Genomic DNA, 288,358 nt, shown 5'->3' with positions numbered 1-288,358 from the left:
TCCATTATCCAAAGTTGTCTGCCCACACCATTCATAAATGGGAAGGAGACTCAAAATGAAGTCTGGCTTAGTATTAACATATGTTATTCAGCTACTGCAGGTAGTCATAAACTATGGTCCTTACAAGTGCTATACACAAGCAAATAATTTAACTGTCACATTAAAACCAGTCAAGAACACATTTCAAACTCTGAGAATTCCTCTGTGTGACTAGTAGAGAGCTATGCAAGAGTTCAGGCAAAAACCCCCAGTGAATTTTTATTGAGTTATACAGATTTATATATTTTTTAAAAGGTTCTAAATAAGAAATTATCTATACATTTACTTGCAAACATCAGCATCTCTATAAGATCAGGACTGTAACAGACAGAAATAAATCCCTAGACCAATTTGGAATTCTCTTCTCCTAGATTAAGCAAAAAACCTTCATTGCTGACCTGAAAGAGGAAGACTTTGTTATTCCCTCCACATTCAGCTCTTGCTTGCCTGAGGGCTGTCTGCTGCTTCTCTGCTGAAGGAAGAAGCAGTGACAGCCAAATTCAGAGCACGTGTTTGCCAGGTGACAGAGCTGACTCAGCCTACCTTGCCTGCAGGCAACCCCAACGGCTGGTCTGGAGAGGGGCAGAGGGGTTTGGGATTATGGGGAGGAACAAATGAAGACAAGCAAGTCCTTCTCCCTTCAATAAGCAGAGAACTGTTAATTCAGTGTACCTCCACCTTTGAATTATAGCCCTCCTCCTGGAATTTGGATCCTATTACATATAATTTATACTATGTGTATGTATCGACTAGAAGTCTTATCTCCTCTCAGTTTTTGAAAGGTTAACCACACTTCATTTTTTTGTCATCTTGGACATATTGTACTGCTGAAGTTGTTAATATGGACTTTCAATACAAACTGTAATTTGGCAATGGTGAATTGTACTGCAGCTTTTATATTAAACTTTAGAAATGGTATTGACACAAAACCATCATTCTTCATTTATCAGATGTTCCTGTGGTTTCACTTATTTCAAGTTGTGATTTCATGCTTTTTTTCAAGTAAGAGCCCTTCCAAGCTCTTTAGCTTCACCAGGTTGATTTTCCATTGGTGTTTTTCTACGCTGATGCACATGAGAAAAAACTGAGATTTTCCTTGTGTGTTTTGTTGTGGGAGGCTGGCAGACACACAGCATTGTTCACCACAACAGCCGACTACTCACAAGCATTTGCAGTCTGTCTTTCAACAAGGACTTGTTTCTTCTCTCATCTAAGAAAGTATGAGTGTAAGAAGAAAAAGTGACCACTTTACTGTTCCTTTGGAATTCAATGCTCAGTCTCCAACAAATAAATGAAAAGGATAAGTCTGACTTATCAAGAAAAAGAAAGACAACCAACAGAACAACCAATCATTTTCTAATTCCCTACAAAACAGCTCTTGCCAACTCCTCACTGTTTAAATACATGGTTCATGCTGTAACATCCCTGAGTCAGGCACTCTGCCTCTGTCATAACCTCAGCTGCTTGGCAAACTCAGCAGTCAGGTCAAACAAGTATTGAAATTCCAGATACTTTTGCCAAGAAACAAGGAAGGGCACCTTAATAAAGGGCATTCTAATGCCTAACAGGAGCTAAGTGCTCTTATTGTTATATGTGGGCTGCCTCAGAACCCATACTTCTTGGTTTTAACTTCTGAATTTTTATAAGCCTTAAATATAATCTATACGCTATGGCAGCTCTTCCAGACTCTATGTGTTGCTATAGGAACAGATTATTTCACTTACACTGCTTTTCTAAATGGTCAGATTGGGTAAATGCAGAAATCAACAACTGCAGAACTGATTACTCTTTTCAAGTTGATTCTTGAAAAGAGCACACCAGATTTTAACAGAAATTAATCAGCAAGACATTTGGCAACTGAAAGCAGTCACATCTGAAAAGAACTTTAATGCATATCTTAAATAATATCTTTAAATAAACTACATAGCAGAGTTGCTGCTCAGTATATCATAATTTCTAGAGCGATTGCTCACAAGAATATAATCTTACAGGGAAAGGTTGTGTTTTGCACTTATTGAAGAAAAATTCCCAGTATTTCTGTAACAATATACAACACAGTAGCATGAGAACAATCTATTTTCATGTCAATCAGGACAGACAAAGTGAGGTGAAGGGCAGTCCTGTGCTGGTGTCTGGCCAGGCAGGCACAGCAGCACAGCTCCCGTTTCGTGGCTCAGCCGCAGCTCAGGCCATGCAGCCCCACGGGCTACACACGGCAGAGAAAAGCAGAGTCTTAGTGAGAAAAAATAATACCTGATTGGGAATTTGAACCATTTGGGATTTTTGTTGTTTGTTTGTTTTATTTATCAAAAAAAGAGCATAGGACTGTTTGTATAAATCTAGACTGAGAGAATAGTGCTCAATATATTTGATCATCACCAATTTCCTGTTAAAATTCCGTGATGAAAGGAAACTTTAGGAGAAGGACCATTTTAATTACTAAAGCATGTACTATGATAAGGGTTACATGCACTGACCACAAGGAAAAAGGCCCAAATGATATTTCCGTTGTAGTTAACAATAAAACTTCAGCTAGTCATCATATGTGATACTGTCCAAATATTGTAAATACAGCATTGACACTTAAACTGAGGAAGAGGGGAAAGAGAATTGATGTCATTATTTCGTGTCCAGAAGGTTACAACAATCTGGAATTCCACAGAAAACTTCACAATCTGCAAGCAAATCAACTTTCAGTTTTATGTGATGCTAAAGGTTATAGACATTGTTTCATGGATAAGACCCATAAGTTCAGGATTAAAACCTGGAACAAAAGAAAAAAAAACACATCAAAAAAAGGGTATGTTTCAATAACACACAGACATTAACCACCTCAGCTGTCCTAATATATTTGAATTATTATATGTTATTGATGTTATCCTGGGGCATATTTTTGCTTAAAGAACTTTGGATCTCTGTGTAAGATAGTGCAAGAGTTATTCATATATTTAGGTCACTAGGAATATTTGTAAAATTACTTCCTACTGTCATTTCCAAGCCTGATTCCTGACAACCATCCTGAACAAAGGCATGAGAAACCTCAGAAATATCCCCCCTGGACTTCATATCTCACCTCTCTGGAAATGACAACTGCTGCTAGAAAGGAGTGTCATAATTCCTTCAGACAAACGAGAAGGTGGAGAAGAGCCAAGAGCTGCTGTCATGCTCAGAACAGCAGCTGACCATTTCCTTCGCCTAACCCTCTGTATCTGCAAACTGAGCAGAGGGGATGGGGTCGAGATGGAGTGGTGATGCTTCATCCCAGGGAATGCCAGACTCACCACTCTGAATGGAGTCTCATGGCTTGCATAGTGAGGGAGGCCCTCAAGGCAACTGGAGCAGCTCGAGGTGAACGTTGCCAAAATGTCCAATGGGAGATGTGAGAGTGGGAGTTCAGGCTGGATTTCTCAGAGCTTGGAGAAAATGCTAGGGACAAATATTGAGTGTTATACTCTGAAGGGGAAACTGAAGTTTGCAAAAAACTGGAGATGATGGGTGGGTGATGGTACATCAAAGGAAGAGGATGAGGAAAAGAGGGAAAAAATTAAAGGAAGGTGCTGAAATAAAACACTGGGAACCTGACGTAATGAGAAGTGCTCCAAGAAAAATAGGCACATGACTAGTCTTGGATGCTTGATTGAAATAAAGATGGGCCTTCTTCTGTGAATACATTTGAGAGATAGTGTTTATGACAGTGTTTATGTCTGTCTGAATCCAAAATCAGTTTTTGCTACCTGCAGAATACATAAGACTTGAATTTTTGATGCTTGAATAAAAAGTAAATCTGTGACTGCATTCTAAATTCTAGTTATGCTGCAGATATTCACATTCTTCTGCAGTACTTTGCCTAATTCACTTTCACTTCAGAATAACACAAGTATTCTTTCTTATACATTGCTTTGTTATTCTTCATGTTAGAGCTGTATTAAGGACAGAACTCAATAATGAGTGGTTTCTCACATATTAGTGATTTTCTAGCAGGTTAGACTTTTACTAGACTTTTACAGGGCAGAAGAAATTTGCTTTGCACACCCAGAGGCAGTGTAAACACTTGAATTCTCACACTCTGCAGCTATTATTGCAGGCTCCATGGAACATGCATCTGCCCAGATCAGATCTCAAGAAAAGCCAGCCTGCATGCCAGCAGAAATGTCCACAATCCATTAAGAGTCTTCTGCTGAACAAGATCCTAATATACTTCCTTCTACTTGTCCTGTGGGAAACATCTTTTGGTATTTTGCAGCTCTGATTTTCCCCAGTGCTCTCTGTAAAAGAAAAAAATCATTTGCTCATGAATCATTTTTGTCTGAGAAGATCTGCCAAAGTCACCATGTAGAAGAAAGCACTCAGTGCCAAGTTGTGAAGTATCCTGCATTGCCAGTATGCTTTAGTTATTTGGTTACTTGAGCTACATAGTATGCTTTAAAACTCAAAACTGCATTTAAATTGTTTCAAAATCCAACCCTAAGATCATAATAAGTGTCAGTCTATTGTTATTAGTGAAGGGAACAGGAAACTTTTTTACAGTGCTCAGAAAGTCAAGAGAAACATTTGACATTGATTCTGGCTCTGGAATGGAGGAGTCTTAAAGGAGTGAGATCTGAGCCAGCCTAATTGGCTTGGTTTCTTTACAAATCTGGCTTAAAGTGGGTGAACTACTTAGTCAATACAGTATTTTGGGAGGCTGTGTATTTTATTCTGAAAATATGAGTTTTAAGCTGTGACATTTCAATTCTCCTGGAAGACAGTAGAAAAATAGATCTAAGAATTAAGCCTCCTACATGGCCAGGGACCAGCATCAGAATGCACCAAGTAGGTGCACAACTTTTGTGCTTCTGCCAAGGAACTGCAGCCTGCACCTTGAGAAATGCCTCCCATGACAGCTTATTATCAGATGATTTTAATTATTTGGAATTATAGTAATAGTAAAAAGTTACACATTTAATAGGAATATTGTTTCTTTGGATATATACAAACATCAGGAACTAGTTCTGAACTGGACAGATTCCACACGAAATGTGTTCCAACCCGTGGACAAACGGCAGTGGAGTCAGTCCCCCTTAATGATCCAGTTTATGGATACACATATGCACAGGATTCTCCTTTTCTATTTCCTAAATTCAGGGTACCTGTAAAGGTGAAAGATGTCTTTTACTTAATTAACACAAAAATCTTTTTCTCCTCAGTAATATGAAATTAAGTGTGCCAAAAATAGCTAGGCTATAAAATTGTTAGCAGCATATTGAAATAAAAACCTTAAACAAAGCACTTACCCCTAAGCAGGCTAAAGGAAGTTTAGAGGAATGTAGTCCTGACCAAATCTTTAAAAACTGCTGTCCAAAATTCGAGAAGAATATCAGAATATAACAATAATTTGGGCACATGTTGACTATACAATCACCTACACTGAAAAAGAGTTACCAGTAACATCCCCCAGGTTGGGCTCAAAAGAAAGTACCCAAGGTCTACAGCACGGAATAATTAGGTCACACAGTATTAGTGAAGGCAGATACACTTGAATTCAGTGGGGACAGGCCAGCAGAACTGCACAGCCTTTCCCAAAGGCTACAGGAGCAGCCTCAGCTTCCTCCCAGACCAATACACACCTAAATCCTGGCCTCGTCTGGGCACAGAGCGACCCTTTCAAGAACTGCTGTCACAAATCTGTTCAGCTCTCCAGAATCTGACCTGCATCATTAGGAGCACAGACTGTGCCTAACAGGGAAGTCAAATACGGCATTTTTCTACTAAGAAACATTGGTTATTCTCATTTACTACAGAGATAAACAACTGGTCTAGGAATCATCTGAATTTTCACTGTGTTTTAAGACATCACTAATTAGAACCTAAGGAAAGCACTAAAAATACCCCGACATGCAGCTGACATCTCCCTGATTCAACGTGAGAACCTTCTGTGCTGACTGGGAGCAGTGACTAACACAAATGCCTTCAGTGTGTGCTCTTCCATGAACACTGGCAAGTACAAGAACTACTTTTTCCCAAATAAGATGGATAACTAAGGTAAGAAGATTTTCTTTCCCCTCCTGAAGACAAGTAATTAGTAAGTTATCCAGGCATTCAGTGAACAGAGCAAACATGCAAAATTTTATATATCCAGAAAGCAGTAGTTGCTGGGAAAAAACAACTGATTTGCATTCTAGGTCCATCAACTGTAAGTGGTTTTTTAAGAAAAAGCTTTTTAGTGTTTCCAGGCTTCTGGTAGAAGTCTGTGGTTTTGCTCTGACAAAACAGCAATGAAAGAAATAAACCCCAGAAAATTTCATGAACATTACCAGCTCAGAAACCACAGAACATTTTGCTCTGTGCATCATACAACACTTCAATACTGTTGTTACTTCAGATTAACCTGAAATATTATCCCAAGACTTCAGAGGGTTTACTGGACACAGGATTCATATGCCTGTATCATGTGATTATTCTTTAGTTTTCTCTAATTCTACGGCCACCTACACTCACAGACAGTAACTAAAAATCTCCATCAAGAGAAAATTCTGGAGGAATCAAATATGAGTAAAGTATCCCTTTTCATTTCTGACAAAGTGAGATTTGTTAGAATGGTATGATGCTATTTTCCCAGTTTTGACTAACACATCAAAGAAGGGAATCCAGAACATTCCAACTTACTGAACAATTTTTGGACATTCAAATATGCAGTTAGAATAAAGAGATGCATTAGAAAAAGAATTAATGACAAGTTACTGGACAAAACTATTTAAAAGTACCACTCTAGAAGGAAAAAGTGCATTATAATCTTGTGGAAAATTTGCTTCTAAATCTGTTATTTGTTTAGCTAACAAAAGTGGTCCTAAAAATGACCCACAGAAAACAGATAATGCAAACCATATCTAGGACCAAAAAAAAGGTCTAAGTAATACAGTATATATTCATTATAAATTGTAACTTTAATAAGCTTGTACTTAAGTACCTATGAATTATGTTACAGAAAATGTCAGGAAAAGCATTTTATGTGCATTCGAATAGACCAAGTTAATGGGTATTGTGATCCTTCCTAGTTTTCAAAATTCCTGATTTTCTAATGTCAAGCAGAAGTATAGTTTCCTAGTAAGCCTAATAAAGCATCATGCAAGTGGTACTCAAACTCAAGTTATCCAGTTCAAAAACTGTGGCTTTAGAGCTGAGAAAAAAAAATTAAAACCATTTAATAATCTCTTGTTTTGAAACTAATTGCTTATCTACATTTTTCTTCTTTTTACTGGATTTCATTATGTAGTTCTCAGCCTTGGAACACTGAATTTTTGCAAAATAAACAAGAGTTTAAGAACTAAAAGTAAGTGAACCTTTGCTGATAACAGACTGTTCACCTTTATGTGCCTCCATCTGTACAGTAGCTCGGTGGAGTTTGCACATTGACCATGGTCACGTCACAGTGGGGAAAGAATAACACCAGTCCTTCAGTTCAGAGAAACTCTGACAATCAGGACTTACTTTCCTCAGATTTCATTCTTAAAAAGAATATATTTCCTATTGCTTTCTCCACAGCTGCAGAACCTGTTGGCATTCAAACAGGTTAACCTTAAGAAAACTGGACTGTGATTTATTTGCAAGGCCTATGCTACCAGGCCAAATTTCAGATCTTCTTGTAGAAGGTGCATTTCTCTCCCAAGGATTCTTTGCCCCCTCCTGCTCATCTAATGCCTTGTCTAAGGTAATTCCAAATGTGCAAAGTAATACTCCTTTTACTGTTTCTTTGATTATGCCCATAATAAATAATTTATCTTGAAATGCATTCATGTCTCTTTTCCTAATTTCAATTCACCATTGCTAAATCCCCCAATCCACCTACTTGAACTAAAATTCTATCTGTCCATACCATTCATAAAATGCTAATGAGGTTTTGTGAAACATTCTGATTTTAAAACATTGTGCCAGCTAATTTAACACTCCCATCTAGAGCATCTCAAAGACACAGGATGAATTCTTAAAATTAAGGTTCCTACGGAATTATCATTTTTACTGTAATAAAAAGGCTTCTCCAGATTTAACTATCTCTTATTACTATTATTTTGGACATGACACTAACATTTAGAATGTATTTTACAAATGTATACTATTAATTTCTTGCTGAAGTATTTCACCTATGTGCAAGACTGGTTTCATCAGCTTAACACAAATTCTTCAGAGAAATTCAACAGTAATATCCTATTTTATTTTGGAATCTAAAATAGACTTGAAATCCAAAGAGCATTTTCCACAAAACATATGCATAAACAGAGACATACAGCAAAGTGGTTATTGAGGATCTCAAAGTACTAACAAGGCCAAGAACTCATCCTCTGGCATCAACAAATCTTACCCATCTGTAAAACCAAAACTGTTTTATCAGCCACACTGAGGCATTCCCTGGTCCATATCCAGAAGCTACTGTTGTTACAGCACCAAAATATTTAAAAGGTAAATAAATTCCAGTAAGTAATAGAAACTTAATACTCTAAGAAAAACAGCAATAGTCTGATTCAACTTTGTTACACTGATATGGGTGATTGTTTCAGCACTGAAATATCCCCTAATTGCAGATGATTAACCTGGACTGATTGAATGAGCAAACCCAGACACAGGTACTACACCTGGATAGAAGGGACTGTGCATTTCTCAAGGGCCAAGGAGAGAAGGGTTCACACAGCAGTCAGAGTCTGGATTGTTTATGAAACTACTGAGTGAGGCTGGTCTTGGTTTGTCCCCTGAAGAACAGTACTTGTGACCAGCTGCCAGTTTAGCTTAGGCACAGAAACTGCTGCCCTTAGAGCCTGGCAGTTCAGTGTCCCAGCTCTGATTCACTCTGGCCCTCATCAGTTTGTTTATAAAGATGTTGTGGCAGCTCAAGGTAATTTAACTATTTTCAACATACACGAAAAATGCAAAACATTTGTGAATGGCTAATTAAGTTCATTCTATATCATGCTTTCTATACATCAAATTAATTAGGAGATTAATGCAATTTGTAACAATCACAATCCACGAGGTTCACCATACCAGGCAAAATTTAAACTATTTTCTTGCATAGCTGTATTAACTACGTATCATACAAAATATCATAGAAGATACACAAACATGGTAGCAAACCATCAAGGCAGCTTGTAATGCTGTGGCAAAATATGTTCATCATCGGGATTTTTGCAATAGTTTTGAACCTCTGAGTGAAAGGAAAGATAAACATCATTTCAACAGAAGCTAAAATTCAACTGGTTATCTTTTGTATTTATCCAATTATGAGTGCACTGAAGTTTCAAGAAGTTTGCTGAACAAAGTATCTTAACTATTTTGTAGCTGCAAGAGAGACCAAAAAAAAAGATCTAGGTTAGAACTGCTGCTCTGCAATGTAGTTACCATCATCCAAGATTCTTCTAAATAAGGAAAACAAAGTCTTATGGAATTAAAGGCAGAATAGGAATTAAAGGTAGAATAGGAAAGTAAATATAAACACAACTCAGGTGAACTGCAAATATGAACTGCAGAAATTTCAGATGGAACTACTTAGGCACTTCAAGGAGCAGCATCTGTGATGAAAGAAACGAAACACCAAATCCTGTAAGACTGACTAGCTGCATGGAAATGCCCTTTTGAATATTTTTCCTTTCCACTACAGATATCAAAGTTCACATGGAATGCACGATAATTTCTAAATTATTATACAAAACATCAAAAAATACACATTCTCTGTTTTCATTAAGATGATGCAGTATTGCCATGACATTATAAACTATATTCAATATTAAAAGCTCCAATTTTCACAGAATATTAATTTCATTGATTATATCTCCCACTGTAACAGTTTCAAATAAATCAGCTTAAGTAATGGAAGGGCAGCCAGGATTCCACTGACAACAATATACTACAAATGAATATTTTCATAAATGAGGAACTAGAATGACAATTTGTCCTTTCATCTATGGAATGGGGCTGTTTATATGGACACGGAGCCTTCAGTTGGAGTAGAACCTAGAAAGGATAAAGTATACAAATTAAGACTTTTTGAAGGACAAAAAATTCTTCCTGATTAAGATCAACCCCTTTATGAAAATGTGAGAAGTTATCTTATAATGGCATTCTGAAGAAATGGTCATTAATTGTGTGTCAGTCATTTTCTAGGTCAACACCTTCACTCATCTTTATTCCGTTTTGCAGTCCTCTCACCTTGCTCTCCTCCCTCTCTTGCTTCAGAACATAAAGGGCCTTACACAGCCTGGCCAGGTAAATGAAAGCAGCAGTACAAACTACTGGTTTAGTATCAGAACTGCAAAAAGGATTATAGGAGACAAGCTCTTTGTGCTTTCACACAGCCCACACAAGTATTAGCTTAAAATATCAGTGTAACGTATTTTTCAGTGTCACTGTTTATTCCACTTAATGATCCTTTTCATTTTCTCTTGTGTGTGCACAGACTCACAATGCTGCTTTAGTAACTGATGATGATGAGAATGAGTAGTCTGGTGGCTACAATTATTAGGCTAATAAATAAAGTCCTGTATCGAAGATGTAACTGCCTTCCTTATGAATAGATTTAAAGATATTAGTATATTAGTAATGATAGAGGCAGTTAAATACACCGAAATTCAAACTGTTGTTCAAGAAATTCATCCAACACACAAATCATACAAACTACAAGATCATGTTCACAAACTACTATGTAATCAAATGTGTTTAAGCTATAGCTTAAACCAAAATACATGAAAATAGGAAAGAACCACTGCAGAGCACGTGCTGAGCATTCAGCAGCTCAAATCATCACACTATTAGCCTAACACATTTGACATGACTTATTACCATCTACACATATTATAAACAAACATTATAGTTAATAATCCAATTACAGTAAGAAATACTCACAAAATGGAAATAAAAATAAGGGTGATAAGAAAATACCCTATCACAGTCACTGCCCCTGAAAGCATTACCATTACTGGAATTACTTGTTTCTGAAATCACCTTCAGGTAGTGTTTCATCACTTGCCTAAAAGAGCCATTGGCAAGCCACCATCTGGTGTGGCTCTGGGTTAATGTTGCTGGGAATAGAACTGGCATTCTGTTTCCATTCCAGAGCCAGGGCTGTTAATAATTCAGGAGAACACAGCTGAAATAGAAAGTATTGAACTGGGGATAACCTAGAGATTCTATTTGTTCCATCTAACAATGGCACAAGGGAACACCTCAATTTGTTGCCATTTGATGTCTCCACAGAGGGGAAAAAGAAACATAAAATGTGGCTTTGTCTTATCTCCTATAAAGAGACATACATTTTTGTACATAAAATAATGGGCAACTTCCCTAAAAGCTTTCAGGTGGGATATGAGTTTAAAGCATGCAGAATGGCAGTGCTGTTGATCACTTCTCCAAAGCAGGGGCTCCCAGCTCCCATGGCATTTCAGCTGGCAGGACGGGATCCTTGCTCTAACAGAGCTCAGTTCTGCTCAGCTCAGGAGGTGCTGGGGACAAATTAATTCCCTGGCCCCAGCTGGAGCAGCCTGCAGTGCACCACCTGCAAGGGCACAGCATGATTTCCATCTCACAGTGTTTCACTGCTTCCCACAGAGTGAGCTGTTGCTTTGTAAAAATATGTTCTCTCACACGTTGCCAGTCTGTCACAGAAGTCCCTTCCTGACTAGAAAAAGCAAGCAGACAGAACCAAGACAAGAAGAAAACCCACAAATTTTGGTACTTAACCAACTTTTATGCTCATTTTTATTTAAATTATCTTGACTATTATTGTTGCCTAGTAAAAATCCATTTGTTGATGGATTGTAACTGCTGCCTGCTAATAATCTCCCAGCAAGAGAAGGGTAAGCCTTTGTGTGGTGATGGCTGAACTGGTTTCAGCAACAAGTCTGGAAGAGACAACTAGAAATATCCATCTGCTTCATTGGAAAATAATCCCTTGGATATTGGTGAGTCACAGGGGCACAAGATAAGCTTGGGGGAGTGAGGGGAAAGCTATACTAACAAAGTGCAACAAACAGGGCACATCCACTCACACTATCAAGTGACTTCACACCTCAGCCTCTTCAAAGCTAAGCAAAAATGTTTGTGACTTAACCCCCACTCCTGCTTTTTGTTTAAAATCAATATTTTCGAATCCAGGGAGGATCTCCAGGAAATAATTCAGATCTGACAGAGAAACAGAGGACGTCCAACAGTGTTTAGTTGTTAATATATACAAGCAGCAAGCTAATTCAGATGTGTGTGCAGCTGCACCAGCAACAATTAACAAGTCCATGCTTTAAATAAATAAAATATAAAGTGATGGAGAATTTAAAATAGTCTAATCATGGAAACACACAGAAATTTAAAACAAGCAATATGACCTTCTGATTCCAGATGCTGCCACTTTTTTATGAAAATTACTCTTTATAAAGGTTACAGGCAAGAAGTAGTAACTCCATGTTCATAGGAGGCTGCCATGTCCAACAGGCACATGCTATGGAAAAGCAGGACAGATTCCCCACTACTGAGAAACTAAAGGACAAAGTTGTCGGTTTTGTTGGGGAAAGACCCACAGAGGCAAACGCAGAGAAGAAGGGAATGAGCCAATCCTTGGGCAGCTGTAGCACCCCAGTGAGGTACTGCCCCCTTCCTGAGCCATGGCATTGCTGGCCCATGGAGAACCACTGATCCATAGAGCTGAGCCCAGGTCCAGACTGCTAGATCAGCTCAGGGACTGACAGACCGTAGGTATTCAGATTTCCATATTAACTTAGTAAAAATGGTTATTTTTTTATTGAAGATGCTGTGATTAAGATAACTCTGTCAAGATCCAATGCTGGAAGATATGATATATTTCTTGGAATTCAGGCACTGAACAGAGTCAGGCTCTGTGAGCCTCTTTCACTCTAAGGAGCAAGGCAACACAGAGGCAAGGTAGAAACAAAAACCACACTTGCAGATAAGCTTTCTAGTTATGTGGGGGCTATTCACAGTACATATTTTATTGCCAAAAAATGATGCTCTCTCATGAGAAACATATTGCAATAAGTATTAGAATTTACCTGGTTGAAAAAGAATGAATAAAAGTAAAAGATGACTGTGCAACATACAGAATATTGTACCCTTCCTAACACAATTTTAATGCATGGACTCCATCTCAGCCAAGATTCTAAGTAAGTGTGAAAATTTTGTTAAAAAAAAAAACAAAACAAGTATACTTGTATCTTTTGAACCAGCACTATCTTATCATCAAGAAATCTTATCTTCTCCCCTGCTTGTACCAGCACAAACATGTGGTAAAGAACACTGGTGACCTGCTTAAAACTCGACTGGTTTAAAAATCTCAACAACCCCAAACAGTTAGTTTTAACCCACATCAATTCCCCAATCTGTTCTGATATGCAGCCACACAAACACCTACACTGATACAAGCAGATAGAAGAAAACTGCTCCCCTCAACAGCAGTGCTGGCTAAAACTGTAAATCCAACTGAAGACCTTCTGGTGTTTGCAGACTTTCTTACCAAAGTCAGCAAAGCAAAAGTTCCACTGAAAACCAGATTAGAGGCCAAGTCCAAAATCAGTACAACACATAAGATAACTCCACATAAACTTTCAGATCAGCTCTGAATTTTGTCTCAGATCACAAGCTATTAGTCTCAAAAACTAACTGCGCTACTGGAAACAAAACCAATTAAATGTTAGTAGTAGATACAAGAAACAAACTTTAGTCTAAAATATGTAAAAGACAGTCAAGGAAGAACAGCAAAAAACAGAGTTGTAGGAAAGTTGGAAAATAAGGGTTTTAAGTTATATGAACAAAATCCACCCTGGAAGCCCCAAAGAGAGGATTTGAGCTGGCAAGGTCAAGGTTGAAATGGACAATTGCGCAATATTCAAACAACCTTTTCCCCAGATTTTTTCTAATACACAAATATTCAAGCAAAAATGTTCCAGGTATCATACCCTCTCAAGAATTTGCTTTGTTACCTTAATTTTTAATATTAGTCAACAGTATAACTTCACTGAAAGGTTTGCAGTCTGTTAATTTTCAAACAAGCTTCCCCTTTTTTACTTACTCATTAGAACAAGTGCATTCTAGGGCAATACCATCCATAACAATATCTATAAAGACCTCTAGCTTCCATTTTGATTTAATGAAATTAGACTTCTTTATAGTAGCAAAGAAGGTATTTTGAAAGCCATAAACCATAGGAAGATAAAACATGATTTTTGGGAACTAGATTCAGGGAAGTATAAAATCATGAGGAAATAAGACACGCTTCAGTTTCCTGAGCCACTTCTATGCATTTAGCACTCTCATCGAGTTCAGACAGGTTTATTATGCCGGACTTGAACATTCAAACTAAGCCAGGCTCAGCACAAGGAGAGCGTGAGACAACCCTGAGCACAACGAGGATGATTAAATGCTGTGGGCTCTGTGTTTGTGTTCCACGGGGGATGTGTGAAGAACTGACTTGCTGGAGATAATTTCTAAGGAGAGACTTGGAACGGTATAAAGTACGAATAAAAAAGATTAATAATAATAAAAAAGGAAAGAGGAGGAAGAATAATCAGAGAATATGCACAAAATTGCCACTAGCTAAAAAAATGAAACTGAAAAAAGGGTGGTGGAAGACTAAATGTGAAACGCACATCATCTCGCTGTGCCAGGCCGCTCGGTTCGCCGGGACAGCAAAGCCCCGGGGAGACCCAGAGGGAGAAATGAGGGAGAAATGAGAACAGCGCCGAGGGGACCCTGAGGGGACCCTGAGGGGATCCCTGAGGAGACCCTGGTGGACGCCCTGCCCGTGTCCCTGTCCCGATCCCTGCCCGTGTCCCTGTCACCTGCCCCGCCCGTGTCCCTGTCCCGATCCCTGCCCGCGTCCCTGTCCCGATCCCTGCCCGTGTCCCTGTCCCGATCCCTGCCCGCGTCCCTGTCCCGATCCCTGCCCGTGTCCCTGTCCCGATCCCTGCCTGTGTCCCTGTCGCTTGCCCCGCCCGTGCCCCCTCAGCGCAGGCCGGTACTCTCTCTCTCGGCGGGGCCGGGCCCGCGCTGCCCCCGCCGGGCTGCAGAGGGCGCTGCGCGGCGCAGCCCCCGCCCTCTCCACCGCCCCGGCGGGCCCGTCCCGGCCATGGCGCTGCCGGTGCTGTCGAGCTCGGCCGTGAAGTTCCGGCGGGTCCTGGCGCACTTCCCGCAGGAGCTCAGCCTGGCCTTCGCCTACGGCTCGGGGGTGTTCCGGCAGGCGGGGGCCGCGACCGAGCACGGCGAGGTGAGCGCTCGGGCCCCGCGGGCCTGTGCTGGGCGTCCCGGGCACCGCAATGCCTGGAGCCGCCTCGGCTGCTGTGCGGGAAGGGGCGAGGAGCCCCGGCCCTTATGGAATATTGTCCGGGCCGCGCCCCGGGCTGCCCGGGAGGGCCCGCGGTGGTCCCGGCAGTGGGTTTGTCATTGTGAGGGGCTTGGCATCCCCTTCAGTCCTGTGTGTGCACACTGCGTGTCAGGTTATTTACTGCTGTTTTTAAAGAGAATTACAGCTTGTGCAACCTGCTGTGCACCGTATGAGGGGAATTGAAAATATATCGCTACACTGAAGTGGCAGTCTCGGGGCTTCCTCATCGCTTGGGGGTCAACTGCTTGGAAATAACGTTTCTTTTTATTTATTGTTTGTGTTCAAGCTTTTAAAAATTGTTAATCTTCACTATTGGTCGTTATTGGCTTGACCTACTATGCACTCTCCATAGATGTGACTTTAAATGTGCCTCGTTTTCTTTAAACGGAGATATAAGAATTTCAGAGCTCTCACAGCATCTCGTCGTCACACAAAAGAATAGGAAAAAAGGTAGCTAACAGATTATCTTTTTAGTAGTATTAATGGGTTAGCTGAGATGCTGCTCACAATTAATAAGCCACAGAGAGGCTATCCTAGTGAATTTGAAGCAACATCACTGCAGAGAGTGGTGTTGCAGGTGTGAGTTCTGAGCCTTGGTGCTGTCTGTGCAGGCAGTGCGTGCTCTGGGTGCTCCACAATACATACACCGCACACTGGAAGTCTTGGGAGTTTGGGTTGTTTTGTTGTCGAAACACAACCTTTATCTGCCCACATCCCCCAGTTCACGGCCTTGCAAATTGCCAGAAGTCTTGTTCGTTAGCAGTGTCAGCTGTTCCACTGAGCTGTGAATTAAGGTGGTGGAGATCTTACACTTGCTCTTCTGTTTTAGAGGGTTGAAGTTTGGTCACGGACAGGACAGGAAAATTTTGAGTAGTCTCTGCTAAATGAACAAGAAAACACAACTTTATCTGAATCTTTAAGCTATATCTGACATTAATACTTGTGTTTTAGGCTTTATTATTATATTTTTCTTGTGAAAAATTATTGGCTGGAAGTTTGATACTATGTACATCTTAGATTATTATGATTATGTATATCTTTGGTTATTATGATAAACATTGGCTGCTTCTTGGCATATAAACCCCAATGCTCTTCTCCTCATCCACAGAACAATATGCTGGATTTCGTATTTGCTGTTGATGATTCTGTGACCTGGCATATGATGAACTTGTTAAAGAACAGGAGTCATTATTCCTTCCTAAAATTTTTTGGGCCAAACCAGATAACTAATATACAGAGCTACGGAGCAGGAATTTACTACAACACTTTAGTGCCATGTAATGGTAGGGTAAGTACAAGTAGTCTTTGTGCAAGTACAAATCAAGTAAAATATTTGTCTGTGGTGAAGTATTGAAATGATTAGCTTAAAGCAAATTTCAGGAAGCCAGTCTTGTAGATTGTAGCTGTAGATTATCTTCAATATTTTTGTCTCAAAACTGCTTCCCAAACAGCATTTTAATTAAAAAGCAAACAGACCAGCTGCTCTTGCACCTTAAAAAGTGTGATCAATGTTTGGAACTTAGAGCTAAAGCACTTCAGAAAGTGGATTTATATTCCTTACTACCCGCTGTCTGCCAGCTTTGGTGGTGTATTCTGGGGAAACGCCCTGAACTTCAGCAGTGGACCACGTAGTAATAGCAGAGTGGATTCTAATTGTTTGTTTGGCATAAAATGCAAATTGCAACGTAGCAAGTTGGAATTGACACCTGTGTTCTTTAGTGCTGGCAATCCTGACCTGTGAGGCTTGGGTGTAGTTGATAATTCTAGATAAGTGGTCCAGCAAGATCTCTGACAAACTATTTCTTGAGTATTTTCAATATCAGAAAGGATACTGTGGATTAATCAAAATATTGTAACATTTGGCTGGAGACTTTATTGCAGCTTTGATTATAAAAAAGATCTTAGAGTTCCAGGCATTCCATTTTTCCCCAGAATTTTGCATATAAGTAAGAAATTTTTTTTTTAACTCCTGTGTTAATTAAAACATGAAAATGTTTTACTGGTATGCATCCAATTTTTTATTGGATGTGTGTGTTCTTTAGAATGAATGACAGTTATGTCAGGAAATAGTTTCATGGAGTGAAAAAGGTATAGGTACATTTTTTCAAAACCCTTTATTTTGCTTTTTTCCCAGATGATAAAATACGGTGTAATTAGCACTGATACCCTGATTGATGATTTATTTCACTGGAAAACCCTCTATGTCGCTGGGCGCCTACAAAAGCCGGTAACTGTTCACCTGTTCAGTTTTCTGTCTTGAAATGCAGGAAATTACAGGGCTGGAAAATTATCAGTTGTAGTTTTAACTTTATCTGTTAAGGATATATCAGTACTGAACAAATAATATGCCCTGATTCAGAGGTGTAGCCCTGGAGGGGTAATCTTTCAGAAAGGAAGTGAAATGTAATAATGACATTCTGTGTGATGTGGAAAACCCACAAAGGTAAGTGTATTAATAGAAGTTTTCTGCCTGTAGTAAATCTTGGGTAACTGGACTATTTGAATGCAAAGTCCCTTTAATGTTGAATGTATTCTATGCCTTTCATAAGAGACTGTAGGGGTCACCAAAATTTAATGCAGTAAAATAATGGAAATCTTTAAAGATGAAAGCTGCTTTGCTGTGCAGTTACCGTCTAGTGCATTGTATTGTGAAAGTATTTATAACTGAATGAACTATGCGTTAAACACGTGTGTTTTTCTTCTCCATGTTTGTGTCATAAAAAATAGGAGGTGTTTGCTTTCCCTGAGTGCTCTACTCGGTGTGGTTTCAGCAGATGGCAGCAGTGCTGAGGAAAAATTTGTTAAGACAGGAGGGTAAGAAGGAGAGGAGAACTCTTCAGGTCTTAGAAGTTAATTATGCTTTTAACTAAAAATTTTGAGTGAAAGTTTGAATAAATTGTCTCAGCACTCTTGGCTTTTCTCTGTTTCCAGAAACATATTGTAATATGATACAAGTCAGAGCAGCTTTTATCTCTGTAAAGAGTGAAACTTAATACATTGAGAAAAATAACTGAAGGAAGAATCCTGAATGTCACATTAACAATGAATAGTGAATAGCTATTTTCAGTGCATTTGCTACTACTTTGATTTGTGATATGGTACAAAGAATAGTTCCAATTATAAATTCTCTGTACTGTGAAAAAGCCTTCCTTAACTTTGGTGCTCTTTCAGATTTACTCCAAAAATCAACATCCATCCTTTTTGTACCAGGGTGATAACTATTGCACTCTGACTTCCTGGGAAGTTTAAAATTTGTTCATAAATTAGTTTTATCACCACTGCAGTGTTTCCAGGCATGCAGATTTTGAAGCCTAGCACATTGTTTTCCTTGGAAGAAATTCCTGTGGTCCTCCATAAGGAGGAATAAGATCTCTTTGGAGTTTCACATTTTAAAAGGCTGTAACTGTGGTGTTCTTAAAGCAGGTCCATTACATGGTGCTATTTCCAGAGCTATCCTGAAATATAAGCACCTATAGGAGTGCTTGCAGTGCCACAGACTTCTTTCCTCTGTCTGTCCTTAGAGATTACCTGTAGCAGCAAGTTATGAACATACATTTATTAGTTCATCCCCATGACCAGCATTAGATATTGAAACTACTTAAGCAAGTCTGTTTTGTGTTCAGTAAACTTCTCCTGTGGCTTTCAAGGAAATAAATAAATAGTGCAGAGTGATTGAAACAAGTAACCTCTGTACTGATGCATTCATCATATCAAAATCAGATATTATTCCAGTTTTATGCCTCTTAAAGATTTTGCTATAACTAAAAAGTATATTCTGAATATCAGCAGTGTCAGCCATGACTTTGCTTTGGCTGTGTCCTTTCTATAATAAGAATTGTGTGTAGCAGTCTGATTGCCATACTTTCTTTATCGACTCTCAGTTTGGTTTGGGGTTTTTTCCCCCCTGATTAACAGGTATTTACATTCCTGAAGAAAAATAGTTACTTGAAAGGGTCCCTTAGCTGTTTCAGGTTATATGTGGGGGCAGAATTTCAGGTAATACTGCAACTCATTTGTGTGTGAATGGGCTTTTGGGAAGAAAGAACAAGAGGGATACCTTTGTTTGTAACTGCCGGTGCGTTTGCATTTTAAGGTATTGTAGGGTAAACAAATATTAAAAAAAGCTGCCTTTTATAAGTAAGACACTTGAAAAAGACAGAAACTGGCAACAGGCAGGTATTCCTGGGAGAGCTGTTTCTGGAAGAGCATAGTTATACAGCCGTCTTGTAAACCAGGGTGACTTCATCTGTCTGATGTTCTGTAATGGTGTGTTTCTATATTCTGTTCTTATCAAAGATCTGCTTTTTATTCCAGTATATTTCCATATCCTGGGTGACTGGTTTCTCTAGTTTGTCTTGAACAGTTTAAATGTTTCGTAAAATCAGAAATACTTCTTGTGGCACATAGAAGCATTGAAGTGATCTGTTCTTCATGTATATGTGAAGATTCCATTGAGTTCACATTCTTCTCATACAAAGTGCAAAAATAAAACCTCCCTACTTCTCTTTCAGTGGTCTTTTTTCTTATTGCATAATCATGTATGAAGAATTTCTGTTGATGCATTCATATTTATTGTTTTGTTCAGTCTTAAATTTATGAATATGAAAAGGTGAATAGCTCTTCAGAGATTAGCTAATGGCTGTAGCATATGGCAGTTCCAAATCTGTTTGTAAAAACAGCCTTTTCTAGCAGACTGTTAAATCTTAAAAAGATATTCCTCTTTTTCACACGGTTATTATACCATATATATTATATATATGGTATAATTATTATTATATATATTATTATAATTATATATATTATATTATATATAATTATATATTATATTATATATATTATATATTATATTATATATTATATTATATATATTATTATATATATTATTATACCATACTAATAAGATCTAATCTTAAATAAATTTCTTATTTATTTTTCATGCTGGATTGAGTAACATTTCTAGTTCCATTTTCAGTAGCACTTTCCTGAAGTCTTGCTTCCAATGGCTCTGCTTTTTCAGGTGAAAATACTGACACAGAATGAGAATAGCAAGCTGCAAGCTGCTCTTGTGAGCAACTTGAAGAGTGCAGTCACAGCAGCCTTTCTCATGTTACCAGAAAGCTTCTCTGAAGAAGACCTCTATATGCAGATTGCAGGACTCTCCTACTCTGGTTAGTACATGGTGTCTGAAGTCACTGAGGAGAAAAGCTGTAGCTGGAGCTGTTGTACCACATTTGGAAGTCTCATGTGTAATAAATCACTGGTCGTCTTGCTTTGGGCCCACACCGCTGCATGCTCCAAAAATTCTATCTGAATGCTGTGTTCCGTAGCAGCTCCAAAAGAATAATTGGGCTTATTCTTAGGAAATAGGTGTAGGTACCTAAACAAAGCTTCTTTTACCTGCTTGAACAGCTAACTATGAGTGACTGAATATGATGAAATAATGTGGGTTTTTTTTCTGTTTGTATGGATTGTATTCTGGTTTAGTGTTTCAAAACCTTGGAAAAAAATTTCTTTCCGCTCTCAGTGTAACATTGAGTCATCTGATAGTCTGACTCATACCTTGTCATCTCTTACTTTTGGAGTGTGATGTGTTTAAGGTTCTTATTTAGTTAACTTAAGGATCCAGATTATGATTCTTCAATGTATATTTAACATTCACCTCCTGGTTAGTATTTGTTGACCTTTTTTAATTTGCTAAGAGAATTTCCTCCTTTCTTTAGTTAGGAAGTGGGTATGGAAAACAATTGAGGAAACTACTGCAAATGGCTCTTCAGTGTAAGATTTAGTTGTTACAATTGAATTCAGCATTGCTTTTCTAAATGTTGATATCCTTATTGAAATCACTGTGAACAAGTTTGATTCCTTTATGCAGCACTTCCTTTGCTTGTGTAGAAATGCAAGTTTGGCTTTAAAAAATCACAGGTGGGCAGGTGGGGGTTACAAGCTGCAACTTGGCTGTACTGAGGAGTGTTACTGTTCTTTAAGTAATACTTCCCTGGGCAGTTTAGGTTGCAGCTTTTTCAACCTTTCCGTAGTAGTTTTTTTCTGAATTGTTGGCTGTTTTAAAGTGACAGTAAGAGGGTGCTGACAGTGGGATTGCCAGTCAAGGCTGTTTGCTGCAGGGCTGCAGACCTGTCCTGCCCAGCTGAAACCTGCCCAGCGATGACATTGCATTCTTGGTGGGCACCAGTGACCAAGATACTTTTTTATATAGTTTTTGAAACAGTGCAATTAAACGGAAACATGGGAGATCAGTTACTATGCTGCAAGATGTTGAAATGGGCTCTGCTGTGTGAACTAAGCTAAAGCAGTAAGATTCCCAGTTGGGAATGTTCAAGGAAAAGGCTGTTGATTATATGTTTGTGGATATTTTATTTTGCTGCCATTTTGTTAAGTCTTTCAGAGGGTATACTAGTAGACAAAACTGATTTTATGTGTTACTCTAATTAGTCTCCTTGGAGACTGCTGAAAAGGGTTGTTCATGCTTGAATTTAGAAAATGGGCATCCTTTATTTTTTTTATGCATTTTTTGAGAGCAGTGAGTCAGTACCATTTATGTGCAAAGTGTTTGTTTTGTGGCTTGGCATAAATTGAAATAAACTAAGTAAGGCTAGCGAGTTGCCATCTTTCAATAAAATGTATCTCCTGAATATGGGAAGTGGGAAAATAAATTGATTCAGGATTTTGTTTGTTGATACACGCTGCACTGAGCCTATATCTCCTGGTTAGAAACCCAAGAAGTTACCAGGCTGGTACCTGAGGTAGAGGAATGCTTTATTACATACTACCTGTCGTTTCACTTAATCTCTCTGAAACTTTTCAGTCATGTATCAGAAGAGGAAGTGTAAAGATCAGTGATGTGACAGTGGTGTTAAAAGCAGTTGCTTTTTGAGAGTAATAGCAAAACACATGGCTAAGAGGAAAAGATAATACAGTGATTTTACCATGGCTGCCATTAGGTGAACTTCAGGTACTGCCCTTGAAGTGCAGAGACAATGCAAATTATTTTCTCTCAATATTGAAAAATTAAGCTTATTTGTTTGTAGATAGAAAGTATTAGAGATGGTCAGTTTGTTCAGTAATCTGTTAAAATGGATGCATAATTGCAAAGAGTGTAACTGCTACTGCCACTTGACAGCCAGACTTACTTTGTTGTCCAAGTGAAGATGTGGACATATGGGCTGATGATATTACAGCATATCAGAGGCCACATGACAATATTTGACTCCAAGCACATATTTTCTGTGCTTAAAGATACTTTAATAGCTTTTTGACTACTAAAAGTGAACCTTATTGTCAATTGTATAGGCATTGGTAGAATTGAAGAATGAAGTTTTAGATGACAGGGAGTTATCTAGAGCTTTTTACTGTATTGATTTCTGTTATATTCTCCTTCTATGAGTCTTTGGGTTTTTCCTAATGAATTAACTGTTTCTCTTTTCTTGACTAGGTGATTTCAGAATGATAATAGGAGAAGACAGATCGAAAGTGCAGAACATAGTGAAACCCAACATTCCCCATTTTCAGAAGCTGTACAGTAACATATTACAGGACTGCCCTCAAGTGGTATATAAGCACCATCTGGGAAGGCTAGAGGCAAGTGTTCTTCAAAACATTTTTAAAACAAGCAGGTGGAAGTGCTTTATCACATTGACAGAAAGCAGGAATTAGGCCATGCACTAAGTAGGGCAGTTGTAGTCACTGTATTTGCTATTTGTTATGTTTCTGTTGTTAATTCTGCAACCAGAAGATTTGCCTTTAATACCAGTCTCTGCATATGTAGTAGCCACTGCTCATTTTCTTTGAATATGGGCACAGAACTAGAGCCCTAGCAAGGGAACAAGAGAAGATCATTGTAAAATGTGTGTTCTAATGACTACCACATGGAAACAACAGTCTAGGAAGTGATGAATGAACATATGGTTTGTGTTAAAAAGATTAGGCTGTAACTCAGAGGTGCAACGTTCCACAATCAAAAATTGCATCTCACAAAAAACCTCATAAAGTGCTAGTTGTGAAGATCAGCTGACTAAACCCAGGTGAAACTCTGGCATTAGCTTTGAATACCTATCCTAAACCATTTTTATCTTCAGTATTTGGGAAATCCAAAATGACCAGTATCTTGAATTCCATCTTTCTGGTATAACAATGGAATTAGGGGAGAGATGCCGCAGTCAGGGGTTTTGTAACAATTTCTCCTCTTGTAGTTTGCCATGTCCATGGGTGAACATTCAAGTGTGATATAAACTTCAACATGAAGTTACAAATAGCACAGGTTGTCTCATGGCTTCTTTATCCTCAAGTCACCTTGGTAATTATCTCCCAAACGCCTCCTTTTAGGATGTGTCTTTGTTAGAAATTGATATAAGTACAGTTTTAAGCAGACTTGAGTACAGTTAAAAATTGTACTGCAGTGCTTTGGAGTACAGCATAGGCAGATCTGTCTTACACTGCAGCTGCCTCCATGTTTTCTGATCAGTGTGCTCTTCAACAGTTTAGTGGAAGAAATATTTATATTAATTCTGAAAAGGATCCGTAATGCTTTTTTCAAAAAAAAGGTTAGTTACAGTAATACTTGCTGTTGTTTACCTTTAAACAAATTTGATAGCATACTGCAAATATGCTGTTGGATAATAAATCTGTCCATAATTCCACAGTTGTCATCAAGGCTGTTGATTAAATGACATTATTTCACTGTTGATTTAAAGCAAGGTGCTTTAATACTCTATTGCTCACACCTTGGTGTGATTATTGGCAGTTATTCCCCAGACTGAGGTGGATGTCTGCTCTCAGGAGTGCAGTTCAATACAGAATAGAACCCCCTTCTCCAAGTATATGTCTTCAGAGCTACAGAGAAAATTATTTCTTAAAAGATTCCTCAAGACCAATTGAAGACAGACACTGGTTCTCACAGTTTTGGTTCAGGCGTGGATTCCTCCCACATAATGTTCAGAGCCTGCTCATCGTCGGCTGCCTCTGTAGTGATTCATCTGGAGATCATTTTCTCCACACTGACAAAAGGGAGTGTATAGGGGAACTAGACTCCTGTCTGATGTCTCCATGAAGTGTCTGAAATGTTGTGTGGGAGGAATTGAGCTCTTCATATTTTCCTCCAGTTTTGGAGAAATCTGCTCCATCATGCATTTTTCAGTGTTTGTGCTTACACTGTGTATAAATATGTACAAGCTTGTATGTTGGTATTGTTGTGTTCAAAAAAGGGTCCTTGAATTTCTGATTCAGATTGGAAAATGTGGAATGAATGTTTTCTTCAAATTATGCAAACCACATGTGGTTTGAGTTTAAAGCAGAGAAAATGGTTTTCAAACTAAACTTGAAATGTGTGTGTCTACAGTTTGATTATATTCAGGCAGAAGAAACTGAGCTAAATGGTCTTTTGGGAACTTTTTTTAAATTGTAGTGTACTTATGTTTCCAAAGGAAATTGGATATAACAGAAATGATACAGTTTCAATGAAAAGGCACTTACAGAGACAGGAAGATCATGTGTGTCTTTAATAAAGATTAACATCTTCACGTTGAGTTATTCTTCAGGTTCTGAACTGCATTTCCCTATGCTTGGAAAGTTTTCATAAGCAATGTCCATTACTTATACTAGTGAAATAGGTTGGGTTCTGAGAGACATTTATCAGAGGTCAAAGGTAACCAGAAGAATTTTCAGACTCCTTTAAGAAAGAGAACTGAATGTTTTTTTCTATCTTATTTTTTATAACATTCAGATTGATAAAAGTCCAGAAGGTCAATTTACACAACTAATGGCTTTGCCAAAGACTCTGCAACAAAAGATAACTTCTCTGGTAAACCCTCCTGGAAAAAACAGAGATGTGGAAGAAATTTTACTGCAAGTTGCCCATGACCCTGACTGTGGATTTGTGGTGCATCAAGGTAGGCCTAACCAATGTCTGTAACCTTTTTTGAAGACACAGTAAGATACGAATCTGTTGTATATGTTTTCCTATTTCAGAAGGATGGTTTAAAGAGAAGGGTGAAAAAAACCAGGAGATTAATCATGAAATACCTTCTTAAAAACATGGGTTTGGATTTCTTTGATTGCAAACAAGTTAACTGAAAAACTAGCAAATAGCATTCCTACTGATATAGGTAGATATGTTTTGGTTTGGGTCCTGAAAGAGACAGTCTTTAGGGATTAGTGTGGCCTGCTTAGACCATCTAACTCTGGGGTGCTTACACCTTTAGACATAACTTCATCAAAATACTGAGCTATGTATCGTACCAGTCACACATTGCAAGGATGAGCTAATTTTCTGTCTTGCTGACATTACCCTTCCCAGTCAGGTTGGTTAGTCCAGACATGTGAGCTCTGGCAGAGAACTCCAGCTTTAAGGTAAAAGATTGAGGTGTGTCTCATCACCACAGCTGCTCTGAGGCAGGATCATGTCATAGGAGCAAGTTAAAGCTAATGCTGCAGACATCAATGTTTTTATTATGCTGCAGAAAAAGGAAAATGTTTAGTTCTTGAAGTCTTCTACATAGTTAAGAACTTGACATGTTTTTTAGTTCCAGGTAGCAAATTTTGCAAGCTCTTTGAGCACAGCAAAAGTTCCCTATACTGGGAGCCACCAGACACTATCCAACTGCTGCAGGAGCTTTTAGACTGTTTTCTGTTTGGGGAAATGAAGCTCCTGAGAGTTGCAGTTCTCCATTGGCAGGGGAGGATGAGTGGCATCTGGACATGGAGCACCTTCTGTGCTGGGCTGCAACAGTAACAGGACAAAAGCTGAAGCCGGGAGAAGTGTTGTGAGTTGCACATGATTTTAGAGCTCCAAGGTATCCACCCTGAGCTCATTGTCCTTGTGGCTGTGTTTGTGTAGGGTCTTGCAGGCGTGGCTGGGACTGTGCACAGTGGTGCAGCACTTCAGTATCAAAACACTGAATAGATCTGGTCTTGTCAGGCCAAGCAGTTTAAACTCTTAGGAGAACAAAACCCCCCTTTTACTTTCGTGGCCAAAAGATTTTCCTAATTCATCACTCTGGGTGAAGGCCAGGACAAGCCATTTGGGAATCCTGGAAGGCAAAGCTGATAACTCAGTTGGAATTGCATTATCCCTAGCTATTTTGCTAGATCAATGTGATTTCTTCCTTTCCCCTCCCTACCCCTCAAATTATTTTCAGTGGAACATTGTATCCCTCTTACTTATTAATGGATTACACTAAAGTTTGTTCTGTATTATGGAAGTAGCTTTGAAAGAAGAGTTTAAATGTATTTGAAATTAGATTCTAGGTTGTTAACACAGAATAATATCTTTTAGTTTGGAAGCCTAACTCAGAGACTACTGCATTTCTACATTTTTTAAAGTATTTAGTAACGTGCAGTACTTTTTTACATATCAGTGTGCTATTATGTGTTAGAACAAATATAACAATACTTCTGAAAAAAAAAGTTCTCAAGTTTTATATACTATTCCATTAATACCTAAGAACCACAGACAGTGAGAACTGAATGTGGCACAGTGCAAAGTGGCAAATGAGCCTTATCTTTAAAAGCTGATAATTTAGAAAAGCCAGACAAGCACTGCACAATAGTGACATCACTACTTGATCAGAGAAGTGCAAAATCCCAATTTCATTTTAAAGTTATCATGAAGTGTAATTTGTTCTGCTCTAGAATGTTGATATACCAGCACTTAGATGAAACAACCCTGAATCCTTTATGACTAATCATCTTAGTAGAGATGTAATGGGACCCTAAATACATTTATTTGATCAATTCCTACTGGTTGTTGTCTGTTTTAATATTGATTTGGGTTTTTTTCCCCATATGTTATATATAAAATAAATTAAAATAGCTTAGGGAATATTCTGAATTAATATGACAAAGCAGAGCAGAAAAAACATTCTCAGCATAAGTGTTTGTTTTACTTTCAGGCTGGCTTGATTGTATAAATGGAATAATATTTGACTTGTGTATGTTGGAGGGTAAAAAAAAATCCCTGCAAAACTGCTAAGATGGGTAACATCTGTGTGCTTTTCTCTCTGCAGGCATTTCAGGAATTGTGAGATCCTCCAGTATAGTGCAGAGTGTTAAAACCATACTGACAGCTGGTAAGAATGTGTGTGATTTCCATCAACACAGGTCTTCTAATTTCACAAAGGAAAAATTACAGGGCCCCAAGACTATCTTGTTACAGGAGTTTATTCTTTAACTTTTTGTGCATTTAATTGAAAGCCCCTGGAAGATAAAAGTAATATTTAAAGCAGAAGATTTATTGTAACTATTGCAAAATTGTAAAATGCTAAAGGGAACTGGAGTCTGTGCAACTTGTAAAAAAATAAACAAACAAACCCCCAAACAACCCAAAAGAAAAAAAAAACAGCTTCTGAGTTCAGTTTAACTTTCTGTGCAGGCCAGATCTGGCTGATGTGTACTAGTTCTGCACTTTTTGTATTAAAAAGGCTTCATGCTTTCTTGAAGTTGCTTAAATAATTTTCTGAACTCATTCATACCTGTTCCTAGTTCTTCCATAAAAGCAATTATATAGAAATGATGCCAGTACTGGTTTTAAAAGCAACTACAGCAGTTCCTGCTGAGCAATCCTTATCCAGACTTCTACAGCAGCTGTTCCCCTCCATTGGTGTTGGTGACTCCATGTTATACCTCCTACCCCTTGTAAAGAAACACAGGTTTCAGTGTTCAGGACCATTACAGGTCTGCTGAGTAAAATAAGCAGGAACAGTTTTACTTTTTATATGCATCTGTTATTAGTTTAGTTCTATTAACTGGAAGAAGTCTGACAAAACTATTGCCTAACTTTTAGTAGCTGGAGGAGACATAACTCCATCTAAGTAAAGCAATTTTGTTATTTATCAATTAAGCACATGGCAGATGTTAGTTTCTAATGTAAGGTTTCCAACCAAAAAAAGGTACATTTTTCTTCTAGGGTTTGTTGTCAAAATTACCTGCTAGTGGTCAAGAATTCTGGTATTATAACGTGCCTTTTTAAAGATGTCAGCTTGCATCCTATCTGTTTCTAAATCCATGGACCGTAGTGTTTTTAGTGAAATAATTGTAGGGAAGGGGTCAAAGACACTGTTATCCTGTTGAATCCAGTGCTTGGGAAAGTTATCCTGACTGCCCAGTAGGGCAAAGCTGTTTGTGTATAACTTCAAGAGCAGGGATAGAGGTAATTGATCTTTCTAGATTATTTATGCTCTCCTTCTGTCTGTTCTGATGGACAGAAAATCACCTTTGGGAGTTGTTAGCTTCTTTTGAGTGTCATGCAGTCAATCACTTACAGCCTGTGTTGGTACTGGGACTGTTGTGGGGTCCTAATGCATCTTCTGGTAGGACTTGTGATTCTTACCATGTTTTCTGCTTCTGCATGTGAAACTAGTTATTTGGGAAGTGCCTTTACTTTCCTTTGTCTTAACTGCTTTTTGCTTTATATATAGTGGCTTTTTTTCCCCTTTAAAACAAACTCTAGTTGTCTCCTAACCAGCCAGTTAGAGTAACACTCATATTTAAAACCATGTATTTTCTACTGGTGGTTTTAGTGTTGAAAACATATTTCTGTGGTTTGATTCAGGTAAAGCAAAGCAATTTTGATCCTTTGCCTGAAGTACAAGCCAAATTTGAGCAAGGAGGCCCTGGGGGAGTTGATTTTTCTTATTTCTAGTATAATTTAGTTCCTTTTTTTAAAACATATTTACACTCTTCTGCCAGAACCTGGCTGAAACCATTTGCAACAGAATTCAGCATTGATGGATTTTTCAGATGTGAGGTTTGTATGATCTTAAGTGATTTTCCCTGGAATTGAGGATTGAGGAGGAATGGGTGTCCATGGGTTTAGGAGTTAGTTAGTAAAACCTTTTTGATTGTAGGGGTTTTTTTTGTTTTGGTTTGGTTTTTTTTGTTGCATTTTTTTTTAATATTCCTCCCCAAACAGTTATGATTATGTTAAATCTTGCTGTATCTTCCAATGAAGATTTTCTCTCAAGTACAGTTTCTTCATTTCAAAATGCATTCCCAGGGCAGCATTAGTGTTGCTGCCGTGGCTGTGCCAGTCCTTGGGGCTCTCCATGTTCCTGAAGATGCAGAATGTCCACAACACAGTGTGTCTCCTACCTTGGAGGAGTTTGCGTGACTCATGCAAGGAATGTGTGTTACAGGAAAGTGTGGAGCTTTAAATTCAATCCCTAAGGATGCCATATTTCTTTCTTCATTCTTTGTCCAAATCTTGTCTCATATTCTGTTCCCCTAAGACCTATTTTCACACTTTCTAGTAGAGACTTTAGGAAAAGTATATGGGTCTTGTTATAAGTTAGTATAAGAATTTAGACAACTCAATTCCAATTAAACATTGATAAATTTATTAAGCAAGTGATAATAAAGCAAAACAGCGCTGGGTGGCCTGGAGGGCAAGTGCCCTGCCAAGGCACACACAAAATGTAGTAAATGTTCCTTTTTATGCATTTCCAAGTCCCGAGTTTTGAATGCGGCTGCGTTGAGGCTTGAGTTTGTAGCTCATTTTTAAGTGGTCATCTGGCATTTGTCAGAGATGAAAGGTGCAGTTTCTTATCAGTTGTAAATTTTACTGATACTGATACTTGTTTGTTTAGCAAGATGTCTGCAATTATTTTTACTGACACTTGCTTGATTAGCAGTATGTCCATGAAACTTATCTTGTTGAATTATAACAAAAATTCCTTATTCCTTCATACACATAAGATTTTATGAACAAAGTTAACCCTTCTATTACAGGTCTGACCTTCTGCAATGCTTATATCAAGAACAGTAGCTTAAAATAAGAGAATTATTAAAGAGATTAATGAAATCTGTGGCTTCATTTTATAAGCTCTGACTTTTTTTTTGCTGTTTCTAGTAACTGTACAAATAGTTTGAGCAAGAATTAGATTTTACTACCTGGCCATCGTTCTTTTTGGAATGTAAGGGAGGACACGATATCTCTTTTCCTTAGCTGATTGTTTTACCTTAACATTAAAAGAAGTGAAATGCCTTCTCTGGTCCATAGCATGGCTGTCCAGTGTACAGCATATTATTTAATTGAATGTTAAAAGTTAAATCAGCAATAGCTGTGCTGAGATGGCATGCTGGGTATTAACAGTATTGACAAGGAGCATAAGCAAAATAAAGAATTTCAACCCATTTAAGAGAACTTTTTACATCTTTCTCTGCCAATGTGGTTTTGGAGCTGAGCTCCAGCTCTGTGTTTTTGTTTGTTGTTAAATGCCCTATTTAGTTTTTGAAAATCCGCCTGTGGATTTCTTTGAGTCTGTGGTGAGGTTGCCTCTCTGTTTCTCATTAGAGATGGCACCATGGTTTGATTTGTTTTCCCACATAGCCAGAGTTTGCATGGTCTTTGGGAACTAACTCTGCAGCTCTCATATTTAGCTCTTCTGAAGGAGATGTTGGTACTTACTTAGCTTGGATTTCTTCTTTATATTTCACTCGAGGAATGCTGCAAGCCTTGAGAATCTTCCTGTAAATACAATACTGTGAATTAAATCATCAGTTGAAGCGTTTGTTCAAGATACTTTTAAGTTAACACAAATGCTCTGAATAACATTTGTTTTCTTAGAATTGAGATATTAGTATATTAATCCTTGTGTGTTCAAGGGTTCTTTTAAACTTAAAGGATCATGTAAAATACTCTGTAGAGTTCGGATAACTGATATCTTCATCAGCTGCCTGAGCATTGCCACCAACTTCACTGTAAATACGTGTAAATTTGCATGTGTCTGTGCATGTCACACTATTGATATGTAACTCTTTGCCTCCACACTGCAGCTCTTCAGCAGTACATACATCAGCCTTTCTTTTTAAAAGTAAGTAAAGAATACTACAGCCAGGCATATCTACCAGGAAACTTTGGGGGACTTACAGCCAAATTGCTGTCTTACAACACTAACACTTCCAAAAAACTCGATGTGGATTGCTAAGTAAAACCAGATACAACTTGTGTTTACACTGAGATGCTGTGGTCTTGGTCCCATGTGCATTAGGCCTTTGTTCTGTATCCTATAGTGGAAAAATTTGAAGGGGAGGTGGAACCACCAAGTCATAGATTCATAGCTGAAGTAGAAAGACATTTTTATGTGGGTTGACTGCTTCAGATTCTGAGACTGAGCCATAATTACAACCATTAACTTTTACTACAGATGTGACTCATCACCCTGAGGGCTGCTTTAAGAAACCAGCTGTAGGTATAAATGTGCATTTTCCTTTGCAGGCTGATGTGCTGGGGCAGAAATGTAAGCATCTCAATAAGCCTTTGGTGGGTGGAGTTCAGTGGAGTGTTCCCTGCAGGGGGAAAATAGGAAAGAGAAAAATCTCTTTGTGTTGAGCAGCTTCAGGAGGAGGGTAAGTTGGCAGGCTGGTAGAACAGGCTGACTTGCAGGCTGCAGTGCCAGCACAGTTAATTCCAGTCCTGCAGGGCTGAATCAGCTGTGCTGCTGCTGGTCTGCCACATGTTATACTGCGCTTCCACAAGTACTCCAACTTCACTGGAATGACACAACAGCATCAATCCTGTCGGGGCAGTTCCCATATTGGAGGGGCTGGATCCTGCATGGACAGTACCTGGGAGACTGGACAGTCACTTTCAGAGCCATACACACAGTTTTAACTTGGGAGATTGGAATCACTTCTTTCATTTATGTGCTATGCCCGAGCTCAGCCTGGCCTTGTTCTGCAAGTGGAATTCTTACTCTGTGTGCAATTCCAGTGTGGATGTGTGAGTCGCCTCAGAATTTACACCATTATTCACTTGTTATTTGAGGTGCTGCAAAAAAAAGCCTGTCATGACTACAGTAGTGTGCTCGCTTTTGCAAAAACTATTACTTGTAGAAAAGTTTGAGCATACATATGGGATACAGTGGGTTTGTAAGTTCAAAATACAGGTATGGGTTATTTCTTAAAAAAGGTAAAGCTGACCTTATTTAAATTGCAGTTAGAGGCATGAGAAGTGCAAAACTGATTCTATACAATGGATTTGCTATCACAAGATTTTTACCCTGTTACATTCCTCCAGAAACAGAGCATGCACCTTCCCTTATTACTGCATACTCGTTTGACTTCTTGCTACTCTAGACTGTCAATATTGAATGTATCTTTTCACTTGAAATATTTTATCTTCATTTGATTGCTTTCTAAGGTCTTTTTCAAATTAAAAATTATCATATCCTCCTCTCCTCCCTCTCCCCCCAAAAAGACCAGTGCAGTAGATGGCTAAACCTGGGGTGCTTGTTCCAGAATACCTTTCCCTGTGCTCTGGTCTGTCACACTGTGTGCCTTCTGGCTAAATTGCTTCTGTGTATTTTTGCTCAGTCTTGTCAGGTGTTCAATTAGATAAACATAAGAAAGATTTCAGTAAGTATAATGTACCATACTTTTGACCTCTGCATTTAAGTGTCAAAGCTTTTTGTGCAGCATTACAACCTTGCCTTTTCAGTTTTGAATTTGTAAGGGTGTGATTGAACTGTGTTGTAAGCTGAAAAGTCACTGTGTCTTATGTTGTTTTTTTGTTTATTTGTTTTGGGGAGTTTTTTAAACAAAAAAAGATGGAATATGAAAAAATAAGTAGCTCTACTTGCTAGGATCTCAGAACCCCACTGAAATGCCAAAAGTAACAGTATTTTGGTTTTAAGTGTACAAATACTAGATGACTAAACTCAGCAAAAGGCTGTGTCTTTTGTTTATTCTAGGTCTGTAATAGACTGCTCATCTCTGGTAGAACTTAAGTGTTTAAGGGTGGACTTCACAAATTTTCTGGGAGTCATCCTCAGTCCCTTCATGTCTAAAACTCATAAATGCTTGGAGGCAACAACTGCTGCTGTATCTTCATGAAAACTGAGACAGGCCTGCCTTCACTGTGGGCTCAGTGTGATGGTGTGGTATTTACCAGAGTTCACTGCTTGTGTGAGTGCTAGAGTATGGCAGCTGTTCTGGCTTCATATGAGGTTTGTTATAAACAAATGACAGCAGGTTATTCTGAAGGAAAATTGGTCCAGACAACATCCCTGTGACACTTTTCAGACTGAGGTCCATGGTACACCTCTGATATTGGCAGTGTCTCCAAGGTACAGCTGCTTGTCATCTTCTCGTTGTTTTGGCTGCTTTCAGTTCAGCTGGCCACGTGCCTTACCTGCTGTTCCAGGCCCATCTTTTCAGTATCATCTCCTAAGCAGATGGATTGAGCAGTTTCATTCTCTTGCAGGTGTGCCATTCTCTGAGTTAGGAAATGGTTCCTGCCCTTAGTTGGCATGAGGCAATAACAAAATATTCAAGGAAGTTACAGTGTACTTAACAGCTTGTTGAAACCAGAACAGATTTGCACCTTAACAGTCAGCAACACAGTTCCTATGAAGAACCCAGATGTCTGTTTTCACTTTTAATTCACAAGCCTTTGTATAGCAGTGCCTGGGCTGCTAATGGTCTGCAGGGTTTGATTAAACATGTAGTTGAGGTAGGCATCAGCATGGTGCTTCTCAATTCTAGCTGTACAGTTTGTCTCCAACAAGGCAGGCAGGTGCCCAGTGTATGGCACTAAGCACAGCTGTCTAAAATCTGCTTGGCACCAGGAATTGGCCCAGGAGAGGGTGGAAGTGCAGAGCTTATTGTCTACCAGTCATGTGGACTGTGCGTGTCATGCTTGAGTGGGATGTTCTTTTGTCCTGATTCAGCCCTCTCACTCCTTCCCCTTTATCCCTTCAGTAAAAGTTTGCCTGCATAGCTTTGGGCATAGCTTGAGGTTCTTCATCTAATCTCCAGAATCTGGCGGTTGGGCTCCTGTCTCAGGAGCCAAACTGCTTTGACAATTGGATTCTCCTCACAGACGTGGCCAGCTAAATAACCTGCCTGGCTAATGAACAGCTGGCATTCTCCAGCCAGTCCTGCTTCGATGTCCTGCTGCAGAGTGGAAGCTGGCAGGTTGCTGGTGTCCGTTACCAGGACAGAGTGGAATCCTACTCAGCTGGACATACCTTGCAGTAGATGAGAAAGGGCTTGAAAAAGCACAGTGTATTAGTTTGGTGAGGATCTGCAGTACACACAGGTGGGTTAAAAGCCTTCCTGTATGCAGGAAGCATTTAGAAACAGTGATGTGAATGAGAAGTTTCCTTCTGTGCCAGTTAATTGTTTTAGCAGGAATCTCTATGTTTGATATCCCTTGGTTATTGTCTGTACAATTTGCTTGTATACAACATTTGTCAGGCCTTCAGAATGAACCTGTTTATTGTACATGCTTTGATACTATTAAAAGGGTTTCTTTGTGTCATTATCTACTGTGTTATGAAGGTTATTTGCATATCTGCCTGGTGGATTAGGTTGTCTTTCCTCCATAGAAATACCTCACTTGCTGTAGTAAAAACCTATTATCTGAGTCAGCCTTCCTAAATGTTTATATTTTTCATATTGTCTTTTTTTTTTCCCCTCCTTTTGTTTTTAGGGGCAAAGAAATCTGTAACTTACAGTATGAAGAAATTATATAAAATGACAAAGGGATGGATAAGGAAGACATCTTGAGTCTTGACATAGTATGTATGGGTAAATAAATGGTACTTTTTCTCTAAATATTTTGCAGATGGCACTTTGAATACTCGAGGAGATTGCAATGCATTTAAGAAGTCTGTTCTAATGATTTACATGCCCAATTTTATGAATAAAATAGGAACTTTTTAATGGGAGAAGGTTTGCTGATAATAGGGCAAAGGAATTCTACTCTGCAAATACTGAAATGTATTTTCCTGTATACTAGAGCTTGGATTTTCAGAAACCCCTTAGTAAAAAGAATTGATTGTACATGAGTTAAAACCCAAAGCCACTCATTTTGTATGTATTGCTAGCTTTATTTTCCAAAGTACCCTCAGGCTCTTTCAAAATAATCAAGTTCTTTCAGGGACTTATGGAACTGGAGAGCCCACTGAGTTGTATGTAGATATGAAACTGTCCTTTCACATTTCTGCACTGACAAGTTCATCCTTAGAATTCTTCTGAGGGTCCTCACTGGATGCTTCTGCAGGGCAGACCTCCTGGAAAGTACATTTTTTTTCATGTGTGACCTTCCAGAAAGTTCCACAGTGACTTTCAGTGTGGGAAAAAGAAATGAGCAGCTTGTCAGGTGTCAGGTTCCAATCCTGTCATGAAAATCCTTTTATGAGCCCGAGATGAAAACTGCTTAACTCATGGCTCAGCCTTGTCAGAAGAGCCAGAGTTGGAGGGAAAATCATCATTCCATGGACCTACTTGTGCGGACTTATGAAATATGTGTTGTTTGGCAAAAGATTCTATCACAGCACTTTGAAGTTGGGAATATTATGAACAAAAGCACATATTGTGTGATTCTTTGATTCCTGCCCCCCCCCAATACCGTCCACAAAGGTGAAACTTGTTTTCCCTTTAAATTAGCTAAACTAAAGAAAATTGGAGTTTCACATAACATGTCAGTCATGCCATTAAAAGTGGACATTTCTAGCAGTTTTCATGTGAGACGCAGTAAATTTGGAGGATCTTTTGTAAATAGAATATTTTTCACACTCAGGTGGGTTTCGTACTTTGGGAAGTTTATCTTATTAGAAATAAATTGAGACAAGATTTAATTTTGTTTGTGAAAATGTCAATGATAAAAATAATTTAATGGTAAAAAATGTAAATAAAATGTATCTTTCCTGATTAGCATGTATTTTTTTTCTTGTGTATTGCCTGATCAGTAGGGTTATCTCAAGCTACATTTAATTTAGTGATTTCACTTAAATTATTGGAATGAAGTTGTCTGCTAAGTGTTTTCAGGGAGCAGTTCAAAGCATGAATTTAAGAAATACAACAGAAGTAATACGACTCATGCAGGCTTACTTTAATCATAGGAAAACTTTAAAATATTGATTATTTTTAAATATTTGAGTTTGAAATTTTAACCCAGAGTTAGGAAATAAATGTGCCCCCTTTTTAAAATTATTATCTTGAAAAATATTATTACTGTGAAATAATTAAGAAATTACTGTGAAAATTTCCAAGGCCATAGGTCGATCCCTAACACTTTGCATTATCCATTGGTGGTAGATCTAGAATGTGTGAGCCAAATCCCCTCAAATGGCCCTTTCTGATATTAGAAGGCTCACGAGCCTTTTTATGGTGATGAAGAATGTTTGTATGTGTGATTTTAGCATTCTCTGTCCCTCCTTACTCATGGAAGAGGCCAAATTCCCCAATTTGAAAAGTTTACCATATAAGAAATGTAACCAGGGGGTTTAGGCTTTAAACCACTGCTTAAATAAACTTAGTTTGGGTTTTGGCTGGATTTTGTTGTTTGCATGAAGAGAGAGCCTTTGTAGATAATCTAGAAGTCTTTTATACATAATACACGCTATCCACCTTAAAATGAACCTCACATGTAGTGAGGACTTAGAGCAGCCATACCACTTTTAACGTTTCAGCATAAGCTCTGGTAAAAGAAATCTGAAATCAGATGTTGACTTGCTTAGGTGTGCTCGGTGGGAAGCTCTTAAGAACAGAGAACACTGATCCCAGTGCTAGAAACAGACCCCGACAGATACAAAGCTTTTGGACAAATGAACAGCCTGAGAAAAGATTCAGGATGGAGCCATGACCTTCTGAATGAAATAGTTACCAGGTAAGAAGTGAGAACTGCCTGGTTTAGTCATGTAACAAGGTGGCAGCTTTAATTAGTTGGTCCCAAATGAAATACTGTGTAGGGAACACATGGGCACATGTGCAGCACCATAGACACAACACTGATTTTTACACCAGTGATCTGGTGTTAGAAAATTTTTAGTAGGGTCCAGGGTAGTATCTGGGGAGCAGAGGAGGGAGGGAAGTCCTCATCTGTGAAAGTCTTTGGATACAAAAAAATCGGGAAACTGGAATTGAGCACAGTTCTCCTTGTAGGAAATGGGACAATTTCAAACATATCCCTCAGCATAAGTAGTTAGCAAAAGCATTTATTGTATTTATCCTTTGTAGTTTTGTTCATTTTCTTTTAAGGTTGTGTGGGAAGGGGTCTAAGAGAGCCTTCACTCTTCCAAAGAAGACGATGCTGACCACTGGTGAGGATTTGTCCTCGACAAATTCAGAGAGATCATTCCTTGTGAACCTGTATTTTTCTGTGTGAATTCTGTTCCTCTAGTCAACTTTTGGAAAATGAATACTGTAAGCAGAAAAGCAGAGTTGTTTTTGTGTTTTTAAGAAGTGCCAGTTGCTGCACACTGGACTGTTAGAAATCTATTCCATGTACTGAATACATTACCAGATAATTAAGGCTAACAACTAAAATGTTATTCCAGATTTTGCCTCATTTATTTCCCATTAGTGTCTGTAAATGAAAATGTAACTATTGCATTTCTGATTGCTGTAATTCCCTCAAGCATGCAGGCTTTACTAGGCATTGCACAGAAATCTACGGGCTGACAGAAAACAAAAGGACATTCGTGGTGCACAGATGGAGCTAAAAGTTTTCCATAGAATAAGCAATATGACCAAATTAAAAATAAAAAGAGGCAGTGGCAAAACTAGACACATTTTAAAAAGCTCATTCCTCCCTCCTGTAATAGTGGAATGTAGTGAAGTTTTACATCATGAGCCATTCTGGGGAATAATATTGAACAAAACCATCCTGACGAACCTGGGCACTTTTTTCTTTTGTTTCCTTAACACAAAAAGGTGAGATTGGGGCTTTTAAACCTGGTTAAATAACAGCACCACAGGATAGGAAACCACTGGATCATAAATTGTAACTGCTTCAAGCACTGGCTGAGAGGGGTCACGTGTCATAGGATTGGTCAACATCTGGTTGAGAATTCCTCGTAGCAGAGCATTTAATCACATGCTTGACTTAAAATGCATAGGTTAGCACTGTTGTTGAATAGGGGTGTCATTCCTTTTTGAGATAATGGCAACATATAGCTTGGCCTTGAATCTACAGGAGTAAAAAAAATTGTACAAATCTGTGATGTAGAGAGTTGTACAGTACAGTTGGACATGGCTGACCCCCTCCTGGGATACAGCTGCCACATAAGTAAAGGCTGGATTCTAACAGCTCATTCACTCTGGTGATTTTTATTTGTTACCTTAAAGTTGTGGCTGTTTTCCCTTCTGTTGAGAGAGGATGCCTTGAAGATATGTGTGCACCAGAACTTTAAATAGAATATCTTGTGGGCGTATCTTGTATCCTGAGAGGCTCAGTGTTTCTCTTTCTCTGTCACTATTGGTAAGTTTGGGGATGAGCAGCAGTTAAATCTGGAATTTTTTAATGATGAAAAGCAGTTGTAACTCCAGGGAAGCATTTGAAAGAGCAGCTTTCTTTAAAAACCCTTAGTAATACAGTCAAAGATAATGTCCTGAATATTAAAGTAAGACACATTTAAGGGTGGTTTTGGTGTTTCAGAAGCTGCTTGCTCCTGAAATGGTGGTTCAAAACGTTAGAAGGCACAGACAAGTCTATGATGTGAGAATCAGTTGGCCTCATTCCTGCAGTGAAACAGCAGTCTTCATCCTGCAACCTTGCTAGCTGAGCAAGGGCATTTATTCAAGAAATAAGGTTCTCCTAGAAAAAAAAAAAAGTAACATACTGCTTGCTGTCTGGCAGCTAATTAACCATTTTTATGTGCAGCAGATGCTTTGTGGCATCAGGCCCTCCCAACCCTTACACTGTTTGTCCTGCCATGGATTGCTCTGCCCCTCTACAGGTGTTACTTTACTGCAGTTTGCCTGTAACCTGAGCTGGCCATGTTTGTCTTACATTGCTGGATACCCACTGCATATCTTGATTTGGCTTTGTGAACTTCCTTTGTGTACAGCACTATAACGGGGCGCTTCTTGCTCTTTGCAGGGAGTTATTCAAATCCCAGTTTAATAGTTCCTGGTTCACTCCATCTGTTGATACATTGCCAGTATCTGAGTCTGTGCACTAAGTCTTTGTGAGACTGAAGTCCTTCCTTGTAGTCCGTATAAGCTGAAATCTTCAACTGTATTCTGTTCTGTAAATCATTTATCTCTGTGCCTTTTAAGAAGTGGCCTACCTTTCCCCTTGGGGCCACTGGTCTTGAACGTATTTATTTTTTTGGCAGAGCGCCATGAATGAATCATAGCCCTGAGCAGCTCAGTCTGGGCTCCTCTCGATTGTTAGTAGAGAATACTTGGGGCAGTTGTTACAGTGCCTTGCTATGTGAGACTTTAAGAGAAGAGAGATTGATTTCAGACTTGTTAGTTGCTTTTGAAGTTCCTCAACAGTATGTGGAAATGATTTCTTATGGTTGTACAGCTGTAATCCACTAAAATAACTCGTGGTTGTTGAATGGGAAGTTGGTACATGGGAATATGTTACTAACTCTTTGTTCTAATGAGGTGTGTTTACTCTTTCACAAAAAATAGCCGCTTTAGCTTTTATTCCATTTGTACCTTTCCTTTTTATACCTTCCTGCTCCATTTCCATACTTCTTTATTGTTTCTCTTCTTGACTTAATTCTTGAGTCTTTCCTTTTGTTCTTTGGACATCCCTCTTTTCTGGTTTGGCTGCCCCACCATGGATATTGTTTCATACTCCCTCCCTCTTCTATTTTTTTTGTAACAGTGCTTTCATGAAAGGCAACCAGGCAGATGATTTCTTTCTGATGTCTTAAAAGGCTTCTTTGTAATGAAGAGCCTGGAGCCAATCAGACTACTGAGGATTTCCGTAGGTGAGTCAGCAGTATGGGCCTGGCTGGCTCTGAGTCCCACAGTGCCAGTGAAGTATGGAACTATCTTATGCTTCAGAGGGAATGAAGTAGATGACAATGGGAAATCAAAATTCGACTGGATACATCACCATAGATTCTGGTTTCCACTTCTTTGTTAACTTGCCCACTGCTGTGAGCAGGCCATTTGGTTAGCAGTGGGATGTTTGGCTGCTCCTAAACTTCGGATTTGGGCAGCGCCCAAAGCTGTAGGACACAGTATGCTGACCTCCTCCATCAGCACTTGTGGGATGTGTTCTTTATCACCTGCACATTTCCCGTTTTCCGAGTGTTTGAGCAGTGAGTTTGTCCAGCTGGTTGGCTGTGGGACCCCTCAAATAGCACGTGTATTGAGTGCACCTGCCTGTTTTAACTGCAGAGCCTGTACTTCTCACCTGTGCTTCAGGGAGGCTTCTCTTTAGATTTGGTTGACCTTCAGTGTGAGGGAATTGGACCAACAGACGGGGAGTAACAGCTGCAACCTGACCATAAACAAGGTGCCTGTAAGTTAGCCCACAGCTAAGATGTTTGCAACAAAAATCTTTGCCAAATTGGGAAGATAAAGATGAATACAGAGGCCAGTATTCCTGGGTGGCTTAGGGAACTGAACTGTGAGGTCCTTGTTCTCCAAAAGGTGGTAAGGCTGTTCTGACTTGGGAAACTTCAGAGTAAACAGAGCCCTTGGTGAGTGTCCAGTGGAGGGGGATCCAAGCAGGGTTGTGACTCATGCCTTTTCCCAGCAATTAATTTAAAAATAGAATTGACATTGAAATATGCTTTGAAGGTCAGAATGTCAGGTCAGTGTGTGTCTGATAGTTTTTTATGGGTGAGGTGTTGACAGAGGACAAAGTATTCATTTTCAAATTCAGTACTGCTGGCAGTATATTCTATGTAGAAAACGAATTTTCTTTGTATTAGTTACTGCAGGAAGAAGAGACATTACCTCTACATAGGTATTTTCAGGTATATTTTTTGTTGAAGTGAACAGCTGCTGTCACTTTTGATACTGTGGTTTCATAAAATTTTGCAGTGACCTTATTTACCTGCTTTTCTACATAAAAATCTACATCACAGTTGCTGATTGATCCTGAACTTAATAACTGCCTTAGGGAGAGGCAGTAATCACTTTACTCTTGCATGTTTTAACCTCTAACTCAGACTGGTTAAATCAGAGATGTTAAGAAATGGGTTAAATTTTAGTACATGAACAGGAAGCTTCAGACTATACATTCTGAAATTATTCATGAAAGCTGCAAATATTTTAGTTACATCTTTAGTAGAACCTTCATGTCATTTTTGCCTTCACAATTCAGCGTTCTGCCAAAACCTTCTCATTAGTGGTGGGTGGCTATTTTGACGATTATGCACAATTTTTTTCTGAGAAATTGAAGGTATTGCAGCTGCAAAGACAATATTCTGAACTGACTGAAACTTCCTGCAAGTGCCATGGCTATAGAGGATTGCTTCTGCTTTTGAATTTGAATAGAATTTGATTCTTGGGAGTTTGCAACCACAAAGGACTGTCTTAAGAACAAAACAAACCAAACACTGGTCATAACACTATGGTTCCTTCACTTGCCTTTGTTGTACTGTGAGACCTTCTTTGAAAGATTTGAGCCTGATGTTTAAGATACCTCCTGTACTAATTAAACAGGCCAAGTAAATGGTAAAATATCTCATTTATTTTATTAATTTGTATTATTTCTCTACGTGGAATCTATCAGCTCTCTGAAATACTTGTTAAAATTGAAAGGTTCTACTCCCACACAGAGGATTATTTTTTTAATCTGCCTCCTGCCAAAGCTTCTCCAAACCTTAGTAGGGAAGCAGGAAGGGGGGGAGGGAGCATTCAGTGGGTTTTTTGGGGTTTTGTTTGTGATTTTGGTTTGTTCTTTTAATGTTGCTATCCTCAAGTTGTCTTGCTCTTAGCAGTGGAGAAATGTCTGGCTCACTCCTTGTACGAGACAATAGTGAAAAGCCAAGAAAGTTTGGCTCCTTAGAATGTTTCAAAAATTGGTGCAGGACAGGGGGCAGAGCTGACATAAAGCAGCCTACCAATGTCTGTCTCATGATATTGTCACAGTGCTTTGGCATTACAGCCTGGGGCAAGGCTTTTTAAAACCAAGTTATTTTCACAATAAATTCTAGACTATCTCTTTTTTCTTTTTTTTTTTTTCCCCTCTGTTTTTTTTCCCCTCATTGTCTCCCAAGTCTGGTGTTGGGGAATAAATCCTAGATGGGGAGATTGAACACATTCTGCACGCTCCTGGTTAACTTTGAGCCTGCATCCTTGGAGTAGACTTGCCAAGCAGAAGACTGAGTCAGTAGCAATTTCATAGTTTGAAGGTGAGTTTGTACAGACAACAGTAGATGATCACTGTGCTTTAAAGTCTTACATTTAAAGTGTATTATATTTAAGGGTTGTACTTGCACAGATGCTTTTAAAGTAAAGTTCTGGTTTTTTTCTGCTTTGCTTTTTGTTCTTTAAAGAATGTCTCCTCTGTTCCTTGTCTATAGTTTACTTGTGACTAATTTTCAGTTTAAAATTGAAAATGTGTTACTTGTATTATAGAATCATAGAATCATTTAGGTTGGAAAAGACCTCCAGGATCCTCGAGTGCAACCTTTGACCAATATGGTGTGATTCCATGACACATCCTTGAGCTGACAGATGGATATTCCTAAGGGCCTACACAATGTCCTGGTGCCCAGTTCCTTTAGGCAGGCATGTTACTCTTATCCAGTCACTGCTGGCTCAGAAGAAATTCTGGTGACTTTGCTTATAGCCTGGAAATGTATGGAGATGATGTAGCTTACAATAAGTTAGTGTGGAAACTCAGAAAATAGGGTTGTATCTTATCAGGAACTGCAACCTGTCCATGATTTTAATGATCCCAGTGGCACTGAAGTTCCTCTTGACCTATGTGAAAGGATACAAATCTAATAGGGAGTTAAATCTATTATATGTATGTGGGAGCCCCTGGTGGTCTAGTGGTTAAGGGCGCGGTGCTGTCTCCGCCGAGGTCCGGATTCGATTCCTGGTCAGGGACACTCCCCGGGCAGATGGAGCTCGTTAGCCCTTAAAGGCAACCCACCTACGTCCTGAGGACCTCGCTGCCACCGTCCAAGCTCGCTTGGCCCTGGCAGATGAACCTTAGGATTAAAGGGTGGGCTCAGTTCCGCGCACACTGTGTCTCACCTAAAAAATCCAATGCGCAGGCTGGAAGGTGGAAAGACCTTCCCCGGATCTTCGCTCGCGAAGACTGGCCATTATTATTGTTATTATATGTATGTGTTTGTTGCACAAGAAAAAAGTGTACAATAAAGAGGTTGCTTTGAATATTTATCTACATATGTTTATCATTGTTATACTGACCTTTCTTTTACGCTGAATTGGTCATTTAGTCTTTCTGTGAACCATTTGTGGTTTTTTTATCAGTGTTTAACAAAACTTGGATAAATTAAAACCAGTGGGTGTGACCAAAGGTTGCTTTTAATATGTTAATCTGACACTCCTTTATTTTTAATTTTTTTTCCTCAGCTGTCTGGATTGTCTTCATTTTATGGGAACCTCCATAGGGTGGAATCTTTTCTAGAACAAAGCAAGCAAAAAGTACCTGTGGTTAAATGTTCTGAAAGAACAGAGTTGGTGGTGTTCATATTTCTGTTTGAGTCTGAAACTATCTCATTGTTTGCTTGAAGATTATGCTGCTGTTATGACCCTGCTCCAACTGAAATTATACTGTCTCTTTTAATCTGCCTTTGGATGATGAGGCAGACAATTACAAAGAAGACAAGCTTTGTCTTGAAGCAGGTAATAAATAATCATCTCCATCAACTTACAGTTTGGATCAACTTGTCTGTCTGGAATTACTGCAGTTTAACACATTATGGTCTAATGAAATAATAAACTATCTTCAAAAAAATTTAAAGTGTATTTTTAAATCTTACATTCTACAGTGTTTTGGATTTTGGATGTGCTTTTATATAAGGTAGCTTTGAGATGCAGTGCAAATTAATCCAGATTTTTGCAGGGAAGAGTTTTAGATTCAGAGCTTAGGAGTGTTAACATGGAAGCTGTCATTTGGTGTAAAATCAACCTGTTTTATTAAAAGAATGTGTGGATAGATGGAAGTATGCATTGTAGTTGTACTGACAGGGATTGTGAAGCAATGACATGCCTTATTAAGCTGACAAGTAATGGTGTTTTGTGATAGCTTTGGGAAAAGTGTTTGCTTTTGGCATCAACCTAATCATCTTTGTGCAAAGCTTAGTATGTCTTGGGCTTCTCTTCAGATTCAAGGTAACTTCATGCATTCCTCTCTGTTGTAACAGAAATAACTGTATTGTTGCAGTTTGGAAAACTAAATGAGATTGCAGTAAGAAACTGGAAGAACTTCCATAAATTCCTCTCTTACATGCAGTGATACCAGCTGGCAAATTACTTCCTTAGATGGGCACATAAAGAAAAAGAAACCATCTCTTTGTAGCTCTACACTTGTATTGTTGATTGAAGCAACACACAACATGTGCCTCCTGCTGCTCCAATTAGAAGCTGAAATCACTCAAAGATAGTCTACCCAAGCAGGCTGGAGTCCCTTTGCACGTGGAGCACCCATGGCTGGTGAACACTGCAGACTTTCACAATAGTGAGGCTATTACTGCTGGGACCCACATGGAGGGAGATACTTGCCCAAGGCATTTTTAACCAACTCTTAGTATGGTGAAAATGTTTTATTTTTTTGGTTGGTCATGGAACAGATGTCAGGCCTAATTTCAATAGTAATTATAAGATTAATGTTTGAGTAGGGTCTGTAGAACTGGGCCATCACATCTCCCTGCAGATTGCAACTGCACTTGCTAGTATACAGTTTTCCCCCTCTGGTTTCAGGTCCTATCCTTCTTTCATACTAAAAAGAAGAAAAAAGTATTAAAACAATTTGTGAAACAGTGGTAACTCTCAAAACATACTTAGAAATGACTTGGTGGCTTTTGGTGCTTGTGAAATAGCAGTGTCTTTCTGTGACCCTGTGCTAACACATTGTTTGAGGAGCTCAGAGGGCCTGGGGTGTGTGGCAGATCTCTGTGACTGCCACATCCACAGCAGGAAGGGTCAGGAGACACTGATCCTGCGGCACCTGAGACCACCAGCAGTAACAATCCTGGTCCCTCATGCAGGGCTTAAATCTTCTGTTGCAGTGGCCATACTGTATGGAGAATGTGACTAATTTTTGGTGATTAATACACATTTGGAACAGGAGTAGCAACTGGAGTCTGTCCCAGGATTTGCATCATACCTTAGGTGCCTTACCTAAGGCTGAAGCACTACTTTTGTTTTAGTTCAGCTAGGACCCCTTAACTGTCTCAATCACTTTTTGGGTTTCAGCAAAGTATATTTTTGCTGGTATCCGAGTCAGCAAAGAGCCTTTGATGTAATTCAGTTAGAAAGTGCATGCAAAATGGAAAACATATTTTAACAGGCGAGCAAAACAAAATCCTGTTTGCCCCCCAAGACTGGTTTTGCTTTACTAGTTTGTTGATTTGCCTTTTGAGCAGCTTTGCTGAGCGTTAAGCTGTGTTGAACTCAGCAGCTTCAGCAAGGTTTTCTTCTGGTGTTTTCAAAGATTTCCAGCGTTTGGCAATTTGCACTTCATTGGTTTGGTTTTAACAAATGTTTACACCTCACTGCAGTGGGGAAGTCTGTCTGTCTGCACCAGCAGTGTCTGTTGGGAATGCTCAGGGTCACTGTTCCCAGCAAGCTGATGTTCCTCAGGTTCTTTAGATGTTTAATAAATATCCTGTTGTAAAACTTTTTCTGGGAGCTGTAATAGCACATCCAAAGGATGAAAAGCTGTTTTTGACCTCTCCTTTTTCAAGCTCTTCTCATCCCAGGAGCTCTGTGTTATTAAACAAACCGTTCCTACCTATTCCCTCTGGCAGTTATAAACAGGAGTGGCAGACTTTTTTCTTAAAGATGCATATTAAAAAGTAATTACTCTGCAGGAATTAATTCTTGTGATGTGTACCAATTTCTAGTTCAGATCTTTTCCAGTGCCTGTGGTTTTGTTTTCTGTATTTCATTTTTTTTTCTGATGTCTTTTTTTTTTCTCAGATAAGTTTTAGACTGTTATGACTAGTATTTTTCCAAATATTAGATCATCAAACTTCTGTTCTTGTTAGCTGGTAATGAAAATATTCTTCAGTAGTCTACTAATACAATACCAATCAAAAAAAATTATAAATATTACCATATATTGGTATAAATATAATAGATAAAGGTTTAAAAATATGTATAAAATTATGATTATTATGAGACTATGCCTTTCAGTTTTTTAGCAACTGAAATGTTTCTGTTCGATATCCTGAGTGTGTGGAGTCTAAATCTGGATTTCATTTAATGTCTGGAATGCATTTTTGGCTAGCTTTTGGTGGCCTGGAGATCTCATGACCTGTCCTTGCAAGGGTATGAAAATACTTCAGTGTCAGTTATTCTTGCACGATTCTGATAGACTTTTAAATGGAACTGGACAGCACAGACCCTTCATGGGATCTGAATCTTTCCAGGAATCCAAGTGCAGGGTGTGTGGGTTCATCCCCGGCCGTTCCCTTCCGTGCAGCCTCCCACACCTCTTGGCTGGGCTGCTGCTTTGGCTGCACCTCTGGCTACGTGTGGGACTGTGCTCCCTCCACCATTTCATGCATCAATCCTAGTTTCAGGATCTAAAATAAACCTTGCTGTGCCTTGGTGCTTTTTTTTTCCTTGGGAAAACACAGACAGTTGTGCTGCTATTTATATACTTATGCATTTATTATAATAGTGTGTCTGTCACACTGAGGGGAGGAGGAGCTGGATAGGAGAAATACCATGAGCAGAATTCCTCTGAGACACCGCATTTCTGTTGCCTTGTGCTCTTTTTGGGTTTCCCCACAAATCTGCAGCCCTAAGGCTCTTTGTGGGGTTCAGGTTGATTTAAAGTTGTGTCAGGGCAGGCTCAGGTTGGATCTCAGGGAAAGGTTCTTCCCCCAGAGGGTGGTTGGCACTGAACAGGCTCCCCAGGGCAGTGAGCACAGCCCCAAGGCTGCCAGAGCTGCAGGAGGGTTTGGATGATCCTCTGGGGCACAGGGGGTGACTCTGGGGATGGGCCTGTGCAGGACTAAGGGTTGGACTTGATGATCTTTGTGGGTCCCTTCCAGCTCAGCATATTCTGGGATTCTTTCCCTTTGCAGTGCACTTCAAGAGCTGCCCAAAGCACCCTCAGATCCTTGTGAAGGTAAAATGCAGCATTATTGGATCTGTTTCTCTACATGACAGCTGATGTTCCATGTGGACACCAGAAGATCAGTACAGCACTTTTCCATTACTGTTCTGTAATTAATTTCTGCAAGCTAAATGCCTGTTGCACAAACAGCATTCCCAGGTTCTTCAGAGTGCATTGGAAAAGTCTTATTTTGGCTTCTGAGTGGCTCTTTCAAAAACAGAAGCTGTTCCAAACCAGTTTGATAACATTACTCAAAACAGGCAAGATGTTCTCCTAAATTGCTTTAGTCTTGGAAATGGCAAACTTGGAATGAGTGCTGCTGCAAGGCAGTGGCAATGACTGAGGATGTGCTGGTGTTGGGGGAATGCTGGGATGATGAGAACAGGTGTGTTCCTTGCTTTTCCCACTGGTCCAGTGCTGAGGGACTAAAATCGTTCTGGCTCCGGGCAGACGTTCAGACTTTTTGCAGTTGCATGTGAAACCTCCTGCTCTGGAGATGGAAGAGCATGAGAACGATTTGTTGACCATGGCGACAGCTCAGCTGTCTGACTGTTGGCAGTTCCTCCGGTGGCTGAATGAGTCATACCAAGTGCAAGAAGGGATTCTGTAAAAATCTCCTGCGGTGCAAGCTGTAAACAGGAAACAAAGTGACGGATCTGTTCAGACCATTATCGTCAAACAGTGGAATGTGTGGACATTAGCCCCCCATCCTTCAGCCCGGCTGTAGTGCGTTACCTCAGGCTCTGAACCGCTTGTTCCTCGTCATTTGTGCGTGCTGCTCAGCCTGTTTGTGAGATGCCGAGTGACGGTGCGTTCCGATTTGAAACGCAAGTGGCGCACTTCTGCCTTTAAAAAGTGCTTTGTGAAGAACAACTTCTTGTTGTTTTCCTGTAGTTTCAGAACAGCTTTCTAAAGCAGGAGTCAGGCAGTCAGACTGGAAGCGGTGTTCCCCTCGCTGTTCTCTCGTTCCTGGCTCTCCCGGGGCTCGAACCGGTGTCGCTTCGACCCCGGACCCGCGCGCCCCTCCCCGGGGCGGGGCATGGCGCGCGCGCGCTCCCTACCTGCGAGGATGTGACGTCACGCCTCATTACCGTAATAGCGCTGACGTCATGGTGGGTTCGGCCAATGGGGCAGCCCCGCGCTCCCCACCTGCTCGGCGCAGAATTCCCTCATTCCTGGGATTCCTGCCCGGGCCGCGCGCGGGGCCAGCGGGGCCGGGCTCGCCGCGCCTGCTCCGCTGCGCTGCGCTCCGCCAGTGCCGCCCCTTCCCGCCGCTCCGCTCCGCTCCGGCCCGGCCCGGCCCGGCCCGGCCCGTGGGCGCCGCGGCCGCGCTGCCGCCTGTGCTGCCGCCCCCGGAGCGCCGGTGAGTGAGGGGGCAGCGCGGGCGGGGCGGGCGCAGGTTCAGGTGCTGCCCCGGCGCGCTCTCCGCGCTGCGGGACCTTCCAGGGGGCGGGCGGAGCGGAGCTGCCCGGGGGGCCGCGGGGGCTCCGAGCGCTCCGGCGGGGCCGGGCCCGCCCGGGCAGCAGGGCTGTCCCGGCAGGGACCGGCTCGGCCGGCTGAAGGTGCCCGAGGTGCCTCAGGTCCCAGCGAGCGGGAACGGGGACGAAATCCACCCCAGGAGCCCCTACCCGGGGTGTCCCGGGCAGCGGGACCGAGCGGGCACTGCAGCTCACACCTGGGCTCCCGCTCGGGTGCGTGTCCTGCAGGGAAAATCTCTGGGGTGACACCAGCAGCAGAGGTGAAACCTTCTAGAATGAGTCTTAAGGGCGCTGGGAAGGTTTTTGCCTCTGTACCTTGTACGTTCCATTTGTAGAGTGGGTGTTTTTATTCAGTCTGTAGCAGTGCAGTGTCAGGCTGTCTTATGTGTTCCCCAGATGCAATCAGCAGTAATCAAGTCTCAGGATTTGCATTTTTTAAGTAAATAACTGGGCTAGAACAGTTGTTGCTGGATCTCTAGCACCCCCAGCATACTGTGGGGAACAAGAATGGGTTGTTTTGGTGCGGGATGCTAAAACGGGGTAGAAAATCATTGTGCAGACCCTTGGGCGCATATTAATTAAGAGCATTCACACAATAAAGTGTCAGGATCTTATTTACATATATGTAGCTCTGATAACCTTCTCAGCATCTCCATATTGCATTAGCTAATTTGTTTGTTCTCAGAAACATTTGAAAGCTTTTTATTATAAAAGGGAGCTTCAGTTCTATCAGCTGTAGTTAAATGTTTCATAATATGTTTGCAGCAGAGTGTGTAACATATAGGGTGGACTGAGTGGTCTTGTAGATAGATACAAGGCATGGTCAGGTTGGGCTTTTCTACCTTTAATTTCTTAGGTTTGTTAGCTTTTAATTCAAACACCATTGCTAATAGATTTCTTTGTAAAATGTTTCTTTGTTAAGGAGTTTTTATGCAATAAGACAACAAAAGGCACAAGGTAAAATGCCAAAGCTCTGCTTTAAGCTTATAATTTTCTGTGTGATGAGTTAAATTGTTGTTTCTGCTTGAAGGTTTGCCTGTTCAAACACTTTTTCCACATGCAAAACAATCATGGTTAAAACCCCCAAAGTAGCGAATAATTTTTTTTTTCTTTTAAAGTCGTATTTTGAAGATTCCTAGGCCAGGTAGCCTGAACTCACTCAGAGGACCATGGGTTGTAAATGTAGGGGATGATCAATACTCATGGTAATCATGACCTAAACTGAGTGCTTGCAGTTAAGATTTGACATGGGTATCTCAACAGAGAATTTATGTAGTAACAAGTAGAAGCTTTGGTCTAAGTGCAGTTGAAGGAATTTATTGTGTCTATTTGGGGCACGTACTGTGCTTATCATTATTCTCACTCGTTGCAAATCTGATTTACTCTCTCCTGTAATAAAAAGTAAAAGGTATTTACCTATTTTGCATCAAAGTGCTGCTTTATCTTCCTTTCCTCTGTGGACTTTCTGGTTGTGCTGATAAACTGTGCCTGGATTTCCTCTTCAGTTTTGTTTCTCCCATGGAAATCAGCTGAGTCTCTCTATAGGTACTTCTGGTTATGAATTTGGACAGACTGTGCCTGTATTTCCCCAGGTAGGAGCTGCTTTTGACTTGTTTGACCATACTTTTCAATTAATCTAATTTTCCCTGTACTTGTGTTTATCTACACTTGGTTCACTTTAGTCTTGATTGTCTCTCGAGTGTCTTGTTATTCTTGAAGCACTTTTTCATTGTAACAATGGGCTTTGTTTATTAACACTCCTTTTCTCCCTCAAATTTATCTCTCTAATTTCACCAGATGGCAATTCAAGTACCAGACTTTTCTCTCAATCCTGGGAAGGTTCAGCCTTTCTCTTCTTGTCTATCTCTAGTTTGAGAGAACTAGTTTGAGGTGTTTGCAGTGGCTCTGCTGTTCTGTCAGTTAGACCTGTAATCCAGGTATTGATTGTCATGGCTGTGATTTCACTTTGGCTTTTCATATCCAAACGATGTCAAAATTCTTCTGTTTTTTTTTCCTTACCTGCCCAGCATGCCTGTCCTCATCACTCTTTGTCCTTGTTTCTATCATCTAACTTGTTACTTCAGCTCCAAGTTAAAGTCCATCCTAGACAAAAGCCATCATGTCTTGTTAATGAGAGTGCTGCCCAAACATCATCTTGCATGTTTCTCTTTTCTTTCTGTCCCTTTACTATTCCCCCTTTTAAAAAATCAAATATAAAGTTCTTAGCTTTGTTTCAAATCTTTCCTGATATACCTTGAATGTTAACTTAGGTGGGATTAAATAATCGTCTCTCTGTTGAGGCTGATTGAGTGGTGCTGTTTACTGAACTTCAAACAAGCAACTTTGGAATTTTTCCATGAATGCTTTTCCTGATGCTTGGAAGGTGCTGGATAAATCCATGAAATCACTTAAATCTTCATTTTTGAAAGCTTTAATTTCTCCATAGTCTTAAAAAAAAAAAAAATTAGCAGACATTTGCTGAGAGCAATCCATGTGTGCCTAGAATTTCCAAAAATGTGAAAAGGAGAGGGAAAAAAATGTGCTGTTTTGTTGCATTAATGGATGTTGTGTGTATTTCAAGTGTTGCATAAAAAAATTACAGATGGACCAGTGTTTAGTAACTTATTTGTCTTTCAGACACTGAATCTCTGAGTTCACATTCTGTTTCTTTCCAGAATGTTTCTGTACTGCAGTGCAGGTGAGAGGACAGACTAGGGGAATGTTGAATGGGAGCAGTAGCTGATAAATAAAGGACTGAGTAAGATATTCAGTAATATACTGAAATTACAGTAGATAAAACTATCTTGAATGTTTGTAAAAGTGCTTTTGGCTTATGTCTCTTTAACAGTTAAGGGGTTGCAACAAATAAGATATTTGGGAAACTGTTTCCATAGTGTTTAATCAGATTTAACCAGAGGAAGTTCAATTGTGTTCTTGTATTTCACCAGTCACTTGCTTTCCCTTACCAGATCTGGGTGCAGAGCAGTACTTACACATAAGATAGAGTTGGTTTTTGGTGGGGATACTCATAAAAATCCAACATTGATGCAGGCTGGTTTCTGCATATGCAGGTTTCTGTGTCAAACAGAGAATTAGCTGGATTTTGTCAGGAGTCTACTTTTAAACTCATTTTTTCTTTTTTTTAATTTTTTTTGGAACCCTGGAAAGTGTCCTGGTCTGTATTTCTGAACCGTGCCTCCTCCTGAGGATGGCTGGGCAGTTCTCTGAAGGCAGCCTTGACAAAGCTGTATCAGTTGCTGACCTTGCCCAGATCAAATTAGGTTTTTAAGCTTTGAGCTGTTGAAGAGAAGATCCTTCCTCTCTCTTTCTCATAGGCAAGTTTTATTACTTTCTAAGCTGTTATCACTGACTTGTTAGTCTGATTTAGAGATAGAGGGGTATTTAATATTGTTTGAAAAATAATCTGGACATTTATATTTCCTTGAAGGTAATTTTTTAAACTGTAAACATGTTCAGTGTGTTTAAAAAATCTCAGAATACGTGGTATTGCACTGTGGATTTGCAGCTCTCCCTTCAAAGCAGCTCTTGGATGAACTCAGCATTCTGTACAAGGCCTTAACTGTAGAGGAACAGCTCAGCAGCTCTCTCATGATATAGACTTAATAATATACAAAGCTGCAAAACTATATGGAGTCCACTTTTAGTGAAGTTGTTTTTGAAGTGTCTAATTTCCTGAATAGAATCAAGACTTGGTTCCTGTTTCCTTCTCTCAATGTGGATTTCTGTCACCAGCTAATTCTTTTACTAGGAACATGTTCCGGAAAGGGTTTGGGCATCTGCTACTCCCATTACTTGAAATTTACTGAAAAACTTAAGGAAAAAAGGCAATTTGTTTTCAATAAAAGACATTTTACTATCCTTTGCATTGTTTTTTATCAAGAGGTGCTTGTTCTTTTTGTTTTTCTCTTCCTAAAGAGTTGACTTAAAAGGTTTGTATTGCTGTCTTTGAAATTTCAGACAAAGTTAGCACTAAACCACAAGTTAACCTTCAGTTTGGTGTAGCTGCATCACCTGATCAGACATATTTTAGTAATTTTTCCAACTGAATTTTCACTCTGTTAGAGGAATTTGTGTAAGAGGGTCAGTAATCAACAGTCTGGGGAGAAATAAAGTGTTATTTTGAGGTCCAAGAAAACAAAAAACAGAAAAGAAACTAAGCATCAAGGTCGAAGGCATTGAAGTGGAATGATGCTTGAAGGCTTCTCCAGCAAACACACTCTGCCAAATATTTGCTTTGGTTTGGAGGAGAATGTGGCCAGGCAAGATATGAAGAAATATTAAAGAGTAAAATAAGAAGCTCAGATCTTGTTTTCTAAAACCTCTTGCCCACAGGTACTGTCTTTACATGAAAGAGTTAATTGACTTAAAACTTAGTTAAAATACTGTTCTTGAGCGAAAGTGATGATGAGAGGGAGGGAAAGGGCACGTTTTAATCCCCAAGTGCTCTGCTTTGTTATTTCAAATTTTTCTCTTGTATAGTTCCATGGAAATATTACTGGATTTAATTATTTAAACTTAAAAATATATTTTTTAAAGTTACAAATACTTCAAAATCCTTTCTCTTATGCTTTAAAACCTTTGATTAAAGTCTTTGATGTTATTTAGGAAGAGAGGGAGGACAGTGAAGTTTATTGTTTTAGTGCAGTCAAGGAAATTGTTTCCTAAACATATGCTTGCTGTTAAGTCTGTGTACATGTTATACGTGTGTTTGAGATTTCTGTAGTTGCCACTACCTTCTTTTTTTTTAGGATTATACTGTAAAGTAAGTTACAGTAAGTGAACAGTTTTTATGAGAGAAGATCATGCTAGGTTTTTGGTGGAAAAAATCCAACCAAAATGTTATGAGTTTTTCTCTAATGTTTTCTTCACAGTTCTGCCTATGCTGTTGCCTTCTTATTTAAAAACACATAAAAGTTACTGGCCTTTTAATAAAAACAACTTGACAGCATGTTATTCTCGTCCTTAATTTCCCTTTCATATTTTTGGAATTTCATATTGGAACTTCTTTTTTAGTCTTGAAGCCATCTGTGTGAGACTTTGAGAAGCTTATGTAAGCTGCAATACAGTCATTAGTTTTGTGGGAGAGTCTATTGCTTGATATAGTACTGAAATGCACATTTTTAGTGTGTTAGGATTAATTTTTTGTGTATGGGAATTATGTGTTGCAAGGGGCTAAAGCCAGGGTAAAGCAGCTCCTGAGGTGTGTAATGACACAGGTTGCAGGTGTCTACCTGTGCTGTTGCATATTCACATACCCAGAGTTCAGCTGTATGTTCATTAGTAAATGGCTTATAAACTTTGGATGATTCTGCTGTGGCAATGGAGAATATGGAGCTCAAGGGTACTGAATCCTGTGGCTCTGAAGCAGTCTCATGCTCAGATGGTCAGACCAGCTGCCACCTTCCCTGCAGAGGAGCTGTACCTTTGGATATTGTCTCAAGTAGCTCTTTCTTGGGATGGAAGGCCAAAGAACCACAACATGTAGTAGATAACCCTGTTGCAACATTTGTGAGCAGCAGTCATCAGCTTCAGTACTGGAGAATTTGGTCTTCTGGTTTGTTTGGGTGAGTAGTTGGTGGGAAAGCTAATTCCAGTGTTTTCTTTTTTTCAGAACTAAGCAATGACTTAGTTTTAGCAAGTCCTGTGTTGGTATAACATGAAAAGAGTAGCAGAAACTTAGATTTTTGATTCTTTTGCTGCCATGCTCTTTTTCATTCCTTCTGTAAAACCTGAGGTGTGTATGATCTGAACAGGTGATGCAGCACTTGGTGTGTTAAGGATTCTGAGTTTACTCTCTGTAACTTTGGCTCTGAATTTTCCAGGATCCAGGGAGGAATGGAGACTCCACTGGATGTGTTGTCGAGAGCAGCATCTCTAGTACATGCTGATGATGAGAAACGTAAGTCTGAAATTCAGTTCTCTGCTTTGCTGGATCCAGATAATTATGTCTGCACTGTGTATCAGCCTAGATGTTGGTTCTATCAACCTTGGCGTTTTACTGAATCAAAGTTGTGTAGGAAAATGTCAGGAGCCCTTCAGAGGTTGTCTCCCTCATTTGCAAAACCAGTATGTTGCATTTCAATTGGTTCGTGTGCAAGACAGAATCGTTCCCTTTATTTTAAGTTACTTAACAATTCATATGAATGTGCCCCTCTTTTTCCAATTGCATTAGTCAAAAAGTTGTAATGGAACTATGTCAAACTAAGGCCAATTTGAGAAGTTGTACTCCCTGATAGTATTGGTTAGACCTGTTCTCATTTAAGAACACATAACTGTGTGGGCATGAGTGGGTTGCAAAGATTTCAGTTCATAAAAACTACCAGGTAGACTGTTACCATCTGTAATGAGCACTTCATTTTCCTTTCGCTGCCAGTAAAAGGTGATTACAGGATTTTAACAGTGATGTCAGTGGCAGCCCATCATTTGGGTAGTATTTTTGCTTTTAATATTCATGGTAAGAGTTTCAGGTGGGTTAACTAATGTTAGAATAATGTTTTCAGTTCTGTCAAACTGCAGTGCTACTTTGTAGATCAAATTGTTATCTGCATGCTGACTGCTAAATGCCTTTGCCAGGTTTTTCTGAGCAGTGTAAGCACTCAGGGAGTGTGTGCACCTTGGCTATCAGCCTCAAGAGGTGCCGACTAGGAAAAGTGGTATTTTGGATTTCAAACTGCTTTTGTGTGTAGCTTCTGTGCCTAAAATCACCTTTCGAGATGAATTCAGCTTTTCTTCTTTTGGTCTTTGTTCCTTTATTCTGTATATATTTTTGAAAAGCAATTGTATTGAATGTTAAATAAAATAATTGATGCACTGTTGTTAATCAACTCACTCAAGTAATTACAAAGTAAAAAAATACAGCATATTTGGACAACAAGTCCCAGGGTTTTTTTGTGTATTCAAACAGTCAAGAAAGCAGTAGCTCACCATTTCAGAAGTCCATAAAATGAAGGTTCTAAACCCTGATGAGCTCTTCTGTGTTACTGGCTTTTAGCCTTATAATGAATGTTGGTTTTGCTGTTCTTTCATGTTCACTTTGCTACTGGATAACTACCAAGGTTTTGTTGGTCTCACTGTAGACGGATGACTTGGTTGATTGCCACAGTTATTGACTATTGCTGGTAAAATGAGCAGTGATGGAACTCCTTGAGGAAATAGTTTCAACTGTGATTTTGGCCTGGGGGATTTCTCTTGCAAACTAACATATATTTGTAGAAAAGTCAAAAGGTTTACCTATTTTGCTTTGCCTACATTTTAAAATATATTATGAATATGTATTCTCAATGTTCTTAAGCTTAAATGCATTCTTTTCAGTTTACTATTCCCTGAGACTCTAGTTTGAATTTGAGTGCCACGGGTAGGAATGTTGGGCTGGATTTAGAGAATCCAGAGGAAGTCTGATTCAGTGCAACTTGCATGTGAGGAAGCTGATGTGTATCTGGTTCTAATTTACATTCCTTTAGTCTTACCACTTAGACTTAATTAGATTTATGCCACTCTGCAGCTTCTAACTTGTGCTATCTCTGAGCTTGTCCTGTTGTGTGAATCACACACCAAAAAACTGTAGCAAGTGCTGTTGAGAGGAAGAAAAGAGCAGTCCCTGAAGTTGCACTTTTTTGTGTCAGCTTTAGTGGAAACAGCATCAGCCAGACTTCACCCTTTGTTAAAGTGGATGCTAACAACTTGAAGTTAGTCCTAGCCTTGAATTTAGCAATTACCCTTGAGCTTTCCAGTGAAGTGCCTGGCGTGCTGCTCCTGGAGTTCTAGCAGTGGTCCTGTCTGTATTTCTGTATCCCCATTCACTTTGTCTAACACACAGAGTTCTACAGAGAGTTTCCAATATATATTGAAATGTCTTTGTCTTATATGTTGTATGAACACATATATCTTTGTTTATAGACAAATCACATACTGTTTAAAACAAATGCTTTTAAACTTCCCAACGCGTAAAGAAATGAAGGAGATATAAGTTATTGTGGTTTAACCTCAGCCAACACCCAAGTACTACCCAGCTGCTCACTTAATGTCCCCTGCCCAGCTGGGATCGGGAAAAGAATCAGAATAAAAGGTCAAACCTGTGTGCTAAGAACAGTTTAATGATTGAAATAAAATATTATAATTACAGTAATGAAAAGGGAGAAAACAAAAAGAGAGAGAGAAATAAAACCCGGGAAGGACAAGTGATGCACAATACAGTTGCTCACCACCTGCTGACCAGTGCAGAGCCTGTCCCCAGGCAGTGATCAGTGGCCAGTTCCCCCAGTTTCTACACTGGGCACAGCATTCTATGCTGTGCAATATCACTTTGTTCAGTTCAGGTCAGCTGTCCTGGCCATGCCCTCTCCTGGGTTCTTGTGCACCTCCTCCCTGCAGAGCTCGGGCCACTGCGACGTCCTTGCTTCGGGTAAGCCCTGCTCAGCAACAACCAAACCAGGAGTGTGCTGTCAACACTGGATTTGTCCCTTCAGTACCTGAGGGGAGCCCACAGCAAGGGAAGGATGGAGAGAGACTATTTACAAGAGCCTGGAGTGACAGGACTAAAGGGAATGGCTTCACACTGACAGTGAGTGGGTTTAGATGGGGTATTAGGAAGAAAGGGTGAGGGTGGGCAGGCCCTGGCACAGGTTGCCCAGAGAAGCTGTAGCTGCCCCATTCCTGGAAATGTGGAAGGCCAGGTTGGATGGGCCTTGGAGCAACTTGGGATAGTGAAAGAGGGTGGAACTGGATGAGCTTTAAGTCCCTTCCAAGCCAAACAATTCTGGGATTCTACGATTCTGTAACATTATTTCCATACTAAATCCAAACCACAGCACTATGCCAGCTACTAGGAAGGCAATTAACTCTATCCCAGCTGCAGCCAGGACATGCCAGTGCAGATTTCCCAGAATGGTCATTGGTTTCTTAAGCAAATATGACCTTGATGTTTTTTGGTTTGTTTTTTTCACAGCTGCACCTGCGTCAGTGAGGGTGACCCTCAGTGATACATTAGTACTTGGTGTTGCTTTCAGTCTCAATCTCTGGTTTAGTTCATGAACTATATTGTAGTCTCTATATATATAGACTGTATTTCAACAGCTCCCAGTTTAAATCATTCTGCACTTGTTAGCAACAAAAATTTATGAACCACATTTGGTTAACTACTGTGTCATGAAAAAGACAAATTAGGGAGAAGAAACGACTACTGCAGTTTTGTATTTGTGACTCTTACCCCTGTGATGGAGACAGTTATTTAAGGTTATGGTACAGTGGATCTGTACTTAAAAAAAAAAAGGCTGACCAAAAGAAGGTAGACGATGGCATTATAAGACAGACATCTTAAAGGCTTGTCTCTAATTTCTGACTTGTGAATAGTGGATGAAAGGCCACAGGAAGCCTGTGCTGTTTATGAGCAAATCTTCAGTGCTGGAGTAGGTAATGTGCAACTATTTTATCTGTAAGTGGCACCTGTAAGGTTTTTCTGGGTTCTTCTCAGGACTTCAGGAGTGGGATTTAGATGAAATAACCATCTGTATGATGTGCATGTTTGCTGGTTTTTGGATGTTATCATAAATCTTACTGAATGTGGGCTATTGTAAACTGCAAAAATGATTACAATGACTGAGATGCTTGATACTCATTACTCTTATTCCTCTTCTTTCCCTATATTCTTCTTACTGGGGTTATACTGATTTGTCATGTGTTCAGGGTCCAAGTTGGCTGATTTTAGAAGACCACAGTGAAAGCTGGTAAGATTTAAGCAAGTGTTCAAACAGTAAGGACGATTATCATTTTGTATTTATCTCATGTAAAAATGAGAGGTTTGGGAACTGGTCTTTCAGTTATAAACAGTGTTTTAAAAGCATAATCTTGTTATTGAGAAAACAGTGAAGGAAAACACTAAGAAGGAGTTGTGCTTGCATAATGTGTTGTAAGCACCGAGTGCTCAACCTGTACGGATTTTATAGTAACACTTACACTTTCCTCCAGCATTTAAGTCCAGTTTAAGAATATGGGAAAGAACGAGAAAAAATATGGTTTTTCTCACTCTCTCAGAGTAATATAGTGAAAAACCTGTTGTTGGCAAACAGGAGAAAATATATGTCCATAAGGAAATGAAAGGTTTGGGAACAGCTGATTAATGGCACATTGAAGTCCTGGCTAAGAACTTTGCAACCTCATGCCTTGTACCAAATCCATACCTGTTCAGTCTTGATTTATGTTTGGAAAAGCTGATAGATAACTACACGAATAAAAAAAAGTTATCTTTGATCAAGCTATGCTTCTTGCAAACGTGGCATGAGGCACATGTGTCATCCCTGGGTGCATGGAAGTCTGGAATTGCTATTCCACACTTCTTGCCTGTGAACACTGTTATTGTTTGGCAACAGTTTCTCTTATGTGGTTTTGTTTAACGTACTTCAAATAATTAGACCATACAGTTGATATTTCTAGCACAGAAGAAATACTGTGCTTTAAAATCCCTGCCCTAATCTGCTTTGTCATAAAATTCTTGTGTAGACAAGACCTGCAGATCAGTTTTTACTGTTCTTCATTGATATCAATAATTAGAAGCGGATTGACTGCCACCTCATCATTAATAAATATGCACTGATTAATTGTTTGGGATAACTGATCCTAAAAAACGTATCACTTCAAGGCAGAGGTGAAAACAATGTATTATTTTTTAGCACTCTTGAAGAGGACACTAACTCTGTAACCTTATTGTCTTCAAATACAAAACAAGGCACATTTGTAGTAGAATTAGACTTGAATGTTATGTGTGTTAGAGATATTGATGATGAAATATTTCCAGCATCGCCAGGACTTTCTACCTACACTACTACTGCTTGTTGTATAAATTTATAGCAAATTATGGGCAGTAAGCCTGAGGCAGGTTTTAATATCAATGTGTACAGAAGTTTTAAAATCCTACTGTGGGAACACTCACATCAGCACTGAGAATACTTCAGGTCCTGAGGGGGGTTTTCACTGACTGAAAGTGAGGAATGGGATGGAACTTGCTGTATGATGCAGTTAGTACAAAGTCTCAAGGATCTGTTTCATTTGAGATTTGATTTTTGTGAGGGGGGTTGAGCTTTTCCTGGCATTGATTTGGTTGTGTGTGGGGTTGGTTTTTGTTTGTTTGTTTGTTTTTGTTTGGTTTTGGTTTTTGTTGTTTGCTTGTTTTTTTCCTGAGAGATTCATCTACTTCAGAAAAATGGGGAACAGTGTGCGTTTTGGCACAGAAATGAAGAATCAGTATCATGTTACAGTCCTTAAGTATTTTCTATTCACCGGTTCACACCATTCCAAGTAAAAGTGGGAGGAATTGTAGTGCTTGTGGCAAGAATGATAAATATTATATAGCAAATATTATTTGGAACATGATGAAGAATTTCCAGAAGAACATAATCTTGTCATGTGACTTGCCCTTTGTGTTTTTATTTGCACACATACATCCAAAACAGCAGACTCTGTTCCAAAGAAATAAGTGGAGAAGGTCTTAGCAGCATGGGGTGTTAAAGAGATATTTCAGGATTGCTTCTCATTTATGGAATATTTGCTTTAGGGGTGGAAAGGAATCAAATTGGTTTAATAAGGGCATCCTGGAGCACGTTTAAGAGTTCTTTTGACATCTAAACTGTGTTTATGTACTGAACCGTAATTCTCATATAGACTGTTCAGGTGGTAAACTCTTTTTTGTTCATGCTCGTATTCCTTGTTTGGCATCCCCTGTCATATGTGTAATACATGGAATAGTTTAGTACACCCCTGTCAATCTGCTTTGTGTTCATTGTTTTGCCATTATTTCTGTAGTTTGTGATTATTTTTTCACTGCCACAGTTAAGAATGTGAGTGTTTTCTGTAGTTCTTGGTGCTGTACAAATCCATGGGAAGAGGTTCTGGGCAGGCAAGGGCAGGAAGCAGAACTCTGCTGTCGGGATACGGGGCTGCTTCCCATTACCAGTGAGTCGGGAGCAGGGATGGGAGCTCCAGACTCCCATTCCCGATCCTCTCTGGAGCACTGTCACACTGATGCCACGGCTTCTTCTGAGCCCTTGGACTCTGCTGGGGTGCAAAGAATGTGGCCAGGAGTGCTGGCAGAGTCTGAGGTTTGAACACTGTTGCTACCTTGGAAGTGTCACTTTTGGAACGTTCAGGAAATGAATTGGTGATTGTCTTTTACAGAAGCTCACAGCTGCACCATGAAATTGCTCACAGGGAAAGTATCCTTAAGGAATTCCTTGCTTTGAAGAGTGTCATGCTGGATTATGATCCTTTACCAGGGCAAGCTGGGAGTCTTTATGGATAACCCTAAGATACCATTGCCAGCAGGGCTGACTAAATTTTGTTTTTTCCGCAGTTTAGACTAGATGCTTCTACTAAAAATATTCCTTCCTATGACTTTGAGGACTCCCCCAGTGAAACACTTTTTGGTTTGTTGGACAATACTTGCTGCAATCCTGCTTGGCTATGTTGAGGGAAACACAACCATGTTAACCCAGATTTTTCTTTTGCATTCTCTAAATAAATTTACAGTATTTTATTTGCACGTTGTTTTTCAGTGCTTTTGAAGTTTGGGGACTTTTAATCAGGGTTTGGCGACTCTTGGATGCAAGAGTTTGCACCAGTCCAGTGCAAACTTTCATGCAGAACTTGACTTCTTCTGAAGGACTCTTCCCTTATTGGGTTCAGAGGAGGGTAAGAAGTACTTTGTGATAATTTCTCATGTGACTGTAGGTGGACTCTCCACATGGATGTTTGTTTCTTCTTTTATGGCAAAATACTGATTTGTTTGTCTCTCTGCGAGGTTGGTGATTGAATGAATATGTCTGTCGGTTCAGAGAAGAGGTAGATATTTGATAGACACAAAGAGTTGGTCTTAAAAATCAGAGGTAGGGTTAGACTTTGGTGTTCTGCACCTCTGTTTAATACACTGAATTCTTTAGTTGCAAAAATTAATGTATAATTAAGTAACTGAATATCTTGTGTGATTTAGCAACTGTGCTTGTGATCAGAGCTTGTCTGTTAAGGTTTCTGAAGGAAAAGCACTAATTTCTAAGAAGCAGCATCAGCAAAAATCTACATTTGTAATCCCTTAACAGCTATGAGAGGTGTTAAAAGTGTCCTTTTTGTGATGTTTGATCAATGGTAGCGGAAGAGGGGAGTCCTGTTAGTTTTGGAGCAGAATCTGTGATATAAATAATCTCTTTTTTTACTGGACAGGAGAAAAGTATGGAATTGTGATGTTTCAGCTTAGTAATATTGTGATGGAAAAATGTAAGTGGTTCAATCCTTGAGATGCGGCCTCAGTCATCTGATGTTGCTGTCTGAATACCAAAAGCTTGAAATAATAAAACTCTTGAGTAATAACATGCAGAGTGCTCTGCTTTTAAATTCATGAACCATACAGAAAATACTAATATTGTCTGTTTTAAATATCAGTTAATCTATTTTTTTGTAAAACTATCAGAATGGGTGAATTCCTGACCTTCTGCTTTTTGTTTTTCCAAAACCTTTCACTCTTTGTATTACTTGGTATTTCACAGGATAACTTCCTGTAGATGGTGTTAAGGCCATTTCATTATTTTTAGGATTTTCCTGAAAGTAGGAGTGTTAAATAGGATAACTACTTGTTTGGGTTGTTTTATTTTGTTCTAAAAAAAAAATTATTCTTACTCCCAGAAAGTTTCACCCTCTTTTCCTCCAAGTTTATTGTAGCAAGGAAATAAAGAAGGAGTAGAGTTATGTTTTCAACTTGTTAAATAGGCTGGAAAATGGGGCAATTGTCTGCCTGGCGCCTGGATGTATTTTAATAGCAGGGGAATGCCATTAGCATAGGCAGTGGAGTGATGGTAATGCCTGCAGGAACAAAAGAGTCTACATGTTTCTTTCAAATTAATTTTAAGAAACATTTGCAAGAGGTTCAGCTGCCTACAGTCTATAAACCTGTTGTAGCATCCTTCAGCATACCAGATATTTCTGCCCAGGCTGCTCAGAGCTCCTGAGCAGTGGCAACCTCAATGTGGCTTTTCTTCCTGAATCCTTTTCAGCTAATTGGTGGTAAAATATTTGCAGTGGCCGCTGGCATTGCCTCCAAGTAAATGGTGTTTACAGGAACACTATCTCTTTAAATGTTGTTTGGCAAATGGAGGGGAAGGAATCTTTTAACCAGGATGGAATTTGTCATCAGATACCAACCATGGCTCTGAAAATCACAGCTGGCTGAATACCACGCTGTTGAGTGTGCGAGCACATCCAGACGTATGCGGGTCTTGTTGATGCATGTGCTTCTCAATGATCGGCATTTCTGAAATGCTGTGCTTGGAACTGGGTGCTCAGCTTGTCTGTTTTACCATAACATGTATTTATTATATACTGAATTTTCAAACAATGCAGGGAAATTACTCCCTCGTTAGGTTTTGTCCATTGAGTTTTCTGGTGGGGGGTGGAATCACAGAAATGGACTGGGGTTTCCAATTGGCAGAATATTCTGGCATGTGAAAATCTGGCCATTCTTCATGTGATACATATTATTTGCTTGATTTAATTTTAATTTTTTTTTCAAGTTCTTTGTTAATTGGAAGTACTGCAGGCTGATTTGGGAAATGCAGAGTGCTTTCCCAGGATGTCCTTTCCGTGTCTTGAAGAGTACTGAGAGTTGGGACAGTCTTGGAAATGACAGTGCCACACACGAAAAGCTGGCAAGGCAGAATTGGTGAGAGGAAAAGAGTTAAAATATTTCTGAAAAACTTTGGATTTTGAATATTTACTATTGTTTACTGCTTTTTGCATACTTGATTTTTAGATACTTATTTCAGCACTTTATCTGTGTCTTAAAGGGTTAGAATTGAGCACTTGCAGCTTCCTTGTTGCCTCTGTAACACCATGTCTTAAACCAGGCTTAATGTTATAAAACCAGTTAGAATTTTGTTAAAATTGAGGTGGTCCTATACAATCTTTACTACTTGTTCAGTCATAATCTTTTGTTAAGTGAGCATAAAATATTTACAGTTCCGTTGTAAAAAGCAATATGCAAGTTCTTAGTTAACAAGCAACTGGTATTTTCTTTTCCCTTATTGAGATCCCAGACTTAATTTATGGTATGCCATTCAAATTCTGACCTGAAGGAGGAGGGATCTGAACATGGGTTTCCCAATCCAAGATGAGTGTCCTAATTATATGGCTTTTGAAATACAAAGGGGATACTGTCAATTAACACACTGTCTTACTAACTCTTGCCTTTTGTTTTGTTGTTTAAGAAAAAAAAAATTAAAAAAAAGCAGCAATACTTTGCTTCAGACTGAAGAGCACATATTTCTGCCCCAAGAAGCAAACACCAAAATTACTTGCTTTCAATTTGCCCCCTCTTTTGCTGCTGAACAAAAAATCAATTAGTTGTGTAAGTAGAATTTTGGCTACAAATCTGCATCACAGCTATCAACAATGTCACTACAGAAATTTCAGTCATCCATAAGCTTAAAAGGAGAAATGCTTCTTATTTAGAGAATTGAAGAGTGAAGAATGATTTATTACTCTCCTCTGAAATTTTTTCCCCTTCTGTTCTGACTTTAAGCCTAATGACACTCATTGAAAGGTGTAATACACTGTATTACAAGAGTATTTTTGTGCATCCACTACAACAGTACTGTACTAGGTGATAATGACTTCATAACACTGGAATAAATTTACTTTACATACACATTTATTGCTTTGTAAGGCAGAGAAATTTTAAACAGTAGTTGGACAGAAATAGCCTTTTGTGCGTTCTTATTTTAAATGGAACAGTTTTAGTACATGCACTAGGCTGAATTTTCCTGAAACTGTGGCAGTAACTGCTTGTATTTTCTGGGTCATGCCCATGTTTGTTTGGTTTGTGTGAAAATATCAGGGTATTACAGCTGTAACTTCATTACTGTGAATCTCCAGCCCTTACCTGCCCTCTCAAGAGCTGATGTGTCTGGCTCATACAGCAGTGCTAGTTCATCCATGGCTCCATCTGTCTCTTTTTGTGTCTTAATGCACTTCTTGCTTAGCCTGACTTGGAAAACATTTGATTATATAAACAGGCAAAAATGTTACTTTCCCCTCTGAACTCACCTCCAAATTATGAGGACCTCTTCCAATTGCTTTTATCCTGAGTTATCTCATCACTAGGTAATATAGTGTTTTCCAATAGTGGTCTAGATTTCCAGTATGTTCAAGTTGAACAGTGTTGGCCTCTGGTAGAAATCTGTGATCTCACTGTGCAGCTATCTCAGAATGCATTGTCATTCATTCATTCATTATTTATTTATTTATTTATTTATTTATTTCAGAATGCTGGCACTTACCCTAATTACATCATTTTACGTTACATTCACCTACCCAAACTATTCTTTTATTTCAAAAAAGATGAGTTCCGTTTTTAGAAGTAGAGTTGAATAGCTAATTATCTTTAAATATGTTAAACCTTATGCATTTAAATACATTTAAAAATTATAGTAATCCCTAAAAAAATTGTTATAGATCAGTAATTTATTGATCTCTTTAATAAAACACATGAATAACATAGGCTTAAGAATGTCATTTGACAGTGTTTGAATGTGAAGGAAAGTAATGGGCTTCTTCCGTGGAGAGGAATAGGAACTTGGGAAATTTCAGTCTTTTTGCAGAAATCTAGGTAGATGTTTGTTGCTTTTTTATTTTTTTAGTGCAATAATAATTAACTAATCTCAGTGGAAACCTCTGAGCTGTCTGACTCCTCTTGTCTACAGTACTTGAGAGACTTTCTCTGAGTTACAGCAGGAGTTGTTACATGACTACCCTGTGGTTCCATGGGGCCAGGCCTCAGCTGCCTTAATTCTTTACACTGAACTTCTCATGACTCCCAACAGATGTTTTGCCTTTAAAGGTCACTTTAACTTTCTGACCAGGCTGGTTCTGTGCTTCCCAGAGCGTGCCAGCATAGTTCACAACTAGAATGTACTTTGACATCAGGAATGAAATTTCATTAATTTCTTTTTCACTGCCTTAGTTATTCGACCAAATCTCACAATACCCACTTTCATAACAACTGGCAGAGCATATTTTAAAAGTTCAAGACAGTGCCAAAATAAAAAGACTATATGCATAATTAGAATGAGTTGGTTTTGTGAATGGTTTAAGGCACAATCATTGGAGTTCTAAGTATTGTATTTTTGTAAGGCTTCAAGACTCACTATCTCCATGTCTGTAGGTAGAGCAGAGGCAAACTGGTACACCCACATAACTTGAGTGTTATTGTCTGCCTGTATTGTCAGTGCTTCCAGTATAGATCCCCCAGCTAGACTCTTTCTTTTTTTGGTCATCTGTTCATGTTTGCATGCATATGCCTGTCTGATCTTCTGATAATCTGGGAGGCCTGTTCTAAAAGCTGTGTTCTTTTTACTTTTCAGAAATAGGGCAGAGTGGTATTATGAGCTGTTCCACTGACCTTAATACCATCACACTAAATGCTACTGTCTTTCTACTTTCAGTCATACCCAAATATCAGTAATGAGAGGAAGACTGACAATAGAAAAATGTAGGTCTTTACTACTGCTTCTGGCTATTAACTCCTAACCACCAGTAATCTGTTCAAACATGTGTCCTTCTGCTCTCCTTATCTATTTCAGTTATTAGTAACAGCAGTTTGTGCTTTCTGGTAGCTCTCAAGTAATTTCAAGTCACTTGTAAAACAGGATGGCTGTACACTTGCTGCCTTGCAGTGCTGTACTAGTTGTAAAATTATGAGCATATGGGTCCAGCATGGGATAAATGTGATAAACCTGGAGAATTTTGGATGGAATGGCACAGAATTCCTGGAAGAAGGGAGCAGTGGTCACTCAGGTGACCTCAGGCTGGTGTAGGTAGGACCTGCCCAGGGAAGTTTGTGTGTGCTACTCACAGTAGAGGTTCAGGACAGGTGTCCTGGCTGGAATGTGGGAAGAGATGACCTGCAGAATCATGGAATCATAGAATATCCTGAGTGGGAAGGACCCACAAGAACCATCAAGTCCAACCCCTGGCCCTGTGTCACCCCAGCAATGCCCCCCTGTCCCTCAGAGTGTTGTCCAAACCCTCCTGGAGTTCTGGCAGCCTTGGGGCTGTGCCCACTGCCCTGGGGAGCCTGTTCAGTGCCAACCACCCTCTGGGGGAAGAACCTTTCCCTGAGATCCATCCTGAGCCTGCCCTGACACAGCTCCAGCTGTTCCCTCAGATCCTGTAACTGGTCACAGAGAGCAGAGATGGGAGCTGCCCCTCCAGAGAGACTTCATGTGGTTACAAAGAGCTGACAGGTGATGTGCCAGCAAGGTAGGAAACAGTGGGCAGTGGCTGCAGGTAAAGGTCTACTCACCTCATCCCTTTAGCAAATTTGTGTGTAGGATGGAATTCCATGCACAATTTATGAATATAATGAACATGTGTCAAGTACAAAAGAAGGAGTTTTGTGGAAGACCTTTTATGTGTTTCTCAATTTGGATTCTGTCCTGGTTTCATCTGGGACAGAATTTTTCCATCTGACACAACTGATTTCAGATATATTTTTAGTTACTATAGTCTTGTTTCCTTTTCCTCTTTGGATTCCTGTTCTCCATTAAATTGGAAAGAGGTTATCATTTTCATTTTATGGCTGAAATTGCATGATCACTGAAGTAAGTGGAAAATACTTATGCAAATGATGCTACTTTGTGACTTCTTTTCTTTTGACAGTTATCACACAAAAACAGATAAATCATTTCTCCAGTAACTATAGGATAACTAATGTTTCCTGTGAGGAATAGAAGCTATGGTGTAAATGAGGATTTTTTTTTTTTTTAAAGCATCACTTCAGTTAGCCCTCTGCATTCTCTGAGGTCTTGTTTTTTATTTTCTTTCTACCTTCCATTATGGAGGTAGTGGTGTGTGGTTATTCTTTTGTTCTTTGCATGTGGGAGTAACAGATAGGAGGCTGAAAATGAGTGTATAACTTATTGTTGGAATTACATGCTATGTTCAACATGAATTGGTGTCCTTCCTTTTCTATGGCTGCAAGGAAATCCATACGGTGCCATTTGTGAAGTAACTGAGATTTATGTCTAGAAATGGCACTGAAATTGATTTTATTAATGTCATGACACATTTAAAATATTTAATGCTTTTAACCAATATTTTTTTTTAATGTGAGCTTCTTTTGCGTTTTGCTGAAATAGGAAGAAATAATTGGAAGGTACTTTTGTTTTAGTTGAGAAGGCATTCCTGGAACAGCGGAACAGATGTTTGTGTCATCAGCTTTAACTGAAATGTACCTCTCTACAATTTGATAGTTGCTGTTATAAAGGTATATTGCTGACAGTGAGTGAAAGGTGAGATGAGAAATGGTGAAAATGGGGCTGAAGAAATGACAAGTCTGTCCTGTGTTAGTACATTCTTAGCATGTTTAGCACAATGTCTTTACCATGGTGTGAATTGTTAGTTTAGCCTAGCGTTTATAAGTACTTAGATTTATAAATATGTTATAAGGCATTATATTCTGGTCATTCTGAAGTAAATGTACAAGAAGAAAGTTGGAAAAGCATGGGGAATTCTGTATGGAGTTACAGTAGAGATTGGGGGGGGATGGAGAGAAAGGAATTGATGACTTAAGAGAACCTTCAAGAGCTGCAACGTTATATTCTAGCGTCTGCTACAGTAATATTTTAGCTGATAATGTTTTTTTCAGACTGTAGGGTTGGGTTTTTGTCACTATACTGCGAAGCAGGCATTGAGTTTATGATTTAAGTCAATGACAGCAGGCTGTACTAGTGCAGTGTTAGACAAATATGAGGGTTAAAATTAACACAGTGCAACATGGTCACTGTTCAGTTCCTTCTGAGTTTGAGATATGGACTGTGATGCCTTTGCTTTATAGATCACAGAACCATAGAATTAACTGGGTTGGAAGAGACCTCTGAGATCATCAAGTCCAACTCTTGATCCAACCCCACTGTGATCAAGGCACTCAGTGCAGCCTCACCCTAAAAACCTCCAGGGATGGTGAATCCACCACCTCTCTGGGCAGGCCATTCCAATGCCTGATCACTCCCTCTGGAAAGAATTTCTCTCTAATATCCAACCTAAACCTCACCTGGCAGAGCTTAAGCCCTTGCCCTCTTGTCCTAGATGGCCAAGTTCCAGCCAGCTTTCACCCCAGAGCTCACTAAATTTAAGAATTGTCACTGTTTCTTGAACACTTTATGCTTTGTATGAAGTGCACAAGTAACTGGAATGCCCAGCTTCATTCCCAGCTCCAGTTTACCATCCTGCAGGAAAACTTTCGGTGAGGTGCGACCATACTTTGAACAGGAATTGTCTGGGTGGCCACAGGTTTTAGGTTAAACTTCAAAGGAGTGCTGGTCACTCATGGAGGATGGATCAGTGTGTTTGTTCCTTGGCAGAGGGTTCAGTGAAATCAGTGGATGGGCTGTGCCTCCCTGTGCTCCCCGTTGTCTGTGGGCACAGGATCCGATTCCATCCCCAGGGATCCCTTGGGCACAAAGAGTCAGAGATACTCCCCTCCGAAAATTGGGGCCAAGTCAGCACTTCTGCTGAGGATGTTACTTGTCTCTGATTCCTTTTCTTGCCTGCTGAGGAAAGTGGGACTCTCCACAACTGCAAAAGAACCATACTTTTTTTATTTAAACAGATACATCCCCTCCCAGTTTGTTCTCAGTTTTAGGCCATGTACAGATGTTTTATCAATTTTACTTGGAAACCAATACACAAAACCAGCTTTGTGGAATTAATGTAGACCCTTATGACACAGTAGTGTCAGTTTAGTGAGTTTACTCATAAGATTAACATTAACATACAACCATTTTAATTGATTCAAGCCTTCATAGGGTTTACTGCAGTTGCAGACCAAGATCAAGAGCAAACTTTGTAATTGGAATATTAGAGGAGTAGATGTGTGTGAAGACAAGAACTTGATGTTTCTATTAGATTTTCTCTGTGCTTATTGCATTTGAGAGGCCTCACTGTCATCTGCTGACATCCTGCACTTGGACCTGTTTGTCTACAGTCACTGTTGTGCTGATTTTAGGGTAAACAATATTGCACAGTTTCTGGCACGGACATCCAAAGAGGCAGAATTTATTTTGAATGTTTGTTATGCAACACAGTTAACTGAGTTGTATCACTTTTTTTATAGTAATTTTTTTCCTCAAAACTTTGCAAGCTGTTGGATGTATGATAACCTCTGACAGTGCTCAGATAGCATTCCTGATACTGAATTCCAAGCCAACTGCTGTGCAGACTGGTGTGGCTAATTGGTTTCTTTGGGATTGTCTTTACTGCACAGATATTCCTGACAGAAACTCAATGTTCAAGGAAGCCAAGGAAACCTAAATCAAGTAGGATTTAGCCTGAGTTGGTTGGCCTGTCTGGGAGTACAGAATAAAGCCTAAATTAGCCCAACAGAAACGGTGTTGCCCAAATATCATTCTGTAATGTGGTGGCTGTCTGTTGTGTTTGTCTGACTGGAGAGAAGCTTCAGTTTACCAATGCTTTGAAAACTGTGAGTGTTGAGTATTTGTTCAGTATGTGGAAAATCTGAGGAGAAAGTGGTGTATAAAAATGAATCTACCATGAATCTATCAGAAAATAAGAATGATTTGAGAATAGTGACCACAGTGGTAGCAGAGTCACTACCAGTTTGTGAAGATTATGCTGAACTTTGAAAATTCATGTTCCACACGTACACATTTGTGTTCAGAGAAAAATGGCAGCAATGTTGAGAAGGTGTATAGCTCACCAGAGAGGGATTTTCTTGGTGGTATAAAATTGAATTAAAAAAAAAAATCAGGCAGCAGTTTTGACAGGGATGCTGTGTTAGTCAGTTGTTATACACTGGCAGTTCAGTTGATCTGCTATTTTATATTATTAGTGACATTAATTTACGTTTACTGTATCTGCTGCAGCCTGACAAAATATAAAGCACTTCCTGGCTTTGGAGTTGGGAGAATTATTCATTTAGGAAAATTGACTGGCATGGCTTCAGCACACTGTTTATGTCCTTTTGGTGGCCCTGTGAATGTACTGTTCCCTATGGAAGTGATGTGTACACAGAGAGAGCTATGCTGCTGTGGATATGTGATATAACTGATAGTGTGTTTCCCTTTGGAGCTGAATCCTGTTGCTGATGCATCTGTAAAGGTGAACTTTGATCTTGGCATCATCTGCACTGCAGATTTTTTCTTGTCTTGCCAATGCTTATTCCCATGAACAGTAATTAATTCTAATTATTGTGATGTTTGTGGATGTGGAGTCCTCATTTTGACTAGCTTTCTTATTTTTGGTCTTGGTGTATCTTATACACAAAGAAACCATGAAATGACACTTTTCTGAGACCAAAGTCAGGCTGTAGTTTTTTTTAGTTGAAGTTAACAAGCAGATTGCGCTTAGCGAGATGTGCAGAGGTTCACAAGAATCCAAGAATGTCAGAAGATACGCAGTTCAACCAGCTTCCCAAGGCCTGTTGATGCAATGCTGGGCTTGCAAATCGGAATGTACAGACAGGAATTAGCTGCCTCACTCACTTTAAGAATCTGATTGACTTTGCAGAGGGTAAATGCTGCTTCACATATGTGTGAGTTCAAATCTTTCTCGTAGTCCCTGGAAGAATCTGAGTTTATATCTCCCCTCAACAAAACTGGAGTATTTTGCAGAATGAGCACAGCACAGAGCAAGGAAAAGGAGGTAAATACAAGTGCAGCACCAGGATTCTTTTAATAAAAGTTCTCTGCTGGCTGGTGACTTTTTAAATACACTCTCAGTAAATTAACAGGTCAGACAGGTTCTGCTTGAAAAGAATATACAGGCCAAGAGTTCTTTTATTTGTAATTATGAGAGTGGATGAAAGCAAGGTGTGGCCTTTGGCCCGGGAGGAGAGTCAGGATCTGACTGGCTTCTGTGCCTTCGGGTGAATCTCCTCTTCCTGCCTGCGTTTCTCCAGCTGCGGCGGAGGTGTGATCCTTGCCTCAGGAGCAAGGCGAATATATTCCCGTTTGCAAGGTTCCTTGCAGGTAGAAATTCTATGCACACAGTATTTCTAATATGTTGTCTGTATTACATGTTAGAAAACTAACCTGTTTAAAAATAAAATACCGGTCACGTGGCTTCAGTTTAGGCACACGTTCCTTCTCTTTGTGGAAAATAACTGGAAAATATGTAATTCCTTCAATTTTGTTATAGATGTACAAGGATCTGACTTCAGAGAAAGCTTAAGATGGTGAATTTTTCCCGAAATAGAAGATGTCTACATGACTGAGTGCATTTGGTGAATGAGACACCTAAGAAGAAAATGTATTCTGACAATCTTTATCCATCCACACCTTTTAAAAGTTGTTGTGTTCTGCCAAACCCAAACATTTTAGCACTTCACAATTGGCCTTCAGAAATGTTCAGTTAAAAAGTTTTAACTACTTTCTAGTTTTGAGCTCATGGACTCACTTTGATGCCTGATTTACATGACTCTTTTTTTTTTTTGTATCCGTTAGAATTAAAAGGTGAAAAAAAAATTAAAATGTGTGCAATGTCTTCAGATGCCCATGAGAGAAATGAGGCTTTAAGAAAAACATCAGTATTGCAAAACCTCGTAATAACATGTACTTGCAACATAAAGAACATGGGGAAAAAAAGGGCAAGGTCACTGCTAGATACTATTTTTTTAAGAGGAGAATCTCCTTATTTCACTTTACACGGTTTGTTGTAATACTCAAAATATGAAAGTAAACACTGTTCTGGGCCACTCAGGATTCAGTTCTGTCAGCACTGCACGTCTCTGCTGTAGCTGATTTTTCCTTAAGACACGCGTGTGAAGTACTTGGAAGTGATCATCTGCAGTGCCGTGGGTGTGAGTGGTTGGGTACCGAGGTGATTTGCATCCCGAGTGAGGCAGGTGTGGACAGGAGGGTGATGCCCTGCGGAGGGCAGGGCTGGGCGCTGCTCCAGCCGTGCAGGCTCACCCTGCCCTGCGGCTCCAGGGAACAGCTCCTGTCGGCTCCCTTGGCACAGCCAGGGCTCAGGGAGGTGAGTGGGAGCTGGAGCAGGGGCTGGTTCCACAGGGACACTTTGGGCTCTGTGTGGAGATCCCTCCTTAGGCTGGTTTTTTCTTTTAGATGCAGCTTTGCCACTGGGACGTTTGAACCACTCCCCAGATGGTGGCAAAGGTGGGGCTCAGAGAAATAAAAACTGTGAAATGGGCAATGCCTACTGATTACTTACTGGCTCCACTTGTTTAATTGGGAATTCGTCACTGTACTTTGTAGGCTACAAATATGTGCAAAGACACTACAGGGGTTTTTAACGTGGTATGACAAATACATTCTGATTTATGGGAGATGTGGTGAATTGTGTCACTCATCCTCTTCCACTTCAGCCCCTGGCATTGATTTTAGTGGCAATATTGCTGTCTTTGATATAGGTTCTTAACATTGTTTTGTGGAGGATTTGATTTATGCATCTGTAGATAAAAAATAAGAATAATTTGAATTTGTCTTGATGGAAAATTAGAAAATAAGAATAATTTGAAGAGGTTTTACATTTCTTCTCAATACACTTTTGACAATAGTACTTAGTGTATTTTAAAATACTTATAAGAACACAGAAGGATTTAGTAGAGTTTCTACTTGAATAAAGTATGTGATAAAATTAAGCATTTCCAATTAAGAAAAAAAGGAAACAGGGTCATCAGTTCTCCTCAAGATGTATACTGCTAGGATTTTATGTATTTGTTTATGTTTAGTTATGCCAATAGCATGCACGTGGGAATGTATTTCACATTAGTTTTGTTTTAATAAACTGAGGCAATGATGGTATTGAGAAAAATGAACCTGGTTTTAGAAGTCATTGTAGATACACACATGTATATACAGAACCTGTAACTTCACTCAGAGTGAGTTACCTATTTCCAAAAATAAGATAGGGAACAATGCAGAAAATAGTAGGGAAAATCCTAGGAATTATTTTCTCCATATTTATAAAAGCCTCACATGAATGTTGGCAGTCTGTTTTGGAGGAGGCATTTGAAGTCTGACCTTTGTGTACTGCCCCTGTAAAAATCAGTTTAATTTAAGGAGAAGCTCAGAGGTGTTGGTGCCCATATTTTGGATGTTCCTGTGGATCCTGGGTCTGGCACAAGGAGCTGCTGGGCTCGGGTGTCTCCAGCACTGAACTCCTCAGTGTGAGATCAGGCAGGGAGAGGGGAGAGCAGAGCAAAGCTGTGTGAATGTGGGCAGTGCTTTGGGAGGCAGCAGTGGATGTTGGCAGAAGAATACAGGAGCTGGGACTGGTTAGGCAAGAGTTTGGAACAAGTAGGTACTAGTCATGAATCACTGAAAAGGAACATGGGAGTCTGGGGCTCGGGTGATAAGGCAACCTAGGAAGGAGGGGAATGGGATAGGAGGAAAACAGGATGGGCAGGAGGGGCTGGGAAACTTTTTGCCTGCTTGGTGGATATGAGGAGTTCAGCCTCACTCTTAACTTCTGTGGGTACTGGTTTTGTGGAACAGGGCTGGAGGGCAGTTCTGTTCTTTGCAACTTGCCCTCTTAAGGAAAGCCTATCTGTTGAAATTCTGTGTGGAAGTTTTGAAATTTTGAAGATGGAGATTAAATTCAGCTTCTTTGTTAAAAATGGAGGGTATAGAGCACTCTTGACCATAAGGTATTTTTCACTCAAGGCCATAGTCTCACTTGCTGAGAGGGGACAGTGAAAGCACTATTTGATATTTGGGTGTTCTTTTCTGCATTGCTTAGTGTGGAACCTAAACGTTGTTTTCTGCCCACTGTCCAAACAAAGCCCAACAGTCAGGATTGTTCAAGTCCTTGTAGGTTTTTATATGGCTGTCACTGTGCTGCCACAAAGCTTCACAAACCTTTACTTAATCTTCACAACACCTTTTTGATATGATTCAACTTAATCATAATTCAGGACCAGAGCCAGTAAATCTTTTTTTCCACAAAATATGGTGAGGTCCTGTGGGAACAGAGCCTGTGAGATAATCAAGTGTGATCATCCAGTGGCAAAGCAGGGTTACCCCAAAAAATCCCTTTCCTGGTATTTTTTAACTTGTCACTATTTGATTTTTACCGTCACTATGATATCCCTTAAACCTATGACATGTCTTATGAAACACATCCTAGAAATAGTAGGATGTCTCCAGCTCAGGAATGTTGTTGTTGTATTGTTTTTTGTTTTGTAACCTTTTTGGTGCTACTCTTAAAACAAAATCACAGCTAAAAATGCTGACAAAACCAGACTTCACCTGGGGGGTGTGTATGCGCATTTTGGTGCCATGTAGCTCGTGGAGCAGTTAGTCAGGGCAGCTCACACACCTTGGAGTCAGTCTTGCTTCCAGACCAATTACCAAGACTGACATAAACTCAGTTATGCTCAATATTAAGGTCGTAAACTGGGAGCCTTTGATTTTGAGGATACAATATCATACTTTCATGCATGGTTTAAATGCTTGTTGGTGCACGTTGTGTCTATGTGCCTCTTCATTTATCATTGTCTCAACAAATCAGCAGTTCAGGCCAGCGATGTGACTCCTTATTTAATTGTCCTGGCCCAGCCCAAGCAATTGTTTTCATATGACAGTTCAGTTTCTCTAACTTCGGGAAACAACAAGCCCGGAACTTTTGGCGACAATATGACCTCATGGAATTAGCTCAGCTCACTTCCTACAACTGATTTATTTTTTTTTTTCCCTTGCTTAGGAGCTGGGATCTGTCTATAGAGGAATTTTATCTACAGGGAGTCTTTATCAGAAGGAGCTGCTGGGACCATTTCCTCTTTAGCCACCAGTCCTGTTACAAAATAATGCCTTTTTTATCCTCTCCTCTTGAAAGAAGAGTGTGTGAACTCCAGTATACCCAGGATGACTTGTCACAGGTGGAAAGCAGCAATGTTTGAAGCTGATGGTTGATTTTTGGAACAGGAAGAGCTTGACTACTTTTGTGAGGTGTTCCCTTATGGGGGTGTTATTTCTCTGTTTCTGAGACCTGTGAATTTGTGCTTATGGACAGTGAGGGCATCCTCTGCAGTAGGCAGTGGAATTAGTACAATTTTTAACATTCCACGTGTGTGTTATGTAACGTGCACACGTGTGTGTGTGTGTGTGTAAGTCCTGGACACCTACAACATATTCTTTCTCGTAATGTTGCTTTAAACAATGCAACAGCAACACTTCATGGTTCTTTTTTCTTCTTTTCTTCTATTTGAACCAGAGGACATCCATCAGCATCATGAACAAAGGTGCTGTTCTCTAACTGGCTGGCTTTTTATGAGCACTACAGTTTAGGATAAGTGAGAGTGTGTTTAGGGTTTCTTAATGTGATAAAAACCAACTTATTGCGGTAAAATATCTTAAAAATATTAGAGAACGAGAGCTTCAGTTGGAAACGAATTGTCTTAGAACTTCAGGGAAATTTCATTCTAAGTTAATGAAGTAGATTGCAAGTTATAAAATTGGGTTCTGTAATAGGTTAAGGTTAATCTTATTAATATTTTCATCTCAACATTTAGGATAAGTAATTGCTTTAACATTTAGAAGCCAAATTAAATTTGTTTCGTAAGAAAAGTTGTGATTGATTTTACTGCATGGGATAGCATTGGGATTATCTCATTTATAGGGCTGTTACCTGGGTTACTGTAATATTTAGTCTGTGTGCAGGCAGGGTCAACTCCACAGATATGTCAACATGGAAGCTCAGTTAGGCCCTGTGTGTGTATATATTTGTCTTTATATATATATATATATATATCTCATGTCTCACCAAGTGAGCTGTAAGTGGAAATGTTTTCAAAGACTTTAGTAATCTTAGAGCTCTTTGCTTTATTTCTAAACCCTGTAATTAGTGGGTTCTGGAAACTGGATTTGCTTCTTCCCAGAGCTGAGGGATATGCACAGTAATTTTGAAATCTAACCTCTAAACATGAGCTGGCTCCTAACTTTTGTAAGTTAAAAGTATTTGAGATGCCTCAGCATGAAGCTGTTTTAGAATTGGCTTTTTTCTTTAATACTCTCTTAGTTTTTCATCTTCTCATTTCTCATATTGGAAGAACATGAAGTGTTTCCTTTGCCCTGTTAGCACAGGAGCAGGGCATGGCAAAGTTAGCACTTCACTGTTTGCATCTCGAGGCTCTGATGGTGTTTGAGACTCTTTGTAGATCAAGTTTTAATATGTTTGTGATTATCGTCAACCCTTCAAAAATTTATATTAGCAGGCAAATAACAAGAAATATTATCAAGTTTTTAATTAACACATAACAATTTTTCAGCCTAGATAAACTACACTTATCTGTTATGTATTCTAGCTGCATTATTGAAGTGTTGTCAGCCCAACCTAAGAGAATAAAAAGATAAAAACACCAGCAAATTGTGAATTGCAAGGTACCATTGAGAAATGAAAAAAAATCTTGGTAAACCTAATCTCAAGCCCGCTGCTCAGTTTGAGCATGCAGTCAGAGAATGAGGTCAGGATAAATCAGGTGCTGCTGAGTTTTCTCATTTGTGTTCCACGTGCATTTGGAAGTGATCTTCTGGTTCCTTCCCTCCGCTGCCCCACAGCCTTTGGCAGGTGTGAAATAGTTCTTCAGTTCAGAAGGAACAGTAGATCCTGGCTTTCCAAGCCCCTGCTCACCATCAATTAAAAGCTTTTAAAAGCACTTTAAGCTTGGAAGCAACCAGGAGTTACAGCTTTTGTGCCACAGCCAGAGAACATAAGGTGATGGAAGGACACGGCTCTAGTCCTGGGTCAGTGTGATCCCACTGATGGGAGTGAAGTGGCTGCTTCCAGTTGCCAGCTGTGTCTTTTTAGAAACACCAAGTACCTGCTGAAGCAGCAGCTCTGCTAGAAGCCTCACACAGGACCTTTGTGCCCATTTTATATATTCACCCATGGAGCTGGATGTCGCTATTGCCAAAAAACCCCACCAAACCCTAGTGGGAGCTCGGGGAAGACTTGCCCGTGTCCTGCCTTGGGCCCTGGATCTTCTGTCCCCTCACCTGTCCTCAATTCCCATGTGAAACAGGCTATGGGATGAGAGCAGGTGTGTTTACTTTGGGGTAGGAGACAAAGTGCTTTCTGAGGATGATGGGGGGGGGGCCAGGAACTGAAAGATAGAGGGAGAGGGTTCTTGCTGATGAGGGCAGGATTTCATTAACCAAAAGGCTTTGTGAGTTGCTAAGTGCCTCAGAGTTTTTTGATCTGATATGAAATGGCTGGTTCTAAATCTTTAAGTATTTACAAGTAAGTGATCTGAATTTTTTATTTACATTCACAGTGATATGTGTTTAAAATCTGTGTCTTCAAAAAACTAATACAGAATGAGATCTGCAGTACAGCAAGATATTTTTTAAAAAATAATAATAATAAAAAAATCCAGCTGCCAGTCCAGCCATTCCCATCCATTCCCGGGCCCTAGAAGAGCTTGCAACTCCCGATGTTCTTGGGCATCACTATATTTTTGGTTTCTCTGGCATTTTATTCAGTGGGAAATGGAGCCAGGGTGCCTACTGGCTTGGTCCTGCTGGGAATAGAGTGATTCCTAACATTAAGTTACCCAGAAGTTTGTGAGTCCATACACACTCATAAACAGAATTCCTTATTAGATAATACTGTGTTTGGGTTTTTTAAGCAACATTGAGTAAGTTAGGGTATGACAATGGTGAAAGAATGTACAAATTATTTTGTTACAACTTAATATTGGGCATAAGTCTACTATTTCAGTCTTGAGAAGCTCCACTGATAATAGCAAAAATGTCTTTTGTGTTCTCTAATGTCTGGCATGTTTTTGAAACCTTCAGCTACTGAAGGATGGGTAAAACAAGAAGTCAAGCACTAACTTTATTCAGAGATGGTCTAACTGGTGGGGCTTTTTTCTTTATTTTTTTTTTAAGGCTGTGAAAGGAAGCAGGTAGTTTATGATTAAAATCTATTTGCAATGTACCTTTTATGACTTAAAAAAAAAAAAGGAAGAGTCCACGTCTGAAAGAATGTGTGTTTTGATACCTTCTGTTCACTGGTGCAGTTGACAGTACTTAACACTTCATGAGAAGTATATAATAAAGTTGGTATGTTTTGTGGTATCTGACTCACTGAGCAGAGCTGAGTTGTGTTTTGCTCTCTGTGGCTGTCAGAGGCACAGGTGTGAGATAGCTGCTCACAAGGAACTTGCTGCTTGCAAGGAACTTTAAATGTCATTTTTCTTGTAATGCTTCTCTGAACTTCTTGTGTGTTCGATCCATTTTAAATGTATTTCCTCATCAAATCTGAATGTATTTCAAAGCAAACAACCCAGCTTGCTCCAAAGAGAATTTTTGTTTTTCCCTGTGAAATGTGTTCTGAAATATAAGAATGGAGGTGTGAAGCACAGCAGTTTTGCAGTGGAGTGCATGGAAGAAGAAAAGCAGCCTTTTTTCTTCAGGCACATCGCCACCTAGCAGCTGGCAACTCAAAATTGCTCGTTTCTTAGTTAAAGAAAAAGGGTAAAACCTGGTTTTAAGTGCTTTTGCTTTATTTCTCCACTACCTCCTTGGTGCATATTGAGGTATCAGTAGATGCAGTGTCCTGACCTCGGGAGCTGCAGCAGATAATTGTCCATTCAAAAATGGAATTATACTGAGCAGAACTGCATGGTCACACAGACACACCAGAAAGTGTCTCACCTCTATAAAAGCTATTTTTTTCTCTCAGTTGCAAAATTGGTCACTATATAAATAGCTGCTCTTTACTCATAATCAAGGCTGACATTTCAGTTGTCTCTTTTTGTGGTGTTGATTCTTGTTCAGCGATGCCCATTTTCCTTCTGAAAGATGTTGTGTGGTGTGGAGTGGAGGCCAAGCTGATAAAACTGCACCAAAGCCATTTTCTCAGGCTCTTCAGCACTACTACCTGAGGTAGCAGCAGGTGTGAGAATAAAGAGGCAGGAGATGGCAGGGAAGGGCAGTGGTTGATTGGCTGAGGGCAGCGAGGAAAAGGCAGACAGCAGAGCTCCGTGGTAGCTTTCTTGAAAGCATTTGTTCTAAAGCAGCTCAGTGTATGTTTAAGTGCTGTCAAAACGATATAAACTCTGACTGTCAAATGTGATATTATAGACTTGATATATGAAGGGATTTTTCCCTACAAAAATTCAAGTAAAGAATGTATACAACTGTGCCTCATTGCACTCTACAGCTTCTTCAGGAGGGGAAGAGGAAGGGCAGGCACTGATCTTTTCTCTGTGTGGAACCAAGGGAATGGCTTGAAGTTGTGTCAGGGGAGGTTTAGGCTGGATATTTGGAAAAGGTTCTTCCCCCAGAGGGTGGCTGGCGCTGAACAGGCTCCCCAGGGCAGTGGGCACAGCCCCAAGGCTGCCAGAGCTCCAGGAGAGATCCTCTGAGGCACAGGGGGTGACCCTTGGGGATGGGCCTTTGCAGAGCTGAGGGTTGGACTCGATGATCCTTGGGGGTCCCTTCCAGCTCAGCATATTCTGTGGCTCTGTAATTCTTATATGAAGTCCTATTATTGCTCAGGTAAGCCAGGCCTGTGTGTTTCTATCATGGAGAAGATTTATCAGCATTAGGAACCCGTGACTCAATAACACTCGTGACATGCACTGTAACTCTTTGGAAAGATAAGTTTCTCAAGCTCTTTTTAAATCTGAAATATGCTTTGTGATTCTCCTCAGCTGCTGGTACATCCACACCAGTGCTTTTGCTGGGACAGATGTTTCTTTCAGAGTGAACCTCCTGATTGCCCTTCTTTGATCTGCAGCACAGAGGGGTCTTGGCCATGGACTAGATGCTTTTCAGATGAAAAGAAGTTGAGAGAAATGCAGTGAGGGTGCCCCTGATGTGTTCCAGCTGCTGAGGGACATTAGTCTGTCTGAATAAAAGCCAGGTCAGGGAAAACACGTGGAGCAGAGAAGGTTGAGTCACGGCTCCAGGTGCTTCACACCACTGTATGGTCTGAGAGAGATTTTGGTATTTTCTTATTTGAGAACTGTAGAAGGGCGCAGAAATCTTTCAAACTCTACCCTAATGCACAGACTAATGCAGGTGTCTGCCCAGGGAGGGGACTTGGAACTAGATGATCTCTAAGGTCCTTTCCAACCCAAACCAATCTATGACTAACTGGCAGAAGGCACTTTTAGTCACTTGGGTTTGACAATGATGATTTTTCTACTCATTAGAACCATCTTTTTTTTTTCTTCCGTATTTTGCTGTCCTTGCTTCAGTAAGCTTCTGTGATAGGACATTCTTGTGTGAAGACTGAGCTTGCTTTCCTGTGTTAAAGTGAACCAGAAGATCATTATTTATCTGCTATGTGGGATAATTAGAATCAACTCCCATGTGAAGTCGCCAGTGATTCCAAGCCCCGTGGATTTCCCAGTACCTCTAGGGGATGCTGTTGTGTAAAAGTTGTATTGTTTTAACATTTGATCTATAGATCTGAGTATTTATCTACCTGACAGGAGGAAAAAATGTGCAATTCTGTAGGAAGTCCTCCAGTTAACATGAAGCAGAGATGCTACAGCTTGTAACTGTGTTTGCAACTATCAATATGCAGAAGAACAGAAGGAACTAAGGAAGGTCCTGGGGGATGTTAATAGCTTGTTTTTCAGTGTAGGTTCCATCCAACCTGCTGATGCCTTGATCACTGATTTCAGTTCAGTAGAAGGTCTCTCAGACGGGTGAAATGTTTGAACAATCAGCACTGTTTTAGAGCAATCTGGATCAAGAATTTGTTGACAGGAACCAAGTACTTTATAGTGACCTTGTCAGTATTTAAAGTTAATGTCTGCTGGACTTGAATTTGTTGAGCTGATAAGTTTCTTTCAAAGAAAGGGTTCCATGGAATGGACTTTGGATTTAAAATGTAATATAAGAGATACATTTACATTGATAATTCTTCCCCCCAGCCCTCCCTTTATTTCACGAGGCATTACCTTATTTTCATCATAGATATTTTAATTTAGAAGTTCATAAAGCTCCCAGTGTTTGGTATCAGTTTATTATTATGTATTGTGAAGCGTCTGAGTTGTTCATTACACAACATTTGACAATCAGAGTGCACTGTGCTGCTGAAAGCCTTTTTACATCACAGTGATCATTACTACCTAAAAACCTGTACACCAGTGACAACTGGTCTCAAAAAGAAGAATTAACTTATTTATTGGTGTCTGGACAGCACTACTGAGTATTCATTGGTTTGTGAACAACACCCAACCATGCTTTTCCAAACACCTTGAAGAAATATATATCCTTGAATATAGAGGAGAATTTGTATTGGCCTTGGAACTGTTATGCCCATGTGTAGCCAACACAGTGTGCACACCCTCTCTTGTAGGCCAGTGCTCTAAAGGAGTGTAGGGAAACAGTGTTTTCTTTTCTTCTTCATCACCTGCACCTCCCAGAAAGATTTAAGCATTTTAAATTGGAAAAATTAATTACTTATCTTTTCTTATCCTTCCCAGGTATCCAATAAAAGTGTAGCATTAATTTAAGTTCAGGGATGCTCTCTATGTTAAAAACTGTTATAAACAAATAAAAATATTGTCCCCAAAATATTTTGTCTATTTATGTAAGAAACTTGTATTTTGTGGTGAAGAAATGTGCCTCTCTTTTGTTAATGTTGTAGTGAGGACTTTTATTGCAGTTTGTATCTTAAAGGGCTAAGATCACTTGGTGCTTTTATTAGGTGGCTGGTTTAATTCGATGCAATGGTGTGGAATATCTTTGAGTATGCACAATATGGTTTGTTATGCAAAACTTCCAGGCCCCTATTTAAAAATCATCTTTCTAGAAAATACTATGCACTACTTTGGTCTGTGTGGTTGCAACGTTTGCAGTAACAGCTCCTGTGAGGTGAAAAAACAACTGCAACCTTTTTATTAGGTACCATCCAAGAAAAGTGCTGTTGCCTCAGCATTAATTACCCATAAGTGTTTACACCATGTTAAAGTAGTGCAGATAAATAACATTTCCAATCAGAAAGCTGCCCTTGTTGTACATAAATAATAACTGAAGGGCTTTTTTACCCTCCACTCCCCAGCCATTCGGGGGCTCTGTTTCTTGCTGTGTTGAATTCAGCGCTGTTAGTGGCCTTCCTTCAGCTGAAGCACCTAGGTAGGTAACACACAGGACTGTTCTGTGTACTTTAAAAGTGAGGAGAAACCTTATTTAGGTTCTAGGCAGTCTTCCTTAGAAGATTCAGTAAATACCAGTAGTAAATTTAACTAAACTAGCTGCCTTCTTTACTGAAATACCCAGGGTATTCAAGCAGTGATTTTCAAAGTGCCATCACAAAATGAGACTCCTTGAGTTGCCTCTGTCATGTCATAGCTTCCCCTTCTCTAACAGAGGGAAGTTCTCAGGGTGGAAATGAAAATGTTTACTGGTTCTCACTGTCTACTCTTGTGTGTACCATGAAGATTCTCCATCCCAGAGAGGCAGGGGTGAGCCTCCAAGCCTAGGAGGGCAGAGGGAAGATTAGGACTCCATTAGCTTTTTTTGTTTGTCTTCGATCAAATTTCCCCAGTGTTTGTCTTTTTCTATCAGCCCAGACTTTAGGTGCTGATGGGCTGCAGGAAATGCAGACTGATGCCTATAGGGATAGCACACACCCATACAGATGTTCTGCCCTCTCAGGATGAGTCACACACATCTGGATAAGCAGCCAGAGCCTTTATGATCAAGGTTGAGAGTGCAGAAGGAGAGACCACATCCTGAGATGAGAGGGCTGCAGCACCAATCTCCATAATTTCTGTCATCTAACTGGAGCTTTGGCAGCTGTTAAAGATCCAGAGCCCAGAATGTTTAACTGCTAATAGCCCTTAAAAATCCAGTGTGGCTGTGCCCTGACAGAATCACACCAATGTGTGCAGTGCCTGTTTATATGCATAGACAGAAACCTTTTAAAATGATACATATATATAAACCATGTACATGGGAAAATGGCCACTGTACCTCATGCCTTTAATTTTAATTCCTGTGATTCCACTTATTCTGTTCTGTGATTATAGAGCTGCTGTTCTGCCCTGTTACTGTAAGGCACCAGCATTTTGTACTGTAAGGCATATGTGAGCACACTCATATGCAAGGCCATGCTAGGGAATGAAATGGGCACTGAAGAATTAGTTTAAAATAGAAGGATCAGCATCTGACCAAAACGTTGCTGTGTGCTGGTGTTCTCTCCGGTTACTGCAAAGCATCATCATTTTTGTCATCTAACTGGAGCTTTGGCAGCTGTTAAAGATCCAGAGCCCAGAATGTTTAACTGCTAATAGCCCTTAAAAAATCCAGTGTGGCTGTGCCCTGACAGAATCACACCAATGTGTGCAGTGCCTGTTTATATGCATAGACAGAAACCTTTTAAAACTATATATGTAAACTATATACAAGGGGAAATGGCCACCATACCACGCGCCTTTGTCTTTCTCATTCCTATGATTCCATTTATCATTCCTGCGATAGGATTCTGTGATTCCAGGGCCGATGTTCTGCCCTGTTGCTGTAGAACCACATTACTTTTCACCCTAAGGCACTGGGATGTGTGAGGCCGTGCTAGGGAATCAAACGGGAACCGAAGAGTCTCGGTTAGTTTTAAACAGAAGGATCAGCCTCCGCCCCCAAAGTTGCCGAGTGCTGGGCTCTGCCCGTGCCCGCAGGAGGCCCCTCAGCTCCGCGGCTGCGGCTTCCTCTCCTCCCCGCCGCCTCCTCCTCCTCCCGGGCCGTGTTTCCTGTGAGCGCGGCTCTGACGCGGCCCCGGGTCGGCCCTCCCCCCTCCTCCAGCCCCCCCAGCTCCGGCACTCGGCGCTTTTTGGGCTGATCTGGTGCACAAAGCATCCCCGACATCCCAGCGGCCGCGCGTGCGCGGGAGGCGGGCCGGGAGCGGGGCCGGGATCGGGATCGGGATCGCGCTCGGGACCGGAGCGGGGCCCCGGCGGGCAGTGCCGGGCACTGCCGCTGTCAGCGCCGGCGCTTGCAGCGGGTTCCCCCCCACCGGGAACTGCCCCTCCCTTCTCTTCCCTACCACCTTTTCCCGACGAGTTTGCTTTGCTTTTCCACTTTTTTTTTTTTTTTTAAAAAAAAAAAAAAAGAACTTGAAAAAAGCCTCGGGAAGCCCCCGCACAGCTCCCGTCCCCGCAGCGCGTTACCCCTCGGCGGGCTGGCAGAGGAGCGTGTGCGGTGGAACCCACGGTCCCCGTCCCGACCCGCTCCAAGCTGGGCCTCGCCTGCTGGAGTTTGGGAGCCGGGAGCGCCTCGGCACCGTCTGCCCGGCCGCCTCCCCCTCCCTGAGCTCGGGCCAGAGCGAGCGAGCCGGTCCTCTCCACCAGCTCGATAAATGCTGTTTATGAGGATGGACCTGTTGAACTACCAGTACTTGGACAAGATGAACAACAATATCGGCATCCTGTGCTACGAAGGTAATGGTGCCTTTCCACGGGAGGGTAATGGATCCCTTCCACGGGAAGGCAGTGCTTCCCTTCCACGGGGGGGAGGAATGGATCCCTTCACCGAACGCTGTTTGCTGTTTGTCAGCGGGAGTGTTCCCTCCGGAGATCGGCGCCGGCGGTGTGGGACATCCCGCGGGCTGTTGTCGGAGCTTTGAGGGCAGGAATTTCTTTCTGTTTTTTTTTTTTTTTTTTTTTTTTTCCTATTCTTTTTTACGAGGCGAGTTTTCAGCAGCAACTTTACTTTTTCCTACAGGCAGCATTGCTCAGCCTGAAGGCCCACGGTGCGGGTGGGGGATTGTCCATCGCTCCCGGAGCTGTGGGAGAAGCGGTGCGAGGGCGGGCGGGTTCCCGCGTGGGTTCCTCGGCGTTGCCCGGCACGGCTCGGTGGCCAGGCAGGCCCCGCCGTGTCCCCCTCGGGGCCGTGTCCATTGTTCGGCCGCTCCGTCCCCTCCTCTCCTCCCTCAGCACCGCCCCGCGCTCCGGCCCCTCCGGGAATTACACAACGCGGGCTGAGCTCCTGGAAGCCGGCGCTGAGTTTCCCTGGTGTCGCCTCCATCCAGGCTAGGCTGGCGCTTGCTCTGCACACTGTCAGCATTCAGAGCTCTGTTGGGAAGGCGCCTGAGGTAACAGGGCAAAATCAGTTTCTTAATCTCGTGGAGTTTTTCTCTACGTGCGTCTCGAAGAAGTGGTTATGGCTTGGCTTTGCCTGGAAAGAAAGGCACCACAGAGCTAATTCAGCTTGGCAGTAGAACTGTTTTTGCTGTAGCCACACACAAGCACTGCAGGTTTTTTTTTTTTTTCTTTCTGATTCAGCAGGAACATTTTCCATGTTCGTTTGGAAGATAACCTTGCTGTAGTTGTCAGGAAAGAAACAATATAGAGTATACATAGGCCCAGGAGATATCTGTTCATACTCTTCAGAAAAAGGCCAGTCTAGAACACAGGGAGCTGAATCTCACTTTGGAAAATAGTCTTTTCTGTCACTGAACCAGCATGGCCACATTTCTTCCCTTCAGGAAGTGGAGTGGCTCCCTGTTGAACTGTTAATATCTTTGGTTTTTTTTATTTTGGTGTCTTTCTTATTTTTCTTTCCTGCGTGAATATGTGTATATTCTTTTGAATAAAGCTCTTGTACAGAAGGTTGAACTGAAAAATATAGAGCTGGGATTCAATGGAGTTGAATTTCCAACCTCTTTCTTATCCTTTCTTTATTAGCACAAGAAAACTAGTTTTAAAGAAAATAAATAAAGAAAAACAACTTGCAGGAAAACTAACTTTTTCACTGTTCTTTACAGTAACCAGTATTTTCTTTGGAAACAATAAGTTCTGATGAAGACTGTAGAATTGTATGCAAAACTTTATTTATGTATGTAGTTTCTGAATATTTTGTTGACTAAGTTTGTTGACCTGTAGTTTTGGCTCATTAGTTCGATTCAATTATAATTATACCTAGTATTTATGGAAGATTCTTTCCAACTCCTTTTTTTCCCCACCCTTTTTTCCAGTAATTGTTATTTAACCATATCTTAGCTTTAATAGTTCAAAAGCAAAAGAACAGCTTAAGAAATACACTCTATTGGACCAGTTTTTGTTTAGTTTAAACATCTGTTGCTTTTTTCCTTATTCTTGAAGTTAACATTTTTAACACTAAAATAAACACACAGAAAATGAAGAAAAGAAAAGCAAAACTTCAGTGGTGTTTATAGTCAAGTGTTTATATCCCAATGGTTTAAACAGTATAAATACTGGCAACATGTGCACTGAACTCAAAGGGTGTTTTAGAGATGCCTTCAGATCTTCCAGGCCTCTGTCAGACTATTTCTTTCTTAAGTGAGTCGTGTCAGCAGTGACGGATCTTGTCTTTTCAAAGATGCTGCTGCAGTAGTAACTATATTGACAACAAAGTGTCCTTTCAAACTCAATGAATTAGCATTTACTGAATGTCACACTTGAACTACTTATAAATAGGTGCCTTCCTGAAAAGTACTTTTGAAGTAGGATAAGATACAAATACATTGTATGATGGGAAAATAGGTTTGGAATTTCAGAGGAAAGAATGAGGGGCCTGTATGCCGCAGGAAAGAAGTGAGATGGGTTCCTTATTCCTTTAGAGTCTCTCTTGAAACAGTTGTTTTTGCTTATTGGTGAAATGTGTCAGTATCATTTTATGAGGTTTACTAGTGATTTTAATCTTTCATCTGACACAAGCCACTGCAACTATGTGCCATTGATTTGTAGCTGCACCTTGTGGGTAAGAGATGTATTGGAACATCAGAAACAGGAAGAGGTCCTCCATCATGTGCATTTGGTGGCCCTTTAGTCTGACATGGAATAAAAGTATAATTTGCAGCCCAAGATGAGTCCTACTTTTTCTTGCCCAGCAAGAGTCACAGATAGCAAGCAATTTGTTATCTGTAAGCTGCAGGCTTAATGCCAATACTGAGGTAGTCTTCCTTGGCTGGTAGGTACAAGAACCTCCCAAGAACCTCTGGGAGATTGCTGAGTTGTGCCATTCATGATCACACTCCAGCAAGTAGAGAAACATTGTCCAAGTGCTGTTTAGTTCATAAAACAAATTCTGATTTTGGCTGGTCTGGGGGAAGAACATACATGATGTTAACATAGATGAGATCTGCTTTGTGGACAGAAAAGTGTCCTTTTGCTGAGACTGGGGGAGAAACGGGAGATCAGAAGTTCTCCTGTTAACATTTAAGAGGTAACGGTGCATTTCGGATTTACCTGATGGCTTTGTGGATGAAACCTGAAATGAAGTTAAGTTGACTGTTTTTTCAAACATGCTTTTTTCCCCTTTCTTTTTTTTTTTTTTTATTACTGTAAGGTTGCTATAACACTGGCACAGGTTGCCCGGTGAGGTTGTGGAGTTTTCATCTTTGGAGATACTCAAAACCTACCTGGACATGGCCCTGAGCATCCTGTCCTGATTTGAGCAGGAGGTTTGGACTAGGTGATCTCTAGAGGTGACTTTCTAGCTTCAACACTTGGAAAGTTCCGTACACTGACGTAATTAAAGCAGCCACAGCCAGGAAAAGTATTATTACCCGAGATAAGGTGAGAAGGGGGTCCATAGTTTTGAACCACAGAGTAAAGCCATTTCCTTTCCTCAAGATTGTTTTACACTTATAATTTGTACCCTTTTGAGTGTTTCCTTAATCTTATTACTAGCTTTGAGCACCTTGTGATGCCCCGTGATAATCTTGACTCTGATTAGTGCTTTTGGAGGAAAATCTGAATTTTAACAACATGGTGGGGTTTTTTAATAAATTGCACAGAAAAGAACATTTGAGTTTTGTTTCCCTTTGTTTTGATTTTAAATCAATCAAATAAGAATGTGCAGTCTTCACCAGTGAGAAAAGGACAGTTATATTAGCAACGATCAACCATTTCAAGCAATTTTTTGAAATATATTTGGTACAATAGGAATGAATAGAAGAAATAATTAGAGAATTGTTGACTCGGTATCTGGATGCTGATTTTTAGCATTAATACATCTGATAGTCTCCTACTGAACATTTGCTGCCAGTTATCAACAATGGCCAGTTTAATGACTAGTGCTTTCAAGTCATTGTTTTCTTCCTAAGGAGCTCAGAGACATCAGAAAACTCTTGGGAGGCTGCTGTCCTCACTGAGGTGCAAAGGCCAGGGAGCAGAACCATTCTGTACCAGGCTGGCATTCCCAGTGCTCTGGATCAAATGACAGGCACTTGATCCGGGCATGTATTCAGAGGTAGAACATCTGCATCTTGTTTTGCAATGGAAACTCACTTAAAGTCAGCTTAATATTCTTTCTCAGAGAGCCTTGTGTTTGAGGTAATGGAGTGCTCAGAGTTAAAGAAAACAAATCTCAGGTGATCCTGCTCTTTGACTCTGTCCAGTGAGTTTTGGCTCCTTGTTTCCAATAGAATATGTATGAGGAGTGCAGTCTCCAAGCAGATTTGTTTCATTCTGTTGTTTATCCGAGGGAGTGTACAGATGGTTGTGTGTTGGAAGGCAGATTTCTGTGTTCCTCTCTCTCCCAATTTCAAATGCTTTGGGTTATTAGTGCATTCTCAGGGCTGGAAATGCTGTGCTGGGAAAGGTATAAAGAAATGCAATAAGATGCTAAGAAATCCCCCAGGCGTGTTACGAGACTTGGAGCACTTGAAATAGTTGTACAGAGTTTTCTGGACAATCCAGAAGACTAGATATTTTTTTTTAATGAAGAAAATTGGATCCAGATTTTTGGAAAAACACCCCTTTCTGGTTTCAGGACAGCTTACATTAGTTAGTGGCATATTACATAATTTTTTCACTGCCTTCCTGTAACAATGAAGCGTTACTTGGCCACAGCACTGAGCTTGCATAGCTGGGTGTCTTCTCAGGGCACTGCAAGGCATTCTGAATATGTGTCTGTCTTCCCCAGAAAGTCAGTTCAGGTGTTTCGGTATCAGATGAGGAGTCCCACATGCGTTCTGCAAACTTCATTTGCTTTTTAATGAAATGTCATGTGTTTTCTTAAGTTCTAAAGAATAGTTTCTATCAACTGTTTTTGCTGAGCTTGCATTTTTCTCTGGATTTCTAACATCAGTTTCTTGTATTGTTTGATTTAGTTTCTAAATATATAAAATGACTTAAGCACTGTTCTTCTGTTAAGAATGGGATAAAAATCTCCTTCATGGTGAATTAGGTGTTCTTATTTGTAATGCAGTGTAAAATTTCCATTCAAAGCCATGTAAATTAAGATGCACCTACAGAATGTTCCCCATTTATAGAACATTCTGTGGGTTTTGCCTTTTCGATGTCTTTTATCTTCAGGAAAAAACAAAGAGCCCAAACTTCACAGTTGGGCTTTTCTTACTCATTTCCTCCTGCATGAAGTTGGGAATATCCTCTTCCGTACTGACATCAACATTCAGTTTATTTTCCTCATTCATCAAAGGCAGGATAGATTTAGGTCATACTCAGGCTTTTTTGTTTGTTTGTTGTTTGTTTGGTTTGGTTTTTGTTGTTTGGGGTTGTTTTTGTTTGTGTTTTTGTGTGTGGGGTTTTTTTATTATTATTTTTTTTTTATTTTCTTTTCCCCTGGAGTTCTGTTGTTCTCCTCACCCTGGATGCTACTTCAGCGTTTGTACTGAGAATTCAAACAAGGAACTTAAAAACCTAAGTATAATAGAGTGTTATCCCACAACTTTCAATAGATAAAATAGGCAACTCATTTTTTTCTGAGATAAAAGGTAGTGAGGTTTGTAGCAGTAAGTTGAATTCTGTGTTAGCGAGCACTTTGCTTAAGGGCTGCAACTTTTTACTCACAAGTCAAATTTGTCACAGTGCCAGGTCTCTTTGGATATAAATCCAGGGATTTTAGGAGACATTGAAAAAGCTTAAATTGCTCCAGAGTTTGAACAATGCACTGTATTGTATGGAGAACTGTTAGAGAAAAAATAAACCTTGAACAACAGTCTTCACTGTGTGGCATCTAAAACTATGAATGGAAAAGTTCATCCATATGTATCGGGTTTGCCTTTTTTTAATTTCTGCTTTGCATGAAAATAGCTGTCTATTAATTTCTTCTGGAAGATTAATACAGATGGCCCTTTATATTTGATTTTGGCTGAATAGGCTACAGAGTTTGAACATGCTGCATGCAGACAGTGTGCCAAGCAATTTAGCAAAGTTGTTTACGCTAACAGTAATCTAGCAGGACAGAGCCTATAATTTCTCCCTGATAATAGTATAAGGTAGGGGTGAACACAAGTTTCTGGAGAAGTGTTTACAAAAATGGTATTACAGTTTCTCAGCATTAAAGAATCAGAAGTGATTTTGGTTTTAATTTCTTCTTTAAAGCCAGCCAGTTTTCCCTTCCTGGTGCAGTCTGTATCATCTCCCTGGAAATCACTTCCCAAACGAGCCTGGAGCAGTGGCGGGACACACAGAGGCATTGTTCCCTTCCCTCCCCTCTGGGGGACAGCCCTACCTCTGGGGGACAACTGACCGGGATACAACACTCTGCTGTCTGGGATTGCAGGAACATGCACACTGCCATGCTGGGCTCCCTTTGCATTTCCTGGGGGCAGATTTTCCTCAGCTCTTCTGAAGAGAGAGAGAGGACATTCTCATGCCTGTCTCTGCAAGTGGACTTAATGGTGTGTGGAGCTTGGTGAGCACTGGTGTGTATCCTGGGAGCCTTGATGGGATGGAGAGATGGATCGTACAGTGCATTGAACAGGCAGTTGAGCTCTTAATTACGGTTATCTCTGTCCACTTGTAAACCTCATGTTACAGATGGATGGAGTTGGGAGAGTCTTAATATCAGTCTGCCGCTGATTGTAGGGTCAGGCAAGCTTGAAGCACTTTAGATCAGAGAATCACAGAATATCCTCAGTTGGAATGGACCCATCAGGATCATCTAGTCCAACCCCTGGCCCTGCACCAGGACACCCCAACAATCCCCCGTGTGCCCGAGAGTGTTGCCCAAACTCTCCCTGAGCTCTGTCAGCCTGAGTTCTGTGCCCACTGCCCCACTGATATCCAGTCTAAACCTCTCCTGACACTACTTCAGGCCATTCCCTTAGAAAAGGCCTTTCCTTGTTAGGAAAGATCTCTGTACAGCTTCTTCTTGTGTAACCTTGGGGAAGTTGAGGTAATGGTGTTCCTGGGACCACCGTGGCATCAGTTCTAGCCAAAGAAAGAAGTCACCTAGAAACCTCAGCGAGATGATGGGTCTTCATCAAAGATCTTTAGAGATCTAGTTTTAGTAGGAATGTCAGTCCTGAAAATCTCAGGGTGGTGGGGACAAAAGTGTGAAATGGATGTTAGAATGTTTCCTTTACTTAAGTTTCACAGCACTGTTTGGTATCAGATTTTTTATTTTTAAAACAAGAGTTTAGAATGTTTCCTTGCCTATATGTCATGGCATTGTTTGGCATCAGAATTTTTTTAAGTATCTTTCCTTTTTTTCTTTGCATTTAAACTTTGTTACTGCTAGTGTTAAAAACAAGAACTTGTTAAACATAGTAGCACTTGACACTTGGTGCCTCATTTTGTCTTTGGAGGAAAAGCTCATGCACAGTGTGGTGTACTTGGATGGAGGTAGGTAATATTTTGGATAAAGTGGAATGTTAGAACCTTTGTGGCACACGGGGAGGAAGAAAAGGGTGTCCTTTGGCAGGTAGGTGCCAGCTTATTTCCTTCTTTTCATAATACACATTGTTACAAGAGTATCTGATTATTTAAAGATATGTAGGTTTTCACTCCTCAGCAGTTTGGAGTGTTCCCTGTCAGCTGTGAGAATCAGGCATTGTAGTGTATAATTTTCTTCCTATTCTTCCAAATGTCACTAGCAGGTTCCAAGAAATATGTTTGCTCTCCCAGGAAAAGTTTGGACCCAGTTGTGTTTAAAAAACAGTAGTTTTTCCTGGAAACCCATATGACAGGGCAGGCATGGAAACCACTCAGCATTGCATTTCCCTTGTTTGTGAGACTGAATATTTATTCCTCAGCATACAGAAATAGGGGGTTTTTGCCTTTAAATGTGATTTGTAGGTAGATGTGAGAGAGATTTAGTACATAAGCCCACCATTTTTTTGCCCAGGATAGGAATGGCACTGTTGTATGGGAATATGATCCGATATTGGAACATTTATTATGTTTTGTTTGAACTAAAAATCCCAGAACAGCAGATTGGCAATAGTTGCCATTTAACAAGTGGCCAGCCCAGCCATCTTTTGCATAAGAAGAGTGAAAACCAAAGCTGCTAAATGGATCTTTTGAAATAGCCGTTGTCTTTTGGGAATAAGTGAGTATTTACTTGTTTTACTAATGCCATCAACGCACTGTGGTTGCACTTCAGAGTTGGTATTGGGATTTTCAATTTTGTTATTTAATTGCTAATGTTTAGTAGGTCTTACTTCTGAAAGTAAATTTAGGTATTTGTGCAGTTAGCAGGTTTGGACACTTTCAAAGCAGACCCTTTCAGGAAATGATGGTCTCTGGGCTCCAGATTACTGAATTGAGGTTGTTTTCTTTGTGATGTTTTGCTAATTGTAATTGAATGGTCCTATGAAGAAAAATAAGGTTGTCCAGGCAAAGGGAAACTAATTCTGTGAATCTAAATTATCTAGGAAGATCAGTAAATGCTACTCAAGAGCTGGCCAAGTAAAATAGGACTATTTAGTTGTTCTGTTTATATTCTTTGGGAAGTAATATCTTCTAAAGTAGGATCTCTACAAAAAGTACTCTTAGCATATAGAAAAAGAAGTTGACATAACTATGGCACCTCCTTTAAGGTGGTTTTATACAGAACACACTAAATGAAGATGAGGTGAGGGAAATGTTGTATGATTCACATAGGACAAGTTTGAACTCAGACAGTTTCTCAGATTTAGTATAAATATTTATGGCATTGAAGGGGATTTTTTTGTTAATATACTACCTTGTACTCTGGCTCTTTCAGATGTCCTCCTCAGACATCTGGTGTGCATTGCTGCTTGTTTAACCCCCACCCTTCAGTTTTCATGCTGTGGCATCTCGGAGAGCAATCGCAGTCACTCTGTGGTTGGCATAAATTAAATCTCCTTGAGCCAGCTGGGAGAATGCTGACGTGCACACTTTTCCTGCTGAACACTCGAAAAACAGGGGCTGCAGTTAAAGAGGGGAACACTTTGCTCTTGTCTTGCTGTAGGCATCACACTGAGCTATTTACCAGAGGTGTCAAAAATAGGAATTCCAGCATTAGCAAGGATGTTTACAGAGTCTGGGCTGGTTTCTGTATCTTAGAAAATGCTTCTCTCATTGATGTTACATAGTCAGTGTATTTACCTCAGCTCATCAGCCAAAAAAAAAAAAAAACCCCAAAACCAACAACTTAAAAAGTTATCTTCCTTTAAAAATTATTATAAGACCAGCTATCTAAGACTGTAACTGCTTTGAGGTACGTTATGTTTACCTTAACAACTAATCTGTGGATGTTCTGACTTTTTCTTTGTAGTACAGTAAATTGAACACTACCCTATTTGTTTTCAAGTGTTTCTCAGTGGGTCCATTTAGAAACAAGTGCGATAAAAAACATTTTAATATATGTATATATTTTTAATCCTCTCTGCAGAGTCCTGGTTCTCACAGAAGCATAGTTAATTCAACTTTTAGATTCCCCCATGAAATAAAGAGTGAACTTACTTACAGAGAGGAAAAAAGAGCTGTAATTGGTTGACTTCACATAAGTCAAGGATAAAGCTGACCACAACATTCCAAGTGCCTCAGTTGTAATATCTTGCCATGGCTGATAAACCTTACTGCGGCCTACCAGTAAACAAAAAGTGCTTTTGCCTGTTTGAGATGTGCAGATAAAAATAGTCATTAATCAGCTAAGCAGATAAAAACTCTGAAACTTGGACTGATATCATATGGACTAGATCCTTGCTTTGTGTTCAGCCATCATGGAGGGAAAGCAAGAGCTTTTGGAATGAAATATTGTGATTGTGGTTCATCTGTAGTGGACCCCATTTAAACTGAGGTAATGGAATTTGTTTCAGTGAAAGTAGTTAAATGTTTTTAGCTGATAGAAGGAATGAACCCTTACAGACAATAGTGGGATTTTATATTGGAAAGAATTTTAAGTTCTCCTGTCTGAGCCACAGGACCTTCACAGGTCTCTTCTTTTAGACTAGTTCTGTTGAGTTGTATAAAAGGAATGTGCCCACGGAAGCAGGCAGGTAATTTCATATTCTCTTCAGAAGATGAATTGGGATAAGAAACTCCAATGCAGTAGCAGTCCAACTGTGATCCTGCAATGCATGGATCAGCAACAGGCAAGCTGAGAGCCTATTTATGACCTGAAGCAGTGCTTCCAAACTTTTTAATTACTGCAGTTCTCACTACCCCCAAAATTGCCATTTGGTTCCATTAAAAAGTTCACAGTGGTATTTAATAAGGTGCCTGCTTAATTATGGAGTGGAACACCTGTAATGTGTGATAGGAGGTAGAGATCTACAGAAGTGCTTAGGATGTATGTCATTCAAGTGAGATGGGGAAGGATTTAAGAGATAGTTAACTGAGCAGTGATATCATAGTAATGCAGTGAGAGGTTTGATTTCTGGATGTGAGTGGTGGATCACAAACACAAAACTGATGTGTTTTGTTACCTTCATTTTTTCTGCACTTCCCTGTCCATCTTCTGTTTTGTCAGGAATGAGTTGCTTTCGCAACTTTAAAACAAAAAGACTAGGAGCCTGGAGTTAAGTTAAAAGGGAGATTCAGCTAAGGACTAGTAGATGTAGGGGGAAGAAGACAAAGCCCTGATTAAAGGTCTTTGAGAAGCAGAGTGTGACTTTAGTACTGTTCACACCTTCCAGTCCCATGACTCTCAAGACACCTTCAAAAATATGAATTTCTGCTCGTACCTTGTTTTTCCAAGAGTTCTGGAAAACCTGTCCTCAGTGCCCAGAAAACTCTGAGAAAGGCTGGTCAGGCAGTATATAATTTCTTGGTAGCAAACACAATCCCTCCCTCTATCTTCCTTGCCTTCACTTCCCCTTGGAGAGAACATTGATTTTAAGTGACCCTGCAACATGGCCCCATAAACCAGCATCCTTCCTGTGGAGTAAACAGCCCAGCTCTGAGTTAGACAGTGCTCCCATCCATGCCCTGGCACCATGGGACTGGCTGCCTTTTATTCCTCTGACAACCACCAGCAATGGCAGCCCCTGCACAGCTGCACTGACCCTGGAGTGGGTGGGAGTGTTAATTCAGACCCACGACCTTCAGTCATAGAATCATAGAATAGATTGGGTTGGAAAAGACCTCCAAGATCATCAAGTCCAACCCCTGATCCAACTCTAATTACTATATCATGGCACTAAGGACCATGTCCGATCTCTTTTTAAAAACCTCCAGGGATGGTGAATCCACCACCTCTCTGGGCAGGCCATTCCAATGCCTGATCACCCTCTCTGTAAAGAATTTCTTCCTGGCATCTAACCTAAACTTCCCCTGGCAGAGCTTGAGCCCATGTCCCCTTGTCCTGTTGTTGGTTGCCTGGGAGAAGAGACCAACCCCCACCTGGCTATAACCTCCCTTCAGGTAGTTGAAGAGAGTGATGAGGTCACCTCTAAGCCTTCTCTTCTCTAGACTAAACAACCCCAGCTCCCTCAGCCTCTCCTCATAGGACTTGTGCTCCAGTCCCTTCACCAGCCTGGTTGCTCTTCTCTGGACCCACTCCAGTACCTCAATATCCTTCCTATCCTCTGGGGAGGAATTAATAATATTGTCTGGTACTAGGTTTTTCACAACTTGAATCCTGTAGTGGATCAACGGTTTTGAAGCTTTTGTGCTCTGTGATTACCTAAAATTTTTCTGTAGATCTCGTCATAGCCATTTTTTCCCCCAAAAAAATTACTCATTGTAGTTGCATGTCATGAACCCAAGATTAAGAACTGCTATGTCAGAGGCACAGAATCAGTTTTATCTTTCTCCTTATTGATGCCTGTTCGTTTGTTTTGGAAGACAATCCTGTTAGGATCAGTGGTAATATTTTACAGTTTTTATGTATGTTTCTTTATACCAACACCCTGCAGAAATTAATATGAAATCCTTTCCTCTGAATCTCACAAGCTGCACTGTTCTCTGGGCTCTTCCAGAAGATGAAGCCTTCGCAAGTTCTTGGTTATTAAAATGCTACATGTGAGCAGTGTCTGAGGGAGACTGTTACGTCTCAGAATAACGCAGAGCCCGTGGCTTGAAGGCTCTGTGTCACCCACCCTTGCTCGCGATGAGTTGACATCGTGCTCTTCTCCTGGCTGAGGCAGTGGCTGAGTTGTATCAGGCTGCTGCCATCAGCTGCAGATCAACCCTGCACATGAGGAACTGGCAAGCTGACACATCCTCATTTTCCATGGAAAGAGCACAGTCAAAAGATGATGGTTTTCATCTGAATGGCTCCTGTGGTTTGCTGCTGGACTCAGAGTGCCTGACTGCCCTGCACAGTTGTCACTGCTCCCTTGCTTTCCCTCTGTAGAAGGGATTTTGGAGGCCACTTTGAAGTACAAAGGGATTTTGTTCTCTACAATGGATTTTTTGTGGGAGATGGGTTGGAATTGTTCTGATGCTCTGTGGATTAAAGTCTTCAATATTGTGTCCAGCGTGGTTGAGGGAGCTCTGTGTCCTTCACACGAGTCCTTCTCACACGGGCTGCCATCAGGTAACAAAACCAAAATGGAAATTGGAAGTCTCTCCTGTGCTTATTAGGCCAAATGTCATTTGCTCATTTCAGCTCAGCTTAGGGAGAGAATTTGGTCACTTGTTTGCTGTTCATGGGGATTGCCTTGAGGAACTGGGCACAAAGGTTTGCAGGACTAGCACAGCACAGTCCTCTGAACGCTGGCCTGACTTCATTCCCAGTCCATTCTCGAAAGGAGCCACCCACCTGGCGTATCTTTTAATAACACTTTGAATACATTTGCTTTTGTGTTTGTATTTTAAAGCATTTCTATACTCTCTTGAGGGCATTTTACCTTCCAGGTAGGGAATTTGAGGGAAAATAATGCGGGAATAGAAGAAACTGCTTGAAAGTGCAGTATCAGATTTCACAGTTCTTTTAGAAAGCTCATTTTCTTGATGGTCTGAATTTTTCCACGTGTGGCAAAGGAGTATAATGTGAGAAAAGGTGTTCAGAGCATGTTTATAGTAAACTACAATAAAAGCTTGTAGTATTTCTAAAAATAAAAATAGTTGAAATTAGTGGAATTTTTTTTTTACCTTTGCGTAGCACCTTTTTCTTTAAGTTCTTATGAAAGAAACAGTTCACAGTTTATTGGATTTAATTTTAATATGACCCTATTGCAAGTGAGCATCTCAGAATTAATATTTTAAGCATGGCTACTGTAGAACATACTGACTGTCCTCATATCTGCGAGGAGCATGATTACCCAGTGCAGTAAAGTTTAATTTCTGTTACAGGATCATATCCATGAAATGTCAGCTATTGGAGCAGAAGGGGGTGTTTCAGACCTGAGTATCCATGTTGCTGCCCACTGGCAGGAGGAATTATTCAAATTCGAGCTTTCATAAATTGATTTTCCTATTTGTCTCTGCCATTTCATGAAAATACAGTTGTAAGGTATCATTTAATACATTGAAATACTGCTCAAGCCCCCAGTCCAATTTCTTCTGTTGTGACCTTTCTGTGATTTTGATTTGCTTTTGAAATAGATGGCAGGTCTTGTAGCTTTGATTGTTTCAGCTGAAAGACAGGCTGGTCCTTGATCAGTTTAGCTTTGCCATTTTTATATAACACAGTAAAAGTCAGTGAGCAGCGCGACAAAAGAAAGAACACCTAGAGCTGGAAAGCAACGTCTTCAACTTGTTGCTGTGTGGGGGAATGGCGTATAATTGTTCTGCAAATTAATTAACAGAAGCTGCGTTCTGATGATGTGGTTATTATTTAAACTTTGCATGGTGATAGTTTTCGCTACGTGTTCTGGAATTATTTTCTCTGTTATGATTGCTGTAACCCTCACCATGGTGTTTGCTTTCTCATCTGTGTGTGTCCCATAGTCATTCCAGCCAGCTTACAAGGTGGAAATGTGGTGTCTCATCTTTCTTCATGGGACCACACAGTGTAGAATCTTCAAAGATTTCAGTGCACTGAGGACAAAACATTGCCCAGCACTGACCAAACAGCAATGACTGAGTTTCAGTACCACTGTACAGAGTGTGGCATAGGGGTGCACCAGGACTGCTCAACAATGCAGTGTGTTTTGCCAGGGAATTGAAAGGCTCATGTGTCTTTTGCTGCCCAGTAAATCCTAATGTCTAGTAAGCAAACAGAAGAATGTGAAATGTTCTGTTTTCTGCAGAAAATGTAAATTATACTTCTCCCTTTGCTTTCCTTTCTCTTTTCTCCTCTCCTGTGTTTGGGATGCCCAAACTGCTGCCTCCTGCACTTGGCCCCACTCAGTAGGTGGGCTTAGCACAGAGCTTGGTTCTTCTCTATGAGCCTCTGAAATGCACTGGGCAAACATAAAATTATAACTGTGTTGATTTTTAGTCCCTCTTACCTGACTCTAAATGGTTGATACTGGCATTTCCTGGGAGAGCTGGCAGAAAGGTTCAAAGGAGTGCTCCCGGGGAGCAACCCTGCTTCTTGAGCAAACACCCATGCCCTGCCTTGAACACAGAGGAATCCTTTTTTTGACCTTGTAGGCAACTCCGATGCTTTTTATCTGGAGATGAGTGCAGTTTAGCATCGGCATTGAGTAACTTTGAATCTTGTCCACCAGATAATTGGAATCTGATTTTAGCCATAGTTTACATGAGTACAGATACTCTAAGCAGAAGAAAGGAACATTTTTTCAGAGTTTTTTAGGAGTTACCTAAATGGGACATTATCTTAAAGGGAGATCTGCAAATTTATGAAGTAATCTCATGCTTTGCAGTTAGACCCAAGCCTGAGTTCATTGTTGGGTTGGAACTGAACACAGCCCCACATTCACAACTGTTGAGGTGTGAAAAATTGGAGTTTGACAGAGGAAATAATAAGGAGCTCTGCCAGACCAAAGCATTGAAATTTATTCCATCCTGCTTTCTTTGTGGCAACTCTGCTACCCTTCTTTTTGTGCCATCCATTTCTTACCAAGGAGACTCCCTCAGTTGGTACCTGGTTGACAGAGCAGAGAGAATATTTCAGTCATTCAGTGATCAGCAGGGACTTTTTATGTGCCTTATATGTTTGTGAAGGAGTCTGTAGAACTACTGAGCAGTTATCTGTACAAGTGAGTTAATGCAAGAGTGTGCAATGCTGTTTTGTGCAGCTGTGCTTGTACAGTGTGGTCAGACAGAATATAAGATGAGGCAGTACCTTTGAAGGAGCAAATACCATTATACTTAGCTTTGAGGAGGCACATTTACTGTTTTGTGTCTTTTGAAGTGTAGTGTTTGGTGTATAATCCAGCATTGTCAAGACCTGTAAAGTGGAAAACTGCTTTAACCTGTGCTACTCATCTCTGAATACCAATGTGTATTTTGGAAAGGATCCTCAAGTGAGCTTGTCTGCAGACTGCACATCTATGCACGGTACCTGATTTGTGTCTCCTTTGTGCAGGGTTTTGAAGGAAGCAGAGGGAAAGTGAGTGGAGGTGATTTCGCGCAGAGGTCACTATTTTATGTTTCTGCTTGCAGTGTCAGGAGTAACGTGTCCCTCACTGGCAGGCACGGCCAGATGGAGGAGCCAGGACAGAATAGTCGATTTAATCACTATATTTTGGCTTTAGCCATGGGTTTTCTGGCATACAGGTCTCTGCACAGTGGTAACCAGAGCTTGGTTCCAGGAGTAAGTGCTTTTCATATGTTTTAAGAGGAGAGCAAACTTTTGCCAATTTTTCTGTATGTGTATGTGACTTTCTGGTCTCCTTAATTAGCCTTTTTGTTATAATACCAGAAAGTCTGTAAAATATGTGTCAGATTAGGGAATCAGTAAGTTGGCTGCTGAAAAAATCTATTAATTATAATAAAAATATTTCCAAGATCTGATTTCATAGCAGCATTTTTTGCCATTCTGTTGCCACTAATACTTAATTTTTTGTTTTGTAGTTTGCTGTTTTATTATGCTCTCCCAATAGGCCTGTTTAATATATTCTAAACGAAATACAACTACCGTGACTCTGTTTATAGTGTTTGACAGACTGCTTCCCAGAATTAAGTCTTATTTAATATATTTTGAAGAAGCAACCCAACAATAAAGTAATGGTAAAAAATTATAATTCCACATAAGGGATTTTGTTTGTTTGTCTGAGTGGGGGTTATACAGATTTTCAGAAATTATATAAATACTATAATTTGTGGCTGCTTCTTAGGGTATCTCTTATGGTGACCAAAGATTTCTTACTGAGGAGTCCGAATGGATTAATTCATTGTCTTTGCTCAAGCAAGTGAAGCAAATCTGCCTTAAATTACACATTTTTAAGGTTGTCTGTTTCACACAGATCTAATTTCTGGGGAATTTCCCAATTTCAGGGATATCAGTTTTCTTGCTGTACAGTATGCTATGAAGTAACACCCAGATTTTGGGTGTGCAGCTGCTAAAATCTGCACATTGATTCTCTGGTGCTGTATTGCAGTTCTTCTGTTTTGATAACTTGTTTTGTTGACTTGTTGAATTGAGCAATTTGTGGTGACTTCCCTACTTGGTATTTGATATCTCAAATCATGTGATTTTTTGCTTTGTACATGAATTGGAATTTTTATGCCATGTATCCCAATTTATGTTGGCATAGACTGACTTCTGTGTTTTAGGTAGTGGAAAAAAGCATACAATGTTTTATAAATTAATTCCAATCTATTTGTGATCTAATCTCCTCATGATTGTTAGAATACAGGAATAGAAAATAGTATAAGTTTCATTTTGTATTATCCTTTTCCCACATAGATTGCTTTTGTGATTATCTTGGCTTTTCAGCAGAAGTGCTTCATATGTCACAAAACTAAATTTTGGTCTTGAATCAGTAGAGAAAACTGCCCTTGAAGATCTCCATGTACTATTCATTCCTGGGAATATGGCCCTAGGAACATGAGGCAACTCCTTCCACTACTGAGAGTTTGTCTGCAGGTATTGGAAAAGGTAATTAAAAGTGTAATGCCCATTTAGTAAAGTCTGTTAAATGCTCTTGCCCACGATTTGATTAATTGATGGAGTGGCCTGAGGTCATGGTAATTCAACCCAAGACCTTCAAGGTAAGGACCCTGGTGACAAACACCACAACTGAGGAATTCATTATTTTTTTCCAAAGTTAATGAAGTTGTTGGGAATTTACTCTCGTGAACAAATCCATTTATCGGACACAGAACAGAAAAGTAAAATGGGCAAGGGCAGTGCTGGAATTTTCTTTCAAGGAGTTTTATTTCAATCTGTCTTAAGGTCTGTATCATGTCAGTCTTCAGCTGGAAAGATGAAGTCTTTCATTTCTGGGTGGTAATTAATGCTTAGACCTTATGCATTAATAGTGGCCAGAAGGAGAGAGGAAATGGGGAGGGGGTAGGATATGGTCGTGCTGTCTCCTTGCAGCCCATGCAGAGCTGCTGGGTCAGAGGAAGGAAGCTGCCAAAATAGTGTCTGGTTTTTTTTCCAGTCTTTGGTAACTCCTGGAGTTCTCAGACACATTTAAGACTTCTCTGGTGTCTTGCTATCAAGTCCACACTTGTAAAAACATGACTTTTACTGTCGTGATGTTTGTGTTGTGTGGACATTCAGGTGGGGATGCAGATACTGCTGACTGAGCTGCAAAGAGAAAGGCAAATAGAGCTGGAGATCCACTGTTTACAGAGAGCTGTCCTGGTGGTGTGTAGGGCTGAAAAGAGCCACGCTAGTTTAACAAACATTTAGTTTGTATGTATGGAGCCCCTGGTGGTCTAGTGGTAAAGGCGCTGCGCTATCACCGCGGAGACCCGGGTTCGATTCCCGGTCAGGGCCACTCCCGGGCAGGTGGAGCTCGTTAGCCCTTAAAGGCAACCCACCTACGTCCTAAGGACCTCGCTGCCACCGTCCAAGCTCGCTTGGCCCCGGCAGATGAACCTTAGGATTAAAGGGTGGGCTCAGTTCCACGCACACTGTGTCTCACCTAAAAAATCCAATGCGCAGGCTGGAAGGTGTAAAGACCTTCCCCACATCTTCGCTCGCGAAGACTGGCCATTATTATTATATATTATAGTTTGCATGTGTTAATTGGAACCACTTTCAGTTTAGGCTAGTAAGTGGTTAAAATAAAGAACATTCTTGCTGACCGCATGGACTTGAGTCAACTGAGAGCGCTGCTGCTCTATAGGCAGACACTACGTCACGGTGTTATCTTTGTTTAGCTTGTCTGTGCTTTTTATCATGTTGCCCAACAGTTTTAATAAAAAAAGAGGGGGCAGGGGGAAGGGACTAGTATGAATAGTTGTAAGTAGAACTATCTGAAAGCAGCAGATCTGGAGTGCCTTACACCAGCTGCTGACTGAGACAAAGAGGAGCATTATGAGAGGCACAATAAATGTGTTTGCTATCTCTGCTCTCAGTTGCAGGGCATACACAAGCCATCACAGTAATGAATTTTGAAGACTGGAGTTTGGACTTGGGGAATTTTATAAAACACAGTTGTTCTATGAGTGTTGTCTTGCCAGCTGCGTGATGCTAGTCTGGTTTCCATGGAGTGTGGTCAGCTGGGGGAGACAAATTTAGTCCCTAAAACAGCATTTGGGGCAGTAGTCTCCTTTGTGGTTTCTCCCTCTCTGTTTTAAATTCAAGTTTGGTAAGGAGGAAGGTAAAGAAGTCATCTTAAATTAAAAGCAGTTTTAGCCCTAATCAAATATACAGGCCTCATGAGAAGTCATGGTGCTGTACAAATTCAGTGTATGAATAAGCAGTTTATCCCTATAAACAATGCAAAGAGATTTTTCCTCTTGATCTTGCCCTGCTATCTGGACCCATCTTTGGCATTGTTCTGCTTGCCTGGTGTTGGCAGGATGGGCTGTACAAGGTGCTGAGCACTGGCCACTTGGGCACCCTGTCACTGCTACCGGTCTGTCCTGTACGAGACACACTGCTCCAACCTGCTCATTGCTCCCACGTGTTCAAGGGCTTGTTAATTTGATTCATTTTGAACAAATGGTCCTGTGGTGCTGGTCAGATTCTGGTATGTTTAACTGAAGGCCTTAGTGTTCCCTGCAAATGCCTTACCAAAGGAAATGCATTACCAAATTTGAAAGGCTTTTTTAAATAGAATCTGTTCCTTTCTTTGTTAAGTTTCTTTGAAATGGATTTTCTTCTAGCATACTATAGCTTTTTTACCAGATTTTGTACTCAATCTGGATGCTAATATATAAATGCTGTTCTTACCATTCATATAAGAAAGGGAAATTTTTATTTTTTTATTTTAAGAAAAAAATCTCATTGCGGTAATTTAATATCAAGCTCCTACCTGTTGTTTGGAGAAAAATGGAAAGTTTCTAGTTTACTCAATTGAACAACAGCTAGAGATTTTTTGGTTTTTGTAAACACCCAAGTTAGCTTTCCATGGATATTTAAATTACAGGTGTTCCTGTCAGGAGTTGCTCAGAAGTCAGTAGGAGTTAGGTGCCTACATGGGTTTGTAATTGCTGTAGTGGAATTTTATATTGGAGTCCTCAGAAGTGATCAGAGATATTGCAGGGAGAAAAGGGATTGCAAGTGAGTGGGAGGACAGTATCACTGTTTCACTTTAGGTGATGAAAGCTTTATCTTTTGACATTGGTATTAACTTAATTTTTTTCAAAGACAAAAATGAGGGAGATTCCTCACAGAGAGGAGCTGGTATGATGTGGTTTACTTTTAAAGTTTAGGATATGTAGGTGGAGGTTTCTGCTGGCAAAATATGAAGGCTGAATTAAAAATGCAGAAGTTTACGGGTCTGAAGACTATGAGAGGTCTGTGTGATAAAGGCTCCTCTCGTGACACTGGAGCAGTTGTGGGGGCTTCTCAATTAACACTTTGGTTCTTTGGAACAGGAGAGGTCTGGATGTCTGTCCTAGAGCATTTGCAGCAGGACACAGTTTTTGCTATTTAGAGCTGAGATGGAAAGTTCCTATTTAGATTTGGTGCCAGAGTCTTTAATAGAAATCGTGGCTTGTGGTGTATTATAGGTCAGCATGTATTTGCTAGTTTATATTATGCTGACTAAACTGGCAGAATGCTTATTTTTACTGGTAAACATTCAGGAGGTTTTCTCCTCACTCCTTTTTCCAACAAAATGGTATTTGTCATGTGTGGAATTAGGGCGGCATTTTATAAATCATCTGCCTCAGCAATGATGTGAAAATGTGTGGTGGTATACAAAGATTTCCATTGTCAGGTACCTCAGCACTGTGGATGGAGTTAACTCGATCCTAATTTTAGATCTGGAAATTATGGCTGTGTAGAAAACAAAATGCTTCTGGCAGTGTAGGGAAAAATACAAATTTTAAACTCTAGCAAAGGTGGCTATTTCAGAGATACTACCAGAACAGGTAACTCTGGTTAATTTAACTCTTCTACAGGCCCCTGATGAAGCCCCAAAAGCATTTTTTAAACATCTTTAAATCCCTATGAGGTCTAAATATGGCCTGTGGCTGTTAGAATGGGAGTTCCAGTAAAGTGTGTAAGTGCTGGTGAAGTGCAACACTGTGCTTCAGGTGATACAAGTAGTGAGACATTTAATTGAAATTGGAAAAGTGCTATGGTCACGCTTTATACCTGTTTAGCAACGATATGTCCATGTGTTTATGCAAAGGCAACTCTATCATTGCTGAAATTATTTATACACAGCTCCTGTGTGCTGTGAGTGGCATTTTCTGGTGTTAAATTACATAAAAATTTGTAACCTACTCGAGAACCTACCCCAGTCTGCCCGGATGGAAATTAGCATGATCCAATTGAAATTCTGTGATTCCTGTGCTGAAGAATTGTGCTCTTTGTTCACAGCTCCAAAAACACAGTTTTAAAGTACTCAAAACTTGAAATAGCAAGTTCCAATTTTTTTCCTTAATTTTTCCCTTGCATAGTTATATACCAGACAAGCTTGTTTTGGACGGCTTTTTGTAAAGGGAATCATCTGAGAATTTGAACGTTTATTCACTTTTACATCTTGGATATTTGGCATAAATGTGAACTGTAGCCCTGGAATTTATAAGAAAAGGAACAAAGCTTATTTCACTGTGAGTAGTCATGGTTTGCAGAGTGAGGTAATCAAAGCTCAGTGTTGGAATTGCAGCCTGTGAAAAGGAATGTTTCTGAGTAAAAAAAGCTGTTGCAAAGATGAGTTAGCTCAGCCTTTCAGATCATCTGGGGTGAGCTGCCCACTCTCTTATGCTGCCTTTTCTCAACTTTTTGTCCCAGCATAAAGCACTGGAGTGTGGTTTATGGTGCCTTGTTATGGTACAACCATGTTAAAACGTGGCTGTACAGTTCGGGAAATTTTGAAAATTTTGAAATTTTGGGGGAAATTTTTCTGCAAACATGTTTTCAGAGCATGTTATTTCACCTGTCTTTTCCCTGCTGTGTTCACTCTCCGTTGTGTTCTCCCGTAGGTGAGGCAGCACTGAGAGGTGAGCCCCGAATGCAGCCCCTTCCCGTGTCCCCAGCGCTTACCAACCACCGGACGGGCCCTCCTCCCATCAGCCCCAACAAGAGGAAGCTCAGCATAGACCAGGGGGACGAGGAGCTAGACTGTGAAAACGACCACGTCTCTAAAATGAGTCGGATGTTCAATCCACATCTGTAAGTGCCTTGCTATTTAAGGTTATCCTCTGCATTTCTCTGTGTGCTCAAATCGTGCCCTGGCTAAAAACTTTGCCCTTGATTTTTCTTTTGTTCCAACTTGTATGAAAGATCTACTTAAAATCTGCTGTGATTAGATGGGGTTTCTCGTTTTCTTTTGTTTTCGTACAGCATGAAGTAACAGGAATTAGCTCAGCTATTTATAGTAAAACATACGTATTCACGTTGCAATTTCTAAAGTATTGTTCAGTTGTTCTTTGTAATCTGCCCCTTTCACTTCCCCTGATTCTGGGCACTCAGTACGGATGGGGGTGGGGAGGCAGGAGGAGGAGAAACAGAAATGCTTTGCATTTTTTTGAGGCCAGGAACTTGTGAGCCAGCTGCTCCCTGGTCTGCCTTGACAACTGGGCAAGCTGCAGTTGTTGCTAAACATTACTGAGGGATTGCCCAGCGCTCTGACAGTCAGATGTGGAATGTGTCAGACAGGTAAGGTGTTGGTGAGTGAGGTGCAATGTGTTGGGCAATCAGCAAATGCCATTCTTGCTGTATTCTCATTCCTGGGAATGCAAGCATTGTTGGCACAAAGTTCAGACTTAGAGAATTCCTTTCATTCTTGACTGGAGGAAGCCATGGAGCAGTTCAGCAGCACAGGGCAGCCCATGCCTGGCCCTGCTGCCTCAGCTCCTGCAGCCCCAGCATTCCGTGCATTCCACGCTACCCTGCACTCTGGTGTGGAGATGTGGACAGAGGTATTTACCCTCAAATAAATCACCACAGTGTTAGTCAGAGGCTGGACCTGTAGTCTGCACTCCTGGAATTTGTTACAAATCGGGAATCCAGCACTGAAGTAATGCAAAACAATAAAAACTCACAAGCTAAAAGAGACTTCACAACAGACCTCCTTCTTTCGCCTAAAAATTTAACTCTTTGTAACCTTTCTTTGGAGCTGAGAGTGCTGGTACTGGAAAGAACTATGTGCTATGTTTTGTGGCGCCCATGCATTACACAACCAAAGAGATTTATGGCATTTTTTAAACATTATGCAACTTTATGGGGAAAAGTGTGATTTCTATTTTTTAAAAAAAACCTCGTTTTCTAGTGATGAACGAAAACACAGCTGGCACATATGCACATTATAACACTTTATATAGTGGAGACCATAAAAATAATGAAGTCTAAACCAGCAGACTCTTGTGCAATCAAGGTTCAAAACTAAAAGATACAGCCAGTTATTTTAATGATCCCTTAGATATACATTAAAACTATCCAATAGTTTCCAGTATGGTGTATTTTTATGATTCTACTCAATGGATTCTTTCTGTGATTTTGTACATGAAACATGCATCTTCTTATAATAAAAAGCACTGATTTTCTGTCCAGAGTTGATGTGATTTAATATGTTTCAATTAAACCATCTGCTGCAGATGAATTATAACCTAAAAGAGGATCCATGAGGCCATCTTTTTTTCTACTTTGTTTTGTAAGTTTGATCTGACCATAGGAAAATATACTTTCAATGGAATATTACAAAAACTGGAACTTCTATGATGCATCTGAAATAGCTGAATGTCTATGTGTTTCAGATATATCAGGAAAGTTCACAAACATTCTTTAAATTTTACTCCCATTTCCCTGCCACCACAGTCAGTGAAGGGTTTTTTTTCATGTTTTCCCTCTTTTTTGGATTATGATGTTCTGATTTAAGAAATGAAATGGATTACTCAAACTCTGTGGAACTGTCCTAAAAATTTTGCTTTGGAGATGGGAAGTGTGTTGTTGAAGCTTGAGTTTTTCACAATAAGGAAAGACAGTAGGTCTGGGGAAATAGATATTTTACAGAACACATTAATGGCAGTGTGTGACTTGGAGGTTCTAGAAAGTATAAGTTGGACTGCATTTAATTTAGAAAACCAGATCTGTAAGGCGTGGAGTGGGGAGACTAGATGGCTCAATGTCTTTGCTGATAGCAAAGTCTGAGTCTCCTTTTCAGGACCAAGTCCTCTGAAAGCATAGGATGAAAGAGTTGGTGATACAAAATCTGGGCACAGGGGCCATGATCAATATTAGGCCTACAGAGTGCACATCTCTGCACAAATCCGGGCTTCTCTAGCTGAATGCCTCCAGTGATTCCCAGTGTCCAGATGGGCAGACCATTTTCGATTGGAAGTCAATGCTTAGAAAGACAGAAGTCTTTATAACCTCCAGCAGCTTTTGGTCAGGCATTTGGATCTTTGTGATGGTGCTGGTAGAACTGGGAAGCAGCTGTGCATTCATCCTCTTAACACCAGCATCTTGTGGTTGGAAATGTAATTAAATGGGACAAGAATTGTGTCGTTCATTATAAATGGTAGAACCTTTCAATAGCAATTTGGTCTTAACTCTTAGGTAGCAGCACCCCACTGTGCTTCAGTGGGAATGAATCCAGTTAAAGGCTTTGAATATTTTATTAGAAATCCAGTTACGCCAGCCTTTTGCTTGGAAACAGAGGGCTTTGAGATATTCCCTGCTCAGGTGTAACTCCCTGAACGATCATCTGTGAATGCTTTTACTTTTATTGTGGAAAAACACAACTATTGGAGTACAGTGTCCAGAGCAGAGTGAATCAAATGCCCTGGCAAAGCTTCTGGGGTTCTGAAATATGTAACGGAATTTCTGTGCAAAGAAAATTTATCAAAAATTGTTTTCAAAGGAGATAATTCTCAGCTTTAAGATACTAAAATATATTTGAGACCTTGTGGATTATTTTAAAAAAATCAGTACGTGGTGCTGCCTCCCTTACTTATCCATATTATAAAGCTTTTATATTTTTGTGATGATAGAGGTTGTGTGCTCCCAGAAGCTCCTCACTGGGGAGGATGAGTATTTGCACCCCTAATTAATGACAGGTAATATGAAATTCCTTTGTTTGCATTTCACACTTTCTGATGTGTCCCTCAGGTATTTTACTTGAAACGCATTCACTAAAGTTTAATCTTGCTGAAGTAAAAAGCGCTTTTTGCACCACACTTCATTTTCTGGTGCTGTGTGAAGTAGAAGTGCACTTGTTTTGAGCCTCAGGTTGAAACACGCCTTTGTTTTCACGTGAATTCACTAAAATCACTCTGATTTACAGGAGAGTAATTAGGAACTGGGATTATGTGAGCATTACATGTGTGTGTTGGGCAGGGGTCCGGTTGTTCCGCCCCAGGGGTGCGCCTGGGGAAGCCTGGGGAGGTGAGCGCTGCCCGGGCACGGCCGAGCCTGGCCCAGGGTTCCCCCTCTCCCTCCTCTCGGGTTCTCTCCCTCCTTCCCTCCCGCTCTCTCCCGGGTTCTCTCCCTCCCTCCCGCTCTCTCCCGGGTTCTCTCCCTCCCTCCCGCTCTCTCCCGGGTTCCTGCATCCCCGGGAATACAAAGAGCGCCTTGTCCAAGCCGGGCACACACAGCCCTGCCCGCGGGATGCGCCTCCGCCCTCAGAGTCCCCAGCCCCCCATCCATCAGCCGGAGGTGCCTGGGCCCAAGAGTTTTAAAGAGAAATAACCATTTGAGTTCCTATTGTGACCACTGGTTTAGTTTGCTCGTGGAGTACACCAGGCTGGAAGCTGGGGTTCGGAATGAGAAGGCTTGTGAACAGAGTATTTCTGCTTGTTAGGATTCCCATTTGGTTTGTTGGCATTAGGGTTGCAATGAAAATCAATTTCTATACAAAAATCACCTTGTGGCAAAACGTTTGCAGCTGTTAAGCTGATGTCTGAGGAATAATCATCTCTTGGTTTGTGTGATATATCATTCGGCTTTTTCTTGGAATAAAGAAAGGTCTGCACATGAATAAGGTACTTTAATGTATCATGCAAAATGATGTGCAGTTTCATACATAAATCATCCAGACCCAGACTCTTGTGTTTCAGATTCTGGTTTGTCTGTCCCCCCCATAAGACTCCTGAAGTGTGGAAGCTGCCCTACACCACAAGTTTTTACCATGAACATCAGTGGCATTTGCTCACTTTAATGACACTGTGATAGAAATCACCAAGGCAACCTTTAAAAAAATCTGTCCTAAAAATGACCTATATTCAAAGACCACAAAATAATTCAGGTTAGAACAGGTCATTTCATCCAGCCTCGTCCTCAGAGCAGCGTCAGCTGCATCTTCTTCAAGCTTGCAGTAGCTCAAAACCAGAAAAGTTAAGATCTGAAGTACTCAATAAAACAAGGCTGTCTTCATTAGAGGAGGACTCCGTTACCTTCTTCCTTACCATTCCCTGAGCCTGGTTGAGAACCCAGAGTGGAAATGTTCTGCAGAAAACCAGGTCCTCGTTGTGGAGGAGGCTCCAGCTCCAGCAGGGCTTGAAAAGATGCAGAATTGGCTTGCGGAGGTAGTGTGGGAGTTGTCAGAGAAGTTCTTTCCTACCAACTACTCCTTTTTGGGTTCCAAACTTCATGTGGTATTAAGAAATATGTTTACACTATCACTTTATTGTGACAAATTAGAATTGGATAAAAACCCTGACACAGAATTCTGAACACTCATTTGCTGAGTGAAGCATCTTCACTCAGTCCTCTGGGCACAAATATGCTCCTGGAGTATTTAAGGTTCACCTGGGGCTCTCAAAGCAGTCCCATTGAAGCTGAACTCCGTATTGCCAGTGGGACTGATACAGTGTGACTCTTGTTGATTAACTGTTCAAAGAATCATAAGGCAGGTTTCAAACTGCTCTTCCTAATTATTTTTTCTTTGCTTGAATGATGGACCGAATCAATCAGATGTATTTTCTTATTTACTTATGGAAATTGCACAATACACAAAATTACTGTTCAGTTGTTTTCAAGAAATATATGTTTAATTGAACCTTCAGAGATGGACTTGAAAAAACCACCATACTTCAGTAAATATTAACACTGAATTTTACAGTTCTTAGCCAAGGGGGAATTTCAGAAAGCACTCCACTCCCTTTCAGTTCAAGCACGTGTGAAAGGTTTGTTATGAACAGTTCCAGGGCTAAAAGCAATCTGATTGATAGCTTATCAGTCCTTTGCAAAAAGACCTATCTGTCAAAGTTTGGGTATATGTTGAAGTACTTGAAAAATCAAGTAATGTTAGCTCAGGTGTCTCCTCCACTTGCAAACAGAAGGGGTTTGTTAGCCAGCTCCAGATTTCTGCTTGATATCATGTTTCCCACTTTCACTTTACATCTCATGTGAAGGAGCATAATCCTTCCAACAGTGTAGCAAGGCTCCAAGATGCCTTGTGAGGGGAAAAGCTGTGTCAGTGTTGCACAGGGGGTCCAAGCACCCATACGGAGGTTTGAACACCCACTTAGGGAAGGTGCCTGGGGGCCTGTGCACACAGGGATGGAACATGAATCACCTAGTTGGAAGGGACCTATAAGGATCGTTGAGTCCAACTATTAAGTGAATGGGGAATCCCTTGAACCCTGGTATTGGATTTCTACCCCAGGGTGAAAGTAAAATTTTACATTGTGTGAATTTTCATATATTGTCATGGGTTGAAATTCGGCACCAATCTAAAAGCCTGATATCTAAGCAAGAGGCAAGAAAAGGACCAGTAACCTTTGCAAATGTATTCTAAATGTATATCCTAACCCCATGGAAACAAAGGTTTAATCTCACTTCTTTCTATTTAACCATTTTCCCAGATGTTTCCTGCAGTTTGACAGATGTGCTTTTTACTAGAAAGTTGCGCTCTTGAGAATTAGAATGTTATGGACACAGTTGCTATAGACAATGACTCTGTGAGGGTAAGATTTGGAATAAAACCTTACATGAATTTCTAGTTGAATCAGTAGTTTTGTTCCGCGGGCTGGCAGTGCCGGTGCTGGAGGGCCACAGGCACAGCCCCGCGCGTTTAACTCCTGCAGCCGCGTCCGGGTCTGGCTGAACCAACAGCTGTGATTCCCAAACATGATCTGGGAGAGGGAGCTGATGGATCTCCCTCCCGGGGGACTCTTACGGTGACGGGATGAGCAGGCTGGGGGTCAAGTCTTGCGCCGGGGGCGATGCCCAGGGTCAGGGGTACCCTGCCCTACACTGGGGCCAGGGCTGGTCTGCCTTTAAGGTTTATCTGGGAAGAAAGAGAGGACCGCCGTTGCAGTCTGGAGAGTTTGACCTCAGTGACGGGACCACTTCTCTCAGAGGGGAGGGAATGCTGCTGGGATCCTCGTGCTGCGCTGCTGAACGGATGGATCCTGTGTGGATGGATCCGGTGTAGATGGGTCTCGTGTGGATGGGCACCTGTTTGAATGGACCCTGGTGTGAATGGGTCCCGTGTGAGTGGATACTGTGAGGATGGACACTTACGTGGATGGATCCCATGTGGATGGGTCCTGCTGTGGATAAATCCAATGGTGGGTGGACACCTGTGTGGGTGTACACTCATGTGGATGGATCCAGTGTGGGTGGGTCCCTGTGTGGATGCATCCCATGTCTGTACCACTCAGCTCATGTTGAGCTGCCTCTGCATTTCTTACCTAACTGCACTGGTGCTGTACACAAACTGCAGCTCCTCATTCCCAGTGTAAATGTTCCCGAAGCACAGCAGGATGTGCCCATAACAGCAGCTGCTGTACCTGTGGGACCATGTGTGCAGGAGATGGGATATGCCTGGTTTACTGACCAGAGCACTGGATACCAGGTGTGGAAGGAGAGGGGTGGGTTTGGCAAGCCATGGGAACAGCCTTCAGAGCATGTGGGGGGAGCTTGGCATGCTGCAGTTACTGCTGCATGTTGTGTTCAGTGTGGCACAATGTGCTGTGCTCTGTAAGGAACAGTCACACAGTGCAGTCACATCGAGGTCAGTTCTGATGTTCCTGTCACAGTCCTGCTTTTACAGTCCTTGTCTGTCCAAGTAATTTGTACCATATGTATGTGAGCCATGTGGGCATGACCGACATCACTGACATTGTGCTGCCTGAATGATGCTTCATGAATCTTCTTAGTCACATTTTTAATCAGTAACTTTCATTATTCATAAACCAATACTTAAAAAGGGGGGAGAGGGGAGGAAAATGAGTAAAATCCCCAAACATTTTTGCTTGTGGTTTGCTTTTCTAACTAAAGTCTCCTTTAAATCAGAAGCTGCAGTGAGAGGATACTGTTGATTGCAGAGTGCGATGGGTAACTGGGGCGCCTGAGCTGCAGAAGTGCCCTCTAACCATCCAATGCTGCTGGGGTCGCTTTGGTTATCAGCTTTTCAAAGGAATTGTTTTACTATATTGGTAAGAATAGTTGTGCAATTTACAATGAAGCTGTTACTGTATTATAGTGCTTCTAGAGGTTTTGGTAATTCAGACGTTATTAGCAATTAATGGCCAGTCTTCGCGAGCGAAGATCCGGGGAAGGTCTTTCCACCTTCCAGCCTGCGCATTGGATTTTTTAGGTGAGACACAGTGTGCGTGGAACTGAGCCCACCCTTTAATCCTAAGGTTCATCTGCCGGGGCCAAGCGAGCTTGGACGGTGGCAGCGAGGTCCTCAGGACGTAGGTGGGTTGCCTTTAAGGGCTAACGAGCCCCACCTGCCCGGGAGTGGCCCTGACCGGGAATCGAACCCGGGTCTCCGCGGTGATAGCGCCGCGCCTTTACCACTAGACCACCAGGGGCTCTATTAGCAATTACAGTTTCAATAAACTTCTAATGAAATGTTTATTCCTTTTATAAAACAGCCTGTGATAAAAATCTAATTTCTTAAAACCAGTTATTTATACACTATTCTCAGTCTAAAGGCTTGAAGAGCCTGGAGGTTCTTTGAGAGTTACTGAAATTTCTGTATGAAAGTGAATTATTGTACTTTCTCTGCTTTTCCTGCTGCACATCAGCTAATGTTACAGTGTGTATCTGATGGATAGAGACCACAATTCATAAGCTTTAAGGATCCAGGCCCTTTTCCCTCTTTCTCATAATACCCACTGAAGCTGGAAATTAGGCACAGTTAATTCCAGCACCGTGACCTTATTTTCAGAGATTGGGTTGTGTTGTTAAAGCTCTTAATAAATAAACCTGCGATTCTCATGTTGTTGGTATCTTGTACTTCCCACATCATCTCTTTGAAAAAATTTTTTTATATGCTCCTCTACTGTAAGATTTTCACTTGATGCATTTTTTTATATGATGGAACTAAGTAAAATCCCATAAACTGGTGAGAATTAAGGATTTACAGATTGACTTAAGCTGGTGCCCACTTTTACAAAAACAGTTCCATGACAGCCATTGAGTGATGAACAAAAATATTTTTTCCAAATAAAAAAAATTAGAAAATATTGTGAGGAACAGCCCAGTACATCCTCTAAGAAAGTGTAACTGCCGTTTTTTATTTCCTCTGACGGTCCTGCACAGCATCACCACTGAGTTTTCCCAAAACCTGTAGAACAGACTGATGCACCCTGGCAATATTGAGCTGATCTTGCTGCACTGGGACATGACCCACTGCTGTATTTTCTGTTGCAGCCTTTCTCTGACATTGGCCTGTGGTGTTCTCTGTGTGATCGTAAAGAGTTTTTAAGGTATTTTCCAGTGATTCGGTATAAAAGATTTGTTGCATGTGCCAAGTTGAACTTCAAAAGGATGTTAATATGGCTGAATTATAAAAGCTGCACGTGACCCAGTTCATGAATTGGTAGAATACAGGAGCAAATGTCTGCCAGAGGTGTTTGGGTGGGCAGTACAGTGGGTACAAATGAATCCCTTTACAGCTGCCTCTGAATTTTTCCAGTAACTCCTCTGACCTTCGAGTTGTTTGCATGGAAGCCTCTTTGCTCTTTCCCTATGCTGCCAGATTTTCCTTCCTGCTTGTTAGAAACTTTAGGGAAAGTTTGGAGTGTCTCTTTAACCTCATCTTTTTATTATTTGCTTTTCTGGAAGTTCTCCTCTCCAAGCATTCAAAGTGCCTTATGGACTTGAAACAATTCAGATTTCTGCACAGACACTTTTAGTTTCCCTTCCAGCAGTGACTTGCCTTTCTAGGTCCTGTTCTGCTTATCCCACTATCTGCATTAGCCTGCCTTGCTCTCCAGAAGTGAGCATTGACAGACTCCCTCTGCATCACCAGCTTTGTTTGACCGTCTCAGAATAAGGTTATTGTGCCTCCAAGTACCCAGCTACTATGGTGACTTCTCTAGAGTTTACTTTTGAGATGGAAATGAAATCTTAGTTGTGGGTCCTGACTGGCAGCTGTAGGATTGAGTTTCTGGCATGCTTTGATATGTCTGAGTTTTGCACTTTTACTGAAACTACCTTCCAAAAAAGCGCTCTCTGAACTGCAGTAGCAGCATCTCATAAAGACAGACCACATCCTCTGCAGTGCCTTTCTCAGCTTCCCAAATGTTCAGTTCTTCTGTCTTTTGTTCTTCACAGTTGGCAGAAATAGTTCTTCCGTTATGCATTTTTCTAACGTGTTGTGCAGGATTTTCCAAAGGCAGCTGAAGCTACTCGTTGTTCTTTCAAGAGGGAGTTCTGGAGGGGGCTGAATCAGATAAATCTCAAAGGTTAGTTACTTGTCCTGTCTCCTTCCCAAGAACTATGCTGTTCTAGGCAGAGCTGGGAGAGGGAAGCCTTGCAGGGTAGAGGACCAGAAAGTTTCTCCTCTTTGACTGAGGGATGAATACTTTTTGTCCTCAATACTTGAAAATAAGTCAGAGCTGATGGCAGCTGTACTCAGCTGTTGGTTCCCACCTCGAAGGAGTTAAACAAAACTTTGAAGATGTGAAATGGGATTATGTTTATACTCCAGAAATCACTGTGCATTTTAGGAAATTTTTTAAGCTTACTGCAGTAACCAGTTATACCCGGACACTTGTTACTGTGGTAATACTGAAATGATGGAACTTTCTGTTGTTCTCGTCTGCTTTTTGAACAGTTAATGATTGTTAAAATTTATTTAATTTTCCTAACAGGCTAATTCATATTTACAACTGCCTCAACAGAATTAATGACATCGCTTACCGTTTCAGAATTTTTCTGGATATTTACCATGTGTTAAAATTTTGTTGTTTGCATCTCAGGTATGGTTTAATTTCTTCAAAAAATTATGAACTTTAGAATCAGGTGTACCAAGAGAAATGAGAACCTAAATGTAGTAGGAGTTGGAGTAGGCTTGGAGTTGAGCAAACAGGCAGTACCAGTGCAGAGCAGAGAGATTAGTGGGAAATTTTTTTCCCCTTTTTTTGGAAAGTTGAATTACAGGTAACCTGCAGCCTGTACCTATTGCAGTGAGGTAACTTTGTCAGTGTTTCTGCATTGTATGTGTACACGTGTTCCAGCAGTGATGTAACTTTTAATTTCATGAAAAGTTTTACTTGTGAATGGAATTAGTGATTATTTTTATGAAGAAACCAGTGCTACCTTTTAAAACAATTCTATGAGTGTTGGAGCAAAGATGACCAAATATTAGAGAAAAAATTCCTGTGAGAAAATAAGTAGGATCTGAGGTTGTGCTAATTGATTTTACTGTACATTTGATTCAGATTTCAGTTTTGTGGGTTTGTCTTTGGCCTGAGTTCTTACATCATGTAGTTCTCTTGCATTCTTTCATACTTCTGAGTATTAAGCCTTCAGGAAGAGAAGCTCATCTGTATCTGAAAATTTATGCTTGGTGCAGGCAATAATGGGACACTCCTTATGCATTTCACAGCTTATTATTGATTACTGTGAAATCTGTCCTCCTTGTTGAGTCCGCTTGTAAGTGACAATCTTGTCAGAGATTTTATCTCTGAAAATCCTGTTTTGATGAGAATAAATATAGAAAGTCTGGCTTGTGTTTGTTTATATGTAAGATTATCCTATTTGTTATTTTCAGTGGTTTACACTTCTCATTTCAAAGGTCTTTCCATTAGCTGTAGCACTAAGCTGAAAAAAAATATCATTAATTGAAACTTTTTAAGGAAAGGAACTGCAGAATTCCAACTAAAGAGGAGTGGGGAGAGCAGGGAAAATTGATGTGGTTGGTGCATGTGTGATTTGGACTCTGAGAGAACTTGTATAAATATGATGTTTAATTTTTCAGACTGGGGCTGGTGCGCAAGTTAAAAATTCGAAAGAACAAAAGCTCTTTTCTGGGAGGAGTTAAGTTTAATTATTGGTGGCTGGAGAAGTTTGAGGCAGTGCTTGAAATCCTGGGTGGCTCTTAGGAGTGGTTTGTAGCCTGAGGCAGAAAGTGAAGGCTCAGCCGCCTCTTTCTGTCCTTTGTAAACCACACTGGGATGGGCAAAGGAGCGGAGGATGGGCCAGGCCAGGCCAGACCTCAGTGACACGCAGAGCCCTCTGGAGCCAGCTGGCCCCAGCAGGACTGAGCAGGAGACGGGGATGTTCCAGGGCTGCTTCCAGAAAGGCCTTCCTGGGAGAGCAGTTGCCAGCTTGACCTGAGTGTTGGTACAGAAAGATGAGCTTTAGTTTGGCCAGATTTCCTGCAGGGATGAAGTTATTGTACAAATAATGTTAAAATATCAGCCGTGGCAAAAAAGGGAGGACATTCATTAACTTTCTTGGGAAAGCCTATCGTGTGTCCAGGTTCTGTGGCAGGAGTGATTCCTGCAAAAACAATGATCTCTGCAAGTTGCCTCTTTGAAGGCTTTTTGGAATGGAGTACTGGGCCATGAAAGGGAAAGGCTACTTGAAGGAACTGCAAAGCATCAAGTTAATAAAATTGAATGGGAAATTCTATATTCATATATTTAGATGACAGTATTTCAGAGGAGATGTGATTTGAAGAGGGTATTGGGCTGTTCGGAGTATTTTTTCGTGTTACAAATACTACAGATAATTGTCTGACAGAGCAAAGTGATATTACTGTCAGGTTTTATTTGGGTTGTTGGGTGTTTTTTTTTTAATGAATTCAGCTTGCTTAAAAAAATCTGAGTAAAGAACACTCAGCATTTTTCTCTATGCTTATGCATCATTGTATTTTGAAATACCATCTTAAATTCTAGTTTTTCCACCTCACAGTAACACAGGTAATGTAGATAAAAGTAGATACTTTTGCAGGAAATTATCCCCCTCACTTGGAGCAGATATTCAGTATCAGTGGGTTATAAATCCTTAAGGAGTCTTTAACAAAAGCAGCTGTCCTCTTTGAGACTTCAGAGTTTGTGAATAAAGACACTAAAAGGTGTTAGAAAACAAATATTATAAAGATGCTAAAATATTTAAATCATATTTGACTTGTTACACAGATGGAAGTTTGCTCTTAAGCATTGTGTTTGTGTAAAGAAAACATTTAGCATAGTTGTTCTTTGTGCAAGTGAAACCCACTCCTCTGTACAACCATTTCAAGTCAGAGCTCCAGTTCTGCCAAAGAGAGTGTGATTTCTTCTCTTGGAGGTACAGTAATGCTTTTGGCAACTGTTCCTTAAGGATCTGCAGGCTGGAAGTGAGTGCAAGCAAAACTGTCCCCTTCACTGGGCCTCTTTTTTCCCTTTTCCTTAAGCAGCTGGCAGAGTTCTCTTGTTCCTGTAGGAGAGAGTGAATTACCAGCACTCTGTGCCAGCGACAGAACGGCTAAAGGTTCTGCAGCAAAAAAATGCAAACAATGCATTTTAGTACCTTTGAGCTGGTTCTGAGGAGGGCTGGAGCGTTACTTTCAGTTAGAAATTTCTTTAGAAGCAGACTGCAGCAGAATTCCAATCAGGATGTGTGTGGTTTTGGTATGACATCCACCCGAGCACATGATGCTTGGTAAGTGCTGGAGTCTGGGTTATGATTCATTGGGAAGCAACATGGAAAACAATTGTCTGTTTTTCAAGTGTTGGAGAAATTAATTTTAGGTTGGAATTGTGTGTAATTTTGCTAAAATAAACCTGCAAGTAGCTGGAATTACCTGTGTTAGCAGGGAGGAAGGGTGGTGGGTATGACTGGTATTTTTTAAGCCAGTGGAGTTGCACTGGCATCTGCCCCACTGCACATGGAGTCCAGGGTTGCATATGCTGGTTTTTAAGACAAAGTGGAGTCTGGGGATGGCGAAGCTGTTTAGACAGCTGGATTTATCTGTAGTTTATATTTTTAAGTTCTTTTTCAAACTTGGTCAGAAATCCTTCTTTATAATTTTCTGCCCGTATGTTTGACCTAAGAGATGCATCTTTCCTTGTTCAGTGCATGTGGAATGTTTAAGCTGATGGACTTCAGTGAAATGTAATTATCTTCACACACATACGGTTTTGATGCCCCCTCAGATAAAGTCTAATAGCAAAACAAGAATGACTTCTCTCAATAATAATAATTAATAATTTTAAAATTGTAGCAAATATTCCATTTCTAATAGAAAATTATTTCTAAAGTGTCATTTTAAATTAAAATTACTTAATAATGGGAAATTGATGAATACCCTATAAATAATTGTAAGTACAATTGTCTTACAAGTGGAGTCAGCTATCTGTAGGATTTGCTGCTTATATTTAAATAGGAGGGACTAATAAGTGCTGATGTATTTTCACGAGGGCAGAGCTCGTTACTGTCCTACAGGGTGCTGTAACATTTCCATCTGGGCTCAGAAAAAGTAATATCTGATGTGGAAGTAGAAGCTTCAGGTATTTTTCATTTTTTTTGCAAAGACTATATAGTTGAAGGTAGATGAATTGAGGAGAGGATCTTTGAGGAGGGGATTATAAAACAGTTCCCTGGCCAGAAGAGGATTTGTTCTAATTTAGGAAGAGGGCATTATTTGCCTACAGAAAGGGCTGGGGTGTGGCCTGCTGAGATTGCTGAGATAACTCAATAATTTTAGGTGTCTTGAGGGAAAGTCTGCCTGCTGTACTTGTTCCTGGCATCAGGCTGATCCCACTGCCCAGTTTCTTGGTCCCTTCCAAAAACCTTAGCAGGAAAGTGTTGTTGGGTTTTTTTGTGTTTTGGTTTCTGTTAGGGTTGTGTTTTTTGTTTGATTTTTTGTTTGTTTGGTTTTTTGGGGGCAACAAAACTATCAGTTCACCCATATTTAGGGCTGTGACTTTTAGTTTAAAGTGAGGATACGTGAAATAGGTGCTGTTGTGTAAAATGGAAAATTTATTTTGTTTGGGAATTTCAGTAAGTTAGTTCATCAGTGGTCACTTGACAGCCCCATCCCCCCGTAAATGCAGCACTAAGTTGTTAAAAAGCGACTTATAAGACAAAACCCCCAAACAACTGGTGTAGCTGCATTTTTTGCCTAATTTTACAAGTATTTTTGGTGGAGGAAACTAAATTTTTCCCTTGAAAATCAACTTGTGCTTATTAAAACAGAAAAATTCTGAACAGAGATTATTCTTTTCTTTGAGGGAGTGAAAAGCAGGAATGTGCTGGAGCTGTAGGTGGTTTTGCAGCCTCCAAATGGCCATTTAAATTGTAGTAGACTAGATAATATTTTGTTGAAAACTAAGAATTTGGCTTGCAGCCACCAAAGATTCTGCATTGCAGCACGAAGAACAAGCCATCCCTGCACAGCCTTCATTTAAACAGTGATTTTTGCCATGGCTTTTCGTGTTGCTGCTTCCCAGGTTATCTCATGGCTGTTGTGCTATTTCTGAAGTTCCCCATTTGCTTCCTTGGGGTGGGGCAGGAGGGTTTGGTTGTGTCCAAGAGCTGTTTCCGTACTGTAATTCAAGAGGAGGCTACTGTATGTTAAATATAGAGTGTCCTGCCATTAACTCACACTTGCTCAGAGCGCTGCAAGCCCAAACTTTCCTGCTGAGCGCTGCTCTTGCAGAGCAGTGGAACTGAAACAGACCCAAAGCTGGGAGAGCCATTCCTGGGGGATTTGAGCTGCTTTATGCTGTCCAAACCCAGCCTGCAGAGATGTCTGGGAAACACACGATGTTCAGGGGTCATCCTGAGCACCAGCTGTGAGACCTTCAAGGCTGTATTTTATGGTGGAATCTGCTGACCTGCAACTGCTCATTTGTAATTAGTTGAAAGAGACAGGCAGTAGATGGGGGGGCAGAGCAGGGGATCCTAAGGGTTACAGATTGTATTGTTATGCTGTTGGCTGTTCCCTCCTAAGCATGCCACCGGAATCTGCTTGTGGGCTGTGTCTGGAGGTTCTCAAGTCACTGGTTACCTGACATCATATTAACCCTGTCTTTACCACCATAAATGAAATTTGATTCAGACAGCAATAGCAGATTTCTGTACAACCACATGACTCTTGAGCAAGCTGAACTGTAGCCCTGAAGAATTGTGAGGAGTTTCTCAACACAGCAGAGATCTGGATCCTCATCTCCAGAAAGATGATCACTTTTCTAGCTCTTACCTGAGAGAGGCCACAAAGATATGGGAACAGGTTTTATTTGAATTAAGTATACCATTGGGAAAAAAAGGTTGTTGAACAGAGATGACCTTGGGAGTGGCACGGAGATGATGAGCAGGGAGCAATGCCTTTGTCTCTCTCCTTATACAAGAATCTGGGCAAGAGCAGACTAAGCCAGATTTTAGGATAAAAAGAAACAAAAAGAGCCTGTGAAGAAAAGGTACTAGCAAAGTATGTAGTTTAGACTGCGGAATCCATGGCCGCAGGATGCTGGTGAAGCTAAAAGATTTAGGACTGGCCAGGATCCAGGACAGAATCACCTCGGGACATCCCCACACCCTGTTTGGGTGTTTTAGGGGTTCCTTATTTCCCTCGACTGGCAGGGCTTTTTTCCCCTCAGCCTTCCTTTTGGAGACACTTTCTCAGATACTGAAGCAGGCATTAGCTTTTTGAACTTGTAACTTACTTCAGTATTGAATTGATTCCTTTTCTGTCTCTGCCTAATATTCATCAGCATTTTTACAGGTTGCTCCTGCATATTAATTTGCTGTAATATGCTTTAAAAAATGGGGGGAAAACAACTTTGGATTTTACCCACTTATACACAGGACACATAGGACACTTCATTAGTTCTTCAAGAATCTTCTGAAGACAGGTTTTATTTGCCACAAAGCCAGCTTTCTCTTCTGGGGGTTTCCTATGGGAAGGGCTGATGGAGTTTGCAGTTTGACCCTCAGTCACCAGTCCCTTCAAGTGTGTGACCTCTTGCAACACTGGTACTCTCCAGACTGCCAGTGATACCCACACTTCCTTGGGTGATGAGCGAAGTACCTTTCCTTTGAGTCACTGGTTTGCCTTTAATGACAATTATATTGCTGTATGGAAACTAAAGGCTCTCCTCTGTAGATACAAACCCAGCTTTATTTCCATTGCAATGAATGATAGGCAGTTGTAATTAAATGATTCTGAGATAAGTGCAGTGTAGTTTGCTTTTCCTTCATTTTCTGCTCTGAAGATTTTGCTTGCTGCCTTGACTGACTGCATTTTTGCTGATATCAACCATGTGTTTTCAGTAAAATAAACTTTCCTTGGGCTTCAGCAGTGCTTAAAGAATATTGCAGTGTTAGGAGAGGGAGTGGGATTAAGAGTATGGCAAATGAGGAGGTGTCTGATCTTAAAAAAGTTGTTACTTTAACTCAGCGCATCTAAATGAGTATCTGAAGAAATTCTACCCTGAATCAAAATGCTGGCTACCAGAGCTTGCAGATGTGGATGATTGGCTTCTCCTTGCAGGGAGGAGGCTGGATAGACCCAGGGGTACCTCGCTGAGGGATTGATTCTGTACCTCCTGCAGCCCAAGCAAAGTGCATTTCCTGGTGTTTCTTACAGGAATTTAATGCTGCCTATCTCAGAACAGCTTGGAACAACAAGGCCTTTTTTCTTTCCTGCCTTAGAAACAAGGCTTCCAATGGGGATTTCCGGAAGGAGCACCGGGAGAGGAGTCGCAGCCCCATTGAGAGGGCAGCTGCCCCGACAATGAGCCTTCATGCCAATCACATGTACGCCTCAATCCCAAGCTTGAGCATGGATCAACCTCTAGCACTGACCAAAACCAGCATGGATGCAACCAGGACAGTGGGCATCACACCAACACTGACTTCTGTGGAACGGCAGCAGGTATGGGCTGGCAGGAGCTGTGTGGGGTGGAGTGCTGGCTGTGGACACAGCGAGGACTCCCAGGTGTAAGCAGAACATTTTGTGAATTACAATAGGTAGGAGATACTATTCCTCAGGCAAAATATTTTTTAAAAACACACAATGAATGTCACAGGTCATCATGTTTAATGTGAATATATCACTGATGCTAAATGTATCTGTCACAGATTTCTTGGACTTTCTGCTTTCCCTGATGCATATGTTTTAATTGGGAATGCAAAGTGTGAGGTTCAGTGAAGCCCCAGTTAACTGCTAGGCAATGACTGATGCAATTTCCAGGTAGAGGGTATCATCTGTGCCCCTCTTGGTGATCCATGTGTGCTTCCCTCCTCTCTGTCCCGGGTCTCTCCCACCAGGACTAATGAAAAATGGGTGCAGGACAAAAAGGGCTTAAGGGAAAATTTTGCACTGAATGTTCCAGGTGAAAGAAGCTGGAATGATCTTAGTTGTTTTAGCCAGCCAAAAGCTGCATTGTTCAGAGCAATGTTGTGTCACTAAGCCATAATGACTTTTCCTAAAGCCAAGTAATTATTTTTAATTATTTTATACTTTATTTCCATATGCTGGAGTGGTTGTTGGAGGGGTTTTTTTGTTGGCTGGTTGTTTTTTGACTTTCTTGCACGTTGCACTTGTTTTGCTTCAGAAGTGCTGACTGTGAGCCTGTGCAAGTTCCATAGGAACAGTTAAGTGTCAGACTTGCTTAAATCCCTCTTACAAGTGGAGAGACAAAGCAAGAGAATTGAGTTGTGATGAGCTGCAGCACTGAGAAATGAAACTGGCTCATGTACCCAAATCCATCCTTCCTTCCTTCCCCCTACAGTGATGCCCTGCAGAGGGGGAACACTTGGAGTAGATGGTGTTTCACATGCTTTTCACTGGAGCCATCAACTTCCCATCCACTGCAGATTTTTATGCGGGTTGGCTGTGTACACAAGTCCCTTACATTTTGCTATGCCAAACCCCCTGACTTTGCACTGCTGCTCTCTCACACCCCTTGGCAGTAGCTTGCAGAGCTGTTGTTCAGTGCTCTTGGTTATCAGTGATGACAGAGGAGGAAGGGACAGGCTCCAGTGACAACACTGGTGCCCTTTGACAGCATTACTGCTGTGTCCCTGCTCAGCAGCTGTACCACTGACACTCTGTCTGACTTGGGCTGATTCCTGCTGCCCAGTACTGCATTCCTCCCTCCTGTTACCTTTTATGGTTTGAATTAGATTACAGTAGTTTTTCTTGGGAAAATAGGATGTTGAGGTAAGACCTTGCTAAGATCACAGAATACAAATCATATAAAATAAAAGTCTATTGATAAAAAATAAAAGTCTAGTGATAAAGAAACCTTAGGTTGATGATTCATTGTTTGGTTTTGTGCCTTTTTTTTTTAACCTTAACATGTTGAATGGGACTTCATCTTATCTGTTTCTAATAAACAGGTGGGGAAAAATTTCCTTCTTATTTTCAGCAGGACAGGGTTATTCAGTATTCTGTTGTACTCATTGCTACTAAGTTCTCTATGTATTTTCAGTATTTTCATACAAGTGTCTGTATCCTGCTGTGTGCTCTGTACACACACACACAGTCATAGCAGGGGACTCTGTAAGATGCCTTATCCTTCATCTTGGATCCTTCATGGTGTTGGCACATGAATTCCTGAGACATTATTACCTGTCTCTCTCTACTTCCCACCTCTTGCATGTCCAAAATACTCTTTTGAAAATATTAGCATACATACCCTTCTCAAAAAACACTTTGAAGAGTGTTAGTCTTGGTCATCTTGGTCCCTATAGAAAATAAATTCTTCCGCATGTGAAATGCTTACAAAAAAATCAAATACTTCCTTTTTTTCCTTTATTTACTTTTTTTTACTTTGTTGTCAGTGCAGTGAGATGTAGCTAGCTTGTTGTGTAAAATTCCTGTTGTGTCCTGCCAGATGGTGTTAAACCTCCCTGAAAAGCTCAGCTCTTTTACTTTACAGGTCTTGCTCTTTACTGGTAAGAGCAAGACTTTACTGGTCTTTCTCTTACTCTACCTAAAGTACCACCAAACAAGGAAAACTCCCTCCTTCCCCACTGCCCTTGTATGGGGGTAATGCAGTGATTTTTGTGGGTTTGCTTCACAGATTTGTAAAATGGACAAGACGTTAAATTACATCAGTTCTATTAATTTTTTTAAAAACTTAACAATTAACTTGCATTGAGTGTAATGGACTCTTTGTATCAGAAAATATACCAAAGATGCAAAACGAATCTATTCCAATACCTGTGTTCTTTCCCTTCAGCCACCTTTCTTTTCCCAAGGCCTTGTGTCAATGTAACATTTACATAGTAAACAACTATAAAAAGAGTATTTTATGTTTACACTTTGTACGAAGTATAGATGGCAGAGCTATGATAATGTAATATAGATTTGGGGGAATTTGCGTGTGTTAAGAATGAAAAAAGATGATGTTTATTAAGTAGTGCTGGAAAGCAGATTAATTACAACTGGAAAGTACTTGTGGTCAAGACTGGCTCAGGAGCTCTTCATATTACATATTTTGTGAGCTTACTGCATTGTGTCTGCAATATGGAATACAGAATTAGAGCTAGGAAAACTCAACTTCTGAATGAAAAATGGTAACACCAAGATGACAAATACCTCTAAAATCTGCAAAGCCCTTCTGAGTCCTGGAATAATACAGATGTGTGGCCATAGGTTGAAACAAACATTTGGTGTGTTGACATTTAGTGCTGCATATGGAATGTCTGTGAGGTTGCAACAGTCACTGTAAAATCATTTTAAACCTTGTAATGATTTGCTTTCACACTGCCCTTTTTCTGTGTGGCTGTTCAGCACTTAAATTCCAAAATTCTACCATTATGGAAATAAAGTGTGGATTTTTTTTTTTTTAAAGCCGAATATTTGGGGGTTTAATGTGCTTTGTTGAATTGGATAGTTCGTGGGTTTAGTTGGTGCTACTGTGGCTGGGGCTGATTGCTGGAGTGAGTGACAGCTTTCCTCCCTATTCCCCCCAGAACCGTCCCTCTGTCATCACCTGTGCTTCTGCCAACAACCGAAACTGCAACCTCTCCCACTGCCCCATCGCCCACAGCGGCTGCGGGTCCGGGCCTGCCTACAGGAGACCCTCCAGCAGTAAGTGACATCTCCAAACTCCCCACAGCCTCACCAGAATTCCAGGAGAACAGAATGGTCTCACCAACCTTAGCTGTGCAGGCACTGATGTATTAACAGCAATAAAAAGAGGTGAAACAGTGGACACCTCTTTGTATCCCTGCATTGCTCCCCGGACATGCACTTTCTATCCATCAATCCTGTGCCACTGAAGAAAGTGCCAGTTCAAAGTAAGGGGGGAGAGAGGTGCTCTTTCTTCTTGTTTTGAAAAGCTGCTTTAAAAAAACCAAACACCCCACACAGACAAATAAGTCATTATGTTTATTTTAGTCCATCTGACAAACAGCAGCCAGGGCCAGCAGATCCAACTATGGAACCATATTTTAGGAGCTGTAGTTTCCCCAGTCTTTCAATAGCCAGTAAACTCTTACTATTCAGCTGCAGTTGCAAAAATCTTTCCTGCAGCTACAAATACCCTTCCAAAGCCCATTTCCTCCACCCAGCTCTGCATGGATAACACAAAAACCTTTGGAGGGCAGTTGCTACAGCAACCCAAGCAGGAAGTTTTAACTTTCTGCCTTCTCTGCAGTTAGTACTTCTCATGAAATCTGTTCAGGCGATACTTGCTGGGAAACCTGGGGCTATTTCTGTTCACTCTCTCCCACTGCAGAGTGGGAAAGTCCAGGAGAAGCACAGTCCTTTCATTTCAAGTCCTTTACCTGCTGAGGCAGAGCTTTAACACACAGCATTCCTGAAAGATCATGTCAGTGGGGCTTTGTCAACCAGAACGTGTCCAGGGAACAATTACCAGTGTGATGTAGACAGGAACCTGGAAGTCCGTAGTGGGGCATTAGTATTATTAGTAGCAGTATTTTTTTGATTTTGTAAAGCTCAGTGTATTGTTGATAACTAGATTTAGAAGCTGAAGTGTAAACTAGAATTAGAGGCTGAAGGAGACCGTTAGACTTTTGACCAAATCAGTCAATAGGGACCTCGGCTGTTACGAGTTTTCGCAGAAACTGGTGTTCCTGGTCTCAGGAGAGCTGCAGGGGACCCCAGCTGCACTTACATGGGCTTGGGAAGAAGGGTAAATATTTCCAGAAAAGATTTGTCTCCTGTCAGGTGAAGAGGTTTATGCATGACACTCACATTTATTTTGGGATCAATCAAGCCCTGCTGCAGCACAGATGCCAGTGCCATGTATCCTGACAGTTCCAAGTGCTTTCTGAAAGATAGTTCTCATTTAGACACACAGATACTGTTTCTAAAATGTAAAACTACAGCTCTCTCATCTTTAGTCTGAGGAATTTCTGTACAAAACCTGTCTTTTCAGGTTCTTTGTTCCTTTTTTAGTAGTATTACATCAGTTTAATGCACCCAGTGCAAAGATAATGATTTAATTTAGTTTCCTGACTGCTCTGAGCACAAGTGTATGAAGTAAGATGAAACCCTGAGGTCAGCTCTTGGCATGTAATTTAGAATGAGGGCTCCTCACACCTGACTGGGACCTGATTTTAAAGAACCATTTACATCTTCAGTTCTGTTTAAGCCTAAATATAAGTTCTGTGTTATTGTTTGGGGAGAGGGTTTCCATAGAATTGGGGCTGTAACTATTAGTAGGCTGAGGGAGAATGTAATTATATATAAAATGCTCACCTGTTGCAGGTCACAGAAATGCAATAATACTTAACTCCATTTTTACTTTTTTTCATTTTCATTTTTTCTTCCCCACCCAATTCAGTAACAGTCCTCTAATGGTGTAAGGAAGCTTGGCTTTGTGCTGAGACAGGGGCTTTTCATAAGGGCTTGTAGTGACAGGACAAGTGGCCTTAAGTTAAAGGAGGGTAGATTTAGATTGGGTATTGGAAAGAAATTCTTCCCTGTGAGGGTGGGGAGACCCTGGCACAGGTTGCCCTTAGAGGCTGTGGCTGCCCCATCCCTGGAAGTGTCCAAGGCCAGGTTGGACGGGGCTTGGAGCAACCTGGGCTGGTGGAAGGTGTCCCTGCCCGTGGCAGGGGGTGGAATGGGATTGTCTTGAAGGTCTCTTCCTACCCAAACCATTCTGTGTTTTGTGACAGAAAAACAGGAGAAAATGTGGGTTGTGGATCCAGCCCTCGGTCCAGGGTTCTAACACGTCCTGTGCCTCCTTTCCCCACAGCCACCACTGCCTGTGACCCAGTGGTGGAGGAGCACTTCCGCAGGAGCCTCGGCAAGAACTACAAGGAGCCTGAGCCAGTGGCCAACTCGGTGTCCATCACGGGCTCGGTGGACGACCACTTTGCCAAGGCGCTGGGGGACACGTGGCTGCAGATCAAGGCTGCCAAGGACGGCGTCTCCAGCAGCCCCGAGTCGGCGTCGCGGCGGGGCCAGTCTTCCCCTTCCTCCCACATGGTCAATCACAATCACTCACCCTCCGTGGTCTCCTGAGGAGAGGACCCTTCCCTTTGTCAGTTTGCATGGTTTGACTGAGCTTTGAACAGTGCTTAGATAGTGTTGGGGGAGGAGAGGTTAGTTTTCAACATTTGTTTTTGTGTACTCACTTTTTTTTTGTGAAAGGGTGCCCTTAAAGATGATAGCAGGAACTATTTCATAAAGATTCATATGATGTAGCATCCTTTTTTCCTGCCTCAATTACCAAAGAAACCTCTGATGCAAATCTGCTGCCCCTTAAGAAAATAATGCACGCTAATCCACAAAAGCCATTACACTTAGTTGGTTGACCCAAGTCCTTTTTGCTTTTCTTAGCTTCTTGAGACTAGAATTTGTCTGGTTTGCTTACTTTGCTTTTTTTTTTTTTTTTTTTTCCCTCGGTGAAGTAATTTTGTATGTATATACTTGAAAAGAACTGTTATGTATGATTTGCACTATTGGAGGAGGACTGAAGTTGCACAGCAACTTTCTGGAAGAGGCTAATGTTTTGTGGGCAAACTGCTGAAGAAAGGGTTTAAGGATGACATTTCTATCAGTTTGATTTTTCTTAAAGCAAAACAGCTTTGGAAGGGGAAGTCTCATACAGGTTATAGGTCTTTCTCTCTTTAGATTTCAGGTGCTTAGTGCTTGCAACTGGACTGCATAATTTACAGAACACGGGCATTTTTTCCTAAACACTGCAGTTTGTTAGACTAGAGCTGAGGTTGGAGGGTTCCATAGTGCTTAACGATGCATGTTTTATGAAAAATAGCTGGTATCTATTAATGTATAGACAGTAAGAATCATAATACTTATTAGCTTTTCTTCAGAATTAGTTTATTTTTGTCAGTAACAATCCTAAATATACTTACTGCTGGTACAGTTGTACTCTATGGTATTTGTATTTGATATTCACTTTAGTAGCAGCCAGCGTCGAGGGCAGCTTCAGGACAGGCCTCGTGCCAGCCCTGGAGCTGGTGGCTGCTGGCACAGCATGCTGAGCTCTGCGCAGGTCCAGCAACCCTTCCTGCCTGCAGCTCTGCTGCTTCACAGGGATTTGCTTCCTAAACCCCAGTCTGTGTAATCTACCCTTAACTAGCTGCAGGAACTGCTACTGTTACGGATCTTGGCTGGACAACAGATTGTTACAGTTTGTGACATACGATCTTTCTTTCTGTCTTTTTTTTTTTTTTTCCTTTTTCTTAAGCCTATTCCTAAACCAATGCCAAGTTGCAGCAAACATTCCTCCAGTAGAGACTTTATACAGGTGTTACTGCATTTATTATCATTTGCTATATTAATAGCTACTAACTAGAAATTAGGCATGAAACCACAGCTGTGCTAGTGCTAAGAGCTTCTGTTTTTCTTGTTAAGTGTAACTACTCTCCCCCGTACATTCCATCTTCCCAATACAGTTGCAACTAGGGCTTTTTTTTTTATACTGGGTTACCTGAAACGATTGGTTCAGTGTAGAAAGTGAGAACTAGTTGGAAGATGAACTACACGTGATGTATTATGGACTGTGTTACAGTATTGGGTCCACTGTGGCTTTTATTTTATGCCTCTTTTTTTTTTTTTTTAAAGTTAAGCTATTTAATTCGGAAAGGGTGCAGGGTAGAAAGAGATCAGGAGATTGTCTTGTACTCTTGGTGAGAAGGTGGCTGCTCAGTTTTCTTTAAAAAAAATAGAAAAATAAAAAAAAAACAAACCCAACACCTAAGCCCCCAGTTTTACACATTTCACTACCATCTTACTGGGTAGTCAACGCTTCCTTGCTTTGGCATTCAGTACCCTACTCTCTGTAGGAAGATTGTTAAAAGAACACTTTTTTATATAGGTAACTTTAAGACCATCGTTACGCTGTGCGTAAAGAATGTACAGAGAAATTTGTAGGTATTTTTTGAGGAACAATTAATTTGTTAATGATATGTAGCTATTTAATTTTTCCCTTTCCTTTATTGTAATCATTCATTTATTTTTTTTTTTTGGTTGGAGAAAAAAGTTGATCTTTTTTTTTGTTGTAGATTTGTCTGTAATACAGTAAAAGTGCAGGAACACAGTTATTCTATGAGGACACTGCATTAGCATTAATAGCCACTCATTTGTTATTGCTAGAGGCTACTGAGCAGTATAACAGTCAATACTAATACTGTAGATGGACTCTGTGGAAAATGTGACTCCTATATTTCTTTGTAAACACAAGTAAGATAATGTTTTTAAAGCTAATATTTTCAATAATAGCTGTTTTACAAGGTTACATTTACTTATCTGAGATAGGTAAATGGATTTGAGGGCAATAAGGATTTAATGTGCTATGTCCAGTAAAACATACCTTATTGGACACAACAATGTCATGAAAGCCAAAGGGTTGGGGGGAGGTGGAAGGACACTAAACTGAACTCACCATCATGAGACGTGGTGAAGTTTCTTCACAGAGCCAGGTTATCTACAGTTCAGTTTAAACGATTCTGTTTTTGTAAATCTGTAATATACCATTCTTTTGTGGCCTTGTTTCACCTGGAAAAAAAAAAAAAGGTTTGGCAGGCCATCTTTTTTTTTTGTACTTAAAAGTAGCCTTAAAGAACAATAAAGTGCTCTTAAATCACAGGTGTGTTCCTGTGCCTCTGTATTGCCTGGGAAGAGAGGACATTGGTGTCTGTGCCTCTGGAGCTGGAAGCAGAAACAAACCTCTGGTCATGTCCTGGTCTCCTTCCAGTGAACCCCCCTTGTTTAGGACTGTGACTCCCCCAAAGAAGCTGCCACAGCCTCACCTGAGCTTGGCGGGGAGGGGTCCCTATGAGAGAGACTTTGTCAAGAAAAAAATCTTTTCAGCAACAAAAAGAATCTGTTGCTGCCCCAGCGGCTGTGCTGGGCCTAGAGAAGCTCACCAGCAGCTGCTCCTGAACAGGGACTGGGTTTGAAAACACCAGCTGGTTCTGCATTTCTGCCCCATTCATTAAAAGACTAATGTCTCAATTTTCTTCCATTTCATTTGTCCCTCAACTTCTTCAAGTGTTACCTAGAGAACAGGGAGAAGACAACTGCATTTTAAATGTCAGCATCCACCATCTTGTGTTGCAGGAAAGGCGCATTCCAATGGCAGATCATTCGTGCATCAACTGAAGGTGGTTAATCCTTAAAAACAAGTGTTCTAATTACCTGAGTTTGAGAAAGCTCGGTGAGCCAGGCAAGAGGCTGCAGAGGGCTTTTCAATACTGAATGCATGAGAGGGGCTTCCAAAATTAAAAAGGGACCCCCTAAGACACAAAGTTCTGTTTGAGCAGTGGGGACTAAAAGGTTTGGAAACACAGCAGGCCTGGCATGGCTGTCCAGTGGCTGGGCTTGGGATGGGGGAGATTCCGTGAGACCACTTCCAGAACGATTTGTTTAACACATCTGAAACACATCCCTCTTGTGGAAAGAGGCCTAAATCCATGTTGTGAGGGTGTGTGGGAGGGAGGCCAAGGACAACACGCCCCACAAGCCTCACAGTCTGCTTTCTAAGGGAAGCTGGTTTCCTTTCAGGAAAAAGTCATCCCTGCACCAAAGTTTTGGGGGGCCCATGAGACAAGCCAAGCAGCATCACTATTTTTCAGGTCAGTAACTTACAATGTGTTCCATTTTCTACATGGTAAAAGGAAGAAAACAGTAATTTTTTTTCTACCACATGATATTTCTAATTACTAAGCAGGAATTCTGCACAGGAGGGTGGCACAATGGCCAGGACAAACTAGGCCATACACACACAACCAGACCATATACACATATTAAGTCTCACAGTATTTGTAATGGCTCTTTTACAGAAGCTAAATGAGAGGCAACTTCCAGCTGTGCCTTTACAATCTCACCCCTACACATACACATATTTTTGCTAATTTAATTTTAGCCATAATGACCTGACCACAAATGCCCTCAAGACTGAGTTGGGATTTTTGTGCAGTGAGTGCCCTCTCTATGCATTTCAAGATGGACTGGTTGTGAAAATTACCTTTGCATACAAATGTATCCAGAGGTTAGAGATAGCCAGTGCTGGTACAACAGAACATAATCACGTGTATACCATACATGATAAGTGAGTGACCACTGACCTATCCAAGGACTGGGCTTGCCCAGCAGGGACCTTACACAATGTTTATGTCCTTCAAAACTAAAACCACACAGAGCAGCAAAGGGAGTTTATAGATGGTACCATGGTCAGAGCTGCTTCCGCTGGGGGTCTGCGCTGGATGAGGGCACTCCAGAGTCAGATGGCTGCAGAGTTCAGCAGGGAATTGCTGCAGCTGCTCCTAAATCAGCTGCACTTATCCCAGGATAACCAGCCGTCAGATTTCACACGGGCACATGCACAGAACTCGCAGCTGTAACCAGCTCACCATCATGCACTGGGGCTGTAACTGCACCAGGGAGAAGCTGCTTCCCAAATCACAGCTGAACTGTCACTGCATGGGGGAACACTCCCAGGGGTGAGGGACTGCTGGGGGTGGGAGCAGCTGTTCCAGTGAGGCCAAATCAGCCTTTGTGCTCTGGCAGGATGGGGAGCACTCATTGCTCAGGCTGCTCTAACTCCTGACGTGTGGAAGACACGATCCATGGAGCTGTGAATGAAGACTTCTCCAGTATCACACACTGTGCCAGCGGGTCAAGTTGTTTAATGTGGTACCCTGGCAAAACACATCCCAAGTATTTTCAATGTTATTTGAGCAAGAGCTGCACTCACCAGAACTGGCTCACTTAGGCTTGGCTGAGGGGAACATTCACACTATCTTTAGATCCTTCTTGAGGAACAGCGAAATAGGAAACCACTTTGCATCTTCCTGATGTACTCCCTGTCTCATCTGGTGTGGGTACAGACCCAAGTACATACACACCATGGCTCCAGCTCTCTTCCCTTAGCAGAGAGTTTTTTCACAGCTGGATTATGTGGTGTGTTGAAACACATTTTATCCCTGAAGGACTCATGATAGAAACTATACTAATTTAATAATTTCTAACCTCTCCTTCCATGGGAACATTCTAACAGCTTTCTCGAGTGCATTTCTTGGGTATAAGGCAGCTGAGAGACAATTTTTGTTAAGCTGCAGTTACAGACAGCCCCACAGCAGCTGCCTTGTTCTTCAGACAAAGCTCTCCTGTGTTCCCTTATCTGTCCCACACATAAGACAACAGCACTAGGTGTCTCCAGAGGTGGATGAGAGGTGGAAAGCTCCTCAGGAGCTTCCACACCAGTAAACAGGCTGAGGAGAGACAGCTCTCACTAGACCAGCACTGAGGCACTGAGGAGGGGAACCACCTGCTCCACTGAGACCAGCAGAAAGTCTCCATACAGGGTTTACATTTAACATGGACAGCACCCAGCTCAAAGAGAAATGAGAGCTCTCCAGGTACACCCCTCTGAAACATACCCACCCTGCAGAGACAGTGGGACCAGGGCCAAACACACCAAAAAACAGACTGTGCCCAGCACAGGCTCCTCCTGCGTTGCTTCTTCCTCTGGTGCTCAGGGTGGATGGTGTCCTGCTGAAGGGCCTCCATCTCCATCCCACATCCACCAGTAAGAAAATCTCACATTCTCCTTTGTGACACAATCAGGAGCCCAGTTCATCAGACAACAATGCACAGACTGGGGGTTTCCAGCTGCTAACTCTGTATCACTTCAGTATTGTACCCAGTGACATTCCTGCCTGCTGAGAATGGCTGGCAGAAGATTAGTCTTACATAGATATTCACTGGTATGCATTTATATTGTAACAGAGCTGCAAAGAACAGAATTTCTTTTTCCATAGGCTAATTTTACTTAGTGACAAAGCAGTTACTGACTTCCAGCAAGAGCTACTTCAGTCACATGAGACTCTTTTATTGCTTGTAGCCCTGCCAGTTTCACTGCTCACTGTTGCACTGTTCAGTCTAATTTTACATTTTATTTTGCTAAGCAACAGCTTTCTTAAATGCCAAGGAGAACATCTGTCTTCTCTCCATCACAAAGAGACACAAAGGCATCTGTCAACACAAAGCTGTGTCAGCCAAATGCCTGCCATGTTTAATATTCAGAAAGCTGCTTATCTTAAAACTGTTTACTCCATTTGGAGAAATACCCTGCACCCAGAAATCCTTCTGAGAGTGTGTGCTATCATGGGGAATCAAGGTTACTTTTTTTAATCCAGGGAAACATAAAGCTCCAATCTCCTGCTTCCTGAAGTAGTAAAATAATGTTTTTTTTTTTTTTTGCTTTCAAATTATTCAACTAGTTTAAAAAAATGTCTCAGCCTAAACCCAAACCTTTTCACTGGCACACTGTAGGATTCTTTTTCCCTTTTTCCCTTTTTTTTTTTGGAGGGGGAGATGAAAATAATGGAGAGAAGTAACAATATGGGCTAAGAACTGGCTTCAGAATGATCAACCACATAAATATAAAATGTACTTCAACTTTTAAAGATGTTGCCTAAATTGTACTATTTCAAAGCTTTGTTTTGCACCCCTCCTCTCTCAGTTCATGCCTTGCTAATTCAGCCTCCATCTTTCCTGGTCTGTCCAGTGTAATGAGAGAGCTCAAATGCGGAGCTTTCAGGTGGAGAAATGAAGAAAAACCCAGCAAAGCCACCACCCACAGAGCATGGTGGGATTCCAGGGCTCTTGGTTGAAAGATTTTTAACAGATTTCCTCACCAAGGAAAAAAAAAAAAACCACCAAAAAAAGAGCTTTTGTTGCTGCCAGGCTTACAAACATAGCCTGTAATATGGGACAGGCTCTGACCTTTCAGGATGATGCAAAATCAGCAGCAGTAAATCAAATGGTGACTTTGCTGACATGTCTGTAGCTTTTAGTGATTAATCCAACATTTAAACAATTTCTAGTTGGAAATACAGGAAAGGGGAATGTGGGATTCTCCTCCTCTACCCTGGTACAGATGAACTCTGGATGCAGTTATGGTTCTACCAATTTTCACAGGAAATGTGAAAAATGCTTGGGCAAGGGCAGACAATAAAGTCAGTAAAGATCCACCCGTAATAGATCATTAAAAAATGAAAGCTAATGAAGGCAAGAAGAAATATTCTCTTATTTATATGAAAAGTTTGTTCCTTTTAACAGTTGCCCCAAGACAGATCCCATCTTCTCTCCATTCTGTCCTTCTGTGAACACTCCCCAAGCAAGTTGGATGCATTTTCCCCTAAGAGAAAAGTCAGTGTTAGCAGCAAAGCTAAGTTAGCTTACACATCACTCCTCTCTCTGAGGCTCCTGCAGGACCCTTCCCTTTCTGCCATGGTACAACCAGTCCAGCTCTCAGGCTCCCACACATCCCTCCTGCCTGTGCAAAGTTGCAGTAACTGGGCAGAAAGTACCTAAAACTCATCACTTGCCAGGAACTAGAAAAGTAACATCTGCCCAAGGCTCCACAATCTGCAACTGAACACAGAGTTCTTTGAACTGGCTTTTCTAAATTAGAAAATAAGCTCTTCCCTTGAGCTATTGATGGCACAGAAATATATATTCAAGGTGCTTATTTCCATAGCTCAACAGAAAGAAAACTGAGGGTATCCAACCTCATGAGTGCCCAGATTGTCCCATGTGATGCTGGGGACAGAGGCAAGGAAGTGTCACAGTTGCCAGGATGGGATCCTGCTGCTGGAACATCAACAGCATCTGGACTCTGGCACTTCTTTACGCTACTCCCCAGACATTCAAAAATTGGTTTTCTGCCTTTCCATAAAGGAACAGATACAGACAAAAATCTCAACTGCTCTGTGGTTGGTTGCCCTGAACAGACACCCAGGCACAACAACATTAGAGTGCTGGAGAGTTTTCTCTGCCATCAGTTATTTTGACTTCTATGAACAATTGTAAGGTGGTAACACTGATATCTCACCACAACCGTGTTACGCATTCACAGAAAATATTTCACTTTTATTTTTCAGAAGCAAAATTAAAATCAAGTTATTATAAACAATGACATTTGGAATTAATTCTGTCCTTGAGCCACTTAGCTTCACGTTTTCATGTCTTTTTTATACAGCCACAAAACAGATGTGTTCATTTTTAAACTAAAGAAAAAAGAAAACAGATTCTTGGGAGCTGATGGAACGTAAAACAACAAAACCCCAGTGCTGGGAGACCAGCAACATTTTGAGAGTTGTGAAATCTGCCCAACTAGGCAGACTGATGAAAAGCAAAGATTCTTTCCTCAGGAAACCTCCACTGCTTAACTCTGCAACCATGATGTGGGAATTAGCTACACTATAACCTCAAAGCAAAACACTGCTTGAACTTCACACAGTATGGTGTTTAGGGAGCAAACGGATTGTTCATTGAGGTACAAGATCACATCATGAAGCTTCCATATATATTTATTTATTTTGCTTGTGGGTGAGAAGTCTTCTTAAGCAAGTCTATTGGTCTAATTGCTCTGTAGGTACAAACTCAGAATAACATTCTTCTCCTTCCTGAGAGCACTAGAGAAGTTGTGTGACAAAAGAGAAGTAGTACTTAATTTCTGTGAAATCTGGCTGGGTAACCTACATTGCCCGTGATCCTTTGAAACCTCACAGCTACAGCAACCCACAGTACTGTGGAAGGCCCACAATAGAATAAATTGGTGGTAAGCCCAGGAGAACTCCCCATAGATAGACAGGCCCTGGCCAGAGAAAAGGATGTGCCAAGATCTGTCAGCAACCAAGGAGCAGAACTGAAGCTCTTAGGAGGAATGTCAGCTACTCCAGACCAATGTCAGCTACTCCAGACCAATGACAACACCTCTGATGGGAGAGCTCCCAAACTGAGGCAGCCTTGGCTCATTGTTCCTAAAGCCTTGCACAAGAAGCCAGTCTCTGTACAGTGTCTTTTCTGGCTCTCATCCAGGTTCCTCTTCTTCTGCCCTTTTGTATCTCCCATCTAGAACTGGAACAAAAGGAAATAAAAACATTAGTATGGTAGGACAAAAATTTGCTGGAACTTCATTACAGCAAGGATTTGGGGCAATGGGAGGGGATTTCAAAGGATTTCAGTTCATTTTGTTCTTTTCTCATAATGGAAGTTTTGGACTTTTTTTAGTGAAAAGTTTAACTGGAGAAAACAGCCAATGACAACACTGTGAAAGGTTTATAAAACACAAAGATGTCACTAACACCACAAATTACAGGTCATGGCAACTTACACTTTGTACTTAATTCATGAACACTTCTCTCAAGTTCATTCAGGAAATGAACAAAGAAGAGTTTTTTTCTCCTCTGGAGTACATTTATCATATATGGTCAGAACTAATCAAGAAATGTTTGTTAAATAAGAAAATTTCAAAAACCCAAGTCCAATTCTTACTTGCTTCTTAATTCTATTGCACTGAAGTCAATGCACACCTTCCTTTTGTAAATGGATCCAAACCTCTAGTTTCTGGGGACAGAAACTTTAAATGTCAGTTCAGGCCTGGGAAAACACAGCCAGTGTTATTTGCAACCACTCTCAGACTGGGTTGTTGAGCTCTATTACTCCACTTCCAACTGTGCTAACCCAAGCTGACTGTGGATCTCAATCCCTCTGGGAGTAGCATGCACCTACTGTGAGACAAAGTCAAGCCTCTGACAGGGAGATTGGTAAGAAACATCACAAGCCTCATAAAAAAGTGGTGGTTTTTTTGCTTTGTTTTGTTTTAGTTTTTGTTTATTTGCTTGTTTTTCCCCACAAGAATAGCAAAGTTCTTTGGTGGTTCCTCTCTATTTTAGCTGATTTATTACACAAGTCCCAGGGCCCATTGCTGGTGAGCACTTTGTCCAGTACATCCTGACAAGGAAGTGCAAAACTGAAACAGTAAGCAGGTTAAAATTTAAGAACAGATTTATTTAATCCTCTTTTACACACATAAGTTTTAGAAATACATGCTTAATGTAAGATTGTCTTTACATTCCCAAACACATTCCTTTTAGAATTCTGAAACCCAGTTTAAGACACCATCAACGTCTGGCTCTGAGCATCCAAATTTGGGCATCCAAAAATTGATGCAAATGAATTTCACTAACCTGAACAACTTATCCAAACTTGATTAAAATGCATTAATAGACAATGTCAGAAGTGAGACAGAGCTTTATCACCTCTAGCACCTGTACTATTCTCTTGCCCATGGAGATTGGTCTTGCTGCACCAGGCCCTTTACTCAGCAAGAGTCTCTACTGAGCTGACTCAAACTGGGATTTTCTTTGGCCTCACTGGAGGTCTGGGGTACAGTCCCTGTGTTCTGCCTCGATCCATTTCCCATGGATATGACTATTACCCAAACCGTGAAAGCTTCAACAGTAGCAATAACACTTTGGCTTAGAAAATTTCTGAAGCCACAACCACCTACAACTACATCAACAAAATAAATTAAACCCAGGATTTTGGTCAAATTCTGAATCATGTTCTGCTGCACATCCCTGTGGCATCTGTATCAGCCCCTCCTGACACACAAGTGACATTTGAGTTACGCTCTTTTCCAGTATCTCAGATCAACAGCTACGTCGTTGTTCTCTGTTCCCAGATGACCTTTAAGCATTGGATATCTTGAAGTTATCTATCTGAATCTCTTAATGACATTTCCAAATACTACCAACAGGAAACTGAATTAAGTAATTTTTGGAAATGAACCCAGCCCCAGGGCAATGCTGGACACACACCAGATGACTTGCTCTCTTCCTCCCTTGAAAATCAGTGGTTAAAAGAAGTCTGTCTTAAGTTTGTAGTATTTGACTGCTAAACTCGACTGAGTTCCTGTTCAACACAACAGAGTTAGCAAGTAATTGAGTGCCCCAGTCCAAGATTTTGGGGAGCACTAGTCATGTGAGGGTACCAGGGGGTTGGAGAGTGTGATCAGGCATCAGCTGCTCCACCATGGCTGATGGGGCAGGAGCATTACAGCTCCCTCATCCTAATACTGCCCCAAGGAAAAACACAAATAGTGTTCAACTGCATGCAAGAGGCATGAAATAGCAAATGTTCTAATTAGGGGAAAGCCATCTTCATGTTTGTGTGACCAAATAATTGCAATGTTATCACTCCCAGCTTAGTGCCCATAACGATAAACCACCAGTGCTCCAACAGCCACCGGGTCAAACTTGAGTGAGAGTTTTTCATTAAAAGCATGCACAAAGTAATTTCGAAAATGAAAGACCCAGAGGAAACTCAACAGCAACTCCAGGAAGGTAGGATAAAAAAAAAAATAGAAAGAAAGAAAATAAATTATCAGAAAGAAAGTAGAAAGAGAAACAGAACTTTCTTTTAGGATTTTGGTTTAATGTGTCATCTGAAAAATAACTTTAATTACATGGCTCTCAACAGTGCCAAATTTTGACATGGACTGACATCATTAGAAGAAAGACCATTACTGATGGTAGCCACTTATCCCACCTCCCTGATACATGGATGTTCTCTGAGTTTTCCTTTAAGTACAACTACAACAGCACTGCCTGCTCAGTGAGAACCCACACGATCCAAGCACAACCAAAGGCCACACCTAAAGCCTCTGCTGCACAGATGTCTATGGAGTTCCAAAATGCTACTATTTTAAACAAAGGGACAGGGATCCTTTTCACATGACAATAACCAATAAACCAACACTTTTATAGCATGAATACATGACCTAGACAGACATCCAACTCGCCACATTCTTCTGATGACCAGAATTCCTGACATTATTTCTCTCAGCAGTTCCCCAACCAGGTCCCGCCTTGCAATGACGTCGCTGGGGCTCATGGCCAAGGAAACACAACTGCAGGAGCTGCTGTCGCCCCTGCCTTCCTGCTGCCACCCCGACTCCTGCCGGCAGCAGGGACACTCCCCCCAGAACCAACACTCACTCCAGCTCCTCCTGGTCCAGCCTTGTACTTACACAGCACTGCCACTGGAAAGAAAACCCTGAAATCTACCCTGAATCTGCTGTGGGGCAGATACACACTTACTGAGAGCCATTAAACACTCTGTAGTGTGAAAACACATCTTTTGTTTCATTGCTTCCAAAAAAATAATGGAAAAGTATGGTCAGACTCCCCTTGTCTCTACCCCTCCCTAAACCAGGAGTGAATTAAGACTGTTTATAACAACAGAACCTCTATGAAGGCCTAATTACAATTATTTCATTCATAAATAACTGGTATATGAATGCAGATCTCCCATTTTAAGTAGGCTTCAATACTGGCAATTTCCATGATTCTAAAACACTTGAAGTATGGTTCCTGGGAATGGCAAGGCTGCCTTAAGTAATTAAAACCCCTCATCTCTCCCCCCTCACAAAACAACCCTCAAAGCAAAGCTGCAAGTACCAAAAGCAAAGCCAACAGCCCTATTTAGGAAACTGGCAATTCAACAGGAGCTGCCGGTGATGTCATGTCATTTAGAGGTCGCCTGAGTCACAGGTTCCTGAGGAAGTGGCAACACCTACAGAATTACTGTATAAAAGTCAGATTTGGAAGCATGAAATGAAAATAAAGACACTTACAGACAAAGCAAAAACCTCAAGTAAAATGCTTCCTACGCTAGAGGTTTCCTTGCCTCTAATTTAAGAGAAATCTGTCACTAGAAATTCATTTGGGTGTTCACTGACAGCCCTCCCTTAGCAGTGAGGACATCAGCACTGGGGGTGGGGGGAAGATACTCACAGGGACAGAAAAAAGCAGAGGGGAAGGACACCAAAAACTGTCAAAAACCAGAGTCCAAATGCACTCAGAGCAGCAGATGTGGAAGCTCTGCAGCTCTTGCTGTCCTCCCCAGCCTATTGACACGATGAGGAAACAATTCCAGCAGCATTTTTCCATGCAGCTTTAGTCCATACTCATTTGATTTAGAAAGCAAAACCATTCCAGCAACAAGGTGCCGGCTTGCATTTCACATGTCCCAGATCCTGCAGCACTGCCTTGCCAGGATGCATCCATTGTAGCTTCTTGAGAGATGAACATCATTAGAAGATCTTTAAGACCATTAGACCAAAGGAGAAATTAGGGAAAAAACTACTGACCTTCTCTGTGAGAAGGAAACCAGAATAATGTCTCTCCTCTCTTATTTCCATAGTGCATAACATTAGTAATTAATATTAGTGGTGAATTTCATTAACAAATCAAACAATGAATCATTCTGTGGAGATCTAGCAAAAATCAAATGTCCCAGTGCCAAAAAGAAAACTGCAGTTACACACAAGCCTGGATTTTTGGATGCTCAAGGGCAGCTGAAGCAGCAAGTCACAGCCAAGGAATGTAAGAACAGAGAGTAACTGGATGGGAGAGAAGTTACAGGACTGATTTTTAAAAAATCATACTTTTCATTTGCAGCAGTACAGTGCTGTGCATATGCTTATGTCCTTCCCTGTTAGCTTACTAAGATATATTGTTGAGAAGTAATTTAAAAGTTTTATCATTTTAAATGAAATGAAGGTGTGCATGTGACCTTCAACTCCAGAGACAGAGCTCATTGTACTTTATATCAATGTCCTGTATAAACATCCACTGAAAGAACATGAGGAAGCAAGCATTTAGACTGCTACAGAAGATGGAAGGAGAGTTGTGTCCTCTGTGCCAGTCAGGAAACATAATATGTTTGTTTTTAGAACTCCTGATTGCCCCTTTTAGCCCTAAGCCCAAGGAAGTGACTGCAAGAAGCTTCAATGGCAAGAGAGCACTGGCCTCATTGAACAGAAAGAACCTCTGCTACTTCATTTGCAAAGTTCTGACAATAACTGGTGGGTTTTGAAACTCTTTTCAGAGCATGTCCTAAATAATCCCACTGAATTTGAAAAAATGCTGTGGTTAAGTCACAACAGGCAGATATTATTATGGAGGGCTGCAATCAGAACTCAAACTTATACAGGGTTGGAGTAGCCATCTGCATACTTATCCTGGGGTGAGATCATTGGCACTGGGGAATTAGGTGAAAAAATTACTGCCTTAAGACATGGAATACCTTAAGGTACTTCTCATCATTGCTACTGGAGCGTACTGCTATTAATTCTTCGGGGAGGAGCTTCAGTTCTCCTTCCCTGGGCCAACTTCCTTGACCAGGTTAAAAATCTTCAAGTGACTCACGCCAGAGACTTCACTGCAACCTGGACAAAATTGCTGGGTGGTGGAAGAATGTGGATTTCTGAACGTCAGCTACTGTACTGAGGAGAAATGAGCACAAGCCACAGCCCACTTGGATTATCGTGACATGACTTGAATACTGCAAAAATGAGGTTGGAGCAACAGTTTGACCCAGGATAATTGAGAATAAAACTCATAGATATTCTTTGCCAAGCACTGTCAGTAGTAGGGGACAAAACCGTATCAAAAAAAGTGAAATGAGGGAAAAAACCCAGTGTCAACAAACTGTTACAGTTTTGAATTCCAAACCTGTCAAATACTGCACAGATAAAGATGTGAACTTTTCAGGAATCATTACACTGGAAAGTTGAAGTGGCAATACAGAGGGCAAGTCTAGATTATTTTCAAACCTAAAGCATTACGTGTGTGATGCCACAGTATTTTTACACACTGTTAAGGTCTGGTAAAGGTCCAGGCAGCTGCAAGGGAAGGAGAGCTGGAACTGAAATGGGACAGGTAGGCAGTTTTTTCATAGGTTAGGAATTCACACACTGCCAGACTGGGACAGTCCAAAGTCTCTGTAGTGCAGTATTTCTGTCTTTTAAAATAGTTAATCCAGGTGCTCTAGAGAGAAAAGGTGCACAACACCCTCTTGAGGGAAAGTTTCATTCTTACGAAACTTAGAATATGCACAAGCACATCATCTGCATTGAAAATTAAATTAAAAAAAAAAAAAAAAGGAATTAATGAAGCCATGTCAAAAGATTCAGAAGAAAAATAGTAACAGGCTCGAGATATCTTCCGGACTGTTTCTTAGGAATTCAGCTGAAGTTTACCATGTTGCATAAGGAACTATATAAAGTAACCTCATGGATTCTGCCACACCTCTCCGGCACTCTGTAAGAAACAGGCAGAGTTGTTCTTGATCACCATTAGAAAAGTTGGTATCAGTAGCTCAGTGACCTCACACATTACTGGCCTTAATGAGAATTCTGCATGGCAAAGTCACATCTCAGAATTCCACTCATTTCATGATGTGGCTTGAAAAAGTGGAATAAAACTCCACAGGGAGTCGGGAACTGGGTGAACTCTTCATGGCCCAACATGGTCCCGGAGCAGCACAATGACAAAGTATGAGCAGTGGGCTTGGCAGTGCTGGGGCAACACTTGGATTTGATGATCTTAAAGATCTTTTCCAACAAATGATTCTATGATTCCACTAGCAATTCTGATTACACTAGTTAACATACATTTAGAAAGAATTTGTTCAGTAAGAGGGAGAAACAAGTACTATGGTTCTACAGTGCAAAGTTCAGAAATATATAATACTCATTTCAGTAAAAGTTTTCTATGAGAGCACAAGTGAGAAACTAAAATAGAGTGCTTATATATGGAAGAATACTAAATTTTGGTAATAATTCTGGTGTATATATTTAAAGTGAACAGCCAAATTTTACACAAAGAAACAGAATTAGAATCATAGAGTCTTAAGGGGGTTGGAATGGATCTTAAAGATCATCTCATGCACAAGTGCTGTGAGGAGAGGCTGAGGGAGCTGGGGTTGTTGAGCCTGGAGAAGAGGAGGCTCAAAGGAGACCTCATCACTCTCTACAACTCCTTGAGAGGAGGTTGTAGCCAGGTGGGGTTGGTCTTTTCTCCCAGGCAATTATCAGTGAGACAAGAGGCCATGGTCTCAAGCTGTACCAGGGAGGTTTGGGTTCGATATCAGGAAAAAATACAGAGAGGGTAATCAGGCAATGGAAGGGGCTGCCCAGTGAAGTGGTGGATTCTCCGTCCCTGGAGCTGTTTAAGGACAGACTGGATGTGGCATCAGTGCCATGGTCTGGGAACCACAGTGGGGTTGGATCAAGGGTTGGACTTGATGATCTCAGAGGTCCTTTCCAACCTGGCTGATTCTCTGTTTCTCTGATCTAGTCCCAACTCCCCCTGCCATGGGCAGAGACATAGGGGTAGTGGGATAAGAATCTCAAAGATGAGAAAACAGAAATTTTAGTTTATGTCATTCTCTGAAGACACAATTTTCTCTGTAGACTTCTCTGAAGACACAATACCAAAACCATACAGAATACAAGGAAGGAAAAGCATTTTTACAAGCTCAAGTTTGGATTTTAAGACCTGAGTAGTCCCTACCTTTTTCTTTGACATGTCAAAATAATGACTGTCAAAATAACATGTCAAAATATTGCTGTTGACTTCTGCTGAAGCAGAATCTCTGTTTAGCTCTTGAGATTCATCAGCTTCCTAGGAATAGAACTCCTATGGTCCCACTCCCCGATGACCTTCTTGACCAATCTGTCTGTGCTATCATGAATCTTTTTTCATGGATCTAAGTGTAATTTTCAAATTTGTGCCTTTCCTCTCTTTCAGAGCCCAGTGTTGAAGGCTTAAGACCCAAACTACACACACTCCATGAACAGATTCTTGTGTGGGCTGAACCAGGTACTTGCCATGATTCTGCTGGATCTAATGGTGTAGGACAATTTACACACGACATAAAGGGCAAAGGAAATTTATTCCAGATTGACAGACTATGACACAGCAGACTGTGAAAGCAAGGATGAGAGCAAGTGAGGGCTCCAAGGAAGAAAAGGCTCACACAGAATCTCAGATTCCTCACTTCAGTGAATGTGGTACATTCATGTAACAAAATCCCAATTTCAGCCAGCAAACACATTGAAGGGGTGACAATGAAGAAAAATTCCAGCCAGTACAAGTGTGAAATCAAAACAGAGGATATCATTGCATGAGTTTCTTTAATACTCAAGTACAAAAGTGCTGTCAACAGCTCTCCACTGAGATCTGTGCTCTTCTACTGACAGTATTAAATGGTCCCAGACAAAGTCTGTAGGTGTCACAGTTCCCACCTCCACTGCCCTATAATGCCATTACGTTTCTGTTAGATAGTTTAGAAAGATGAGTAGGTTCCCCTGAGGCTGCTCATTCCCTCCTCCCTATGGATTTGTTTTACACCTGAAAAGCCACAGTAGCTGTTGGGTTCTACAGTGAAAAGTATGAATTTGGCTATTTCACTGATGTCATAGCAGCACAAATAACATTAAAATCCTACCTCCTTCATGAAGAAAGGCAAAATTTAGCTTCTTCCATTAACCAGCAATAACTGGAGCTGAGGACTGTGTTGAAATCCTGTCATTAAGTGCATACAAGCCAGTAAATAAATGTGTTTATCTGCTAATAGTATGTGAATGTGCATTCATTCGTTTGAACGGATTCTCACAATTTCTCACTCAGTAAATGCCTAGAAATTGAGTAAAAGCAAAATAAGAGGAATTCTGGTCCACAAGGAGAAAGAAAACAACATTACATTTAGAAAACGGAAGTTATTCCAAGTCAAACTAATGTGTTTTTGAACATCAGAGACATCTGGGGAGCATATGTTCAGGAAACAGCTCAGCCTCAGAGAGTTGTATGTTACTGAAAATACAGAGGTAAGGAAACATTACATTAACCCTGAGTTTTGAACCTTCCTGCCTTGTGCTCTTCTGCACTTAAACAGATACTTCCAATGCAAAGCTACAAGGTAACTTTAACAGGATAAGCAGAGTTTCAGATACTTAAAATAATAATTAATATTTATCAGATTCAGCTTTCAAGTTTTAGATAACCAAATTCTGCAAAGACATTCACACTCCCAGGGTCAGCAACTTCAAAAAATAAAAAAGTAGATTATTCCCTCTAAACTGCCCTGCTACCAATCCATGGCTCCAGCTGGACAATGACATGGATAACAACATGGAATTCATTTGAGCTCCAAACTAAGTATGTAATTTAACAAACTGCTTTAAAAATGTACATGGAATGTTATCAGCCTTAGTGCCTGACCTCCAAAAGATCAGTTTGTTATCATTACTAGCCTTTCAAAAATATATTGCATTAATATTTTTTTATTACAATGCAGTTAATTAAACTAGACACTATGCTACATAAAAAATCATGTAAATCTATGAAGATGGTAGTTAAAATAAATACAAATAATTCCTGTTTAAGACACTTCGTGCAAACCCCAGCATGTTTCAATAAATTTTCTTTTATGGTCAGGACATGGGAGTTGCAGATATCCTTGATGTGAAGGAACTTCTGATGTGGCATAGAGAGAAGCTGTGAAATTCTCTACAAGAAATATTCAGAGCTTATGTTAAGGAACTAAAATAATTGGATTGAGCAACTCATTTTCATATATATGGAAAACAGAGACTGCTTGGCAGATTAAGCAATTTACATTATTTCTTAGTGAGTTAGCCCATGAACCCCACAATATAAAGCTGTATAAGAGATTTAAAATATCCTTCTAAAACCTATTCCATATTAAAAGCAATAGATTTAATTCTGTAGTAATTTACTTTGATATTTTACAAGTCCTTTTCCTCAAGTTATCTGTTAAACTTGAGGATTCTCAAACTACTGTCTGTGCTCAGCCATGATCTCTGGAACCATTCTTGATGCTGTGAAAATGGAAGGACTTAAATGAACAACAACAACAACAACAACAAAAACCCAACCAGAATTACTCCTTTTAAACACCTATAAGGTACTGCAGGACCACATCCAAGAATAGAAAAGTCAGAGAAGCAATTTCTTATTTCATTTAAGTATTTTTCTAGAAGTTTTGACTGAATCAGTGATCCACCCCCTAAAACACTTTTGCTTACTCCTTCTCTGACCTTCAGGAAAGCTTCATCGTCATAAAAATGCATTCTGGTCTTTTCTGTGCAAAGTAAGTCAAACCACATTGTTGCCATAGCACGAAATGATGAGATCTCTACAGAGAGGAATACCTGCACTGACACATCAAGAACAATGTACTGTAAGTATGTGCTTGGAGATAAAAGCAATGTGGTGGAAGCAGAAGGTGTGGGTTCTTACCCACTCCTGCTCTCCTTTAAAGACGAAGTTCAATTCCCAGTAGCAGAACATGCTCAGTCTTAACAACAGATTCCAACAAAAGGGGCACAAATCTGAGAAAGATGAAAAAAGACACTCTGCTTCCACGTGTCCCTTGACAAGCAAAATAAGACCTGGGACAAATAAACCTCCAAAGCTTATTTAAGCAGTGTATTTTATATGTAAGCCGTATTTAGAAACTAAAAAAAAAAACAACACACACACACACAAAAAAAACCACAAAAAAAAAAAAACACAAAAAAAAGAAGACCAAGTTTAAACATAACCACACTGCTTTAGTTATTTACGAAATAAAAAAGAAAACATGGAGAGTTCTGTCCATAACAGACTGCTTTTAAGGTGAAGTTATTAATGTCAAAATGTGGATTATGTTTGTATTTGCAGCAGTCAGAATGGGTAAGCAATCATTAACTTGTCAGGTAAAAGATAAAGGTGGGGCTGCAGTCCAGGTCATCCCCCTCCTTATCCAGCTTATTTCAGATTGTTTCATCATCACTCATGTCCCAGATCTGCAACAAAAAAGAAGTGTAATTTTAGTCCATTGGCACATACTTAATGTAATAACTTATAATAAACAGCATAATTTACTAAACATTGCAGAAAAGTTTCAAGACATCCCATACCTCACTTAACACTCAAATATTAATCTCATAAATAGTAGCTTAAAGACAAGAAATTATATGGAAATTTGTACTTTTTCTATTGTTTAAAACAATTAAAAATTACAGGTTTTTTTATTGCAGTACAATAGGATTGTACTTTTACTTTCCAACTTTCCCTTGTTCAGTAAGAGGTTATAGATGGGGGAAAGAAATGACTATTTTCATAGAACATGAAGGAATCTGGTATCCTTGTGAACACACTAAAGCAAATGTTGGAAATTCAGAGCAGCTGCCAGGCAGCAGATTTGAGGGAATATACAGGGACTTGCTAGCAGAACTATTTTTGGGGGAGTAATGTATTCTGAATATATAGCACAAGCTTTTTCTTCTAGAGAAACAGGGGGGCACTTATGAGACTATGATTTTTCAGAGGTTTAGCTCATGGCAAATACCCTCCTTCCATTTGGCAGGCTTAGGATCAGGACTAACATGGGTACTCAACTTTAAGTTGGATTTAAAAATATCATAATACTAAGTTTATAATACATAAAACTTCATCTCTGACTTGGGGCATTTCAAACCTGCCCAAATTATCTGCAATACTTCTGGAGTACCATGACAAGTCTTTCTGAGTACAAAGAATGCAATTTCTAGAGCGCAGAGCTTTCAGAAGAGGACTGAGTCCCTCACCTGACAAAAGGGGCAGCAGCCCTGTGTCCCTGGGAAAATGAAATTTAGTTAATTTGTTCCAAAACATAACTTGTGTGTTGGCATAAAATTGCCAGCTGAGTTATTCTCTCATTTTACATCCTGACCACTAAAATATATCAAAAAACCCCCATAACAGAATGTGAAGTTATTTAGGCCATAAATTCTTCAGGGCACAAAGCAGTATTTTACATGTATACAGTGCCTGAGACAATGGGGCACTGTTCTCATTGCACTGGATAGACCAATAAAAATACAAATAACCCTGTTTCTAGACAGACAACAATGCCTACTGACCTTTAGCTTTAAGAAATCCCTTTGAGAAAAAAACCCAACAAACTAGTAGTTATGGAATTAAAAAACATTCTGAAAAAACTCTTCAAATCCAAACTTGAAAAACATAAAATGAAACATTTCACTGCTATGCTATAAGCTGTGTAAAATGAAAACTCTGAATGGCAAGATCTTCTTGATTTCTAGAATCGTTGCAAAATGTTGGTGTAAATTCTTATGGAAAATACTGAAGGAACAGTTTGTTTACAAAAGGAAAAAAAGAGTTTTCATCCTGCCCTAGATGAGCAGCTCGGAGCTTGCCAAGGCAAACACAAATGTCCAGCTTACCAGTCAGGGTCAAGGATGTGGAAAATAAATACAAACCCCAAAATCTTTAAATAGAGTTTATGGTATGATTCAAGTCAGAGAAAAGCAGAAATCCCAAGTTCAGACAGATAGTCCCTCTTTGTCTGGTCTGCTCCAATCTCCTGAAAACAAAGCCCATAGACTGCAACCTTGACAAACACACCTCAGGCACAGCAGTGCAATGAATGCTTTTAAAATTACACCATGAGGTGATTCAAAGGCAAAGTGAAAGGAGCCAACTGACAACCCTAAAAAGTCTCCTTTATCTCCACAGGAGATTCACAGGGAGTGTATCCAGCTCCTCCATTCCAAGCCATTCCATCACCACCCTGATCCAAGCAGTGTGGGTGAGCAGGAGAGCACACTCCCTGTTTGGTTTTTTGTTTTGTACAGAGAAAGGTTGATAAGGTGCCAGCTACATTGGTAATGTTGTGATGGGCAATTGCTTCCATCCAGGAATGGGCAGCTCCATGATTCCTGCAAAGCCTGTTTTGCTCTCCCCGTCTCCTGTGCAGGAGAGGTCTCCTGTGCTGCTCTGTCACCTCCTAAACCCAGACAGCAGGTCCAGTGGCACTGCCAGGGATTTTCTTGGAACCAGAGGGCAGAAAGTGCTTCCCTGAGTTTGGCCTTATTGGTTTATAACAGGCAACCCCTGGAGGGCCCAAGGAACCAAGCACATCCACAGCCTATTAGGAATACAGGCTTGTTAAAAAAAGTGAAAAGAATGACAATCAAATTCTCTCCTATCAAGCACAACTTTTTTCTAGGAGGCTCTTAACAACAAAATATTTGCAAAACGACTGGAACAGATGTTCACAGGTATTTAACCAGTACTCATCCTGGACTGATGATGATTTTTTTAAAATGCTTAAACAGTATGCTATTATTTCACCTCCAGGAGGACAGAGTTTACACTTCATCCAACTATCAGAGCAGTCAGAACCATCAAGCCAAGAATGGTTCGGGTTGGAAGGGACCTTAAAGGTCATCTTGTTCCATCCCCCTGCCGTGGGCAGGGACACCTTCCACTAGACCGGGTTGCTCCAAGCCAAATCCAGCTTGGCCTTGGACACTTCCAGGATTGGGGCACAGCACTGTGTGTCAAATCTTACTATGGTTCATAAAGAACAAAGCAGTGGTACCCTAAAAATTAACATGCAGAGGGAAGAGAAAATATGAAACAAAAGGGAAAAATTCAATACAGAAGTTAACAATTGCAAATTAACTTAAAAGCTACAGGGCATTGTGCAAAGGAAGTTGTGCGAGATGTCAGTAGTGACAGCTAAATTATCACAGGGTCTTAAGTAAAAGCAACTACATGTTTTCATGACAGACATTTAAACTATAATAGACTATGACTATGCAAAGTGAACCTTTCAAGAGGGGAAATAATGAAATACAGAAAGCTATGAAAGCCAACGCCTAAAATGACTGTCACAATAAGAATCTGATATCCAAACCAAGCTGTTAATCTGGATTTTGTTCTAATTTCTCTGTCCTGAGCACACTTGGGTGAGTCAAACTCAAACTCAGCTACAGGCAACAACAGGAGAAGTCACAAAATGGAAAGATAATAAATGAGCTGTCAACCCAAAACCAGTCTGCACAAATCTGGGCTGATTATCTGAATGCACTTGTTTCTTCAAATATGTGCTTTTATATTCAAAATTCATTGTAGAAGTTCTTAAATTTCACATGCAAATCCTGCCTATTCAGGATAAGAGCAGAATTCCCACACTTGTTTTCCTGAAATTACAAGCATTACTTCCCTAAGTAACAGGAAGAATGGTGGGGGGGAAAGCCCTGTGTATTAACTGTTCACAGGTTCCCACTGACTGATTTTACACAGTTCCAGACTGCAGAGTTCAATAAATCCCACTGAACAGAATTCTGCATTTCCTCCATTCAACAGTAACACCTGGTACCTGCAACTGAACTTCCACAACGATTCCAAAATTGGTGTTCACCTACTGAGGTAGGTAGTGGCTCTGCATCTTAGAATTAACATCTGTGACTCAAAGAGATAACGACTGTCGATCTTATAAATAAACTTGCAAGAAATATAAATGTACCTTTAGGGGATTCTTAGAAGTTTCTTGCCTCCAAACTGTCAAACAAACAACCCCCACACATACTATTTTCTATGTGCAACTGAGATAAATTTACATGCACATGTACCAAAACACTCTGCTTAATAGAATCTGGAATAGTTTTATTATGTAAACCACAGTGTTTACTATGTTAATAAATGCTTCAGATATGGTGAGGAGTAAAGAGTAAAATTTATGGGCAGAGGGAAATTAAATATTACTCAATCAAACAGCACACTGAGTATCAGACACACGGCTTCCCAGATCAATTAAGGTTTATCAAATCTTAGTCTGTTATTAAGAAACAAACAGGAAATTTAATGAAAAAAAGAATATATTCAAGCATCTGTTCAAAGCAATTAAATTATTTTATAGCTATAAAATGTGAGCTTTTTGATAGATGTGAGGTTAAACGTTCTTGTTCTATGATATACCACAAAGGCAATACATCAGAACTTTGGGCAGCCTAAATTACAACTTATGCAGGGGTGGTTAAATGTACTTGTTCTAGAAATGAATTACACAGAGCAGGCTGCATGAACACACCTCATATGACCTGTTCCATGTTCTTTTTGGTCTGCTGGCTGCATCTTTCAGGAATGCCCAAAAAAATGAAACTGCACCTTGAAATTCATTAAATGCCTGCAGGTTCTAACCTGCAACCTTTTCAGACTTTACAGTATAGACTGAGGGGATAATTATGAAGTTCAGCATGCTCCTTTCATCTTGGGTACCTGCTGCACAGTAAGCATTACCCTTCATCTTGCTGAAACTGAAAACACTTCAAGCATTTTGCATATTCAACAATTCCTTCCCCATCCCCCTTTCCCACAGGAAAAAAAAAAAAAGCCATAAATGAACAACCAACATGAAGAGTGTTCTAGACTAATAGGAGCATTTTCCTTTGTTCAGAATTTAGACCTGGCTTCATGTTAGAGCCTGCTCAGTGCACTCCCTGGTCAAGTACATACACTCTTGGCTGTCTAAAACAAGGATCCACCTGTGCTCCCAGTGCAAGACCTTACCCTACAGCTATCACAGTAGTTCCCCCATGTTTTCTTTTTTTTCAGAACTGGCTTCTAACTTTGTATTAAACTATAGCTAGAGTCAACTTCAGCTATTCTAACTTTGTATTAAACTATAGCTAGTCAACTTTAGCTATAACCTGAAGAACTGTCAGATACTTTTTACTTTCGTTGACACACAAATAACAAACTTAAATGCAAAGAAAGAAATTAAACTTAAAAAAAAAAAAATTCAAAGCCAAGGATTAGAAAACCTGAATTTCTTTCTTCAAGCTGCTTTATTTAAATAGCAGGTAGAGAAAAGAGTGGATAATTTCTCCAGATCCCTACACAGAATTGTCCTATCCTATCAAGTTGACCTGGCTTCCAAATTCCTGGCATTCCTAGTACCTCCACAAGTTCTGTTTTTCTGTCTCTGCCCTCAAGGGCTTTCCTGTCTGAATGGTTTACTATCTTGCAATAAAATCAAATCCATCAATTTTCTATTTTTTTTTCAGTGATGGTGCCCCCAACTGATGTTTGATTTACCCTTACAGTCTTTCCAAAATTCTGTATTCCAAAATTCAGCCCATAACCACAGCTTATCAAGGTATTTGGGCATTCTCATTTTGATCTAAACCAACAGCAACAATTCTTCAAGTTCCTCTTGCATGCAATTTTTTTTAATAGATGTACAACACTTAGAATCACAGAATGGTTTGGATTGGAAGGGACCTTAAAAACCTTGCTCCAACCCTCTGCTGTGGGGACACCCTTCACTAGATCATGTTACTCAGAGCTTCATCCATGAGTGGTCTCACTTTTCATACAACCCTCAAGTGTTACCCCTCTCAAAACAACCTTCCTGATTTCTGTCTTCACAGCTGCAGTATATTTAAGAATCCTGATACTGCATTCCAGGACATTTCCTTGTTTTCTTGCTTCCTCTGATGTTCTCCATTCTATCAATGCCTTGAAGTTTATTTTCTGTCCCTTTACTCTTTATTCATTTTTGTATCCTTTTTATCCATCACCGGTTTTCCAGGAGCCTGGGACAGAGGGATCAAAGTCTTTCTCTGAAAATAACCTTTTCCAAGATGGGCTTTGTGTGACCTACTCACATTTGAGCAACAGCTGGTCCAAAGGCAGATGCAGGAAGCTCCTGAGCACGAGTTTAGCTCATGCACCTGAAACCAGACCTTTGCCTACGTATCTTACAGAACTGGCATCTGAAGGTACCAAATACTTTGGAAGTTATTTTTAAGAAGAAACCAGCAAAAGGCAAGTAAACAGTACAGAAAGTATTTATTTACAAATAAACTTTTAGCTAGAAAGCCTTTTTTCATATCTCCAGTAATATGTTCCAAACAGATACACAAATAACAGCACTAGGTAGTATTTAGTCCCTTCTAGTTTTATTGCAGCTTTCCTAGATATTTATCCAAATATTATATGAAAATATTCAAAAAAAAGAATTATGTTTGAATATGACTAATAGTTAATGAAACAATATAATAAAAGAAACAAACAAAAAAAATGCACACTATGGTCATAAGAATGGCTCAGACACATTTCCTTCTATTGCTCCTTGTTTTACAAGGAAAAAAAACAAACACAGAAGCAACAGATACAAACCCAATTTCTCTCATCTAAAAATGCTTTGGAGCTGAAAAGGCCATTTTTCAGGGCACAGCACTTGAGTTGTTGGAATGACTGTACCTAAGAGGATAGTTTCTACTATTCAATCTTTTCTTCAGTCTCTTAAAAACTGAAAAGAAGTGTGAAAACAAACACACCTGCACAAGCACTTTTGATGAGTGCCTTTATTTTATTTTGTGTAGGATTTTAAACTTCATTTTACTACCACCAAAAGGTAACTATCCAAAAAGAACAGTTGTTTGAAGGATGGCACAATTAATGTAAATACCATCATAGTACTGATTAGATCTGACATAAACCCTTTGACTGAAATGAAAATTAAACATTATAGTATATAAAAGTATACATTCAAATTCTTCTAACATCTTCCCCCTTTGATGTGTTCAGGTTTTACATTAAAAATAAAGCTGTATGTAAGTCTGTTTTGATCACATAAACCCTGCAGAACCCCTGACAATGTACATGTAAAAGCATATACACTTTTAAGGGTTTTGTGCACCATTGTACAGGAAATCTGGATTGTAAACATAAATGGATCTTTCAAAACAATTAACACAATTTATACACCTGAGTCTATGCCATTGCAACTGCACAGACTTCATTTGTTCTGCTGCAAATCAATAGCTTGCCATGTTCCACTGCATCTTTTTAATTCACAGGTGATGCAGAACTGCTGTCTAAGGCCTGTAAATGAGCTCTCAGGTCATACACAATCAAAGAGTTCATAGTTACTGATTAAAAGTGAGCAGCAGTTTAACTACATGAGCTTTTCAAGTGAATTGCAGAAATAAATAACTCAGAAACAATAAAGAGATTATAAAACATGGTACTTAAGGTACACTCAGTGTTCTAACACGGGGTCACAGAATCAGAGACCAAGCTCAACTGGAGAGTACTTCTGGAAATCATTTTGTCCATCCCTGCACTCAAAGCAGGACCAACTAAATCAGGCTGCTTAGGGTCCTGTCCATAGAATCATCATAGAATCATAGAATAGTTTGTTCAGCTGCATTTTAAATATTTCTGAGATTTCACATTCTCTCTAAAAATCCTGCTCCAGTGTTTTACTTTACGTCCAAACATAAGATTAAATCACATCTTGCAGCAAGGATCATTTTTGTCAAATTAGCCCATACCCACCACATATCCATAAATATGTCCTCCTCCTCCTCCTTCTTCTCGTCCTCCTCCTCATGCTTCTTTATAGCCCCTGCCCATGGCTGACAGAGCAACACCTTCCTGGCAGGAACAGCACGCTCATCTGCTTCCAGTCCTTCCAACAGCTTAAAGCTGCTGAGCTCTAAAGGCACAGATCTGTTCACCCAAAAACCAGATAACCCTTACACTACAAAGCAACTCCAATCATAACCCTCTGGCTGGTCAGACAGAGGACACTCTGCTGGAGGTGTGCTCTGACAGCCTGTGTGAGCATCCATCATCCCACCACTCTTCATGGAGACAGATTTTGGATGGGAGAAGGAATTAAGATCAGTATTTGCAGATCATATCACAAAAGGAGACTGCCAGATGACTACCCTTCAGAACTGGAAAAATCTCCCTCAAATTTTTTTTCAAAAAAACTCCAAATTCTAGGACAAAAAAAGTCAACAGAAATCCTTGAAGCTGTACTGAGTGATTAAAGAGCACAGACCATTTTCAAAGGAGACAGAGAATCCCATAACAATAAAAAGTATTATCATTGGAAGGTCCCCTAACTCAGATATGGGTCACGTTTCAATCCTACACCTATGGTGTGTCCCTATTTGATCAACCACACTGCATCTTCACAAAGTGTAGCTGGCAAAGACAAGATGTGCATTACTCCAATAACAGGGATCCTTTGCAGCTCAATTCCCATTGTCAGAAAATAACATTTCACAGAGAAAACTAACACATTTCCCACATGCCGTTATGTCATCTTACATGTGTATTTTGTACACATCTTTACTATAAACAGACCCTCTCCTACACCGTCTCTAACAGATAAGTAATAGAAAATTTGAAAAGCAATCAAAATATTAATTCATTAAAGTTTTGATTTATCCAGTGACCTCACTAATCTCATCATTGCTTCCATGGAGATACTTGTGGTGTATACACAACATATCTATCTTGTGGAGGAGGTATCCAGAAGTTATGGAAAACTTTCTCCTCTCTCCTCTTCTGCAGAAAGAATGCTTTTCATATAGTTAGAAAAATAATCTCTGAAGACACAAGTTGAAACTAAATGCATAAAGGAACATGGCTGGCAGTATTAAATGCACAAAAGATAATGGAATATAACATTTATTTCATGTTATATAGTTCCAAAACTTGAGAGAGATACTTTATTTAGTATTATATATCTTATAATTTTATGAATACTTATTAAAATAAATATTTATTAAAATATTACATGCCAGTTTCCCCATGATTATTATTATAATCATACCTGTCACTTTTCCCATTATATTCATCAAATAGGATAAAAATAAATATTACCCAGAAAAGTGTTGGTATAAAAGCACAAGTAGGAGGAAATGGAGTTAGTAGAGGTAAGGTAATGATGTTCTAAAAATACAGCAGGCAGATTAGATGTAAGGTTTAGTTTTGTTTCAAATGGACAGAAAACTAACATGAAAAAGCAGACGGTGCATCAGCAGTAACAGACCCCTACAAGCACATCTGCTATGCCCATACATTAACAATTTTCTAAATTAAAGAGGCAGTCTCAGCTCCACTCAAACCTCAGTGCTTCAATTCTACATCCAACCCAGATTCAGCTGAAAACTTGTGCAAGTGTCAGATTTATTTCTGTAAAACTTCCATTAATACAGAAACAACTGAACAAACAAGAATTCTGATGATACATTTTGGGCTTGGAGGGTCTTGCATGACTCTGGATTCTGTAAACCTTTTTCAAAATTGCTTTGGATTTTCTGACCAAAGAATTTCAAAATCTGTTGGACTAGCAGATGGTTTGCAAACAGTTGTGTCCTAACTACCAAATCTTCTTATTTAATTCCCTCATATTCCCTCCCTTTATCTGTCCTGCTGTAACAAAGTGGAAGCCCACTTGCTCTGCTGTTGGTTTTTCATTCCCAGTAAGAAAGAAATCTTTTAACAAGGTGCTTATGGTGGGTGAACGTTTTTCCAGCCTGGTAGCACAAAGCTGTCAGAAGATGGCATGACCACCAATTCGTTTCTTAGAGTGCAGCAAATTCTTCACCAGTTCCAAATCACACTCACTCTGTTGCATTTCATAATCTGTAATCCAGTCATTTGAAAATGAAGAGAAATACACATAGTCCCCTGCAAACCAGTCTATCTGGTACAAACCAATCCTGTTATTTCAAGTCTGGTCAGGCTCAGCAAAGCCCTGTTCCAGCACTTCTGTGGTGTCACAGGAACATGAGGCACACCAAGGAGCTCTGGAATGCTGGGGACATGGCAGATGTGCTAGAGCAAAGATAAAGGATTGCTTACAAGCCAAACAGCTTGTTTTGGCTGAGAATCCTCTTTCCCCCACTATGGGATTACTTTGATCTTTTTGCCTGTTATATGATTGCAATTCTACCAAGTTTATGGGATTGACAGGACTGCAGAAAGAACACACATTGATCCAACTGTGAGCAATAGAGTGAGAAGCTACTTTTAAAAGCTTGATTGCAGGCAGCCAATATAGTTGGTATGTTTTCAAAATGGGAATATAAACCAAGGCTGTTAAATGAATTTTCCATAAAATTCACTTTAAAACAAGCAACAGATCTCCTGCACTATGAAAACATACTTTACTTCTTTCTGACACTAAATATACATTATCTTAAATATCCCATTTTCTTCAGTTCATCACTTCCTCTTCTCCCCAAATAAAATACTTAAGAGGTTGTTCTGCATAATTGTGAACAATTAAGTGTTTTAATTCAAGCAGAAAATGGTCAAATACTGCAGGGCCCTCAGGGATAGCCTCTCATGCTGTGATTCCTACAGGCTGCACGAGCCATGCCATGTCTCAGCATCCAGCAGAGACATCCCAGAGCACCCCACCACAGCACAACTGCCATTCCATTGGGCTGTGCTCTCCCTTTGGTGCCAAGAGGAGCAGGATCAAGGAGCTGTTGAACAACATGCCACGATTGACACCTTTTTGGGCAATATTCAAAACTGAGGTCATATTCATTTATAAACATTTTAAATCATATTACACTCCTGGAATCACAGAATCACAGAATTCTTTGGGCTGGAAGGGACCTTAAAGATGCAGATCCACCCCCTGCCATGGGCAGGGACACCTTCCACTAGCCCAGGTTACTCCAAGCCCCGTCCAACCTGACCGTGGACACTTCCAGGGATTGGAGAGCCACAACCTTTTTGGGCAACTTGTTCCACTGTTTCAGCACTCTCTGAGTAAGGAATTTCTTCCTAAGATCTAAAATAAACTTACACTCTCTTTCAGTTTAAAACCACTGCACCTTATTCTGTCACTACCTGCATGTATAAAAAGTCCCTCTCCCTCCTTTTAGGCCCTGTCCTTTTAGGCACTGGAAGGGGCTCTGAGATCTCCCTGGAGCCTTCTCTTCCCTAGGCTGAGCAGCCCCAGCTCTCTCAGCCTATCTCCGTAGAAGAGGTGAATAAAATGATTCATTTTACTCAGTTTCTAAATCAGAACTGATAATAAAAAGGAATTAAAAGGAACAGGTGATTATAGATATTGCATAGGGGAAAACTGAAGATGTGGGAGAAATCAAACACAAAAGGTACCCTATAAATAACTGAAACATTAAGTTATTGTTTGCAACTTTTGTTTTTAGACCAAAAAAGAAAATCTGAGGAGCACTCTTATAATGATGATCTTTAAGGTCTCTTTCAACACAAACCACTCCAATGTTATGAAACGTTTGGGTCTAAATTTGAGAAACATATGAGTTTATTGAATAGTTTGACTGTAGGATTTCAAACTGAAATGATTTTATCCAAAATAAACACCTTAGAAGAATTATTTTGATAATATCTTTACTTTGATCCTGTTCCCGAAATATGGATCATGCCCCATGCAAACTGGGACCCTTTTGCTGCACAGTGCTCAGTGATGAGCTGCATTCCCATTTGCAGCTCCATATGGAATCATCTCATTCTTAGGCTGTCTGACTCCACACCAAATCTTTATAATGTTTTTTTTGGTTCACTGGAATATTTTTACAAAATGCCAGCACTGCATTCACCTATTGTGTAATGCAGAGACTTCAAAAAACCCAAACCCAAACCACCACACAAAACACATCTAACACAAAGTGTGGTTTCCCAGGAGCAGTATTCCACCAAAGCATCCTCACTGGAGCTCAGAAAAGTGAATTTTGTACTCTCTGCAAAGCTGACCATGTCTCTTGGATTAACCTTTCAAGCGCCACTACTTTAGTACAAAATTTAAGAGTTCTTATGTAACTCTGATATTCCTCTTCTAGTGCAATAAAAAAATGAATCACTATTCTATTGATCGAGTTCTTTGTCCTCATAACTGTTTAAAAATTTATATTGCAATTAAGAATTGACATTTTGATTTCCAATACAGCAGAGATGGATGTTTTTCACCTTTTTGTTGTTGTTTTTTTTTTTTTTTTTTTTTTATGGGTAACAGAAAATATTTTCTAATGAGCTAAATCTGAGTCAGAGACATATCATACCCAGGCTGTGGTTAAAGAGACTTCAAAAATGACAACATTCAAGAAAACAAGTTTATAAACTAAAGATAAAGCAAAGTTTTCCTTCATCTTCTAAGTCATGAGCTATTCCTTCCACTGGTAAGACTAAGTAGTCAACAACAGCTGGCATAGGCAACCTTTATAAACTATTCAAGACAATGGAGATAATTCCAGACACAGTTATAATAAAGAGAATATGCTTATTAAATATTGTGATTTCAAAAAATTAGTGCTATATCAGCATACTCTTCAGATAAGGCTAACTTTGGGGAAATATGAAGAATTTTCTAGTCACATGCATTTCACCTAAATAAACAACTGTCTTTTAAAAAGCAATTCCTTCTTTCTCTAAGACAAAACACCATCCATAAGTCTCTGCAGTTACTGTGTCTAACAGCAAAGTACAGAATTATCTCTATGAAGATAGATTTTCAAAATCTGTTTTGCTGAACTTTGATTTAAATTAGCTTTTAGCATTGAACAGAAAGCTTTACTAAGAAATTCAGTGAGTAAACAGTCGATAAAGCTCACTGTGTTAGATACAACTGTAAATTCTAGTAAAATATTTCCTCCCTCTCTTCCAGTGGAATCATAGAATGGTTTGAGTTGGGAAGAGGCCTTACAGATCATCTCGTTCCAACCCTCCTGCCATCAGAGTAGCATGTACAGAAAGAGGGAAAGGCAATGAGCACAAGCTCTTCACAAGAGAAATTCTGTCTAGAAATAGGGAAACACTGTCAAGTGACAGTGGTTGGGCACTGGGACAAACTGCCCACAGGCTGAGCCCTGTACTGAGGAGGAACCTGCATGTGACAACCTTCCAGTCTCCATGTTCTATGATTCTTACTATATTGAATAACTGGCAGTTAAGTGTTACAAATTAAGTTGTATCAACATCATTACATTACTCAGATGACTTAGTTATATATGAAAAATTAAATCCTCTTAACTGAATATTATTTATTTTAAAGCCTTAGTTGTTCATGATAGAGAGGAAATTGCTGTGGGAAGAGAGGGGTTGGAATTTCTTCTTCTTGTTCTGCTCAGTTGCTGAAGCTCAATTTTCAGGTGGAAAACCTAGGTAGCAAACTTTTAACCAAATACTGTCTAATTATTTTAATACAGAACAAATAATCTATACTTAGTAAAAAAACATGCTTTATTATTATTGTTTTGAAAGCCATGGAACTGTTTTCTAGTTCAAAAGGGTTCTGAAGGACTAAACGATTAGCTGTCCTAGTTTGATGCACTCATGTCCCACTAATCTGATTCCTAAATGTTATTGCTCTAAGTGCTGTTGGTGAGGTAAGGGAGTAGCTGCTCATGGAAACTTGTATTCCTTTGTCTTTGTACTAGTACAGCTCAATTAAAATGTCAACAGCAAAAAAAGTTCCATAACATTAACCAGCAATACTGAGGGGCCAAAAACCATCCAACCCACTAACAATTGTATCTCAGGTTTGGATCTGTACACTGCATTTTCTGTGATGGTTTCTTTGAACGGCATTCAATACTTCAAACTCACTCCCTTCAGATAATTTCTGCAATTACCAAATAGACACGAGAGACAGGAGAGCATGAAACCCTTGTAAAAAAACTATATATCTCCAATTTTTCAGCCGAACTCAGCAGATAAATGACTCTCCAGCTGCTCTCAGAAGAGCACAGATTTGTCCCACTGGAAACCACACCTTCAGTGGCAGTGGAGTCCCTACCACTCATCCCTGGGCCAAGAGCCAGAGTTGATCACACTATTCAGCATGATAAACCTAATCTTATTTCTCTCCTAGCTTTTATTAGTGACTTCCTTGTTCCTTCCCTTATTTAATTCAATGACAACAAGCTGCCCTGATATCAGTTGCACAGCATCAGTCCTCATTTTCATCTGCACCCTGGGGATACCACTCAAGAGCTCTAAACTCACACTCAAGAGTCTCCAATTTAAAGCAAAAATCTGAACAGAGACTGTCAGTCTTTCAGTGAGTCATGATGACAGGAAAACTGTTGTGGTCATGAATAAACATCGCTGGGTATTCTTGCTCCATTTTCATAAAACACAAAATCTGCTGTTTGGGCTATGTGAAGCACTGCTTCCAGGGAATTAAAACCCTACAAAAATCCAAAGACTGGAAGTGTCCAAGACTAAAGTGTTCCTTGAAAAATTAAAAGTCTTGAGTAAACACCAAAATGAAGGGAACACGAACAGCTAAAGTATTTCTGCACAAATTGAAAAAGTCTTCTACCAGTTGGTAGCAAGCTGGAACTTGCACGGGGCCCCGCACGCCCTGGTAAACATCTTAATTGTTCGGAGGAGACAAAATCTGTTTAGTCATGTCTGTTGAGAGGGGAAGGATATTACAACACATCTGCACAGGCTGTTTTCACATAGGTCAGTTGGTTCTCAAAGGTTGTTTTTACAGCCCTTTCCTCCAGCCAGAACACCACACACATGGACACCATTCCCCAGGTTGGCTGTACACCTGGCTGGCACAAAATGAATCTTTTAAGAGAAGCTCACAAATGAGCAATCAAAGAAACAATCTCAGTGTCCTCATAGACGTGCAGTGTGTCAACACACACTGATGTCTGGAGGGATTTTGTAAGAGTCTAAGTATGCCTCAGTGAAATTTCAAAACAAGCATAATTCAGAGCTGCAGTGCCCACTGAGGATAGAAATGACAGATCTAAAACATGGGAATGTCAAAGGGTATAGGCAGCAGCTCAAACTGGGAGATGAATTCAAATGGTTTCTTTACTTATGCAAGGATGGGGTGGGTGACATAGGATTCTTTCTAAGATATTCTAGCAAGGTTCCAAAACAGCCAAAAGTTATTCCCCTACAAAACATGTTGCATGACACAAAAAGATATTTAAAACCAGCAAGGAGGTGGATCTCATGTAAATAACTATGCAAGGAGTAAGTGTGGTTTCATGCTCTACAAACAGTCAAACAGTGTTTTCCTGCTTTGGCAGTGGTACCTCCATTTCCAACACATAGACTCTCTTTTACCTCTATCACTTTATTGGAGGAAGCAGTTTAAGATGCATCTGCACTCTGATTATGAAATGATCAGTGAAGTGCGAGCTCTGTAAAGGGCAGCTTCAAGACCTATGTGATGTGGGTCAATCTTGCCCCACAACATTGGGTCAATGTCCAGACAATCAGCAAAATATTAAACAAAACCATATACAAATTAACACACAAATCTTACTGTGCTTGGACCTCTCTGACTCACTGAAGGTACAGCCCAAAGCTGTATTGATCCTGTTGGATTTGTTATATTTGTATGGAAATACACTCTTATCCCTTCAGCTTAATTTTGCATTCTGGAGAATCTTAAGCCTGGCAGGTGACACAGACACACATTATAAATAAGTATCTTACTGAATTCTTAACTAATATGTAACAGTGTGTTTAGTAAATAGTTTAACCTGAAACTTCAACTCTTCAGGTCTTGGTTTCATGTCTCATTAAATAAAGAAAAAAGAAAAAAACCCTAAAAGATCAAGTTCAATAAAAGAAATTATATATCTCTATCCATGTCTCCAAGTTCTAATCTGGGGCAGTGATAACATCAGTGACATTAGTTTAGAGACAATTGTTGTTTGCTTTATTTAAAGCAGCCAATCAAAAAGGGATTTATCTCTAGCCTACAACTCTTCCCACACCAAGGAAAAATGAAATTCATATGGAGATTAAATACAAAGCTGAGCGGGCACATCACATTATTTCATTTGGGGAATCTTTCTTTTAAGTTATGGCATTGCTGCTAATGAGAAGAAAGAAGTCAAAACCCAACAAATCATTCAAAAGGCAGAATAAGTTCCAAGTTACTATAATTATAAAAGTTCACGCAAAGATTAGAAGTACCATAAAAACTTATGAAAAATTATGCAGTGAGTCAAGGGTTATTAAAATACAGTGGGAAATGGGATAACTGTTGCATTTCTTCATGCTTGTAACTGGACTCAAAGAACATTAGACAAGCGGGACAATTTCACAGGGGTGATAAAGTTATGTTCCTTGACTTATACCGTCTGGCATGATTATATTAATAAAGAGAGTAATTCTTACTTTGAGCAAATGGCAGTGTCAACCTGATTTATCATCCATAAAAAAAGGAAATTAGAAGTATCTTAAATCATGCAGCAATGAGACTGAAGGATAAACATACAGGTTGTCTGATTATTGGTGACAGCTCTACATTCGATTAGTAGTGACAGCTCTATGAAAAATGAGTTAAAGGAGATTTATTAGAAGTGTTTCATAGAAACTGAGATGAAAAAGGTATTAACTGGGGTTCTAGTATCACTCCAGACTGAAAACATCCTGCAGTAAATGAAAGGTGTCAGAAAGTTGACAGCAGTGGTGAGGAGAGTTCAAAAGAAGATTGATATAAAGTGAAATCATTTTTAAGACAAGCTCGAGTTTGGTCACAAGATGCATGGATCAAAACATAAAAAGTTTATGGTGACTGACAATATAAAGGACAAAGGTGGTAGAATAAAAAAAGTTCTTAATGCAAAACATAGGGAAAACATTGTAGACAAAAACAGGAGGGACAGTGCCATAAGAAAGTAAATAAAAGAGAAAACTCTGATGTGAAAAAATATCAGTGCCAGATACTACTGATAAAAAGTAATGTAGACTTCATTATTGATGGTACATTTGCTGAAGAATTAGGTTTTCCTCCGAAGTGTCAAAACACTGATCTGGACCAACATTTTTAAGAAATAGGGAATACCACCATTTTTGAAGTTTAAGAACCAGATTAAACAATAATAAGCCAGATCATAATGAACCATTTCTGCTGTTTAGGGATCGATGGCCATGAGCTCATCACAATCCACCAGTGTGGAGCTCAGCTGACCAAGCACAGGTAGACCAGCAGTTGTGATAAGTAACTGCTTCAGAGTTGGTTACTGAAGTCATATTCCCAAGGGCTGTACAATGGGAATTCCAGCCTCCTCCTGAACCTCATCCTTCAAAATTGCTTTGTCTGTTTTGGCCTTAGGGTGCATACTAGAAAAGATAAAAGTAGTTCTTTCATACTCCAAGCAAGACAGTTCAATTGCCAGTGTCAACATGACAAAGTGCTTGTGGCTACGGGAGCGGGGGGAGGAAGAAAAATGGGGGGGGGCAGGAGAGAACTCTGCACTTAATACTGGGCAAGTAAGAACAGAGTTTTTCTCTCCGGCTGAAGCCCAGACTTACTCCACCATATTTCTTACCTTACTGAATGTTAACTAGACTAGAACTGTTGCTCTGGCAGCAATTACAAATCAAATTCATTATAATTATTCTTACAACATAAAAATGAAGAAATGTCCCTGGAAACAATTCTACATCTTTGATATACATGCAATGCTTTTAATCAGCATTTGCCTTTTTCAGAAACAGTTGCAAGAAACAACCAATGAGGAAATACAGTGAGATGATTTCTTGAGAGAAAGCCAAAATGCAATGCTTTATGCTGACCTGCACATACAAGATAAGGAGATTTTTTTTTCCCCCTCAAAGAATGAACAAAAGTTCAGTTTCTGCAGGAGAATACCTTTTTTAACAGCATATAAATTAGAATTAGGGACAGACATACATACAACCCCAACAGAATGCAGTGGCTTAGCACAGTTCCCAAGAATCACAGAACCACAGAAGGGACACACAACAATGTCCAAATTACACCCAAATAAGACTTTTCAAATATAATAATTAGAAACATGACCAAGATCAGAGAATCATAGAATGGCCTGGGTTGAATGCACATTAGTTCATCAAGAGGCAGAATAGAAAGTCTAAACAGGAACTTATTTAATTTTGAGGAATTATTCCCCTACTTAAGAAGAAATATTTATAATTGGAAACATAAGACTTGTAGAGAATGTGTTTGAGGAATTTGCAAAATTCAAAGGAAGTTCACAGCATTGCAATGCCAATTTGAATTTTTAAGTTTTGCCTCACCTGTCATTAATTTTTTATGAACAAAAAACACTCTAGCAAATATATTGAAAATACTCTGAAGAAAAATCCAAATGCAACTTGAAATTATATACATTATATGTACATGATGTGCATACCCTTATGGAACATGGCAGCAATTTTCCAACACAGTACCAAGCTCAAAACAAGACTGTGAATGCAAACCCAGCAAGTTACCTGGATGAGCCCTTTAAGATACAACATAGCATGCAATACTCTTAAATTGGATTTTTGTTTATGCACAGTAAGCTTTCACAGATTTTATTTATAAGCTCTAGTTTGGCAATTTCAATTATTTTATTGCCTAGTGCTTCTCCTTTTATGGCCATCTCTTTCTTCCCATGTTTTGCCCCAAGGCACATCAGCTGTCTTCACATCTGAATGAAATTGCCATCTCTGGCTCAAAGGAGAACTTTTTTTTATTGTTTATTTGTTTAACTAGAAAGAAGCCAGCCATCAATAAGGAGAAGCCCTAAAAGTTGGGTCATTTGATGCTACACACAATCTTCTCCATAAATACCTATATACTCTGACTTTAAAATGTAAGAAAAGAAGTTTGTCTTCTTCAGATTGAGTGGGAGACTTTACTATAATTACTAAAGTTAGGTCTTCTCCTAAATAATAATAAAATAGAAAGAAGTAATTAGTGGAGCTAAGGTCTGCTAAACAAATTGTTTTCAATTAACCACACTGAGGTTCCTGGAAAAAAAAAATCCAATAAAAAAAAATCCCCAAAGACCAAATCCATGATAAAACCAAAGAACATAACAAACCAAGCAACCTCCCAATTCTCTTACATCCTGACTGTATTATTATATTCTGACTGTCACTCACCACAGTAAGGTGTCACAATCCGTTAGCTGAGCCCCAGTAGCCAACTTTGAGAACAGCCCTCATTAGTACCTCATGAGGTTAAAGTCAGGCTCAGCCTCGTGTTACATGTTCCTGCAAATCCTGGCCTGGCTTCAAAGGACACTGTTCTCCTCCCCTCTCCTGCACTACATCGAGCCATCCAACAGCTACACAGGAACTGTCAGCAGAAAGGAGAAGCATTACAATTGGCATTACTTTTCCTGCAGTGCTCACTGGTATTAAATAACTGTTACGTAGTGCTCCAGGCTCCTGCCACAGTGTCATCATTCGCTGAGGCAGCTCAAGCCAATCACAGATCAGTTCTTGAGTTCAGGCTGTACTAAAGGCCCATTTGCTGCCCACAGATGCCATCAAGGCACCTTAAAACACCTCCTTGCTGCTGGCACCTCTCCTTCTGGCTTTCTACCTTCCTGCAAACAGGATGTTCTGGCTAATTATTGACACATCTCTACATTCAGAGTATTTTGAGCAGAATATCAACCAATAAAGTGTTCAATATCTATGATTTTCTCTTCAAGACATGATTCTTATATGGATAATTTCTTAGATATGCCACACATTACCTAAGTTGTGAACAGTAACATGTAGAAGCAAAATAATAATCTTGTGAATCAGTGCAACTAAAAAAACCTGGTACCTGGCTTGGTATAATGCAAGAAAACGATGTTTAAATTAGAAAATTATAAATGGATATAGCATAGATTCAGAAGATGAAGTGAGATACAGGAAGGGATAGGAAATGCAGAGAATTTGGAAAGATGTTAACAAGGAGCTATATTTAAGCAGGGTTTTTTTAATCTAAAAATTCCCCAATGTGTATTACAGCCAATAGTCTCAAGACAAATCGAAAGCAGCCAAAGCTGCCTGGAATGTGATAAGCATCCAGTTATCAACAACAAGATAGCTTCCATAAAATCATCCATTCCTTTCCCTCAAATCAAACCATCTCTGAGCTCACATTCCTCCACATTTAAGCTTGACCACTTAATTCTCTGTCAGTCATCTGATAAATTCAAGCGTGGCTTTGGCAGAGCCCCCAGCCCAACACACTCTCTGCCTGCTCCTGCCTGTCCACACTGCAGATCATCCTGCTTAGAGAGATGGCCTGTAAGAAAGCCGAGGATGAATCTGCACTGAAATTACTTAAGAAAGTGACCTACCTTTGAGAAACAAAACCTAAACAAGATCTATCACCTGTTCCTAATGGGGAAAAAAAGGAAAATGGAAATGACTGGATGATGATGAAGCCAAGGAGGAACTTTGCTATTCAATCTCAGCTCCAGTCAACTCAAATTGTGCAGCTTTTTCTTGACATGTAAATATTCTACATCAAGAAGTTATTTTGCTTTTCCAACTATGTCAGTACATCTAATACAAGAATTTCCTTCTCTATAAACCCTGCTGTGCTTATTCCTTGGACTGCCAGAGTTACATGACCACTAGTTGACTGTTCCACATCACCAACTCAAGGTGGAGAATCACAGATTTAATAAGCTAGAAGCAACCAATAATTTGGGCAATTGAATCGATGAAGGAGTTTGCTTGGTAAGTGCAAGCTTCTGGTATCTGACTGCTTAACTATATATCTAATGAGAGACAACATCTTTAATATTAGGCTGACTCCCCAGCACAAACTAACACTTGCCTTCAGTGCTGATTTGAATGAAGAAGACTCACTCATTTATCCCACTGCCACTTCGCTTCAGGCACTTATTTCTGTCTGTCAAACTATCACACATGACCGTCTCGTTTATGAGATAAAATCAGAATAAGTCTTCTGGGGACTAAGATCTTAATTCTGCTCTCTTTGAAGTAAAGTGGAATTTTGGCATTTATCTAAATGATGAAGGATCAGATCCCAAAGTGTTTGTTCAGCAGTTCTGGAAGAACGACAGTCTTAATAAAATCAATTGAAACACATTTGAAAGATATGTCCAATCAAAATATTTATTTTTAGACTCAGACATCTCAGTATTTGGTATATCTTTTCAGCTGAAATGCACAGTGATGCTCCTTGGCAGTGGCACCACAGCACTGCAACACACTCTACAGATTTCATTATACAATATTCTTGTTACTACAAGCATTTGATTCAGAAGCTTGTAAAGACTTGGCAGTACTGAAATACTATTCAGAGTTTCTTTCTCATCTTCACTAGTGTAATAATGTCTTTGATAATCTGGCACATCAGGATCTTAATCCTACTGTTGGAAGAAGTTCACGAACTTACCAAGGTTTTCCACTTGAGAAAGAATCCTTTTCAAGATAAGCTATATTATTTATTTTTTAAAAAACTAATTCTATTGTTTCAAACAAAAAACAAAGAGTCAAAAGAAATGCTGAGGGTATTACTACCACTACTTTCTAAAAGTACTAAGTAATAATTAGAGTGGGAAATAAGACTTTTTTTTCCACTGTGGCTTGTTATCACCAGGTTCTTATATTTACAGTACATAACATACCTGGGAGCCCCTGGTGGTCTAGTGGTAAGGGCGCGGCGCTGTCTCCGCCGAGGCCCAGGTTCGATTCCCGGTCAGGGACACTCCCCGGGCAGGTGGGGCTCGTCAGCCCTGTAAAGGCAACCCACCTACGTCCTGAGGACCTCGCTGCCACCGTCCAAGCTCGCTTGGCCCCGGCAGATGAACCTCAGGATTAAAGGGTGGGCTCAGTTCCGCGCACACTGTGTCTCACCTAAAAAATCCAATGCGCAGGCTGGAAGGTGGAAAGACCTTCCCCGGATCTTCGCTCGCGAAGACTGGCCATTATTATTATTACATAGCATACTATCACAATTTGCTATTTTCATATTTTTTTTTTAGAATCACAGATAGAATTAGAAGCTGAGATGTAAGGATAGCTGAGGACTTCCAGGGAAAAGATAAAAGGCAGCAACCACTTGTCATATATGCACAATTTGACATGTTTGCAGAGTGCACAAGTGAAGACATCAACTGAAAGCAGATCTTCTGCACAACCATTCCATAGTTCTTAGAAGTCTTGCATGAACATGTTTTTAAAAGATTAACAGATGTCCAACATTCCTTGTAATCTTATTTATTTCTTGTTGAAGTATTTACATGCACAAATTCTCCAGAATTTCAATTTCTACAGTTTTTTGAAAGCTCTAAGTATTCTATAAATATCTGTTTACACTTTTTACTATCTCCATTATATGAATGAAGACCAGCACATATTCTTCATTCTTCATATTTCATCCATCTTAAAATTTCCTTTCCATTATGAAAATGGTTTTTATTTGAGAACTAAAACCAATTTTTTCCTTAAAATGCAAAATTTAAAACAAGCTGTCAGAGGTGTACACTAATTTGGAAAAAAAACACCAAACCACGAAAGTTACCATCTGTAAATTGATGGCTAGTAAGAAATCAGTAAATAATATTCAAGTGCTGCAGGGATGAATTTGTTCATAAAGAATTGCTAAATTAAAAAAAAAAAAAAAACAACTTGTGGGTGACTTTAACCTGCCTGATGTCTGCTGGGAGCTCAACACGGCAGAGAAGAGGCAGATTCCTGGATTAGGAATTAGGAGATTCCTGGAGTGTACAGAGGATAATTTCCTGCTCCAGCTGGTAAATGAGCCCAGCAGGGGTGGGGCCCTGCTAGACCTGCTGCTCACAAACAGAGAGGGGCTGGTGGGAGATGTGGTGGTCGGAGGCCGCCTGGGGCACAGTGACCATGAAATAAGAGAGTTTTCAATGCTCAGGGATGCAAGGAGGGTCATCAATAAAATCTCTAAGCTGGACTTCTGGAGGAAGATTTTGGCCTGTTCAGAAGACTGGTTCAGAGTGTACCCTGGGAAACAAGCCTTGAAAACAAAGGGGTCCAGGAGGGATAGATGTGCTTCAAGAAGCAAGTCCTGAGTGCACAGAACAGGCTGTCCCACTCTGCTGAAAGGTGAGGGGCGGGGAGGACGACCAGCCTGGCTGAACAGGGAGATTTTGAAGGAAATTAGGGGAAAAAAGAGATTACTACTGATTATGGAAAAAAGGGCTGGCTACTCAGGAAGAGTTTAGGAATATAGTTAGGTCACGTAGAAAGAAAATTAGAGACAAAGGCACAATTTGTACTCAATCTTGCCATTTCTGTCAGGGATAACAAGAAGTGCTTCCACAAATACATCAATAGCAAAAGGAGGGACAATGAAAACCTCCATTCCTTGTTGGACATAGGAGGGAACAGAGTCACCAAAGATGAGGACAAGGCTGAGGTGTTTAACACCTTCTTTACCTCAGTCTTCAACAGTAAAACAGGTTGTCCTCAGGACAACTGGCCTCTGGAGCTGGTAGACAGAGAGAAGAAGCTGAACAGCCCCCCTGTAATCCAGGAGGAAACAGTTTGTGACCTGCTGAGCCACTTGGATCCTCAAAAGTCTGTGGGACCCAAGCGTGATGAGGGAGTTGCTGAAAGAGCTCGCCAAGCTGCTCTCCATGCCGCTCTCCATCATTTACCAACAGCCCTGGGTCACTGGGGAGGGCCCAGATGATTGGAAGTTGGGGAATGCCACGCCAATTCACAAAAAGAGCCAGTTCAACCAGGCCAAGTGCCGGGTCCTGCCCTTTGGCCACAAAAACCCCTGGCAGCCCCCCAGGCTGGGGACAGAGTGGCTGGAGAGCAGCCAGGCAGGAAGGGAGCTGGGAGTGTGGAGTGACAGGAAGCTGAACAGGAGCCAGAGTGTGCCCAGGGGGCCAAGAGATCCTGGTCTGGATCAGGAACAGTGTGGCCAACAGGTCCAGGGAAGGGATTCTTCCCCTGCACTCGGTTCTGGTGAGGCCACCCCTGGAGTGCTGTGTCCAGCTCTGGGCCCCTCAGGTCAGGAAGGATGTCGAGGTGCTGGAGCAGGTCCAGAGGAGAGCAACGAGGCTGGGGAAGGGACTCAAACAGAAGTCTTGTGAGGAGAGGCTGAGGGAGCTGGGGTTGTTGAGCCTGGAGGAGGCTCAAAGGAGACCTCATCACTCTCTTCAACTCCCTGTAGCCAGGTGGGGGTTGGTCTCTTCTCCCAGGTAACTATCAGTGAGACAAGGGGGCATCATCTTAAGCTCTGCCAGGGTAGGTTGAATATTAGGAAGAAATTCTTTACAGAGAGGATAATCAGGCATTGGAAGGGGCTGCCCAGTGAAGTGGTGGATTCTCCATCCCTGGAGGTTCTTAAGATGAGACTGGATGTTGCATCAGTGCCATGGTCTGGTAACCACAGCACTAGTGGATCAAGGGTTGGACTTGATTTCAGAGGTCCTTTCCAACCCGGCTGATTCTATGATTCTTGATGGACTATTAATGATGGATCATTTGCAGCAGCTGCCCAGGGCACACCTGACACCTCAGGCTACAAGCTGGTTAAAGAAACCCTGTGAGGAGTGTTTCTTTGTCTTCACATCAACCACTCAGCTGTGATAACTCCCCTCCATGGAGGCATCAGCACCTTCACCCCCAGCCTGAGGGTGCATCTCTGCTAATGGGCTATACTGGACTGGCATAACAGGCAGCTGCAACATCTAGACCATCAAAGACTCCAAAAATATCCCAGAGTTAATTCACCCATAGAGAAATTCCCCAACCTGGGGAAGGCACTGGGCATTCCCACCTGAACCTGAATATATATAATCTTGGGTTTTGGGACTTCTGGTACCTCTCATCAGATCCAGAGGAGGACCAGAACTTCAACAGGACAGCCACTGCCACTCTCAGCAAGACTGCAATCATTCCCTTGACAGAACTGCCACCATCATCTGGACCAACAGGTTTCCTTTTCTTTTACTTTGAGCCCAGGGGGCCCACGAGGTGCTCAGCAACAGGGGATAATGAACACTGTTTTGTTCTTGTCCCAGGGTCCTGGGTTATATATCTGTCTTTGAGGGTTAAAAGCAGTTTTCCTTTTATCATTGCATTTATTGTATTTTTTTTTTTTTAATAAATTGTAACTGTGACTTGTAACCTCTCTTGAGTTGCGCTCATTTCTTCTGCCAGTTTACTTTTAAAGTAGCACATCTTTGGTTTTTAAATTTGCATATATGTTATAAAAAACATAATACAGGGGTTTTTTTTTGTGGAGAGCAAAAGAACTTCTGGTTTTAATTACTGTATCACAATTAAATTACCTACGTAAGACCTGCAGAGCCTTGGAAACAACAGTGGGTGGTGTTTCCTGGAATAGGGCGATATGTTTTATGAGTGGGAAGGAACACACACCATCTCATTTTAATGTTAAGTCACACAGCTCAATCCACACAGTCGAGCAAGAACTGAGAGCAGGAAACAAGAGGGACTTCTTGTCAGGGTAACTATTCAGAGAATGGAAAAGCTAATTTAGTAGCCTGAGGCAAATAGTTAAAAGCAGCTGAAGTCAATTATATTTGTTTCTACAAAACAGTGTATCTATGCCCAGCTTAAGCAAGCCCACAGTATACATTAATAACTCATTTTAACACTGTTTCTAACATTTAGAGTGCAACAGTACAAAACACAATACTGCAACACATGCTGAAAATTAGTTCAGAAAATGATGATTTTTTTCAACATTTTACTTGATTAAAAAAGTCACAGTACTTAACTGAATATATGCGTATGTAGTGGATTTAGATAAAGAGACTGAGTATTGAATGCAAGTCTTTCAAGTAACCTGGAAGCCATTTCCTACCGAGACACAAAAAACTTACACCTTAGGATGCATAATCCTTTTTTTACTGTTTTGTATATGACTTAAACTACAGTTTAAAAGTCATGCATCATTTACATTCAACTGTATTTTTAAAAGCTCCATTCCCAGTTAATCTAGACAAAGTAATCTAGTTCATAACTTATTTCCAGCAGCTGTAACTAGAACCAATTTTCAATTATTTGTGTTGTGAGATTTTGAAAGAGAAACCCAAAAATGTTCCTAAATCATCCCTAAATTTAATTGACTGTTCAGCACCACATAACATCATACTATCAAATGATGTTGTACATTTACATTTATCATCAAAGTGATTAATCATCACATTTTCAACCAGTGCACCACTTTAGCATCATTAATTCATAAGTGCAAAGCTTGAAATTTTCTCTAGAAGATACTGTGAATTAGAACAGTCCAATTCCAAAAATTAAGTCTGAAGTGTTTATTATAAATTGCTGAAGCTTTTACTATAACTGTAAATGTGATGATTTTTTTATCAATTTCTCAACACAGCTTAATATTTATTTTGAAGTATACAAGTTGCCTTGCACTGGTTAAGGAGATCACAGTGAAGCTTGTAAAATTATGAACTACTGATTTCACCAAAATTGTTACCATTGTTACCATGATACTTTCCTTGGTTTATCTTAAAAAATCACACAAGCTGGATCGGTTTTCGAACTGATGAAGAAAAGTTTGAACGTTATTACACTGTATGAAAGTCAATGGCCTGCTTCCTTTGGCCTCCTTATAAAATTTTCAACTTGTTCAAAACTGGTTTTGTGTGTTTATTACTAAACATGGTTACAATATAGTTTGGACTTGTTCAGCAGAGTTAGTTCTAAGCCATTTGTGTCTGTGGACAGAAAGCATTACTACAGGAACAAGCTGTCTCAACCCAACAATAGTGTGGTCTAGCACAATCATACTTAAGGTAAATTTTTGCAAAATCCAGGTATATGGAACATAGTTATTACCTTGCATAAAAATTGATGACAAGCATGAACAAAAGGTTATGGTCAGCTCTACATTCAGAGATCTGGGAGCTCGGCAGTCCTGCCAAGTGCAAACAAAGCCTCAGTCTGATACACAATATATGTAATTAATGAGCAGAATGCAAGAATTATAAAAATTCCTTGTCTCTTCCTGGCAGCAGAAACCACTAGAACTGTGAGCATAAATTACTTCTCCAAAAAGGAAGCCAGAGATGGGAACAACAATGTCCAGCAGGATTTTTTTTAAATGTAATTTAGAACAGCAATTATTTTCGAAAACTGCTTGTGCTGACAAAACAGAAACAGCAGCTTTGCTACAGGGCAAGACAGAAGGTCTGTTAGACCAGAGACAGATCTAATGATTATAAAGCTGAAATTTAGCAAAAAGGTAGCACTTCGTGTTTGTTTTTTGTTTGTGTTTTTTTGTTTTGTTTTGTGTGTGTGTTTTTGTGGTTTTTCGTTGTTTGTGTTTTTTGCGTGTGTCACCAGAGCCCCAATTTTAGAAGTAGGATTCATAAATAGTTGATGTGGACAATAATAGTTGTCTTCTTAGTATCATGCCCTATATCCAAAAACAGACAAGTTAGAATGTTTCTGAACATTCAGTCATCTGCAGAATTAGCTTGTTTCTACTGTAGAAAAACCATTTACCCTTCCATGCCATCAATTCCATTAAAATCAATTAATTAAAAAGTTTACAGATTATTTTTAGGAAAATTATATTGAAAATTAATTAAGCAATACAATCAGGAGCAACTCTTAATTCTGCTAAGTAAAAAGCACGGCTAAACACTTGAGTTCAATATGAGACTTCAGTGTAGTCCAAATGTGATTGAAGCTTTCAGAAATGCAGGCTTAGTGAAACACAAGAACTGCACACAGTGACAGATCTATGCGTGATGTGTGTTTTTCTTCAAGAATTATTATAGTTTTGCTTAGAATTAGAGAAAAAAATAAGTTAGGGACACCTGGTGGTCATTTACTGTAACCCCCACACCAAACAAAGTCAAGGAAACTAGGCTCAAGCCTTGTCCACACAAATTTTGGGTATCTCCAAGAAAAGAAGACCCCATAAATTTCTTCTGTCCCTGGTTAACCAACCTCATTAAAAAAAAAAAAAAAAAAAGCACACAACCTTTTTCCTCATATCAAATCAGAATTTCTCATGACTGTCCTGTCACCAGACACTTCCAGGAATGATATGGCTCCATCTTCTCTGTAAATACCCTTGAAGTACCAGAACAGACAAAACTGGCTCTCCCCTTGTCAACCCCAAACAGCTCCAAGTCTCCAGAACATTGTGTTGGAGTCTGCTGGAATACCAGATTCTCTCCTGAGGTCTCATTTACTTGTGTCACAAATATAATTTGCACATAACTGTACAGGAAATTCATCCTGGTTTAAACCCTCTCCTCAGCCTGGGATAATGTCATCATCTTCACCTTTTTGCTTTCCCACCTTTGACAGCACTGCCTGCTGAGAAAGACAGAAATGTTCCAAGTGCAGTGCCCTTACTGGGTTTGGGAGACGATTTTAAAAAAAAATTACATCAGATACAAGTGTGAAAGGGTGGAGTGAAATCACTTTTAAAACCAAACCTGTTCCTCAGGATTCTATGAAAGTCCCCTCAGCATGAAGATCCCTCTGTTTGCATTGGCAATTTAAAGTAAAAATCTCAACACTCACCACATTCTTGGTGAAAGGAAGACAAGTTTTGTTTTTTAAACTACAAATGCTTATGGCCAAAGGTGTTTTCTTCACAACAGCAGAATGAGTTTTGTTCAGCCTCACACAAATGAAGCCTGTATCGCTTATAAGCAGAGCTGTTTTGCAAAGTTCCTACTTTCTTTAAATTTAACCTTGACCTTAATCAGAAACCTGGTTTCAATACCTATTGAAAGATGTGACTTCCTTCTAAACAATACCATAATAAACACTACAGTAAACAAAACAATGGACAGATATAATCTTACTTTTTTGACTATGAGGAAAAATTCAGTCAAAACAAAAAATTAAGAGGTTGTTTTATTTAGTTAAGATTACCAATTCCAAACAAGCAAAGATAGGCTGACAATGTAAGATTACTTTCCTTCTGGCAGGAAAAAGAATATTTTTACAGTCAAATGATATTTGATTTTTTTTTTTGCTTTAAATATTAAAATATGCAACACAATTATGAAAATCCCCCAAAAGACACGTCGCAGACATTAAAGAACAACTCCCTGATTGCTATATATTTTTTTATTTAAGATAACTAAAACAAATACAGCATGACAGCATAAATATTTCCAAAATCCAGCACTTACTGAGCTTTTTCAAAGAAGGTTTTACCTCTTAATTTTCAAACCATCACATACAATAGAAGCTTAACTTTTAATCTGCAAATATATTCTAATATACTAGATTTTGGTCAGCATCTTATATAATACAGAGCCAGAAATACAAAATAAAACCAAGCCCTCCAACAAAGAATTCCATCTTTATACCACATTCCCAAGGGCCCACGAGTGCCACAGCTACATTTTCGATTCACAGGTACTTGGCCAACAATTTAATAAGACAAACCAAAGCAGAACAACCCTTGATCACACCCTGGCAGTCTGAAATTGCTGTGGAAAAGCAAGGGGAGGAAGAGGAGGGAGGGAAGCATTTGCTCCACACTGGCTTGGCTAATCCCACATCATGGCTCTCAAGGTAACACTAGCCAGATGCTTCTGCAGAAATTTTTCATGTTTTAATTGCAAATCTTGCACTAAGTTTATTTTCCAGATGTATGTCCTTACTTGGTTGATTTTTTTAAATTGCTTTCTTATGACTCTCATGCACAAATGGAAACAAGGACAAGCTACTGTTTTCTTGAAGAGCTCGAAGACATCTGTGAAGCCAAGCCAAATCCCTTCTCTTCTGCTCTTATTCAAATATTTGATGAATTGTAACATCAGCACACAGAAAATGCTGAGTCCCTTGTATCAACCAATCACTCAGAGGGCGAGATAACCTGCCTCTTCCAGGTTTAGTTTACCTGCCAAATGTTTCTAAAGACTCAAAATACACCATTTAAATTATGATACAAGGCTTAACAGACATGAAGCCCTATCAGTTTTGCTAAAGTATTAACAAAACCACCTTCAAACAGCAGCAGCAGAAATGTCAGTGGCAGCACTGTGCAGTAGCAGAGTTCAGGAGCTAAGTGCATACAAAAGCCACTGTCCAAATTTGCACTTAGTGCTATTTTTATCCCACAGTTCAAAATATCTGAAGATGAGTATTTTAATACATGGAAATGGCATTTGACTATTGAATGGAGAAAAACAGATTTCAACTACTTCCAATACAGCTTTGATATTTTCGTTTTTCAAATCTCTTCCTTAGCAACAAAACATAACACAGAATAAACAGACGGTTAATTTCTTACCTACCTCTTCACTGCTAAAGTTTCTTTTTTTCTCTCCTAGTTGGCAAAATGTTGACAGAGTCCCCTAAGAAGCAGCATTAGTCAGTGGCCTAAAGTACAAGTGAAAATACTGGCATTCCATTTGCTGAAGATACCATTGTTTTCATTTATTTCTTCCTTTGTCTGTGAAGAGGGGAATGTGAAAACACTGTGAAACCAATTACACTTGAGACATGATAAATGAGACAAAGTGCCAAGTGTAAGACAACATAATTAAGAATCAAATTTTGTAATGCTTGCATATTTGTTTACTAAGTTTGAGTTTCTCTTATTTTCCCAAGTTCTGGAGGATACTTGGGAAAAGTCTGATACACAAGCAAGAACCCCTCAAGAAGTCAATACTTTAATTTCTGTCAAAAATCAATTACGTTAATTAAAAAGTAATTCATAACCTGAAGATACTGACTGGCATTGAGTAACTTCAAGGAGTTCAAGATCTCAGAGATCAGTGTGTGTGAAAATTCTGATAGTTATTGTGAAATAGCCCAGAGGCTTCTGAAATTAATCCTTCAAAATATACAATTGTACTGTAAGCATCAAGTAAGTACTTCAGATGTAATGTACTCTAATTACCTTCCCACTTCTTCAACAGAACAAATCAAAAAGAGTTGTATTTTGTAAAGTTATCTGCAAATATGTGCATTGTTTTACATTGTTAAAAACACAGCCCTTGACACAGTGGCTGCACACTAACTGCATGTTATAACTGCACCTTATGACATTAAAGAGGAATGACACTAAATACCTTTAAATTCAAATTTAAGCATTCGAATGCTACTACAAATATCTAAATTCAACACAAATAACAGGAACAAGAAAACCCTGTCTGCCCTATGGAAAGAACGGCAGGAATAAATTAGCTTGAGAGTTACAATCATGAAAAGGTCATGCTTTAAAAACCTGACTTTATTATCAACGCACCACAACAGGAAAGGTTGTATGAGCATTCTGCAGAGAGCAACAACCCTCAGTAAATACTTGATTCTAACTTCTGAAAAAAAAATACCTTCAGAAAAGGGCTTGTGGTAAAAGGCTTTGTGCAAAGACCCTCCAAAACCTGATAATATTTGCATAGGAGTGACCTTAACATATTTGATTAGCAACAAGATCCTGCATGTTCATATAAAAACATTCTTGTTATTTGCTAAAATTATAGATTGACAGATAAATTTCAGAACTAAAATGAACCAAAATATCATTTAATTCACCATGAATTTTTGTTATGTTATTGTCAGACTGTTACTGCCAATGTCAAATCAAGTACATATGCACTTCTAATCAGGCACAGAAAACACAGCAGTGTTGAAATAGATGGTAAATAAGCTTATTGGAAAAATGCATTTCTTTTTTTCTGGACTACAGAAATAAATGGTAAAAGAATACATTCCCAGCTCAGAAAATGCAGTTTCAACATCATTAGTTTAGTGTTTTGGAACTAGAACTATCACAGAGGAAATAAGATTGGGCTTTGCTTTGCCTTCTTTATTTTTTTAAACTATGTTTGCTAACTTTTCCCTTTTGCCCCTGAAAGTTATGATGTTACTGGTAACATTAGGTATCTAAATCAACTTAAGGGTCTTAGTGGCAAGTTCCCCACAGAGCACAATCTTAGGGAGGCGGCAGTCCTGCATCCTGGAGACGTGCCCTGCCCAGCACAGCTGTGTTCTCAGCAGCACGGCCTCAATGCTCGTGACTGCTGCCTGTTCAAGGACAGACGTGTTGGTCACATAATCCAGTCCAGTGGATGTTTAGGATTGTATGGAGGCAGCGCTGATGAAAGTGTTCTAAGAGACGCAAGTGGTGGCAGTAAATGACCCATGATTCAGATCCATATAAAAGAGTAGACAGTACAATGGTTCTGTAAACGCAGATCTTTGTACTTCTCTTCAGGTGTTTATTACACCAAACTCTTTTGTGGAGTTTATTGAAAGCTCTATATGCCTTTGCTAACCTGCTGTCTATTTCTTTGTCAATTTTACTGTCCAAGGAGATGATGCTTCCCAAATAATTAAACTCCTGGACTGACTTGAGCTCTGATTCACCAATGACAATATGGGCATAATGAAAGATTTTCTGAGGTGCAGGCTGATATAAAACTTCTGTCTTCTTCAAGCTGACTTGCAGCCCAAAAAGCTCAATAGCCTCTGCAAAGCAGGATGTTAAACACTGCAGAGTTACTTCTGTGTGGACAATGAGGGCAGCATCATCAGCGTAAAGCAGCTCACGGACAAGATGATTTAAGGTCTTAGTGTGGGCCTTCAGTCGCCTTAGGTTGAAAAGGCTCCCATTGGAACAATATCGAATGTAGACACCGTTGTCTTCATCGAGGTCTGCTGTGGCCCTTCGGAGAATCATGCTGAAGAAGATAGCGAATAAAGTTGGTGCAAGAACACAGCCTTGCTTCCCACCATTGGCTATAGGAAAGGGCTCAGAAAGTGCATTGCCATATCTGACTTGACTGCGCTGGTCCTCATGAAGCGAGATGATCATTTTGAGGAACTTGGGGGGACATCCTAAACGTTCCAAAATCTGCCACAGATCTTTTCTGCTCACAGTATCAAAAGCTTTGGTGAAGTTTACATAGAGTCCTGTGTTCTGTTCCCTACACTTCTCTTGCAGTTGTCTGAGAACAAATACCATGTCTGTGATACCCCTATTGGCTCTGAAACCACATTGGCTTTCAGGTAGAAGTTCTTCTGCAATAGTCAGTATTAATCTGTTCAAAAGTATTCTTGCAAGGATTTTACCAGCAATGGAGAGCAGAGTAATACCTTGGTAATTTGAACAGTCTGATTTATCTCCTTTCTTCTTATACAGAGTGATGATGACTGCATCATCAAGATCTGATGGTAGTTCGCCTCGTTCCCAACAATGCAGCACGAACTCGTGAAATTTAGCGAGGAGTGCTTGGCCTCCAAGCTTCCAGACTTCAGGTGGAATTCCATCAACCCTAGCTGCCTTGCCAGGTTTCATCTGCTGTATGGCCTTAAGAGTTTCTCCCAATGGGGAGAATATCTTCTTTCTCCCAAGTGGGGGCAATATCCAATTCATTTTTCACCAGTTCTTGTGTAATGTACTGAATTGCTGAGCCTTGAACTACACGGTTGGTACTGAAAAGAGCCTGAAAATGTTCAGACCATCGATTCAGAATGGAAGTTTTATCTGTGAGAAGCATTTGGCCATCTGCACTGAGTAAAGGGCTTTGAACCTGGTGTGCAGGTCCGTACACTGCTTTCAAGGCCTCACAGAATCCTCTGTAATCACCCGAGTCTGCACATAATTGAATCTTTTCTGATACATTGATCCACCACTTGTTCTGGATGTCTCCAAGTTTCTGTTGGGAGCTTATTGCATGCAAGACAAAAAATTGCTTTTCTTACATAGCAAGAAGGCTGAGCAAGGTGGACTTGGCGAGCAGTTCTCTTCTTTCTCAACAATTCCTGGATCTCTTGATTGTTTTCATCAAACCAGTCCTTGTTTTTCTTGAAGGAGAACCCTAGGGATTCTTCAGAGGACTGCAGGATGATATTCTTAATATGTTGCCAAAGTGCTTTGGGAGAGAGATCTATGGAATGATCTTTGACTCTAGCTTGAAGATTTGCCTGGAAACTGTCCCTCACTGTAGCTGTTTGAAGACTGTTAACTTGACATTTCCTCCTTGGAATATCGCCCCTTTCAGGTCTGAACTTAAGGTGGAGGTTAAGTTTACAGCGCACAAGGCGATGATCTGTTTGGCATTCTGCACCAGGCATCACATGGGTGTGACGAAAATCGTGGATATCTCTCTGTCGGACCAAGAGATAATCAATGAGGTGCCAGTGCTTGGATCTAGGATGCATCCAGGTTGTCTTCAGACTATCTTTCTGCTGAAAGACAGCGTTGGTGATGGTGAGCTGCTGCTCCGCACAGAACTCTAGCAGAAGGCGTCCATTATTGTTGCAGTTTCCAACACCATGCTTGCCTAGTACTCCTTTCCAGGCTTCAGAGTTCTTTCCTACTCTGGCGTTGAAATCACCAGGAATTATGATCCTATCATCTACCTTTTTGGGTAAGGCAGTGCAGGTTGGTGTAGAATCTACCTTTTTTTGGCAGGGTCAGCTTGGAGGGTTGGGGCATTTATACTGAAGAGAACAACAACATGTTGCTTGTTGTGCAGTGGGAGGTGTAAAGAGATAATGCGATCAGAATGACCTGTCAGCAAGTTTTTAAGTTTAGAGGCAACAGAGTTTTTAATCATGAAGCCAACTCCTGAGAGATGCCTTTCAGTTCTGGGTTTACCTGACCAGTGGAGTGTATAACTGGCACCATGTTCTCTAAGGCTGCCTTCCTCATGGAGACCAACTTCACTGAGAGCAGCAATGTCGATGTTGAGTCATGACAGTTTGTGGGCAATTAGAGCGGAGCAACGCTCAGGACATCCACTATCAGCAGTACCAAGCATGGTTCCGATGTTCCAGCATGCGAGTGTCAGTTTGGACACACCTTTGAAGGTAGCTGTATGCCTTTTACTCTTAATCTTTATTTGACCGCAACAGAAGATGCCCGTTGGCCGCGGTTAACCAACTGGGTGAAGGGTGGAGATGCGATTTGGTTAGGCCACCTTTTCTAGGCCCCTCTCCATGTGGAGCAAGCAGTGCTCTCCTTGAAAAAGGCTGCTTGGTCATTCAGGATGCTGCTGAATGAAACTGTCATCTCTGGAGTCAATTCAGGCGACCAATGTCCTGAACCGCCTGCATGCAGAGTTGGGTCTGCGGCTTCCATGCACTTTTATCACCTGTCGCTGCAGGGCTTTACAAGTGTGGGTATAACCCTCGAGCCTGCGTAGTGGATTTTTTAGGTGAGGCTCAGCTTGCGCAGAACTGGTCCCATCCTTTACTCCTGAGGTTCATCTGCCAGGGCCAGTCAAGCTTGGACAGTGACAGTGAGGTCCTCAGGACGTGGGTTTAATTAGAGTATCCTTCTCTTGGATGGATGGCCTTACAGGGCTAAGCGAGTTCCATCTGCCTGGGTTTGCAATTAGAGCTGTCCTTCTCCCACGATGATCCCCAGAAGGCTGGAGAGCCCATCCTGCCCATGGACACATTTTATCTGCCTCTTCAGTTTTGACCTGTCTGGCATGGGAGACCTTACCGGAGGCAAACACCACCGCCAGCACAGCTCACAACCTCATAAGGGCATACAAGCCCCTCCCCACTGAAATGATTTTGACAAGCCTTTCTCTCCCTTTTCCCCTCCAGCCTCCCACACTCTAACCCAGGGACATTTCCTTGCCCTAAACACCCTTCCAAGACACTCTAATTCCAAAACAAACCATTCTTGGGCAGAAGCCGCAGGCAAGCCAAGCCCAGCACATCCCACCCTCACTGCAACAATGCAGGAGCGATCCCAACATCATCCCGGGCAGGATGGGCACAGAGATCAGGGGTCCCTGCACCAACCTGGTGCTCCTATATTCAATATAATGGGACAATAATAATGAGTTTTCAGATAAGGGTCAAATTCTTAGAGGTTCAAAACTATCAAAATGCAGCATAGTGTGTATTTTAACTGCTGCCTTAATGAGAGGAATTTCCCTGTGTTCTTTGCCCCTGATAACTCTCAAAAACACTGCTAAGTGAAGAGGGCTGGGAAAAGGAAGGCTTCTCTAAATACCAAAAGTGCACTAATTCTCCAATAAGGGTTGAAGAAGCCTTGCATGGCCCACAGTGAACCAGCCATGCCCAGTATTCCCTAAACCAGGAATAGCTCCAGCTTGTTTCTCCTCACAGCTCTAACAGGTTATTGACTATGGAGTAATATAAGCAGTTTTCTTTCTCCAAACACAAATCCTTCCTGGGCCATGTACCAGTCACCCTGTATGAATGCCCACTGTGGAGTTACACTGCAAAACCAGTCAATAAACTTTAAATAAGAACTATTTTGCTCCGATAAACATCTGGTCTCTGGAAACCACTTTGTGATGTTTGGATTTTGTACCAGCAAACCACTCTCACACATTGTGGTACATCATCATGTGACACTGTACTTTTCCAAGAAAAACCTAACAAAGTGAAAATATTTCATTACCATGAACTCTTCTTTCTTAAAAGTGACATAATTACTATGCAACCTCTTATAAGATCTTATTTATTTTAGCTTTTATTCTTCACTTCAATGAAAGGATTATTTCATTAAAAATAAATTTTTACTCTGAAAAAAAATACAAGTCTTTTTTCTTCACAGTATATAATTTGTTTACCACTTGCCAAACTGTTATTTCACATGTGTGAAAACTGGACTGAATATGAAATCAACTATTGGCAAAGGCAGTGCAAGGACTTGCCATTGAGAAGATTAGACTCATAAGAAACGCCTTCTAAAAAAATACTCTCATAAAAAATGAAAGATTTGCTTGAAAGGAGAAGGAATTTTTCAGGTAACTCTAAATTTCCGAATTATTTGAATTATCCTCAAAAGACTTGCATATCTCAACTGTATGTTCACTGTAACATCAGGGTTCACTATGCTGAGTAAAGACAGGATTATGAGGTACTAGATTTATTCATCTCTATTCCTCACCTGTTTAGTGAGACTGAAAACTCCTGATTACATCATCAACAATTCTGATGAGATTTTGGTAAAGAGCACTTAAATTCTGCAAGTTTCTTGATTTTTTTTTAAATTTTTTTCTTAGTCTACAGCCTACAATAAAATCTCTTTCAGTGCAACAGGCACATTGCATTTCCTTTGAGAGATCTGATCTGAGATCAATTTGAGAGATATTAAAAAGCAAATTTCTGACCTACTCATATGAACAATTCCCTGCAGACTAATAGGGAATTGCAAGATAGGAATTTGTTGCACACACAGTGTTTGCATCTCTAGTTTTCAGCTATGGCTGAAATTGTTTTCAGCCAAAAAAATGTTTGTAAAATTTGAAGTGAAATTATTTCATTAATCAGCTTCATCTCACCAAACTTAATCCACAGATTCAGTTTCCAGAGACCTTTCTTAGGTGAAGATTTTCTAAAAGGTATCTCAAAGATGGAGTGTTAGGAGATAGGACAGACACAAGTTAGGAGAAAAAAAGTATTGCAAAGCTGCTCCTTAACTTCAAAGTTATAAAAATATATTTTCTAAGTTTATCATGTATATCCTTTGAGTTATCAATAACATATTGCTAAGAATTAGACTCAGTTACACCATCAGCTATGTCATGCTATTGCTTGTCCATAACAGTTCAACAATGCAGCCAGGACAAACTTACATATTTTGCAATTCCACAGCAACAAAATTACAACAGTGACACAAGCAGCTATGAAAAACTCACTTTTAAAATAATTTTAAAGCTAGTAATTTTCTCATAATTTTTCAGAACTTTACAGGTGAAAAAACCAATAAAAGAGAGATTGAGCTCCCCAACAAAAAACACACAAGAGCAGAAACAAAACTTAGAGAGGATTCAAGGATCCCCAATTGCTCCTTTTCTAACAGAAATGTACATCCCTTTATAAACACAAGACAAAAATAAAAGACGTGAGAAGATTTACAACAAATGACACAGCCCTTTTATCCCTGTCACAACCAGGAATTTTGGTTCAAACACAGTTATTATGCAGAAACTCACACTTCCACAACACAGTACAAAATACTGTCAGCTTAAAGTGCTTAAATGTCTTACTAGCAGAAACTGTTGCCTTTCAGCTGGGGTTTCTCCTGCCTCTCAATAGCTCTCAGAAGATCCTAGCAGGTATAAACATGTTCTCTTTTAATTACAGAACTGGGTTACTGCTGTAACTGATTCCCAGCTTCAGCAAATTATAATCAAGTACCCATTGTGCATAACAATTGTTTAATGGATGACAAACCATAATAAAGAAAGCTTTAATGAAGAAAGCTGGAAACCTGACAGAATTTTATGGCAGTGCACTCCAAATGAGAGTTACAATCTGTATTTAAGAGAGCCTTTTAATCCATATGGCCAGAATTAAACAATGTAGTGGAGGGAAATTTTGATCAAAAGCAAGTACAACATGGAAGTACCAAAATTCCCCCAGTAAACCACAACTAATGATTTCAAACAGAGGCTGCACGTTCATTTTGTCCCGTGAAAAACTTAGAGGAAAATACAATGTGAATATGCTGCTTTCTCTGTGATAATTCACTTATCCACTAGCTTTATTTGACTTAAGTGTGGAATGGTTTAGCAGCAAGAAATCTATTTGCTAGCATTTTTGAGGAGGAAATACCTGGACAGTTGCATAATAAAATTTTAAAGGAGTTTTGAAAACTATACAAAAATTATTTCAGAGTAGTATACTCATAGTTTTAAGGTGCAGTTGAGGAAAATATAGTTACTGCAACTAAAAACTGAAGAGGTACTTAGTTTCAGAGTTGTATTAATAATACAAGTGATTCCCAAGTTTCATTCAACTTTTCTTCCCACTCCAATAATTCCCTCGGAAATGCTGACACACTACTTAGTAACATTAGTTTTCTCCGATTCATCTCTCAGTCAGCAGAGAGGATGTGAAATTTCCCATTTTGAGTAAGCTCCACTTATTTGTCTTTGGACTTGTCCTTGGATGTGTGGGAAAAGGCCCCTGACTGTTTGGCAGCATCACACTCCTTGAGTTGGGATAACATCACCTGATACTCAGGGCAGTTATACCCAGTAAACTGTTGAGTATTTCTAAATCCCCCAAACTAAAATTATTCTTTAGCAACTAAAAAGTAAAAATACCAATTTTCAATAGAGCATTAAAGCAGTAAGAGATTCTGCTTTTCAATGACCCTCTTTCTGCATCTGTGAGTTTTGTAGAAACCCCAGTGGAGAAATACACAGAGAAGATAATTTCTCAGCTCCTCTACAATAAAAATATTTATCTTTTGCAAAGGTTTTTTATGTTATGAAATAAAACCTCTGTAAAATTCATCAATTAATTAGAAATCACAGAGTCCACTCAAGACTGAACTTATACTAAACCAGCTTCATTTCACCTTCTGAAAACACCTACTTACTGTTGCTCTGATGCTTACATCCATTTCTTTCTTTGACCTTTCTGCTGAGGCCAAGCCAGTGCTGAACCATGATATAAATCACTGTCACAGTTAGAAATACTGACTCGGATTAAAAAACAAGGAATCCTTGTGAGCAGGTTTGTAACGTTTTGTAAGAGACAGTGAAAAAGCCCCAGAGAGTAGTGTTGCTCCACAGCATCCATTTCCCTTCCTGAGCCTCCTGAATATCAGAGTAGGATCTGTAAGCTTGGCTTTCTGATACTGTCCCTGTGTTGTTCTGGAGAACCAAGAGTTCTCACAGAGTGTCTTTATGCTCTTGCAAAGTTGGAAGGACATCAAGTGTATCTTTGATCTGTATTTTTCTGTTTTATAATTTTCTGACAGCAGTACCCTTTGAAAGTCTGCCAGGTTCCCTTAAATGAGAAAGGACCTTCAAAATCTGATCAGTCTCTGTCTCTGTACTCATGTCAACATTGTCCATTATTTATATTTGTGCTACTCATGTGCAGATCTAGAAGGTGTTTCAGTTCTCCTTGTTAAGTCCCCTCCTGCTCCCAGCCACACAATCTCTGCTGCATCCCCAGGGCAGCACAGCACTGCAATGTTTCTACCTAATGGATTAAAGGACTAGAGGAAAAACTTGCTGAGTACATTAAGTGACACACACAGAGGTTTGACAGAGTGGAAATTAAGGCTGAAAAGTCTGTCTGAAATCCCACGCAACTGGTTCATACTAGTTGCACAACATTTTTCAGGTTCTAAATGTTATCATCTTCCATGTGAGCTAACTCAGAGTGAACAAAATATTATTGCCAGGAATCAAAATCACAATAAGTCCTGCAGCTACTGAACATGAACTGAAAAAAAAGCTGTACTTCTGGTGATAACAGGATCTCCTGGATTATTTACAGATTGAGCAGTAAAAAGTAAATCTTGCTCCAAAAGCAACAATGAGAGCTTTCATGGGCATGCAGCTGATATTCCGCTGGGACATCGAGTAATCCAATGACGTTAAGTCCCTCTTACCCCCAATATTTCAAATAAACCTCTTCTGCAATATCAACATCGGGGTTTCTGCTGTACCAAGAGCTACTCTGTGTACATTTAATGAAGGACTGGCTTATTGTGCCAATAAAATAAGAACTGTCATTTGCAATAGTTTACACCCAGGGCAGGAAAAGCCAAATCCAGTGTAGCTGTATGGTCAACTACTCATCAAAAATAGTCCTGAAAGAAGAAGAATAAATCAAATGAAAATCACACATGGAATTTATTAATGAAAGACACAGAAAGAAAAACTAATTTAGGAAATGAGATCAAAATTGTCAAAACAATTGCAAAATGCAAAAAGAAGTAGAAAGCCGCTGGCCTATGTAACTGAACTATTCCAGCTCTTCTTCCAGAACTAATGGAAATCAACGAAATATCATACTCAGTTCTGTATCTGCACGTGGTAATTGAAACAGCATTGGCTCCTACTCCAAAGCTCTACTCTCTCTGCTGCTACAAGAGAATTCTCAGTATAATTAAGTTAAAAATTAAAACATACCATATTGAAATAAACCTTAAAGAAAAATAATTATAAAATACTCATTAAAATGTCCCCCTAAATCAGTGTATTGTTTATTTGTGGAATGCTTGCAATTGTTTTTTAAGGGAGTCATAAAAATTCCTCACTCACCAGGAGTCCATTCACGAGGGTAGTGAATTTCCAGAAGACTTAATGTTTTATACAGCTCAAGAGAAATATTTTTGGATACAAACTTAAAAAAAATGTTTTAAAATTAATAGCTTTACTCCTTAAAATGAACAAAGAGTGTTCCTTACAATGTAAATAATGAAAATAAAATTAAAAAAAGACCACAAGTCTTGTAACCTAAATACAATACCCATTGTCTGGACTTTAGTATTTCCACGAAGAACATCTGATTTCATTTTGGATTAGAACATTCTGCTAAAATTACTAATATACTGGGATAAAATTTAATTTAATTATAAAATTTGAAGATTAACAACTTCCACTATGAACTCATTGGGTGTTCCATAATAAGAATTCACAATCTAACTCTGGAACAATGATTAAAAACAAATATTGGATCCTAGTTGCAATAAGGTTTGACGATCTCAGAGTGAACAGTAGTTTTCAACAGAAAAAAACACCACATAAAATTCAGATCAACTGGAAGCTTTTGTCACTGCTCAGCCAGGGAAAACTTGGCTCATGACTCCGTATGTTTGTAATTCCAAGAACTTCCAGTATTTTTTCGGTGAACAGATACTCAGCTGCCAGAGATAAAAACTAGACTTTAAACATGCTGGAGTCAATGGTGAGAACAATGATGACAAACTTCTCCCTTGCATTTCACTCTTCTGGTCAGCGTACAAAGTTGTGGAGAGATTGGAGTTGGACATGGAATGGTAACTGAAGGGGCTCCTTCTCCTTTTTGTGTGTGTGGTGAAAACATACTTGGAAATTGTTAGTAATGTCAACATGCTCTGGCTTGTAGCAAAAGAACATGAAAGCTAAGAGGCCAACAACAGTTTTAATACAAAAGACTCTGTAACTGCAATACAAGGATTTAGTCCAGCTTTTTCATTTACTCTGCACTCTTTTCATGGAACTTAGGTGAAATATCAGCATTATTTAGGAGACACATGCAAATAAAAAGTATAGAAAGCCCTATACAAAATCCCGACAGAAAATGTATGGGCCAGAAACAGATGGACTTGCTCATGTCTGAACTCAACACTAATGAGGGCAGACATCTATTTTTGAAAAAATATATATATTTCTTCAAAAAAAGCAAAGGATGCTCTACATCTTAGGCCATAAGTATTGTTATGTGGATAGCCTTAAATTTCCAGGAAATTGCATTACCTCAAATACTAGTCTCAGGCATGGAGGAGCTGGGGGCAAAAAAAAAAAAAGATTAAACAAGGTATTTTTTAATATGAATATTAGTGTTTAAAGTGTAACTTTTGATGCTTAACTGTCAAAATCTAGGGGGTAACAGGCCTTGGTAAGAGCTGTATATTAGAATAATACCCAGGCACACCTGGCTGAGGAAGGTTGCTGACAAGGGGCAATGAGCTGAAAGAATACTTCCCAAAAATGACTGTTAAATTACACCTGATACTTGACATTCAAGAAAAACAGGTACTGACAATTTCTTATTGCTCAATGTGAATGTAAGTATTGGAAGATGCATGTTTGTACAAGAGGAATGGAACTGACTACTAAATTCAGTTTATGGGGAGAACAGAGCAAACGCTGAGACAAGGCAATGGTGCTGAGTCTAGCAAGCACAATCCCTGTCATCTGACAAACTGAGCAGCTAAAGAAACAACTAAAATACCAATGCAGTCCTTTAAATGTGAGAATACATTTAAATATTAAAATACAAAATTAAATACCAACTAGTTAACAGCACCACAGTATTACTGATGTAATTCATTACAGCTGTCCAGTAGTTTTTTTGAAATGAAAGTGTTTGCAAGCATAAATAGAATAAATACCACATTACAGACCCTGATTATTGTGAAATTAAAAAAAAAAGACAGAAGAAAAATTCTGATTTTTTTTTTAACATGACGATGTGCTCAGAAGCGGAAGAAAGAATCATTAATGAATAGCATTTTTTATAACATTCTGGTAGAAAACCAAGTTGATTATTGAAAAGTAAATTCTTTAGAAGCATTTCTATGTCCACTTAGAGCTACTATTACAACAAAATACAAAAATAACAGGATTCTACAACTGTTTATTCCAAGAGTTTACTACTAAATAACACGAAATAATGTTGTAAATCTGGAAGATGAAAAGACTAACATTTTTATTTCAGGTCATGCAGATGCCCAATTAAAATAAAACATACAGAGTATACAAAGTAGATCTGCAAGCAGTTGTGAATCAAAGAGAGAAATTATGGACGACAGAGGAGATGAGAGAAAGTGTGATACAGTGAAATACAAAGAAAGAAATAGATCACATCAAAGTAAGTGACTGAGACAGCAGAATTTAATTGCTAAAATGACAGTGATGATACATCTTGAAAAACTAAAGCAATACACAAAAATTTTTAAAAATAACAGGAATGGAAGGTTTAAACAAAAATATATTCAATAGGGTTGGAGCATTTCATAGTAAACTGGAAAAGCACAATAGAAGGATGGGACATTTCAAATACTTAAAAGAAAACATTTGTAGCCCATGAATGAAATAGTTCCATCTCCCAACAACAATGAAAAAATTGTCACAGTGAAAGGAAAACTGGAAAAGTACTTAAGAGAAAAAAAATAATAATAGTGCTTTGCATAGTAATAACATCTGTGACTGTGTCAATATAAGCACAATGGAGAAAATAAAAGCTGTCTTCATCCAGTTTTAAAAATACCTTCGGGTAGGATACAGTAAGAAAAATTAGCTGAAGGTTTGCATGACAAGATAAATTCCAGCTGTTGTTTTTGTGGACTAACAGATTTTTTCCTAATTTCCACTAACATAAAAATATGGGTAGGATATTCCATTATTTCCATTCTTCCCTTCTGTCCCCCATCTCTCTGATATACAGAACAGACAGACAGCATTTTAAGACTTTGATTCTGTGATGTCCTGCATAACATTAAGAGAAATTAAAATTTAATACATTCCAATGCCATTTGGAACATGGGCTTTGCAAGGCAGCATGAACACTTCAGATCTGAACACTCTTTCCATGTGGTTGGCTCAGCAGACTCTGCTCTACCCTCTAAACAGTATGAACACATATTCCAATGCCAAGTTGGGTTGGTTTGTTTTATAACACTGCTCATACAGGATCAGGAATGATCCTTCTCTGTGCTTCCCTACCTCCTTACATTTCCTGGAAGTGTAACTGCACTGGTGTGACAGATGTATCACAACACATCATGTATTATGCTTCTTAAAAACCCTTCCTTTGGGCAGTGACAGGAACCACACTGAGTCTTCATTACATAAACTAAACTCCATAACCCAACTAGCCACTGCTCCCAGGAGTTCACACAGTACCTGCAAACACTCTGCCATGTGTTCGGCAGGTCACCCTAACAAACTATACAACATGCACCTGGATTCCTTTCTACTCTCTCCTTCTTTGCTGTATCTACCCAGGAATTCACTCCACAGCCCTAAGAGCTATATTTCAAAGGTATAAAAGACAACATATATGAAAGATTATAGATTTTACTCTGCAGGAGAATGATTTATTGATGCTGAGAGCTTAATTTAGTAATCAGACACTATCTGAAGACAAAAAGCCCACTCAGTCATGGAAAAATTAGATGAGGAATCTATTCCAGCTTTTGATGTAGTTTTGCTCGAAATACAAAGTTAAAAAGACTAGGAAAGAACTTTTCCAATTTACTGATATCCAATCTCATACTGGATCTCATCCAGGTCTATACCTCAAAAGCAAAAAGCATTAGTCATATTTTTACATAGCTAAATTCCTGAGTCCCATTAAAGAGGGAGAGTCAAAGGGAACTCAAGAACGATTTCTGCCATTACATATTTTCTTTTTATAGTATTGCTTGTAAGAAACAAATGTTGTAAGACTACTTAAAAACTTAAAAGCCTTTCATCATTGATTATGGCTCATTTCTCATTCAGATTTACTGACATTCACATTAATACCCATACCACTAATTCTGCATTATGGTAACAAGAACAAATGATGTCTGCTGAGCTAGCTCTAAGAACCCAATAAATAATTTGCAATTAATCACCTGTTTAAGTAATAATCAGTTGGAAACATCTCTGCAGTGCTACAGAGTTCACAGAATGGAATGCAGCTGTTTAGAAAAAGTTACTGGATGTCACACTCATCTCTGAGCTGGCTTAGTGAAGCAATGCTACAATACTGCCACTTTTATACAGCTGAGATTATTGAAATGATCAAATGGATGTGATATGCACTGAACTCCTAATTCACATAAAAAGAGACCTTGCAGCAGCCCAGCACATCCCAGTGCTGTTACACATTTGTATTTCATCGTCCCTTCTCATTACAGTAACCGTGACTAAATTTTGGAGATGCTGCAGAAAAAAAAAGCCAGTTTGAATCCTTTGTTTCTAAAGTCACATTTCCCCACTTCCTCTTTGCCTGGGGCTTGCAATCCCTGTCCTTCTAAACTCCTTGATACCCCTCTTAAACTCAGAATATTTAAAACTAACTCAGCCCAAATGGCATTATAGCAAGCTCCAGAGCCCTTTGGAACTACAGCCCCTGTCACCTCTGGGGCCCCAGGACAGCAGTTTCCCATGGGACTCAATTCTTACCTGGCTCAGACCCACATGACCATTGCTCCCACTCATCCCTGTGCTTCCTCCTCACATCTTTGCAGATGCTCTCATCATTTTTTTGTCCCTGAGATCCAGACTGTCACCACATTGACCACAACATAACATATCATTTCCTCCTCCACTTGTGTAAGAACAATAAATAATTTAAGAAATATGACCTTGACCGTGTCAACTCTAACGCACCTCACTTCAGTCTTAAAGAATATTAGCTTCATTTCTCTGTGCAAAAGCTGGATTTATGATTTTCTGTAAATTATTTAGCCATTTGGAGAGCTAAGGAATGCTCCAATGAAATTCATTATTTGCTTGGTGTCATTACAAGCTGTCAAACTTGCTAATTCATTTCATCGGCATTTGCTGTGCTTCATTAATTCCAGATCTAAATGTTTTCAAAAAATAATAATGAAGTTATATATAACTCAAAGCAGAAGCACCTATAAATCCTTCAAGCCTTTGGCAACTTCTCTAATCCAAAGAAATCGTGTTTCCTTGTATAACAAGTCTTGTGATGTCTGTAATAGCACCTCACTATAGTAACAACAGTCTTAATGTTATAGCTCCCTTACATGCCTCAAGTATTAATCAGATCCCATATGAAATATGAAATTAGAGTATTCCTGATACTCTTCCTGAAACAGATATGCCATTTTAAATAAAGGACAATAAAGATCAGGACTGTGAAGTTGCTGTTGATACTGGAGTCAAACATTGCAGCTTGCTGGTCATTGCTTTACTCTATTACCTCATCCCTTCACATTAAAATAACATTTCTAAATGGGCAGTCTATTCTAAAGGCAATTTCCTCTGCCATTAAGTTCTTTCTTTTCACTTTTAAACTGAAGAAAGAAAAATCCCACTTTATAACTAGAATGAAGGATTGCATACTTCATGCTAGAACTGGGAATATAATTCTCCTTTGAATGCAAAAGACTCAATGGTCAAAATATTCATTCTTCAATTTAGAAATTCCTTCATGAAAACACCATTTTTCTCTTTCATAAGTAAGCTTCAATCCTAGCAGTTTTCCAAATACACTAACTTTTTTCTAGTATTGTCCTGAAAACTCCTGTAGCATCCTCCACCAGCTGTGACATAAGGGTGTTACTAATGCCACATTATAAAAAATGCTATTTTTTTTAAATGACCAACTTTGATTGAATTCAACCTCACTTAGCAAAAAATCTGACCTTAATGTAACTAAAATTATAGTTAACAGTACCACTTCCTTTTCCCAAATCTCCCATAACCATCTCTAATTTCCACTGTATAAAAGGAAAATTCACAATCAGCTGTTTGAACTTTATCAACATGTTTCAGCTACAACCAAAATTTTAGTTTGTTGAGTAATCCAAATATAATCTGCAGGCATAAATCTACATATTAAATATACATTAGACAATATTAAATTGCATATTAAATGCATTAAACAATTAGGTCTAAATACTAAACTCTAGATTAAATCCAGAAAACTGAAGTATCAAATAAGTACCCCCAGCCAACACAGAACCTGTACTTCTAAGGCAGGCAGAGTTTAAAGTATTTCATTACCCATCTAAACGTGAGCTTGTGTTTTACAGTTTGGACTCAATCCAAAGGCTGATCCAGTTCACCCACCCGTCCCTTTAGGGAAGCAAAGACAGCTGGAGAGGATGCTGCCCATATCAGTATCCACACGTGCTGCTGTGATGAATATGTGCTGGTACATTGGACAAACTCATGGAGTGTACAGAATTCAGGACAGAATTCTCTCACAGGAGCCTTCCTATTCCATTGGGGCAGCAGAGAAAATGTGAAGCCCTGTGAAAGCACCAAGAGAATCTACAGCCAGGGCTGTTCTTTAGAATAATGCTAGGGCCGCCTACAGGGGTATAGTTAAAATAGACTGCCCAACACTCACATACAAAAGCTACAATAGATGCTCTTCAATTCTTCAGCTGAATGAACCTGTCATTTAGCTTCTGTATTTCTTACAGTGAACCAAACTCATGCAAGAACATTTCTTTTGGAGGCTGGAAATAACATCTTATTTGGCATTTATGCCTTCTTTGTTCTTTATCCTTTCAATCTACTGAGATTTAAAATTAAGCCTCAGTTTCATGACTGCATGTCCCTGAAAACGTGCACAAGGTATCAGAATTTGTTAGATATAAGACTATTGCCTGTGGAGCAAGAGATTAAACTAGTTTTGGTGCTTGATACACTCTCCCAGCCAACTGCACTCTGTCAGAATTGTGAGCACAGCACAGGTACAGCACAGTGTTGCCACTGTCTTCACATGCACGATGCGTGGCAGAGGCAGATCCAGAGTACATATAAATCACTCACCCAGGAAGAAAAAAGCCTACACAGTTGCCAACTAAGTCAACTAATACAAAATGCGTGTTTTTACAAGGGCTTTTCAAAGAAATAGTATTGTGGGAAGAATGAGTCATACGCCAGCAAAATTCATATACTGCAGTTACTCAAAGTGAGAAGACAAAAGGAATTAGAACTTAGATGAGTTTTTTTTTTTAAAATAACCAAGAAACATTAGCAAAACCAGCTGTTGCACTGTAATAATTCTAAAAAGCTTTGTTATGCCTTCATATTCTCTTCCAGTAGTAGTTTTGTCTTTTTAACTTGCATTTTGGATTTGCTGCTGATGGCACACTGTCTCAGTAGACACTAGACAAATAACTTTTCAACAACACAAAGACTTTTAAAACTGTATCTCTTAACTCCTATCCCCTTGAGAGGCTGGAAAGTGTTTACTTAATTCTTTACAGGTTTACATGTGCATCCCTTTTCCATTTCTGTGACTTACTTTCTTTAGTTACAAAAAAATAAAGCATTTATCTCCATCTAAATCATGGTTTATATCTTTTTCTTAACCATGTACATTTTGTATTTACTGATTAACCTACTTGATTTTACACCTGACTTGCAGGGGATCCAATTCACTGTCTGGTAGGCTTGGGTCAGTACTTTACAATTAGAGAAATTTAGTTTGTGTATAGTAAGTACTTAAACACAACCCTATTTTAAGATGACAAAGTACTGATGTATTTTGTCATCTCTTTGCTTTGCAAGCAAGTACTCTGCTTGCATACAGAGTATTTCTCCAAGTTTATTTCCATAATCTCACTGCTTTAAGTTCATTCCAATTAGACTACTTTTATGTTTAATTTTTTGTTTTAACTGGAATAGAGTCAATTCACTTACTGTCTTAGACAGTCAAGTGCCATTAAATAGCCACTCTGTGAGATTTTACACTTCAGTCATCAGACATCTGCATGTCTGATACACAGAGATATCAGTAGAACTGCTCTGCACAGATTTTAAAATCAGATCTGTGATTTGATCCTTATCAGATCTCAACCATGAATTTCACTTTCTACTAGAGTTTGCAGCTCAACCTAATTTAAAGAGTATGTTGTTAGATTTCAAGGTCTAGCATGTTCCCATTCATATTTATCCAGCAAAACTGCACTATTTTAAGATTGTTGTGTAACAATTAAATGGCTAAAAATCATCATCAGACCTGTAGAATAACTAAAAATATATAAAAATAACAACAAATTCAGTAACTCACAAGCAGCTCTTGCTTTATGAAATATTATATATAAATATAGTTTCAGTGTCCCAGACTCAATACTTAGAGAATGCAACAATTCATCACTAATTTGAAGCATGTTAATTAGTTAATACCTAGAGTGGGGGTTTTAGACATTGAGAGAACAAGAAAAGCTCATCCTAAAACTTTTTTTTAAATGTTATGCTCTCTGAACTTGAAACTTGAACCCTTTTCTCTGGGCAAATTTTTTATTGTATGCATAACACTATAGACTTTTTTGATGTTTCTACATGAGGTCAGACACAACTTTTATTTACAAGAACATGATTTTCCACTCAGTTTGACCTTAAATCAACTAGAAGTCACTGCTAAGGAAAAATTATCACTGAAGTGATAAGAGATAACCAATCCTTATCTTCTCAAGCACAAATAGGCTGATCCTGGAATCATATCTGGGGTTTAACTATGGAATTGGTCATTAATTTTTATCACTCCTAAAGTATCAGGTGGTCTTTCCAGGACTCTAGCCAATTTCATAAAAACAACTATGTTGCATAGCAGATTTCAGCTGGAAGCCAAGTTATAATGTGTTCAAGAAAAAGAAGTTGTAATAAGGAAATTTCAAGAGAACCTGAAATACAGTAAGGAAAAGGAAATACCAGCACTTCGCAGAGATTCAAGGCTACTCAAATTTGCCTGTTTTATAAATCTCTGCAAAATTAGTGTTAACCAAAATTCAGCATTATTTGTATTACTGTAGCAACATGGATGCAAATCTTTAAACAATCACGCTGGTAAGATTAGTCCGTAGTTCATAAAGGAAGAAATCCTAAGACATTGTGAAAATTTAAGCTGACAAGTAGTTTACAAATGGTTTTCCATATGAGATTTCCACACAGATGTACGTTTTAAATTCATGTTCTTTTATTAAAATTTGTGATGCCTAATTTCCTCTGATTGTCACATGAATTAGCAACTACTGGCATTAGAGAAAAGCTGTGCTAAATCTACATGATTTTTCAATAACCCTTCACATTGCAATCAACTTCACTTATTATCATTTACTAGGTATATATATTTTTACAGGAAAATCAGAAGTTTACAGAGCTGGAAAAGAAGTCATAACTGTTTGTGCAGAAAGATAGTCTAAATTAGATGCTGGCAATAATAAAACACCAATGCACTTAGTATGTGTGACAAATGACTGCACGAATTCTCTTGCACAACTCTGAACGCCTTAAGAGAAATCTGAGAGACATTTCCAGAGGAAATATAGATTGTCAGAAGAATGCAAACACTTTTAACAATTAAATACTCTTGGACAACATTTAACAGCCTGTAAGATGAATTGAGCACCATAAAAACCGGGGGGATGGAGCTCACTCAGACAAAATACAAGTAACTCAATTAACACTCAAACATTCAACAGTTCATTGAATGCTGAGGAAGATTTGCCTCAAGACATTCACAGCACCTTGGGCAAGGCAACAACAATATATGCTTATTGAAACCTGCATGTGGTAGTAATTTGTCCAACAGCAAACTTTTTCCTTTTCTTTGACTTGAATGATCTACAAAGGTTCATATACTCTGCAACTGTTCTCTTGAACTAAGACGCACATTGTATAATTTATGTTCTTAATTATAAAACAAAGTTTATCAGCATGTTTTTCTGTGTTGTGTAATTTCTTATTCTTCACAGAAGAATAATAGAATGCATCTTGAAAAGTGTATTCATTCTTCATTGTGACAACGTGTACTGGCATGGAAGAAATTTAATCCCTAAATTATTTTTTTTCTCCCTTCTTTACTGGTGATTTTTCCTTTCAATTAAGTTTGAAAATCTTTTTAGCCCACACACACACCCCTCCACAACAACAAAACCAAACCAAACAAAAAAACCAGGTTACAATCTTAATTTAACAAATATTTTTAGTACTGGATGAGCCATTTCAGGTACTGAACTCACTGATATCTTCATCACCTGGCACTGTCAGAGATTGGCAAAGAAATTATACCAGAATATTGAAGCTGTTCTCTCATACTGATGCCAATTCAGTGTGATGGAGCATTACATGAGAAAACTGGGGGTATGTATTCTGACTTATGGAAATGTAATGAGGTGTACTAAGTTCCTTAGAGGAACAATTCATTTCTAAAAACATCAGCAAATTTATTTTTCAGATTTTACAGCTTAAGTATAGGAGTTCAGTTCAAATTTTGGGGTGCTATGTTCATCATTAACTAAAATTACTCTAAAATCATACATGAAGAACAATTTAATATCATTTACTACCATGGCACAAATCAAAGCATTACTGCATCACTGCATATACTCCTTGTTTAGATACTGATCTAATGAGGGTAATTAAGATGATTCATAAAGAAAATGAGTGTACCTTTGCAAATGTACTTGGAGAGCTGTTATTATTAAAAGAAGAAACATCAACAAGCACGGACACTGAGCCCTATCAATGGAGAATATCTGACACTGAACAGTACAAACCTCCGCTGACTGACACTGCTTAGACAGAGGACAAACAATCCAGTGCTCACCAGCTGCACAAGCAGCTTGAAGAACATCAAGTACATAAGATTCAGCAGTTTCAGAGCACCTGGAAAGGTGCTGTAGTACCGAGGCTGATGGGTTTGTACAGCTATTTGTTCACAGCTTTTCCCCCTCACTGATAAGTGATAAAAACTGATGAGATTATAAATTTATTCATAGCAGTATTTTCCCTTTTATAGTTATGTGAGATTTACTGTGAAATTGTATATAGAGATTTAAATTCTATCAGTGCTTTGGCACTATGACAGCAATTGTCAGTTAAATACAGGAAAAAAATATTAAAAACCCTTCCATCTGTTGCTAATCCAAATGACATTACAAATTTTTTTTCCATGTATTTGAAATTTCAAAGAAAAAAGACAACTTGATAGCAACACCAGCTTAAATTAAAAAAAAATTCTTTATACTGAATAAATCAGCATTTCATCTATCTTTGCCCTCAAGAATTGATTCTTACATTTGAATTTGCAGAGTTTCATTTAATTTGACTAATATATATACTAGTCTAGCAAATCTATGAATCTATGGAGCTAAGCAGTGGTGCCTTTTATTGAAAGATGCCATCATTTACAAGTCAAAACTTTCAAGTAAAAATTCAAGTAAAAGGTTGGTTCGTATTTTTGAGACATCACAACGGATGTTTACAACAATGCAGATTTATTCATTTGTACTAGGATGGGTAGTATTTTTATAGCTGCCCTCACTTAAATCTCTTTGGAATTGGAACAATAATGAGGGTTGTCTGATGAAAAGATGTTTGTAACTGACACTCCAAGCCCTGGTTTTACATGACTCAGCTTAGAGGGTTGGCTGGCTCTCATCCCTGATACCTCCCATTCCATACAACTCCACAACCAACCGTCCTTCCTCCTTCTTCCTCCTGCCTCCCACAAAACACAATTACTGCAAATGCCCCTCCCCATCCTAACGGGACAAATATGTATTTATTCAAACATATGAAACATATGAGTGTTTGTGCACACTAGTTGCTGATGTAAGCCCTAGGAAGAGCATTTGAACATAATAAGGGATAATAATTGAAATTATCAGTAAAGATATCGGGGAAAGACAAGATCATGTTTTGGTACCAAACAAAGGCAACACTTCACAGGTATTTCTAAAATCTTCAAAGAGCAACACAAGGTATCAGCATAAAGACCATTCTGGGGCTCGTTCAGAGGCTGTAAAACTCAGTTTGAACTCCTCTATGTTGATATAATGATTAACTCGCTTAGTAAAATGTCAGCAGCAGAAATACTATCCGTTCAGCAGAGTAGTATGTGAAGGACAGACTAACTAAATCTATTTTAGGCACTGCAAATTTACATACATTTTAAAATCTGCTGTAACCAAGACTCAGTTCTCACTTGGACTGTGTTCAACCGGAATTCTTTTTCAGAAAAAAATTTACCATTATTTGAAAATCTGGGAAACATTGCTTGATGAATGAAGAAATATGATGACACTAATCGACATCATGAGAAAACTTAGCCAGAAAAAAAACAACCTACCTCCTGAAAAAAAAACAAATTAATCTCTTAATCTCTTCAGAAAGAAATTCCTGGGCAGGTCTGAATCTGTCAAAGCGAATTTCTCCTGAAATGCACCAATTAAAAACGTGAAAACAAAAAAGCTCACAGACACAGAAAAGTCTCAAATATTAATTTTGGCTACCCATCAGTAGTGATTTCTTCAGGAAGTTTTCATAACATCAAATAAAATTAAGTTCTGAATACTGTTTGGCTAACAGAAAAAAAACCTGTTCAGTTATAGAACTTACTGTTACAATATTGTTTTAGTTGGGTTTTTCAGTTTTGCTTGGGATTTTTTTTGGCTATTCATATGTTATTGTTTCAACATAAAATATATTGCATAATCAGAAACAAACAGGATATTTTTAATAGCAAAGCACACTGGAAATTCTGAATTTTCTTCCAAATTAGGATAAGTTCCCTTTTAATATCAGTTGCCTATTACACAGCTAAGCCTTGTTCCTCAAGAAATGACTGAAAACCGGTCAGGTACAAATGTCAAGTAAGTGCAGAAACAGAATAAAAACAAGTTTTCTGTGTTTTCTCTTAGTCAAAGAAAGAGCTCCAAGTATGTTACTAGCATGAATCCTTCTTTTTTTTAAAAATTAATCCTACCCTTGTATAATATAAGAAACATAGCTTGGGATACAGTAAACCAGTAGAGAAAAGTGATTTTGCAAATAACAAACAGGGTTCATTCACTGACCACAAGAAATTCTCATAGAAATTATAGACACTATGGATCCCAATTTTTTATAAGAGACAAAAAACTTGAATTACAACATTACTAAAGCAAAATAATACAGACATCATGACCTGCTGGCACCAATATCTGACCTTTATAATCACATTCAGAAATATGAACTCTGGTCTGGATTTGATTTTTTTCCAAAACTCTTTATGACCCTCTTAGACTACAAGACTTCTACCCCTTCTTGTGTTTTAATCAATCGTAAAACAAAGTGAACATTTTATTTCTTGCATGTATTTTATAATCTTCTTTCATCCTGATGAAAGCAGCAAGTACAGTAAAGCACTCAAGTAATTCAGGAAATGAAATCCAAAGGAAGAAAGTATATTTACACTTGCGCCTTACTGGGAACAGAGAGAAATGAGGCTTCTGTACTTCTGAAAATGAATATAGTTGGAAAATGGTTGTACAAAAATTCAACTGCTCATACTACGGTGAATTCATGCCAAAATTTCCCTTTACCACTATTAGCACTCCTTCTGGGATTGACAATCCCTTTCAAATAAGATGCTTCACTCCTCAGGATTTCAGGAGCACTTACACATGGCCCAGCGAGGATAAGCCTGGTTACTTTGTTTAATTGGTTCTTGAAGAACAGTGGCAGTTATTTCTAGAGGAAAAGGGCAACAATGAAATGAGTAGCCTTAAAAAACTAAGTTTCTCAGAAAATCTTACAAATGGGAATGGTTTTTCCACAACTATGGAATAATCTTGGCTATGGGCTTTATTGTTGTGTCAGTTTTTACTTCCACCAGTGTCGCATCAGTAAAAATTAACCTTTAACACAGATAGGAGAGTGAATATCAGGAAAGCTTTCCATACCAGCAAACACCATTACCCTTTGCAGGGTTAAATCTGGCATATGTGGGGAGCAAACAAGTCGGTTTAGGGATGCACTGAAACGCAACAATCCAGCCCAAGTTCTGAACTGGAAATCATCCACTTGGTTGTTCTGTCTCCAGGTCAACACCTCCCGTGTCTCACTAATAATTCAAGGATCCATAGGTTGTCTCTATTTTTAAGCCCAGCTATTAAACTCGACTACACATTGAACAAGTGTCAAGTTTAAAAGTTTAGGTTAGGAGCAAGGAGACAAAGTGATCTGGAAAACAGAATTGCAGTTTTTACATGAGCTTGGACAGCTCCCAAAATGAACTGTATCCAGTGGAAACAAGACCTAAGTGCTGACACGGGAGTTTCCCACAGCTTCTATTGGCCTTCAAAGCTGTGTGTGTCATCAGAGTCTCTTGCTGAAGTTGTACATAAATATCTAACTGGTTATTAAAAAAAAAAAAGTTTCACAGAACCTAAATTAAAGCCAGATGTGGAAAAAGCAGATGCCTAAAATTTACTGTCATTTCAAGACAGAATAGAAACACTTGCTAATATTACTATTTACTGAGTAAATCATCATGCTAAGGAAGTCGTGGAATATTTATAATTTCCTGATGCATCTCATGTCAAAGAAGTAAGTGCTTTATTAACTAAAACTCCTGCAATAACTATCAAAGTTAAACCAGAAACTAAATCTGTATTATGATTGCTACTCTTGTTGCATGTTGAATTAGAATTATATTCTTATCAGTCATTGTAAAAAGACAAGGTAAAGCATGTCAAGATGGCATTAATACTTAGGTCAACAGTACAGCCCTGGAACACGAAATTGAACAGTGCAAGTAAAAAAGATATTCAGTGAAAAGTCTCCCATATCTTACTGCAAGCTGTATTGTTTTAATCTGGGAAAATGCAGTCTGTGCTAATAATGTAGGGAGGGAGAGTTTTTATGGAAAATTCAGGCCATCCAAAACTGTTCTGTCACTCCTATGGAATTTCCATAACTTATCATGAAAGCAGCTAAGCATTTAGGTGAATTAAAAATAAAAAACAAGAATAAGTTTCAGAGTGTGATTTCACTTAAGATGCTGAAACATAGCATGACAGTTTTTCTGACCACAACAAAACACTCTAAGCAAAACATTCAACTAAATCATCTTAATGAATCAACATTTTAAGGGTAATCTTTTTTAAAAAAGCGCAAGATTGAGTCATTTCCCTATCAGATACAAGTTTATCAGTCAAATATCCATGATTTTCACACAAAATTGCAACTGATTATGATGCTACTGCAGTAAATATAAGGTTGGATGACATTTAACTTTACTAGTCTATTTTCTTTACAGTGCAGAAATAGCACTGGTGACATTTTACTAAACAGGAGGAAAGGAAAATCTTCAGTTACTAGAAACCATTTTTATGGTCTCCAAACCCACCAATAACCTAGAAAATCTCTCTAAAGAGTTTGAATGCTGAAAGGCACATAACTTCTTAACAGAACAATCAAATATTCTATTCACCAAAAGAGCCCATAAATGTCTTGTGAAACCTCTCAGTATTTTTGCTGCAGTCTTTAGAACATAACAAGAATATCTCAAACCAATCTAAGGAGCATCAACCTTAACAAATCTAATGCCTCCATTTTAGAGAACACATTCTGCCAACAGCAGCTCCAAAAGAGCCAGAAACCTGATAAACCATTTTGCAGACCTCACACTCATCAACTGCAGCATGAGAACAAGGAGCTCAAAATACAAGAATAATTCAGCAGAAAATATATTAAAAGCACTCTCTTGTGCACCTAAAAAAATTAAAATTTGCCCCAAATTATTTACTGAGGGAGTACTGTGAGAGTCCAAAACAACCTCTTTTATTTTCAGAGCCAACAGTGGTAAACTGTAATGAAATAACAGATCTTTTAATCTGAAGCAAACAAGCGTGCTCCAGAATCTGCAGAAAATCTGCCTATCAGACCTTAACCTTCATAAACACAGACTTTATCATGACTATTAAACTAGTTAATCCTGATAAAACAGATGAATTTTTACAAAAATATACCAATACTACAGGGAAGCAATCAAGAAAAGTCAGTGGTTTTATGGTAGTTGGGCTAATTTGAAAGCATTAGCTCTGCAAATATTTTCTATGTCAGTTTTTCCACTTATGAGTAATGATTTCATTGCAGAAACCTCAGTGTTGAACCAAAAGATTTTTTGAAAGCACACTAATTCCATTTTTATTATAAACTTTGAACTTCAGTAAGTTGCAATAAACTCACACCTGACTAGACATTTTGTAGAAAGTCTCTAAAACTTCATAAACAAACACCTGTGCACAGGCTGAAACCGCAAAAGAAATGTATTGACTAATGTCTGTAAAATAATACATTACTAACTAGAGCAATTGTAATTGTTTTTACATTTTACATTAGCAGCCTAAAAGTCAGGCATGGCAATCAGACCACAATTATTCTAACTGTTAATAAGCGGTACGTGTTAAGTGGTGTTTCTTTTCCTTTCTTGGATCCCTCTCATATATATATATTTAAATATTTTCTAAGTATTACCAGGCTGATTTAAGAATGCATCAGGTATTTTACAGTTTAATGCTTCCAGCATCTGCTCCAATTATTTTAAAAGGTTAAAACACGAAGCAGAGAGCCAAGTTATCATTATCCCCCCAACGTTATTAAGCGACACTGTCGAGCCATTTCCAGCAGAAAAAACAGCTACACCATTTGCACAGGCTGCAGTAACTGAATGATCACTTCAAAAACATCCATGTGATATGACTAGGCCAAAAAAAAATTATGATGCAGAATGGTACAGACATTGGCAGATGGAGTAGGGAATACTAATCATTATTAAAATACAGTATTAAAACAGATACCTGAGCAACCTGATCTAGTGAAGGCTCTATGGCAGGGGGATTGGAACTAGATGACCTTTAAGGTTCCTTCCTACCCAGGCCATTCTATGATTCTGATACCTGTTTCATTTTTTATGGAACACACTCAGCTATCACAACTCTTTAGACAGTGTTATTGCCCATGCTATTGCCCCAATTTCTTCCGCATTCCAACTTTTGTCACTAGACAAACAGCACTGTTTTCCCCATAGTACAATCCCTCAAGCATTATAATAATTACATTTTAATTACCCAAAATGGTAATTGATTTCCTTACACCACATAACACAAGTCATTTGTTTCCTTTAAAAGCAGTATCTGAAAACTCAGGGTACAAAAAGTTACAAATAATTTAAGAAAATGTCCAAATCATTGAGTAAATCACTCTGTAAATCAAATACCACTACTTGATTCCATCAGTGATTCATTTAATCACATGGCTAATTCTTAAAATCCAAATTGTATTTTCTTACCTCAGCAGCTTGTGTCTCCTGGTGTAATAAAGTTAGACCTGTCAAGTCTTCCAAGAAGGAATGTGAAGAATTAAAAACTTTAGCAAGGAAATTAAACCCTTCTCGTTCATACTGCTCCAGGACCTGTCAAATACAGAAACAGAAAAGTATTTAAAATATAATACCCATAACATAATCCATCATTATATTTTGCTCACAAAATAAAAGCACAAACTTTCTTAACACTCAAAAAATGACTGTATATTGTAAGCAGGTAAAAATTTCCCCAACTCTATTTCTAAAGTGAGGAAAAGTGAGGGCAAGAGGGAATGGAAGTGGAGTTTAGGATTTCCTAGTTTTAACATATCTTTAAGCTTATAACAAGACAGATGATATTGCAGGAAGAAACACTTTGCTGCAAAGTCATGAAAGCAGCATTTGAGTTACACAAAACACAGTAAAGACTGTTCCAGTGGATCAGCTGAAGGGAAAGAACCATGCTAGGACAGACAGAAAAATTGCCCGATTCAGTGTCCAAGTCCAACATCCTCCCAGACTCCAGTGATTCATGGTTCTGAGATTATTGAATCTTAAAGGACTCTCTATTTTTCTGCTCTAATTTTCGCAGCTTATCTTTTATTTGGAGAATTTTACAGACTCCTACAAGAACTGTGAGGAAGGTTTTAGCTTAGATAGATAAACTATTTGCCAGGCTGATTTCAATCCAGTGTGATGGAGACTGAGGGAACAGAAGAAAAATCTCAAAGATAAAGATGATTCCACAAGTTTTGTGAAAGCAGGTAGTCAGAAAATGGAAGGAACTTATGACTGAGCAATCCCAGTATCTGTTGTTTCCCTATTTTTGTTCCAGGTTGTACCACTGATTATTTAATACCCTGCTTTGCTGTCACCAGGCTCACAGATGAAGAAGCTGAGCTTGACAGACTCCAAAGCAAGAGAGGTTCGTGTAGCAGAGCAGGATGCATGTAGGGACCTCAAAACCACACAATATTTAAATACAAAGGAGAAATATAAATGAAATCAGAGCTAGAGAGACAGGGGAAGGATCACCGGGATCACCCTGGATCAGAAGAGGCAAGCTTTTCAGAAGAGTGGAAATGAGAGTTCCATTATGAATTCATCTTAATTCATCCAAATCATAGAATCCTAGAATGACTTGTGTTGGAAGGGACCTTAAAACTCATCTTGTTCAAACTGCTGCCATGGGCAGGGACATCTTCCACTATCCCACATTGCTCCAAGCCCCTTTCAACCTGGCCTTGGACACTTCCAGGGATGGGGCAGCCACAGCTTCTCTGGGCAACCTGTGCCAGGGCCTCAACACCCACACAGAGAAATATTTCTTCCTAAAAACCTACTCTCTTTCAGTTTGAAGCCATTGCCCCTTGTCTGTCACTACAGTTCCTGAGGGACAGTCCCTCTCTGGTTCCCAGTAGCCCCTTCAGACACTGGAAGGTGCTCTAAGGTCTCCACACAACCTTCTCCCCTCCAGGCTGAACAGCCCCAACTTTCTACATGTGTCTTCACAACTTACTCTCCACAACCTTATTCTTCTCTAGTTTAACAATTCCTAATTGTCTCAAATAACCTTTGCACTGATAAATCTTAACATTCTGGAAACTTGCACCACCCAATAGCATTTTTCAGCAAAACACATCTAGTGAGCTTTTACACCAAGTCTTGTTCAAACTCATTTAAAAATATATTTATGTTTAGCTGACAGAATTGTGAGTTTACTGATAAAACCAGACTGGGATCTTCACTCAGATCTTCATGTAAAATGCCCATTTAGCAGAAAAATTATCTAATGCATACTTAGGTTTCAAAAGAACACAAACAGAAACACAACTATGAAAAAGACAGATGTAGGTGACTATAGCAAACACTTGGCACCTTCTTGACCACACTTTATGCTTCTAAAAGAGATAAAACCAGCACTTAGTGTTCTCTAACTAAACCATTAGAAATCGTTCTTCATGCTTTATTTATTTATTTTGGCATACATGGGGGTTTGTGTATTTTTTCAATTACCCATAACATAATCAGAAATCAAAAAACAAAAAAATATTAAAATATTATTAGAAGCATTTCTTTGTGTTTTGCTTGTGTATTTTATTCCTAAGAATCGAAGTAATATGAATCTTCAAATGTAATGCAGAGAACTGTACAACTTTAGCATTTCATTTGAGATGCATCCTCTTAATATTATCACTTAAATACACTCAAATTGCACTGTGGATAGACACATATATTTAATGACTATTTTGTGTTTCAAAATTAAAATAAACCAAGTGAAGTGCAGAAATCTCTTGCATTTGGCTCTTTGTGCAATACTGTATGCAGATGCCAACTTCTAAGTTTGGAGCATGTTCATAGCCCTGCCTGTGCATATCTCTCAAAGCCATCAGTGTTCTCCAATGTGCTGCTGTTGCTACTTCTTGGAACCACAATACAGAGCTCAGGAGGCAGATTTTTCATGATGGAGGCCAGGTTATAGGTCATGGCACACTGAAACCATTTCCAGCGTACACACAGTAAAATCTAGCCTTTTTTTTTTTTTAATTTTACAGCATATCCATGAAATGCAGGGACAACATTTAAGATATTTTGGTCTCTTCCCAGAGGTAAAACTTGTTAAAGATGTAAACTACCTTGGGATATGCAAATATTATGAGCTGAGGGAAGAGTTGAGTGCAACCTTACTATATACAAGTCATTTATCAAACAGCCTTTAAATCTGGTTGATTTTGTTACTCAGCTAACTATGCTTTGATCCTCATTTCCAAAAAACCTGTGATTCGGGTCTGAAGTGAGAATTTCCAGGTATTGCTTCCTCAGTAAGTACATGAGTTCAGTGTGCCAGAGTGCTCTGCATGAACTGCCCTGTTCAGCTCAGAGATTTGCTAACCTTCCCATCCTCCCTGCCAGAGCCAGGAATGGATTCTGTGTGCCCACACAGAGCAGGCAGCATGACCACACTGGCACCCACACTGGCTAGCCCTCCTTAGGGATAAACCACCTGAAGGATTTTTAATTAAATCCAAGTGCCCTTTCTATCGTGATTACCAGGGAAGAGAGTAGGAAGTCTCACATTAAATGCCTTTTGAAGTATTAATAAGATCACGGAACCACAAGCTGCAGGTATACTATCTTTGGACTTAGTGGACTACAGATTTTTTTTTCAAGTTAGGTAGAAATGATACATATTACTATGACCAAATCTGCTATTGTTATGGAAAGATTAAATAATTTATTTTCTCCCTGTAGTAACTCCATCATGCCACCCTGCTCTGTGGCAGTGACCTTCCATAGTGCTCCAATGGAAAACTTAGGTTTGGGTAACAAATTTGACGCTATAGTATCTTAAAGTACGAATAAAAAGAGTATTTTTTCTTCTACTATCAGCCAGAGAAACCTGAAAAGCTTTATTGAAAAATGTACTTGCTGATTATAATTGCTTGTTGTTTATATGGGAGCAGCTTTTTATGGGAGCAGCTTGCTGAGTAGAAGTATCTGTTAACTACTTTTAAATCTGAAATCCCAGTCACATGGCCCAACAAACTTCATACCAGGGAGCCAAAAAAGGACCTGACAGCAGAACTCTGTTGCCTGAGCAGTGGTGGTACCACTGAAGAAGACATACATTACAATGAAATCCTTTTAATAGATACGCTGTGACTCAAAAAATATTTTGTTACCTTCAGGGATTTTATTTCCCAATTCAGATAATTAAAACTTTGCAATGCCACAAAGAGGATAAAAACCTTTAATGTGCTCATATCTAACCTTTACTACACAAATTCAGTAGCAACTGTTCTCTGATAAATGCAATATGGCACATATGTTCATTAGCCACTGAACAGACCTCAGAAAGAAAAAAGAATGAGGAAACATAAAACTCATCTCAGATTCCCATGCCAGGAGACCACACAGGGACACTCTGTGGATCATCAGGAATAAAGCCAGTCAAGACAACAAACAGACACAAAATAATTCTAAAAAATGTTTCCAGATTTAATAAGTTGGCATGAGCTTGCTTTTGCACTTCTGAACAATTCTCTTCGCTGCTGACACGACACTTGGTACCAGTGTGATCACTCTGAGTAACAGCTTTATGGGAGGAAAATACTTGAGAGATGTTCTAATTTTTATTACTATTGGTCTCAAACTAGTTACTGTCTGACCACAGATGTGAAAAATCCTGCATGAACTTTTCCTGGGAATAAAAGTGTCCCTAATATGTCACTATGCAGCAATTAATTTCTCAAGCAGAAAGAACTGCAAAGCAGTAACAACAAAAAGAACCAGAAGGGTATAATTCTTGCACCCTGCCTGGAAAGCTGGAGCAATAATGATTTATTAGGGCATTCTTATCTCTTTTTTCAATTGTAGGTCATTTGTCAGACTTAGGAAGAGAACTGGAAAGTACCATGTCCTCTCTACTTCAGAGCAGCTACAGGAGAATATACATTGTAGTGGAACAAATGAAGTTGTGGATGCACATTATCACAACAGGGCCAAATTAATGTATTGCCAAAGTCTCCCATGTAAACAATAGCCAGTAACCCATTTCATGAGCAATCTTTTTATTCTCATCTGTTTACTGAAGGAAAAAAACCCCAAATCTTATGGTAGCAAGAAAGAAATACAGATCTAGAGTAAAAGAACACGTTTTGAAACGGGAAACAGATGTGCAGCCTTGATGTTATATTCTTTTTAGTGGTATTCTGCACAAAGAAGACTCAATTGCTGGGTAGAAAGACATCCAGAAAGAGAGCCTGGCTCCAGTATTGCTTTATAGCATACAAGTTAATACCTGGTTAAGTAAACACACAAAAAACAAGCTCCTAACCCAAAGAACCTGGCTACTGATACAAAACTGGCTCGTGGTTTATGCCTTATTTCTGTTACAGAAATTTAAAACTTTTCACCAGTATTCACATTTGGGTTTTTTTCTTTTTTAGGTATTTTGCATCTGCAGAGCTTGAAACAGTGTTGTTTACTTTCTTGGAAAAATAAAATAATAATTATTAAAACTAGATTGTTTACACTAAGAAAGATCTATGGGTAGCCCACCTCCAAAATGAGGGGTGCTCTGTTTTACACTCTTCCTGGCTTTAAACACTTTCTTCAAAGATGACACAGCACACTTCCCTCCCTGCCCTGCCTCGCTCAAAGGGGGCAGACACTTCACTGAACATTTCAGAGTCACGAAAATCACAATATTCAATGTCCTATTTAGAAATTTGTCATGTCTCCATATATTTGTGCACACTGTTAGCTATCTGGTTATCACAGGTAAAGCAGAGTGAATAGAGAACTACTGTGTAGCTTGCTGAAGAGAGACATTTCAGTTTCAACAGCTACTTGGAAAATAAGACAGACATGTAAAAGTCTTGCCAGTTCCCTCTTCAAAGTTCAATATATCTGCTATTAAAACAGCAAGTTTAGTGAAAGATGACAATGCTGTGAAGAGCCCTCTTAAATGAGAAGATAATAAGTTGAGCCATTGGGACCTTGGGCCCAGGCAGTTGCACAGCACTGCTAATGTTCAAAATTTTTTCATGAAACCCATAATTCTGGTTTCCTTAAAAATCCCTCATCTCCTAGACTCTTTCCATGAAGTTCTCAATTTTTATTGCCATTTGATCCTAAGAAGTTGTAAAAAAAAAAGTTTAATAAGGTGATGCTGTAATACATCTATGAAGAAGAATGCAACAAAACTGAACTTTTGTGAAAATCAGGTAATGATTTTTCAGAGACTCAGTTCATGATACTAGAACAAAGAAGTCTGATAATGTTACATGAGCACAAAATTGATTCTTAACCTTTAGATAATACTGCAAGTGCATTCACACATGATTAAGTTTTAAGAACAAGATCATAGAAAAAAGTTTTGAAAAAGGCTGCACTCCAGGCACACAGTGAACAAGGCTACACTGGAAACATAGGACAGCTATAAGATACAAGGCAAAAACTGCATTTTTGGCTCATGTCCAAATAATTAAAACACCCTCAGCATACACAATTCTCTCCTTAACTTCCCACAATCAGTATTAAAAATGAGAGTAAATCAGTCTAAAACCTTACCTAATCTGAGTACAATGTGCTGAAAAATCATTTAAGGAACAGATTGCTGCTTTAATTTAGAGAAGGAATGTATTCAGACAAATGTGGTTTTTGTCTGTTGCTATTTCCTACACCAATTTGGAATGGCAACGGACAGAAAATGGAGTACTAACTTACTGAAAAACTGGCCCTGAAAAGTCTCAACAAGATTTTTTTTACGTTTTGAACTTTTCAATTTCTCCTGGAAAAAAAAAAAGAAAAAAAGGAAAAAGGAGGAAAAGTAGAGTTCTTAGAAATTTAAGATATGTCATTCTTGCCAACATTCAGTTCTTGGGAGCTGCATGCATTCTGAGTTTTTCTGAAGTGACCCTGATGTGCTTTATACAAAAGTAATAATTTTTCCTGATATGATTTGATCGAGTAATAATACAGACAAAACCAAGATTTTTATTTTAGCTACTCTTTCCTTTCTAAAATATTTCTCACCAATTAAACATAACAGCATTTGCAGATTCCAGTCAATACAAGGATTCTACTGCAGAGCATACAAGTTTAAGGCACTCCCTGCCTGAATGTATTAGTAAATAGAAAGGTAATGGGAGAAAGGAATAGAGAGCATAAGAAAATAAACATCTCCATTCTAGAGATGAAGGAGGAACAAAAGAGTTTTCTTGTAGCCAATACCATTAGATCATCTGTCCTGACTTCTTTTAACACATTGGCATATCCTTAAGTCACCTAATTGCCATTTCCTGCTCACTCCATATTTTACACCGGATGGATACTAAATACTTTATTTATCCCCATTCTGCTTCCTGTCCAGAATTTATGCTGATCAGCTCATCAGCAGTTACAACATGTTTGGTTCCAGTTCATTCTGGCATTAGTCACTATTTATTATACAACAACTCAAAAAGCCTTTCTCTTTCCCTGGTCCCATCCGAGGGCACTGACAATTCAGGGCTGGATAACATGTCCCATATACTGGGACAGACATCCATAGCACAGTGCTGGGGTTGGCCTTGAAGGAACAGTCCAGATGCAGCAGAGATTCCCTAATGCTGGGAATGAAGCAAGGTCACTTCCCCAACATCGAAGAAAATGATTCTTCTCACAGAAAAGCAACTGCCTGATGCTGAAGGCTGCTCTGGCTGCCTATACAATTTGATTATACGAAGACAGGAGGAGTCCATCTCTGAAGGGGTGACTTAAGCAAGCCAAAAGCCACTACTGGGTACTGCACATAAAGTCATGTATTCCGTCCAGTTCTCCCCTGCCATCAGCACTTCAACAATAAGGCATGGTCTGTCAGACACTAAGCACCCAAAACTACCACTGCCCCAAATAGAAACTGCAGCTGCTCAGTAGTTTCAGATCTAGGCTTAAAAATCCATATTTTGTAGACTATTTCAGAGCAGAGGATTTCATTATCTGGAAGTGTACAATATCTATGCAAAACAGCACTGGAAGAACAGTAGCATTTTCTTCAAAACTGTATTTACTGGATTTCATAAATTGCAACTGTTTTATCATCTTTGTAATTAAATTGCCTTCACTCTTTTCCAGTTTCAAAGAAAACAGAAGTAATTATGCAGAGACACAGATATGGGCAACCCTGTAGAAATGTGGAAAAAACAAATAAAAGTCAAACTTAACTTTAACTGTTCAAAAACACCTATGTGGGCTTTTCTAAACAAAACAACTGCTTTCCAGTAAAGCAAGGCTGATGATTTAAGTTTAACTAAAGAAAACAGGCATCGATGTAGACCACTCCTGTCAAAGACTGCAATGAGAAAAATGCAGAAAAACATACAAGAAACATATTTTTACTACTTTTAATGCTATTTAACTTGGAAACAAGTAAATTAGTCAATATCATGAACCAATCAGTCACACTAGTTGCTTCTTGGACTGAACTCACTGGGATTCTCTGCAACATAACTTCAATTCTACTATCTAACATGGAGCATTGCCACATCAGCATAAACAGACATGCTGTTTCACTGAAACAACAGCAAACAACCAATTCACCAAAGAAATACAGAATAATAAAATATTTCTTTACTTCTTTAACTTTTTACTGAAGGGCAAAAATGTGTTACCTATTTACTAGGAGGGATTCTTCATCTAGCAACTTTACTACTCCAAAACCAGAAGTAATAACAACAGAACTGCTTATTCTCTAGAGCAAAAGGAAGAGAGAATCACACAAATTTCAGAGCTTTATGTTCTCTGTTCTTTTTTTCTCCCTTCCTCTTTGTCTTTCCCTTTCAAGGAACCTCCTTAATTATCTAATCAGCAGAGTTCAGAACTTACAGTGCAAAGATCACAATACCGAAGAACAGTTCCTAAAACACTTTGCAGTAAACCTGCACTCTATCCACTCCCTGCTGTCAGGAAGGCAAGACCCCAAACCAGAATGATCTGGGAAGGAATATTGTTTACTCTGTCATTTAAACCCATTTTCTATGCCAAGTTGTACTTACACTCCCTAAGATCGTAATGGTTGCATTTGCCATGCAGAGAAGTCTTACCTGATCAAGACTAGTGGATTGGAGACAATAAATGCAATTATCTTTGGCTTAGGGGCTGGATAATAAAAACTGGTTTTGCTCAGCAAAGTATGAAAGACACAAATCTCCAGTGTTCAAGATTTAAAGACAGTTGCAAACACCACACTCAAAACAAGCACTTGGACACTGCATATCCAGCTGCTACCTTCAGACAGATCCACCTCTCCTGAAGTCGGAAGTTACAAAATGCACCCTCCTCTCAGGGCCCTGAACAAAAAACAGATCCTCACCCGTGCGAAAATATTTGGGTGGGTGGTTTAGTATCACAAGACACAAACTGATCTTTCACTTTGTATAAACTGCCAATTAATACAGATCAATACACTAACAAGAGAATCTGAAATGGAATAATGTCTCATCAATTTCCTGTGGAGAAGCACAATTTCTTCTCCTTAAAAAAAATAGTAAGTAATAACAGCAAGAAATTAGTCCTCACTGTAACTCCAACTAAATTACAACAGAGAATAAGAATGTAGTCAAAAAGAGAAAAAAAAGTCTCCTGAATTCTTTTATACTTGATAGATTTATCTTAATTGAAGAAAACATAACAATAAATTGACTAAGAAGCCATTTCACAGATATGTTAGAAGTTGAAACAAAGAAACAATGGAATGGCTAAGAGTAATTGTTTTTTAAAGACATCCAACATCATCATGTCTGGTGGGGCAGAAGAGCACAAGTAAATGCTGCCAGCAGCAGCATTAGTTAAACTATCCTTGTGAGCTGCCTGAGTTTTTAAATAACCTTATTTCTCTTCAGTACCATAATATAAAGCATAACATAAAGTTTTGCTTCATTTTAAAAAATCCTCTCTTCTGTTGACATTGGGGGGCTGTTTGGTGTCAACAACCTCTTTTATCTATTAAACATCAATCAACCTGCATCCAGCACCTCTGAATAGCTGGTGCAAAACATCCATCGTTTCCGACTCACAATCCAGCCACAGCAGTGCCAACACACGTCAGTCTCCTGCTTGTTGAATTTTGGTAAAGGGCATGATCTAAGATTTAACATAAATATGTTCTATCTTTCCCCATGTCCCTTCCTTTCACAACCTGTCCTATGGAGTTGTTCTGTGCAAGGGAGTTGATTCAGCACTACTGTCTTCACATAGGATTAGCCATGATGTTCCCAGTCATCAGGATGGACTAAGCAAGGAGTAACTTCCCCACTTACACACGCTTCATTAAAACCACGTATTTTTTCTCAGATATAGGACAGAGATAATTAGCTCTCTCCTACCCTATTAGATTCAGTGTTGTTATTATTCCATTGTATGTATATATAGATATACCTACATGTTCCATTTTTCAGTGATCACCTCTCCTGTCTGTACAGCCTCCACACCCTCTTCTCTGTTCACAAAACAGGACAATATAACTTTTAAGATTTCTGAGGTTCTTTATCACATTTGCTATCCTCTAAAGGAACAAAATTCCACCAAAATGGTCACATTACCATGGTCATAATTTCTTAGCATGTGATGTGGCATATTTAGTCCCCATTACAAATTCATTCTGTAAGTATCCTTCTATTTGGGATACTCTACATTATATTTTGTTGACTTTATTGTAAAAATTCAGTATTTATAAAATAGTAAGACCAGGTATTATTTTGAAGAATGCACACCTTTCAGGCAATGAGCAGTAAAACATCCTCACCGTGACTAATTTTGAAAGATAAATGATTTCAATTCTTTAACTGAATTTAAAATTTATTTCCAGAGAGGTAAAGGCTGCCTGATATTTCAAAAGTTACGGGTAAGATAATCCTGCCTCCTGCTTCCCCCATTTAAAAAGATATTTTTCAAAGAGCAAAAGCAAAAGTGATAAATTTCTGTAACTCACTATAAAGCAAATTTCTATGCCAGCTTAAGAAAAGTACTAGATTTAAGTCAGTATGTTGAAAATATGCCTAGATGTATCTACGACACATTCTTCAAGTCTGAATGAATCTACCCAATACTACAGAGGCTGCACTGTAAATGGACAAGCCAAGCATTAACATATGTAAATTCAGGAAATAAGGATTTCATTACGCAGACTCAATATTACAGCCCAGCTCCAGAAATAACTCTTTTAAAACATTCTTTTAGATTTTTGAAACATTAATTCCTGAAGGACAAACATTTAATTTCCTTCATCATTTCTGCAAGCTGTAAGAGCTGGGTTTTTTTAGTAAGGGAAAGACCAAGGCTTTCCCCCCCCCCATGATTTTTACATCTCTGACATCAGCACAATACTTGAATTGAGAAATGTAGAATATAAAATGATTCAAGGGTTTCACTGACAGATTGTACAATATGCTACTACTGGGAGAGAGCAAATGGGAATGTTTTTGTCAGTGCAGCTGGGGCAGATATGAAGGGACTTGCTAGAATCAAAATTAAAATTATGTCAACTGAAAAACACCAGTAAGTTGAATATTGCAGGTTACTGTCATAACTGATCAGAAGAGTTCAAAGTAAAAATGCGTGCACAGCAGTCAGCACATGAGAACAATGAAAGCACTGTTAAATCTACGTGATGATACATTTCAAAACTGAAACACTCACAAATAATTTACGCAACCCAGGCACTTAGTAAATGTCACGGTAGAAGTGTTTAATGTATTCCTGAGACGTTAAAAAAACATTTGCAAAAATAGGGGAATACCTTGACTGAAAGCAGAAATTGTAACATAATGTCTAGAACACCATCCATGATCCCAGTGTCTGTCCCTTCCTCACATGCAATGAAAATGAAAAACATTTAATGCTAAGTCAGTGAGTTTACTCAGTGGTCAAAAAACTACCTCAGCAGCTCAAGTTTTCAGCACACTGAATGGAGAGTTGAGAAAGAACTTGAAAATTACTAGATATACAGTGATTTTTTAAAATTTCATAGTGGGAATAATTACATGAGAATGATTGTAGTAGGGGAAGGAAAAATATCTTTAAGGAAAACAAGCCAGCTTTCCAGCACATGGATGATAAATCCTATCTCAGGAGAAAATGTGAGATATAAGTAAAAACAGAGGAGGCATCTGTATATCCAAGTTGGTTGATAGCAATTATCCCTAATGACATTAAACTCTGACTCTGTGAGGTCTCCTTGTTCGTTCCACAATGCACAACAAGGGGAGCAATAACATGAAAATGTTCATTACCTTCACTAAAATATAAACACTGGCAGTTTTGCATTAAAATACATATTTTAACATTCATGTGTCAAGGCTTAAGTCAGTTGTCTGCAAGGATCTAGTAGCACAGGATCAGGACTGCTCTGCTTTTTTAATAAACTGCAGTGCTGCTTGTCATAATATTATGAGCAAATACGCTGATTTTGCCCCTGTAAGGGTAAATAGACAGTGTACTTAGCACAGGAATAAGCTTAATATTCGCATTCTGTAAGTAAAGTAGCTGTTGCCAATAAATACCCATACTAAAGAACTTTGGGCTCTCCCTTTTCAGTGACAGAACAAGTTTGGCACCAGAAGAGCTCCTCAGATCTCCACTGGCACAGCAGCGCCCTTAGCTCTGACAAGGGACATTTTGCATTCCAGCACACACTTCTGCAGAACCAGAATAAGACAGGAGGGGAAATCATACAAGGAAAATTTGGCCCAGAATAAAAATAGAATGGTTTCCTGCTGCGACCACCCCAAAATTCCTGAACAATTGCCTTTGGGAAGTTTGTCAGGCATGTAGCCTGTTCAGGACAATTCTGGATATGGAATAGTTGGCTGTTGGACATCTGGTCTCCTCAGCTTCCAAACCAGAGATGAAGTAATCAATGTTAGTCAAACCGAAAAGGACTCCAAACATGCCGATCATCAGCGGCTTCTCCTAAGTCATCCAGCTATGCTGGATGGATTAAGAACATATTGGAATTTTTTTCAAATTCCTAATTTGTTAGTTTTATGTTTTAAGAGTTACAGAGCGGTAAGAGCTCAAGAGAGAGAATGCTGACTTAAGAAAGAAGAAAATGAACATGGTGCCAGCAAATTCAACTATATCAGCAAAGCCACTTCTGTGCTAAACATCTGAATCTACAGTAAATCTGATATAGAGTAGGATGAAATTATGCTAAATTACCATATTAAAAAAAAAACCAAAAACAAAAAAACACCCCCATACAACAAACCAGCATACAGACTACAATTAAATTGTAATTGGATTTGTCATTTCAAAGTATTAGCATCAGATTTCCACATAATGCAGGATGACATATTCTTGTGCTAATAAATAGAAAGTTAGAAAAGTAAACAAAGCATGTGTTTCTACTGTAAGGAAATACGTGCACCAATGAAGCAACCTTTTCAGCACAGAAGTAATTTAATACCCAAACCACATGAAAAGTGATCTCTCTGGGAATAGCACAGCTGCTAAAATCCAAGTCAATTTTTATTAAATCGTCAAGTCTGTTTATGCAAAACTGGGCTCTCTTTAAATGACCTCCAAGAGGAAATTATTTGCTAACAAAAAATTTATACCTGCATTTATCTATACAGGAGTACATTCTTATTGTTTTTGTATATCAGTATGTCTTGGATTAGAGATTAAAAAAATAATAGTAAGAAAATAAAAGAAAATGTAACAGTTTAACTCCTCAGGCTCCACCATCAAATTTTAGCTACTGCTGAGCTTTCAGCTATTCAAAAGGGTAGACAAAACTGCTGTTATATTTAGAAATGTGCTAGTTTAGTGCTTCAACTTTTGAGGAGAAATGCACATTAATTGTCCTTCAAACTTGTCAAATGAACCCAGGTAGTCTAGAGGAATAAAAGGAATACTGTAGAATAAGGTATTGTGCAAGTTCTAAAAAATATGACAGTGTCTCAGGAGTTTTTGATGGCTCTTTGCAAGAAGGGCAAGTGCAGTGAAAAGAACAGAAAGAACTTCTTGCAGTCGGTCTCAAGGTGCACAAAAAGGAATCAAATCAATGGCATTCCCAAGCAGTCCAAACCATGAGTCAAAACCTCTGAAACTTCCTATCAAGATATCCCAGTCAGAACTTCTTGAACTTGCACTACATGGCCATAGAAAACTTGCCAAAGAAAACTTTTCAAGGCCACTGTACAGGCAGACAATTCAAGAGCTGCCCCACTGTTCCAGCAGGACACAGCCCAGAGCCCAGAACAGCTGCAAACTGTGAGGTGACTCAGGACCGCCAACACCAGCACCAAAATGAACAGTCTCTTCAATGAAGAAGCAATTCTTTTCCCTCAGTTGTTCTTTATACATCTGTTTTGAATCACAAACCAGAAATTTAATATCTTTACAAATACACAAAGTTGCTTAAGTTCCAGAAAGCTAAAAAGTTGTATCTATCAGACATCAGAAAGGATTTCTTAAACAATATCAATCTTATTCTTTCCCACAAAACTAAAAGATATTGACAGTATTTATGTGAAAAACCTTTCAGAAATGTTTCAGAATCCAATCTCTTCTTGGATTCTTCAGCTGACTAGAACATTTACATGGAGATAGCATGCTAATAGGCGATGTCAAAGAAACTTGGAAAACAGCAAAAAAAGAAGGGTATGAGGGCACAAGAACTTTAGCTGAAGAGATTCCAATCCCTAAGGGAAGACAGAAAAAATGTGAAACATAAAGCAGTCCTTTACTCCAAGACTGACCCAGAGCAACACATATAAATGAAGGACAGACAGACTTACCTTGGCTGAGCAGGCTGTGCACTTATCAAATGCCAAGCTGACGGGAAGAACATTATCAAATCTTGATAAGAATCCTCGGATCTAGAAGAGGAAAGAAAATCACAATACTGTTTTAAAACACTTCCAGAATTCAACATGAACTGGAGATACACAACTTATAACTATGGTATATAACATTCTAACACAGTCACCCTCAGTAACACCTGTAGTAAATTCATACTAACACATATTACTGTTTTTCTATATACAAATAAAGGTACAACTATCTAAATGTAACACTATTTAACCAGAAAGAGAGGTACAGCACCACCTGCAGTTTGTCTTTTCTGAGTGCAAAAATTTGATCAAAAATAAAAAATCATGGTATAACTGGTTAAACATACTTTTATTGTCCATTTCTAACATATAGTCTGAAAACCCAGCTGCTGTGCATTCCTAAACTAGGATATTAATATGATAGGTAAGTTTAAAATTCCAGAGCAAACACTGCAGCATGTTTGAATATTCAGACCATGAACTCTTAAGAGTACTGATCATCCTTTTTGTTCTGTGCTTTTATAGGTCTACTACAATGAAGAGATGTCACAAAGAACAGAACTTTAGTGTAATGCAAATAATAATGCCTTAATTTTGAAGTCTATTATGGAAATCCACCCAACATACACTCCACGCATTTCATGGAGCTGGAATGGTAGAGACCTGGGAAGCCAACAGCAGTTGAAACTATTTAATACTATCACTAGTATTAATACAAAGGTATTTTTGCAGAAACACCAAGCCATAAATAGTATCAGAACACAAAAATACAGCAAATTTGTACACAAAGAAAGATGAAAATAAAACAACAAAATCAAGCCTTTCTGGTACTTCTCCAACAATAAATCAGTACTTGGATCAGCAAATGAACAGGACTTAGATTTGGATTCTGCTTCCTACTGAGATGTGAGAGGTCAAAATATCTCCCGCAGCAGCTGGGCTGGACTTGACTGACAACAGCATTAGCATTGGAACTACAGATAACACTATAGGATATGGGAATAACTAAGTTATAATAAAGTAACACTGAGAAAGCAACAAACTTATCCATTAGTGCCAAAGCTGGAAATTGTTGAGACCCTTCCAGATGAGCAGATCAAAAGTGCCAGCATGGACAAAAGCCTTGTACTGAGGGTATCTGAACCATTCAATCAAGAACTGGATTATTTCTGACCAGTCCCGCAGCTGAGTGTCCACAGTAAAAAGGGGGAAAAATTCAGGGGACTCCTGAGAAAGAACTGAAGAGACTGCAGACTTATTGGAGAGAGAGAACTCAGGGAGAACCTAGGGCAACCCATTGCATAAAATGACCCAAGTATGCACACTGGTCATTACATAAAATTATAAACAAAATTAGACAGATTTTATATAGCCCAGACCCCGTGATACCTGGATGTTGCAAAGAAAACATACTACTACCTTTATGTTTTTCTGAATAAAGGTTCATTCTTAGTGTAAAAAGAAACCCAAAAACCAACAGAATCTAAAAATACTGCTCAGAAACAAATAAATTGTTTATTTATACAATGGAAGTATACAAACAGAGTCATTCAGATAGCAATATAAGGAAAGAGGCACAGAATAATTCTAGTCCCCATGATAATATCAAAGATGATATGATTACAGGGATAAAATCAGGAGACAGGTTTTTGAAGGACTGTATAAGAAATAAGAACAAGTCTATCCAGTAATGTAAAAACTTTATCCTTAGCACATTTGTAACTAGAGTTTGGGTTGAGCAGAAGAATAAAGTGCTGTATTGTACCAAAAATACACGAATATTTTGGAGAACTATAATAACTGAGTTGGTTGGATTTGATTTTTTTTCATATTCTGAAGAGATTTAAAAAGGGAACAAAACTCACTTTGAAATCATCATATAGTTAGCTCTGACAGGGGACAGGAAAGTCAGAGGTTGCCTTATTCACATACTGCCTGCTCCAAAGAACGTCTTGCTAAGTAGGTAGCAGGATCTCTGCGACCACAAGGAGGACAGAACAATGTCAGGAACACAAATACCTTGGCCTGTGTGATGGTTTAATATTATTCATATATTTTTTTAAACAAACATGGAGAGTCAGTCCTTTCAGTAATGGAATCAGCATATTGCATGTTTTTGTTAAGGAGACAAAATCTGTGATATTTGCCTTATATCAGTTCCCAGGTCTTAAACAAAAGCATTTACTCACAAATTATTTACCTGATGAGGAACAAGTCCAAGAGAAGTAGGGGGCTCATTCATTCTATCATCACTACTGCTGGCCACAGCATAACCACTGCCAAAAATCCAAGAAGGAAAATTAGAACGAGACAGCACACTCAAAGTCAAAATTTCCAGTAAGCTTCTAGGCGTTTTGTTACAGCTTATGGTTTAGAATCTGGAAAGGAACCTATCTGGAAAGTCTGTTTCAGAGTAACTAAGATACACCATGGGGATATAAATCAATCTGAGACTTGCAACACACTCATGTCCAACTCCTAAGTCACTTTTTCTTTCACAGATTTTAAAGACAGGAAAAAAAGCCTCAATTTCAAGTTGCAGAATTTCAGAATAATTTCTGTATTAAACCCACCTAATTTTAAATAAGGTTTGCAATACGTGGCTTATCTTGAAGCCCTTCATGTGACACAGATAGTTACAACAGCTGTTCATTACACTCAAACACTGTTCAACAAGAAAATGCCAAGATCAACTAACAGCAATATTTTCTTCTCAATACTTTTTTACTGTTAAGCTCAGAGAGAAAATAAAAAGAAAAACTTAAGATTTGATGAATCAGTTCTCTCAGATACCATTAAATTATACCAATACAGTAAATGTGACCTATACATTACATTAATCTACAGACAACATTACACCTTATAGAATTGTCCTATTTGGTGTGCACTTCTTTCTTCTCAAAAGATTTTATTAAATTTGTCTTATTTCTCAGAGAATACCAGTGCAGAAATGACTCACCCTTCTGGATGCTGTAAAACAGAAACCATTAATTCCACTGCAAGGGCTCCAGCTACCATGGCTAATCCAGGGCGACTGACTGTGCACTGCTGGTCCAGTGTCCGATCCCTAGTGGACTACAAAGATAGACAATTCTGAAGGAAAGAAAAGAAGTAACTCAAAAGTAACTATCTGTTGCTGCACAAAACAACCTCAGTTCTGTGCAATTAATTTCTTTAATCTTCCAAGTAAAAGATAAGCCATTTCTTAATCCTGTGTACATCAACATAAAACAAATCCCTTCATGAAACTTCATTTAAAGGAAATAAATAATTCAAGTCACAACAAAAAAAAACATATAATCACCATTTGCATAAAGATCTACTCACATCCCCTGGTGCCACAACATCATTGCAGAAGTAGCAGCCCAGTTTATAGCCGGGGATATTTGAAAAGAGTGACGATCCCAAAAGATCAGAAGAGCCAGAAGCATTGCTGAAACATGAATCACCAGATTCTTGCTGTTTTGGTTTCTTTAGGCCGTGTCTCATAACAACAAAAGTGTCAAATCCCAAGGCAGCATTGATGACCAACTGTGAACAACAAGAGAGAACAAGAGATTTTAAGTGAGCCAAAAAGGGAGGGGGAAAAAAGGCCTCAAGGCTTTATTTACTGTAAATGTCCCATTATTTACTGTAAAACTCCCACATGCTGTAGATAGATGAACTACCCATTAATTGCATATCTACCATTCTTATAATAAACAACAGAGTTTCTGAAAGGTGCAGAATTCCAGTTATCAAGTACTTCTAAGAAACAAAGCCTAAATAGAAGTCTGTTTTGAAAAGCCACAAACCCTTGCCTTTTTGTGTGTCTTTCAGGGAAATCTGATACAAATTAATGACTCCATCTAACCATTATACAAACCTATGCACACTTGCTGGCAAGAAAGTAAGAGGAACTTCAAGCAGTGAAACACCATCTGTTATCAAAAAAAAAAATCTGCTCAGTAAGGAAAGCAATTAATGATTACTTATGGTCTTCATATGCATATGCTTAGTCACATGGGGAGCACAAGCAGTTGTGGTACAGTTACACTGTCATCATTTTCCCTTTTCTTTCTGGCTTGTGGCAAGCTTGAGAGTTGCATCATCATTCTCAGTATTTCAAATAACTCCTGGATAGTCTCTTTTGTAGTAGTTTATCTTCTCCTCAGTTCTAAAGTAGAACCATGCTGTTGAATCTGTGGTAGCACAGCCAGGTCTACAGCAATTAAAAGACTGCATCTTCTTGTTACATCAATGTGTAAAGCCTGAATATGGTAGTCCACCTTCAGAATATCAGTAAAATGGCACGGCTGGTATTATTGGAAACTAATAACAATGCCAAACACTTCCCACTGCAATAAACTGTTTCTCTCTTTTCAATTTATTGGTTAGCAACTACTTCCATCTAGCTGATTGACCCTTAGCAAGAAAACCCCAGAATCATCTGGTTTTGATAAAGAGACAATGGAAAAGTGTCTCTTGGCATGCATTAAAAAAAAAAGGCGCAAAATTTTACAAGTTCCAGTGTTCAAGAGGAACAAAGGTGTAATATCTGACGTGAGGATTTAACACTTGAGGGGTCTAAGATGCTTGTTTTGGGGAGAGGAAAGTAGGAATATCAAAGAATGACTATATGGGAAAACCAACTCTTTCTTTCCCCATGCACCTGTTTTTATGCACTTTACACACATTCTCATTCACTATGTTCTTCATATTCCACATCCCTTTTTTGAGACCTTGGGGACCAAACTGCAGCAGTACTGCATACAAAATTACAAGTACTCATACAAAATTACATTTGAAACAGAGCTCTCATTAAATGTGTGTCAGCACGAAGTACTGAGCATTTCAGCTTGGACACCTTGAGATTTCACTGCTATGCTTATTCAGTGACAGGGAATTCCATCTCCTCGTATCAAAGGGATCTTATCAAACCAACTAACAGTGATGCAGACACACTATGCCACTGAATAACAGAGAAGTGTCACAAAGAAATTTTAAAATTTGTCATCGAAATATGATTTGAATGCTGCAAGGCAAGTGTAGTGGGGCACTGTTAGCTAAGCAAATGCGAGGGGAGGTTTTAGAGATCATTAAAGCAACCCTATCCTGACTGAACCAGACAGCCTGCATATAAAATATGCATATGCATATAAAACTGTATATATTTCTTACAATTACCAACCACCATACATATGGAAGAGTAGGCTGGCACTTTCCAGTTCAATAGCCAGCTTTGTAAACTTACTCTTTATGCCATTTCTGAGTTGTTTTAAACAGCTAAAAGATTGCTGAAAGACCACAGGTGCAAACTGCAGAGAGGACAGGAGGATTAAGGAGGAATTGATTAAGGTATCAAGTTACACCCACTCACACCTGAAGTTATACTTCAGTGCAGTCCACACTAAAGGGACATCCTGATCTTTCTACTGGCAGTGTAATTCACTGGCAAAGGGAAGTTCATTTGAGCTACAAAGACATACAAGCCTATTGTTCAGGATCAGAAATCTATTTAAATTAAGGAAAGAATGAAGAAAAAGAAATGGTACAATACCTTCCTCTTACTGGCTGCAATGACAGCAGGAAGCCATCGACTCTCTCTAGTGTCCATTAGTAGGAAAACAACATCATGAGCATCAATAAGCTCTTCAAGTTTAGCCACATCCTTCCGAGCCTGTGCCATTGTTACCTCAGAAAAATTCACTGGGTGGCCTGGCATAGGGATGCTCATGTTATAGCCTTCTGAGCTCTAGATGGAGGCAGACAGAAAAAAACAGGTTAAAAAGATAACCTTGTGATTGAATAGAATTAGTATAAAATTCAATACAAAACTGTAGAGTACAAATTCAATTAGTCTTTGGCAGAATGGCAACTTTCTTCTTGACATCTCTCTGTGTGACAGTGCAGTGCTAAAGTTTCTGAGTCTCAGCTGCTGTATTTATTTATCCAGAACACAGCATCTCAGTACACACAAGTTTGGGTCACAAGTGCAGACCAACCCTGTGTCTCACGTCTTTTCAGGCCTAGCAAATTACTACAGGAAGGTAGTTGAATTGCTCTTCATCCCAGAAGTTACAAACATCCCTCACTACAAAGGCAAGCAATTCCATTTACATGTGATTATGATCTGGCTGTTAAACATGTATAAAATCTTTCTTTTGGATTCTCTTTGCAGCCACTTCACACATGATGTTCACAGGATGCAGTTCATATTTCTTATATGGAATACTGACTTAGTTATAGTAAGGTATGTGAAGTATCACACGTTCTGCTCTTTGTTTTAAATTCCTTAGCATCAAATGATTTTGCTGTAATTCAACTAGCCATATGTGAAGTTGATATAGAAGAAAAACACTTTTGAGACTTGTTACTCTAGAGCTTGGCTGTCTGGAGACTTGTATTGTGCAGATGCTGAAAAGAGCATATTCCTGTTGCTGAAACATATTCCTCTTCCAACCTCCTATTTGGGCAAGGCACACTGAGCAGAAAATACTGAGCCAAATAAGCATAAACACAAGGCATATACAATGCAAACAATTAACTCACTCATTTGGAAATATATTAACACAATCTGACAGCCATCTGCTGTAAGAGAAGAATGGATCTTCATATATGTTACAGAAGCATGAGCTTTGCCAAAGCCTCCCTGCCTGTCGCTGAGCTTTAAGCAACTAACAATTTAAAAGTCAGAATTTAAAAGCTGGATGAACCAAAAACAAAATTGCATGGGAAGAGAGAAAAGGAAGGTTGGTGTAATGTGCTTTTGTATAGACCGACTACAAGCACAACTCATAAATCCAGATGAGGCAAATAACCATAAGGGTGAATGTACATTCTAAACATCATAAATATCCCTGAGGATGGTAAAAAGAACAAGGCACATATAGCAGCTTGGGGAAATTAATGCAGTGATATCTGTATTAACCACACCAAAGGATATACCTTTTTTTCCCTTTTTCCCCTCACTGCCACCTCCAAGGGTAGGAAAGCAGAGCTCACAGTGACCCAGCATGCTACCAACAAGAAGCTGCTTCCCAGTGAGAACAGCTCTGTATCACCAGCACACTAGGTAATTACTGGAGGAGGTTCTACCTTCAGGGTCATTATACCCTCAAAAAGTTGTGGCAGGAACAGAAAACTTAATCCATGTTGCAGATGAATAATGTATTTATGGATAACTCATTAAGTCGTACTGCACAAAACTGCTGATCTATTACATAAGCATAACTGACACTGCGGGGGGTAATTTTTGTTCAATAAAGTAACACAAAAAAGTAAAGAAGTAAGTTGAACACCATCTTCATGGAAATATGGTAACCAGGTTTGTAAAATACTAAAATCTTAGCAGAATTCAGAAAAAAACTATACTGTGACTGTAGCTGTAGGAATATAGACAAGTCTAGCAGCTTCAATAGTTTCAACTGTCCCTTGAAAAAAAGACAACACTCATTAGCAAAAGTAGCTGAGGTTCACTTCTGCAGCCAAATGCTGGCAAAAAGAATTCAAAGAGTAGCTTGGGATGGCACATGAATATTATTTTAAGGAGGAGTAAATGCGCATATATCCCCGAAGACACATCTTGCTCATTCCACAGAATTCGAAAATCTCAGGAGTTTCTATGTGATGAAAAGAATTTTGCTTGACTGTTCACAAAAAAGCTTAGGTTTTAAGACCTTCACGCTAAAAAAAAATTTAAAATTACTCTAAATTATCCAAAACAACTTACCATCCCATCAAGTAATAGAGTCGCACACAATTCTTTTTTTTAGAAGTATGTTGACATGTGCAAAACCATAAAAGATAATGTACTTTTTAACACTTTCACTGACAGTTGACCAAAGCTGTGCTAGAGGCTCTAGTGTTTTTGGGGGTTTCTGCATTTCTTTTTAAAGCCAACAGGCAAAATATTGCAATTTGTGGTGCTACCATAACATTCTCTCTCATTTTTATTCACATTTCTATTATCTTCCTGCATTTTTGGTTAAACCATGGCTCAGATCACTTAGGATATAACTGTGTTCAATACATTAAAACTGAACAGAAATGTGTAAGTACAAATAACATTAAGAAATGGGGTGCTGGCATCACTAAATTGTTCTATGAGAAGCATCTACATAAAGTGGCCCCCCAGGCAGTATAGAGTAAAGGATGATAAGATGATAAATACACTGGAGTTCCATGCCTGAATAGTTCAGGAAATGACTATATAAGAGAGGTAAGAAAGTTAAATTCCACAGAACAGCTACATGATTGACTCTGTGCATTACCTACTTGTTAAGAAAAGCTGTGAATCCATAAATGCTGCTATTTCCAAGGCCTCTCTTCTTTTTTATAGTAAAACTCTAAGCTATAGCTAATGATAATCTTAGAAGTGGAATGAAACAAATCAAAGCTGCTTGCCAAAGCATTCCTTCTTGTTTCATCTGCAATGATGAGGTGGTTACTCATCCAACTAGAAAGGATGTAAAATTAAAAAATAAAGCAGAATTCACAGAGAGTAGTCGAGCATTTCAAAGTCAACCAGCAGAAACTGCATTTCACATGCAAAATATTACTCACAATTGAATCAAAGAAAGTAACTTAGACTGCAAACATAAACCCGAGTTTTCAGAAACGCCTTCAGAACCAGCACTGCTGATTGGATTCCCTCGGAAAGGACCATGTGGGTTTCCAAACAGCAAGAGACAGCTTTGGCTACTCCTTCAGTAGGAGAGAAATGAGAACGCTCAAAATCCGGGACAATTAATCATTTTATTCAAAGACATTTAAACTGGTAAATCTGGACTTTATAAGAAGAAAAGCACAGTCTGTGGGAACAGATGTAGCTCCATGGAGAAGCCCAGCGCAGCCACTGGGCTATGAACATCTCCAGCTACAGCAGCTTCACTGCCCAAACCATCCCAAGGCACCGAAATTTTCCCCCAACTAATTAAAGACTTGTTGTTACTCCATGTGCTTGGCCTGCTGCTTGAATCTCACACCTCACATGCTGCCAGCATGATATGAACTGTTTGAACCAGAGGCTTCACTGGGAAGCCTTGTTAATTCTTGTTGGTGCTGGTATGTTTCTCTGTTTATTTACAGATGGTCAAACAGGATACCTCTTCTCCATGAATTCTACTGCAGGAATGAGATTGACCAAAAACTAAATTAGAAACATTGTATCATGAGGTTACACAGGACTGTGCAACTGGTTTCTCCTCATTTGTGCCAAAAAGCTATGAAACCAGGTGTGAGTCCCACTGAAGGCTGATCAGATGTGACACATCCACGGTACAAGGAAACAACAGGGAATGCATAACACTAATGGGGATGCTGTGCTATGAAAACAGTGGTAGGTGCAGAATATTTGAGGTGTATAGTAGAGGAAAAATTCCTTACATACAGTACAGGTTGCACATTGCATATGCTATTACCATACAAGAACTTTTTTTTTCCCTGTGTAATGGCCAGTCTTCGCAAGCGAAGATCCGGGGAAGGTCTTTACACCTTCCAGCCTGCGCATTGGATTTTTTAGGTGAGACACAGTGTGCGTGGAACTGAGCCCACCCTTTAATCCTAAGGTTCATCTGCCGGGGCCAAGCGAGCTTGGACGGTGGCAGCGAGGTCCTTAGGACGTAGGTGGGTTGCCTTTAAGGGCTAACGAGCCCCACCTGCCCGGGAGTGGCCCTGACCGGGAATCGAACCCGGGTCTCGGCGGTGATAGCGCGGCGCCTTTACCACTAGACCACCAGGGGCTCTAGCAAATATATATGCATATACATCATCAACACAGGCTCACTAAAGCACTGTTATTGGCTCCTCTTTATTACTAGAAGCTCTTCTCCAGGTTACATTTAACATTTTTTTTTCCTTTTATTTTTTCCAAGCCTTATCACAATCTCACGATTCCACAATACAGTCTAGTCTTTCGTTTTCTTGGTTATTTCTAACAAGAAAACTCATAACTGTACCAGTCAATACTACACAAACAGCTTTTATTTCCTCTAATTAAACCACTCATTCTTTCTTAATATTCTTGTTTTTGAGTTCCCAAGTATAAAGTGAGAAATCGTGTGACACATGCCCTAGAGAGCATCCTGTTGGTGCTCTGTGTGACACTGCACAAATGCTTTCTCTTCTGTACTTGATATTTAACATTTCTATAACTAAATGAGTATCACCAAGAAACAGTAACACTATAGTGCAGCAAGCTTAAACAAAGCTCTTAGAACCTTCAGAGAGTTTCTCCCGGTTTCCTTACCAAAAGTTCTGAAAGTGAAATGCTCAGAATTTTTTCATACTGGGGATCAAATATTTATTGAATTACTTCTTAGTAGAAATACTGACTTCATAAACAATAATAGTAGGATAATAATAGGGTCAACACAGAGAGAAGAATAAAAGCACAGGGCACTCCTTGGCTAAAGCTAAATGAACCCTGAAATGTTTAGAAATTATCTTTAAAGTTGTTCACAACACTGAGCATCAATGACATAATCTGTATTTCCCTCTTCATAACTCCTAATATTATTATGACTAGTAATAAAGTAGCACTTTAAATACAGAATTGCATAGTGAGTATTCTTACTACACTGAGATGCTTTTGCCAGCTGAGCTCTGGTAACTATAGCTACGTATTCTAAGACAGTCTCAATTCCAAAACAAACACTGTTTTATCAACAGCTGAGTGACTTTCATCACATGCCAAACTAGCCTAAAAAATTTTTGTTCATGATAGAGGATGCTGAGAGTGTGTTTATTCTGAAATTATAGGTCAACTACTTTTCTGGAAGTTAAATATTAACTTATTTTCTTCTACTGTAGCAAATCAATTAAATAAGACTGTAAATTTTAAGTGTAAAACATAACAGAAAATCTCAATGATACATTTATTACGTTTCAAGACCTGCTCCCATAAATGGACAATTAATATGTCTAACCTCATATTTAAGAACAGAAAGTTCCTTAGGACATACTAGACAGAAAAACATTTTACTTCACCATCAATGAACTATAAGATAATTCAGATGGTGCTTATTTCTACTTCATCATTACAAATATTTGTCTCAGTAAAGTTTAACAGGTATGGAGCACCTGAAGTAAAATGCTTGCCGGTTTGTCAGTAACCAACATATCACCTGTGTACCATTTTTCCCTCACTCATAATAATGTTTAATTATTAGCATGTGGAATAGCAATTTAAAGTCCCTGCTTTTCTTCCAAGTAATGTATCAACGTGTTGAGAAATACTGATCTTACCACTCCTGGGAAGATTTTCAGTAGCCTGTCTGCTGCTGCAAGTGCCTTGGGCTTCCCCCCACTCAGACAGTCTTCAAACTCGTACAGCGGCTGCCGCACAGGGTTGGAGTAGGAGATCTTTGCATTGTCCACAAACGTGATCTTCCTGACTCCCCAGCCCTAAACAAGAAAGGAGTTCAAATAATGGCAAGTGCATTAGCCTTAGATAAATACTTTTGAGTAATGCCAGACACTAAAGAGTCTGGTCCATTTTTTTCTAGAAAGATCAAGCTATGAAAGCTTTTGAATCTTGTACTTGCACAGAAATCAAGGAACAGAAAATATGGTCTGTCCAAATATATCATTTAACAGTAATCCCTCAAAACCCTACTGAATTCAGTGGGATGTGGTGAACATCCCTAAAAGTAATTATCAGCAGTTAGTTACTAAGTGCTTCACTGTGAATTTGATCATAGAATCATAGAATCAACTGGGTTGGAAAAGGACCTCTGAGATCAAATCCAACCCTTGATCCAACACCTCCGTGGTTCCCAGACCATGGCACTGATGCCACATCCAGTCTCATCTTAAAAATCTCCAGGGATGAAGAATCCACCACTTCCCTGGGCAGCCAGGAATCTGCCTCTTCTCCGCCATGTGGAGTTCCCAGCAGACATTAGGCAGGTTGAAGTTGCCCACAAGAACAAGGGCTGGCGATTTTGAGACATCTGCCAGCTGCTTGTAGAATAATTCATCACCCTCATCACCCTGGTTGGGTGGTCTAGAACAGACTCCCACCAGGATATCAGCCTGGTTGGCCTTCCCCCTGATTCTGATCCACAGGCACTCAATCTTATTGTTACTGACTTCAAGTTCTACAGAGTCAAGGGACTCTCTAACATACAGAGCCACCCCTTCACCTCTCCTACCCTGCCTGTCCCTTCTGAAGAGCTTGTAGCCACCCATGGCAGCACTCCAGTCATGCCAGTCATCCCCACACGTTTCTGTGATGGCGACATCACAGCTGTCCTGCTGCCCGATGGCTTCCAGCTCCTCCTGTTTGCTACCCACACTGCATATTTACAGCTCATTAAAATTAATGAGAATTTCTTCTTCCATCTTTTTTAATGTAAATTCAAAACAAGTAATATTCTTCCACCGTTCTCTGATTTTCTACTATTCTACTATTAGCAGAACTTATTGGCTACAGATCTTATCTCTTCTCTGCAATTTATAGTACCAACTAATTATGCATTATGTGTATTTTATGAACAGGAATACAACTTTTCTCTTACATGTCATGGCACCTGGACAAAAAAAAAAGAAATACAGAATTTATAAGAAACAGCAGGTTATTTTTAAGATTAACTCAGGACTTACCATCAAGGTCCTTGCAACACTGCAACCCAGTGTACCAGCTCCTAGCAGCAGACACTTGGCAGACACAATCTTTTCCAAATCCAGAGTAGGCACCAAACGCCAGCACATCAATTTCAAATTAAGATCCACGGATGATTCTGCTAACCTAGACCATGAAATAAATAGCAACACGCTTCTGAATGCTCTTGTGTTTCTCCAACAAAGCAATTACTTGTTTTTCAACTGAAGAAGTTCAAGACTTACTTTTTAAAGGAGAGAAAGAATTCAGTGATTTAACACATAGGCAATTATGATAAACAAAGTCTCCCAAGCATATTTCTACCTAATAATAAGGTGCATGGCAAAGACAGTGGAAAAACGTTTTTTATGCTCCTTGTTCACTCATGACACACGCAAAACATGCAAAAAGAAGATGCCAAAAATCATTCTAAATAAATATACACACAGCTCCTGATACTCAATTTCCTTGGAACCTCTTATTGTAACCAACGTGTTGGCCCAATAATATTCCTAGAAAAGCTGTGACTGCACTGCTTAAAAACAGAAGAGTAAATCACTACTGAAGAAACAGTAGAAAGACAGTGGAATTTTAAAAGAAATAACTTGTAGGTATTTGAAAAGATGGTTATTAACCAGGAAATTTTGCTAGGAAAATGTTCTCTTTCAAAAGTCTGTATATACCGAAAAGGTGTCAGCTGGCCACTCTGGACTAGCTGTACAAATCTACTAAAGCCACATACTTCCTTTGGAATTGGAACAGGTCTCTAAGAGCTTCTGAAAAAGGGAACAATCCAAAATTAAAATTTTAGTAACAAAACCGATGCAAGCATGAAAATAAAACCAGTGTCTCAGACGAGATTCCTGTTAAGATCATTTGTCCATCCACTATTTTTTCTTTTTTAAATTAGTTTCCTGTATCCAGTTACACCTGCCCTTAACATGAAATATTACACTTACCCCCCTAACGAATCTGGTCAGTTCTTTGTGAAAGTTTTAGAAGGAAAATGAGGTAGGTAACCCATGTTCAAGCTAGTGTTGGATTTTTACATTCATCAGAACACAGGGTGTTAAAACTCTCATCAATCAAGTCATCACAGCTCTCAGATTGCTAAAAGTTTCATTCCCTTATACATCAATATAAAAAATTTTGCAGTATCCACTAAATTATTTGTTCAACATGGTTTGAAGATGGGAACTGTCAAGGCTGGCATAATACCAACATCCTCTGTGGGAAATAACAGAAGTGAGCATGCATAAAGAAGTTACATTTACCTATAATTAAGAGTCCTGAGATGAACTTTCTCAAAGGAAGTATGATGTGGGGGAGCCCAGCTGGCTCTGGGCTCTGTAAGCTGAAATACCGAAGATGGAATACTTACACCTGGCACAGGTTCAACCACGGACAGTAAGGACTGTGACACAGAATGGGTTTCCTGTCAGAATACTGACCTATTGTATTCAGATGTGTGGCTATGTCTAATCATGAATTGTTATGCTAGTGGTAAACCAATGGTGCGTATACATGTGTCACCTAGAACGGTATAAAGTAGCTACAATGCTGTAATAAAGGGAGCTGGTATCCTGAAACCATGTTGTGTACCACCCCAACCCACGACAGTATGAACATACCGAGAATTGCCACAATTGCAAGACAAAAACGGCTTTGCTTGATGGTTAAAATGTTAACCTGAATCATTAGATCAGCACACTCCTACACTGTTTCCAAGCCAAGAACACAGATGCAGTTAGTGAAAGCAGATGAGCCAACAGGCTCTGTAACATAACTCTTCTCAATCCATTATGTGCAGAATGATAAAAATCACTGAAGTCATCTTTCCTGAGCTCTTTCCTGTCACACTCTAACACAAAGGCTGAACTTTTCTCCATGCTTATCATCATTAACAACCTGCAGGTTATAGAATTCAGTGAAACCACAGGCCTGTAACACTATGGCCTACATTCCACTCAGTTCTAAATACAATGCGTTTGAAATTTTAAGCTAAAGTAATGGTAAAAATTTCTGCTACAGGCAGTGCACTGTTCCATTAAGGTTCTTCTCTCCAAAAGGACTGCCAAAACAATATGCAGCATATACGTTACTGTATATTCTTACCTAAGAGACAGATACTCTTTGCTTTTCACACTTCAACTTGTTATGGATTGAGCCCAAGTACAGAAAACTATTGGAATTTAAAAGATAAAACCCAAACCTTTTTGGATCCATGCATTCACTGAGATTCACCATCCTTGGACCCATGCCTCCCTTTTGGTTTTTCTCCCATCCAACAGCTTTTGGACAATCTGTTTGACACATGAAGAGAAAAAAAAAGAAAAAAAACAAAAGAAAGAATTAAAGCCTTAATATCACAGGATAGAAAAAAGAAATTTTGTTGAATTTAACACTGTTGGAAAAACACTAATTCTAAACTTTAAGTAAGTAATCTGTATTCTTAACCACCTAGTGCATGTTGCTACACAAATATTGCTGATTTACATCAACTGAAAACATTGATTCTCAGAGATGTGCTTTGCTCTCAGGTGTCCCATGTGCTGCTCTTGCCTGTTCAGCTTGCTTCAAACCTAAAAGAGACAGCATCATTCCCCACCAAGCCTCCAGATCTTTAATGTCATGCTCAGTAAATTCATAAATCAGAACTGAGTAAATGTTGCCAAGTTCAATCATTCCTTCATGTTCCTTAGACACTATCTGTGAATTCAGAGAATTATATATCCTAAATATATATAATTAAACAATACATAACAATGATATATACAAAGCATTCAGAACTTTTTGGATGAGGCACAGAAATGTTGTGATACTGTCCTTTAAGTCTGAAATTATGCTTTAACATTACAAATGTATTGTTCTAAAATACATCTAGATATGTCACTATGGGATTAAAGAAAGAGTTTCACTCTGCTCCAGGCTTTTACCATTTTAGCAATATATAGGAAGTTTGCATCATATAAATTCACTATTATATGCATTTTTTCTACCTGAGGAACTGTGTACAAATATAACAAGAAAAAACTGATTGCCTGGGCTTTTTATATTTCATATGATATCAGGAGAACTTTTCCTGTTTTTAAATCAGAAACACAATTAAAGTATGAAAAAATTAAAAAAAAAATATGCTCTCTTCTTTCTTTGTTGAAGACGGAACCATTTCCTTTATAGACTTTGACAGAAATTCAAACAATTTAAAATCCCTTTGAAATAATTAGTATAAAGCAATGACTTAGTATTATTACTTTATTTTTCTATCTCTGTGATTGAGGAGGCAGAAAAAAAAATACGAATTTTTTTTAAACTAGATTACCTGGGCCAAGGGGTTTCTCTGGAAGTTTTATTTCAAAGATAATGCTGTGTGTTATGTCCCTCACCCCTTGCATGGTCCTGTCTCTGAAGCAAAGCACTTCAACCGTCTGAAGAACGTTGCCCCTGCCATTAATAAAAAGAGATAATAGAGACAAACATCCAACTTCTTTAATGGAAGAGGGAATTCTTTTAAACAACATTTCATAAAGGTTTAGTCCCTTGCAGATTCTGAGTAAGGCTTTTTCTCAGGCATAGAAATAGAACAGAAATAGAAACAACTCCTTAGCATATGAAAATAATCAGTTTGTTGTGAATGGTTCTATGTAATGACACTGTCAGCCCATCCTCCCTCATATACACAATGCTACTGGACAAACTGTGTATTTAGAGGAACAAAAAGCAGGGAATCACTAGAGCAAATCTCAGGTGACATGATGGACTTTGCTGTGTCACAAGCAAGATCCTCTTAGTTCTCAATATTTTTCCTCCTTATGATTCAAACCCCCAAATCAAACAGTTAGAACTTGAGTGCCTAAAACCCCCTGAATCCCAAGAACGTGCAAAGCTCTCGGCTCTTACACATCCCCGTACACTGGCAGCCCAGAAAACACACCCAACCCTGCATCTCTTCTCCTGAGTGCTTTGGAATGAAATGTGACAGTCAAAACTATGGAAGTGCAGCTTAATTACAATTTTGTTACAGCAACACAAATTTATTTGATACTTTAAATAATACTTCTTTTCCAAAAAACAGTTTAAATTATACTTTTTTCTCCCAAAAACCAGAGCAAAAAACTGTTCTATCTCCCATCTTCTACCTAAAAAAAAAAAATCTACAAGAAAACCTAAGAATATATGATTTTGAGTAGACCTCAAATTGAGGTCTACTATTACTTGACACTAAATGACATAATTCATAGAATACTTTAAACAATATTTGAAGCAGCTAGAGGGTATTGTCAGGGTTTGAAGTATATACTTCCAGGCACATGCATTCATGTGAGGATTAAGATTAACAGGAACTTTTGGCTCACAGAAGTAAAAACCAGATTAATACATAAAATCAGAATCACTCAAGATGAGGCATGTTGAGGGTAAAAGCAAAATCTCAGATGGGTGATACAAGTAATGTGCCATGGGGAGAAAAATGCCTAATTTGGTATCAACCAATAAATTAGCTTTGTGTGAGAGAATAAAATAGATACCAATTGTGGGCTGCCAGGATCAGGAAATTTCTCAGTGGCCATCCTGGATAGTGGGATAAATTACATGGATCATAAACTCCAACTGTCACCTGCAAATAAAATTGATCTGCATGAGAAGTCATCTATTCATACATATATTCAGTTCACAGTAAAAGTTATGTGGTATTTTTAATTTAAAACATTTTATTTTAAACATTTAAAAGTTATCTGGACAGGGAAGGCCTACACACACATTTTGCATATTTACAAATATTTAATATATGGTTACACTAGATTTCAGTCAAGCATTTTCCACAGCTTTGACATTAATTTAGTTTGGGCTCTTTATGGACATTCAATGTTCACTCCAGTAAATGCACCTTCATTACTTTCCTTAAAAACACCATTAGGAGAGAAGCCCATCAACTGAAGTCTTGCTTTCAAACTAAAATTCTGTACTGACTTTGGAATGATCAAAAAGTGAAGGGACACAGGCCAGCAAGACAACAAATCAAAGGAAAACCAGTATAAAAATCACTTGTACAGCCAGCCTTCAAGATGGTACCATTGTGCCCAGCTCAGTACTATAGGCAATTTTCAAACCATTTGAAAATTAAACATTCATAGTTTTTAAAAAGATTTTAAATTCTCATTACCTTTCCCCCTTGGTCTTGAAAGAAAGCATCCCACTTTTTCAACAGAGATATCTTGACAGAATTGTCATGATATTTGATTAAAAAATAAGGCAGGGCTGTAACCCCCTCTTTCTGGCAAAGTTCATCATATGCTTTCTGAAGTGCTTGAATCTGAAAGCAAAAAGACAACTGTGACCAACACTTTTAACCACAGTAACAGAGATAAAAAAATTAAGTTGCTAAAACAGCATTTGTCAATGTAAATTTGAACAGGAGCGTTATTATCATTGCCACAAACTGATCTACCAGTAAGAATCAAACCAAGATAAAAATCTCAACCTGATAGTCACAGTAGCTTTCTAAGACAGTAAATCTGTCCCTTTTTTATTAGGAAAGAAACAGTCTTACTAAATTTATTTTACTAGGTGCATTTTCAGTGTTTAGTTAAAACTCTGTCTTTGGATCATGACTACTAGGTATTTTTACACTATTTACCACTACAGAACTAAGAAAGGTCTTCCAAGTAGTGAAATAAGCATTTTTCACTGAAAAAAACAAAACTGTTTCCCATTGATTACTATTTCATTAAAAAGCCATTCAAGGTTTTGCATTAACTTCTGTCAAAGCAAAAAGGCACATATGGGCATGTTGATTTTTTTGGTTCTTTTACACCATAATATGAAAGAAACTCAAAATTGTTATCTTTTCTCTTTAAAAGAAAATATCCTCACAATTAACTCCTTTTCCTTATCCAATCATGTATTTTATTAACAATTTTGTAATTTTAATGACTTGGCTCTGCCAGGGGATGCCCTTTTAAAAAAGTTTCTTTTATAATCGGTTTCAAACCCATAGCTATATATTCATTAAGCTGTATATAAAAAAATTAACATAACTGCCACTTTAAGAAGTGTTTGCCACATCATTTGCTTCATTGCCTGAATCATTATTGCCTCATCTAAATGAATAAAGGTGAAGTAACGTTAAGCTGAGAGTTTTTATACAGCAACAAAAAAAGAGGTAAACAAAACACCCACCTGGAAATAAGAAAAGTGAAGATTTTAAAAGAAATTACATTCTCAAATTAATTCGGTATGTGCTACAATAATTATGAAGTTTTGCGGTTGACAAAATTTCTTAGTACTACAGACTTCATAACATTCAGCATTCTGAATACCTGATTTAATGAGAACCTCTCACCAAGACACACTGGTTTCTGAATTATATGTATTCCATTGGGAAAGCAGAGAGCAGGGTAACAAAACCAGTAATAGAAGTGATACTTTTTTAAATCCTAGAGGAAAAAAAAAGCAAAATTAGATAATAAAAATATACATGAAACTAAATGATGGTTTGGAATACTAATTATAACTGATGGTTGATGATACTAATCATAGGAAGTACAGTTCTCTTTACCTCACAAGGCACTGTGTCATGACTTTAGAAAACCACAAAAAATACTAGAAAACTTCCCTTCTCTGTATACTTTTTTATTTAAGATTTAAATAAATAACGTGTATACAATCCTTCAGTTTTTATTAAAACTTCTACTTTGTTGAACACGAAACAGTTGCTCTACTTTTGGTAATATGCATAAAGCCACCAGGTAATCTTACAGATTTGTAGAAACTGTATGAGATGGCACCAACATTTTTTAAAGAATACATCCTAAAAGATTTGATAGCTCTACATCAGAGTGGTTTATCAGGTTTTTTTAAAAATGTTTTCAGACATGTCTTCAGAGAGTGATCCTGGTGACATTGATATGGTAACAGTAACACAGCATTTCGCCTTAAAAAAACCACTTCATCATTTCCACTACAATGCTCTAAATATGAGATACATTATCTCTACTCACTGCAAACGTCAGCAGCAGGAACCTGTTCAAGAGCATGGGGTTTTCAAGAGCAGCTCCAGATTTTATTGATTCCCATATCTGTCATTGATTGACAGGAAGGAACAGAAAGGGCAGAAAAACAAAGCAACAAGAGAGCATGAGAACAGCTGCAAGAGCTTTAATTCTTCAGGCTACCTTTAAAGTCTGGAAATTACCACTCCCAGTAATACACTGTGATCCTTTCCTAACTGATCTCATCCACACTGTCATCTGTGCTACAAGGATCTTAAAGGTAAGACACAGGAACACAAAAAATTCAGTCTTCAGTGAAGATATGCATGAAAATTTTGCTACTCAATGCCAGCATACAGATAATCAATTGAATTAAAGGAATCAAGGGTTGGTCAAAGTGAAGTGTCTCAAACAGTAAAAGACTGCCTTAAGTTTGACTTTCACTTCTTACCAAGCCATGACATTAAATATTTCAGTCTTCTTGCTGTTCTGGAGCTTCTCCATCCCTTTGTCACAGAGATATATTGCAGTAATCCAGTGTTTAAACCAGGTACTTTTAGTTTCTGGATGTCAAGACAAACTGGCAACTCCTGTTTAGCTTAAAATGCAGCCTAGTAGAACACCAAATCAAGTTCTCAAAGTATAATTAGTTACTTTCTACTCTCTTGTAAAGAACAATAAAAAGCAAACATCAAACTATTTCTACCAGAATAAGTTAGACCTTGAGGCTTCCTATATGGGTATCTCCAATACTTGGAGCAGAGACCGTAAGGCACTTCAACTGGTAGAAAGGATTTGGAAACAACTGGTGATTTGATTTTTAGACTCACCTCATTTGCTTCTTTTTCCAGAAGTGATTTCTTATCACAGGATTTGAAAGTCTCAAAAGTGTTGGTATTATACAATGTTCCAAAAGCAGGACAGCAACGTGCTGGTATCGAAGCACTCCTGAATAAAAGAAGGAACCCCCTGGGAACCGGATAAACCTTTAACACGATCAGAGATAGTAGCAGTAGCTTCCTATGGTGTAAGCTTGCCCTGAACTTATCAAGTGATGAGGCACAGTAACACAAGTAAACAACACCTCTAATAAAAACAATTTTGTGATCATAATGCTTTATAGAATACCGACTGGTTACAAATACACCTCTCCATTATGACCTCAAAAACAGATAAAGCATCTGTATTGTCTCTAAGCAAGGTGACAGTAAAACACAGATTGAAGATTTAAAAATTCTGTTCAAATATAAGCTATCCATGACAAATGTGATTTTCACTCAGAAAAAAAATTTAGACTAAACTTAGACCTCAGTATTATATTCACATAAAGAGTTACTCAGTTAAAATTTTATGTTTTAAATATGTCCCAATGGAAGCCTAAAGCAGACCAAAGATTAAGTGGAAAAACTGCTGCTTGCAAATACAAGGGGATTTTTTGAAATAAATTAGGTAAAACCCTGCAATATTCCTTTATTTATAGATCTGACCAATTTCATTGACTCCTTTTTAACATTGTTCTCCCAAACTGATATGTTTCTGGCCACTGCTAAAACTTAAATACAGCAAATGTTTAAGTTACATCATAAATACACATGATGTAGTTTCCAAAAACTTTTAAAGCTAAAAGGCACTTCTTCATGACCACCTAAATTGATTACATATGGTACAGAAAATAACTCTAGTAGAAGGAATAATTAAACCCTACATAAGTGGACCTTTCATAATTTTGTTTCTGTCCTAACGGTTGGGAGCTCAAACACCATGGTATCATCCCTTTTTTCCTAACCTGAAATTCCTGTTCCCAATGTCACAGCTGTCTTCCAATTGCACTTTGCTGCATAAGCTTTCAGCCTTGTACCTAAATGTTCTTACAAGAATTAATGGGATAATATCTCCTAGGGAATTAGCTCAAAATGCACAAAGCCACACCAGGCTCCAAACGCCCTCACCAAGCAAGGCACGCTGTGATTTACAACTCTATAATCCAACACTTCAAAACAAACAAAACACTAACTCTGAACACATGTGTTCCTATGCTAATTATACTAACTTAGGCATTTGCTGGAAATTAAAACCACATCGAAAAGATATTTTCCTTCTCATCTTGTTTTTGCTCTGTACACTGAGCAGCTTTGATTTACCTTTCACTTTGGGGTGAAGGCAAAACTACAAAATTCCGCTCAGAAATGTTAAATATTTTGGAAAAGACTGCAATGTAACACCAAGGATAGTAAAAACTATTTTGAGATTCTGATTGCAATGATGAATCCTCAGTAACCAAAGATCTAAGGAAACATTTGAAATCAGATGACTGAAATAGCCTTCTTTACACAGAAAAACTGAAGAAATGGGAAAAATGGTACTTTATAAACAAACATTGAGTGAATTAGAGACTTACCAGCATATTTTAAACTTGGCCCTTCAGATGAATATACTACTTCAGACACAAGGAGCTAGTGTTTGCAACTCAAAGCAGTCTTTCCACTGGTATAAAGTTAATGAAAAGGTATATTTATTCTCATGTAGAGTTTGTCCAAGTGATATTATATACCTACGTGTAACTGTTATGCAAGGAAAGTGTCTTCACGCAGGAATTATGGTAAATCACAGTAGGTACTTACATATCAAAGGCACTAAACTCCAATGTCAAGCGAGCTGGCAAGCCCAAAGGATCACCTGGACAAAAAGCAGTAAGATGCTTCTTTTAAACTGAAATACATAGATGAATTATCCTTTTTTTGTTAACCTAAGTTATAAATTACCCATAGACACAAGAATTCACAGCTCACTCAGCCATATTTTCTAATGTTTCAGCCAAACACCTAAAATATGTTACACAAATACTTAGAAGACTATGACAGGAGAACTGCTAAGGAAGATGTTCAGTCTTCACCTACCATTGTAGTAGTATCCTTTGATAACTTTGGGGGTCTCATCCAGTCGGTATTCATTGAGTTTCTTCTGGGTTAGTTCATGCCAGAATCCTGCATCCAAGGCACTACTGAAGGGAGCAAACTGCAGCTTTGAGATTCCAGGATCTACAGGATGGTGTACCTCACCACTGGCAGTGGCCATAATTTTAGATGATGATCACTGTTAAACAGAATTCTGTAAAAGCAGGTATGTCTGATAAGTATATACACAATAGATCATTTCACCTATGACTACTCACAGCTACTTTTTTATCATTTTGGTGGATTAAAGTGAAGAATGCCTGTGATTATCTAAGATAAGCATAAATGCTACAAAACCAAGGATTTGTTACACATTAAAACTAAGATTTTAAAATATTAGTTTTAAAACTCCTCACAAAGACATGAACATAAGCTCATATCCCTCTCACAGCACATCCATCTGCCAACCCAGCAACTGCTGTTTTCCAAGTCCAGAAGGGAAGTCAACAGCTATTGATTCCAGTTTTGTTCCAATGCTCATCAAATCAACCACCTGAACTCAAATGATCTTGAAACGATTCCTTCAACTAAATGTTTTTTAAGACTATTTTTTAGCTTGCATAATGCAATCCTATGCAATTGCCTTTTATTACTGATGCTTCACAATACCCGTCACCTTTTACATGAACCAATGGTAGGATTTTAAAGCAGGAAAGTCAAAATAAGGTTCCCAACACAGCTGTGTTCTCTGGCACCAATCTGAACAGATAACTAGAGTTTTGCTGTATTGAAGCTTGGATTGAATTGAACCGCTCCAAGTTTGCTGTCCTGTGAAGTCACTTTTGCAAAAAGGAACTGAGCTTATAAGCTTTTCTTTCACTCTCTTTGGAACAGGGGGAAAGGAACAAGTGGTGGGTTTAATTTCTTAATAACTGTCAAATATCCAACTTTGAGTCAAAGGCAGTTATGCTTTTCCTTACATAACACTTCCTTAAACAGTCTTCAGTGTAATCCAGCTATGCTTTTTATGTTTAATTTATCCAGCTTAGCTTCTCCTTTTACTGTAACTGCTTTACTTGCTGCTAAGTTGTGGACTGTAGTTTTTTGGGAGTAGGTTTGAGGTTTTCCATATCTTTCATGGTGGAAGCTACACGTTTCAGTTCTGTCATGATGTCTTCCTGTAATCAGCATATTGCAAATACACCATTTCGTCTTTCCCCTCCACCACCTTTTTCTTACATTCCCTTAATTTTTAGCAGCAGCTGGAATTCATGGCAGTGTGAACTTTGATAGCTTATCCCTTTTTATTAACACAAAAAAAATCAGTTTCTTGAAACTTTGCAAGTCCTAGAAATGTAAACATCACAACTAACCGCATGGAATTTTCTCACTATTTTTATAAACTCCTTTTTCTGTGAGTGTAAGAAGTAACATAAATTAGCAAACATTTACTACTACATAGCTGTTAAGCCCTAATAATTTTTTTTGCAACTGTATGTCACTGAAAGCTTATCATAAAACAGGTAAACAATCATTTGTCATACAGACGTTAGCAATAAGAGTCAGATTACAAGGTGCTTGATGTCAAGGCTTCCATACCAAAACCTTTAATTCAAAGGTTCCCTACCCCCTTTTTTTTTCTGAAACAAGTTGTCACGTTCCTTGCCAGACAAGCTCTATTGTAACTAAAAGTTCTAGATTTCCTTCAAGCCTTTTTTCAACTTTTCAAACAGGTAATGTTTTCATTTAGCTTTTCCCCCCATTATTACATGACACACCCAAGACTAAAGTGTCCTGTCAAGCATTTTACAGGACCGAGAAACCAGTGACAGTACCTATATGTTCATGAGTAACACACACTGAAAATACCAGCCTAAAAGCATCCACTTGGAATGAATTTTAACACCCTCCTTATTTTCTTTATTACAGCAGTAAAGAGTTATTGTGCAACTTAAGGAACACAAACAGGGGACCTCACTATGCAAATGCACTTGCAAATACACATGCAAACAGAGGAGCACATGCAATCACCCTTGATGTACTGACTCTTGAAAATCTTATTTAATGTATTTTGATATAAACATTCACTTACATGCATTCTTAATGCAATATCAGCAAACCAAGGTACATTTGTGCAACAAATTTTAGAAGACTGAAGATGAAACGTATACATTTTGTAAAGGCTGCATGTAGAAATTCACACGCAGCCTCTGAAGGTAAGAAGTGACTAGGAAAATATAATAAATAAAGAGAAGTAGAAAAAACATATCCAAAACTTTCTATGTGGAACAAACCCTGAATTACAAAAGGGTCCAGTCAAAAATTGTGCTTGAAATGCAAAGGTTTGCCAGTATGCCTTAGATATCCTGCCAGTCACGGAATTTGGGAGTATTTAACCTGAAATACAGATGCACTATCACCAGTCTAATTTCTAGCACTTGCTCTTAAACGGGCAGACATTTAAAACTGATCTCATGGAATAGCATATTAAGTGAAAAACACAGCAGGGTTTTTACTAATATTGGTCTTTCCCTTGACAGATATAATTAATCTGTTGTAACAGTCTGATTAGCAGTTTACCACCATTCAAAACTATCATGAAATTACAGGTCCCCTAACATGTGTAGGTTTTTCTACAAAACGTTTTACTCAGCAGCTCAGAGATGGGTATGTCAACAGTACCTGAGCAAAGAGATCACTATTGCCTGAATTATTCTCCGAAGAGTAAGAAATTGTCAGAGAAGCTGCTTCTGGGCTCATGCCCGTTTTCAAGCCCATTCTTGGGACAAAGAACTCTCCCCGTGCCAAAGGCCATCACGGACACACAAAAAGGCCGCATTGGCAACGGCGCCCCCCGTCCCGCCAGCCCCCCGAGCGAGTGCGGTCCCCCCGGCAGGGCCCGGCCCCGCATACGGCGCGCCCGCAGCCCCAGCTCCCGCCAGGGAGCCCCCTGCGGCCTCGGGACACCCCGGCCTGCAGGGGCGCGGCAGCCGCGAGCTGGCGGGACCTCAGGCGGGCGCGGTGCAGAGCGGGGCCGGTGCGGCGACAGAGCCGGGACCGGTGCCGGCACCCGGGGGGCGGCGCACAGGACTCAGTGCCGGGCCCGGTGCCGGTACCCGGGGGTGTCCCGCAGCACTCAGTGCCGGGCCCGGTGTAGGCACCCGGTGCTAGTTCACAGCGCTCCGTGCCGGTCCCGGTGCCGGTCCCCGGGGTCCCGCAACACTCAGTGCCGAGATCAGTGCCGGTCCCAGTGCTGGTCCCCGGGGTCCCGCAGCACTCAATGCCGGGCCCGATCCCGATACCTGGGGGGGTCCCGCAGCGCTCCGTGCCAGTCCCAGTGCCGGTCCCAGTGCCGGTATCCGGGGTCTCGCAGCGCTCCGTGCCGGTCCCAGTGCCGGTACCCGGTGCCGGCTCACAGCACTCCGTGCTGGTACCGGTGCCGGTCCCGGGGTCCCGCAGCGCTCAGCACCGGCCCCCCCGCGATCCCCTCACTGCTCGCTCCGCACCTCCCGCATCGCCGACCGGCTCCGCCGAGTGACGTCACCCCGCCGCGCGCACGTGATGCGGCGGCCGGCGCGGAGCGGTGACGTCAGCGGGCGCGCTCTGCCTGCGACGGGGCGGGGCGGGAGAGGCGGAGAAAGGGGAGGGGATGGATGGATGGATGGATGGATGGATGGATGGATGGATGGATGGATGGATGGATGGATGGATGGATGGATGGATGGATGGATGGATGGATGGATGGATGGATGGATGGATGGATGGATGGATGGATGGATGGATGGATGGATGGATGGATGGCGGTGTGAGGTACTGTGGGATGGGAGGGGAGTCAAATCCTCCTGAAAGATTCACAGCTACAAGTGGGAAGGAGAAGGGTACACGTGCCAAACCAAGGAAAATCACAATCATATATATGGAGAAAAAATTGCCCAGCGTGGCTGGGTAAATACTGGAATAGGTTTCCAAAGAGGCTTTGTAGTCTCCATCCTTGGGGACTTGACTGCACAGGCTCTGAGCTGACTTTGATGTTTGCTCAGCTTTGAGCCCGAGGTTGGTCTGTATGGCACCCAAAAGTGTCTTCCAGCCTGAAGCTTTTCATGAGCTTATATTGACTTTTTTGCAGCTCTAGAGTACAAAACAAAGCATGTTTTCCACAAAACAAGCATTACCTCTTTATATAGCTTATGATATTTACCTGTAAGGAAAACAAAAATTGCCAGAGCTGCTTGTTTTTTTGGGAGAGGACACAATACTGGAGTAATATCCATATTGCAGAAACTGCTCCCAAAATGAGGAGTAAGCCTCAGAGGAAAAACCATCATTTAAGCATGGGCAAGGTCACATAATGACAATTGGTCAGACAGCTTCAGGGGAATATTTTCAGTGCTGCTAGTTATGCAAATTTAGACTTGATGTTTGGATAGAGAACCTTGTTGTGGAGCATGGGCCGAACAGACTTTTCAGGAATTTCACAAATAAAATAAATTGAAAAAGAAACTTGGAAGTTTATTCTACATGCTATACCTTGTATCCAACTGCATTACATCAGTAAAATTCTACAATTCCTCATTTCACTCATTTTGTTGGTATTGGTAAATCCTCTACTCTATTGGACACTTATAACACAGTCCTGCAGTTTATTTCCTCAAGGCTGGAAAAGATTTTATTTTATTACTTTTTGGTCTCTATATTCTCTTTTTACATGACATTTAAAGGGAATATTGATGACATCCCATCAAAATAGCTGAAATGTTGTTCCCAGTCTGCACAGATCTATAACCTAGCTTGGATTCACAGTTTTTGAGCAGTTCCAATTTCGTAATGTGGTTTGTGCTGCCAGCATTTAACACAGGTCATAAGAAATGAGAAATACAGGTCATAAGAAATACAGGGCAGAGGGACACAAGGAACTGTTGTACCTGAAATCAGACTCCAGGAGTTAGATTTCTGCACAGCAGTTGTAGAAATTATGCAGATCTAGGGATTCTTTATATTTAGTGAGGAAGAAATTAGTTGCCAGGTAGGATACTGAGTCCAGTTCCCAGGTCTGGCTGTGTTGTTTTTGAAGGCTAAGTTATGTCATGTCTGATGACAGCAAAAGACATTTGATTTTATTCAAGGCCATCAATTTAATGACTCAGTAGGGATTCATTTTAGTGACAGTACCAATACATAGCAGTGGGTACTATGGAGTCCTTATCTTTGCAGACAAACCCAAATGATAAGGGATACAAATACAGTTAAAAATAGCAACATTGTTAAACTTACCAGATGACCCATATGTTTTTAACCACTACCACACATAAATGTACATCCCTTGTACTTTTTAACTGGTGGAGATCACAAATGCAATTTTGTAGTAGCCTGGTATGTGAACTCATGCGTCTGTGCAGGTGTAAAATGTACACCTCACCTTTGACTTTTTTTCCTGTTTCTATTTTACACTCTAATATGACAGTGGAGAAATAATTTATTTTGGTGTCAGGTATGTAGCATTTTTTAAGATAATTTTGAACTTAATATCAGGAATGTAAACTTATTTTCAGGAGTTATTTTTCACACTGTGTCAACAATTGTTTTATTCTAATTCTTAAACAGACTCACAATTTGATGAAAATTAATAATTTTGTTATCGTACTTAATAAAAGTGAATATTTATGCATAGCATTTAAATTTAACTTGGCATTTATAAGTGAACTAATTCTTGTTGTGGTGGAGGGAATGCCTGCACTGAAATTTTGAAGTATATTCTTATACCTTCTCTGTAGAAACTTAAACCAGGTTAGGAACTAGTCCTCTAAAATCCCTGGTAACAGTGGAAAATCTGCAGAATTCAGGGCCTTTTCTAGAGCTGTCAAGATGTGTTTACAGTGTTTTTATATTAATATCTGAGCATTAGAAATGTATTTTTGAAGTGAATTTTCCAGTCATTTTCAGTTATTGTGCTTTCACAAAGTACATCATTAAGTGGTCTCACATAAAATGTAATGGAGTCCTTTTAGATGATGGGATGAGGCCCAAGTGGGGCCCTACACTTTTGTTTCCTTTACTGAGAGTGACATTTCCTGAAAATAATATGGGGAAAAGCAAGTACTAAATGGCAGACTTGCCTGATGCACAGCGTACCGTGCAGCAGCCACCAGATGTCCCTGTTGATGCAAACATTGTGGGAACAGCTTTTTCTGCCTCTCAAAAGCCAGGTCGGTTGTTCTGACCACACCTTAATCACAACAGAACTCCAATTCAAGACATTCCAAGACCCTTGTTATGTTCTCTTAAAGCTATGTGACCTCTAACCTTGTTTATTAACTGGAAAACGTTGAAATATTTTATGGGAAACCACACCTGAAATACTCTCTTGAGCCTTAGCCCCACATGGTAGGAAGCTTCTCCACTCCTTACCCTAATTTAGTTTCCTCTCCTTCTCTTACGTCCAGAGCCAACTGAATTGCCTATTAACTAAAGTAAACTGATAAATCCTCTTAGGTTCCTTGATAATTGGCATTTAAAATAAGGAATTATAAAAAAAATAAAATTCTCCTATTTTATTATTGTCTATTACAGCTATCACATCAGAGAAGCTCATGGTTGCTTCCCCGTCTTTATTATTAACACATTTGCACTAAGATCACGGATGAAAATAAAGGGAGATAAAAAATATTCAGGCAACTTTATTTATTTGGGTTTAGCTGTGCTGTGTTTGAATTTTTAGAAAAATTTTCAGTTATCTTGATTTTGTTGTTTTGTTGTGTATTAGTACATTTTAACGTCAGAAAAGACAATTGCCATGATCAAGAAGACAAACTTCTTGATAACTCTGACTAGCCCTTGGGTAAATATGTTTCAGCAATGTACAGTAATAACTGTAGCTGACTTAGTGTGCTGCCTTTTTATTTCCTCAGGGATCATCTAAATTACCATCCATTTTGGCTACAATTGCTGTTGCATGTCACAATAGGAAAAAAAAACATAATGGCTGTGAATCTGTGCAAATGTTTGTGCAACGCCATGGGATTAGAGCATATGTTTCAAAAGATGGTGTTCTGTACTCCAAAAGCACGTGTATTTTATTACTTGTGCAGATGTTCCTCCTGCAGTGAAAGTTGTCTGAATTCTGGTATAAATTTTGTTGCTTTTATATTGTCTCTGCATTTTGACTTTATTTCTCCTAGACTGAAGTTCCCTAAATGCAATTTTTCCTGCATGCAACTTGAAACCAAAGTCAATTACTCTCTGAACCTTGTATGATACATTGAAATAGACTGAATTTAAGTTTATTCCTTTAACAAATTTTTCCAATTTATTAAAATGTAGGTATATTAGGGCTTCATTTAATATTGAATATTTTAAATACAACTATTAACACTGAGGTGTTGACAGAGGATAATAATACTTTGAATTTTGTTAGAGTATTATATCCAGCATTTATGAGCATCATTCACACATTATCCTAAGTGTTGCACTGTTACTGTAAGTCTTGTCATATTCACTTTACGAAATAGGCACAGAGTGACTCTAAGTAGCTCAAGACCTTTAATTAAGAACACAGGTTTAAGAATTTCTCCTCCTACCATTAAACTACCATTTTTTGCTTCTGGTGTAATAAGGATATTACACAGAATGTCCCACCAAACTCTGTACAATAGTCAGTTGAAGGAGGCCAAGTGCAATCAGAACTTTGTTGTTAAGCTAACTCAGCAATTTCAGAAGCAAGAAAACATTCAGTTGTGATGAAAACATCATCACAACAAAATGAATCGGAGGAAATTCTTTTTACTTGGAACCTTCAGGTTGCCTCTCTAATCATCCTTCCTAAAATATATGGGATAGATGTATATAAACTCACCATGACATGCAAATGTGACTTTACCTGTTGAAGTTATCTGGTTCTGGGATTTCTCCTAAAACTAACATACTCTGCAGTGTTTGCTTAAAATGCTTCTCTCATGTAGAGAAGCATCTCTTGTTCCTAGCAGCAGAACAGGAATGAAAGCTTTACTTTGTGGTGTGCCACAAACAAGATGCTGTTGTGTCTTGTGATACTTGGCTAATCCAGGGCCTGAGACATCACCTGCCTCAGTTCTCCCCTTGCTCTCCAGTCTGTACACTCTGCTTTAATTTGGTGTCATTGTTCTGTGAAGTTGCAAGCTCCCTGATAAGTTGGCTCATATGATATGTGCCACTGTGTACCGTGCTTTGAGTTGATAGAGGGTAGATTTAAATCAGATATAAGGAAGAAATTCTTCCCCATGAGGGTAGTGAGGCCCTGGCACAGGTTGCCCAGAGAAGTTGTGGCTGCCCCATCCCTGGGAGTGTCCAAGGCCAGGCTGGACAGGGCTTGGAGCAACCTGGGCTGGTGGAAGGTGTCCCTGCCCAGGGCAGGGGCTTGAAACAAGGTGGTCTTTAAGATCCTTTTCAACCTAAACCATTCTATGCTGGGGGACTGTGTGTTCTTCCTTTGGGAACTAATCTATACTTGACTGAACTTATGAAGAGGGGATTGATTCCTGCTGTGTAACAGGGCCTGTCTGGTTCTGAGAATTGGTCAGTACTTTGAAACAGTTTAAATCAGTGGCTGAGAAAGTGCATGCTCAGAGTTGATGGAATGAACCTTATCCACAAACTCCTCTGTCAAGGCTGCATCCCAGCTTTTCCACGTGAAGCTGGTTTTACAGATGTTTGTCATTCAAAGGTTGGACTTGATGATCTCGGAGGTCTTTTCCAACCGGATTGATTCTATGATTGTGGGTAAAGGCCCTGAGCAACATCATGTAATGTAAAAGCCAGCCCAGATTTCAGCTGTAGCTTCTTTTTTTTGAGATCTCTTCAAACACAGACTATTCTGTTATTGTGAGTTTTTTCTGAAATATTTTACAGCATTTACAATAAGATTTATAAAATGTAATTAAATATAAAGGAAAGAAAAGGTAAACATACTTCATGTATAATCAACTGCAAGCCTAGAAAGAGCATCACACTGTTCTTGAATAGATAGTGACAGCATGGAAAGTCTTAGCAAAATTTATAGGACATAAAAGTACTATTGTTTTCAGCAAAGTCAGTGTACAGGTATAAAAGGAACAAACATGATATCAAAGAGATACATTAGGGTACGATATGACTTGACATTTCATAAAAAGTTTATGATTTTTGGGGAAGCTATAAATAAATACCTTAGATTTTCTTAAACAGTTGAAAGTTCTTTCTTTGACTATGCAGAATACCTCCACTTGCAAATCCCACTTCCCAAGCAGTGTGTACCTGTGTTTTAATGGAGTAAGTTGAAACAATATATTTGGCCAATCACAGAAGTGTTATTCTATTTCTTCCTTTTCTGTAGCTGAATCATTTATAATCGCTGAAGATCTCTATTTATACCTCCAGTTTTGTTCTATGTGATGAAAGAGGTCATCTCAAATTGTAAATGGTTTACAACAGTCTAACAGTTTGGAGGTTGACCATGAGTTTTTTAGATTCCTGATCTGAAGTACCTCTCTTCAAATGTGTTAAAACTGTTACATGCATATTTCCCACTTTTACTAACACTTTTTTATAAATTACAACTTTTTGGTGTTTTTTTTTGAGACTGGAAGATTATGTTTGTTTGACCTCTTGAGCTGCTTTTGAGCTCAAAAATTCAGAGGAATATCAATGAATGTGAAGGATCTTTTTGAATGTCTTCTTGAAATTCTGGTTACAAAGAGGATACAGGAATGGATTTAAGGTGGAGTTCACATAGCCGAGCCATATAGTGACCATATGTAAGTTTGAAAACTGTTCATGGTCATGAAATGCTATTACCATAAATGATACAAAATAGGGAATCCAGCACAGCATGAAGGCTGCCATTATGACCCCTAACTGCTTTGCTGCTTTCCTCTCCCTGTTCCCATGCAGTCCTTGAATGTTCCCTTTGTAATGGGTATGGAGACTTTGCCAGGTTTTCCTCAGGTAAGTCAGTCCTCTGAAATCCCTTTTCTCAGTCTTTTCCTGAGCACTGCAGGCTCTTTCTGAGTTAGGACTGGAATTCTCTCCACATGGTACCACCTCAGGGAAAGTATGGTTGTCTGATGCAACACTTGCGTCACTGTCTTGTGAGCAAGGCTCCTTCTCATTTGCATTCTCCTTCATTGTACACATGTAGTTCTTTCCTGCTTTATCCAGGCCTCGCTCAAACTGGGCAGTGCTGAAAGGAAAACATCTCCATTTAAAGACTTTCCCATTACTCTTGCCATCAAATGCCTTTGAAGACTTGTCAGGATTACTGAAATGAAGCTCTGTCTCCACATTTTTGGGCTGTGGGGAGCTTTGCATGTCTTTGGGTGGGGTGTTCTCATCTAAGATCTGCTTGTGGAGGCAAATATTTTGCTCTTCCTTCATCTTGTTATCCTGTATGAAGTTTTTGTTTGAGGAAGACCAATATGATCCATTGATGAGCTCTCGGTGTTGGCAGTGTTTTCGAACAGCTCTGAATATTTTATAATAGAACCACAACATCAAGATAGAGGGGAGGTAGAAATTGACAATGGCTGTCAACACTTTGAACCAGGTGACCTCAGAGAATTCAGTTTCACACTTGTTTTTCTTTACTTTCCTTTCCCCATTATTAGCAAAAACGTGCCATCCTAGGATTGGAATGACCCACATGAAAGAGAGCAACCAGATCCCCAAAATCATGAGCGATGCTCTCATTTTTGTTCGGTACTTGAGATATTTTAGTGGTTGCTGAACTGACCGGTAACGGTCGATGCACAGTATGAAGAGGTTGAAAATGGAGGCAGTGCTGGCCACGTAGTCCATGGACAGCCAGAACAAACAGGCTGGTAAACCCAGAGGCCACACTGGACTTAGAAGATAGACAATATTCAAGGGCATAACAGCTGCACCAACTATAAGATCTGCAATAGATAGGCTGACAATGTATAAATTGCCAACTGTCTGCAGCTTCTTCTCAGTTTTCACAGCACATAGTACTAATATATTCATGACAATAGTGACTAGTGAAATGCTTCCCAGGAACAGGCCTAGAAGAGCTGAGTGAGGGCTGGTTGAGTTCTCCATTGTGTTTTTTGACATCTTTTTCATAGGCCCACAGAATGAAAATCGGGGCCGATGTCCAGGCCTTGGAAAGTCACTCTTGGTTTTCACTTCTGGATGAAAATGTGTTGGATTTCTTTGTGATTTTCATTTCCAGAACTAGGGAAAAGAAAAGAAACATGCTTAATCACTGTAGTACTGAAAGAAAATAAAATAATAAAGCTTATCTGTGCTTCAGCTTAGCACTGTCCCTCTTAGGGCTTTCTAAGTAAAGACTTTTTACAACATTTTACATATAGGTTTCACAGATTTCACAGAATATTCTGAGTTGGAAGGGACCCACAAGGTAATTAAAGATGTGTTCTATGAAAAGTACTGGAACAAGCTCCACTAACCAATCCAAAATGGTTTGCAGAGGTGTTTCATAGGGTTCCATATATTTCTGACCCCAGAATCTGGAGAAGAAATTTCAGTCCTCACTGGTTTGATTCATTATATCTCACTAAATAGCTGATCACAAACCAGAACATAAACTACATACTGGCAAGCCAATTTAAAGTGTGGTAGTAAAAAGCATATTAACATGTTTTGTACTAAAAATTTTAAACAAAGCAGTGATTTACAATCTACATCTAATAGTTTGAGAATACAGCAGCTGGCAGCCAGTAGACAATCATTCAGATTATAGTTAGCGAGTAATCTATTCCTACACAATTTAGGCTTACACAGATTTCAAACATTTAAAGATGCTATTCCTATTTTATATCAAGTGCAAAATAACAGGATTTTTTAGGATTAATAAGATTATCCTTCCCAACTGCTAACTTCGTGCATTGATCCAAAGTCAAAAAATGATTAATAATATTTTAAGTCTTGGAGCATATGGTCAATTGATCAAATTCTATAGACATAGAAGAAAAATGTCTGTGAGGGTGATACACATTTTGTGCCATTTTATAGAGCTTGTCTGAGTTTATGTTCTGGTAAGTGTCTTAAACGAAAGAGGAAAGAAACAGATTATAAAGATTCTAGCCCAAAGTTTTTACACAACTAGCACTGAGATATATATGGGATTTCTCATCCTCATAGTTCTAAACAAGGTCTAAACAATACAATGCAATAGATTATTCGGTGATCAGTGTTTCATATTGAAATTCAATATTTCATGCTAACTTTATCTTTCTTATTCCAGAAATCAGGTTTGAAGCTAAAATGTTTGTGTGCTTTCTTACGAAAGGTCAAATTCCTTCTTCCTGAGGTTTTACTTACAAATGGCTGGTGTTGAGATGGATGGGTCCTTGGAAGCAGGACACATGGGCAGAGGAAATAGGGACACCATGGGATGTGAGCTTGATAGCTGTGCTCTGGAATTTTGTATTCCGTGTATTCCATACAGACCTCGGGTTCTGTCATGTACAGTTCCTCAGTGGCAGCCTGGCACAGGTGTCAGCAGGTCAGAGGCCTCCAGCATCTCCTGTGTGAGAATAAGGACAGAAATTACTCCTTGGATTTTAAACCAACATGTCTGGTGATGGAAAATGGTTGTACCCCACTCTGTCCTTTCCACAGCTAAACACTGTAACCTCCACACTGGGTGTAAGAGTACAGGACATGGCCAGGTCAAGGAGTTATGTTAATTACCTCAGGGACCCCATAAAGAAATTACTGATCTTCACGTATTTTCATTGAAATTTATGGTAAAATAAAGGGAGAGAAAACAACTTTAACTGAGTCTTCAACATTAAAAATAACAGCAAAGAAAGTTATCTCGTTAGACAGCTCTCCTTTGTTATTTATGAACTGTATATGGAATATATATGCATATGGGGTTGGACTGGATGACCTTCAGAGATCACTTCCAATCCTAACAATTCTGTGCTTTTGTGAACAAAACATAGAGCAGAATTCAGTAAATTGTGTTGACTGCTTCCCAAACTTTCTCCTTAGCACTGCTGCAGTGAAATAGGGTAGAATTTAGAAAGCAACTTGCAGAACTTGATCTGGAGTTGTGCTCCAAAGAAGGCATGAAGGTCAAGTTTTCAACTCACACTCCCCTTTTATTAAAATGTCTTTTATTAAATTACAAAGCTTGATTACTTTTCTATTTTGGAAGAGCTTACACAAGCTATAAGAATCCAAAAATTATGTCAGGAGATAAAAATAATTTGAAAACGCTAAGAACAAGAAAAATTCAGGGTAATGCACTTGCTCTTTAAAAAATACACATGCTAAGTGGTACTTCATGTTTATAATAATTCTGTCTTATAATGTAATTTTTATCACAGTATCATTTGAATGATTCATAGTCCCTCATGGATCTTATCTTCTCAGCTTTTTAGAGAGCTAGCCATGTACCAATAAATTTTAAAGTGAAATTGAGGAACAGGTTCAAGTGATCTGGCAAACATCATACATTTAAAACCAGCCAGTGTGCTGACTACTTACTGTTTTTTTCTGTTTAGACCTTTTTTGGTCTGTATTCCTTCAGACACTCTAGACAAACAACATAGACTTTGAAATTAGGGGTTTTTTTAACTTTAATGCAGTACAAGCAACCTAGTCAGACTTTGATCTTCTGACATCTTCCATTGGAATAAGTCCACTTATATGGTAGGTTTAATATGGCTGGAGTGGGACTATACCCAGTAAAAAGCAGCTACAGGGTTAATTACTGAAATGAGCTTGCAAGAATCATTTGCCCTAGTCTAGAGTGAGTAGATCTGAAGCTGGATCAGGATATGAAAACCTTTACAGTAACACTGTATTTTCCCTGTTGAACAATTTGTGGATTTCACATATGATCTTCTACAACCCTGACTTTGGGAGTATTCTCCCACCAAAGACAGTACTTCAAGGATCTGAGTGATTTATGTTTTGGAGTGTGTTAATGAGAAAAGAAGCCACTAAAGACATAACTGGAGGAGGGTCTCCATACCTTTGTCATGAAAGTTATATACCCAGCACATACTTCCAAACTCTTTAGTTTAAAATGAAGCCAAACTGTACCTCTGAATCTGTTAAAAAGATGTGCCGATGGATTGAATTGGGCACAAAATGCTTAGAGTAGAGCAGAAATGCACTGCTGCCTTTGTATGATCTAGTCCTTGCAGCTTTCTCTTTGCATTTCCTAGCACATGACACCATGTGCTGCTGCTGTTTCTGCCTTAGATTTTTCAGATCATGCTAAGTTCTCCTTAAATTCTGGTAGGCATTTAGCAGCACATCAGACATACCATAGTCCCACACTCATGTGTGTATAGAAAAAATAATCTGGTGTCTTTCTTGAGTCTTCTGGGGGCCAAAGAAGTCTTCCAATGCAGGAGACTACGACTTGCACCCATCAGTGTCCATACTCTTTCAACGAGTTACAGAGGGCTCACATCTCCCATTTCTACACAGACCAACAGAACAGTGCAAGAGAAGTGAGTCAGATTCCCCCCCCCCCAGAGTGAAGGTGACTGCACACAAAATAGCATGCAGAGAAGTTCCTTTTATTTGCAGAAATGTTATGTTACTACTCAGTGCCCTCCAATGCCACACTGTATTCAGAGCCTTCTCCCTTTCTTGCCCACTAAGCTTACATTGAACTGCTACATTTGCCACTCTTTGCTGGAATTAGTACATTTTGCCACACAATTCTATCCAATGGAAGATAATTAGAAAGCAATAAGCCTTTCTCCATCCTATGAAATCCACCAATCACCTCTTCTGGATTGTAATCTAAAAATTTCCTTCTTAAACTTCCTCCCATCACCATTAGTAGTGATGGTACCAAATATCATCAGCAGTTAGTCATGGTGGCAGCCCTGTGATTTGCAATAGCAATAGTTCTTTGCTCTTCCTTGAGGCACACACCATTTTGCAGTGACTGTAAGCTGGTTGTGGTATATGTACCCCTGTTCAGAAGCTACTGGTTTAATTCTTTATCAGTAACTCAGTTCCCAGTAGAGGAACATAATGATACTGAATAAATGGGTTTTAATGTTTGAAGAATTTAACTCTAGTTACACCAAGACAAAATTCACCAATATTAAACAGATTTTAAAGAAAACAGTCAGTCTAAGGTCTTGGATTGCTTTTTTTGAATTTCTGAACCCTGACCTCACCATGAAATGCCTCTCTAATTTTTACAGTTGTAAAGAGCTTTTTCTACAAGGAAAACCAGCAATCATGATTTGTTTGTTATTGTATCACTGTTACAAGGAACAAGAATCTGCTGGGAGATGCTAAGTAGATGCGTTACTGACTCATTAGTGCAGGTGGAATCTATTAAGCCCTGACTAAGTGGGAGTAAGTTTCTAGAAACAGATGCCAGCATCCCTCTTATAGACGAGTTTTTAAGAAACTACAGCTCCAAAGGAAAGGGTTGGGCTAGAGCAGCCCTTGTTCATCAGACTAAGTTCAAGTTAGAAGCTAAAATTTGATTTCAGATGACCTGTCCTCATGTTATCCTCAAGAAATCTATTTGTTTCTAGAGATTTGTTTTAATTATTCTTTAGGTGTTGAAAGTTTTAAGATGCTACAGGTTTGATTATTTTCCCTCTCAAAGACTCATTTTTTTCTCTGTAAGGAAACATTCCCTATTCAATGCCTTCCAATATTCAAGGAATATTTTTGATTAAAAGTAAATAGAAAACCTTGATAACCGGCCTGCTGTTCCCACTGTTACAGTCTAGGAAGGACACAGGTTTGTTGTTTTGGTTTATATTTGTTTGTTGTGATTTTTTTTCTATTTTTGTCCTCAGAAGAGTGTCTTCCACTATCAAAGGAAAGACTGAATTCCATCTGTCCTTAAGTTGTCTCTCCTAGGTAGTCTGAAATGAAAAGATACATAATTTGAAGCTTTAGTGTCTGACCAGTCAAATTTTGTCAGTCATGCTGGATTGCCCTCTTCCCCTCAGATACCTATTTTAAATGACAATGAGAGTTATAAATAAATCTCTTACTATGTGAACAAACAAGTCAGTCTGACTTATAAATACTTTCATTCCTTGTTTTTGTTATGACTTTTCCTTTGTGTGGAAAAACTCCTTAACAACAGATTTGGATATCTGACTGTCTAGTCTTGCACTAACTTGCATTGTGTGCATTTGGTGGCAGAGAATTTTCAGTCGTTCTTGAAGTAAATGCTGTCTTGGGGAATAAATGAGGCCAGAACTAATGTATCAGATGTTCTGAAATCTACTTTACAGACTAGACTGAGGAGAAAATTGCTGTCTGAGTTGTTGGATTTGAGATCTAAATATTGATTTAAGAACTAGATGCCCCACAAAATGATGCAGGCCTTCAATGTGCCAGTGGTGACTGGGAAAGGTATTCTCCCTGGGCAGGGGAACGGCAAGCACGCTGTTTCTGAAGTCTTCTCCACACTTCCACTTCCAAGGAGACTTGATGGTCCAATGCTATAATTGATGCACTTTTTATCCCTCCTGATTCTGTCACTGGTCTAAAAAATATTTTCAATAGGCTGTAAAGATTCAGAACAGGAACAAAGCAGAATAGAAGGAACAGCGTGGTTACATCCACACTCATAAGACATTTATCCAATTTTCTCTAGGAATACACATTACAAATGATTTTAAAATACTTTAGCTGAAGGCTCCTTGAATTAATTTATCCAGCTGTTCTGAGTGTGCAGTACACTGGGAATGGTCCTCTCATGCCTAGAGCAGCAAACAGGGGACTAATTAATTGAGTGTTACAAAAGGGCTAGAACAAAGTCAGCATGTCAGCCCTTCTACACGGGAGCTGTATAACTTGGTTGTGGTCTGTTCTGTGATATTAAATTTACCCTTATTTCTCTAACTTGGATGGTCATGTTCTAAGCATAACAAGCAGACCTTGTGAACAACAAAAAGGTGGAATGCAGAGCCTATTGTGAAGAAGACTTGATGTTTCTTTGTGAAGTCTTTCAAGGAGAAGAAAGTATTTATTATTATAAAAGTATGATATGCTGAATTTGTGACTGGTTTATGTAGGGCTATTTTCTTTTCAGTCCAGTGATTTTACTGGGCTATCTCTATTTTTGTTTTAATTGGTATATTTGGATATTAGGGTACAGGATCTAAGAATTGCAGACAAATACTGCTTTTATTTAATTGAGGAAATATTACATCAAGGTTTTTAAAGTGAAGCATAATTCAAAGAGCAAGAAAACATTTGTGCTGGCTGAAAATTTAGAAAATATAAGTGGAAGTTCAGCTTCAGGCTTGTAGATGATGCTTGCCTTGATTATACTTGATATTTTCCGGTTTTAGCTTTTATAGACTCATAGCAGTTGCTTCTACAGCCTCACGGATTGATCAGATTGGCAGGTTACATACTGCTCTCAACACAGATTTTGCTGGTTGCTGATCTTTGGCTTTTATTTGGGTGAGGAGCCTGGTTCAGTAGTAATGGAATTGGTTAGTTTTAGCCATCTGCCAGCAAAAACTGTAGACCTCCAGACCTTCTGAAAGTTTTAGTGTGAAGAACAGAAATCAGTATAGCCATTCTTTCCTTACGTGCATGCATGGATCCCAAGGCCTGTGAACTTTGTGAGGAAATTGAGTACTTGAATTTGAGGCACCACTGAGCTCAAATCTTGGTCAAGATGCTGTACTGTGTCTGTTTGTGAAAATACTGGTCTCTTTCAGAAATAACCATCTGCTCTCGTGTGCTGACCTTCCCCCTACCTCCCTTTTGCTGGTGTACTGTTCACTGCATTGGATTAAGAATTTTGTACTGTATCCCATCTTTAATCATCTCTCTACTTTGCAGTCTGATATCCTTGGGTAACTACTAAGGGTATGTGATGCTGTTGGATTTCAGGGGAATGGGGAGCAGGGAAGGAAAAACAGCTTTTAATTTTATGCAGTGAGAACAAACATGCTCATTTTACCACTGTCTCAGTTTAACGAGACAGAAATGTCTGCTAAGGAGGGCAGGATATGGAAAAAAACAAGCTCCTCCCTCTGAGTAATTATAACTTTGAAATTAAGAGGCTCCAGTCGAAAAGGTGTGGAAAAGAAAATAACAGCTCTTTACTAAAAAATATAGGTAACAGAACAAAAAACCCTAAAACTGGTCTTGATTCTGCCAATCACAGTTTTTTTCCCTGTGAATACACAGGGGAGGTACTTGCTAGCAGGTCAGATCCCTGCCCATAGGATACCGGTACTGCACTCACTCTCGCTGATTTCCCTTTTTCTCTCTCCAGCTTTTGTACTCAGGCTGCTAGAGCACAGGTGGGTTTCCTGTCCCACCATCTCATGTCTTCTCCGTGGTCATCTAGGAAGTACCACAGCTTGGTTTGTGAGGTCTGTTCTCTCTCTCTAGCTGGGGGGCGTCTGGTTCGCCCTTGTGCCACATGGAAACTGTCTTCCTCAATCTTCTCTCTCAGTTTTTTCTGTTCATCCTTCACCTGTGTAGTTAGTGTCTTGAGGCCCTCAATCAATGTCTCTGCACTGCAGATATGGGCCTGTAGCAGGCCAGTCATGCTGTCGTACATCCCAAGTTTATTTATTATAGAGCTCACTGGCTCTTGGTTTTCCCCAGCCTGCAATGAGGTCACATAACTGGTGTGTATGGGCGGCCCCAGGCGTGTGAGGCTCCACCACATCTGTCGTGTGCAGCTAACTCTGTCAGGGTCACTGATGGGTTGCCCATCCCTTCCAAAAAGTACCTCTAACAGTGCCAGTTCCCTCAGGTGTAGTATCTCATCCTCTATGGTCTTCCAGCCCTTTGAATAATGGTGCTCCTGCAAGGGTTCTCTGCAAAGGAACCTCTCTCTCACACCAGTAAGAAGTCATGCCCAGAGAGAAAGGGACTTTGATTCTCTCACGAACACCTCCTCGATACCCACATCCTGGGCAATAGATTTCAAGATTTCATTGCCATCATGGTTTATGACATCACCCGTAGAGTCCCAAACTTGGGTCCTCCAGGTCAGAATGAGCTCGTTCGAGTGACGAATAGCATCTCCCCGTAAACTGCGGAGGTTGTCATACGACAAGGACTCCATGATGATCTCTGGCTCTGGGCCTGCTGCCTGTGAGGGTGCTCCCTCCCTGCCATTGTCGACTGGGCAAACCGATTCAGTCCTATATTTCCTTTTTTGGATAGGGGCAACTCCATTGGCTTGGTCTGTTTTTTTGCTTTGGCCATATCCTGAGTCACCATGATATCAGGCATTTTACTCATCTTTTTCTTTTGCCATCTGCACAGAACTGCTGCACCATACCAAGCAGCTCCCGACAGGCAGTGCCCAAAAATCCACATGCAACTATGACCTGCCCCTCCATGGATCTACCACGACCTCTCTCCCTCATGGAATTCATTATTTTCGTGGGGTTTAGGAGTTGTTCAAAGATGAACTTCCATGTTGTTGGAGCAGAACAATTTTCTAAGAATTCACCCGTATCCTCTCATAACCCATGCCACTTGAGGTTTCCCACTCCTGGGGTGGGCTTCTGGATGCATTCTCAACCATTCCTGGCCCTGGCTTCATATATTAAGTATGCCATAATGGCACAAACTTGCACAAAAAGCCCAAAGAGTAAGACATCTCTGACATCTAAAGAGAATTTAAACTTCCCAGAAGCAACTGTAGTGGACCCAATGGAGAAATGGATGAAGGGTTGGGAAAACGTACCTCCCTGTCTTTCTCCACAAGGATGGGTGCTATTATCCTCAAATCCCAAGAGAAAACAGCTTAGGCTAGAGCAGGAGTGCAGCCTTGAGGACATTTCTCAGGGGTCATTTAAAAATACTGTAATAACAATAATATGAAACATTGCTATTAAAACAAAAAAATAAATAAAAACCAAACCCCAAACCATTGTGTTGTGTAAAATAGCATGTTGTGCTGTTCATGGAGGGGATTTAGTCCCAGAGTTTGATAGGTACTTCCATGGCATGGCTTGGTGTTCAGTCACTTGGTAGATTAATTGAGATATTATGTTATACACAGTTATGAATGCACATCACAGCAAGGGAACTAGACAAATTATAACAACCTGTCAGAAGCAAACTATTTCTGTAAAATATGGAAGCTTGTGGTACAAATGGAGCTTTGGTACAAATGCAGCCTCACACTCAAGCAATGCAAAGTTTGAGGAGTTTATTACTTCAGTTGTGCCTACACAGGGATGCTGATTTGAAGTCATTTGACAGGAAGAGCCTAATTTTCTACCTGCTTATGACTTGTCTATATGGACAAACATCTTGTAAAAGAAACATTCTGAAAGATATCTAATCCAACCCAGATATTTAACTTCAGCTCGATCTAACTTTGCATCCTTCTATCTAGTCTTCTGTTTCTGTTCTTAGGCACTGCCAAACACAAGAATTCAGTTTCCAAACTTAGACTCACTGTAAGGGCCAGTTCTTGAGCAAAGAGTGATCAAAGAAATACTCCTCTGGAAGTTCTTGCTCTCATTAGTATTAATCAGAACACCATCAAAGTTCTTTACCCTGAGATAAGGGAAAACTTCATTCTGGTTTTGATATTTGCTATGTATTCCTGTGTCTCTGTGTTCTGAATTTTAATTTTTTTAAATCAAGTTGATTATTTAATCTCCCAGGATGACAAGAAATACTACTTTTGCTGTATGGTTCCTATATGATGCTGAACACATGTGAACCTGGAAGTATATTCTAGGTATTCTTTACTGTATTCAAAAACCCACCACTAAACCCAAGAAAGTGATGCTCAGAAGGCATATTCTGGGAGCAGTGGTAATATGTCAGAAGTGGAAATTGAAAGTACAGACGTGTTAGTCTTAGGAAGTGTCCACATAACTAACAGTATGCAGTACACATAAAAATATCAAATATTTGCTCAAAAAGGAGAGGTACCTTTACTATGTGGAGGTACCCAAGAAGTAAAGCTTAATGTGCATCTAAAATGCTTTCCCGTGTAGAGAAATCCTTGCTTAAGCAGAAAATACTGGCAATTTGATTAAATGAGCATGTCCTAATTAATTTGCATAGGTGAACATACAATTTAGTGCTAAGCAATACTTCCCTCTAAATATGAAGAGGCCATGCCAAGACAGGAAGCTAAACACCCAAACCAAATTCAGTCCTGCAAAGTTCAACTTGATATTGAGTGGTTTGGAGCTGAAACACTCCCCTAAAACCTGTCTAATTAGTCAAAGGCTAGTAGTGAAGGTCTCGATTCCCCGTACGGAGTCACCAAACTGTTGCCTAAATGGTTGTGGGGAAAAAAAGAGTCCAAGCCAAATTAGGTAGGAGATAAGATAAGGATACAAAAGTTTTAATGAGCCCCCAGGCTTTCTGGAATACCCCCAGCGCGCGCTCCCGAAATACAGATGTCCACAGTTTTTATAATGATTTTTGCCCAATCCCCGTCCTGTTACCACCCAGGTTCTGCCCCCGCCACGCCTCTTGGGAATTGGGTCTGGGGGCGTTTTGGGACCCCCTCTTCTTCATCTTCATCTTCCTCAGAGCACGTAATGTCCTTGGAGGCCTTCCAGAATTCTAGGCCTGAAGGTTGTTGGGTCTATGGCTATATCTTGTTCCGTAGGGTTAGGGTGTTCTTCTACAATTCTACCTTGAAAAAGAGACTAAACAGGCTATGGAATTTAGGGAATTGATAGGGGAATGGGTAACAGGGGTTTGAGCTGGTGTGTTAAGGGTAAAGGGATAATATGCTGCTACTCTAAAATCTACATTTACTACATAACTACTTCTAAGGTCTACAAAAATAAAAAAATTAAAACATCAAAACTCCAAGGTATCACCTAAACAGTTTATCATTAGTGCTCCCAGATTTCACATGCTGCTTAAGTCCCTTCAGAATTGTTTGTCCTTGGTGTATTTATGGTACTAATTTATTTGCATGTCATCTCTTTCTTATCTTTCTTCTCTTTACCCTGAGTGAACTACAGAGTTATGCAGGCTCACACCGTAGCTACTTATCCATGACATTGTTCTGGGTTCTCAATATTTTTTTTAGGCTGAGAACTGATTGTTTGAGAGCATTATTTTTCCATCCATAATGAAGAACAGAGCATCTGTGTCTTTTATATCTCTGCACTGGGGTTTGTGCTCCAAATCACGTTCTGTTTATCTGAATTTTCATTGTTCCAATGCTGCTGCATATTCAACCGTGTTGTGTAACTCCTGGACACATAAACCAGTAACTGAGAACTATCTTTTACATGGAAAGCAAAGGAAGAGTATGAGCAAGTGTATTTTCCTGTGCATTTCAATACATCCTGCTGTGTGCCAAAGCTCTCATGGTCTCCTTTTTCAGTCCTCTACTTCAGGTCCCCTGACCTTTACCAGATCTTTCCTGATATTCCCTCAGGCCTTTCTTCTAGCTGGAGGAGAACTTAAAAGCTTCCCTGTATGATTCATATGAGAGCTACAGGAATAGTATCAGGAAAACTTATTAAACATCCTCTGACATTCAGTTACTGACAGGACTTTGGCTAGGGAAGCACAATGTATTACTTAGGAAGTAAAAAAAAAAAAAAAGTCTGGATGCAGTTCATAATCCAGAGAGCCTTAATTTACAGGAATACAGTTGCAGGCACATAGCTTCTCAGCAGAACCAGTGAATGCAGTAATTTCCATGCTGTTTGTTTAGGAACCCTCTGAAAACAACTTAGGAAATGGAAAAAGTAAAGAAAAAAACCCTACAGCTACATAACTGAAAAGAGGAGGGTGGGAAAGTCCACAAATGGAACAGTAATTCCAGAAACAGCATATAAAAAAGAAAGCTATGAAGTTACATTGAATATTATAATCAACTTGAATTTCTTCTTGTTCATGTATCACAGTAGATCCATGTCCTTTGAACTGGTGAATAGTGAACATCCAAAAAGCATCCAACAAGCAGTCTAAAAATCTCATCTAACCTGGTAGCAGCCAATATCTGGCTGCATGCAGATATGTTATTGCTTTTTCCCTTTATGTATAAGAGTTGAAAATGAAACCCGTCTGGAGAATCCTCAGATAAAGTTTTAGCCACTTGAGAGTTGATGTGTTTATTTAATTATTTATTTAAGATTTCTGTTGATGAATGTCTATCATTGACAGCTTTAATCCATGATGTGGAATACCTGGAGCAGAGGGTGTTTTTATATTCAGTGTAGAGTACTAGAGTCAGTATTAATAGGCAGAGATCTTGATATCATGTTATAACTTCCAATAGCATCTCCTAAACCAGGATAGTTTGAAAGTGTAGCTTCAGTATCTTGCAAGTGCTGGATGTATGAAGTGAGACTTGGAAATTTATTGGATGTCTGGGTGTTTCTGTTTTATCCTGGTGTCCTGTCTTATCCCAACCTCCCAGCTTTGTAATGCTGCTGTCTTCTGATGGCTGAGTTTCATTTTTATATATTAATACTGAACCTTCCTAAATTTACATTGTTGGTTATGTATACATGTATTTAGCAGTATAACCAACTATTTAATTAAACAATTTTCTAGGTACCATTGTACTATGATGTGTATTTACCTTTTTTTATTTTTTTAAGTTTGTGCCTTAACCTGAAATTATCAAGAGATAGATAATATACTTTTTTAACTCTGGCTGGCATTTTTTAACAACTCTCTGTAAAAATGGGCCTATATTTCATGAGCATTAAAACCAAAAGAACTAACAGAAGGTGGACACATTCCAAAGAATATTTTGGCCTTCAAAATGTAATAACAATAATATTGTTATTGTTGATATATGTAATATATGTTAATATATGTAATTTGTCATATTGTTAATATATGTCATCCCATCATAGAAGCTCAGACTTCTATGACAATCTTCTTCCAGTGGCTCAGCTTTCTAGTTTAAGTCGTACCAAATGTCGGTTTTTCCAAGACAAAAAACAGTCTTATTCCTGTGGTAGTATCTCCCATATATGGATTATTTTTGCCCAGAGACAGGGGAGAAAATCCCATCATGACTGAAATCCTAAAGCTCCAGATATGGTATTAATTTTCCCTGCTAGTTTAAACATTATCTGTATCATCTACTTTGTCATGAATGTGATCTCTCAGCAAAACAGTATTTAAATTTTATTTTCTTTAAGTGGTGCTGTGTTGAAGAAGTCCTATCTTCTTTACTCCATTACTTGTATGTAAAAAGAGACTTTTGGTGTAGTTGTTAGGCCTATATAATAACTACTATAATAGAGGAAAAGTCCTTTGTGCTTTGATGAGTAAACAAAACCATGAGCTGTAAATTCTCTTATAAACGAGAGGAATTTCCCAGTAATGTGGTTCTCTAAAGCTGAGCAGCCTTTGTGTGCCTTTTCACTGGGGATCTATTCTGTTATTGGAATCCATTATTCCAGCTCACTAAAACAGGACATCTTTCATACAGGGATAGCAAAAATTCTTTAGAATTTTTTCAATTCCACCTTTTGCTACTACTACTTAATCCAACTCTTAATGAACTGTAAAACTAGCTGGCTTTAATCCTTCTGCATCAAAAATGCAGTCAAATTAAAAAATGTAACTCCACCTGTCATTCAAATATAACGATCTGTTTCTTTCCACGTGACTTGGTTAGTCACTACTCACAAAAGTAAAAAATAATGTATGTAAACAAGAGTTGTTAGTTCTTTCAATGTTGAGGTTGATCACTATGAAATTTCTTTGGGGATTTACCAAAATAAACTTGAATTCAACCTAAGTGAACTTTTGGTGCTTTGAAGCTGTATGAAAGACTTCCTCACAAAAATGCACAAATTAAGAAATCCTAGTGGGTCTTGTACTGTTAATAAAAGTAAACCCTGCTACTGAAAGGTTTGGTTTCAGCTCACTTAGATATGTTAATGTACAATAATATTTTTGGTCTCTAATTTGGAATGTATGTTGAGTTATCAGTCTCTTTAAACTTCTGGTAAACTTGCTGTAGCAATATTATGAGTTCCTTCATATTTTAGCAATAAGTCATTGAATATACAATTCTTTTCCCATATAAAAATAAGTATCTGACTTAAATACCCTCCAGCTTTTCTCCAAGCAGCTTTACTGTTTCTTGTTGAATTAAACAGATGGCTGAGACACACTGGTGGAGCACAAGGCCACTTACAGCTAGAGAGCTTGGCGCCTTGCAAGTAAACAGTTGCTTGTCCAAGAAGTCCAGTTCCTCTCCATCATTCCTATCCAGTGTCTATAAAGGATAGCCTGGGGAGGCTACTTCAAGAATTGCCTGTGGTGTAGGTTTAGAGCCTGTTATGTCCCTACTATAGCCCCCACTCCCATTATCCCCCCTCAGATGTGCTGGTTGGACAAGATCTGTATGGAAATTAATGCATGATCTTTTCCCCACCTGCAAGAGCACAATTCTCTCCAGAAAAGGATGAGGATATTCAGGCATACCTTTCTCTTTCTTCAGCCAAGCCACTGCTTGTCTTTAAAACATGGAACCAACCCCTCCCTGCCTTCTTCTCAGCCATGTACTCTTTAATGGAAACTTATCACTTGTCAAAAGAAAAATGCTTAAAATAAGAGTGTAAATATATTTTGCAGGTAGACAGAAACTTACTCTAACCATCTTTATTTAATGGTCAGTGTGGTCACTAAGTACAATGGAGAATCTGGACTTGATCCATCTGTTTCTCTTCTGCTCCTTTCCCCTTCCACCTGAATATCACCTTCATGTTCTGTCCTTTGCTGGTCTGGGGCTCCTCTCTGCTCCTGGGGCAGTAGGCAGGCCTGGGAGCCCTGGAGCAGCTGGGGCTGTTGGGTGCCAGACTGGGGCACCCGTTGGTGCTGCCAGGATTGCAGCTTGGATAAGTGTCCTCTGGAGAAGAAAGGTGGCTGAGCTACTTCGAGTGTGTTGTCTTTTTTCCTTAGCTTTGTTTGACCCTCCGCGGTACCCTTTGCTCGGCGCTGAGCACACACACCCGTCTGCTCTTCTGGGCTATGCTGCCAGCTCTTAGCTGGGATGAGCCCAATAAGGAGCAGCCTACTTCTGCAAAATGTTTTCAGTTAATGCTCAGGAAGAGTAAAACCCGAAGTGTGTCGGTGAGTTGTTTTGCTCTTGCTTGCTTTCTTCCCCCCTAGCCCTCCTCTCCGTGCTCAGCGCTATCGCACCTGTCTCGGCTGGGACGAGCGGGGACCGAGGACCCCCCCAGCGCTCCCCAGGCCTCCAGTCTCCCCTCCTGCTCCCCAGCCGAGGATGCCGCCGCTCCCCTTTACCCCAGCTCTCTCTTCCCTTTGCCCGTCCGCCGTCCACTCACCGGCAAAGCGAAGAGGACAGCGGGGGCCGACTCCCAGGACCTCCGGCAGCTCGGGAAGCCCCGGCCGGGCCGGCGGCGGTCGCTCCCTTCGCTCTCACCATGCGGTGTCCGCGCCCCGGGCTCGGCAGAGCCTGGGCGGGATATGGTGCCCTGTCCTCTCCCGCCCCTCCGGTGGGGAGCTGGCCGGGACTCCGAGAGCTGCAGAGCGGATTTCCCCTTTCCCCGGACTGAGCCCGGCTCTGTACCCGGCTGACCGGTCGCACACAGCGCTCTGCACCCTGCGGCTTTTCCCGCCTCAGCTCGGCTTGAACCCCTGTTTTGCAAACCTATGGGAATCAGAGATTGTTTCCGTCTGCAGCGGGGAAGCCGCCCTGAGGGTGACGTGTTAATTTACGTGAGGAACACCAGGAAATCAGAAATCGCATCTCGGTTTGGGATTATTCCAGTGCCTGATCCAACCGTAGGATTGTCACTCTTGTCACTTTCTCTGATAACGAGCACGTGTTCTGAAGTAGCTTGGTATGTGTTGTTTCCTTTAGTGGAGCTGCCTTACAAAACTAGTTCAAGATCTGGAAAATCTCAAATATGTAACACATTATCGCATATGTTAACTTAAACTGATATTTTTGTGACTTCCATGGGTCCAGCACATCTGCTCTGTGTTAAACGACACACAGGGTTTGGGGCTTTTTTCCAAGGGAAAACAACTAACTTAGCAGTTCTAATTTCTTTCTGTAAGATCATATTTATTTTTGCTTCACATCTAAAAATGTTTAGAAAAGTGTTGCGCAGAAGTCTCTGGATTCAAAGGGATTATTTTGTTATGTAAGTCATGAAGAATTTGTGAAATGATGTTTTTGCAAACAGCATTGTTATGCACTTAGTAACTTCATCGTCTGTGAAACTGGTGAACAGTAATCATAAACTTTGCACAATTCCTCCCCACCAAGAGCAAATAAGAAAATACAGGAAATACCCATGTCCCGGCTCTCTATCTAGGAGGATAATATCCTTTGTCAAAAAGTGCACCTCTGTCAGTGAGGAAGTGTTATAGCCATTAACTACTTCCTTGGTGCTACTAGGGCAGTCTTTTTGCTCTTGAATTAAGTGTCCCACTGCAATTAAGATAAAACCAATTTCTTAACAGATGTTTCCTTGAGTCTTGTCTTATGTAGGTATTTGGTCCTGCAGGTGGTCGGAATAATCTTGTGCAAGAACCTTCTCTTTGTCAGTGTTAGGCAGTACCCGTAATGTGCTTGAAGATGTCAAGAGGATGGAGCCGGGCTCTTGTTGATGGTGCTGAGCAATAAGAGGCAATAGGCAGAAAATGACACACAGGAAGTTCCACCTGAACATAAGGAAGAACTTCTTTACTCAGTAGATGACAGAACACTGGAACGCATTGCCCAGAGAGGCTGTGGAGACTCCCTTAACTGGACATATTCCAGAACCTTCTGGGCAGAATCCTGGGTTGTGCTCTGGGATGACTCTACTTAAGGAGGGAGGTTGGACCAGATGATGAACTGTGGTCCCTTCCAACTTGAACCATCCTGTGATTCTATACTGAGAGGCTTTATACTGGAAAATGTTCTGCAAGACATGAACACCCTTTCTTGCTTATGCCTGTTACACAATTACTTGAAGAACAACTTCTGTGCTACCAGCTTATGCTTACTCACTATCCACTCAATAATATTCAGCTTCACTTCTGCAGCAGTTTCATGCTCAGTTTCCTTTGCTATTATTTTGATCCTTGTGGGTCCCTTCCAACTCAGAATATTCTGTGTGAAATGACCTACTGGCTATGTGAAAATAGGTTTTAGGTAGGCCCTTTGGAAAAACAATCAGTAACGTTTCATATAACACGAGCTTGCAACTGCTCTGTGTGCTTATTCTCCTTTGGACCTCTTCCAGCTAGACAATGTTTTCTGCAAGCACAGCCAGAGATGATCTGGAAGACTTAAACCTGTGCTGCAGTGTTACTGTGAGATGTTCCCATCTCCCAGCAAGGAGGTCCTGTTCCAAACAGGATTTAGCTAACATCCTTTAAAATATCAGGGACTTTGTGCTGTTGAAGTTAGAACTGGCATTTCCGTTTAGATAGAAAGGACCAAAGTAAATCACAGAATGGGTCAGGTTGGAAGGGACCACAGTGGGTCATCTTGTCCAACTTCCCTGCTGAGTCATGGTCATCCCAGAGCACATGGCACAGGATTGCATCAAAACTGCTGAGGAATATTCCCAGTGAGGGAGACTCCATGCCCTCTCTGGGCTCAGTCACTCCGACAGGAAAGAAGTTCTTCCTCATATTTAGGTGGAACTTCTGTGCATCAGTTCCTGCCCATTGTCTCTTATCCCATTGCTCAGCACCACTGAGCAGAGCCCAGTCCATCTTCTAATCCCTCCCTGTAGTCACTGACAGACATGGATGAGGTCGCCTCTCAGTCGTCTCTGCTCAAGGCTGAACAGCCCCAGCTCCCTCAGCCTTTCCTTGTAAGGGAGATGCTCCAGTTCCTTCATCATCTCCCAAGCCTCCGTAGGACCTGCTCCAGGAGCTCCCTATCTTTCCTGTCCTGAGGAGCCCAGAACTGGACACAGCACTGCAGACACACCTTACCAGTGCTGAACAGAGGGTCAGGATCACCTCTCTGACCTGCTGGCAATGCTCTTCATAATGCACCTCAGGATAACCATCGGCTTCCTTAATACACTGGCCTCCCCAGGATACACTGCTGGCTCAGGGACAGCTTGTTGTCTACCAGGATCCAGTGATGGACTGAAGTGTTGTTAATGTCTTAAGCATTGTCAAAATCATAGGAAGACTTTCTGTCAAACTGCAAGGAAGCAAATGCCTATTGGTGACCAGGGAAGCCTGACTGGAATTTGAACTGTGAAGGGGGACTTGAGATAAGACTATTGTCTGATCGTCTCAGATGTGAGGAGAAGTAAACAAGGCTCAGGAAAGAAGAATATCTGTGTTAAGAATCCTCCCTAGCTGAGCTCAGCGAGTGGTGGGGGAGAAGAGTTTTGTGGGTGTGATGGTGAAATCTCCCCACACCAAAGTAAACCTCGCCCCTCCAGGAAGACCGTGTGTGCATGGGACATTCATGTAGGAAGCAGCTGAGAAGGGGTCACAAACCATCAAAGACCCCCAGAGCATCCCCCCAACTCGTTTCTGAGGCCTTCCACGCCAGAGGACTGCACATGATCCAAGTGAGGTAACAAATCCAGAGCCTGTTGCAAGTGACTGCAAAGCTTCCCCCGCACCATGGAGCTGCCTGGCATCTCCTGAATGTCCACTGGACTCTGTTTTGTGGGACCCTCACCATGGAGAAGACCAGAAGAACCAGACCAACAGGACACTGCTGGGTTCCACAGTGGTGATACATTTCCTATTTTAATCTCTGTCACTTTCTTTCTCCCCTCCCCCCCTCACACTTTTTCCTATTTCTATCTCCCTTTCTCTGCCTCACATTTACGATTAAATAAAACCCATACTATTGACTTTGGTATCTAGTCTTGTTTTCATCTTAATTCAGGTAGGAGCATTTCTAGTAATTTTAGCAACTGGATAATAACATATCCCCAGGTTCTTCTCTGCAGAGCTGCTTTCCAGCAGGCCAGCCAATTAAAATAAATGAGCTAAATTATCCCTTCCTGCATATAGTGTTGCAGGAGACAACTGAGGGTGGGATGTTGTACACCACGACCGAAAGAGCTACAGTTGTTATTAAAAGGAGCTTGGGGGATGTGCCTCTGTTGTCTCATGCTATAGAACTCTGTATTTTGAAATTGTAACTCTTGTGTTGTGAGACAGAGTTACAGAAGGTGTTGTAACATGTGTATTAACAAGTTCACATGGATTGAGGTCTATTCAAAAGCAGAATTTCAAAATAGCCATACAAATTTGACAGGCTTTTCAAGATTCCTGTTGTTATAAACGTTCAAAAGTGCATTATTTTTGTCAAAGGATACTCAGAGATAGCCCTTCAAACAAAGTCTGATAGAATTTCAAACAAAGCAAAGGGTTTATGGTTTGTGATATGGAGCATTGCTGATTTACACCAACATTAATTTTAATTTGGAAAAACTGAGCAACAGGCTGTAAGTGTTTGTCAATGTTTGGGTTTAACTTTGTTTAAATGTCCATTAAATGGCTGCATGACCTCTATTCATGTTTTTAGTTCTGCAAGTTAGACTTTAGAGTACTGCAAACAATAAATTAAATTAGATTTTTAATGTAATGCACAGGCTATTTTTTATAATAAATGATGACCAAATAAACAAATCTGCCCATGGATGTGAGTGAATCTTTGCAAATTCTTGTTGGTGCCTAGTATGTTAAAAGTAGTAGTATGTGATAGACAGCTAAAATTTGTTCTGGAATTGTTATTCTGTATTTTCTTACCATTTTCTTCCATTGATTCTTTTGGATGTAAGCAATCTTCAGTTACCAGTATGTATTTGGAATAATTGTAAGCTTTATGGGTTTAATGATAAGCATGACTTGCCACTCCCAATGCACATAGACTGTTAAATTATTCTGTATAACTTGCCACATGGGAGATCATTTAATGTCATTAAAGTCACTTAGTGATTTTTTTCTCCTGTTTGAAAAGCTGCCACTTGAATTGGTTTTATTCTCTCTCTTTTAGTTGTGTCCCTTTTCATAATTATTGCAATATTTTACCTTATTTCAATTAATAAACTGTTCTTCTTTCAACCCACAGGTTTTACCTTTTTCTGGTTCTCCTCCCCATCCCACTGGGGGAGGGAGTGAGCAAGTGGCTGTGTGGTACTTTGTTTCCAGCTGGGATTGAATCAGGACAAAGCTGTAAAGCATTCTCTACATCTCCTCTGTGGCACCAGACAGTATGTTTTTACTGTCATCTTCTGAATAAATCTGCTTGGGAATCATTGTCCTCTGATAATGAGCTGAATAGAGAGGCTCTTCCCTACTGACTCTGCTGCAGAGCAGGTGTTTTCCCAGTCATCCTGTTATTGGTGTGCAGGGACTATGAACAGGGAAGTTGTAAAAAGCTATCCCTATGAGTTTGGTGTTGACACTGGATTCCAGGGTTCCTGCCTCATGATCTACTTATGTAGGTGTGGGAGAATATGCCCACATGTTGGGGAGCCCAGCTGGTTCTGGGCTCTCAGTAAACTGAGATATTGAAGATGGAACTTCTTACACCTGGCAGAGGGTTAACCACGGACAGTAGGACTGTGACACAGTGGGTTTCCTGTGAGGAATGTCAGCTTATTGTGTTAGGACATGTGGCTGTATGTCCAATCATGAGTTGTTATGATGTGGTAAACCAATGCTGTGTGTACATGTGTCATCCCAGAACTGTATAAAGGTAGATGCAATGTTGCAATAAAAAAAGCTGCTGGTATCCTGAAACCCATGTCGCCTTCCCGCCTCGACTGCGACACCCACCCCCCCCCACCAACTCCTCTACCCCTCTCCCTAACCTCCTTCTGCTCTTGGAAAGCAGCAAAATCAGCTCTGCACCGTGATGGAGACACACTGCATTATGTTTGCTTCCTGAACAGTAACAGCTCTAAAGCAACTTAGTCCTTCTGAGATCTAGGACCTAAATGTTGCTCTTTTATGGGTGGAAATGTTTCTGCTTGCTTTGTTGGGTCAATATTTGTGTCTTGTTTGACATGAAACATGAAGTGGTACTTTGGTAGAGGGACTGAACTCTGTTGGTTAGGCAGAACTCAATTTTACTCTGTATTTTAGGGTTTTATCCTGGAATAGAGCAATAGAAACAAAGATCATTGAAGCTGTAGGTAAGAGATATTGTTCATTCTTTGTATTGGTGTGGGTGTGCTTTAGGTGTAAAGACACAAAGTTTAACCTTACTTTCAAAGGAATCCACAGATTCGAACTGTGGCTATTCCTGACAGAGCACAATAAACATGAAACTGTGTCCCTATAGAGATTCCAGTTCTGGGATTCAACAATTAAACCAGTGTTCCTTAGTCTCAAATCAAACATCTTCTGCATAGCAAAACCTGACGTGCAATACGTCATCTTAAGCACATTCTAGGCATGCACAGAGCTGAAAGAGACACAGTTGTGGAGCCTCCATGGAAGCTACAAATGCTTCTCCATGAAGATCATGTCCCCTTTCCCTCAGGTCATGGCTGAAAGAAAACAAGTCAGGCAGTCATGCTGGGTAGACCAGGAGCTCTGTACTGAGGTTGTGACTCTGACTTCACATTATGTCCTGGTCTTTGTGGTTGAACAGATCACTGGTCCATGCTGTAGGTTCTTCATCTGTTGTTATTTTATCCTTAGGAGATTGCTTTGATATCAATGGAGCAATAGCATTGCTATGTAAACATGGAGTATTTATTACATGGCAATTTTTCTGTTGCTGTCTATAGTATAGGTTGGTTAATAGAGGTATGATGTCTATTCTAGGTTACTCATGTAAAGGGAACAGCTGGCTTTGCCTGTTAAGGGTCACTGTAGCTTTACAGTGCTGGGTGCCACAAAGAGCATGTACCATTATGGTCTGAAGAATATATATCTGTTATCTAGATAAGAAACAGCTTTCTAGTCCTTCAAAGGTGTCACAAGGGCTGAATATGTGTCAACCATAAGCAGGAAAAAAAAAAAAAAGATAAAAAGAGAGTGTTGCTGTTTTAAAAGTCCTTGTGTTCTGAAATAAGGGAGGAAGCACTGTCGGAAGGGCAAGAAGAGTGCCAGACATTCAGACCCTACTAGAGGCAGAAAAGTTTGCTCATTCCCTGTACTGGTCACCAGCCTCATTGTAAATAGTAGTTGAACTGAATTATTACACCCTAGTCTCTCCAATTCCATTTTTCAGGAGTTAGAATTGGAAGTGTATCAACTTATTTGCTTTTTTACAGTTGGGGTTAAAGGAACCTCTTAAGGTCATGCAGTGCAGTCTCCTGTCACAGTAGCACTGATGACACTCCTGGATCTGGCCACTGCTGGCTTTTTTTAGCCAAGTCTTGAAAGCTTCCAGGGATAGGGATTCCAGCACCTCTCTGTGTAGGTCACTCTAGTATTGCACTACTCTCCTAGTGTTAAGTTCAGGCACTTAATAAAAGAGATTATGGTGCAAAACATTAAAAAGTGTTATGATTGTCCTGTGAAAGGACATGATTAATGACAAATAAATTAACCATATTCAATTTTCTAACACAATCAAAGTCAGTATTTCCTAATCACATATTTCCATTTTTCCATGCATATATTTATACACGCACACACAGTTGATGTGGTCTGTTTTCTGCAGTGGAGACCAGTTTATTTTTTCTCAGACTGAGTCAAGAGACAAGAAAAATCAGTTTCCAAAAGATAGAAGAATTTAGAAGCTTCTGAAAGGAGAAAACTAAAATTACATTGTTTTACTTTTAAATGACTTATGAAAAGAATGTAAACAGCTTGGTGGGGGGGAATTGTTTTGGGTTTCTTTGGTTGGTTTGTGCTTTCTAGTGTTCAGTCACCCATTTGAATAAATTATTCTTGTCAATGCTTCTGGTAAGGACAGTTCCAGCATACTGGCAGGAGATTTGCATCTCTGCTTTTGATCTTCCAACAGTTGGCTCTGCTGGAAACATACTTCCAGAAATGCTGTGCTGGACTTCAGATTGTTGTTTCCCACTGTATTTATTTATTTCCGATGCATGTTAAGTGAATGTTGGCTTTACATTAGTGTAATTGGCAACACAAATGTTATTTATATTCTTACCTCCACATTGTAACTCTTCAGGCAGGTCATTCTCCATGAATTTTAAACAATGCTGGCTGATTGTTGCTGGCCCACGTGCTTGTCTCTGTGGATGAATATAAAGTAGCCAGGGAGAGGACTCTGCTGTATTCTAATTAATTCTGTCTGCAGAAGATGGATCTTTTTCTAGCTGGTGCTGAAAGGTGAGGCTTGTTCCACAACAGACACAGATACATAAGTGCTTTTTCAGTGTGTGAACCACAGAGCTCCTCCTGGCCATTAAACCACCCATACAACCATATGACAGTGCTCATAGGTCACCATCTTGTGCTTTTATTTTTTAAAAAGTAATTTCAATCTGTTTTTTATTGATACTGGAAAATGCTTCATGTCCTGAAAAGCAAGCTGGAGGAATGTGTAAGCTTGAGAAAGGGCTTTTGAGAAGGAAAAATTAAGTACATTTTAAATGTTTAGGGAAGTTATTAAGGTTTGGTAACTGTGTTTTGTGAAGGAAAAATGAAGATTTTTGTCTTCAAGATAAGGGAAGCAAAATTATTTTTTGTCTCTCTCTGTATTAAAGAAAGGTAGGGGAGAGAGGAATGTTCGATTGGTTCTTACTGGCAGGGTGCCAGCAGCAAGAGGAAAGTCCCTGAAGGGACTTGGAGGAGGTGAAACGAATTCAGTTCCATTGACTGACTTCAGTAAAGAGAAACTGAATTGTTTTTGCAAGTGAAGTTGAGGTTTTAGGCGTGAAGAGGATAATGCAGTAGCTTCACACCCTCCATGCTCCCCTTCTTTACTTCATTAAGGAGCTTTTGTAAAATTTGCCATCTCGAAAATTGCAAGATGGGCCTTACCTCAGAAAGTTCAGCATATAATGGATATGTTTGTTTCTCTGTACAATATATATATGAGGAAGATGTATCCCCATACATGTTATTTCTTAATGATATATTCAGAAGTATGGAGCCCCTGGTGGTCTAGTGGTAAGGGTGCGGTGCTGTCACCACCAAGGCCCAGATTCGATTCCCGGTCAGGGCCACTCCCGGGCAGATGGAGCTCGTTAGCCCTTAAAGGCAACCCACCTACGTCCTAAGGACCTCGCTGCCACCGTCCAAGCTCGCTTGGCCCCGGCAGATGAACCTTAGGATTAAAGGGTGGGCTCAGTTCCACGCACACTGTGTCTCACCTAAAAAATCCAATGCGCAGGCTGGAAGGTGTAAAGACCTTCCCCGGATCTTCGCTCGCGAAGACTGGCCGTTATTATTATTCAGAAGTAAACCTCTGGTGAATTATACGGATCTGGCAGGAAAGCTCACTTATTTCTAATGTGTTGCATACTATTGCGAGATGGTTTAAGGAGGAAGGAAAGTGGCTGATTGCATTTCCTATAGAATATTCCCCATAAAGCCTGAGTTTTTCTTCAAGGGATTCTTGAGCTCAGTAGTCTGAGGAAAATAAAATAGTGAAACAGTTTTACTTGTATGTGTTGAGGAGACTGGCTCCTCATATTCCCTTTCAAAGTGACTAATTATGGTGTTTTATAGAAATATTCCTGGGGGGGTGGAGGGGGGGGGCAGTATAGGGAAGACTTCAGAGATTTTGTTTGTTTGTTTGATTTCTTTTTTTACATAGTTAAGATGACTCTCAGCAGACTGTTCCTGAATTGTACTCACAGTTTCTTATCCCAGCATCTGGAGAAGCTGTACCAGTGAAAGGTTCTTCTGGTCTCTGTGAGGGAAAAAAGTCAGTGCTACTAGTTTTGTTGATGCTGAGAAACTCACTGTGAAGTTGAAAAATGTAATTTTCATCGATGTGATAAATAATGCCCAGTGAAAGTGTATATTAATAAATGTTCCATTTAGTATGGAACTGAGTGTCTTTGTATGGCTTTGTATATATGTGGTTAGAAGGATATGATCATGATTTTATTTCCACATGCATATTAATCAAGGATGTAGTAATTCTTTCCCTTTTTTTTTTCCTCATAGTATCCTATTTTTCATATTTAAGTTTCTTTCAAAGCACAATATGCAGGATAAGAAGCAACTATTAAGTGTATGAATTAGTGATTGCAAGTCAGTGAGCATAGCTAACATTGCTGTACAATGTATTTACTAATTTGCCAGTAGTGACTTATCTCTTATTTTTCATGCTCTTGATTATTGATTACTTACTGTATTTTCATTTCTGCCCCATTTTTAGAGAGATATGTAAAACCTGTTACAATGCACTTGTTTTTGGAGTGGTTTTATATACACTGCTCAATCTGCTGCCTTATTGATGCTATGGGACTGATCCAGGCCTGCTGGGTGAAGCTGGTACAGCTGTACTGATGCAGAATACAATTGAGTTTGCTTTTCAGTTCAAAACCTCTTTAGGTTTTCCTTCAAGCAAACAGTACTTTATGGTGGATGTAGGAGCTGGATTCAAGTCCATGTTTTTTTCTGAGTCATGAAATCATGTTGTAATTGATAGGTACAATGCTCATCTAGTTCACATCTTGCAGATAAGCTGTAAAAACTAAAGTCCTGGCCAGTAATTCCCTAAAAATAGCCAGGGTTTTAGCCATAGCTATACATGTGCCAGCTGATTTCTTTGCATTCCACCTGCCTATAGATTACCCTGTAATATCCTGCAATTCTTGATTGGATTTTGTATTACCTTGTTTTTATCTCCTGTGACACTGGGTAATGTTTCTGTACTTTTTACTCTGCTGAATTCTTATAATACAACACCCTACTCCACCCAGGTGAGACCCCCCTGCAGAGCTGCCTCCAGCTCTGGGGGCCCAGCACAGGAAGGACATGGAGCTGTTGGAGCGAGTCCAGGGGAGGCACCAAGAGGATCCGAGGGATGGAGCAGCTCTGCTTTGAGGAAAGGTGAGAGAATTAGGCTTGTTGAGCCTGCAGAAGAGAAGGTTTTGGGGTGGCCTAATTGTGGCCTTCCAGTGACTGAAGGAGCCTGCAAAAAAGATGGAGAGAGACTGTTTCCAGGGGCCTGGAGTGACAGGACAAAAGGAATGGCTTCAAACTGACAGAGGGCAGGGTTAGATGGGATATTGGGAAGAAATTCTTCCCTGTGAGGGTGGGCAGGCCCTGGCACAGGTTGCCCAGAGAAGCTGTGGCTGCCCCATCCCTGGCAGTTCCAAGGCCAGGTGGGACAGGACTTGGAGCAACTTGGGCTGGTGGAAGGTGTCCCTGCCCATGGCAGAGGGTGCAGTGAGATGAGGTTTAAGGCCCCTTCAAACCAAAACCATTCTGTGATTCCACTGAGTGGGTATGAAAGCATTCATATTGAGTTCCCATGTTGTGAAGATATCACAAGTTTTACCTATATAATAGTTTACCTTTAAGTATTTTCTGCTTGAGACAGAGATTCTGTCCTTGCTTACCCCTCAACACACACATGCACTTGTGTGCACACAATTAGTTCTCTACCCTACCAGTTCACTGCTCCAACTTCAGCTCTGGTAGAAGCAGAAACTTAAGAAGACAAGTTTTCTGGTTTTAAAGTCTGATGTAGACTTTAGGAGGACAAAAATGTCTGCCTTTAATATTTAAATCTGACTCTTCATTTCAGAAAGATTGTGACAACACTGTTCAAAGAGTGATTTTGATATTGTTTCTGTCAATAGCATAAGGCAAAGAAGGCTCTTGGAAAATGCCATTAAATGCAAAGTAAGCTTCAAAGCATGTTTTAATAATCCCTGTATTTTTAAGAGACTGGGAACATCATGAAATGCTAAGACATCATGAAATGCTAAGAGGAGAGGCTGAGGGAGCTGGGGTTGTTTAGTCTAGAGAAGAGAAGGCTTAGAGGTGACCTCATCACTCTCTTCAACTACCTGAAGGGAAGTTATAGCCAGGTGGGGGTTGGTCTCTTCTCCCAGGCAACCAACAACAGGACAAGGGGACATGGGCTCAAGCTCTGCCAGGGGAAGTTTAGGTTAGATGTTAGGAAGAAATTCTTTACAGAGAGGGTGATCAGGCATTGGAACGGCCTGCCCAGAGAGGTGGTGGATTCACCATCCCTGGAAGTTTTTAAAAAGAGATTGGACATGGCCCTTAGTGCCATGATATAGTAATTAGAGTTGGATCAGGGGTTGGATTTGATGATCTTGGAGGTCTTTTCCAACCCAATCTATTCTATGATTCTATGATTCTATGACTTAGCATTTGGGAAATGCTGTTGGGACATTCTTGCTTGAGGTTTTCTTTTGTTGTGCACAATGCTGTGTCAATACTCATTTTTCTAGATGTGCTTGTCTTTTCTCTCAGGAAGTCAGGAAAATTGTAATTATTGTTGCTGCATTTTGAAAATCATAACATGTTGAAATCGCTTCACTTACAAGAATCAGAACCTTTGCTGTTTTTAATTTATCTGAAAAGTGGAGAGAATGTTATTCTATGACAGAATGCAGTTTTCTTTGCTTGGTGAATGAGTGTTAGTGTGACTGGTTTTTAGTGCAGGGAATGTTATTTTTTTCTTGTTGGCAATTTGTTTTCCATAAAACAAGCCTTAAAGATATGTCATCCAGATGACTCAGCTAAGATCAGGCTGCCTTTCTTGTAAATGCTTCTATATGCTTCCAGCTCTTATATTTAACTGGAGAAAGAGCAGGAAATCCTTTTCCTTGTTACTTAGAAAATATTGGATTTGTTTGCAAAGAAGTTCGAATTAAAATTTCATTGAACTTACCAGAATAACTCTAATTCTTTTTTATGCTGGATTTTCTTAAAAAAAGCTCACAGATATTTTCACTGAAAAAGTGAAATCTGTTCACACTAAGAGTTAAGGTTAAAGCCAAAATGCCTCCCTAACAAACCCAGCAAATTTTGTGAGGAAGATTATTTTTTTAATACAATCTCTAAATTACACACTTGCCAGAAAAGATGCTATAGCTGCAGCAGGACTTAAGTGAAGCACTCTGAATTTTGAAACACCCTGTAGTTTCAAAAGTGCGATTAATGCAGAGTCTAAACCTTGAACCACTTAAATTGCAATCTATTTTTCCTTGTTATGGTTTTTGGTTGTTTTTCTCTGCTCTTAGTTAAAACGCATCCAACCTTTCAGATAGAAGGAAGATTGCAACGTTCTTGAGATAGAAGAAAGACTATGTGCATATTTCTGAGCACCTCTAAAGCATATGCTGGAAAGTCACAAGAGAAAATATTTGCTGGTTTGAGTAACTTTCATTATTATCTAGTAGCTACTTTTTAAAGTAAAGTCTGCTTTTGGAAGGTTTGGAGATTTGTCATGGGTTGGTTTTGTCATTGGTGAGAGTGGAGGTTTCATATCTTGTGACATGCATCAGATATGCCCTTTTTGAAAGATAAGTTATAGCACAGTTATCCACACTTTCAACAAATACAGCCTGAGATTTGGCAGCCCTGTGCTTGTGTTTAATGCTTGATTTGCAACCTTGTACTCATTTTTCTGATTGGAATTTTGCAGAAGTGTAAAAACCCATCTCAAACATGAAGAAGCTTGGAAAGACGTAACAGCTCTAAGAAATAAAGGACTCTTTGGCTGGAGTCCTTTGAGGTGGATCCAGCATATTTAGTGTCCCACTTATATTATTTTTTTTTGTAATTATTACTTTGGCTCTGAAGAAGTAATAAAAGGAAATCTGGCAGCCCGAATGGAATATCTGTCTTTTAATTTTCCATTATGCTCTTTGTGACAGAGGAATAAATGTGTCATTTAAAATGCAGCTAGGTGTGCCTGTATGGGACATGGTTTAGTGGGGGACTTGGCAGTTTTGGTTTAATGGTTTGACTTGATCATCTTAGAGGTCTTTTCCAACCTAAATGATTCTATGATCACATACATATGGCTTATCAATTCCCTAAGGGAAGAGGAAAAAGCTCTAAGTGCTGTTGTCGTATGTGTGGTGTTTGACATGTTTCATTAATGCTTTTTAAGGACAACAGTTATGCAAAAAGCATCTCAAGGAACCACAGTGGCAGGTTGGCACGTTAGGGAATTTACATAGTTGGCCAAAACTTGCATTTGCAGTTTGCATATCCTTTATAGAAGATGTTTAAAAGAATACTGAAACAAAAGATGATAAAAATTCCAAATCCCTTTGCAATAGGATTAAACTATTTCAAAGGAAAGCATGAGTTTCAGCTGTTCTCATGATTAAGTTTATTTTGGAATTTTTGAAGGGAGAGATGTTTTTCCCTTTGTTTTTGCAGTAATCTTAGAGGGAATATGAATATCTCTAACACAAGCATTTTGCATATTTCTTTTACAAGTATTGTCTTTAATAATAGGTCACTTAATGTCAGTAACATTCTCCTCTTGGTGGTTCCTCATAAGCATATCAGGGATGAAAGGTGATGAATGCTAAAATTCCATACATGGTACATATTCCAAACTATGTGAGTTCAGTTGTGTTCAGTATGACTGAAGATGATACTAAAACTCTGGTGACAGGTTTCATTTACCATCCTGACTAGTTCTTACATAGTTTCTTGAAATGGGTACGGCTGGATGGGAAATTTCTCACGAGACATATATGTTATACAGATATAAATCCACTTTTCACAGTGATTTAGGGCTCTTTCCAGTAAAATAGATAAGTTAACCTCAGGGTTGCATAAGAAGGAACAGGGAGCATCCATGTGTCTTGACTACATCTGGAAATTGTTATAATTATTTATCAGGCTAATTTTCTTTCTCTGTGTTATGAAGAAAAGAAGAGCAATTAGGCCACCCAGGAGAATCTGGGGCAAACTCCATGAACTTTACTTTTGAGGTGAAAAAAAAGTACACGGGCAAATGCTGTTGAAAAATGTTAAAAAAAAACAGCACCAGAAACTGTTGCAATGTATACTGATGCTGTTGTATACAAGATTTGGTGTTTGTAGAATTCGTTGCACTCCACTGGTTTTAATAGTCTTCTTAAAAAACATTTTGGCCTGGGTACAAAACCTATGTAAAAAATAAGTGATAAAAAGTCTCCTTAATAATTGCAAGATGGATTCAAGGAGAAAGTAGAGCTTTTAGTGGAAGTTTAAGTGCCTCCCTAAACACTTTATCCATTTGTTTTTGTCTTCTGCTGCATGTATTGTTTATTATTTTGCTTCAAAAAAAAGTTGGTCTCATCTGTACTTATTCTTGCAGCTCTGGGGTGGAACTAGAAGTGTCCATGGATGTCGTGTGTTTCTAAGCACAGGCATAAAGGGAGTTCAAGGTGAAAGCTTTTCTAGAGCAGCTTTAGTTGGGCTCAGACAGGCATTGCTGGAAATAACAAGCACTGTTCTCATAACTTCTTTCTTCCCCTTCCTTTGCACTTCCTATTTGTTTCTCAGCAGTTACTTTGGTATTTCTTTGTTAATACAATTAACATTAATGTGTCCTCACAGAAATTTCTTTCAAGACAAACTTTAGCAGGAGCTTTAAGATGGAAAGCATTCTGAAAACAGAGTGCTCTGAAGTGCAAGAAAATAAGTTAACATACATAAGCTTGGCCTGGAAACAAGTTTATTATATATAGTAAACTGAAGCAAAGTAGAAAAACATCGAAGGGCAAAAAAAATCTACTAAACAAAATCTAACTATTTGTCCATTGCTCACAGGTATGCATTTGAACATTGCTACCTTTAATATATCATGGGCAATGGGTAACAAAATCTTATATTCTTTCTTCAGCTCTTCTTTCTTCATGTGAAACCTTATCCCACTATCTTCTGCCAGCCATACTAGTTTTGTATAAATGTTCTGTGTTGCAAAGGGGTGTTTGAAGAGAAAGGCTAATATATTGTTGATACCTCTGTAAACTAAAAGAGAAAAACAAACTGTCTTACCTCCTTTAAGTTTTGTGTGGACTTTACTCAAGAGCAGAGGCAGTACCCTCTGTGCTTGGTAGCCAGGCTGATGCAGGTGAGCCAAGATCTACTGTCACTGTACTGACATTTATTGCTTTGTGCTGAGAGGGTTTGTTAAGAAACCCTCTGTAATGAAGGATGATGGGGTATGAAGGGTATGTCCCAAAGCTTCTTTTCTTCACAGAGAATCATTTAGGTTGAAAAAGCCCTCCCAGCCCATCGAGTCCACGCTGTGCCCAATCCCCACTTGTCACCCAGCCCAGAGCACTGAGTGCCATGTCCAGTCATTCCTTGAACACCTCCAGGGGTGGGGACTCCACCACCTCTCTGGGCAGCCCCTTCCAGTGCCTGACCACCTTTTTCATGGAGAAATTCCTCCTGATGTCCAACCAGACCCACTCCTGGCACAGCTTGAGGTGATTTCCTCTCATCCTGTCCCTATTCCCTGAGAGCAGATCCCGCCCTGCACCCCCACCCCCACCACCTGCCCCCTCCTGTCAGGGAGTTGTAGAGAGTGAGAAGGTCTCCCCTGGGCCTCCTTTTCTCCAGGCTGAGCCCCCCCAGCTCCCTCAGCTGCTCCTTGTATGGCTTACATTACCCTTCTACTTTCCAGATATTGTTTTAAATCCAGAATATTTGGAAGCCAAGATTGTTTATAAGTGTTGTCCTTGCTTTCACTGAGCAAGTTAACAGGAATAAATTGCCTGACTTTTTCTGCCTCAGTGCTTTGGGTTCCTCCATTAAAGCACAGCTATTTCCTTCCTTAGAGTGCTCCAGTACCATTGTCTTCCTGCAGACTTAAGTGTATGGCGATGAATCAAATTAAGAAAACAAAAGAAATGAACCCTGGGTTTGGTTCTGGTGAAATCATTCTGATCCTTTGATAAGAACTAATCTATTTTATTAATAGATTTAGATTTAGTGAGTCACACAATGCAGCTAACAGGAAACATGGAAACTACTGCTTTGCATAAATTTAGGTAACTAATAATAGAGACCTTTAATTTATTTAGAAGTCTACTAGAAATGGCTTTGAAAAATGAATCACTCATTCCATCAGGTCTTTATTAAGTACCATTGTAGTGCAGCACTCTGTACCACAGGATGCTGCTCTCATTTCTTCTTGAAAAATGTGTTGTGTCCTGGATAATACAGCCACTGTAGTCATAAACAGAAAACTGAGAATGTTCAATTATAATCAAGAAATACGACAGGTGAATCTCTCACAGTATATGATTAAATCAAGCATAACATTTGTCTTTAGCTATTTTCTTGCAACCAAGAAAACACCTTTGTTTAGAAGAGAAGGATTTTTCACTTTTTCCATGAAAACAAATTATTTGGTAATGCTCTGTCCAGATTATGATTATTTAAAATTTACAGGAGCAAATTACTTGTTTGAAAGACTTACACAATAAATATCTAAAATATGTCTGTGCAAATTGATAGATTCCGATATACATCATGAAACTAATCAGGAAAAACTTAAATAAAGTCATAATCCTGGTCAGGACTGCATTGAAAAAGTTTTGCTGTTGTTGCCATATTTGGTGGGAATTATACCCAGTGCAACACAAACTCTATCTAAGGATAGAGATACCACAGAACTGCTGCAAATTCACAGATCTTGTCCCATTTATCCAGAGATGGTGACCATGGCTTACTTAGTCTCATTTGTGTGTTGAAGGCTTTACATTCAATTTTAAAATTGGTCATTCTTCGCTTTTGGATGCAAAGAAGGAGCTTTCTGCCTTTCTTTTTAGAAGATGTAATTTCTTCCTTTCTCTGTGTGCCTTACCATAACAATGAATAGATTACAAAATGGACAACTTATGGGAAAAAAGGGCATTGAAAGAAAGAAAGAAAACTAGAGGAAGCATCAAGGAGTAGAAATAGAATAATGTGTAAGGTCTTGCTGGTGGTGGAGTGCCATGGGCAGCCCCTTATCTCCACCTGAGGCACCGACACTACAGGTTTTTTGGGGGGAAAAGGCTGATGTTTGCTTGCCGAGCCCAGTGCAAAAATTGCCAGTCCGACTCCCCAAATTGAATATGGATGAAGATTACTCCCAGACAAAATGTACTAGGACAGAAAGGTTGGCTTCAGCAAGCTGTTTCACCCAGGAAAGAAAGTCTGTACCCTCGATATCTCAGGTGCAGATGATGGGCTGCCCAGGGCCCTCCAAGGACAGCAAGACCTTCCTGTCCTGGGCCCTTTTGTCTGGGAGTAATTTTCAGCCATATTCAATTTTGGGAGGTGGAACTGCAAGTTCAGCACTGGGCTCCTGCAAGTGAACAACATCCCTTTCCCCCAGGAAAGAAAGACTGTAGCCTTGGTGTCTCAGGTGCAAATGATGGGCATCCAAGGGAACTCCAGACACAGCAAGACCGTTCTATCCTTGCCACTTTTGCCTGGCATTAATCTTCACCCATCTTCAATTTTGGGAGGCAGAATTGCAACTTCAGCCATATTCAGTTTCGGGAGGTGGAACTGCAAGTTCAGCACTGGGCTCCTGCAAGTGAACAATATCCCTTCCCCCAGGAAAGCAAGCCTGTAGCTTCTGTGTCTCAGTGACAGCCCTTTTGCCCTGGAAAGAAAGCCCTTAGCTGTCATAGGGCAGAATGCACATATCCCCAGTGTTTCAGAGACAGATGGTGGGCTGCCAATGCCAGGTATTAACCAGAAAGATCTTCCTTTCTTGGAACTTTTGGCTTGGGAGCAATCCCTGAACATAATACATTTTGGAGGTGGAATCAAAATTTTGGTGGTGGTCTCCTGGAAGAGAATGACGGTTCTTTCCCATAGGAAGGACATCATGTAATCCCGGTGTATCAGGGAAAGAGGATAAGTTTCCCATAGCAGGTACGAACCAGCAAGACCTTTCTGTCCTGGCACCTTTGTTCTGGGAACAATGCTTGAATGTATACAATTTTGGACATGAAGTAGACATTTGGGTGGTGGTCTCCTGAAAGAGAATGACAGTTCTTTTCCATAGGAAATAATGCACTTTGCCCAGGAACAGTGTTCTGGCAGCTTTGTATGAGATCAATCATTGGATGTTTCCTGTTTTGAGGTAGTGGTTTTTCCTGTTTTGGGTGGTCTTGGTGAATTTAATTGCTTTTCCTGCTCTACAGTGCTATTGGTTTGAGCTGTTGAACATTCCAGCTGTTTTACATTCCCAGTACAGTGGGAATGTAAAAGCCAAGCTGTTGACCATTTTGTCCTGGTGATTTTAGTGTCTGAGCATTTAATGGTAGGGTTTGGTTTTGGATCTTTACTGACTGAAGGATTATGATGGAATGTAGAGTTGTGAAGGAAAGTGAAGGTACCAAAAGTGTTTCATGCGGTTCGGTGGGTGCACTTGAAGGTGCAGCCAGTAAAAGTTTGCTCATTTGACACTTTTGTGAGCTGTATTTTGCCAAATGTTTTCAATTTTGTAGCTGGACTCTGCTAGAGGGGATAAAAATGATTAGTATATAGAACTGGGAAGATCATGTTGCCCTTTGAGTGTGGTTCAAGTAA

At 39.6% G+C, this 288,358-nt stretch overlaps 4 protein-coding genes across 31 annotated transcripts; 2 read left to right on the top strand and 2 right to left on the bottom strand.

Annotated features, from left to right (window-relative positions):
• The first annotated feature begins 15,113 nt into the window (after positions 1-15,113).
• On the top strand, positions 15,114-46,158 carry TAMM41 (TAM41 mitochondrial translocator assembly and maintenance homolog). Of its 18 annotated transcripts, none has more exons than XR_007630388.1 (11): positions 15,118-15,268; positions 16,494-16,673; positions 17,520-17,612; positions 20,403-20,553; positions 22,836-22,975; positions 25,116-25,287; positions 27,403-27,465; positions 34,827-34,914; positions 36,859-37,007; positions 37,379-37,440; positions 39,963-46,158. XR_007630388.1 is itself a non-coding variant. In XM_050328279.1 (9 exons), the coding sequence occupies exons 1-8, from the start codon at positions 15,131-15,133 to the stop codon at positions 34,901-34,903; spliced, it is 1,014 nt and encodes a 337-aa protein (XP_050184236.1). In that variant the 5' UTR covers positions 15,118-15,130; the 3' UTR covers positions 34,904-34,914; positions 36,859-46,158. The 18 variants fall into 18 exon arrangements, 10 of the variants coding, with proteins under 10 accessions (XP_050184233.1, XP_050184236.1, XP_050184237.1 ...); XR_007630387.1 differs by having other exon boundaries at positions 36,859-37,440; positions 39,963-40,068; positions 42,316-46,158; XR_007630389.1 differs by lacking the exon at positions 37,379-37,440 and having other exon boundaries at positions 42,316-46,158.
• Positions 46,159-48,641: 2,483 nt separating this feature from the next.
• On the top strand, positions 48,642-131,585 carry VGLL4 (vestigial like family member 4). Of its 5 annotated transcripts, XM_050328287.1 has the most exons (7): positions 48,644-48,726; positions 50,387-50,433; positions 54,685-54,761; positions 106,362-106,551; positions 123,202-123,424; positions 126,475-126,592; positions 128,730-131,585. In XM_050328287.1, exons 2-7 carry the CDS (start codon positions 50,399-50,401, stop codon positions 128,996-128,998), a joined length of 912 nt encoding a protein of 303 aa, XP_050184244.1. In that variant the 5' UTR covers positions 48,644-48,726; positions 50,387-50,398; the 3' UTR covers positions 128,999-131,585. The 5 variants fall into 5 exon arrangements, with proteins under 5 accessions (XP_050184248.1, XP_050184244.1, XP_050184247.1 ...); XM_050328291.1 differs by lacking the exon at positions 50,387-50,433 and having other exon boundaries at positions 48,642-48,726; XM_050328290.1 differs by lacking the exon at positions 48,644-48,726 and having other exon boundaries at positions 48,914-51,539.
• A 7,196-nt stretch (positions 131,586-138,781) lies between these two features.
• On the bottom strand, positions 138,782-246,535 carry ATG7 (autophagy related 7). 7 transcript variants are annotated; one of them, XR_007630381.1, is made up of 20 exons: positions 246,346-246,499; positions 243,047-243,257; positions 242,771-242,825; positions 240,980-241,118; positions 240,159-240,236; positions 239,478-239,594; positions 238,322-238,471; positions 237,687-237,775; positions 236,483-236,604; positions 235,373-235,463; positions 233,163-233,307; positions 231,804-231,962; positions 226,117-226,311; positions 223,905-224,108; positions 223,537-223,652; positions 222,778-222,853; positions 220,542-220,622; positions 206,242-206,364; positions 178,266-178,423; positions 138,782-148,454 (listed from the first exon to the last, which is right to left on the bottom strand). XR_007630381.1 is itself a non-coding variant. In XM_050328270.1 (20 exons), the coding sequence occupies exons 2-19, from the start codon at positions 243,222-243,224 to the stop codon at positions 201,275-201,277; spliced, it is 2,184 nt and encodes a 727-aa protein (XP_050184227.1). In that variant the 5' UTR covers positions 243,225-243,257; positions 246,346-246,535; the 3' UTR covers positions 178,295-178,423; positions 201,256-201,274. The 7 variants fall into 7 exon arrangements, 4 of the variants coding, with proteins under 4 accessions (XP_050184228.1, XP_050184229.1, XP_050184227.1 ...); XR_007630382.1 differs by having other exon boundaries at positions 240,980-241,097; positions 246,346-246,497; XM_050328270.1 differs by lacking the exon at positions 138,782-148,454 and adding an exon at positions 201,256-201,340 and having other exon boundaries at positions 178,295-178,423; positions 246,346-246,535.
• Positions 246,536-249,747: 3,212 nt separating this feature from the next.
• On the bottom strand, positions 249,748-269,489 carry HRH1 (histamine receptor H1). The gene is made up of 3 exons (XM_050328275.1): positions 269,284-269,489; positions 255,353-255,557; positions 249,748-254,242 (listed from the first exon to the last, which is right to left on the bottom strand). The coding sequence occupies exon 3, from the start codon at positions 254,129-254,131 to the stop codon at positions 252,695-252,697; it is 1,437 nt and encodes a 478-aa protein (XP_050184232.1). The 5' UTR covers positions 254,132-254,242; positions 255,353-255,557; positions 269,284-269,489; the 3' UTR covers positions 249,748-252,694.
• Positions 269,490-288,358: the final 18,869 nt, after the last annotated feature.

The sequence above is a fragment of the Myiozetetes cayanensis genome, unplaced genomic scaffold (genome assembly GCF_022539395.1).
Source record: "Myiozetetes cayanensis isolate MyiCay16 unplaced genomic scaffold, myiCay2020 scf39, whole genome shotgun sequence".
Classification (NCBI taxonomy): domain Eukaryota; kingdom Metazoa; phylum Chordata; class Aves; order Passeriformes; family Tyrannidae; genus Myiozetetes; species Myiozetetes cayanensis.
Note: the sequence above shows the minus strand (reverse complement) of the source record. Positions and strands in the feature narration are given on the sequence as shown.

Bases quoted from the DNA above. Each gene is read 5' to 3' on its own strand.
- TAMM41 (XM_050328276.1), top strand. From the start codon at position 15,131: ATGGCGCTGCCGGTGCTGTCGAGCTCGGCCGTGAAGTTCCGGCGGGTC. The intron at 20,554-22,835 runs GTTAGTACATGG...TTTCTTGACTAG, and splicing joins TGCAGGACTCTCCTACTCTG to GTGATTTCAGAATGATAATA. The intron at 22,976-25,115 runs CTAGAGGCAAGT...ATTTTTTATAAC, and splicing joins ATAAGCACCATCTGGGAAGG to ATTCAGATTGATAAAAGTCC.
- VGLL4 (XM_050328287.1), top strand. From the start codon at position 50,399: ATGAATTTGGACAGACTGTGCCTGTATTTCCCCAG. The intron at 123,425-126,474 runs GTATGGGCTGGC...TATTCCCCCCAG, and splicing joins CTTCTGTGGAACGGCAGCAG to AACCGTCCCTCTGTCATCAC. The intron at 126,593-128,729 runs GTAAGTGACATC...CTTTCCCCACAG, and splicing joins CTACAGGAGACCCTCCAGCA to CCACCACTGCCTGTGACCCA.
- ATG7 (XM_050328270.1), bottom strand. From the start codon at position 243,224: ATGGCCACTGCCAGTGGTGAGGTACACCATCCTGTAGATCCTGGAATC. The intron at 220,623-222,777 runs GTAAATAATTTG...TTCCTCTTCTAG, and splicing joins TTGGACTTGTTCCTCATCAG to ATCCGAGGATTCTTATCAAG. The intron at 206,365-220,541 runs GTAAGTCTGTCT...TGTATTTGACAG, and splicing joins GCACAGCCTGCTCAGCCAAG to GTCCTGGAGCAGTATGAACG.
- HRH1 (XM_050328275.1), bottom strand. From the start codon at position 254,131: ATGAAAAAGATGTCAAAAAACACAATGGAGAACTCAACCAGCCCTCAC.